This window comes from Macaca mulatta, chromosome 15 (assembly GCF_049350105.2).
Source record: "Macaca mulatta isolate MMU2019108-1 chromosome 15, T2T-MMU8v2.0, whole genome shotgun sequence".
NCBI classification, from domain to species: domain Eukaryota; kingdom Metazoa; phylum Chordata; class Mammalia; order Primates; family Cercopithecidae; genus Macaca; species Macaca mulatta.
Genome location: NC_133420.1, coordinates 8,513,599 through 8,771,426, shown reverse-complemented (window position 1 = coordinate 8,771,426; position 257,828 = coordinate 8,513,599). Strand labels below are relative to the sequence as shown.

The 257,828-nt window shown below is 55.7% G+C and overlaps 3 protein-coding genes, 2 long non-coding RNA genes and 1 pseudogene across 10 annotated transcripts; 3 read left to right on the top strand and 3 right to left on the bottom strand.

Moving 5' to 3' along the window:
• Positions 1-14,791: 14,791 nt before the first annotated feature.
• VAV2 (vav guanine nucleotide exchange factor 2) lies at positions 14,792-251,412 on the bottom strand. Of its 5 annotated transcripts, NM_001265633.1 has the most exon segments (30): positions 16,121-17,022; positions 20,773-20,927; positions 21,759-21,845; positions 22,705-22,828; positions 24,285-24,372; positions 27,329-27,445; positions 28,431-28,483; positions 29,799-29,873; positions 31,133-31,260; positions 32,291-32,312; positions 33,067-33,083; positions 35,988-36,076; positions 36,805-36,906; positions 38,240-38,349; positions 39,617-39,631; positions 40,713-40,845; positions 41,620-41,705; positions 44,356-44,442; positions 48,024-48,092; positions 49,096-49,191; positions 50,247-50,346; positions 59,806-59,906; positions 60,961-61,029; positions 62,826-62,924; positions 63,970-63,984; positions 66,633-66,735; positions 89,912-89,980; positions 117,730-117,788; positions 195,383-195,499; positions 250,705-250,953. In NM_001265633.1, coding segments are annotated over 30 exon segments (2,637 nt in total). In that variant the 5' UTR covers positions 250,909-250,953; the 3' UTR covers positions 16,121-16,974.
• On the top strand, positions 44,399-48,965 carry LOC144334977 (uncharacterized). Its single transcript, XR_013405318.1, has 2 exons — positions 44,399-44,463; positions 45,043-48,965. It is a non-coding gene; the product is annotated as an uncharacterized LOC144334977 (long non-coding RNA).
• On the bottom strand, positions 72,692-73,409 carry LOC106993579 (large ribosomal subunit protein uL16). 2 transcript variants are annotated; one of them, XM_077967204.1, is made up of 2 exons: positions 73,287-73,409; positions 72,692-73,193 (listed from the first exon to the last, which is right to left on the bottom strand). In XM_077967204.1, the coding sequence occupies exons 1-2, from the start codon at positions 73,368-73,370 to the stop codon at positions 72,726-72,728; spliced, it is 552 nt and encodes a 183-aa protein (XP_077823330.1). In that variant the 5' UTR covers positions 73,371-73,409; the 3' UTR covers positions 72,692-72,725. The 2 variants fall into 2 exon arrangements, with proteins under 2 accessions (XP_077823330.1, XP_028690464.2); XM_028834631.2 differs by having other exon boundaries at positions 72,692-73,409.
• LOC144334975 (uncharacterized) lies at positions 112,633-125,575 on the top strand. The gene is made up of 3 exons (XR_013405316.1): positions 112,633-112,763; positions 117,167-119,186; positions 125,195-125,575. It is a non-coding gene; the product is annotated as an uncharacterized LOC144334975 (long non-coding RNA).
• LOC144334872 (uncharacterized) lies at positions 149,978-150,776 on the bottom strand (annotated as a pseudogene).
• Positions 236,369-238,639, top strand: LOC144334973 (uncharacterized). The gene is made up of 2 exons (XM_077967203.1): positions 236,369-236,548; positions 236,880-238,639. Exon 2 carries the CDS (start codon positions 237,365-237,367, stop codon positions 238,487-238,489), a length of 1,125 nt encoding a protein of 374 aa, XP_077823329.1. The 5' UTR covers positions 236,369-236,548; positions 236,880-237,364; the 3' UTR covers positions 238,490-238,639.
• Positions 251,413-257,828: the final 6,416 nt, after the last annotated feature.

The window sequence follows — 257,828 nt, the reverse complement described above, 5'->3', positions numbered from 1 at the left end:
CTACTACAGTTATTTTTCTTTGTGGTTACCAGGAGGTTTACGTATGACATTTTATAGGTATAACAGTTTATTTTAAGCTGATAACAACTAAACTTTAGCCACATACAAAAACTCTACACTTTAATTTCTCCTCTCCCACATTTTGTGTTATTGGGGTCTACATCTTTTATATATTGTGTATCCATTAACACATTATTGCTATAATTATTTTAAAATTTTTTCTTTTTATTTTATACTAGAGTTCAAAATAACTTATGTGTCACCATTACAATATGCTATGCTTTGGATGTTTTTGTCTTCTACAAAATTCATATTAAAATTGAACCCCCAATGCAACAGTATTGGGAAGTGTGTCCTCTGGGGTGCTTAGGCCATGATGACTCTGCCATTGTAAAAGGGCTTGATGGAAGAAGTTAGTCCCCTTTTGCTTTTCTACCCTCTGCCTCTGCCATGTGAGAATGTAGCAAGAAGGCCCTCACCAGACACCAGATGCTGATGCCTTGATCTTGGACTCCCCAGTTTCCAAAACGGCGAGAAATACATTTTTATTCTTTATAAATTACCCAGTCCGTGTCATCCTGTTACGGCAGTGCAAAATGGACTAAGACACAGTGGCAGAGTACTCCCAATTTGACTATATTTTTGTCTATACAGAGTTTTTATACTTTTGTGTCTTCATGTTGTTACTGTCCTTTCATTTCAACTTGAAAAACTCCCTTTAGCATTTCTTCTAAGGCAGTGATAATGAACTCCCACAGTTTTTGTTTATTTGGGAAAGCCTTTATCTCTCCTTCATCTCTGGACATCTTTCCCAAGGTTGACAGTTTTATCCTTTCATCCCTGTGAATATATGATCCCACTCTCTCCTGGCCTGTGAGATTTCTTCTGAGAAATTCACTGATAATCTTCCAGGGTTTCCTTGTATGTGATGAATTGCATTTCCCTTACTACTTTCAAAGTTATTTCTTTGTCTTTGACTTTTCAGAATTTCTCTTTTTTGAAGATTTCTTTTATTTTTAATTTCTGTGGGTACACAGTAAGTGTATATATTTATGGGGTACGTGAGCTGCTTTGATACAGTTATGCAATATGAAATAGGCACATGATGGAGAATGGGGTATAAATCCCCTCAAGTATTTATTCTTTGAGTTACCAACAATCTAATTACACTAAGTTATTTTAAAGTGTACAACTAAGTTAATTTGACTTCTACCTTTCCCATGTGGATGCCCTTTACATCTTTCTCTTGTCTGATTGTTCTAGCTATGACTTCTAGTACTATGTTGAATAACAGTGGTGACAGTGGCATCCTTGTCACGTTCCAGATTTTAGAGGAAAGGGTTTCAGTTTTTCCCCATTCAGTATAATCCTAGCTGTGTGTCTTTTGTATATGGCTTTTATTATGTTGAGGTATGTTCCTTCTATCCCCAGTTTTTTTTTTTCCTTTTTTCTTTTTTAATGGAGTCTTGCTCTGTCGCCCAGGCTGGAGTGCAGTGGCACGATCTTGGCTCACTGCAACTCCACCTCCTGGGTTCACGCCATTCCCCTGCCTCAGCCTCCTGAGTAGCTGGGACTACAGGCACCTGCCACCACACCTGGCTAATTTTTTGTATTTTCAGTAGAGACGGGGTTTCACCATGTAGCCAGGATGGTCTTGATCTCCTGACCTCATGATCCACCCACCTTGGCCTCCCAAAGTGCTGGGATTACAGGCGTGAGCCATCGAGCCCGGCCCTTCTATCCCCAGTTTTTTTATTTTTTTTTAATTATGAAGGGATGTTGAATTTTATTAAATGCTTTTTTAGCAGCAGTTGAAATGATCATGTGGTTTATATTCTTCATTCTGTTGATATGTATCACGTTGACTGATTTGCATGTGTTGAACCATTTGCATATGATGTATCCCACTTTGTCATGATGAATGATCTTTCTAATGTATTGCTGAATTTGGTTTTAGTATTTTACTGAGGACTGTTATATCAATATTCATCAGAGATACTGGCCTGTAGTTTTCTTTTTATGACGTGTCTTTGTCTGGTTTCAGTATCAGGGTAATACTGGCCTCATAAAATGACTTTGAAAATATGCTCTTACTGAATTGGCCCCTTTATCATTATATAGTGACCTTCTTTGTCTCTTGTCTCTTATTACAGTTTTTGTCTTGAAATCTATTTTGTCTGATACAAGTCTAGCAACTCCTGCTCTTTGGTTTCCATGGAATATCTTTTTCCATCCATTTATTTTAAATCTATGTGTGTCTTTATAGGTGAAATATGTTTCTTGTAGGCAACAGATCAATGGTCTTGTTTGTTCATCCATTCAGCCAGTCTATGTCTTTCGATTGGAGAGTTTAGTCCATTTACATTCAATGTTATTATTGATAAGGAAGGGCTTATTCCTGCCATTTTGATTTGTTTTCTGGTTGCTTTGTGGTCTTCTCTTTCTATCTTTCCTCCCTGTCTTCCTCTAGTGAAGGTGATTTTCTCTGGTGATATGATTTATTTCTTGCTTTTTATATTTTGTGTATCCATTGTATGTTTTTTGATTTGAGGTTACCATGAGACTTGCAAATACTATCTTATAACCCATGATTTTAACCTGATAACAACTTAACACTATCTGCATAAACAAACAAACAAAAAGAAAACTAATAAAAACTCTGTGCCTTAACTTTGTCCCCATTTTTTTTTTAACTTTTTGTTGTTTCTATTTATATTTTATTATACTAAGTATGTCCTGAAAAGTTGTTGTAGTTATTCTTTTTGATGGGTTCATTGTTTCTTCTTTCTACTTAGGGTAAGAGTAGTTTACACACCACAGTTAACAGTGTTATAATACTCTGTGTTCGTGTTCTTCTGTGTACTTACTATCACCAGTGAGTTTTGTACCTTCCAGTGATCATTTATTGCTTATTAATGTACTTTTCCTTCTGATCAAATTACTCCCTTTAGCATTTCTTGTAGGACAGGTCTGGTGTTGGTGAAATCCCTAAGCTTTTGTCTGGGAAAGTCTTTCTCCTTCATGTTTGAAGGATATTTTCACTGGATATACTATTCTAGGGTAAAAGGTTTTTTTTTTTTTCTTTCACCACTTTAAATATGTCATGCCACTGTCTCCTGGCCTGTAAGGTTTCTACTGAAAAGTCTGCCACCAGACGTATTGGAGCCCCATTGTATGTTATTTGTTTCCTTTCTCTTGCAGCTTTTAGGATCTTTTCTTTATCCTTGACCTTTGGGAGTTTGATTATTAAATGCCTTGAGGTAGTTTTCTTTGGGTTAAATCTGTTTGGTGTTCTATAACCTTCTTGTACTTGGATATTGATCTCCTTCTCTCGGTTTGAGAAGTTCTCTATTATCCCTTTCAATAACTTTCTACCCCTATATGTCTCTCTACCTCCTCTTTAAGGCTAATAACTCTTAGATTTGCCCCCTTTGAGGTTATTTTCTAGATCCTGTATGTGTGTTTCATTGCTTTTATTCTTTTTTGTCTCCTCTGATTGTGTATTTTCAAATAGCCTATCTTGGAGCTCACAAAGGCTTTCTTCTGCTTGATCAATTCTGATGTTTAAGGACCCTGGTGCATTCTTCAGTATACCAACTGCATTTTTCAGCTTCAGAATTTCTGCTTGATTCTTTTAAATTATTTCAGTATCTTTGTTAAATTTATCTGATATAATTCTGAATTCCTTCTCTGTGTTTATCTTCAGTTTCTTTAAGTCTCCTCAACACAGCATTTTGAACTCTCTGTCTGAAAGGTCACATATCTCTGTTTTTCCAGAATTGGTTCCTGCTGCCTTATACTTAGTTCATTTGGTGAGGTCATGTTTTCCTGGATGGGGTTGATGCTAGCAGATGTTTTTTTGGCATTTGGGCATTGAAGAGTTAGATATTTATTATAGTCTTCTTAGTCTGGGCTTATTTGTAGCCATCCTTCTTGGGAAGGCTTTCCGGATTTTGAAAAGACTTGGATGCATGATCTAAGCTGTATCTGCTTTAGGGGGCACCCCAAGCTTAGTAATTCTGTGGTTCTTGCAGACTCGTAGAGGTACTGCCTTGATGGTCTTGGAAAAGATCCAGGAGAATTCTCTGGATTATCAGGCAGAGACTCTTGTTCTCTTCCCTCTCTTTCTCCCAAACAACGAGAGTCTCTCTCTCTCTCTCTCTCTCTCTCTCTGTTCTGAGTCACCTAAAGTTGGGGATGGAGTGACAAAAGCACCCCTGTGACCACCACCACTATGACTGCACTGGGTCAGACCTGAAGCCAGTACAGCACTGGGTCTTGCCCAAGGCCTGCTATAAACTCCATGGCTATTGCCTATGTTCACTCAAGGCCCTGGAACTCTACAATCGGCAGGTGGCAAAGCCAGCTAGGCCTGTGTCTTTCCCTTCAGGGCGGCAAGGTCCCCTAGGCCTCAGGTGGGTCCAGAGGTACCATCTGGGAGTCAGGGACTAGCATTAAAAAAGTTTAGAAGTCTACTTAGTGTTCTATTGTGTTGTGGCTGAGCTTGCACTCAAACCACAAGAAGTAGTCCTTCCCACTCTTCCCTCTCCTTTCCAAAGGCAGAGGAGCCTCACCCCATAGTCACCACCACCCCAGGCCGTGAGGACTACCAGCCAGTGTTCCCTTAAGACCCAAGGTCTCTTAAGTCAGCTCGTGGTGAATGCTAACTGGCCTGGGACTCACCGTTCAGGGCAATGGGCTCTCCTCTGGCCCAGGGCACATCCAGAAATGCTGTCCAAGAGTCAAGTCCTGGAATTGAGCACTCCAATAGCCCACTTGGTGCTCTACCCCACTGTGGCCATGCTGGTACCAGAAGCCAGCAAGTCTCAGAGGCTTGCCCAAGGCCCTCAACATAGTACCTGGGTATTACTCCTGGTTATTCAGGGCCCAAGGGCTCTTCAGTTAGCAGGTGATTGAGAATGCTTCCAGGACTGGGTCCTTTACTTCAAAGTAGCAGGTTCCCTTCTGACCCAGGGTGTGTCTAGAAATGTCATCTGGGAACTTGGCCTGGAACAGGGGCCTCGTGACTCTGACCAGTGCCCTATCCTGCTGTGGCTGAGCTGGTATCTAAGATGCAAGACAAAGTCCTCCCCACTCTTCCTTGTCCTCTCCTCAAGTGGAAGAAAGGGGTCTCTTTTAGACCCACAAGCTGTGCAGCGTAGGGTTAGGGGAGGGCTGATGCCAGAACCCTCTTGGCTACCCCAGCTGGTGTCTCAGTATGTTGCATGCTCCTCTGCCCCTGCCCCACGAGTCCACCGTCTCTGGACCTAGTTCAGCACTGGGACTCACCTAAGAGTTGCAGTCCTTATGTTGAAGACCTAGATTACCTCTCAAGTGTACTTGCAGACACAAACCCCAGTGTGTCTTCAAATATTGCTTCTTATCCATTCTACTTTCTCATCCCTTTTACTTTCTTCTTCTGGAATTTGTCTACATTATATGTACGTTTGGAACGTCTCCTTCCATCTCCATCTTCATTAGTTTCATCTCTACATCGTCAGGGATGTCATGAGAACTATTTTCCAGTTCACTGATTCTTTCTTGTCTAATCTGAGGTTAAACCCATACATTGTGATATAAGTATCTATGGTACAAAAGGGCTGCTTGACCTGAGAGTTCACTGTGATGAACGGCGAGACACCAAGGGCCATTTTCCTTCTCTCAGAGAGACTGCTCCAAAATCCAGCTTCCCCCAGGACCAATAACTTCCTTCTTTTAGCAAAGGGAGGTACAAGTTCCCCTGCACTCCAAGGTCCTGGGGGGCTGGGCAGCAGGCGTTTTTTGAAAACTCCCAGAAGCCACTGTAACTCAAGTCATTTCCGTGTTTCCTCCACCTGACAAGCCATTTTCTCATGCTTCCACTATAAGAAGGTAGTCACGGGGTGGGGGCAACAGCGTCTTTCTCTGGAATGCAAACCCACTGTGTGTCTAGCAGTGGCATTGGCCTTCCTGCGCGCCTTGTAAATGTCCCCCCAACTGCACCTCTTCCTTGGGTCACACCATATGATGTAGTGTCCATTCCAAATCCAATTTCCTGCCAGTTCCAACCCAGATTTTGCAGCACTTGAAGTTCTGCTTGATCTTTTCCCAACTGACTTGGTTATTTTCAGAGTTTCTTGCTCTTTACATGTATTTCCAATCCCTTCTATTCTACGTTACACACAACTACTTTGTATTCTGCTTCTGTGGATCTGATTCTGCACCCCGTGGTTTTTGCTGCCTCTGTGCAATGCATCTTGTTTCCTTGTGTGATCTACGCTTTTTGACAGTTAATGTGTGTTTCTTAGAACATTACCCCTGGGGATTATTTGAGGCTGAAAGTGGATTTGCATTTCCTTTTTCCAGGCACCCAGGAGAGCCAAAATCCCTGTGTTCTACTTTAAACTCTTAGCTCCAGGTTTTTCAGAACCAAAGGAAGTGTAATTTCAGGCTGGAACCTTCTTAGGTGTCAAATCAGAGTTGCACATCGTATTACTGGTGTGGTGCAAAGTACCACACACTCCATAGCCGGAACAACAATTTGTTGTCTCATAGTTCTGGAGGCCAGAAGTCCAAGGTACAAGCGTCGGCCGGGTTGGTTCCTTCCGGAGGCTCTAGGGGAGGATCTGTTCCATGCCGCTCCCCTAGTGCCTGGTGGTTGCTGGCAATCTTTGATGTTCCTTAGCTTGTAGATATGTCACCCCAACCTCTGTCCCCATCTTCACATGGTGTTCTCTCTGTGTGCAGGTCTTTGTGTCCAACTTTCCCCTTTCTACAAGGACCCCGGTCATACTGGATTGGAGTCCACCCTAATGACCTCATCTTAAATCGATTACATCGGTAAAGACCCTAGTCCCAAAGAAGGTCACATTCACAGGTATTGAGAGTTAAGAGTTTCAAGATGGCGGGGGCACAATGCAACCTGTAACACGTACTCTCAGGTTAGTTCTGTTTCTACCGTCAAGGTACAAGAGAGAGAATTTCCTCTGCAATCCCTTGGTGGTGGTGGTGGCAGCAGTGTGTGTATGCGGGTGGGTATGTTACTACTCTTCCTGACATTGGGGGTGAGGTCTGTTGGGGTCCCGGCTTTAAAGAGGGGCTTGCCTTGGGCAGGCCCTGGGTTTTGTCTCGTTCGCACGCTCAGCCAGGTGATAAAGATTGGCCCTTAAGCTCTTTCAGTTGAGCAGACACCCATGAGGAGGGAGCCAGCCCGCCTGTCTGGATTCCTGCCTTTACGTCGGCATCTGTTTTTGTTTATCACCAGCTCATTGATGGAATTACAAATATGTTCCCAGTGTTTTTGTTGTCTTATCAGAAGGGTTGATCAGGATATGTACCCTACTGCAGAAGACAGAGTAATGATCCCCCCTCCCCACCAAAGATATCCATGTTCCAGACTATGTCACAGTCTAGAACCTGTCAATACGTTACCTTTCATGGCAAAAGAGACTTTGCAGGTGTGACTCAAGGAGACTGTCCTGGATAATCTGGGTGGGTGAATCTAATCATCTAAGTCCTGAAAAGTGGAGACCCCTTCCCAGCTGTAACCAGAGGGAGACAGATGTGACTTTGGCAGAGGGGTCTGAGAGATGCCACTATGCTGCCTTTGAAGATGGAGCAGGGGGCCATGATTCAACAGATGCAGCAGTTTCTAGAAGCTGCAAAAGGGAAGGAAATGGTTTCCCCCGGAGCCTCCAGGAAGGAACATAACTCTGCAGACACCTCCATTTTAGTCCAGTGACACCTAGGCTGGGCTTCTATGACCTACAGAACCATACAGCGATAGCAAGATAAAGGCACTCACACACTGTTGGAAGCAGAAGGCAAGCCTCTGGAGACAGCATGCATTGCTCCGTGTGTGGAAATTGTATCATCATTTATTTTTTTATCTTCCTCACCCTTCCTTTCGCTTGTCTTCATCCAACTTTCATTCATTATCTTTCTTGATGTTTGTATTTGTGCTGTGAAGTCTACTTACGCCTCCATCAGTTGATTTTCCAGGTAAAAGTCAAGAAATATCATTGAAGCCCGACAAACTGAGGAAAAGTGCCCCTGTCCTCCCTCACCCGCTCCTATGTCCCTTCCCCACTGTTTTTATCTCTTTTTGTCTCGTTTTCCTCTAATTTAGTCTTGAGGCCTCTCTCTGGAGAGGTCATATCCATGTCATCCACCTTCCAGGAGAGGCTGGACCCAGAGGAGAGTGAGGCTGGGGTGTGTGGCTCAGGTGTACACAGAGGAGGCAGCGGCACAGGACACATGCAATCAAAGCAGCGCGCTCCTTGCAGATCCAAAGAGAAAGGGCTGTGCCTCTCGGGGCTGATAATGGGGGATGGTCCAGGACACCCACGCTCCCACCAGTGAGGAGGGGGAGCAGAGAGGGAGAGAGGGAGAGAGGGAGGGGGAGAGAGAGAGAGAGACCATCCCATGACCAAAGCCTTTATTGGGGTCCAGGGTGTTACAGCTTTCCCACAAGGGTTCTCATTGGTGGGATAGGACAGGCAGCCTCAAGGTCTGTGGTCGCCGACTGTGACAGGCCATCACTGTGGCCTATTTGCACAGCCACACAGGGGGTGCCTCGGTCCAGCAGATTGTTCTGGCTGTCCCACAGCGAGGTGGTCACCAGGAGGCGGTGGCACAAGACAGATGTCTGGATTGAGACACTGAGGAACTGGGGGAGTGCTGCAGGTGCAGAACTATCAACTGTATCCAGGCACAGTGGCTCACGCCTGTAACACCAACATTTTGGGAGACCGAGGCGGGTGGATCACTTGAGGTCAGGAGTTCGGGACTAGCCTGGCCAACATGGCCAAACCCCATTATCTACTAAAAATACAAAAATTAGCTGGGTGTGGTGGCGGACGTCTGTAATCCCAGCCACTTGGGAGGCTGAGGCAGGAGAATCACTTAACCCAGGAGGCGGAGGTTGCATTAAGCCAAGATTGTGCCACTGCACTCCAGCCTGGGCAACAGAGTGAGACTCTGTCTCAAAAACAGAAACAAAAACAACAATAAAAAAACTGTCAACTGTGTCGAGGGTGACCGAGCTCTGCTTCTGGTGTGAGAGAGTTAAACTTATATTCAAAATGGACATCAAAGCAACATACAGGTATAAGAACTCACTGTACTTCTTTACATTAGTGATTGCTTTCTGCAGGGCTTATCCTAGTTGCCTAGCAGCACCACCTCTTCCACCGTGTTTAAGACCTGTTTCTGTGCTTTCTCCAATTTCTTTCTTTCAAGTCTGGTATTGAAGACATGGAATGCTCAAATACACAGAGGAGGCTGGCTGCACAGGCCCGTTCAAGAATCCTTAGAGCATCCAGAAGTAATTCACATGCTGTGAACCGGCTTTTCTTTTCCTCCTTTTCTTTTGACTTTTTTCTCCTTTTCTATTTGAAGTGTTTTATTTTCACAAGAGTCTTGCAGGGTAGAAGTAATCTAAATACCTATGTGTCTGGAAAACAATCTTTTTTTATAAAAATAAATGTTCTGTATACTTTATTAAAGGCTAATTTCCAAAATTTTAAAATCTTCAGGTTATACTTCTTAAGCTATTCCAAGCTGTCTGTTTTTGAGGTTTTGGAGTGCTACTATAAGTTTGGAAAACTACTATGATGGCTGGGGGTGGTGGCTCACGCCTGTAATCCCAACACTTTTGGAGGCCAAGGCGTGCAGATCACGAGGTTAGGAGTTCAAGACCAGCCTGGCCAAGATGGTGAAACCCCGTCTCTACTAAAAATAAAAAAATTAGCTAGGTGTGGTGGCGGGTGCCTGTAATCCCAGCTACTTGGGAGGCTGAGGGAGGAGAATCACTTGAACCCGGGAGGCGGAAGCTGCAGTGAACTGAGATCGCACCACTGCACTCCGGCCTGGGTGACACAGCGAGACTCCATCTCAAAGAAAAAAAAGGAAACTATTATGACATATACTTTTCTAATCATTGTACATTTCCCAGACTAGATAAAAATGCCTGACAAAGTCCTCACTTTTAAGGAAATGCAAAAAACTTAGAAATCTCTTTTGTTTGATTTAAAAAAAAAAAGAAGAAAAAAAAAAAAAAAAAGGACTTGTTTCCAGAGATTCCGGTTCCACACTCTGCCCTAGTCCTTGGGCAGCTTCCCAGTCATCCAGCCGGAGTTTGCCCCTGGTCATTGTTCTAACAAGTTCTCCCCTGATCAACAGCCCGAGCCTTTTTTTTTGAGATGGAGTCTCACTCTGTCACCCAGGCTGGAGTACAGTGGCGTACTCTCAGTTCACTACAACCTCTGCCTCCTGGGTTCAAGCGTTTCTCCCGCCTCAGCCTTGGAGTAGCTGGGATTACAGGTGCCCACCACCACACCTAATTTTTGTATTTTTAATAGAGAAGGGGTTTCGCCATGTTGGTCAGGCTGGTCTCGAACTCCTGACCTCAAGTGCTGGGATTACAGGCATGAGCCAACCCGCCAGGCAGCCCCTGAGTCTTTACATGCGGCAATGCCTTACTTGCTGCCTGACAAGTAACCAACTATTTGAGCATCAAACCCTTGGGTGTCTCTTGCCATGAAGACCTTGTGCGAATCGTTCATTGCCTTTTAGCATTGAGTGTTAACTGGGGTAATGTCGAGTGTTACTGGGGTAATGTCTAAAGCAAACCTGATTGGTTTTTTGTGTTTTTTTTCTCTTAGGAGACTTGTCCTTTCTGCTTGGATGCCCAGCAGATTACTTTTTATCTTTGAACTCCAAGGTTAACCATTCTTGGTTCATTTGGCGTGGGGTATGGTGTGCCTTTTTATTCTGTTTCTGTCAACTTTAAAAAAATGTTTTAAAACATTTATCCTGCTCCATACTTTTGGCTTTGTTCTGCAAACACTCCCAGCTATCCACGTGTGTCAGTCGCCTCTGCACAACGGGGGTTCTCTGAGAGTTTACCTTTATGCAGGGGGTCCGGTGCTGGTGTCTGGCCTCGGGGGATCTGCAGCTGTGGCTCCCAATGCCAGGAGAGTGTTGGAAGCGGTTCCAGGCCCAGAGGGGCCAAGACCCTGGAGACTGCCCTGGGGTTAGCTCCCAGTATCTCCTCGGGCTTCGAGTTCTTTCTCTCTTGGAATAGGCCCTTCTTTCCAGCTCAGATACGCCTTATGCATGTTTTTTTTTCAAGGATTTCTGTGTTGGCAGTGGAGGGAGAGAGGCCTCCATGTCAGCTCAGCCTGATACGTCACTAGAAACTGGCTGAGACCTTGTTGGTCTTGTTCAATGTTGAATCTCAGGTAAGGAATCAATAAAAATTGACTGGATAAATGAGAGAATTTAGCACAAAATTCATTTTTTTGCAACACTTAATAGATAAAAGAAAACACTTAGGCTGGGTGTGATGGCTCACACCCATAATCTTGGCTTTTTGGGAGGCCGAGGTGAGAAAATCATTTGAGGCCAGGAGTTCAAGACCAGGCTGGGCAAAGCAGCAAGACCCCATCTCTACAAAAAATAAAAATTAGCTGGGCAGGGTGGCACGTGCCTGTAGTCTCAACTACTTGGGAGGCTGAGGCGGGAGGATTGCTTGAGTCCAGGACTGTGAGGCTGCAGTGAGCTAGGACTGGGCCACTGCACTCCAGCCTGGGTGACAGAGTGAGACCCTATCTCTTAAGAAAAAGAAAGAAAAGAAAACAGCCAAAGTGGGTCAAGTAGGAATTATATGAGTCCTGTAGAAAACTGCAACACATTCAGGGAAAGAGGGGGAGAGGGACAAGCACTGGGAGAGAGAAAAGGAGCAGAAAAAAAAAAACCAATCCAGAGCTTCCTCAATTCTGCCCCCACCCCTCCCCACTCCCCACATATCAGCTTCCCAGGGCCATGGCTTTTCCATTTGGTTTCCTCCCGGGCATCAAAAACGCACAGAGTGGGCCCTCGCTAGGACTGTGGAGTGAGTGGAAGTGAATCTTACTGCAAAGCCGTCATGGAGAACCTGCTGCAAACGTGACTCTGAGAAGGACTCTGAAGAGGTGAGGTGACACGAGGTCCTGAAGGTGGCCCCTAATCCAAGAGGACGGGGTCCCCAAGGAGAAGAGGGAGAGACCTCTGGGATGAGCGTGCAGAGGCCTCAGGAGGAACCAATGACCTCCCGCACCACATCTCCAACTTCCAGCCTCAGAACCGTGAGAGAGGAGATTTCAGTTGAGGCAGCCGGGTCTGGGGCCTGAGCCACACTGCTCACGGCAGCCTGAGCCAACCAGGACAGAGCGAGGGCAGGGACCCAACAAGGGGAGGAACAGAGCGAGGGGAGGGACAGAACAAGGGGAGGAATGGAGCTAGGGGAGGGGTGGAGCGAGGGGAGGGACGGAGGGAAGGCAGAGACGGAGGGAGGGCAGGGACGGAGGGAGGGGATGGATGTGCTTGCCCAGAGCCCCCACGCCTGGTAGAAGAAAACACTCAGTAAACGGGAGCTATTTTATTTTCTCTCAGAATGCAAGGCCCCATCACTTCTCCCTCTCAGCCTTCTGATCACCAGCCTGGGACGCCCACTCCACGGTCAGCTGTCCAGGGGCCGCCCTGCACCCACACCTGCCTGCCACCCCCAGGGGGCCAGAAGCAGCAGGGAGGGCTGCGTGAGGAGGGTGGGGCCGGCTCAGGCAAGGGGTCCCTCCTGGGGACTCGGCTGTCATACCAGTGAATGGGGGCAAGGCCAGGACAGATGGGCATGGTCCAGCCTGCACGTCTAGGACAAGAAGGCTCAGCCCAAGGGAGAGGTTCCCGGTGTTGGAAGCTCCTGGAGAAGGGGGCATTTTCACCCTGCCCATCGGGTCTGCCTCCCAGCAGCCTCAGTGGGGGCGAAGGCTGGCCAGGGTCCAGTCTGCAGGAAGGATGGGAGACCCAGGGACCGGCCTGAGAAGCAGAAAGTCATTGCTTAGGAGCTGGGTGCTGCCCAAACAGAAACGTGCATTCTGGCATCAGACCGAGCTGCGCAGGGGTCACGTGTGGCCTTGGACGAGTCACTTCATGTATCGCAGCCTCAGTTTCCACCTCTAGAAAATGGGCTGTTTCCTGACCAGGCACTGGCCAGAGCTGTAAGGGGATTTCTGTTCTCTCTCATGGTCCTGTGGCAGGAGCTCCAGCAGCCACTGTGGACCATGAGGCGGCCACAAGGAGGGAAGGGCATGCTGAGGACGAGGGATCAGGGAGGAGGAGCCTCTGAGGATGGGGAATCAGGGAGGAGGAGCCTCTGAGGATGGGGGATCAGAAAGGAGGAGCCTGAGGATGAGGGATCGGGAAAGAGGAGCCTCTGAGGACGGGGGATCAGGGAGGAGGAGCCTCTGAGGACGGGGGATCAGGGAGGAGGAGCCTCTGAGGACAGGGGATCAGGGAGGAGGAGCCTCTGAGGACGGGGGATCAGGGAGGAGGAGCCTCTGAGGACGGGGGATCAGGGAGGAGGAGCCTGAGGACGAGGGATCGGGAAAGAGGAGTCTCTGAGGATGGGGGATCAGGGAGGAGGAGCCTCTGAGGACGGGGGATCGGGAAAGAGGAGTCTCTGAGGATGGGGGATCAGGGAGGAGGAGCCTCTGAGGATGGGGGATCAGGAAGGAGGAGCCTCTGAGGACGGGGGATCAGGGAGGAGGAGCCTCTGAGGACGGGGGATCAGGGAGGAGGAGCCTCTGAGGACGGGGGATCAGGGAGGAGTAGCCTCTGAGGACGGGGGATCAGGGAGGAGGAGCCTCTGAGGACGAGGGATCGGGAAAGAGGAGTCTCTGAGGACGAGGGATCGGGAAAGAGGAGCCTCTGAGAATGGGGGATCAGGAAGGAGCCTCTGAGGACGGGGAATCAGGAAGGAGGAGCCTCTGAGGACGAGGGATCGGGAAGGAGGAGCCTCTGAGGACGAGGGATCGGGAAAGAGGAGCCTCTGAGAATGGGGGATCAGGAAGGAGCCTCTGAGGACGGGGAATCAGGAAGGAGGAGCCTCTGAGGATGAGGGATCAGGGAGGAGCCTCTGAGGACGAGGAATCAGGAAGGAGGATCCCCCTGAGGCCGGGGGATCAGGGAGGGGGGAGCCAGGGTTCCTGCTGGCTCAGGGACCAGGGCAAGGCAAAGGAGCCTAGTGCTGCTGCCTCTGGACGGTCCTCCATGAGGGGAAGGAGAAATAAATCTCTCCTTTTCTATTTTGGTTTTCTCTATCATACACCACAGAACCCACCAAAATGGAGTTTTTTTGTTTTTTGTTTTTTTTTTTACATTCAGGGTCTTGCTCTGTTGCCCAGGCTGGAGTGCAGTGGTGCAATCACAGCTCACTGCAGCTTCCACCTCCTGGGCTCAAGTGGTTCTCCCACCTCACCCTCCCGAGAATCTGGGACCAGAGATGTGCACCACCATGCCCAACTATTAAAAAAAAAAGTGTTGTAGAGACAGTGTCTCGCTATGTTGCCCTGGCTGGTCTCAACTCCCTGGGCTCAAGCCATCTTCCCACCTCAGCTTCCCACCTCAGCCTCCCACCTAAGCCTACCAAGGTGCTAGAATGACAGATGTGTGCCACTGCACTGAGGCTATTTTTATCTTCAATATACGTGTAAAGAAACATGGGCTCAGGAGGTACCCAAGTGATGGGGCAGGAATTACAGTCCCGTTTGTATGCCCGATGCCACCTGGAGGATTCCAGGGCACCGCGTGGGAAACCCGTGGTGCTGTGCCAGCCGGGAGGTGGCCATGGCACCATTACCTCCTCCTCTCTCAGACCCTGCTGAGGTTGGGCCATGCTGAGATCCAAGCAACCCAGTCAGACAGACCCTGCTGGACTTAGGTGGAGGAATCCAGCCATTCCCTCCTCCCCTGGCATGAAAGGGCTGACCACTCCTGCAGAAAAGAACTCAGGTTTATTTGCAAGTAAAAACCATGGTCCGAAAAAAACCCATTGGCAAATGTACAGTTTGTGTCCATTTGGGGTTACCGCCAGCTCTGGGGGAGGGGGGCCCAGATCCCTGACCCACATGCATCGGGCTCCCACATGTTCACAGCTAATCTCAGGCCCCTGCAGTTTAGCCCCCCGCAGAGGATACCCCATCTCCTGCTGAACACCATCAGACATCCCGGCTGCACCCAGCCCTCCAACCCTCCTGCCTTAGTGCAGTGCCAAAACCAAACCAAACCAAATACAAATCTCAAAACAAACACACACAAAACAAACAAATTCACAAAAAGTCAGGGCTCTAAATTATTTTTTCCCAGTGTCCTTTGTGATCATGATGACTTATTCATCAACAAACTAAAATATACATCATTTTCTTGCTATTATAAAATCTCTTATTATTCACAGATATATAACGGGAGATTTGGATGAAATAATTACAAACTTTTTTCCCCTTAAAAAACAAACAAGCCAAAAAAACACAACACAACAAAAACCCCAAAACCAAAAGACAAGACCTTTCTGACGACAGTAAACACAGGGGCTGCCGGCTTCCTCCCCTCCATCCTCGGCGCCTGCTGGGCCGTGGGGCGCCAAGTGCTGGGTGTACCCCGACACGCAGGCCCCAGGGTGCTCTCTCCCAGGCTGACTCTTCGCTTCCCCTGCCCTGCCTCCACCTCCCCTCATTTCCCAAGCCTTTGTGGAGGGCCACTCTCTCCTCCTGCCGCTCCCCATCCCCGTGACTCCTCCCACCTCTTCCCTACGCCCCAGAGGCATACGGCTCAGAGGCCACAAGGCCAAACTCAGAAGGAGCCCACAGGTCCCCAGCGCCACCCACAGCAGAGATCAGCCTCCCCCACACCCAACCTGGGCCGGGCACCTCCCACAGGCTGTGCAGCTGGCCAGAGGGATAAGCGGCTATAGGAAGCCCAGGTCTCAACAGAGGCTTTGGCAAGGAGCTGGGAGGGAGACACGGCTGCCAGGTCCCATGCAACATCAGGGTAGAGAAACCAGGGTCTGGCTAACCCAGCCGGAGGTCAAAGGCCGGGAGTCGTGGCTGGGGGAGGTAATGGGGTAGAGCCACCCCCAAGAGCACTTACTTTGAGTTGCCCAAGGCCCAGTTTGAAGGCTGCAGGGACCCTTGGAAGGAAACCCTGCCAGGGGCTGGAACCAACCTCTCGTGCCAAGGCTGGGCAGACCCTCAGGGACCACCCTGCAGGAGAGCAGAGGGGCCTCCTGGAGAAGGACCTGGCAGGAATCTAGAGAGGGGAAATCCCTGTTTTCTTCCCTGCCCCTTTCAGGGTTTTTACAAAAGATCTGCTGACCTGGCAGCAGGGCCACGGCCAGGCAGACACCATCCCAGGACTCCAGAAAGGGCCCCTCAGAGAGAGGGCAGGAAACAGTACCACTGACCAGGGAGCAGGGTTGGAATTTCACCATCCCAAAGGCCCCTCCCAAGAGAGGGGCCTGCCCTGTGGGGTCTGGGTGTGCCCCTGGCATGGAGGGGAGTGGGGGAGTCAGGGAAGTCTGGGGAGCCAGAGTGGCTGCAGAGGGCCACCGCAGTGCTCTCTCCTCCTGCGCCCTAGCACAGTGGGGCAAGTGAGCCCACAGTGAACAGCCTGGCTCTGGTCCCATCTGCCTCCCGCGGCCTGACACCTCCCCCTGGGAGCAGCAGGAAAAGACAGGCAAGGCTGAGTCCAGGGGCTAAGCAGAGGGGCTGGGGGCAGGTCCCTTCTGCTGTCCCTAGCCCTTCCTGGGACAGCATCTGCTGTTCAAACCTAGGCTCCTGACCGCCATCTCAGTTGGACGGGGACAGGCAATGGGCTTCCGGCCTCGGCTGCTACCCAGAGCCTGGCTTGCAGTGCTGCTGGTGCCCCCTCCTCTGTGCTCTGGGTGGGGCGAGCCCAGGTTTCCTCTATGTACAATAGCATACCCAATGATGGGTCGCCGAGGGCAGGCTGACAGTGACACGGTTCGAGTTTAGGATTCTCAACACCCTCCCCATCCCTGTGGGTGGTGGAAGACTGGGAGGTTGGTATTTCCCCTCTGAGTCACAGAGGAGCTAGAGACAGACTTCAGGGCTGGAGTGACTCTCCCAAGAAAATCTGTGCGTCTTCTCCACGTTCCTGCCGTCACTGGATGCCCTCCTCTTCTACGTACGTTGAAGGAAACCAGCCAATCTGAAAAAGATGGCAGGATCGTGTCTGTGTGTGTGTGTGTGTGTGTGTGTAAGCAGGTGTGTGCATGTCTGTGTTGGGGTAGGGGCAAGTAGAGACTTAAGAAGATGGGGGGTCCTTTGGAAGTCCAGAGTTCTCAGCAAGGCCTGCAATTCAGAAGGACCTGGTGGAACCATTGCCCAGGAATAAAAGTAACCCAGAAAAGCACCACCCTTGGCCAATTTAAGATGTTCTGCCCACCCTCCACCTGCCAGTCAGAAAAAAAATAAATTCTCCAGAGGAAAAGAACATCACCCAGAACAGCGACAGTTTTTTTCTTAATACACAAGCTTGGCATTCAGTCAGGACCAAATGACAAAAACCAACAGAAAAAGCAGGCAGTAGAAATCAACCCACAGGTATTGAGGTCATCTGTCAGGGGAGATAAATAACTCTAATTTGTACGTTTAAGAAAATGGATGAAAAGGCAGACTATTGTACCAGAGAACCTAAATCAGAAATCAAATAGAAGTCCTAGAACTGAAAAATATAATGAATGAAATGAAGAATCCAATAGAGGGATTTAGACAAAGCAGAAGAGAAGATGCATAAACTGTAAGATAGGTCACTAGAAAGTGACTAGATAGAAAACCAGAGAGAAAAAAGGACAAAAAAACACATAAAATTGTGGGAATAATATGAGGCCATGGTAAAAAGTTCTAACATCCATGTGAATGAAGTCCGACAAGGAGAAAAGAGAGAAAATGGAGCAGACACGCTGTCTGCAGATACTATTCTGGCTGAGAAATTTCCAAAAGTGATGGACATTAAGCCACAGGTTCAAAAAAAAAATCTCTGCAAATCCTAAGCAGAATAAATAAAGAGAAAATCACACCTAGGCATATTACAGTAAAACGAACTCAAAACTTCAAAATGAACTTCAAAAATGAACTCAAAACAACTCACAGAAAGGAACTAGGTCTCCTTGGAAAAATGACTGATTCCTGGGGGAGAATGAATAAGTACAAGAGAAAAGAAGTTTTCCTTACAGTAGAATGCCAACTAATATCTATAGATAGTAAAAAAAAAAAAATCACTATTTCTTCAGCCATAATAGAAATAATAGAACAGATAAAATTCATCAAGGGAAGATAAAACTAGTACATGAAAGTTTGAAGAGGAACAGGATATTTACCTAACTTCAAAGTATTACCCTACAAATTTCTTGCTAATGACAGGCGACAGTTAACTTCACAGTAGAAGAACACAGCAAATATAATCTTAAACACATGATCAAAGTTAATGTCACAAATAATGAGACAAACTGGTATAATTCATCTCCTAACAGGACACTATGGCACTGAGAAAGTGCCAACGTCCCCATTGTGGTGTTCCCAGTGCAACCTCAATCTAATCATGAAGAAACATCAAACCCAAATTGAGAGATATACTATAAAAATAGTTGGCTGAAACTCTTCAAAAATGTACAAGTCATGTAAGGCAGAGAAAGGCTGAGGAATATTCTAGATTAAAGAGAGTTAAGGATCACAGCAGTTCATGATCCCAGATTGGATCCAGGACCAGGAGAAAGAGCTAGAGAAGACATGATTGGGATGACTGGTAAGATTTGAATAGGGACAGTGGATTAGATAATTGTATTATATCAAAGGGGAATGTCCTTGGTCTTAGGAAATACTTAGGGGTAAACAAATATGATTTCTGCAATTTACTCTCAAATGAGTTAGAGAGAAATAGACACACACACACAGTGCAAATGATAAAGCAAACGGGGCAAAACATTCACAATTGGTAAATCTGGGCAGGTTACTCCCACTTTTAAGATGAAATTTTGAAATTTTATGTTTGAAATTTTGTTTCAAAATTATAAGTTACAAACATTTTACAATGTGAATATTTAAAAAGAAAGTGAAATAAGGATGTTTTTAGATTCAACAAAAACTGAGACTTCATTAATAGCAGATAAACTTTAAAAAATACGAAAGAGAGGGGATGTCAGCCAGCAGAGAAATGGTCTTGGGTGGAAATACAATAATGCAGGAGGAAATGGGGAGCCCTCGGAATGGTAAACACAGGGTAAATCTAAATGAGCACAACTGCCTAAAACAAAAACAATGTCTTCTAAGGTTTGAATATATATAGAATTAAGATACATGATGACACTTGCACAAAAGTTGGAAGGAAAATGGATACAATCAAAAGTTGCAAGGTCCTTCCTTGCATTGCCTGGGAAATAGTAAAAAAGTACTCATTTAAGGGAATCTCTGGTGTAAGGTTACCACTTAAGAAAAAAAGTGTGTAACTAACAAACCAATGTAGGGCAGGGGAAGTAGAATTAAAAATACATTAATTCAAAAGTAGGCAAGAGAGAAGAAAAGAGGAGTAGATGTGACAAATAGAAAATAAAGTTAGATTACTTATTTAAACCCAAATAGCTCAGTAATTACATTAAATGTAACTGGACTACATATGCCTATTAAAAGTCAAAGACTGTCAGATCAGACTGGCTTCCCCAACTATTTATAAGAGACCCATTTTAAATATAAGGAAAAAGACAAGTTTAAGTAGTATGAGAGAAAATAATGTGCCACACAAAGCACTAATCCCAAGAAAGCTGGTGTCACTACAACAGCAGATAAAGGAGATTACAGCAAGAATAAATGCCGGAGAAAAGAAGAGATGTTTCATAATGATAACAGGGTCAAATTGACAGGAATTATCCAGTAATACTCAAACTAGTTGTTCTAAACTTAATGCTGTATAGAAAATACCTGGATCTGGGAAAGGGCCCAGGTATGTGCTTATTATATTACAGCTCCAGACACTTTTAATGCCAATCACACAAGGACCACTTTGAAAACAAGTGGTCCCAGCCCTCTAGGTGGGCTACCTACGCCTCAGTAGCCTTGACACTTCTGCAAGGCAGTTGGGTAAAAACTGGATCAGACTTGAGGGCCTCCAAGGGGCAGACTGCCTGATAGGTGAAGGCAGAGCGGCTCCTGCCACTGGACAATGGAAGTGTCAGCACTGGGAGTCAAGGTTAACTGGCCCTCTGCAGCCCCATGCACTTGCCCTGTGCACCTGCAGCTCAAAGAGGAAGCTGGGCATTTTCTAATTGGTGGCACATGGAGCTCTGGTGCTTGGATGGATACGTACTGAGAGACATGGGCCAAAGCTAGAGGTAGAGATGGGGTGTTGGGATGAAGAGGCCATGGACTTATGCAGAATCTTAGGGTGCCCAGGGCACTCTTAAGCCCACCTGGCACTTGGGACAGTGTGAAGGGATGGAGGTGGGTAGGGACACAGCGTGTCCCTACTGCCTCACCAGGGCATAGATGGGGCCTTAGAGAATGGCAGGAGGAGCCCAGAAAGGACACCGTGTCCTCCTCAGTCCTGTGACCTCCCTTCCTGCAAACAGAGCTTGGAGACTTATAAGTAATTTGAAGAGTGCAGCTGTGAGGGCAGCCCAGAATAAAAATGGAACAGGGTGGAGGGTCCTAGGAGCTTGGATCCAGATCAGACCTCTGTAGCCAATTCCTGGGCTATGAGACCTTGGGTTCGTGGTAAACATCTGGAGCCTCAGTTTCCCCTGTGAACGCCAGCCTTCTGGGCTGCTGTGAGGATGAAGGAGATTGCAGAGGGTGCCTGGGACAGGGCCAGGGGTGTGGACATAGCTGTGGTGCTAGTCTGCCTGAGTCTGACCAGGTGGGGGCTGCAGCGAGGCCAGCCCCGCACCCTCAGGGTAGGGCCACTCACCCGTCCGTTGGTCTCGCCCTTCCACCAGCCCTGGTCCCCGCCGATGCGGCTGTAGATCCTCACCACGTCACCCTCCCGCAGTGAAAGCTCTCTCATGTCTCGGGCAGCAAAGTTGTACCTGGCCACAGCCGTGCCGATGACGCGGGGCGTGAACACTGTTGAGGGAGACGGGCAGCATCACACAGCAGCAGTAGGGGCCCAACCAGGGATCGAGGAGGCCCTTGGGCCAAGCTGGGTCTCTCCCCTGGTGCCCAGAACCTTGCTCTGTACCCAGAGAGGAAGGATGTCAAGCATCCAGGCTCTGGAGGGACACACTGGCCTCCAATCCCAGGCCCTCTTGCCCCCTGGGTCTGGGGACACAGCACATCCAAGTTCCTGCAATGAGGATGCTCTTAGGGACACGAGCAGGTGCCCAGGCTTTGACCATCATCATTCCAGCGGTCCTCCAATTCCAGAGCCCAAATCCAACCAGCAACCCAGTGGAACCAGCTTGGCCCAGACACAGAATCCTGATAGACAGGTGTCAATGACCATGGCTGAGGGCGAAACACACACAGCTGCTGGGAAGGGACTTTGACTCTGGCAGCTGAAAGCCATGAGGTCAGGGCTGACTAAAACCCTCTCCTCCCTGCACCCAAGCCCCACAGCTCCTCCTCGTGGCCACCTGTTTTGTTACCAGAGGCAAAGCTCTTGATGAACAAGGAGGAATGACAGTGGCCGGGGCTGGGGAAGTGGCCATCAGGGTGGGCATGTCCACAGGGGGTGAGTGGTGACAAGGGTGGGACCAAGCCTGACGTGTCCTCAGGTGCCTGCAGCAGCCTCTGCCCAGGCTCCCTAGCCCCTTCCTCCCCGCCACCCTGCGCCAGACTGCGGACAACTGTGGCCACGTCAGGCAGGGCTGTGCGGCCAGCGAGCAGCTCCGTGCTGGGTCTCCCAAGGCAGCTGCCACAGGCCCGGTCCCCCCACGCCCTGGGGAGCAGCGGTACCTGACCAGAAGGGAGCGGAGGGGCCCTGAGAAGCAAAGCTGAGGCCCTGAGGACCGAGAAAAGAAAAGTTGTAGGAAGCACAGGAAGCTGCAAAGAGGCGAGAGAGAACGTGAGGCGGGCAGCAGGGCATCCATGCACAGTCACGGTGGGCACAGCTACAGGCTGGGGGGCATGGGGTGGGGCAGGCCCTTTGGCAGGAAAGGCCCTATAGGGGGCAAAGGAGGCAGCGTGGGTTGTCAAGCCCCACCCAGGCACAGGCACCGCTCGGCTACACCTGAGCTACCCTGGAGCCAATCTCTGCACCTGTGTCCTTGAGAGCAAATGGGGACCACCTCCTCGCATGCCCTCGTCTGGCACCCAGCAGGTGCTCATTAAGGCCAGCTGTTCCTTTCCTGTCCAGCTCGGCCTGTGTGGGACCCATGGCCCTGCAGGTCCCTGTGGGCTGGAGGATGTGGGATGACTCCGGACAGAGTCCTGAGCAGGAAGCCGCATGCTCTGGGCCTGCCTCTGCCCCTGATTCCATGTGGCCTTCCCTGTTCTGGGTTGAGGAGTCCAATCTGCAAACAGGCTGCCTCTCACAGAGGAGGCCCAGGAGCTGGGCACAGACAGGGATCTGGGAACGGGTGGGCCTGCCCTTTTCTCTCCCACCAGTGATAGCTCCATGCGCAGGGTCTCTGCCTGGACCTGGCCCCTCCAACCTCCGCTGGTCTCTGGATGAAGGAGCCAAGACAGAAGAGCAATTCTGGGCAGGTGCAGAGCCCCGCCTGTCACGTGGCCCAGGAGATGCCACACGATAGCATCTGTGACAGCTGGGGGCGCGGGCGGGGGGCTGGGGTGGGACTCCTAGCCTGGGTCTGTGAGGGCAGGATCTGGGTGCTGAGAAATGGGCTACGGCAGACCCCTCCAAGGAGTGCTGGTGTGCTGGCTGGGCTGGGGCGTTAGTTACCTGGGGACCGGCTGGAGGCCCTGGAGGCCGAGCGTTCCCGGGACTTGTAGGGGTACTTGAGTGTGGTGTCCAGCTGCTTGAAGCTCTCCTTGAGTGAGTGGCACTGGTAGTACTCCACCAACTCCTGCAGGGCATACACACTCACTGACAGCTGCTGCCACCTCCGGAAGTCCTCCCGCAGTGACCTGGCCTCCCTCTCCCACCTCCTGGTTCATGTGGGGGAGACGAGCTTCCTGGACTCCTCAGAACTCCCCACGTCCCCCCCCAGCCCATGGTGGGTGGTCAGTACCTCGAAGGTACCAGCAACTCCCCCAAAAAATTTCTAGAGAAAATAATCTGCAAAAGATGCCAAAAGACAGACCAGCACGGGCGCTGACGGCCAACAGCTTTTATAATGGAAAAATGGAAACTCTGTATCCAGCACCTGGGGCAAGCTTCTAGAAATAACAGGATCTCCAAGTGACAGAGAGTCACGCGGCCATCCGTCAGGGAAAGATTCATTGATGGTCAATGTGTGTGGCCTTGAAAAGTCGACTAAAAATCAGCTGGGGTATTGCCAGCATTATTATGTATATAATGTAAAGCACACCTAAGCGGCGTGTAGAAAGGTCCTGAGGACTCACTGAGGTGAGAACACCGGTTTACGCTTTTGTTTTTTCTGGAGGTGGGGATGGGATATTATGGAATTTTTTTTTTTTTTTTTGAGACGGAGTCTCACTCTGTCACCCAGGCTGAAGTGCGGTGGCGCGATCTCGGCTCACTGCAACCTCCGCCTCCCGGGTTCAAACAATTCTCGTGCCTCAGCTTCCCAAGTAGTGGGGACTACAGGCATGTGCCACCATGCCCGGCTAATTTTTGTATTTTTTGTAGACATGGGGTTTTGCCATGTTGGCCAGGTTGGTCTCGAACTCTGACCTCAAGTGATTCGCCCACCTCGGCCTCCCAAAGTGCTGGGATTACGGGCATAGGCCACTACGCCCAGACTGAGATTATGGATTTCTACTTGTCCTTGTGCTTTTCTGTGGCCATAGTGGGGAAGCTAAGAGCTTGGCGGCTCTAGTCAGGAGTTCTCAATATATACAACTTTTGTAATTAAGAAAAGAAAATGTAGGCATAACTTTAAAATCATTTCAAGAACTATGCCTCTAACTGCATTCCAGCTGGGACGGAGGGTGGGGGTGAGTCAGGGAAGGAGTTGTTTGAAGCCATACATGTATAATGGGGCTACCCAGCCAGGCCCCAGCTGGAAGCCCTACTGGGCGTCAGTTTCTGCTCTCGCAGGAAGATGGGCATGAGAGGAATCTGGGGATGCTGGTGGCCTGCCCTGCCCCCACCCCACCCCTGCACTGTCCACCAGGGTCAACCACCTTGCCCAGGCTTTGAGGGTCAGAAATCCCAATACAGGAGGCTGTGACACAGCTCTAGCTGTCCTAGTGCCTTAAAAACCAGTTCCCTACATCTTTCCCACACTGGGAAGAATCAATCCTCATAGGAAACATGGCCACTTGCTCAGGGCCGGGAGGAAGTACCTGTCCCCTGTGGCTGGGGATAGGAGCCGGCTGGAGCCGCGAGTCACCTACCAGGAGGCTGTCGAATTTCTTGGCTTCTGTGATGTGGATCCAGTTGTCCTTCTCCACCACCTTGATGTGCTTCACTTCATCGTTGAACCTGGGCAAACACATGGCCCCGGTGGTCACTGCATGAGGGCCACATGTCCCCGGCCCCCTCGGCAGCCAGGCTTATTCTGTGTTTGCTGCAGCAAAGCCCCTCGTTCCCACCTCCTAGGGCCACTCCCTGTCAGCCCTGTCCTACCCCAGCCCTTCGGGCCACCTGCCTGCCTGCCCTCCTTGCTCACTTGGGGCCCAGAATCCCTGGCTGCTCAACTCCCCGCCTCTCCTGGCCTCCAGCCCTACTGAGGCCTCCTATCCTGGGCTTCTGCTCATTTGCTTTTCGGCACCAGGAGCCTCTCCTCCTCCCTGTGGAGCAGCTGGGCCCAGCCCTGACATCTCCTGACATCCTTCCCTGCATGTCCACTTGGCCGGCCAGGCCTTGGGCCTGCTTCTCAAAGGTGCCAAGCACAAGCCTGTCTGGGCCTCGGCACCAGCTGCTGCCCCTGCCAGATGCTCACCTCCTTCTGTTCTCAAGGCCCCCTTACGTTCTCAGGCCTCAATTCAAACATGACCTTACAGAGCAGCCCCCATACCCCTCCCCTGAATGCCACCCACCCCCTTGCCAGATACAGACATCACAAGAAAACTACAGCCCAATGTCCCTAATGACTGTGGAGGCAGAAATCCTTAGCAAGCAGCTGGCAAACCAAATTTCTCTCCCATACCGTCAGGCGGTGTTTAACCACAGAGACCTGTCCTGAGAGATGCAGGCAGGTGCTTCCATCACTGTACGAACGCCACGGAGTGCACTTATATAAGCCTGGACGGCAGAGCACTTACATAAGCCTGGACAGCCAGACCTAGGCTGGATGGCAGAGCCTACTGCACACCCCACATCTAGGCTGGATGGCAGAGCCTATTGCTCCCGGGCTACAGACCTACTGAATACCATAGGCAGTTGTAACATGAGGTCAGCATAGAAAAGGTATGGTAAAAACACAGTAGAAAAGATAAAAAACAGGATAGCCGTATGGGGTGCTTATCATGACTGGAGCTTGCAGGACTGGAAGTCGCTCTGGGTGAGTTGGAGAGTGGTGAGTGAATGTGAAGCCCTAGGACATTGCTGTGCACCACTGTAGACTTTATCAATGCTGGACACTGAGGCTACACTACATTTATTTTGAAAATGTTCTTTCTGGCCGGGCGCAGTGGCTCACGCCTGTAATCCCAGCACTTAGGGAGGCCAAGACAGGTGGATCACGAGGTCAGGAGATCGAGACCATACTGGCTAACACGGTGAAACCCCATCTCTACTAAAAATACAAAAACTGCCGGGTGCAGTGGCGGGCGACTGTAGTCCCAGCTACATGGGAGGCTGAGGCAGGAGAATGGCGTGAACCCGGGAGGCGGAGCTTGCAGTGAGTGGAGATCGCGCCACTGCACTCCAGTCTGGGCGACAGAGTGAGACTCCATCTCAATAAATAAATAAATAAATAAATAAATAAATAAATAAATGTTCTTTCTTCAATCATAAATTAACCTTAGCTTACTGTCACTCTTTTACTTTATAAACTTTCTAATTTTTGTTAACTTTTTGACTCTTGGGCAATAATACTTAGCTTAAAACACAAATATATTGTACAGCTGTACAAAAATATTTTATTTCTTTGTATCCTTATTCTATAAGCTTTCTTCTGTTTTTTTTCTTTGTTGTTGTTTTTACTCCTATAACAACGCCTTCTTCTGGAATGTCTACTGAAGGACTTGCCTGAGGCTGTTTTACAATTAAGTACTTTTTTAATGAGTAGAAGGAGTATGCTCTAAAATAAAATGTATTGTACAGTGAATCCATAAACCAGTAACAGAGTCAGGTATTACAATGATCACATACTATGTATGTGCAGAATTGTTTGTGCTATGCTTCTATATGACTGGCAGCACTGTAGGTTTGTTGACACCAGCATAACCACACTCACATGAGTAATGGGCTGAGCTGTGATGTTACCAGGCCATGGGAACTTTTCAGTTCCATTATAATCTTATGGGACCACTACTACATATGGGGTCCCTCACAGACTGGAATGTCATTATGTGGCCCATGACTGTATTTATCTACATAAACCAGACACATAGCAAGGACTCCACACCACAACCAAGTGGGACATTCCAGGAATGCAAGGTTGGTTTAACATCTGGAAATCAGCTAATGTAATAAACAGTTGTTAAACAAATGGTGACCTGGCTGCCTGGTCCTCTGTGAGGCCTACATACAGCACGCATCTTGTTTCTCCCTGGATTTAATGTGTACCATGAGTGTGTGTGACCCACCTCCAGCTCCCAGTCGGCAAGGCCCATCTTAGCCTCCTGCAGGCCAGGCATACAGAAGGCTTTCTGAGAATTTTCTTTCAGGTGAGTAATGTCCCACCAGCTCAGTGCTTGGTGGGCTCCAGCCCATTAGGGTCTGTCTCTTGGAGAGTTAACTACAGCCCCAGGGAGAGGGCATAGGGCATAGGGCAAGAGGAGGCAGCTCCCAGGGAGAGGGCACAGGGCAAGAGGATGCCCAGACTGTGCCAAAGCTGTAAGGCAGCAGTAGTCACAGGAGATACCCTCCTAGGCCCCTGGCTGTCTCAAAGGAGCGTGACAGGTCCACTCTCTCAACCTGTGGGGCTGCTGGGAAATCCCTGAGCTCACACAGCATTTCACCCACCCACTTGTACCTGAGCTTATCTTGTTCCTATAACCCAGAAATGTCCAACCTAGCCCACAGGGCAGCCAGAAGTGATGTAAACTTGGACCATCTGTGCATGCCACACAGGGTTTCACGCCCTGCCCAGCACACCTGTAGAGACCCCCTGGGTCCTCCACACCACTTTCATCTCAATAATGTCCTCACTTGGGCAACAGATGACATGTCCACCCCAACCCCACAAGCTCAGGACGTGGAGAGGACAGTGGTCTCCACTTCAGAATGGCACTGGGGGATGGGTCTCCTCGAGCCCAGAGCCACCACTTACTTGATGCTTATTGCAAAGCGCTCAGCCTCAGCAGGCCGCTCCCTGATTAGGTAGGTCCCGCTGGCATGGGACTTGAGCAGGTTGTCCGTCTGCTGCCTCTCCATGTTACCTGCAAACCTACAGGAGGGGGCCAGGAGGAAATGAGAGACACAGTGAGGACAGTGTCTGAGGGGCACCAGCCCTCCATGCGTGGCAGGCCACATGAAGTACTCTGCAGTCCTCATCTGAGAGCTCACCTCCTAATGAACCCAAGAGAACAGGCTGGGTCCCTATGAGTGGGGCACCACTGTGGGTGGGGTCTGACATCTGACCCTGCCTACGGTGGGATACAGTGAGGCTCAGGACAGATCTTGAGAGGGGTAAAAGAGAGGGGTGACTGTGGCCGCCAGCCAGTCCGATGCGCTGTCTTCTGCTCTACAGACCCCAAGGGCCTGCCAGAGGAGTACAGAGTATTCAGTAGATCCAATTTCTTTCCTAGAATATATTTTCACTATTTCAAAAGCAGTAAAGGCATAACTGCTTATGTGGATTTTTTTGCTAACACCTTGGAGATTGCCAACATCTATGTCAGTTGAATTTTGAACAGATTTTGAAACGAAGCTCTTCCTGCCACCTGTACGTCTGGTGGGTAATGAAGCCCACCCTGGGAGGACACGGCGAGCGCCCTCCCAGAACCTGCTGCCACGCTGTCAGGAGAGCTGGGACTTCTGTGATTCCAAACAGCCTCACTGTTCCCACCAAGCAACTGTATTAAGTCAGTAAGTGGATTACACCTGTGACTTTAAATATACCACTTTTACATAGTGCACATAAAATTTTAAAAGGGTTTCATTCCCTGAAATATCTGAGCCAGCTGAGCCGTTTTAGAGAGGGTTAACAGCCGCCTACAGGAGGGGGACTCCCCCAGGCTCCTGGCAAGTTATAGGCCAGGAGGGAGAAGGCATTTGGGAGCCACTGGGCTCAGTGCCCTGGAGACAGCAAGAGGCAGCCTGGGGCCTCCACCCTGCCGGGCCACTCACAGGCACCACCCAGACCCGGCGGGCATGCCCCCATAACAAAGAGGCCACCAGATGCCCACATACGCAGCCCACGATCCACTCACCAGGGGTATGCAGTGTAGTCGATCTCCCGGGACGGCGGCCGGCTGATGGGCGGCTGGTGGCAAAGCACAAGGGTGTTAACATCCCCCCAGGGCCATCCACAGAGCAGGGCTCAGAGGGGGTCGCTGTCGGTGACCTAACCCCCAGGCCCAGCATTGGCTGCCCTGGATGGGACCGTCTGTGGACTTAGCCCCAGCGCTCCTGGCCTGGGAGGTGCCCAAGGGCAGTGGCCAGGACAAGCTCATCTCTGAGTAGATGCCCCACAGGTCTGATGGAACAGATGCCGGCACAGCCACCAGCTAACACTGACACGGTCCCCTGGGAGGGCAAGGACCGAATGTGTGGGGAGTTCTCAGCCAGTGGACGTGAGCACACCCAGAGCCAAAGCTCCCTGCTCCAGAGGTCCTGAAGCCCTGGGGTGGGGGTCTCGTGGTGGCCACACTCAGGTGGGTGCTGCCGCTCCAGTGAGCAGGTAGGGCTCCCTCCCTAGCTACAACCCCCGACCCTGGCCTCACTGGGCCACAGGCTGGGCACAGTCTCAGAGATTACCTCTTCCCTCGCACCTTATTCACCATGCAGATGGGGTAACTGAGGCCTGGGGAAGGGAAGGGACCTGCCCCAGGCCACCTAGTGAGTTCGTGACCCTGGTCCTCCCCTGGTGCCTGGCACCCCTGGTCATCCAAAGCACGCTAAGTGCTGAGCACTTGCCCTTTCAGCAGAGGTGGCACACAGGCTGACAGGACCGGGGCTGGGGTGGGAGGCACCGGGGCTGCCACAGTGGGGTTGGGCAGCCACCCCCTGCACCTTCAGAGGTTTCACACTTTCACTTTGACCTGTCCTTTTGGGGGTGGAGGTGGGGTAACTCATTGTACTCAAGGCTGACTGCTGCCTTTCGTCACAGAGCCGAGAATTTGCTCCGTACCCCTCAGATGAAAGCAACACCATATTGCCTCTGTTTTAAATAGCATAAAGTCTAGCTTTGAATCATATGGTTGAGGGGAACTTTTTTTTTCTTCTAAGGCTGCGTAATAGTCCAAGAGAACTTATAGAGTCCCCAAAATCTGGTGAAAGGCAGCTGGCTGGTCTTCACCCCATCACGGCGGCTGCCGAGATGCCCGTTTTGGTGTCTCTAAAACCACAACGAGATGCCACCCGACGGGCTGAGCCCTTGTAAACACAGGAGAGCATGCTGCCCCGCGGCCCCCACCCGTCTTCTCTCTGGGCTCCAGCTCCAGGAAGCAGCTCACAGCAGCCTAAATTTAGCAAGGACGTCCCGAATAAGCCAAAAATGTCCACGTGAGGAGACAGCTCCCAGAATCCTCAGCACCCAGGCCACCGTGCTCCGGAAGCTTCTGTGGGAAAGGACTCACCCTTCCATCCACAGGGCAGGGCTTCACAGATGAGCTGGGGAAATACCCTGACTTCCTGGTTTGCACCAGACGACCCTGGCAGAGGAAAGAGATGGTTAGGACCAGGGGGCCGAGCCTGGCCTATGGGAGTGTGGGGCCATGTAGATGGACTCAATCCCGGTCCTGGAGGGTGGGAGAGCCAACGTCTTCCTTCCCAACCTCAGCTGACCTGGGAGCCAGTGAAGGCAGGGAGGTGCCGGGCGTCCCACCCCAGACACGAGAGCACTAAGGCCTGGCAAATAGGCAAAGCACCTCTGCCAGGCCCTGCAAGAAGCTGGCAGTCCCGTTCATACCCAAGGAGGGACACAGCAGGACTGAGACTCTGCACAGCACACGTGGCCTTTTGCGCCCTCTGAACCTCCTGTTATATGAATGTAGGGTCTGGCACAAGAAATTCATCACCAACTATGGACTGATAATGACCATGACAAAATGACCACAGCATCATTGTAACCTGAACATTAATACACGTTCGGCTCTAACGTCAGCTCCCACGGGAGGCTGCTTTGCTGGGCTAAATGCCATCAAGGTCCTGTGGTGCTCTGCTGACCTGCGGGTCTTGGGGCTCCCTTGAGCACTGGGGCTTGGTAGAGGGGCCCAGGAGCAGGTGTCTGAGTCCTTGGCTCAGACGCCCCAGTGCCAGCATGCTCAAAGACGTGGGGTCTCAGTGTGTCAGGAGGAAAGCAAATGCTCCCAGCACCCTTTACAGCCCAGCCATCGGCCGAAGGTGGGGATGAACACCCACAAAGGTCTCCACTCTGTAGGCCTTGGAAACAGAGCAGCACATTCCTGGCTCAAAACCATAAACCACATCACGATGACGCCATCTGTGCCCACCTGGGGAAAGAGCAAACCTGCCCACTCACCCCACGATCGCGCAAAGGTTGCTGACCTGAACTGAGGTAGGGGTGGGGAGGAGGGTGGGCATGGTGTGGCCAGGGCAGAAGCCTGAGGAGGGCCTATGGGACACAACAGAGGCAGGAAGGACAGGGGCCAATGGAGAAAGGCTTGGGTGCCAGGGCAGGAGGGCCTCTCCCGGGAAGGGATGCTGCATCCCCTACCATGTGAAAGCAAACACCCGGGGAAAGACCAGGCTAAGGTTCCCAAGAACGCATGCCACATCGCAGAACGTGAGGCAGGAGAGGCCTTGCTAGTCACCCTGTGCCTCCTCCTCCCTGGTGATCTCTCAGCCCTTTGCCTCTGCCTGGGATATGCAGGACTTTATGTTTCTGCCCCAGGGAGCAGGCAGGAGCCAGAGCCGGGGACTCTCAACCCTCCCGGGTCCCAGGACCCACCTCCCACCACGGAGACTCAGGGTCACCCCTCAGCAGCTCAAGCACGTCGCCCGTCTGGAAGGTCAGCACAGGCTTCCCGGGAGGGGCTGGGTTGCCATGGTAATTCTGCATGGCCACCATCTTGGGACCTGCAAAGGACAGGACAGCTCACTCGGTGACTCAGCAGCTCGCTCGGTGACTGACTTGGCCCCGGCCCGCAGCCCACCCCATCACCGAGCTCGGCCTCCCCCAGCACACACAGCCCTGCGCCTGCATCTCCCCGCCCTAAATCCTTCCCATAAGCCTCGTGTCTTTTTGATAAATATCATAAGTAAATTATTCATGCAATAAACAGATTCAGGGGTCATCACGGAACAGCAACTTATTTTCAGATGGCACTTTGTGCTTTCTTCCAACACCCTTCAGATCTGTGGCCCCCAGGCAGCTGTGCGGGGCAGAAGACGAGGGATCCCTCGTGTCAGAGACGGGTGATGGGTCAGCAGGCCCAGCAGGTTGTCCAAGGCCACAGAGCTCACAGAGGAGCTCTGGGCCTGAAATGGGGATCCTGGCTGTGCCCCCGGGGAATCTGGAGGCTGCTCTTAGACAAGCCTTGCTCCGACCCAGCCCTGCCTGTAGCTCTCAAAGAGCCCACGTCTCTCCCAGCCCAGCTCCCGCCTGGTCCCAGCAGCAGTGGTGTTTTCCATCTTTTGTCTTCTGCTCATGAGGGTGAGGTTGTACTGAGCACTGCCTGGACTGCACTCAAGTTTGCAGATAACACGATGCTTTCTACGCTGTGTCTAAAAGCACGTTTCCATTAAGCAACCCACAGCAAGGCAGGAAGGGGATGGAGGACGTGGTGGGAAGACGGCCGCGCCTTTTGGTCTCAGGTCTCTGGCTGCAGCTCCGTGCCCCTCCCCGGCTAGAAGGCCCTTGCCCCTCTGCAGGCTGGGTCCTGTCCCCACAGCCTGTTGCTGCCTTATCAGAAACAGAGCCAACTCCCAAGGAGGTGCCACAGAGGCCAGAGAGGCAGGAGGGAGGGGCCCCAGGCGGCGGCATCCAGGAGCCTGGAGCAGCTGGTGGCTGGGCAGACCCGGCCATCCCCACACCTAGGCCCTGGCTCAGCTCCCAGGTGACGGCTGACATGGGTGACAGCACAGGGTCCAAGTCCAGATGACTCACCTGGTCCCGCTCCGGAGGCGTCCTGTGAGGACAAGGACAGAACACAGCGATGAGAGAAAGCTGCTCCTTGACTGTGGCCAATGCACTGACCCACCTCCCCTTTCCCTGTCCCCACTTGTTCCCAGATAGAGGGATCAAGGCAGGAGCAGGGGAGGAGAGGGACACTGTTCTCTATGTGACTCCCACCCTGGCAATATACTCCACCTCTGTGCACCTCCACTCCTGGAAGGTCTGTGCCCTTCCCTCTCCCTCTCCTTACCACGAGCCCCCACCTCCTCCAGGAAGCCTGCCCTGACCACCTGCTCTGAGCCTGGGCTTTGTGGTCTCCATCTAGGACACACAGTGCCAAATACAACAGTTTCCCTCCTCCATGAAGGCTGGTTCATGTGGACCTCATAGCTCGAGGGGTACATGAAGCCCCCAAAGTGACTCCATCCCCACATCAGCTAAAGAGAGGGCTCTGAGCCAACTGGGGGACTTGGGGACAGGAGGGCTGGCACGCAGGACCCAGAGCTGTACCCACAGCTGCGAGCAGCCAGTGGGCAAGGGAATGGGGGGGGGCAGCTGGGATAGGAAGACATCGCTGGGGCCCCTAGGAGGACTCTACTGACACCCACCAAGGAAAGCAGAGGCCTGTTGTGACTGAAAGTGGCTCATCCAAGCCGGTGTGGCTCCAGGAGCGGTGAGAGGCAGACAATTGGGTATTTCTGGCTCTGGGCACACAGGGCTGTGGCGGGGGCGGGAGCAGAGGGAGGGGAAACAGTTTGTGGACTTACCAGATCTGCAGGAGAAGCTGGAAAGGAAGCAGGTCTGGTGTTAGAGGGGAGGCCACCGATGCCAAGGCCCCGTGTGGCTCTCACTCACACCGACCCGAGCCTCTGGGACAAGCTTAAGATGGTAAGTGAACCAAGCTACAAAGTGGTCTGTTTTGGACATGGATCATGGACACGCAGGTCCAAGCTCGCGGCTGTGAAAGCCTCTCGGTTACTTCTGGCAGCAAATTCTGAGCTCTGGCTTTAGGGGGCCCGTGGGAGAACTCGGACCGGATAAGAGACCTGAGCCGGCGAAAAGGTTGTCCCGCCTGGGCCACCTCTTTTGAATGGCGGCAGCTGCCTGGATCACTGGGTGGTACGTGGCACGCAATGGGGAGATTTCCACAATCGCTTAGTGATGCCTGCTGGGGCAAGCGATGAGGAGGCATCGGTAGGCATGCTACCTGCCACAATCGCTTAGTGATGCCTGCTGGGGCAAGTGATGAGGAGGCATCATGCTACCTGCCACAATCGCTTAGTGATGTCTGCTGGGGCAAGTGATGAGGAGGCATCGGTATGCATGTTATCTGCCACAATTGCTTAGTGATGCCTGCTGGGGCAAGTGATGAGGAGGTACTGGTACGCATGCTACCTGCTTACCGTCCTCAGCTCAGACACCCAGGTGCCGACATGCTCAAGGACACAAGACCTCAGCGTGTCAGGAGGAGAGCCAATGTTCCCAAGACCCTTTAGGGCCCAGCCATCTGGCAAGCTGGCTGCCACCCACCACCAGAGGAGGCAAGGAGCCCAACAGCTTACACACACGGCTGACATGACCTCCACCCCACCCAGCACTCACAGTGCAGACGGCCGTGGACAGACAGGTATCCACAGACACCAGAGAACAGGTTCCAGCTCAGTGGGCAGGGGTCGGGGGGCCAGCTGGACAGCAGCTATGACTGTGCCTGATGAAGGCTTCCCACAGGAAAGGCTCTCAGGAGAGGCCAGTATCTCTCCGGGACATCTCAGCCCCCATGGGCAGCAAACAGCTAAACCAGCCTGGGCAGAGCCCAGAGGTGAAAGCTACAATGGTCAAATTGGAACACTGCCCAGAGCCAAACCACAGAGCAAAGGTAGAAGCCTGGACCAGAGGGAAGGCAGCTTGGACATTCTTAAAGGAAAAATAGCTACAAGTGGCAAGGACAGTGTCTCCCGGCAGAGGGATGAGGAGGGGGACAAGGACACAGGCACTGGGGGAGTCCCAGGGTCCCTGAGGATGGAGCTGGTGCCAGCCAGGGCACTGCCAGGACATGGGAGAATGCAGACGGCAACGCTGGCTTCCAAAAGACCTGCAGTTGCCTCTGTAGTGGAACCCTAACTACACATACTAGGAAAAACCGAAAACCATAGAGAGGTGGGGCGGGCGGGCGCGCACGTCCGCAGAAAGCAGGACAGTGCCCGGGGCCTCGTGGCAGCTGGCTTTGCCTGGGGATAGCAGGAGTAGTTTTTCTCTCCTCCTTTACACTTCTCTACATTTTCCAAATTTTCTATGGAAAATCAGTAATTAATAATCGGGGGCAAAACAGAAAAATCACAGAAAAAAGAAAACTTGGCAGGAAATATACCAAAATACCGCCTTTCATTATTTCTAAGCAAGTTCACGGGTGATGCTTTCTTTAAAATTTCATTTCTTTTTTTCTTTTTCTCCAAATTTTTGGCAAGTAAATGTATTACTTTTAGAATCAGAAAAAGAAAAAAAAAGGTTCTGAGTGGCTGCAGCCAGTCGTCTGGGAGAGGGACATGCGGCCACAAGAGGGCAGTATGGATGGACACAGCTGAAAAGCCGCGTTCAGGCCACAGGCTGCCTGCAGAATCCTCCGGTACTAACTCCAGGGGCTGCGGGATCCTGCGCACAGCTGGGGGGCTGCATTGGGCCTGTGGTGGGGACAAGGGGGTCCGGGCTGACCTTCTGGCCCTCTCCCCGGGGTAGGGTACTGGGCTGGCACTCACAGTAAATGATAAATTAACTATTGATCTGAAGTCACAGCTCAAAATGTATTCCGGGGACTGGCGTCTCCGGGTGACAAGCTGGCCTGACTTGTTTTTCTGTCTTAAAACACTTGCAGGAGGCCCAAGGAGACAAGACCCAGAGACTCGGCCTTCGGCCACCGGGGGCTCTTTGTTGAATGGAAGCTCCGCTAAGAAGTGTAGACAAATTGCCGAAAGTTTCAAGCCTCAGTTTCTGGGGCTGATGATGGAGGTGACATCCTGATGTCTGAAACTGCTCTGGAGAGAACCATCTCAGGCTTTGCACCACTGTCCAGCTGCCCGGAGCTGGGCACGACCCCAAATGTATGCCCCCCAACCCAAGATGTTTCAGGGGAGCCTCCAGGGTGCATCTCTGCCTCTGCCCACTGCCAGCCTGGCTCAACCCTCTCCCCTCCCTGAGCCTCAAGCTACCCTAGAGGGGCATGAACAGAAGGGAACCACTGTAAGTGCCATGTGTGTACACGTGCATGTGCGTGTGTGCCTGAACCATTTACTAACATGGCTACAGCTACTGATGGCCAGGCCTCACCCACCGGGAGAAGCCAGGGTGACTGGTGTTTCTGTGATGAGAAACCTCCATGCACCCATCGAGAATGTTCTGTGCCGGGTTTGGGGATGGAGATTCCAGAAGCTTCCTCCCAGAGCGGGGCAGGGGATGTAGGAGATGGGGAGGGGTCCTCGAGTACCCATTAGGAGAGAGGGGCTTGGAATGGAATTCATCCCGGCTGTGTCTACTGATAAGTGTGTGACGTGTGGCAGATGTCTGCCCCAGGGCACATAAGCACCAGTGTCCTCATCTGGTCCCTGCCCCATGGGAGATGGTGCCTGAGGCCCAGTACCCGGGTGGTAGAGGGCAGAAGTGAGTGGGCACAGTCAGGGACTCGGGGGGTACTCACTAAACTTGCAGGGAGGTATCACTTCCAGGCACTCCTTGTGTGCCCCGACGCCACACTTGGTGCACATGTATCCCTGGTAGAAGGTGCCCCTGCACAGAGGAGGGCGGGAGGTGAAGCTGAGGCTGGGGCCGGCTCCTCACGCCTCTCTGCCAAGGTCAAGGCCCTTGTTCCCACCCAGGCTCACCTGGCTGGCTCCCTCCCAGCACACACATCCCTCACAGCCCTGAGTATCCAGGACCCTCCTTGACCAGACAGCCTGACACCTGCTTTCCCCTACTTACCCCAGCCTGCCTCCCCGCCCCACACAGCATCCCGGGCACCCAGGGACAATCGCCCCCTGGCTAGATCTGAAACTCCAAGGGCTTGGCTGGGCCTCTTTTTTTTTTTTTTTTTTTTTTTTTGAGACAGGGTCTCACTCTGTCACCCAGGCTGGAGCACAGTGGTGACATCGCAGCTCACTGGAGGCTCAATCTCCAGGGCTGAATCAGTTCTCCCACATCAGCCTCCTGAGTAGCTGGGGCCACAGGTGCAGGCCAACACCCCTGGCTGACTTTTGTATTTTTTGTACAGAGAGAGTTTTGCCATGTTGCCAGGCTGGTATTAAACTCCCGGGCTCAAGCGATTCGCCTGCCTCAGTCTCCCAGAGTGCTGGGACTTGAGCCACCATGCCTGGCACGGGCCTGACTCTTGTGGGATATACCCCCTTAACCCCTCAGGGCCTCCCACAGGGAACACAGGACAGATAGAACACTAAGCTCCCTTGGGGACCTGGGGTGGGCGTGGATCGAGGTGAGGGCTGAAGGAGGAGGTTTCCTACCTGAGGAACATTTTGCAGGCTTTGCAGTTGGTGGTCTTGTCAAACGTGTACATCTGGAAACTGTGGTGGTTGGCATTGGCTTTGTCCGGCTTGATGTTTGACCTGGCAGGAGGGAAAGAGAGCAGACGCTACACCCACCAGATTCCCCGAGCCCCGTCATGTGGCCATCCTGGGAACTAGCTGGGCTCCAGACCAAGGCTGTGCAGAATCCGGGAGGGCCTGGACTCCAAGCCTGGCTCTGCCCCCGACACGGGGCAGACTCGGGACCCAGACTCCCTGCTGGTAGAAGGCAGGTCAGACAGGAAGCTTTAACACTGCTGCACTGGCCTGACAGAACCTTCCAGGTGGCGGTGGTGGTCTAAGGTCCTGACTGGGATTGGATGTGGGCAGGTGTGGCCATTTGTTAAAACTCAGAAAACATAAGCTTAAGATTTGTTTGCCACATTGGATATAAGCTTGAAATTTCAGAGGCTAAACAAATATTGGGCCCCTTGAGGTACGTAGTGGGGCTGCACTGGTGTGCAATTCACTTTGACACAGACCCGCTGTTGGATGGCCAGGGGTGGGGTGGGGTGATGCGGACGGCGGCGGCGTGGTGAGAAGATGGCTATTCACCATCATGTTGCTTCAGCTTCCATGAACACTTGAACTTCTCCACAATAGGATGTTGGGAAGAAAATTACAGGCCAGGGATAGCAAGTGGCCGAAGAGGAGATGCCCCAGGCCTCCCCCACAGAGCCTGGGTGCAAACGACGTGGCTGCATCTATTCCCACGAGCCAGGCCCTGGCCCCGCTGTGTCCAGTGGTTCCCTTTCGATCCTCCCAAGAAGTCCGGAACACAGGCCTTCCCTTCTCCATTTCACCAGCGGAAACCGTCAGAGAGGCGAGCGCACCTGCCCGCAGAGCTCAAGCACAGACGACCCTGCCTGGCCCTCCAGGGTCCGTGTTCCCGGAACCCACTCATCACCTTTCTCTGTTTCACGTATCTAGGGGTACCTCTTGGATTTCATGGAAAAATAGTTCTGTGGCTTCAAAAACAGGTGTCAAGCCACCAGCCCGTAAGACCCTGAAGACTGGTGTCACCAGGAATCCTCTGGCATCATGGCCACTCCCAGCCGGTCACTGCTCTGTGGGCCAGGCGTGCCAGGCTCAGCCTCAGGGGTGGGATGGCTCATTCCAGCAGGACAGCGGAGCCTGCCTGGGACAGGCTGTGGCAGAGGGAGAGCCCTCTCACTCTGGATCGATTGTTAAAGAGGATGCCACCGAGGGAGGCTGGCGTCCCAGGGGTGATGGAGGTTGTCTGTGTCCCTGACATTCCAACTTTGCCTCCCTCCACCCCTGGTCTGACAGGAGTCACAGACACAATCCACCTGGGCTTCCGTCCCCCCATACAACTGATCTGCACGGGACCTGGGGGCTGCCACCTGGAACTCACATGGCCATCTCAAACTGCTCCATCCACTTCCTCTTCATATCTTCTGTTTTGCAGAAAAACTGGAAACCTTGCTTTCCTTGAAGGTGAATTAGGTAGAAGCCGTAGGACCACTGCGGGAGAGAGGGGCCGTGCTTGCCACGGACACGGCTTCAGACATCCTGGCACGTGCCCATGTGTACTCTTGCCTGCGCAGTATGTGCACGTGTGGGTGCCCGTGCCTGTGTGAACACGTTCTCACGTGTGTACCTGCACTCTTGCCCACGCTGTATGTGCACACGTGTCTCTGTATGCATGCATGCATAGCTGTGTGCTCGCATCCTCCCATGAGAATACATATGCCCTTGTGCCTTCACCTGTGCATGCATACGAGTGTGCTGTGTGCATGGGTGTGCATCTGTGCCCGCACGCGTCTATGTGTGTGCACCTGTGCCTGAGTGTGCCCAGTGCTCCTGTGAGCATGTGCGCGCACACACTTGTGTCTGTCCCTGTAGGTACACACATGCTTTAACATGTATGATGCATGTGCACCCATGCTGTGTGTGCTCTCCTGTGGGTGCACACACATGTGCATGGGCAGATCTGCACACCTGCCTGTGCCCGTGTGCGAGGATGCTCCACCGAGCGGATATGTAGATGCATGTTCAGTGCGGGCAGGACCCCAGGGAGGATGAGCTCGGGGCCCCACCCAGGGCCCCTCCACGAGGCCTGACCACCCACTTTCACTTCCTAAATGTGATGCTAAAAAAACCTCACTTCTCTGAAGTAGAACAATAACAACAAAAAGGCAGGGAACAGCCATGGGCCTGGGGCTCCTTCTGCGAAGCCATCCCCCACTGAGCAACCCACAGCTACCCCCTTCCCTGCCTCCCCTTCGGCCACCCCACAGGCCTCGCCATCTCTCCGAGCTCTTGGACAAAGTGGTTCAGAAAAAAGAGTTTGGCAAATAGGAGCCCACTGGGTTAGAAAAGATGGCGGGAAAGAGGAAGGAAGGGAGGGATGGAGAGAGGAAGGGCGGAGCGGGATGGGAGGAGGAAAGACACAAGGAAAGAGAGAGGAAAAGGGGAGGAAGAGGGAGGGAGAGAACACAGAAAAACAAAAAGGATGATGGAGAACTGGAGAGAGACCGAGAAACCCCAGCCTCTCGCCCGAGCTCCAGCGACTGAGGGTCACGGGGTTTTCCTTTCACACTGTCTTCGTGGGTCTTTCATCATGAATACAAATCATTTCATCATCGGGAGAGGGAGAGGAGGACGGAGGACCAAGAAAACCAGGAGCCCAGGCCCTCAGGCCTCTGGGTCCCCTGGCTCCGGGCAGAAGTGCCAGCACCAGGCTGGGATGATTGAGGCAGGTGGGAGGACCTGGGCGCTAGGTGCTTACCATTTTCCCGTGAGACTAGGAAGCATGAGGAGAGGAGAGGAAGGGGGAGATGGTCAGTGAGAGGCTCAGCCCGGCCCCGTGGTGAGTGCCACGGTGTGGGGGCGCCAGGAGCCCTGGCAGGTAGGACACCCTCCAGTGCCCAGGTTGGGGGTGGGGCGATCAGTGGGAAAAGGACTTTCTTCCCCGAGTGTTGGCTGCTGGAGGCAGGGACTCGTGGGCCCGTTATTTGTCTTGGGTATCAGGGCAGGGAGGGTCACCCTCAACGGCTCATCCAGCCTGCACTCGCTGGGTCTGGACCAGGGCTACACTGCCAGCCCTGGACGCCAGGGCCCGGACTTTCAGAACATGGGCTCCTGACCCCCCGCCCCCCGCACCACCAGGGCTGAACACGGTAGGTGCTCAAGTGCCATGGGCAAAAGCCTCAGCTGAAGCAGGACTGAACCAGAGAGCCAGGCAGCAATAGCCCTGTAGCCATGGTCCTGCCCCACAGCAGGTTTGGCCCCACCCCATAGCCCTGGCCCCACCCCCTGGCAGCCACAGGCCCACCTCTGCAGTCCTGGCCCCGCCCTAGCAGCCACAGGCCCCACCCCTGCAGCCCTGGCCCCGCCCCAGCAGCCACAGGCCCCGGTCAGCTACATGTAGAGTCTTGGACAAGTCACAGCCAGACCTACCCACAGCCCTCCTCCAAGCACTGCAGGGTGGGACGGGAGAGGAAAGCCTGCTTGCTACAAGGGACAACATGGGCTAGAGTCAGGCTGGTCAGATGGAAAGCCGAGGTTGAAAGCCCCACCCTCGCTAGAGGCCTTGGGCAGGCCTCTCCCCTCTGCTCCAGTCGCCTCACTGAAGTGGGAGTGGGATTCTGGTCTCGCTCACCCATCTGGGGGGCGCTGGGCCCGGCGAGGAGCAGGGGTCATGATGGCGAGGCAGTGACTCAGAGGGGAGGCTTCCTGCAGGGTGAGGACGCTCACCCCAACCCGCCCGGCCAGCATCAGCGGCTGACTTCGAGTCCCCTTCCCTTGGGGTCTGGAACCCAGTGCCTCTCTCCAGGCCACCCCCACGTTCCTGGGTAGTGGGGGGCGGACCCGGAAGGCCCCACCTTCTTGACGTCCTTGTTGTTCATGGGGTCATCGGTCATCTTGTGGAAAAGCAGCTCGATGATCTCCTTGAGCTCGTAGCTGTAACCCTTCCGCTTGCAGACGATGACCACCTTGTCAAACAGGAACAAGTACCTGGGCCAGGCAGCGCAGCGGGGCGTCAGCACCCCGGCACTGTGTGCTCTGCTCTGAGGAGGCAGCAGGAGCTGAGCCTGGGGCTCTGGCACACGGCTCCCTCTCCAGGGGAGCCCTGCCCTCACCTGGCTCACCAGGCTAAATGCTGAGCCTCGGTCAGGTCTCGGCTGTTCCCACACTGCTTCTCCAGGAAGCTTTCCTTGGCTCCCTACCCTCGTGACTGAGGCTGAGCCACGAGCCCTTCAAGGGGCTGCTGCACCTGCCCCACGCGGGCCTCCCATGCAGCACTGAGCCCTGACGGCCACTCCCAGTTGGTTCCGCACTGGACTGGGAGCCTCAAGAGGGCGGGACCCAGATCTGCTGTGACCCCTGCCCCAGCGCACAGTAGGTGCACAAGGAGGGCCCTGGACAAGCCTGGGCCACCGTGGGCCTGGACGCTCTCTGGCAGTCATTTGGCAAAGAGCTCATCCAGCCACTCTAGACCTGTCTTGGGTCCCCGGAGGCGGAGCATTGGCAGTGAGAGGCCTGGCCCTCACCGACGGCTGCCCCAGCCCAGCCTGGTGCCCGCCACAGGCACGAAAGCCCCACTGCCGTGGCGCCCGCTCGCTGACGAGAAGGAAGGAAGCAATTAAAACTGAACAACACCAAGCCACCACCAGGCAGCTCTTTCCACAGGAAGGCCCGGCTTCCAGAGCCACTTAGGAGCGGCTCCCCGGCAGGGAGAGCCAGGCCCTGGCGGAATGCCACCCAGCCCACAGCACGCGCCCCGCTCACCTGTCCTGCTTGGTGTGGTTGACTATGGACCGGACTTTCAGTTCCCCGTCAATCTTTGGTCTTCCAAATTCCTCCAGTTTCACTTGCTGGGAAGAAGGAGAGGGGCCGTCAGCCGGGGCTGGAACAGGCCCAGTTCTCCTGACCACACGGGCAGGGCAGACTGTCGCGCACCGAAGGGAGCTCCCCACAGGCAGCAGAGGCGGGACAAAGGGAAACAGCCCCCCGTGGCTCCCAGCTGGTGCTCAGGATGGACGAGGGAGGGTGCAGAAAACTGGGAAGGGACGGGGCCTGGCAGCTTCTGTCCTTTCCCTGGCCAGCCCCGCCAAGGGGCTCCCTTCAGCCCTGGGGACAAAGGGCAATTGACGGCGCCGGTTCTGTTCACAAGCCGCCACTGTGTGGAGCCCCAAGCGGGACCCGGTCGGAAAAGCCAGACGCCCAAGCCCGAGAACCCACGTTCGGGAGAAAACAAACAGTGCCTATCTACTGCAGGGCGGGTGGGGCCGGGGTCCTGCTGAGGGTGAGGCTTTGACTCAGACCCATGTGGTTCGCTGAGGTTTCATTTTCGTTGTCTGTCTGGTTTTGTCTCTGACTCTTCTGGTTCAGAGAGAGTTTTTCTTGACATGTTCCCTGCATAGCTTTCAAAGTGTCCATGCAGACAGGAAAAGGTGGAGGAAAATGCTCTGAGACGTGAACAGGGCCCTGCCTGGGAGGTGCTCGAGACACGGGCTCAGCGTTTCCTTCCAAGGTCTCAGCCCGAGGCTGCAAGGACAGCTTTGGTGCCACGTAGCCTCAGTCAACTTACTCCAGGCCTCCGATCTCAGCTCTCACCACCTTCCCTGTGGTGATGGGATTCGAAGCCAGGACCGGGTACAGGGACTGGCTCATGAGGACGCTCGGCGCCTGCTGGCCATGCTGTTTGATTCTTGTTGTTGTCGATGTTTTTGAGACAGTCCCACTCGGTCACCCAGGCTGGAGTGCAGTGGTGCAATCATGGCTCACTGCAACCTCTGCCTCCTGGGTTTCAGAGATTCTCCTGCCTCAGCCTCCCGAGTAGCTGGGATTACAGGCACCCGCCACCACGCCTGGCTAATTTTTGTACTTTTAGTAGAGACAGGGTTTTACCACGTTGGCTAGGCTGGTCTCAAACTCCTGACCTCAAGTGATGCACCCACCTCAGCCTCCCAGAGTGCTGGGATTACAGGCATGAGCCATCATGCCCGACTTGTTCTTGTTGTTTAATGAACAAGTATTGCTCCTATGTAAAAACTTAAAAAACAAAACAAAATGAACTTTTCTCCTCACGTCCTGCTCACTGTACGCATTTGCAAATGCCTCGCGCAGGAGCTCATGGCAGCATGGATCCACAAGGTGCTGATGGCATGGGGTGTGGCCGTCCTCGGCCTCCTCTGCACCCACACACTTTAATTTATTTATTTTTTCTTTATTTTTTTTCTCTTTCTTGAGACGGAGTCTCACTCTGTCTCCCAGGCTGTAGTGCAGTGGCCGGATCTCGGCTCACTGCAAGCTCTGCCTCCCAGGTTCAGGCCATTCTCCTGCCTCAGCCTCCCGAGTAGCTGGGACTACAGGCGCCCACCACCTCTCCCGGCTAGTTTTTTTTTGTAACTTTAATTTATTTCTAAAATGAAAGATGAAGGGGGCAGTATCATAATGCCCTTCAGAAGCTTCTTTTTTTCTCTTTCATTGCCAATGTATCGCAGGTGCTCTTTTGTGCCCCGCGTTTGCCGAGGGCATTCTCTTCGTGCTGCTGGCACCGGGTGGGTGTGGCCTGGGCATCAGGGACCTTCCCCTGCCGGCTTCATGCGAGTGATCACCAGGGTGAAATGTTTGTGATTCACAACCAGGGGGTAATCCTGCCACCCAAAAGACCTTCTGGCAATGTCCAGAGGCATATTTGGTTGGCATCAGTTGAGGGGGTGGGGGTGCTACTGGCATCTGGTGGGTGGCAGCCAGGGACACGACTCCACATCCCGTAATGCACGGGGCAGCTCCCACGACCAAGAATGATCCGGCCCCAAACGCCAGCAATGCTGAGGCGGAGAATCCCGGGTGAGAACCGGCAGATCCTCGGGAAGTCCGCTCTGGTCAGCACAGACCAGGGAATGTGCTTCCTGGGGTGGTGCATCCCCTCTCCCCAGGCAGGACGAGGTGACTGACTCGGCAGCCCAAGCCTGGCCTCTGCAGGGCCAGGCTCTGGGGAGAGTCCCGGGAGGTGGTACCCCTGCCTGATGGAGTCCAAGGAGCAGAGGCGACTGCTGGCCCCACCAAGCCTAGGCCCAAACCCTGTCCATTGCCCCTGGAGGGGAGAGTCAAGGTGAGGGTGGGCCAGGGGTCCAGGGACCAGGGGGCGTCTCCTGCCCCTGGGAGCCACAGTTCTCCTCTTGGACTTGAAGGGATCTTCTGTCTAGGCTGCGGGGGAGAAAGGGGGCTGGGCAATGAATACAGTCCCTCCCCCACCCCTTCCCCATCCCCTCCCCTGCCCCCTAAGCACGGGCCGTCTTCAGTGCACAGGGCACTTGGGTTGGCCGTGGTGGGCAAGGGAGCATGGATGCTTGGGGGGTCTGAGATTGAACTCAGAAGCTGCCAGGCGCCACCCTCGCAACAGGCAGCCGTGGTGTGGCTGCCTGTGGAGCTCACTCAATACTGCAGCTGTGAACGTGACTTTATAGGTACCGTCCTCATCAACCTTCCCTAGCCTGAAGAGTCAGACCCACTCACCAAGTTTTCTATAGAACTCTGAAATTCGCTGATTTTCCTCAAGGTCTCCTTGTCCCGTTTAACTTCATTGATGTACATTGCTAAGTCCTTGAAAACAAGAGGCAGAGGGTGAGCAGGCTGTGCTGGGTGGGGGGTGTGTGTGTGTGAGTGTGGTGTGTGTGTGTGTGCACGTGTGTGAGAGCAAGCTGTGCGGGGTGGGTGGGGTGTGTGTGACTGTGTGTGCGCGAGCAAGCTGTGCGGGGTGTGTGTGATTGCGTGTGTGCGTGACTGTGTGTGTGTAAGCAGGCTGTACTGGTTGGGGTGTGTGTGTGTGACAGCGAGCTGTACTGGGTGGGGTGTGTGTGTGTGTGTGATTGTATGTGTGAGTGAGCTGTGCTGGGTGGGGGGTGTGTGTGACTGTGTGTGAGGGTGTATATGTGTGAGCAAGCTGTGATGGATGGGGTGTGTGTGTGTGAGCATATGTGAGTGTGTGTGAGCGGACTGTACTGGGTGGGGTGTGTGTGAGCAGGTTGTGCTGGGTGGTGTGTGTTTGTGTGTGTATGTGAGCAGGTTGTGCTGGGTGAGGTGTGTCTGACTGTGTGTGTGAGCAAGCAGTGCTGTGCAGGGTGTGTGTGAGCGTGTGTGTGCACACATGCACACACATGCAGGAGCTCAACCCCCAGGGACCTCCCCCGACCCTGCATCCAGGCGCTGGGCGTTTCTGGACCTCCTTCCTCCATCCTGCCGGGGAGGCTGCCCTCGAGACAGGACAGCTGAAAAGCATCACCTCCACATGACAGATGAGGAAACTGAGGCAGGGAGGGGAACACACTGACCGAGAGCCACACCTCGTCGGTGACAATACCAAGAGCCCCAAACTCCTGGCTGGTGCTGCTTCTTTCTACCCCATCGTGTGGTCCCTCTTAAACATCCTAACAGAGGGAAGCAGCCCTGTGTGTCGGAGCCACATCAGACCACAGAAGAGCCACCTAGGCTTGGGCTGACCTAGGTCCCCGTTCTTGGGAAGCTTCCCCCTCCCCAGCCTCTCCAAGCCACGGCCTTCCTTTGGAGCCTGGACAGAATGAGGGGTCAGGAAGTCCCTCTCTCCATGGGTCTGGCCATCCCCAATCCAGCGCCTGTCTGCCGTGCTGCAATCCTCGTGTTGGCCACCAGGGAGCAGTGCCCACTTCAGTCCAGACACAAAACACAGTATCTGGACCTGGGGCGCGTGGGAACCCAAGGGAGCCGGCCACGTGGGCGGTCCTGGCCCTGCCCACCCAGAGCAGCGGGTGGAATTCCCCAAAATGCAAGTGACCAGCCAGAGCCAGAGCTAGAGCCAGAGCCAGAGCCAGGTCGTCAGCAGGTTCCCATCCCTCCCGCCCTTCCTCGTTCCTAGAAGACTTCACAGTCGGCTCCCACCCACCCCACAGCGGGGAGCTTCCTGGGGAGGCTGCAGCACGCTGTCTGAAAGCGGTGTTTTGTTTTCTTGTCCACTTTAAAATGAGGAATAAATTCCCAGAGACAAGGACCCCAGTGGCGAGTCGAGAGCTTAGAACCCCCCCACCATGCACAGCCAACCCCAACAGCAGAAACATTATAACTCTGACTACCGTGGCCCCTGCGTGCACCTGGCCCAATGCCTGGCACGAAATAGGAACAGATGGAAGTTGCCCGAATGAATGAGCAGGTGAGGGAAATGTCTGTACTTTGATACAGAGGCAGGATTGCAGTCAGCTCATGGAGCTCAGACCTAAAACCGCAATTCCCCTGGAGACAAACCTCAGGGCCACAGAGGCACGGCGGCCGACTCTCAAAGACACTGCCTTACAAGGAGTGAGCTCTCAGTCCCGAGGGGAAATCAAGCCCAGGTACGGTGACGACTCCCAGAGTGGCTGCATGAATGACTTCCTATATAAACTGGGAATCGATCCAAAGACTTCTAAAATCCCCCCCAGCCCTGAAGTCTCATGATGAGGTTCGGTGGCTCTCAGAAAGGCAGACGCACACCTGCAAGTCACAGAGTACTTTGTGCAGCACCATGAGCTACACTCCTGGGAAACTGTCCCGTCGAGGGGCTCAGAGCCACCCGCCAGCCAGACACCGAGTGCTGAGAGTATGAAATGCAAGACCACATTCAGGGCCCGGGTGCACGGCCCACTGCACCTGCTGTCACTGTCTGAGGCCCCGAGGACACATCCGTGCTGGCTCACACACCGTGGCTCACAGCAGACAGGCCAGAGCAGGTGCTGGAGAGGGGCGGCCTGCGGGCAGCAGAGCTGACACCAAGAAAGTTTTGTCAGCCCGTCACGGCAGGAAGCTTTCCTGGAGCACTCCTCAGGGTGCTCGCTGCCGGTGGAGCCGAGCAGCACAGGAGCTGAAGGTCTCTGGGACCACCTCCCGTGCCCACACATGAGTAGCCCACAGGATTGGGAATCAATTTCTCCCAGAGCACAAGCCCTGCTCAGAGAACCTCCTAGCACCGGCGGCCAAGCACTGGTCTCCACTCCCATCCTGGCCCAACAGCAGCTATAAATGGAGACAGATTACAGACCCGCCCCCGCCCAGGGGGAGCTCCTTAAATGAGGTACCTTGGAAAGGAAACGGGGCCCACAGCCCCAGGGGCTGCCCAGAGGGCAGGTGCCAGGTATCAGAGGGCAGGACTGCAGCCCTGAGGGGGGTTGGCAGAGGTGTCCCGTGCTCCCCACGAGGGAGATGCTGGGGGAGCCATCATCCCTCCATCCAGATCCGGCTGGAGGGGACCTACCCCATGCCGGGTGCCATGCCTGGCCTGGGGACACAGGTGACCGTGGCTGACACAGGCCTGGCTGGGAAGGGGCTGGCATGAACAACTGTGTCCAGGAGTAAGAGTGCCACCCACGGGGAAGCCAGTTCCCTGAGGATGGAACCCAGTCAGGGGCGATCCTCCCTGGAAAACGTCCTGTCCATGGCGAAGGCAGGATGAGCAGGACGCAGCCAGGTGACGACGAGGAGGGTGCACCTGAGACAACATGCGGACCCGGGGAAATGCAGGGCACGTGCAGGAGCCTGGGAGAGATCAAATCTGCCTGGAACTGTGGTGAACACAGCTGCAACATTGGGGGCAAGTATCCTGCAGGCCTGGAGTGCCAGAGTGAGGAGCCTATGCCTGCTTCATGGGCAGAGGGAGCCATGGAAGGTTTCGGAGCAAGGGAGTGACATCAGCTAAGCTCACTCGGACAAGGGGAGAAAGGGAGGCATGGCTGGCTTGGTGGGGGGTAGGGGGGTCCTTGAAACAGCCAGGAGTGAAGCTCCCCAGGCAGGTAGCAGAGAGATGGCCCTGGGGTAGCATTTTAGAAGCAGAAGGCTCAGAGCTGAGAGTGAGAAGCACTGGGCCAGAAAGCCCAGAACGGAGGCGAGTGCCTGGGGGAAAGCAGGCGGGGGGAGGTTCAAGGGAGGTCTTGTTGGATACGTGAGGTTAGGACCCGGGACACCTGAGGGGGCACCTGACCTGCAGCGCCCTCCACCCGTCACCTCCACCTCCTGTGGGTCTCACCCCCTGCCCTGCCCCGCCCCAACTCCTGCTGTCCCAGGAAAATGTCTATAGTCACAATCGCGGCTTGTTAATGAGCCCAGTTCTAGTCCAAGACCACGCGGGCACGCTGTGCTAAGCCACGCGATGGCTTCTCCCCTGCCTCAGTTTACCCACTCACCTGCATAGCTTCCAGTGCTTCTTTGAGCTGCTGCCTCTCAGGCCGTTCCGCAGAATGGCTCAGAAGCTCCTGGAGCGGGGAGAAGAGTGTCATGTGTTACCACTCGGGGGTCCTGGCCTCTGCCCTGGCCCCTACCCAGTGCAGGGGGTGAGCGCAGAACAAAGTCCTCAGAGGAAATCCATCCCCACCTGCCAGCCCAGGCTGGGTTTGGCTGCCCACCACCAAAGGACAGAGAGTGACCCCTCCACAGGGGGACACCCCACTTCTTGGCAGGGCACTCCCAGATCTTGTGGATAAAGGAAGGGAGTGACCGTGAGAAGGGACATGAAGGCAGCAAAAAGCAAGGCACTGAGGCAGCAGTTCACGGGAAAAGGCCTCACAAGGTGGCTGGCAGGAACCACCGCCTTCCCTCCCAGGTCCTTCTTTCCTGAAGCTCTTCCATTTCCATTTCTGCTGTGGCCACCAGGAAGCTCAGAGATCAACCACAGTAGCATTCTCTTTTTTTTTTTTTTTGAGACGGAGTCTCGCTCTGTCGCCCAGGCTGGAGTGCAGTGGCCGGATCTCAGCTCACTGTAAGCTCCGCCTCCCGGGTTCACGCCATTCTCCTGCCTCAGCCTCCTGAGCAGCTGGGACTACAGGCGCCCGCCACCACGCCCGGCTAGTTTTTTGTATTTTTTTTAGTAGAGACGGGGTTTCACCGTGTCAGCCAGGATGGTCTCTATCTCCTGACCTCGTGATCCGCCCGCCTCGGCCTCCCAAAGTGCTGGGATTACAGGCTTGAGCCACCGCGCCCAGCCCACAGTAGCTTTCTTATTCCTGGTGTGAGGACACAGTTCTGTCTCCTTCAGTTTTCTGACCTCAATAGTGACTTGAGTCGTCTTCCCATGTATATTTACTGTGATAATCGTTCATCGCACGCATTGAACAGTGAGAATGAGCTAAGCACAAACTGATTTGTTTATATTCAACTTAATCTGTCTGTGGGCTGCATCCCACACCCCCTGGAAGCTGCCGGCCCTCATCTGACTCCAGCAGTGATGACCCCACAGGCACCCGGGGCCCAGAGCCTCACCTTCAAGAGCAGGTGGTATTTGAGCACCCTCTGCATGGGGACCACCAGCAGGTCTTGTAGTTTAAATTTTCCATCCTGGACCTTCAGCGTGCACTCCTGGGAGGGTGACGGGGTGATGGGAGAGCCCTCCCTGAGGAAAGCCTGAATCCACCCATCTGTACCCCCGCCCACAGAAAGGGGAGACCTAAGCCCAGAACTCGGGCCCAGACGTTTGGTTCTTCTCTAGCCAGGCTCCCAGAACCAGCAGTCCATGCACCCGGTGTGTGCAGACGGATGGGCTTCACAACACGTGGGTGGGGGCGCGCCACCTCTCCCACCCTGCTGTGTCTGCACTGGCCAGACCGGGTCGCAGTGAGACACGTGCGATGCTACAGGAACCCTCCCGGGGCGCCTGCTGAGCCGGCCTGGATGTGGCTTTGACTCTTCCGCCAGGCCAGGTCCTTTGGAGAAGGGCAGCAGGGCATCCCCCGTTGACCAGCCCCTCTCTGGTCTGGCCTCTGGGAGATGCAAGGTGGAGCACCAGCTTGCACTGAGCTGTGGGGGCCACTCCCAGGAACCAGGGTGTTCCCCCATTCATTGTCTGGACTTGGGGGGCATCGGGCATCTCCACTGGGGGACCACGCTGCCTCCACCACTGCTACAGCCAGAGAGCTCTACACCAGGCTCCATGCAGAAAACAGGGCGTACTGACCAGATGGAGCCTGGAAACTCCAGCTGGGAACAGGAGGGTCTGGGAGGGGCTCACGTGAGAAACTAGATGTTGATAGAGACTCGCCCTGGGCCTGGGGTGAGGATGCATGAGGGGTGGGTGGCCCCACGGTTCCCAGCAAATGTTACCCGGGGCTCCCTGAGGTCAGCAGAGGCCAGGGTCAGGGTCAGCCAGAGCCCCCAGCTGAGTTAGATTCAGTCCCAAGGCCCTTTCTCCATGGGGAGTCTCGCTGTGTCCTGGCCTGGGATGGTGACCTCCACCCGACCCCATCCCCAACCCAACACAATGCAAAAAAGAAAAATCTACAAAAAACCATTACATCACCACCCCCGTCACCACCTTCCCAACAAACGGGCAAGAGAGAGGCTGGTACCTAATGAGCTCCGGCCTGCAAGCTGCAACCTCAGGGCCAGGGCCAGGGCCAACGCCTGGCAGGACTTACCTCGACTTTCTGCCTGAAGTCCTCCCGGCTGGCCAGGAGCTGGTTCAGAGTGTTCTGGGCGTGCTCCATGTGGCTGCAGTACTCCCCGTAGATCAGGAGCCTGGACAGTGCACACACACGCACACACACACGGGTTTAATGAGCGGCTCGGGGCTGCAGTGAGCCCGTCCATTTTTCCCAGCAGGCTGTAGGTGCGCAACCAACAGTCCCCTCCGCTGACAGCTCCCTGCGCGTGGACATATTCGACGGCCAGGAGGCTGCTTTACCCTTCCTGAAATGCTACCGGGCCACAGGACCGCTGCCGGCATGCTGGGAGAGGGGGTGCCCCGCTCTTCCTGAGTCCCAGGTGGTTCTAGGTCAGGTCCCGGCTGGGGATGCAGGGTGGAGCTCTCAACACCCCATCCCACCCCCGAAAAAGGCCAACACTGGAGGAAAGAGAAGCCCCTGGCATCCCCCCAGGAAGGAAGACCCCAGGAGGGCTCAGACTCTTGCCCCTAGGCCCTGACCACCGAGGCCTGTGCTGGCTCAGGGCTCACCCTGGTGCTGTGCCAGGTGGGGAACCCCCAAGTGTCACCCTTGGTGCTTCTACATGGTCCCTGAATTCCACAAGCAGGGGACAACAGCAGTCAGTGACGGCCCCCTCCTCACCAGGGATGCAGGCAGTCATGTGGCCCCCGGACCTGGGAGGACCAGCAAAGTCCCAGGAGGATGCCCAGGAGGCCGGCCCTCGTGTCCTGCCCACCGCCTCCTCCTGGCCCCGGCATCGCTCTCTCCCGGCCACTCTGATTCCCACTTCAGTGCCTTGTGCTGGTCTCTCCAGCCACAGTACCTTCTCCCTTGCCCTGCACTGGATCCGCATCTCTACAGACTGGAACCCAGGGTTCCCGGCCTCTGGAGCCTCAGGGTCTTAGGTTACCAGCCTGAAATTTCATCTTTAAAACCCTGTCACCGGCCGGGCGCGGTGGCTCAAGCCTGTAATCCCAGCACTTTGGGAGGCCGAGGCGGGCGGATCACAAGGTCAGGAGATCGAGACCACAGTGAAACCCAGTCTCTACTAAAAATACAAAAAATTAGCCGGGCGCGGTGGCGGCGCCTGTAGTCCCAGCTACTCAGGAGGCTGAGGCAGGAGAATGGCGGGAACCCGGGAGGCGGAGCTTGCAGTGAGCCGAGATCGCGCCACTGCACTCCAGCCTGGGCAACAGCGTGAGACTCCGTCTCAAAAAAAATAAATAAAAAAAAAAAAAATAAAACCCTGTCACCCCACCAACAGGGCAGTCCCGAAGAAGAAGAACCACGCCAGGTGACCATGTTGGTGACAAGAAGGATGACAAGAGCCACCACTCGCCGAGGCAGCTGCTGCCCGGTGCTTTGCCGACAAGCCTGACGACCTTCTCTGCCCATTTGTAAAGATGGGTGTGATCAGCTCCACCCTTCAGGCAGGGCGACTGAGGCCTCCATGAACTTGCTAGGAGCTGACAGTCTGGCCTGCAAGGCTAGGCCGGACCCAGCGTCCTGGTGATGTGCTCTCTGGCAGGGCTGCGTCTTAGTGTCTGGAGGCTTCCCTGGCTCAGGAAGCCCAGTGCAGGCTCTCGGGACCAGGTCACCATGGCCTCTGGGCCATTTCTCTTTCCATCATGAGAGCTGCTTTGCTGTAGGGCACCCGGCCTGGGGCTCGGGGCAGGCAGCGGGGCCTGTAGCTTGGCTTTTGTGGAGGGCGGCCCTCAGGAAGAAGCGTCCTGATCGTGGCATCTAGATGCAGGGACAGGTTTCCATCCATGTGGCTCTGCCACGTGGGCCCTAGACAGGCCCCACTCCCCACACCTCTGGGGTTTTGGACCATGCAATGCTCACTTTCTTTCCAACTCTTGGCGTTCTGGGCTCATACAAACACAACAGTGGCTGGGAACACACTTTCTGCCCAGGGAGCACATCCCTTTGTTGCTGGCTCAGGCACACGGACAGGCATCTTGACACACTTCCCACTCCCAACAAATGCTCAAGAGGCTGTCCTCACCGCAGCCAGGGGCGACAGAGGCCCTGACACCCTCCGAGCGCTGCACGTGGGGCCCAGTGGCTGGTACCTCCTCAGGCCGCCCGAGAATCCTCCCTCACAAGCCTGCAGGGACATTTCTGGCATGCGAGGCTGACGGTCCACCACTCTGATAAAGGACCTGAATCTGCTCGAAGCTCACCTGGCCCAGCCACAGTCAAGCAAAGCACCCGTGGCCGGTCCCACAGGGCCCACATGTGGAGTCTGTACGGGTGTGTCCCGTGTCCACAGATCTGGGAGGTCTGCACGGAAGCATCACCATCATTGCAAAGGGCCTGCCTCCTGACTGGTGCCGGGGCCGTGTGTTGACCGGGAGCCACTTTAAATGGGAACCTGCCCCCTGGTTTCCACCTAAATGAGTCTGTTATTACACTGATGATCATTTTCATATAAAAGTTGGTGAAAACCTATCATCTCCGGAAGCAATCAAGAAAAAGGTTTTTCCCCTTTAAAAAAAAATGAACAAGCCGGGCGCGGTGGCTCAAGCCTGTAATCCCAGCACTTTGGGAGGCCGAGACGGGCGGATCACCAGGTCAGGAGTTTGAGACCAGCCTGGCTAACACGGTGAAACCCCGTCTCTACTAAAAAATACAAAAAACTAGCCGGGCGCGGTGGCGGGCGCCTGTAGTCCCAGCTACTCGGGAGGCTGAGGCAGGAGAATGGCGGGAACCCGGGAGGTGGAGCTTGCAGTGAGCTGAGATCCGGCCACTGCACTCCAGCCTGGGCGACAGAGCGAGACTCCGTCTCAAAAAAAAAAAAAAAAAATGAACAAAAGTTTCAGAAGCCCCTGGTAGAGTAGGAGAAGGGAGAAGGAACAGAGGGACATTTAAGAGACCACCGGACAGCCTGAAAAGTGAGCCTACAAGACACTGAGCCCTAGCGGCTGCCTGCACCTGCCCCGCTCCAGATTGGTGTTTTCTCCACTCTAAGAGAATGATCAGAGCCAGGCACAGAAGACACGCCACACACACTGGGCATCACTTGGTGCCAGGACCTGAGCTGGAAGCTCTGGGACTGTGACTGTCGCCGTTCTACTCATGGGGACACTGAGGCTCAGAGAGGCCCGTAGCTGAGAAGGGACTCACACCAGCAGTCACTGACCCCAAAGCCCAGGTCCTTGGGCTGCACTCCTGCCTCCTGGCCGTGCCTCCCATCTGATGATGACACCAGCCCACAAGCACGGCAGGAGGTCCAGGGAGACCCGGAACCCGAAGGCCCCCCAGCCCACCCCTGTGGCCCCTTTGAAAAGTGCCCCTGACCTGGCCTAAGGACTCCAGGTGGGGAAACCAGGGCAGGTGATGAACTTTGAGGCTTTCAGAGCTTCCCAAGATCACCTAGAGGTGGGAGGGGGAGTCTGGGCTGGGGAGGCGGAAAGCCAGAGCCCCCATCGAGGGGTCCTCCCTGCATGGAGCCGTGTCTGCTGCTGCTGCTGCTGGGGCTGGGGCCACGCTCGGGCAGGAGGGATCACGTGAGACCACACTGCCTGACTTCCCACCAGGCATGGGCTCAGCTGGAAGCTCTGGGACTCTGACTGTTGCCATTCTACCCATGGGGACATTGAGGCTCAGAGAGGCCTGTGCTGAGAAGGGAATCACACCAGCAGTCACCAACCCCAAAGCCCAGGTGCTTGGGCTGCAGTGCCCTGCCTGCTGGCTGTGCACCACCGCAGACTCGGCTTCAAGCATTTCAGGTGAGCTGGGCGCAGTGACGGCCCCAGCCCCTCTCCATCAAGGGAAGTCTTCATGTGGGTGGAAAAAGCACCCAACTGAAGCCCAGTGGATAACATGCCTGGTACCAGCAGCTCTAGCGTGGCTGAACCAGCCTTGTGAGCTCCCCGTTTCAATTTCACACCAGGTCACCTGAGGTTTAGGCGGACGAGGGGCCGGGGTGCGGATTCCAGCCTTACTATCCTTACACCATGCCCCACTGGGAACGCCCCCACCAGCCACAGCACCGCTGAGCCGGCAGCCTTCTCCATCTGGCAAACTTCTACTCATCCGTCAAAACCCTCCCTATCATTGCCCCTTCTGTGCCACCTTCTTCACCTCAACCCCTGCCCCAGCAGGGCCAGAGGGAAAAGCAAAGAGATAGGTCAAAGGGCAGCAGGTAGAGGGCTGTCCAAAGTCAGTGGGAGCCCAAAGAGGAGGCTGCCCTGGGTGATCCCCGCCCCCCAGCTCTGAGCTCCTGCAGTGGGTCTCACTCCTCCCCATGTCCCAGCACCCAGCCCGGAGCCTGCCTGCACCAGGCACTCACACACGGCTGTGAGTGGCCACAGCCACAAGCCTGGACACAGGTCCTTCTATCCATTTGATAAAAGGATACAGGGGGTGGGAGTAGGGGGAACGGCAGACACTTGCAGCAAACAGGAGAAGGAGAACTACTCCTGGGGAAAGACACACAGACCTCCATGAAGAACCCAAAAGGGCCCTGGCCATGGGAAGTGCTTCACACCTGGGCTCACTGCATCCTCATAGAACCACTTTCAGGACAGGGGCCCTGAGGCTCAGAGAGGTGACATGACTTCTGAGGTCGCCCAGCAAGAACAGATTCCAAAGCGAATGCACGTGGCTCCCAACCCTGGCCCTTAGGGCCCCAGCGTGAGGCCTCTGCAGAGAGACACTCTCTCCGTTGAATCCAGAAGGGCACTCAAGGGACCCGCGCCCTCTCTCACCCGACCCAGGTGCAGAGCAGATGCCAGCACCTGCACACCCCAAGCCCCACTGACCACGGGCAGCTGGCAATGGAGAGGGCCTCGGACCAGAACTCGGCTGCAGTGGGTCCACCAGAGCCTCACACTGTGACCTTATTTGGTCACGATACAGATGCAATCAAAGTAAGGACGCATGAGGCCATGCTGAAGGAAGGTGGCCCTAAATCCAACGACAGTGGCCTCAGAGAACGACACAGAGATGTGGGGAGGCCATGTGGAGACGGGGACAGAGAACGAAGCAGCCACAGCCAGGACGCCCGGGCCCCCAGCAGCTGCAGGACATAGGAAGGATCCCCCTGGAGCCTCTGCAGGAAGTACGACCCGGGCATATCTGGACTTTGGCTCAGTGAGACTAATTTAGGATTCTGGCCTCCAGAATGGAGTCATCTCTGTTATTTCAAGCCACCATATTTGCGGTCATTGTTACAGCCAAATCAGGTCACTCACAAGGACGCCTTCACCCTCCGTCCACACCACCAGGTCACTCACAAGGACGCCTTCACCCTCCGTCCACACCACCAGGTCACTCACAAGGACGCCTTCACCCTCCGTCCACACCACCAGGTCACTCACAAGGACGCCTTCACCCTCCGTCCACACCACCAGGTCACTCACAAGGACGCCTTCACCCTCCGTCCACACCACCAGGTCACTCACAAGGACGCCTTCACCCTCCGTCCACACCACCAGGTCACTCACAAGGACGCCTTCACCCTCCGTCCACACCACCAGGTCACTCACAAGGACGCCTTCACCCTCCGTCCACACCACAGGATTCTGAACACCTGCCACATGCCAGGCAGCAAGGGCCACAGAGTCCCCAGGGGGCACAGTTTGACTTCTCCCCGAAAAATGGAGAGAAAATGACGGTGACTCCAAGCCTATTGGAGGAAGTCAGTTAAGGAGGCAAAAGTTTACAGGCCTTAATTCTAACCACTTTTACTACTATTAAGAAAAAGGAGCCAAAACTTGGAAATAAGGCAGCACACGGGGGCACACATGCACGCACACACACACACGTGTACACGTACACACACACAAGCACACACACGCACACACATGACTTCATGCATTCCTGGTCTGGCTGGAGCACCTCTCGGGGGCAGCCTCCTCTGGCTCCGGCTGACTCCTCCCCTACAGAAAGTTGTTCAGGCACAAATGATTTCTGTCCTGCCAGAGGACATGGCCCCAAAGGTCCCAGGGTGGTCACCTTGCAAGGCACAGCCCACCGTGTCCAGGGTCTTGTCCTACCTCCCCTCTCTGCTGACAAGCTGTGTGAGTTGACAGACGCGTGGCCTCGTTCGTGAGTTGACAGACCCGTGGCCACAGCTCCGTAGGTATTTGTGTGAGGGTCATGGTTTTTAACTTTCTGAGTACGTTAAGCTCTGACCCCACTACACAGCGCACAAATGCCTCCTCCAGAGACCCCTGTCCTCTGCCCATTTTCCTCACGGTGTCACCTCTGCCTCCAGTCCACAAAGCTCCAACCTCTCAAGATGCCCAGGGACAGGCCAGCGCGGGTTGAGGGCCACAGGCCATGGGCTCGGGTACGGACCAAGCATGCAGGAACAAGCGGGTCCACGGCTGAGCTGCCAGCTCTGGCCTCCGTTTCCCCATCTGGGAAGTGGGGGTTAGACAGAGCGGGAGCTAAGGCTTCTTGACTTCAGAGGTTCCCAAAGGCAGCCCTGCCAGAGGAGGTGGCCAAGCCAACCCCTACCGGGGGTTTTGAGGTGGACCATGGCCAGGGACTCTCCCCGCAGGCAGTACCCCGGAACCACCCAGCCTTGGACTTCGGGTAGGAACCATCCACAGCGCAGCCTCACTCGTTCCAGGATTCCGAGCGAAGTCTCGGTACACCAAAGCGCTCGCCTGTCTTGGATCCTTCATCTCCAAACGCACAGGGAAATCCCATGCCACCCCAGGGGAGGAGGGCATGGCCTTCATCTTGTTCTGTTCCGCGTTCCTCCCAAAAGTGCTTGTGCAAAGCTCCACAGAGAGCGCCTCTTGACAGTCCGTGGCCTTCCGGCGGGGCTGCCAGCTCCCTGAGGCCGTTCCCTTTGTAGCTCTCCTGCCTCCACGTCCCCGTATGCCCCCACTCCCCCAGCATGACTCACCGCCTCACTCAAAGAAGCCACCAGAGGCTGGACTCCAGGCCCAGCCTGGCCAGCCCCAGCCACAGAGAAAAAACCACATGGCTCTGTCTTACATCCAGAGCTGCAGAACGCAAGCTCCTTCCCAAGGCCCAGTGTCCCTCGGGGTGGGCGATGCCCCTTTTTAGGCCTACAGGGAAAGGCTAAGAGGAGCTCCTGCCTTGTCTGAGGACCAAGGCTACATTCATAAAGGTATAACGTCAAAAAGAGGGAGGTGACTGTCCCCTGCCACTCAGTGCTGGTCACGCCACACCGGGACACTACTCCACCCTTCACCCCTGACGAGCTGCCAGACCCTGTCACAAAGCCCCTCAGCAGCTTCCTCGTGCCCTTGCTTTAAAAAAGAAACATTCTAAATCCTTGCCTTGGCCTGGAAGCCCCTGCAGGACCCTCCAGTCCTTCCCTAGAGAACTGCCCCTTTCCTACTGGGCTCCTGCCTCTCACCTTCCCCCAAGCTTCTGCTCCCCCACCCGCCTTGCCCCACCCCTGCAGGACTGTGTTCAAGGGGACCCGTCCTCGGCTGCGCAGCCCTCACGGGTCTCCTGGGCTCTCCAGCAATGCCACAGCGCCCCCGAGCCCCTCTGTCTTGTCTTGGTTCTCATCCCTCCCAGCCAGTGAGAGGCCAGTAGCTCTGTTCACTGCGTATCCTCGGTCCAGAGCTCAGTAGCCGTACACAGCAAGCACCCTATAAAAGCTTCAGGACTCATCCAGCAAGCGAGAACCAGGACCTTGGGGCCGACTCCACAGTGAGAGGAACGGGGCAGAAAAGCTGGATGCTGGGATGGAACCACGATGACTTGGTGATGAGCTTTGATGAAACGCTGCCAGCCCCCTTCCCCAAACAGACCCTGACTGACGGGTCCGGCCACGAGCCTCGCTCCCAGGAACGAAGCCGCCTGTCCACAGAGCTCTTGGGCCGGGCCTGTGACTGGATGCACTGCCCACACTGCAGTGGCACTCCAAGGCAGAGATGCCCGCTGTTCCTGGGCGGGAACCACGCATGCAAGGTCCTGCTGGTGGGACGGGGCCAGGGGTGTCACAGGGCAGCCTGACTGCGAAGGGAGGCTCCTGGGAGATGGCAGGCTATCCCCCCTGTCACTCCACCTCACAACCAGCCATTCCTGCTCTGGCACTTCAGCCTTGAATGGGCCTCGAAGTAAACCCCGCTTCATCTGTGGCTCCCTCCCTTCCTGGCCGAGGGACAGCACGAACAAGGCACTGAGAAGGTCCGCTGTACCCCACACCTGGTACACTGGGCCGACGGCCAGTGCGACCCGCCAGCTGGGCTCTATCGGCTCACCGGCAGGTGAAGGGAACACCTTGCTGGGGCAGGTGAGGGAGCTGTCCTCCCCCGACCCCTGCCCACTCTTACCCCTCCGGGGCTGGCCAGTGTGCTCACACCTGCTGGGCCTCGTCAGCTCTCCTGGTCACCTCTGCCACCTGACCACAAGCACTGCCTGCTCCCTCGCGTCTCTGGGAACCCCCGAAGCCATGGCCCCTGGAGAGCAGGCTCCGGGACCCTCCTCACTGCGGAGGGGGGAGCGCCTTTCCCGGAGCTACGGAGCACACGGGGAAGCACCTGCAGGATTTCCCAGGCAACGCGCCTGAGAATCCAGCCCTGGGCCTGTCCCCGGCTGCCCGGACAGGGAGGGGTGCGAGCTGTGCTGACGACCACCTGGCGGACGACGCAGGGGACCCTCCTAGAGATGAGGGAGGGATGGACCTGGGCACCCAATGCCTGGCCCAGGGCCGTGTGGTCAGATGCGCCTGTGGGGTCTTCTACAACTCCCCAGGCTCCACAGCAGACCCTTCCAAGAGTGGACCCCGGACATGGTATTTGTAACAAGCTCTCCAGAGGCTCTAGTGAGCAGCCAAGTTCAGGACGCATTAGCATAGACCCCTTCGGACACCTCCAAAGGATCTCCAAGGGACAGAGAGCTTGGCACTGTCCCCTGATGGGGCTCTCTCGAGACTTCCATGGCTGGAAACGCCATCTCCCCAGCCTCCGACAGCCTGGGCATCGGCTAAGCCCCAGAAACGCCACCTCCCCAGCCTCCGACAGCCTGGGCATCGGCTAAGCCCCAGAAATGCCATCTCCCCGGCCTCCAACAGCCTGGGCATCGTCTAAGCTTCACGTGCCACCTCCTTTCATCCTTGTCTGCATCCTAACTTTAAAGAACCACCCACAAAGGCACAGAAGGGAGAAGCAGGGGCCCAAGATCTCCACTGGGACAGCCAAGCCACTCGGATGGCAACCCCTCACAGCTAGTTAGAAACGTCCAGAATCCTGATCCTGCCCCTGCCGAGCTCCCACAGTATAGTAGGCTCCACGTCCTCTCCATCAACCAGGCTGCGGCTCAGGGTGGGCGGTATCCTCAACAAGGGAGGACGGGGTCCAGAGCTCCCACAGGACAGGAGCCTGGCTCTGCATCCTCTCCATCAACCAGGCTACGGCTCAGGCTGGCTCTGTACCATCTCCATCAACCAGGCTGCAGCTCGGGGTGGGTGGCATTCTCAACAAGGGAGGATGGTGTCCAAAGGGGGCAGCCCCTGTCTCGGGACACCCCAAAACCTGAGAGTTCCACTTGCATAAACTCTCCCGCAGACAGGGAGGGGCCAAGGAGCCCCAGAGGGCCAGCAGCCACTTACCTTTCCTTGAAATCGAGAAAGACCTTGGCCAGCGTGCTGCCCCCCACCATCATGGACACGTCGATGGCCCTCAGGAAGCTGTGATGCACCTTGATCAGGTCCTGGGTTGAAAAAGAGCCGTGAGTGCCTGGCCAGGCCCACCCAAGGCTAGACAGGAGCGCCACCCTTAAGGCATCCTTGTGGTTCTGTGGTTCCTGTCAAGGGGCTGAGGGGCCCAGGTGCTGGGCCTGCACCCCACATATCTGTGCATGCCAGGGTGTGATTCCGGTAGAAGACTCTATGGCAATGGCGCACAGAAGAGCCAGTGCGTGTGGGAGGGAAGCCGCCCTCGGCCCGCATCAGCCCATCTGATACACAGCGGCCGACTCAGGGCAGGCTCTGCAGACAGAGTGGGGTGGCACAGGGCAGTACCCTTGTGTCCAGGCCACACCGCAGGACCCCCATCCCCACCCCAGGCCTCTTTCTGTCTGTGGTCCTCCATCCGGACCACAGCTCAAGGCCAGATGAACTCTGGGTCAGAGGCACAGACTACAGGAAGCTCTGGGGTCCAAGCCAGCCTCATCCAGGGCAGAGTGACCAGAGCCCACCCTTGCAGCTAATGAGACGCCCAGGGGGGCAGGACACAGCCACCGCATGGGCTGCTGGCACCTGTGGCCACCAGGCCAGGAGGAAGGGCCAGGAGCAGCGTGTCCCCGGAGGAAGCCCACCCACGCGTGGCCGCCGGAGCCTGGTGCCAGCACCCTGCTCTGCTAACCACGTCAGGGTGACTCTGCATGGGGAACTGCCTTTCTATGACTGCGTTCAGACACCCGCAGGGCCGGCGAGGGGGTCTGCTCAAAGGGGTGGACGGACACGTTTCTCTCTGGCCGCTGACAAAAACGTCATTTACATTCTCAGGGTCATCCGTGCCTCCAGCCATGCACGTCAGTGCCGCCCTCACCCGCAGACAAGGGGAGCTCAGAAACCTGCTACCCTGGCTCCTAAATCCAAAGACCGTGGAGAGAGGGGTGGGGGCTCCTCCTTCCAGCCAGCACAAGCCACAGCGGAGCTGCAGGGGTGCAGTTCTCCAAGGCCCTGGGGACAGCGGCACATGTGTGGCCAGTGCCGAGTTAGAGCCCAGAGCCCGGCATGAGCGAGGGGGGCCAGGACCCTTACCTCCAGGTTAATGAAGACAGCCGCCATGTCCGCCGGGCTCAGCACCAGCCGCAGAGGGCTCATGTAGTTCTGGAAGAGAGAAGTCCACCACTGCCACCCCGCTGTCGTCGCCCACCCTCTCAAGGTCACAGCTGCCGGGGGAGGGTCCCTGGGGCAGCTCCGAGGCAGGCACACTGGGGTGCTCCATGCTTACTGGGGTACACCTGCGTACTGGCCACATCGGGCTCCATTCTCTGGGGGTGAGTTCAGGGCAGGGAGGTGTGTGGGGGTAAAGGTTCTAATGCTCCCAGCATGACGGGGGCAGCGTCCTGTGATGGCCACTCATACACAGGGTGGACGTGGGCGCTATGGCTGCTCTGAGGTGGGCATTGGGGTTTTGGCTTGCGGTGAGGGGCTGAGACCCAGGAGGCAGGGCCGTCACCCGCAGGGACTCTCTGGATGGACAGGGCCATGGTCCCCACCCAGCACTCAAACACTGAGCTTGTGCTCCTGAGCACGACCCCAAAACTGTCATCAAAAGGGACGCTCTCCATCTGGAGAAGTGCCAGCGGGGGTGCAGGCTGGGACCAGAGTCCTCCAGTCCCAGCCTCAGGCGGGATGTGAAGTGAAAACGAGGACGTGTGAGGCTGCTGACCCTGCTCTGGAGGCCCGGGGAGGCCCTGCCACCCTCTCCTCTCCTGCTCCCCGAGTGGCTCCTGGTCAGGGTGGCCAAGCAGCTCTGCAGGCATCCTCTGGGCCCAGCTGCGGGACCACTCCTTAGCCACCCCGTGATGCAGAGAGCATCATCCAAGCAAACACACCCAGGTGGCAGCCCCAGGCAGGGTGGAGACAGACCCCAAGAGCCCTCCTGCTTTCTGAGGCAGCACTCAGCCGTGGAGGGACGCAGAGGCCGGCAGGACCCCAGCAGAGGCTGACCTCAGAGCCAGGATTCTCAGAAGGGGCGGGACTCTGCCAGGGCATGAGCAGGGCTTCAAGGGAGCTGGAAGGACCTGGGCCAGGATGTACAGATGTGTGTGCAGAAAGGCCGCTGGCCAAGGACCAGAGGGTGGGGCAGCAGATGGAGGGGGCCCAGATGGAGCAAGGCCAGCCTGGGTCCAAGGGGGCAGACCAGGTCTCCTGGCTGGAGGCACCACGGCCACCCTGGACCCCACACCACAACCGGAGGATAGAAAAGAGACTCCAGCTTAAAAACAAGGTTGGTTTTTCTCCCCAGTAAACACTAGCAGTTGGCAATGAAGACTCAGAAGTGCCGGGGAAATGTCCCAGAGCCAGGCCGATCAGGTGCCTACAGGAGGCCCGAGTCGGGTAGGGCAGGTGAAGGCCCATCCTCAGCCCTCTAGGAGCTCAGCAGGCCAGCGGGAGAGGACTCAGATGCACCAGAATGGAACAGCTGGGCAAGAAGCTTGGAGTCTGCAGCTCTGGTCACTAGCCCCGACCATGCCTTGTGCAGGACACTCCCAGCTCCCCATGGGAGCTGTCTTCCATTTTACAGAGGGAGAGGCTGAGGGGGGAGAGGCTGGGGAGCAGCTCTAGGTGGGGTCGGGGGGAATACATGAGGAGCTAGCTCAGTGCCTGCCTTAGAGCAATGTTCAGGCGCTGAAGCCGTAATCCCACCCTGATTAGGCTCGGAGGAGGGGCAGGGACAGGCGCAGGCTGGGACTTCAGGGGTTGCAAAGGAAAGGAGAGGGCACCCTCCTTTTGGGCAGGGGATACCTGGAGGCAGAGATGGGAGGGCCACCAGATCTCCTTCGCCTGTCAGAGAGGCCCTGTGGCCCTGCCTCCGGAATGCACTCCCAGGGTATGGGTGGCCCTGCAGTGACCACAGTGGCCGCTGCCGTTTTCCGGCAGCCACCGCCCGCCCTCACCTTCTCTATGTCCTCCAGGGTGCGGTAGTACTTGGCCTCGGTCTCCTGGATCTCCAGCAGGCAGCAGTTCCTTTTATCATCCTCAGTCATGCTCATTTTCTAGAGGAGGGAAGGGGGTGTCAGCAGGACCCCACGGCCCAGCCAGCCGCCACCTGCACGTCTGCGCCGTGACACCCGGACACCTCCGCACACGAGGACACCTCCTCGGGTTTGCCCACGAGGTCACTGAGTGTGCAGTGCTGCAGCCGGATGGGTGACAGAGAGGGCCAACCCCTTCGCATCCATTTTGCAGATGAAGAAACTGAGGCACGGGGAGGGGACATGACATGGGGACAGTGCCAAGGAAGGCGTGGAGGCAGAGGCTTCTACAATCCCAGGCTCCTACTCCTCTGATTCTGAATCTCAGTTCTTCGCCAGACTGGGGTGAGGGCAGCAGAAGCTATCCCCTCCCACACAGGAGCAGGAGTGAGTGGCTAAAGCACCTACTGCGTGCATAAGTCCTCCCTATACAGCAGACTGTGTGCTCAACTCCATGCAGACCACATCCACTGAGACATTGCACGTCTCAGTACCAGCCACCTGCAGGCTGGACTCTTCCCCAAGTGTCCACCGGTTTCTAGCCAGGAGGCCTGAGATGACCCCACCTCCACCAGCAGGGTCCCTGGGGCCTCCTCCAGAGCAGGGCCTGCTCCCACCTCTGGTGGAATGTGGCCGGGGCCGGACTGTTCAGAGGTTGCCTGGCCAGTGGTCCAGGGTGAGGTGACAGGTGGGGTCACTGTGGGGCAGTGGGGGATTTTCCCAACACTATCTTGAAGGTTCTGTTAGGCTGGGTGAACCACATCTGTCAGAAGGCTCTGGAGAAATGGTGCTGAGACCCACAGCACTTGTGTCAGCCCTAAGACCATCATCATCATCCAAGAAATCCCCAAGGGTCCCCAGGCTGCAGATCTCTAAGGCAACATGCAAGATGGGATACAGGACCACGGGGGTGCTAAGGGTCTGTGATGCCTGAGGTCACGTGTGCCTGACCATGTCTCCCTGGGGGCAGGGTCCCGAGTTTTCTAGAGAGGTCTGAGACCTCCCTGAAAGGTCAAGAAGACGGCGCAGGCAGGACGTCCCCAACCTCCCCTTCCAGGCCACTCACCTGCATGTATCTAATCTGCAAGCGTGGAGAAAGAAACCAGAAACAGCGCCAGTTAGCAGGGCCCACACTGTCCTTGCAGCCTGGGCCTGGGACATCAGGAACACCACCCCACAACCAGCCAACAGACCTGAAGCCACATCACAGCCCCTCGTGCTGCCCAGCTGGGCAGGGTGACAGCTCAGGGGCCAGAGCCTCCACAGCAGCAGACCCCCTACCCAGGCTCTGGAAGTGGCACCTGCCATCCTCTGGCTTTATCTTCCTTTGGGGAAGTCACCACCTCTATTACCTTCTACTGGGGCTGTTCAGAGAGCTCCAGACATGACAGGGAAGGACATGGAAGCAGCTATTTTATCTCAGAGGACCCTAGTAGGAAGCAGGAACTTCCCCTTGCCCCCCGCTCCTGCCTGGATAGACTGGACAGCTCGAGACCAGCGGGACCAGCGCTGGGCACGAGGACACTATGCAGTGCCTGACAGCAGGGGTGCATTCCACACCAGACACAGGCAACACTGTTACCCAGCCTGGCAGGTTCTGTGGACACTCCATGTCCCTTCACATGTTTTCTCAAAGAAGTCTGAGACCTCTTCAGACCTCTTCAGAACCAGGGACAGCAGCGGGCTCCAGGGAGCACCCACTCTCGCCAGGCATGGATGGGGGTCTTGAGAGAGAGGGCCTGCGTGATCCAGGGCCAGGATCCCCCACACAACCAATGCACCCACCTGCTGAAGTTTACCCGCAGGATGCCCAGCTTTCAAACGACTTGGGGAGGGAACCGGCCTTGACCAGTCAGAGCTTATTCCCAAGTCCAGACGGCTCACCGGCCACCTTGGGACCTCTCAGGCCAGCTCTGGGGAGGTGAGGGGAGCCCCCAGCAGCAGGGCCATGGCTCAGGCTTCCAGCCCTAACAGCTGCCCAGCCAGGCTCCCCAGGAAGGCAAACTGGAGGCCCTGCTGCCTCCACAAAGGGCCATCAACCCTGGGGGGAGACCCCCCGGTAATGGCGGGGAACAAAACTCAGCTCAAGACCCTTCAGGGACAAGCAGAGAAACCTGCTCTTAAGAGTCAGTTTGGGGGCTGTGAGACCCCCAGCCCTGCACCTGCCTGTCTCTCCCAGCAGCATGCCAGCAGAGCGGGCAAGGCCTCCGGGCAAGGCCTCTTTAGGGATCTGTTTCCCTGGCTTTCTGCCTCTCTGCCACCAGCTGGTTCCTCCCACACTAAAAGAAAACACTGAGATCAGCTTTTTGAGAAACTTCCCATTTCTTCAGGGAAAGCCAGTGGCATCAAAAGCCTCCACGGTTGGCAAGTGGCATCTTGCCCACTCTCGGGAGCCTGGGGGTCCGAGGGCCTGTGACCTACCCCACCAGGTCCCTGTCTCCCCATTCCAGCTCTGCTGGATCCCCACCTTCCACACAGCAGCTGCTGGCAATAAACCCATGCGGAGGAAACTGGCATCCGAGAGATTATTCGCCACTGCCTGCAGGGAAATAAACATCCTCCACACATAAAAGACGCACAGCTGGCTAATTGGGCCAATATTGGTCTCATCACTCTCCACACAAAGGGGGAAAATGATGCGTGCTTTAGACTGTGAGCCAAGTTACTATCTTAAGGCTCCCTGGGCAGGAAGGACTGAGGGTCCTGCAAACCATCAGAAGAAGAATCCCATGCCAACACGGGCGGGGGTCACGACAGTGGTGGTGTCACCTCTGGGGCACCTGACAACATCTCCATAGAGAGGAAGGGCACAGAGCGGACCAGGAGTCAGTGAGGGTTTCCAAGGATGCTCCTTGGAAGAGCCCCGAGGGGACTGGGAAGGACCAAGGGGTGCACTCTCTGGACGTCCCCCTGCAACCAGAGGAGCTCCCCCTTGGTGGCTCAGACATGGGGATGGCTCAGTATTGTGTTAAGCAAGGGCCAGGCTGCTCTGCAAGGGAAGGGAGCAGAGAGGAGAGGAGGGGAGGGGAGAGGAGGGGAGGGGAGGGGAGAGGAGAGGAGGGGAAGGGAGGGGAGGGGAGGGAAGGGGATGGGAGGGGAGAGGAGGGAAGGGGAGGGGAGGGAAAGGGAGGGGACGGAAGGGAAGGGGAGAGGAGGGGAGGGGAGGGGAGAGCAGGAGAGGGGACAGGACCGAAGGAGAAGGAAGGGGAGAAGAGAGGAGGGGGGAGGGGAGGTGAGGGGTGGAGAGGATGGGAGGGAAGAGGAGGGGAGGGGAGGGAAAGGAAGGGGAGAGGAGAGGAGAGGAGGGGAGGGGAGAGGAGGAAAGGGGAGGGGAGAGGAGGAAAGGGGAGGGGAGAGGAGGAAAGGGGAGGGGAGAGGAGGAAAGGGGAGGGGAGAGGAGGAAACGGGAGGGGAGAAGAGGAAAGGGGAGGGGAGAGGAGGAAAGGGGAGGGGAGGGGAGAAGAGGGAAGGAGAAGGAAGGGGAGAGGAGGGGAGGGGAGGGGAGAAGAGGGAAGGGGAAGGAAGGGAAGAGGAGAGGAGGGGAGGGGAGAAGAGGGAATAGGAAGGAAGGGAAGAGGAGGGAAGAGGAGGGGAGGGGAGAGGAGGGGAGGGGAGGGGAGGGGAAGGGGAGGTGAGAGGAGGGGAAAGGAGAGGAGAGGAGGGGAGGGGAGAGGAGAGGAGGGGCGGGGAGGGGAGGGGAGGGGAGGGGAGGAGCGGGGCAGGGCTCACCATGGGCTGCTGCACCTCCACCTTGATGATGTCCTCGTAGATGTCGTCCCCTCCATCCTCACACGGGACGCAGTCGTAGATGTCCTCCCCCAGGTCATGCTCACTGTACAGGAGGAGGCAGGTTAGAGGGGAGGGGAGGCTCCCACCACCCTGACTGGGGAGCCGCAGAGCATGAGGGTCCATGAGGGACGCAGGCAGCTGGGGCCACAGTGAGGTCACCTGCCCAGGGCCTCAGTCTACAAAGTGGGGTGGGCCCCACCTGCAGGGCTTCTGTGGGCGTGAACCGGGCAGCATAGGGAGCATCCCCCTTCTGCCTGCTGCCTCCACAACGTGCATTTTAGAGGGATCTGCCAGGACAAAGCCCCCACTTCTCCAGCCCTTTGGTAAATGCTGGGGACATAGGCCAGAGGTCCAGGGGCGGGACCCCTGCCCTCACCAGAATCTTCCCAACCCTACCTGACGGGAGTACCCAGCTCCTGCCTCCAGACCAGAAACCTCTCTCCCCCAGCCCAAGGCTGTGACCTGGAGCCCGGAGTGCTTCCAGCTCAGCCCTGGCTCTTCCAGTCCTTGGAGCCAAGGTGCAAAGGTTCCAGGTACATGGAGGGTGACCCGGAGTTTGTCATTTGCCTTCTGAAACCAGAGCCAAAGAAATTCCCACCAAAGTCTAATACGATAAAGCTTTGTTTTAGCTCACGGTCCTACTCCAACAAGTCACCCATCTGCCTGCAGGACTCAGTTCACAGGCTGCCTCCTCCAAGACACCCACCAGGATCGCCACTTGGCCTGTGATCTGGACTCTTGCGGGCGCCCGTGTACTAGATGCAGCTCCTTGGCTACATTTCCAGTGACTGTGAGTGGCAGCAGATGAGCCTGGCCCCTCCCCACACTGGGCTTCCTCAGCCCTCCTGACGCTCCACACCTGACCTGCTGGGGCTCAGCAAGTCTCTCATTGAATCAGCACCTGAGCCAATCCAACCACCCCGTTCCCACAGGCCCCGCTGGGGGCTCACTGCACCTGGGGGCGGAGGGGCAGGAGCTATCCCAGGCCCAGACCGGTGGTGTATTCAGCCCTGCAAGCCCTCACCCCTGCACAAGGACGCATCTCACAGCCTGGGCTCAAAGTGGGCGGCAAAGTTCACTGCGGGAAGGACGGAAATAAATGCAGAGCACCCCCTTCCACTGCCACCATGACCGGCACGCAGGGAGGCGAGGCAGGGACGGAAGCCGGGGCAGGAACCATCCCTGCGGCACTCAGGAACAGGCTCCCCAGCCACGCCGTATGCCATGGCCTCATCCCGAACCTGGCCTTTGAATATCAGCTGTCGCCTTTTAAGGCTTGGGTTGGGGAGGACCATTCAAGGTCTACTTGAGAGAGGGAGGGCACGTGTGCATTCGAGGAAGGCCCTCAGCACCTTCCCTGGAGGACATGCTGCAATGCACCTGCCACACGGCGTCCGTCTGTGGGCGAAGCATCTGTGCCTCTCTAGAGGGGAAGCTGGGGGCGAGCCCAGCTCCTGCCTTGTGGAGCCTCCCGCAGGCAGGCGGGCAAAGGAGGCGGAGGAAGCTGTCACTCCGGGTCCTTCATTTTCTGCACCACTACAGGTGTGAGTGAGGCGGCTGAAAGCCGGCCAGAGGAGCAAAGCTGGCAGAGGGCAGACGGCCCTGGGACAGACCGGGCTGATGGAACCCTCCAACCAGCATTCAAAGAGCCACGTACCCATGGGCAAGCCGCTCTGTGTGCCAGCACCTGTAGAAAAACAGTTATTCTTTTGGGCCTCACAGAATCCTTGGAGGTAGACAGCACTGTGGCCATTGTGCAAATTAAAACAAACACACTGAGGTTAAACGGTCAGCAAGGGGCAGGGCTGTGGCACTCGCTCACTGTCCTCTCCTCTCCCTGCCCGCCCTCCACCGTGAGAGGTCCGCCTGGGGGTTGCTCAGCCGTGCAGAAGAACTGAAGCCAGGGTGAAGGCAGCCGTCAGACGGGCTGGGCCCACAATCTGGTGACAGACGCTGCCCTGGGAACAGACATGAAGGCGGGAAGGGTGTTTGTGAGCTCACAGGTTTTCTTACTAACCCATCTCAAAGGTCCGTCCCCGGCCAGGTCCAGCAACTGCCTTAGAAACTGTCACCTGTGATGACACAAATCACCTCCCCTCCTTTCCAGATGCTGTCCCCAAGGAAACAGCCCCCACTGCTCTGCCTGCCAGGCTACCAAGGACGCAGGCAAAAGTGACGGCAGGGGTTGTTCTCAGAGGCTGCCAGCCACCCCACGTTCCCGTCACACGGCAGAGTGAGGCTGGCGGCAAAGCCTCTGTCGAGAACTCTTTGGAGGCGAGGCGAGACAGGGAAGCTTCCAGGCTGCTGAACGAGACAACTCAAGGGCAGATGAGGCCACTCAGACTGTCTAGAGACAGACGTCGGCTTTTCTCCAACAAGCCAGGTGGAAGGAGGGGGGTTGGCTGTTAAATGCTGCAAGAGCTGATGACATGGATCAAAAAAGGCTGCAAGCCGGACCTGGACAGGGGCCTGGAGGACATCCCGTGCAGGGATGGCAAATGGTCACACGGTGGGGCGTCCCAACAGAGCCCAGGGCTCCCCCCAACCACTCAGGAGCCTGTTCATAAAGGACCCTGTGCCGCCTCCATCACGGGTCGACCAGAACCGGCTGCTGATGACATGCAACGTGTTTCCTCTCCCGCAGGAGCCCCAAGCTTGTCACGGTGCAGAGGGGAAACCCAGCCTAGGCTGCTGCAGGTCTCTCGGATGTCATGGACACACATCCTTCGCTCGTGCCTCCCACCGCACTGGCCTAGCACTGCCATTTACTGAGTTCTCGATGACGTGCCTGGCTCTGACAAGGCCTGAGTGTATTCCGGGAAATACAGGATACAATCCACGATCCCGGGATGCAGGAGGCATGAGCTCCATCCCGAGCCCAAACATATTAAGGAGGGAGAGGACGGGGAAGGCTGGGATGATCAGAATCTTCCTGAACAGATGAGACTCGAAAGATGCTGCTTTGAAGCCCAGGTGGACCTAGAAAAGGGGTGTGAAAGGCAGAGTGCCCCGCCCACCTCCCTCTTCCCTGGCCCAGTCAGAACTGTCACTCTGGGCTCTAGGTACCAGTCCACATCTATGTAGCACCTGCTGCATCTCAAGCTTGGTAAGAAATGGCAAGCATAGGGTTTTCACAGTATTTTTGCTAAGCTTTTTAAGGATCAAAATACACCCGTAGTGGTAACTTTCTGACAAGTGAATACACCTGGGTCACTCATGCCCTCCCACATCAGAGAGCACTTTCTTTTCATTTCATTTTTTTTGACACGGAGTCTGGCTCTGTAGCCCAGGCTGGAGTGCAGTGGCCGGATCTCAGCTCACTGCAAGCTCCGCCTCCCGGATTCCCGCCATTCTCCTGCCTCAGCCTCCCGAGTAGCTGGGACTACAGGTGCTTACCACCTCGCCCAGCTAGTTTTTTGTATTTTTTTAGTAGAGACGGGGTTTCACCGTGTTAGCCAGGATGGTCTCGATCTCCTGACCTCGTGATCCTCCCATCTCGGCCTCCCAAAGTGCTGGGATTACAGGCTTGAGCCACCGCGCCCGGCCAGAGAGCACTTTCATCTCACCGGAGCTCCTGCCCTTGCCCATCAATCTCTTTCCTGCCCCCAGCAACCACCCTTCTGACTGTTCTTCACCACAGACGAGCCTTGTCTGCAGTAGAATGTCAATGGCGTCGTGCATTAGTTTTCGTGCCTGGCTTCTTTCCCTCAACATCGGGTCTTTGAGACATCCATTCCGACTTGCCCACATCTGCAGCTCATTCCTGTTTACTGCCGAGTAATAATCCACGGCATGAATAACAACAGGTTACCCATTCTCCTTCTTGACGGACATTTGGGTTGCCTCCAAGTTTTTGGTTATTGTGAATAAAATCTGTTATATGAGCATTCAAGTTGTGTGTGTGTGTGCGCCTGTGCACGCATGTGTGGTGGGTGGGGGGGTTACACAGGCTTTCTTTTCCTTTGGAAACTAAATTCCACTAGGAGTGGAACTGCTGGTCAACGAGAAGGTCTAGACTCAACCTCATAAGCAGCTGACAAATGTTTTTCTAAAGTGGGTGCATTCCACACCCCCAGCCAGCAGCGCTCACCAGCCCCAGCTGCTCCACATCCTGGTCAGCTTCTGCTGTTGCCAGTCTTTTTTTTTTTTTTGAGACGGAGTCTCGCTCTGTCGCCCAGGCTGGAGTGCAGTGGCCGGATCTCAGCTCACTGCAAGCTCCGCCTCCCGGGTTCACGCCATTCTCCTGCCTCAGCCTCCCGAGTAGCTGGGACCACAGGCGCCCGCTACCTCGCCTGGCTAGTTTTTTTTGTATTTTAGTAGAGACGGGGTTTCACCGTGTTAGCCAGGATGGTCTCGATCTCCTGACCTCGTGATCCGCCCGTCTCGGCCTCCCAAAGTGCTGGGATTACAGGCTTGAGCCACCGCGCCCGGCCTGTTGCCAGTCTTTTTCCATCCAGCCCCTGGAGTGCCTGTGGAGTGAAACAGAACTGTGGTTCTATTTGGCACTTTTCTGATGGCTAACGCTGCCGAAGGATCTTCTGTGTCCTTACTGTCTACCTTCCTTTATGAAGCGTCTATTCAAGACTTTTGTCCATTTCTAAAATTTGGTTGTCTGTCTTCTTACTGAATTCAGTGAGTTCTTTACATATTCTGGATACGGATATGTTTTGTGATTCTTCCCCCAGTCTCTAGCTCGGCTTTTCATTTTCTTAATGATATTCGAGCATTCACCTTTAATTTAATAAAACCTAATTTATCACATCTTTCTTCAGTCGCATCCTGGCTCTGTCCTGTGTCCGAAGAAATCCTTGCGTCTTGTCTAAGAAATCTTGGCTGTCTTTCAATCACGGTATATTTTCTTACAGGAGCTGCATAGTTTTAGCCATTATGTTTAGGTCTCTGATTCATCTCCAGTTAATTTGTGTGCGTGGTATGAAGTAGGGTTCACTTTTTTCCCATAGGAATATCCACATGTTCCAGAACAATTTCTCAAAACTTCGCTTTTTCGAGCAGGGCATGGTGGCTCATCCCTGTTCTCCCAGCTACTAAGGAGGCTGAGGAAGGAGGATTGCTTGAGTCCAGGAGTTTGAGGCTGCAGTAAGTTATGATCGTGGCACTGCACTCCAACCTGGGCAACAGAGTGAGACCCTGACTCTCAGAAAACAAACAAACAGGCCGGGTGCGGTGGCTCAAGCCTGTAATCCCAGCACTTTGGGAGGCTGAGACAGGTGGATCACGAGGTCAGGAGATCGAGACCATCCTGGCCAACACGGTGAAACCCGTCTCTACTAAAAAATACAAAAAACTAGCCGGGCGAGGTGGCAGGCGCCTGTAGTCCCAGCTACTCAGGAGGCTGAGGCAGGAGAACGGCGTAAACCCGGGAGGCAGAGCTTGCAGTGAGCTGAGATCCGGCCATTGCACTCCAGCCTGGGCGACAGAGCGAGACTCTGTCTCAAAAAAAAAATAAATAAATAAAATAAAAAAAGAAAACAAACAAAAACCTTGCTATTGGATTGCTTGGATCTCTGCCAAAAACCAATTAGCCAAATAAGGGTGAGTCTATTTTGGAAAATCTACTCTATTCCATCAGTCTATTTGCCTATCACTACGCTAACACCTCCGTCTCGATAGGTTTCATAGAAACTCCTGAAACCAGTAATGTCAATCTCCTGACTCTGTTCTTCTACAAGACTGATTAAGCTATTCCAAGGCCCTCTGCATTTCCACGTAAACTGTACAACCGTCTTGTCAATTTTTTAAAAATGTCTGCTGGGATCATGACAGACACTGTACTGAGTCTACACTTTAATTTGGGGACAACTGACATCTTAACGATTAACACCTTGCAATCCACAAACATAGTATATACTTTATTTAAGTCTTCCTTAATTTCTCTCAGAGACGTTTTGTAGTATTACGACAGAGGCTTTGGAATTTAGGAAGTAGTGGGCCTTTTTTTTTTTTTTTTTTTTTTTTGGACAGGAAGTAGAATTTATTGGTGAGTATTAAGTGGGGGCAGCATATTGGAAGCCCTCATGAGTGCAGGGCCTGCCATTTGTCCAGAGGACCACGATTGGGGATGTACTTGACCCCACAGCCATCTGGGATGAGCCGCTTTTCAGCCACCATGTCTTCAAATTCATCAGCATTGAACTTGGTGAAGCCCCACTTCTTTGAGATGTGGATCTTCTGGCGGCCAGGAAACTTGAACTTGGCCCTGCGCAGGGCCTCAATCACATGCTCCTTGTTCTGCAGCTTGGTGCAGATGGACATGATAACTTGGCCAATGTGAACCCTGGCCACAGTGCCCCGGGGCTTTCCAAAAGCACCTCGCATGCCCGTTTGGAGCCTGTCAGCCCCAGCACAGGACAACATCTTGTTGATGCAGATGACGTGGAAGGGGTGGAGCCGCACCCGGATATGGAAGCCATCCTTGCCACAACTTTTTACCATGTACTTATTGGCACAAATTCGGGCAGCCTCCAGGGCTTCAGAGGACAGCTGCTCATATTCATCTGACACCATGTGGCCACAGAGCGGAAACTCATCCACTTTTGCCTTCTTCCGCCCCAGGTCAAAGATGCGAATCTTGACATCAGGGACACCTCGGCAGAAGCGAGACTTTGGGTACGGCTTGTTCTTACAATACCGGTAACAACGGGCGGGGCGGCGGCCCATGGCGACACCAGGATCTTCAGTGGCGCGCCGAAGGGAAAGAGGGGCCTTTTCTTTTTCAGCATTTATTCTGCTTCCTTCATTCTTCCTCTTCTGAGACTGAGACCGTGTTAGATGTCCTGACGTCGTCCCACATGTCTCAGGCTCTGTCCCTTCTCTCCAGGCTTCCTTCCTCCCTGTTATTCAAAGTGTGTAATTTCCAGCCTGGCGTGGTGGTGCACGCCCGTAATCCCAGCAGTTTGGGAGGCTGAGATGGGACGATCACCTGAGGTCAGGAGTTTGAGGCCAGCCTAGCCAACGTGGTGAAACCCCATCTCTACTAAGAATACAAAACTTAGCTGGGTGTAGTGGTGAGCTCCTGTAATCCCAGCTACTTGGGAGACTGAGACAGGATAATTGCTTGAGCCTGGGAGAAGGGGCTTGCAGTGAGCCGAGATTGCACCACTGCACTCCAGCCTGGGAAACAAGAGCAAAACTCTGTTTCAAAAAAATAAAAAAATAGGCCAGGTGCGGTGGCTCATGCCTGTAATCCCAGCACTTCGGGAGGCCGAGGCGGGCGGATCATGATGTCAGGAGATCGAGACCGTGGTGAAACCCCGTCTTTACTAAAAATACAAAAGAATTAGCCAGCAAGGTGGGGGGCACCTGTAGTCCCAGCTACTGGGGAGGCTGAAGCGGGAGAATGGCGTGAACCCGAGAGGCGGAGCTTGCAGTGAGCCGAGATCGCACCATTGCACTCCAGCCTGGGTGACAGAGCGAGACTCCGTCTCAAAAAAATAATAATAAAATGAAATTTAAAAAATAAAATAAATAAAAAATAAAATAATAAAGTGCGTAACTTCCACTGGAGTATCTTCAAGTTAAACAACTCTTCCCTGTGCCATGTGCAGTGATTGTTCATTTCAGATATTGTGCTTTTCAGTTTGAGAATTTCCATTTGCCAGTTTTCGGTAGTTTCTATTTCCCTGCTGAGGCTCCTCATCTGTTCATTCATTCGTTGCACGTTTTCCTCTAAGTCCTTGACCCTATTTATACCAGCTGCTGTGATGGGTGATTTTGTATGTGAATTTGACTGGGCTAAGGACTCCCCAGAGAGCTGGTGAAGCATTATTTCTAGGTGTGTCTGTGAAGGGGTTTCCTGAAGAGATTGACATTTGAATCAGAAGACCAAGTAAAGATTCACCCTCACCAATGCGGATGGGTGTCATCCACTCCATTGAGGGCACAAGTAGAACAAAAAAGGCGGAGGGCGGCCGGGTGCGGTGGCTCACACCTGTAATCTCAGCACTTTGGGAGGCCGAGGTGGGCAGATCTCGAGGTCAGGAGATCGAGACCACCCTGGCTAACACGGTGAAACCCCGTCTCCACTAAAAAAAAATACAAAAAAATTAGCCAGGCGTGGTGGCAGGCACCTGTAGTCCCAGCTACTCGGGAGGCTGAGGCAGGAGAATGACATGAATCCAGGAGGCGGAGCTTTCAGTGAGCCGAGATTGCGCCACTGCACTCTAGCCTGGGCAACAGAGCGAGACTCTGTCTCAAAAAAAAAAAAAAAAAAAAAAGGGTGGAAGGTGACAAACTTGTTCTCTTCTGAAGTTGAGACGTCTATCATTTCCTGCCCTCTGACATCGGAACTCCTCCTGGTTGTCAGATCTTCAGACTCCAGAACACACACCAGCTCCTGCCCACCCCATACCAGGACTCAGGCCTTTGGCCCTGGGCTGACACATCACTGGCTCCCTGGTTCTCTGACCTTTGGACTCAGACTTAAGTTTTCCTGGGTCTCCAGCTTGCAGGCAGCATATGGCGGGACTTTCTGGCCTCCGTAATTGCGAAAGCCAATTCCCATAATAAATCCCCTCAGCCATCTACAGAGATCCCACTGGTTATGCTTCTTGGAAGCCGCCAATTGCAACATCTGGGTCATCTGAAGGTTGGCTTCCATTGACTTTTCTTTTCTGAGCATGACTCACTTTCTCCTGTTTCTTGCATTTGGTGATTTCTTTCTTGGACCCGAGATGCTATGAGCGATACTCAGCCTCCTGAGTAGCTGGGATTACAGGCACTCACCACGATGCCCAGCTGATTGTTTTATTTTTCATAGAGGACGGGGTTTCACCATGTTGGTCAGGCTGGTCTCAAACTCCCGGCCTCAAGCAATGTGCCCGCCTTGGCCTCCAAAAGTGCTGGGATTACAGTCATGAGCCACCGCGCCCAGCCACACCTGTGTTGTTTTCCTTTCTTTAATCCATGACTACGGGGAACATTCCTTCATACAGGCTCATTCTTCATGTACCACTTCCCATTAACCTCTTGTCATTCGCCCGGGGCACCGAGGTTAAAAGTGAGCGACCTCACGCCTGTAATCCCAGCACTTTGGGAGGCCAAGGCGGGCGGATCACAAGGTCAGGAGATCCAGACCATCCTGGCTAACATGGTGAAACCCTGTCTCTATTAAAAAATACCAAAAAATGAGCTGGGCGTGGTGGCGGGCGCCTGTAGTCCCAGCTACTCAGGAGGCTGAGGCAGGAGAATGGCGTGAACCCAGGAGGCGGAGCTTGCAGGAAGCCAAGATAGCACCACTGCACTCCAGCTTGGGCGACAAAGCAAGACTCCATTTCAAAAAAAAAAAAAAGAGTGAGCAACCAAAAACACTAGAGGAGAAGCTGTATTTGGGAATCTTTGTCTGGGACAGAATCATCTTAAACATGCACACAACATCCTTTCTCTCCCTTCCATCCAATGTCAGTTATCCAAAGCCTGTTGATACTGGGGGCGTGGAACCTGGGGTCACCCAGTTCTGCCTGTCACACCCTTAGGCTCCCTTGTACCAGGCCCTCCTTGTGGAGCCCAGAGCACTGGCCGTCGGCCTGGCTACATGGACGGCACTTTTTATTTGTCAAAAGTACTCTCCCAACCATCTGTATTCTGGTCAATGAACACTGGGAGAGAGAGATTACTGCGTGCCATTTGAAATTCTAAAACAGTGAAACTGAAATTTCATGACACACATATTCTAAATTATAAGAGAGGGAGAAATAAAGGGAACAGTAAAGAAGTGGTTTTTTTAAAAATAAAATTAGGAAAATAAAATCAAACGTATTTGATAAAAAAAGTTAATAATATATAAACTTAGTAATTAAGATAAAAACCTACCAGATTTAATGGGTTTAACCCATATTTCTCCTACGACCAATTCTGCATCAGAAACATGTTGGGTCCCTGGGACAGAGGGGACAATGGCCATCTGTCCCAATGACCTCACAGTCTAAGTGGGGAGACTGACCAGGCAGCAGCTGCATCTGAATCCTGACACCAGGAAATCTCCCAGGTACGGAACAGATCCTAGCGGCAGATGCTACTGGGGGGTAACAAGCTCTGCCCCCCAATAGCTCCTTTCCTTTGGCCATCACTGACGTGGAAATGCCACTGCTACCTGGCTTCTTGGCAAAGGTGCCATCTCCATAAACAAGTTTCTGGCACAGGGAGGTGACACATGACCAGTCTTAGTCACCTGGAAGGCAGGTTCACTTACATCATGACCAGCAGGCCCAGTGTATCTGAGGGCCACAGCTGCCCACTGGGAGGAAGAGGGAACCCTCAGGGTCTGGGTTGGGAGAGGGGTACACCATGAATGGGCCCTTCACATCCACTGAGGGGTTTGAAGTCTCCTAGGAGTACGGGACAGTGACAGGGGAGGGGGTCCCATTGTGCAAGGACCCTCACCTCGGCGTTCTCACTAGACACGAGCTTGACGAAGACTCAGCTAAGGCCCAGCACACGGAACCAGAGCCGGCCCCCCATGACCCTCCACGCAATCCCAGAGGGACCGGGCTGTCGTGGCTTCTCTGTAGACCCAGCCCATTCTCCCACAGTCCTTGAAAAGCGCCCCAAAGGCCCTGCCATGTCTGCAAGTGGCTCCGGAATCTCCGTGGCACAATTACGTCACCTCCCGTAGCTGTGTGGCAGGTGGCCATGTCACACACTGATCCTTTTCACATCAGTGTCTCGGCTAGAAAGAAGTGTGTGTGGAGCCTCCGTGTCATCAGAGGCTACAATTCGTGGAAAAACTCCACACCCACGCCACACCAGAGTCTGGTCCACAGAGCTGGCCCGTCCTCATCACTTCGGAACGGGCGGGCCGCAGTGGGTCTCTTGTTGGCAGGAACTTGACTCTCGCTCCTGAGCCCCTGGAGGGGAGGCGGTGAGGCAAACTGGGGTTGTCTTTGTAGACCTTCCTGTTTCTAGCTGTGTCACTGTGGGCAGGATAACCTAAGCTTCAGTTCCCCCATCTGCAACGGGAGGGGGACAGTTGCAAGGATCAGCCATCACGTATAAGACCAGTAGAGGCTGAGCATACAGTAGGTGCTCAGTAAGTGGGAGCGTGGCCCATCACCCCAGAGGGTGGAAGGCGGCGCTCATTCAATGAGACGGCATTTAGCACAGGGGCCGGGGCTCAACACACAGAGTGGCCAGCATTAAAAATGACAGATTTTTTTTAAAACCTAGGAGACTAGAGAAAGTTGGACGGGGGGGTTGGTGCTGCTTTAATTTCTGCTCAGCTGTGTCACTTTCATGGGTTTCAGGGGTCATTCTTCTCTGTCTGGTGGCCCATGAGGAGGCCCGACATGGCCAGGCAGGAATGTGGAAGCCCAGATGTGAATGGACCTTCAAGGTCAGACCCGAGCCCAAGCCCAGCTCCCTCCACCCCGGGCCAGTTACCACCCCTCCTTCCTTCCTGCCCTGTCTCATCCTCTCGCTACCGCTGTTTTCTGGGAGTCAGCTGCGCTGACAGATGCTAAATCCCGACCATTATTTTTGTCCTCACAATAGCCTGAAATCTTCCAGCAGGGGCCCTGCACACGGCTGCGGTCCTCCAGGGACAGCAAAACCTGCCACCTTCACCTTCTGCCCGAGACCCCGAGGCCCCAGCCCAACAGCCTCGCCCGCCTGCCCCGATTCTGTTACAGAAAGGCAGCTGCTGAGGCCGTTGCCCCCGCCGCCCACAGAAAATCAAAGAAAACCAACAAACTCTGCTTTCTGCCCCTGGTGAGCCTGTGTGTTTACGACGGACATAAAATAGTGCTGCTGACAGGCTCGGATGCGCCGCACTGGCCCCGGGCTGTCTGATGCCGCCAAGCAGGGTACCAAGCTGCTATTAGTGTGTTACTAGGAAACCAAGTCGGACATTTCCTGACCTTGGTCCACACCACAGGTGCTTCATCCCCAGGGGGCTGGAGTGGGGACAGCAGAGAAAGGGCGCATCAAGCCTCTGAAGAAGCCGGCTGGGAACTGGATGGTGTGCATGTAGGGAAGGACGGATGGACAGATAGACAGGCAGGCAAGAACCACTTTACACATCAGGGAGCTCGTTCTCACACACCCTGGCAGACCCTCACCATGACCCGTGAGGGAGGGAGGCCTTGCTTTTTCTACAGGTGGGGAAACCAGGACTCAAAGAGGGCATGGGAGTCACCCAGCTCGCCAAGCCATGTATGCGCGCACCTGCACAGGCCTCGGCTACTGGATTCCCGGAAGGAGACCCGTCCACCGGATTGTCCCTCCTGGCCGTAACTCCCTCTTTTGGGGGGATTCTTTCTAAGCAGTAAAAGAGCCTCCCACCATCTAAAAATATTCAGGAACCAAAAAAGAACAGCCCCTGGGGCCAGGTCACAAGGACTGGGCCCAGGGGAATGTCCCGGGCCACAACACACGGTTTCAATTCCTCCTTTGCCATGTGAAGCATGCTGTGTGACCTCCGGCAAGTCACCTACCCTCTCTGAGCCTTAATTTGTGCAACTGCAAAATGGGTGCTGGAGCACCAACCCTGAAGTGTTGTGAGGGCTGAGATGAAGCGGCAAAGTCCAGGGCCTGGCTCTCAGGGGACAGGAGCGGGGACTGTCGAACAGCGTATGGACTTATGGCTCAGATCCTCCAGTACAGGAATCATGAATGCTCTCGGGGCCTCATTACCCCCAGCCCTTCCTCCTACCACAGTGTACCAGGCCCAGGCCTAATTAGGTGTCCTCTCTGTGCTTCACTCCCTCACAAATGACCCTTCTGGAGCGTTTATCTTGGCAGTGAGAAACAAAAGCAGGAAGTCAAGGGAAAGTTGGTGGCAGAGACTGTCCTGCTGTCCTTTCTAACTAAGCATCTGGTGAAGGTAAACTTCAATTCAGCCTGGTAGGGGTGGGGGCTACTTCTTAGAGAAGGTGACCCGTGGGCTGGGTTTTGTAGAATGAATAGGAGTTGGGCAGTCAATATAGGAGATACTATGTACATGATGGGACTTCTACAGTAAAACCCAGCATGGGACGCTTGTTCATTTTAGAGCAATATTTGTTAAGTGCCACTGTGTGTCAGTCAGGTCGATGCTGAACAGGGGAAATAATGTCAAAAGGGAGAAGTCTTCCTCTTCCAGAAGAGTACCAGGAATGTGATTTAGGCGGGGAGGGACCTTCATCAGACACAACACAGCCCCCTCGTTCGGGCTGCAGCCCAGCTGTCTACTCGTTCCTGGAAAACAGCAAGATGAATGTGTGTGTCTTTAAAGCCACCTCTTCTGTGCCAGTCCCCTCCCTCTACAGAGACCGCATTAAATGAGACCGGAGAGTTGGTGTGACCGAATTGGTCCTGAAAGCACTCGAGTTTAACGAGGTATTAAACATGAAAACCCCTGGAAGTCCCAGGCCATACCTGCTCTCACACACACGGGAACGTGGAGCGGGTGGGGTGGTCACGCGTGCCTGCTCTGTCAGAGGGCTCCCCTGCCACCTCCCACTGAGAAGGAACAAATGGCCTCTTCCTCAGTGCTGGGGGTGGGGGAGCAGGGTTGCGAGGTCACTGAAGCCCCCAGCCACATGGCAGCAGGGCCTCTGCAGACAGCTGGGGCCCACTGTGGTGCCAGAGTACCAAGGGGCCAACAAGACGTCCGAGGGGGGCGGGGAGAGCCCCTGAAAGCACGGCGCTCTCATCCCAACCAGCTGCAGCCTCCACAGCCAGCCCCACAGGGAAGTGCTGATGGCTCCGTTAACAGGGAAGGTGAGGACAGGGAGCCCCCGCCCAGCAGTCCCGCAGCCACCTCCTGACAGGGACCGGGCTTGTCTAGACCACAGGAGCGAGAAAGGCTGAACTACGTACACAGGATCACCTCCGAGCCAGGCCCATTGGCCCTCGGTTCCCGAGAACAGACACAGAAAAGACCCAGACACTCCTAAAACCCCAGCCCAAAACAAGGCAGTGACTGGCCTGGCACAGGGGGCAAGAGCAGGTTTCCTAAATCACACTTTGGCAAATCCTATGCACTCTTCAAAATGAACACCTCCTCCAGGAAGCCTTCCTGCCCTCCTGGCTTGTCAGGGTCTGCCCCAGAGGCTGCTGCCTGAATAGCACACGTAGGAGGTAGAGGAGTCTCAAGAATGAGAAGTGCAGGGGCTCACAAGAGTCCCAGGTCCCAGGTCTGTGGGACAGGGGTCTTTTAGCCACCCCTGGGGTTAGGGAGGGGTGGTCTGACAATGACCCTCGGAGACACAGAGCTGGGCTCAAATTGCAGCTCTGCCCCCTAGTTCTGTGTGACCCTGACTAGGTGCCTGCCTCTCTCAGAGCCCAGTCTGCTTCCTGTCCAGGCAGAGGGTTCAGGGCCCCGCCTGCAGGGCTCAGTGAGACATAACTGGAAGTGTCTTGACAGAGGCACCCTCCGGGGATGCTGGCTTCATTCACTCCATTCAACCAATCCCCACAGCCAGGCCTGGCCTCACAGTCACACCGAGCAGCAAGAGACCCTCGGCAGCATTTGAGGGAGCCACACGCTGCCAAGGAGAAGCCCGGGTGGGGCCAAGCATGCAGTCTTAAAGGGTCTGTTGTGCAAATGAGGCACCACGGCCATCGGGGAGGCAGCTCCAAGCAGATGATGCCACAGTCCAGCCACGGGTGCCCTTGTCGATGAAGGACCTGGCGGGGCAAAGGCCTTTCTGTCCCAGCCGTCACCCGCCTTAAGAAACCCCACCTGTCTTCCATCCCTCCAGCCACCCCTCCATCCCCGCACAAGCCTCGGGCCACCAGGGAGGGACAGCAGGACACCTGTCAACACCTCCGCTGGGGCAGGGGGCTTCATTCCGGCCTCCTTCAGACCGGGGCAGGGGGCTTCATTCCGGCCTCCTTCAGACCGGGGCAGGGTTTACGTGTGCCTGGGGCCGGGGGCTGTCTAACAGGGCTGGATTCATTTGCTTGTTTCTCCTGGGGCCGTTTTCGTGGCGTCTGCTTTCTTTTGGTTTTTTTTTTTTTTTTTGAGACGGAGTCTCGCTCTGTCACCCAGGAGACAGTGGAGTGCAGTGGCCGGATCTCAGCTCACTGCAAGCTCCGCCTCTCAGGTTTACGCCATTCTCCTGCCTCAGCCTCCCGAGTAGCTGGGACTACAGGCGCCCGCCACCTTGCCCGGCTAGTTTTTTGTATTTTTTTTTAGTAGAGACGGGGTTTCACCGGGTTAGCCAGGATGATCTCGATCTCCTGCCGCCCGTCTCGGCCTCCCAAAGTGCTGGGATTACAGGCTTGAGCCACCGCGCCCGGCCAAGCGTGTGCTTTCAAACTTGTCTCCTTTGGAAAAACAATCCTCTGGGGTGGACATAAGGCATCCCAGACCCAGTCTCTCCCAGCTGAACTCGGGCTCCACACGCAGGTGTCCTCCACAACGTGGACCTCCCAGCATGAAGATGAACGTACGTGAGCTCAGGAGATGGTATCTAAACAAACCTCCTTTGGGAGAAGTGGGCAGGGTGAGGACAACGGCGGGGAGGGCGGGCCACAGAAGACAGTGATTTGTTCCTCACTCCTTGTCCCCCTGCAGACAAACGGCACAGCACAGAGTGGCCAAGGCCCCAGGGCAGGATCCAGTGGGAGAAGCGCGGCCTCTCCCCTCCCAGGTCACCACCAGCAGGCAGCTCCCGCTCACTCCCCACGTAGAAAGAAGACGTCCAAACCTCCTCGACACCAGAAACTCCTTCTACATTTTATGCATCCTAAAAAATTATCCCAACGATGCTAACATGACACATTTAAAGCTGCACAGTCATTTTATGATGCAATAAAGCATGCAGCTCTACATTCGCGGATAAATTACATTCCCTGCCGTGTCACCATCACATTTGTTTAAGCCTGAAAATCACTTCAGCTCCCAGGAAAGTGAAACCAGTGTCATGCAAAGCAGGCTCCTAAATCATAAAATTGTGGATTCGTCAAGCTCAGAGGGATTCACAGACCCTCCGGGCGGACGCTTTCATTTCAGAGACCGGGAAACTGAGGCCCTGAGTGGCATTTAACCCGCCCAGAGCAGCAGCCCCTTGAAAGGAAAGGGAAGGCCAGGTAGACCTCGGGCCCTGGCAACTCGCCACACTAAAGCAGCCAGCAGCCCCGGCCTCACAACCACGCCCTCGCCCAGAGCCCCGGCCCCAGGATCTCCCTCCCCGCTGGCACTCAGGGGCCGTTCTCCCCTCAAGGATGCTCCTGCTCAGAGGCTCTCTGGGGAGAAGCCAGGAGGGCAAGTGGTTCCTGACAGAGCCTGGCTGTGTCTGGGATCACTCCCTCCTCATGCAGCCACTGGAGTGGTGGGGTGCCTTCCCACAGCAGCCTGTGAGGTCACAGGACCCCGTTCTGCAGACAAGGATGCTCCTGGTGAGGCATATTTACCAGCTGGCTGTCAAACATCTAGCAGCACACCCCAGGAAGAGGATCCAGGTCCAACCACCCCTCCCCCAGCCACACAGGATCAAGCAGTTGGCTAAATAAAGCTCGGTCTCATGTCCACGTCCTTCCTTTGGCCTCTCATCTGCCCCGAGTGAGAGCTTTCAGATTTCTCCCGCGTCCCTTCAATTCCCCTGAGAATTCTCAGGGGCTTCTGACCTGCTGGCACCACAGGAGTGAGGGCAGAGGCAGGCGGCCTGGCCCTGCTGGGGACTGGGGTGTGCAGCCTACTTCATTCACAGACAGGCAAGGGCCGCCCTGCCACAGTGGCACCAGTGTCCTCGCAAGACACACTCATCATGGCACTCTGTGGCACCCAATCCGGGTGCCCTTTCCAGATCCTCCTCCATCGAGACCCGGAAGCATTCCCAGGGCCCCCCACAGACTGCAGCGGACCACGCTCAGCCTCAGTGAACAGAAAATAGGAACCAGGAACAGCTGGCTGCAGTGCCAGGAGGGGGACAGAGGACCCCGGAACTCCAGGCCAGAGCGATCAGAGGGATGTTTCTCGAAGCTGGATGGAAGAAGCCACTGTGCCAGCTACCGCTGTGCCCACTGAGGCTGACCACTGAGTAGGATCATCGCCACCTATCACTGTGCCCACTGGAGCTGACCACTGAGCACGGGCATCGCCGGCATGCAGCCACCTTCCTGGACCCCCTGCAGCCAGCACAGGCTGACCCAAGGTGTCCTTCTACCGCGCGGAGAAGCACTGTCACTGCAGTGCCACCAGGTTGGGGTCACAGCAGGCATTTTGATGTGGGCCCTGTGCCTTCCTGGGGGAAGGGTGGTCCTCCCTGTGAGTCCCCGGGGAAATTCCAGAATTCCCATACCTTGCCAACACCAAGCCTTGTCCCACAATAGCACAATATCCCGGACTTGCGCTGGAACAACCCTCAGCTACGCCTCCAGATGGGGAGCCTCACCTTGCCCTCCAGCCTCGCCTTCCACACCCTGCCCAGCTCCTCGTGCTGGAATACTGCCCCGGTCTTCAGCAAGCTCCTCCTTGGGTGCCGAGGTCCGGCTGTCCCCTCTTCTGAGGAGCCTTCCTTTCTTTCTGACCTAGCACTCCGCCAGCCCCACTCTGCTCCCACAGCCAACCGTCTTGTGCCTGTCACTCTTCTGTGTACAAACCTGCCTCTGGACCCCAGGCTGGGAGCCCCCCAGTGCAGGCATCTAGCCCAGGGCCCCCAAGAGTGGGGCAGGAACGAGAAGGGAAGCATGGTGCCTGCCAAGGAAAAGCCATTATGCAAATGCAAGGTACTGAGTATTAGAGCAATTTAAAAATAGGCCGTCCATTTGGGCTTATTTTGCTTGATAAAGCATTTTTAAGTGGCAATATTTTGTGTTAATTTTTTCAACCAGCTGCTCTTATTATTTGACTATGCATTATTCAAAGCTCTCAAAAGCAAGCTTAGAGCACTTGAGAAAGTAACTTCAGTGTTATATGTGCCCACGGAGGGGACTGGTTCCAGCTCCCAGAAAGATGTTCTAGATCCAAGATCCGTGCGACCCAGCACACAGCCACTGGCCACGTGCCATGTGTGGCTGTCCGGCTCACAACATTACAAGCTGCAGTGATCTGCGCCCAAGTGCAAGCTCCATGCCAGATCAGAGGACTCAGTGCAACAACCACAAAACATCGCTGCCCAAGGATGATCTGTGATACTGATCACAAGGTGATCCAGATAATATTTTGAATATGCTGGGTTAAATATAACATACATTTTTCTTTTCTTTTTTTTGAGAGACGAGGTCTTGCTCTGTCGCCCAGGCTGGAGTGCAGTGACAGGATCTATGTTGCCCAGGCTGGTCTCGAACTTCTGGCCTCAAGCAATCCCAAAGTGAACTGCTGGGATTACAAGTGTAAGCCACTATGCCCAGCCTATAAAATACATTCTTTTTTTTTTTTTTTTTTTTTTTTTTGAGACGGAGTCTCGCTCTGTCGCCCAGGCTGGAGTGCAGTGGCGCCATCTCGGCTCACTGCAAGCTCCGCCTCCCGGGTTTACGCCATTCTCCTGCCTCAGCCTCCCGAGTAGCTGGGACTACAGGCGCCCGCCACCTCGCCCGGCTAATTTTTTTGTATTTTTAGTAGAGACGGGGTTTCATTGTGTTAGCCAGGATGGTCTCGATCTCCTGACCTCATGATCCGCCCGTCTCGGCCTCCCAAAGTGCTGTGATTACAGGCTTGAGACACCGCGCCCGGCCTAAAATACATTCTTAAGATTAGTTTCATTTGTCCCTTCTTATTTTTTGACGTGGCTCCGCTGTAATCCCACCACACTGCGCTGAGACTGTCCTTCGGTTTCCATACTCCCCATGGGGCCTGGGTCTTGGGAGGCAGGAAACGTGTCTTCATCTTAAATGTGTTTCCAGCTCCTCGTCCCAAGACTGACACACAGAGAGTGTTTAGGAACCAGAGTGTTTAGGAACCAGCTGACGATGGAATGAACGATGACTGTGTGAATGAATGAAAGCATACAGGCACTCACACGGTGCCCGTCGCTGGTCTCCTAAAACCACATTTCCAGATTCCTTGAGAGACAGCTGCATCTGTGAGCCAGTGTTTGACTTTCCCCCAAACAGCTGCAGAATGTCTGGGGTCTGGGTAGCCAGGGGAGTCCTTTAGACATTCAAGGTGACCCTCATGTTGGGCATCTGGCTATGGGCCCAAAGCAAAGAACAGGTGCGTTCTGCTCCAAACATCCCTTCCCTCTCCTCACTCCTGTGCCTGGTGATATGGTCTGGCTGTGTCCCCACCCAAATCTCATCTTGAATTGTAGTTCCCATAATCCCCGTGTGTTGTAGGAGGGACCTGGTGGGAGGTCATGGAATCATGGAGGCGGTGACCCTCATATCCCTCATACTGTTCTCGTGATAGTGAGTGAGTTCTCACGAGATCTGATGGTTTTATAAGGGGCTTTCCCCTTTTTGCTCTGCACTTCTCCTTGCTGCTGCCATGTGAAGAAGGGCATGTCTGCTTCCCCTTCTGCCATGACTGTAAGTTTCCTGGGGCCTCCCCAGCCCTGTGGAACTGTGAGTCAACTAAACCTCTTTCCTTTCTAATTCAAGGAATCTTTCAACTATAATACTAATGCACCTGGCTTCTGATTAGACCATTTCCCCAGCTCTAGCCTTGAAAATTAACAATTACATTCTCTCCCCAAGTAGGATCCAAGTAAGAAATGGCATGCGTTTGTGTCTTGTAAATTGCCATAATGGCTAAATATCCACACCAAGTCCACAGAGAAAGTACAGGATATCTTACCTTTCAGTGAAAGAAGGAGGGGGAAAAACAACATAAAAAATTTATTAAACTCGAGCCGCCAGGACCAAATCGCAAGTTAAAGATTCAGATGCATTCCCCTTCCTTAGAACTGATGATTTACGTTTGCAATAACTGCAGTCATGAAGAGCTCACTGGATTAAGGAGGCTCGGTCTTAATGTCAGGGAATAACATTACTGGGCGATGCAAAGCCACATGTTCCCGGAGTTGCTTTTCTGGGTGAGAGGAATTCCACCTTGCATTTTGGTTCAAGAGATCAGTCACAATCAGGATGGGCAGAGAAAGACGGAAAATGGGCAACCCAGCCAGGTGCGGTGGCTCACGCCTGTAATCCCAGCACTTTGGGAGGCCGAGCCGGGTGGATCAACTGAGGTCAGGAGCCCAAGACCAGCCTGGCCAACATGATGAAACCTTGTCTCTACTAAAAATAAAAAAACTAGCCGGGCGTGGTGGCGCACGCCTGTAATCCCAGCTACTCGGGAGGCTGAGGCAGGAGAATCATTTGAACCCAGGAGGTGGAGGTTGCAGTGAGCTGAGATCATGCCACTGCACTCCAGCCTGGGTGACAAGAACAAAACTCCATCTCAAAAAAAAAAAAATATGAAAAAGTAAATGAGCAACCTGGGATCTAGCCTGACTCCCCAGGCAAAAATCCTCAGAATTGAATGTGCACTATAAACCAGTAGGGGCAGGCCTGGCCAGGCTCCTATGGAGTGGGCCACACAAGGCCGATGTGGTCCCCGTCGTCCCGGAGCCCTCCTGTGCTGACTGTCCAGAAACACTGAGGATGTTTCTGGAAAGCACAGAACCCCAACCTCAGGCTGGTAACTTAGAAGAAACGGCAGGTCACGAACTTGCCCTCACACCGGCCAGGAGCTCCCCAGGCTCTGGGGGGCTCAGGCTCTGTGTGGTGGGGGGTTAGGGTCAAATTGTGGCTCTGCCACTTACTAGCTGGATGACATGGGCCAGTGGTGTCCCCTCTCTGGGCCTCAGTTTCCTTATCTGTAAAATGAGGACAACCACAGAACAGACCTCATAGAGCAACTGCGAGTGGGGGATGCGAGGAAATGAAGCCCAGCAGTGCCCAGCCCCAAAAAAGCTCATAAGCACCGTCCACTGTTGCTGTCATTGTCATGTGGGTACAGGCGCCCTACCACGTGCAGAAGGCTTGCCCTGCTAGGGCTGGACCAGGAGAGGACAGGGAGAAGACACGGGGTCTGACCCTCTGATAGGCAGGGGACAGGCATTTAACTCCCTAATCACGGTGCACCCCTTGGGCAGCCCAGAGGCCCAACAGAGGCATGGGTGCTGAGGGGGCGCTGGCCAGGATGGCACACAAGAGGCTTCACGCAGTGGGAGACACCTTGGCCCGGACGTGGCAGAGAAGGATTTCCAAGGCACGGAATGCCGGGAGGGGTACGGGGGGTATGGTTCCAACTCTATGGTTCCAACTCTGGGGTATGGTTCCAAGTAGGGTGGCTGCAGACTCTGCTGGGGGCTGGGGGCTTATCCTTCAGGGACTTCCCTCTGGCCATGCCACCAGCCAGAAGCCTTGCCCCATCTGAGCCTCAGTTTCCTCCCCCCCTTACAGGGTTGAGATGGACAGTCCCTCAGTCAGTCTCAGGAGCCTGCATGCTGCAGTGAGCAGTTTTGGGAATTTATTTTCTTTCTTTCTTTTCTTTCCTTTCTTTCCTTTCTTTCCTTTCTCTTTCCTTTCTTTCCTTTCTTTCCTTTCTTTCCTTCTTTCTTTCTTCCTTTCTTTTTTTCCCCAGACGGAGTTTCACTCTTGTCGCCCAGGCTGGAGTGTGGTGGTGCGATCTTGGCTCACTGTAACCTCTGCCTCCTGAGTTCAAGCGATTCTCCTGCCTCAGCCTCCCAAGTAGCTGGGATTACAGGTGTCCACCACTACACCCGGCTAATTTTTGTATTTTTAGTATAGACAGGGTTTCACCATGTTAGCCAGACTGGTCTCCGACTCCTGACCTCAGGTGATCCGCCCGCCTCAGCCTCCCAAAAAAGTGCTGGAATTCTAGGAGTGAGCAGCTTTTTTTTTTTTTTGGAATTTTCGAAGTCTCCCTCAGATTCCTGAGGCTGGTCAGGGTGGACAGTGGCCTCCAGGTGGGTGCCCCAGGCCTGGCTGTGACCTGCGTGGCCCCTGTGCCCACCTCTCCCCTTCAGGATGCTCTACAACCTTCAGACCCACGTGGGGCCGACCGGATGTCTGGAGGAGCTCTGGGAGTCCGACCAGTGGGATTTCCCCAGGACCCCGTGGCCAGCCCAGCATCAAAGGGAAGGGCTGATGGCAGCTACTGCAGCTGGTGGGTGAGGAATTTCTTTCACAGAAGTGCATGAGACTGGGCCGCCAGCGTGGCGCTGCGTGATTTGGGGATGACTTGAATTGTGTCTATAGACAGGGATCATGCAGGAAGTATTTTCCTGGGCCCTGCAACCTGAAGACAGCTCTGGATGTGGGCTGAGCAGTAAGACAGGCAAAGCTCCAGGCTACACAGCAGGTGCGCAGTACACGCGGCTCCCCCGCTTACTCCTCTCTTGGTTGCCATTCTCAGTCTGTGCTCCAAGATGAAGGGAGAGAGAAACCCTAAGAGTCTTCCCAGGAGAAACTGTGGTTGAGCTAAGAACACAGAAGCCGCTGTCAAACAGCTCCAGAGGCCCCCAGGCAGCAAGGAAGCCCGAAGGCACCATCTCCCGGTGGCCTGGGAGGACGGTGGATGAGCCAGGCTGTGAGCCCCCAGCAAGGACGCTAGGTCTCAGCCTGGGTCCCTCACCTGCAGGTGAGGCCCCTTCCTCCTACCCTCCTACCTCCCTCCTCCCGGAGCAGGTCACATGATCGCACCCTGGTCACAGATTCCCACGGGTCCCGGTGGGGCTGCAGCCCTGGTGCAGTGGCCAGGCTTGGGCAGTGCCTGGGTGGAGCAGAGGCCTCTCAGAGGGAGGAATGAGGTGGACACAGAGAAGAGCAGAGGCGGGTCCACTGAGGCAGGGCAGTGCCTGCTGGGCCACGTGTCAACCCCGAGCCCACATACTCCTGTGCCCTGAGCCTGGGCTCCAGGGGCCTCTGCTTCTGGTAGCACCGCTCCCTCCTCACGACACGGCATCCCAAGACCCGGCTTGGGGAGCATGGCCGGGCCGCCTTTTGAGCAGGCCCCCTCTCTGCCCCACAGCTTCGCAGAGACAAGCCCTCATGGAGGACCCTGCTAGGGCAACAGGCCAACACCTGGGCCAGCCATTAGACTGGCTTGGCAGCCTTCTAGAATGTACAAGGGGTGTGAAGATCTGCTCATCTCTCTCAGGCCTCTCAGATGCATGCCTTCCCACTCAGCATGGCAGCCCACGCCATGATCCATCATGAGGAGACACCCCGGTGGGAAGAGCCAGGGCCAGCTCTGCCTGCACTGTGGCTGCCATGTTTCCTGTTGACTCTCTGGACACCACCAGGAACCTCCCCGCCCCTCCCTCCTTCCCTCCTCCCCTCTTCCCATCCCTCTTCCCACCCCCCCGCCTTACTCCGCCAGCTCCTCCAGGCTGCGGTAGACGTCATCGTCATTCTCTGTGGTCTCCTCTGAGGGAAAAGGCCTGCGAAAGAGAAGGCGAGAGGGAGGTGAGCAGGTCCCGGCATTGCCGGCCAGTGGGACCCCAGCTGGACCCCACGGCAGAGCCCAGTGTGGCCCGGCCAGGAGCAAAGGGGCTCTTGTCCACTCTCTAGAAGGATACCGGGTGCGCGGACACTGATCGGAGTCACAGAACGAGCCAACTGGGCCGTAGGGCAAGAGGAGACCCATGCCCAGCTCGCCAGGGGGCAAGGAAAGTGTCACGTACACTCCGGGCTCTGGGTGTCTAGTGGGCAGATGAGAGGCCCAGGTCAGGGCTGCAGAAGGCGTTCATCTGCCCGGCGACCTGCCTTCCCCTTTACCCGCACTCCCTCTTCCGGGGGGTTCGCAGTGGAGAGGAGGCTCCTCGTACACCTCCTGGTGGGCAGGTGGGAGGGCTGCCAGCTCAGTCCCCGCAGGAGAGGAAGCAGGAGGGGACTCCAGAAGGGAGGGGTGAGTTCTGAGGCACCGAGGGTAGGGGCTCACCCACCCCACCCACCAGCCCCTGGCTTGAGGTCAGGAAGAGAGTCCCGAAAATGAAAAGCCCTCGGAACCTTCTGCATGGATCTGCAGCCTCCCCTCCTACAAAGGGAGCAGGAGCCCCATGGGGACGCCCCAGAAGGAACGTGGCGCTGCTCCCCCTCCCCCTCCGCCCCCAAGACGCCCCAACCCTGCTGCTTTTCTTTAGTTCAGGATGGTATATAAATATATATATACACATAAACTTTAATCATCTGGGCTCTTCTTGCGTCTCATTTTTGTGGAACTCTCATGCATATGTATATAATTATAATGGCTTTTCTCCTGTTCATCTGTCTTATGTCAATTCAATTCATAAACCCGCCCAAGAACCTGGAGGGATGGAAGGAAGCGGTTTTCCTCCCGCAGGACCCAAAGCATCGCTCTGTTCCGTCCTCTGCAGGCAGACAGATGGGTGTAGCCCCGAGTCTACAGGCCTCCCTGCACAAGGCGAGCCTGGGCCAGCACAGGCCAACCACTCAGAGCCGGGCCTGCCTCGGGGAGGGGGCAGAGGCGGAGGGGAGGGAGGGATGGGATGGAGGAGAGGCAGATCAAACACCCAGAAGAGGGGGCTGCAGCTGGTTCAAGGCTATGGGCCAAATCCACTCATCTCTACAGGAGACCTGAAAGACCCCTTAATTAAACCAAACATCCCCGTGTAGCCCCCGGGTGCGTGTTCTGGTAGGAAACCTGTCACTAAGGATGGGACGGGAGATCCCAGCCGGGGGGCTGCCTGGGCCCAGATGCCAGCTGGGATTGCTTCCTTGCCTGGGGTCAGGCTGACATTTGCTCAGCCCGAGATCCAGCAGGGACGCAGTCCACCCTGGCAGCCCTGCCCCGCCTGGAGGCTGGGGGCCTGTGTTCCTGCGGAAGGGGCAGGGGGGAGTCCACTGAGCTGTGAGCTGGAGGCCTGGGTCCTACCTGGCTCTGTCACAGACCTGCAAGGACTAGGTCTCAGATCGGAGGCCCCCAAGCCAGACCCACCAGGCCATTGGTCAGCGTGCCCCTGTGGCTTCCTGGTAAAAGCGCGTGTCCAAGGGGGCAGCACGGCCAGGCCTGACCTCTGCATGGGTGAGCTCGGCTCTCTGCTCCAGCCACTCTCCCTCCTTCCACCCACCACCATACAGCCGCATCCCCCAGAGGAGGTGCGTGTCTCGGGTCACGGGCAGAGCTGAGGCTGCCACGAGATCCTCCCCACCAGGGCTCCGTTGCTGACACAGCACCATTCACGGCCAAGAAGCCCCTCAAGGAATCCATCTCCTCCCGTGATATGCAGAGCCCCAGGCTGACACAGACCCCGTGCAACTGATGGGGGTGGGGCTGAGAAGCCACAACCTGGAGGGACTGGCCCACACGCGGGTGACCCCGGAAAGCACAGGAGCACGTGGGGGGCCAGGAGTCAGGGAGGCTCTGCCAGGCTGAGATGTGGCTTCAGGACCCAGAGGTGGAGCCTTCTGTTCCTTCAGCATGAAACCCCGCTGCCAGGACCGGCCCTGGGCCATCCCCGCTCTCACGCCAGCCCCTCGCTTACGTCCAGCCATGCCTGTCTCTGACCTCATCAGTCATTTCTGCTTTTTCTAAATTTTCAGCAATGATGGGTATGACTCCATAATAAAGAAAAACAGAATCAAAACTCTCATTATGAAAATGTGTCCTCATCGTAAGTAAATATTTTAAACCCCACTCATCTCCTATAAAAGTATGTTATATAAAAAATGACATCGTGGCAAAGTATGAACGTGCTTTCTCACGCAGAATGTAGAGAGGGAAGAGAAAATACCAAACTCCTGAGGTTGTGCTCTTGTTCAAATCTGATCACAGAGTGTGGGCGACAGTTTAGGGAAACGGGGCATCCCATCGAATCCTGGATTATCAACAGGACGGCCATTCGGGGACTGTACTTCCAGAACCCGCCCTGCTAAGCCAACCGAGAGATGCATTCACACTTCGAAGGAGACCCACCCTAACAGTGAGTGAGCACACACACCTGCCTCTCACTCTTCCTGCGCCCAGGCAGACATCACTCATCAATCAAAGCTCTCCTATCCCTGAAGCACAGCGTTCTTAACACAGGGCTCTACTCCTCCATCAGTCCTGGGACTCAGACAGAACCCACCTGCCCTGCCAGGAGAGCTGAGCCCGGGGGCAGCGAAGGAGAGGAAAAGCTTTGGAGCTGGGCTAACCCAGGTGTGAACCCTAGGCCCATCCCCTGCTCCCTGGGACCTTGGACAAGCTACTAAACCTCTCTGAGTGTCCGCCTTCTCCCCCCTGGAAAATGGAAGTAATAGTGTCTTCTCAGAGGGCTGCTGGGAAGGGCAGCTGTAGGACGGCAGAATGCTCTGGACTTAGTGGGGTCCAACAACGGCAGCTGCGATTTAGTGTTTCTAGTATCATCCTCACTCAGGGCACTTTCCGCTGTCCAAGAAAACTGCCTTCTGAAGCCTCGTGAGGAAGCCCCACTCGCCATGATGATTTCGGATTCTTGTTTCCTAACACAGAAAGTGAGAGCCCACTAAAATAAGGCACAACAGTCATTTCAAAACCTTTTGTCGGCCAGGTGCAGGGGCTCACACCTGTAATCCCAGGACTCTGGGAGGCCCGAGGCGGGTGGATCGCTTGAGGTCTGGAGTTCGAGACCAACCTGACCAATATGGTGAAACCCCGTGTCTACTAAAAATACAAAAAAATGAGCTGGGCGTGGTGGTGCGCACCTGTAATCCCAGCTACTCAGGAGGCTGCGGCAAGAGAATCACTTGAACCCGGGAGGCGGAGCTTGCAGTGAGCCGAGATTGCGCCACTTCACTCCAGCCTGGGTGACAGAGAGAGACTCCATCTCAAAAAAATAAATTAAAAAAAAAAAAAGCCTTTTGTCTTTTAAAAAACCTGACCTTGAGCTGTGGTTGTTGTAAATTTTCCTTCCCTGCATTTCATTCGGTGTCTTGTTCAACCCCTCCTGTCATCTCCTCTACCTGCCCGACCCAGAGGAGATAAAGCAGGAATGTTAAAGTCCAAAGAATTATACTGCTGCCCGTAAAATCTTTACCACTTTTATTCTAAGATCCCTATTTGAGGCCACAAATCCCCTTGAGAATGGAGCTGCAAATCCAATTAATTTCTGCCACAGCCCAACAAAGGCTCTGCCAGGAGGGGAAGAGCAGGAGAGGGAGGCAGCCTGTCAGGGACCATGTGGGGCCTCAGCGCCCGGCCGCTGGGGCAGGAATACGCAGGAGACTAGAGGAGGTTTCACCAGGTCCCGGTCCCCTTTCACTCCACTCCCCCTACACCCCTCACGCCCATGCTGATTCTGGCCCTTGCACCTGCTCTGCTCTCTGCCTTCAGTCCCCTGCCCTCCCACCATTCACCCAAGTGCTAACATCCTTCAGAGCTGAATCCAAGCCCTACTGCAGGTGGGAAGACTTGATCAGTCTCTCAGCCTGGGTCAGCCTCTGCCTAGCACAGTGCCTGGAGCTAGAAAGGCATGGATGAGTACATGGATGGATGGGTGGATGGGTGGATAGATGGGGGGGATGGATGGTTGGCTGGCTGGCTGAGTGGGTGCCTGGGTGTGTGGGTGGATGGTTGAGTGGATGGATGGATGAATGGATTGGTGGGTAAGTGGGTGGGTGGGTGGACAGATGGATGGATGGGTGGGTGGGTAAGTGGGTGGATGGATGGACGGATGGGTGGGTGGGTGGGTGGGTGAGTAGATGGATGAATGGATAGGTGGGTGAGTGGGTGGATGGATGGATGGATGGATGAATGGATGGATGGATGGATGGGTGAGTAGATGGATGAATGGATGGGTGGGTGGATGGATGAACGGATGGATGAACAGATGCATGAATGGATGGATGGGCAGGTGGTTGGATGAACTGATACATGGATGCATGGATGGAAGGATGGATGAGTAGCTAGATGGGTAAATGGCTGGGTTGGTGGGATGGGTGGATGAGTGATAGATGGGTGGGTGGGTAAGTAAGTGGGTGGAAAGACAGATAAATGGGTTGTTGGGTGGCTGGATTCATTAGTGCATGGATGGATGTCTGGGAGGACAGGTGGATGAGAGAGTAGTTGGACTTTGTGGGTTGATAGACAGATGGATGAGGAGACGGATGAACAAATGAGAGGGTTGGTGGGTGGGATTAGTGGGTGATGGATAAGTAGACAGAAGGGTGGGTGTCAGATATTCTCAGGCTGCTCTTTACCCCCTTGAAACGGCAGCGTCAAATTAAATCCAAGGAAGCATTTTATTTTATTTATTTTTATTTATTTATTTTGTTTTTGAGATGGAGTCTCACTCTGTCACCCAGGCTGGAGTGCAATGGTGTGATCTCGGCTCACTGCAAGCTCTACCTCCCGGGTTCACCCCATTCTCCTTCCTCAGCCTCCCGAGTAGCTGGGACTACAAGCACCCGCCACCATGCCTGGCTAATTTTTTGTATTTTTAGTAGAGACGGGGTTTCACCGTGTTAGTCAGTATGGTCTCAATCTCCTGGCCTCATGATCTGCCCGCCTCGGCCTCCCAGAGTGCTGGGATTACAGGCGTGAGCCACTGTGCCCGGCCCCTCTTTTTTTTTTTTTTTTTTTTTTTTTTGATCAAGACGGAGTCTTACATTGTTGCCCAGGCTGGAGTGCAATGGCGTGATCTCGGCTCACTGCAACCTCCGCCTCCCGGGTTCAAGCGATTCTCCTGCCTCAGCCTCCCAAGTAGCTGGGATTACAGGTGCCCACTAGCATGCCTAGCTAATTTTTTGTATTTTTAGTAGAGATGGGGTTTCACTATGTTGTCCAGGTTGGTCTCAAACTCCTGACCTCATGATCCGCCTGCCTCGGCCTCCACAAGTGCTGGGTTTACAAGTGTGAGCCACTGCGCCCGGCCTATATGAAGAGGTATTTTCATGGAGAGCTTGTAAGACATCCCAGAGGTATTCAAGTCCCCCCTCAGTAGGGACTTTGTAACAGTGACCTTGATTAAACAGTGGAACACACATTTGCACAGAGAATGTCTGAGCAGAGTTTCTGGGGCCACATCCCAGTTGCAACTTAAAGCCCAGTGGGGGTGGGTCGGGTGGAGACTGTGGTCATTTTGCAACAAGGCCTAGCTCCACCCCCCAACTCCCCTCCCCACCCCCGAGGCCATCTTCAGGCACCAGCTGATTTTCCTTCCCGCACTTCCCCAGTGTCCCTCACCCACACCTTGCCCTGTGGTGTTGCGTTGCTCATTAAGAGCAGGGCATGAGAAGCAGGCAAGGCCAACCCGAGCCTATCCAGAAGTTGTCCTGAGAGCAGTCATCCTGGTTCCCCAGGAGTGGCTGCATCCCTCTCCTCCCACCAGAGCCTTCCTGAGCCTGCATTTCCTCGCGCCTGGCTTCGGGAAGCGGAGTTTCCCACTGCGCCTCGGAGAGGACGAACCGGATGTCCGCACAGGAAGCAGAGAAGCCACAGTGCAGAGAAATCCCCAGCAGAGCCTGCCGTTGGACAGCAGCCGCTCCTCCCAAACAACCCGTCCAATCCCACTCCCCAAGCTTCCTCAGCACCCACTCCCCACTCCTGCCCCTGAGCCACTGCTTGCTCAAGGAGCTCCCCCAGCCCCCAATAGGCCTCCCCAGTTAGCTCAATTCTGGGCAGGACAATCACAGTCCCAGTGCCACGGCCAGATAAGTCACCAGCCAGAGGACACAGACCGGGAAATAGAACACCCCACGGGGTGCCCAAATCCAAACCCCGAAGAAAGAGCGGAGGAAACATAGCTCCTGCTTCCAAAGAGCTCCTTCACTCCCCTCCTGTCCTACCCCCGGGATTTACGGTGCACCCGCGTGGGGCTGGCCTGGGTGGCCATTTGTCACCGATTCAAGGAGAAGGAGCAGCTTGAATCTCGCTTTGGGATAATAAATCAGGCTCCTATTCTTGCCTTCGGGACTTCTGTGAAAAGATGGCCTTTGCAGAGCACCACCTGTGCCACTGTGCCTACAGCTGCCTGGTGGCCCCACAGTCTGGAGGGAGGGGCACACTGGACGCTCAGGGGTCTCAAGGCTGAGGGTAGCAAGCACAGGTCTGTGTCAGCGCAGACCCTCAAGATCTCAGCTAGAGGGAGGACAGCTTGGGTTCGCTTTCTTGGAAGGCCCTGAGGAGCCGGCAGCCAGATTTGCTTTTTAAGACAAAGACCAGAGTAGCCAAAGAGAGGAACCTAAACACAGCTGCCCTCCTTCCCAGGCAGGTGGCAGATGCCTAAGTTCTAGGGGATGAGCCGGACAGCTCACATCTTACTGTGCTTCCATGAGGACTGTGGGGCCTCACATGTGGGGTTCAATGGGGAACACGTCCCCTTGTTGGTGCTGATCTAAGATTCCACAACAGCAGCGGCTACAGGGAGAGAAGGCTGGGCCCCCACAACACCACTGCCCCAGGTTCTACTCAAGCGCTTAAAAATCAGCTTGGATGCAGCACTGGGCCTGCTGACCTCATCTGGCAGCGGCCTCCTCTGCATATTGAGCGGACTCAGGGGCTCCATCATGCAGGGTTCGTGGCCACTCCTGTACCCGTGGAGTCCCGGCCCTGTTTCCCTAGGGGCTACTGCCACCTCAGAGCAGGGAAGCCCCTCTTGCCTCTTACAGAGCGAATCCACCCAGCAGGTGTGCGTCTCATCCTGGAGTGAGTGTCCACAGACAGCCCTGCCTGGGGCCAAGATGCAGCTCCCAGGCTCCGTCCCCAAACACCCGGAGATAACATCAGGGAGAAGCCACAGCACGGACCCCAGCACCTCAACTGTGCTCACTCGAGGGGAGACCTTGTGGGGAAAGCTAAGAGCAAGGCCTCTGCAGGTAATGGGTCTGGGTCCAAGCCCTGGCTCTGCCCGTCTCTGAGCCTCAGTTTCCCCAACTGCAGAATGGGGGCGGGTAGCAGCGATTGCTAAGACCAAGGGAGATGGTGCATAAGCCTCCTAGCAAGCATCCTGCATGTACCAGCGCGGGTCTCTCCCCTTCCGCTTTCCACCAGCTCAGGCTCTGAACCCACTCTGCCTCCAGAGCCAGCCGCAGTGGGACCAATTCCTGGGTCACAGTTGGAAAAGCGCCCGCTCGCCACAGATGGTCCACCCGGCCCTGCCATGGCTCAGGCAGGGCACCCCACCGAGCACTTCCTCCCACAGTACATCCGAACAAGAACACAGCCCTAAATGAACGTTTGGATCCTGGAAGGGACTGAAGATTCCAGGAGGTACAGAAATCAGTGTTTGGCTCATCCAGCCGTCATGCACAGAGTCTGGGACACGGTTTTTGTTTCCCACACTCTGCTGACATCTCGGGTGAAGGATCCAAGGCTTGAGACAGTCCCTAATGCCTCCACTTGGCCGGTACAGAAAGAAAGTAGGACCCGACTAACAGAAGAAAAGTCCCCCGCACAGTGACTGCCAAGGACCGTGTGCACCAGCAGTGCATCAGGGAGGCTGTTCCACCTGACCCACCCTGGTGCTCCTCGCCCAGCCGGAGCCCTCCGAGAGAACAGGCAGAGCCTTGAGTTTCATCCTGGAGGGCGAGACCCACTCATGGCCCCAAGGGAGCGCCCTCGGCCTCTGAGGCCAGGTGTGACCAGCACTGACATCTACTGTCCGGGTTTGCCCGGGACAGGGATTTCTTAGGATGCGGGACTTTTGGTGCTTAAACTGGGACAAGTTGGCCGCTTTAGTCCTGCAGATGGCAGACAACAGTGTTTGCATTTATGTGCTGACACTACACTGGGGTGGGGGGGACGGCTGGCTAACCCTCAGTTTCCAATTCTGAAACCAGCTTCAGAATCAGGCTTTGGGAGGGCCAGGCGCCGGCCTGGCACTGGAACACCACCAGGTGCAGGGGCATCTCACCCAGGCGGAGGCCATGGTGAGGAGAAAGAGAACAGCGCAGGTTGGGGGGCCATGGGACCCCCACGCCCAGGGCATGGGAGCCGGGCCATAGCCCTTTTGGCACTGTGTGCCAGGGAAACAGCAGCCAGGCAAACTTGAAAGGCACATCAGGCAGCGCAGCCCGGAGGACCCGCCAGGCCCGTTTAATTATTGAGGGAGTCACCTGGGTGCTGCCTTCTAATTGGCAGGGAGGCCTTGAAACACCAGGGCTTCGCTTATTAGAAACGGTTCCCCTGCTAAACAGCTCCAACTGTCAAAACAAGCCCACAGATCACGTTTCTTTCCTCAGGGCGCCATCCCACCCAGCCCAGAAGGGCTATCACAATGGGAGGAGGCCAGGTCGAACCCGGCATCCCACCCATGGCCACACCCGGCTCGGGGATGCCAGTGTCGGAGATGAGCCTGACACACCCAGCATGAAGGCAGCACAGGGCCGAGGGGTGCAGGGAGCATGCAGAGACACCTCAGGGTGGCAGGGAGTCTGAACCTGGGGAAACCAGGAAGGGTTTCTCGCAGGAGGTGGCAACGGAGCTGGCGTGAAGAGTAAAGTCTAATTTTGAGTTCAGAGTTCTGACTTTGTTTGGGTTTTTTTGGTATTTTTTTTGTAGATATGGGGTCTTGCTATATTGTCCAGGCTGGTCTCAAACTCTTGGCCTCAAGCGATCCTCCCACCTTGGCCTCCCAGTGTTGGGATTACAGGTGTGAGGCACTGTACCTGGCCCAGAGTTCCAGCTTTGTTTAAGACAGGCTGGGGTAGGAGCCCTGGCCACAAACCTCCTAGCTAGGAGCTTACTAAGGGCCCTACATCCCCTGGCCTCAGCTCACTCACTGTAATATTCAGACAAGCCACCTGCCTCAGACGTGATATGTGAAGGAAAGAGGGGGAAGGTGATGATGGACATGGGCACCGTTTAGGGGCTGGAGGAGGCAGCCTGGGCAGAGGGTAGATGAAGACTCAAGTGCCAGGTGGGGCAGGAGTCTCATGGGGCTGGAGTTGAGAGTGACCAATGGGCTGGCCCGGTGTGGTTACCAGGATCTGAAACCAAAGTCGGGATGGAAGTAGGAGGGTCTCTCCCCCATGGGGTGGCAGGTTGGAAGGTGGGGGCACTGAGGCACGGCCACTGCCATAGCCCCGGCAGTGACCTTGACGTCTGCCATGGCAGGTCCAGCAAGGCGGGGGTGTGGCCAGCTCCAAGCTCACCAGGGGAGATGGTGAATACACCAGAGCCCTAGAGGAGTGACCCCACATGACCCCCAAATCCAGCTAGGCTGCTTCTGCCCTTGTTTCCAGAACCCCGGCAAGGCAGAGGAAGACACGGATCTCCCAGGCGGAAAGAAATGCTTGGTTCCCTGCCCATGCTACTTTGTCTGGGAGAGGAAGGGGCCTGGCGTGGCTGCTGATGACAGAGGAATGTGACTTCTCAGCAGCTGCAAAGCATAATATATATTTTTATTTTCCAATACGCTTCTCGTAAGGGAATCTCTGCTGGCACCGGTTTGGAAGGAAACGGCCAGTGGCCCACAGGGCGTCCTTCTGCGGCGAGCGCGCAGAGCTTCCAAAGCCACTCTGCCTTTTGCTCCATGCCAGGCCTCTTCCCAGGGGACACCTGCCCAGGCTTGGCAGGAAGCCCCCGGGACAAACACTTAGGATTTGTCCATCAGGGAATGGGGCTGAGGGAGGAGGCTCTGGGACAGGGGCATTGCAGCCCACAGGCTGGCAGGGGCTTTCCAGGGCTGAGGCCTGCACCCCCAGGCCCCGACACGGCTGCTCCACCCAGCTGTGGGTCAGGCCTCCGTGCGTCTCACTTCTGCCAACCGAAAGCTACGGTACCCTCCCTGCAGACGCAGGACGGGGATCAGGACGCTTCCAAACTGGGCACTGATGGGCCAGAGCCCCAGCTGTCCCCCTGGCCTTGGCCTGAGGACCCTCGACCGAGCTCAGTCATGCTGGGCAGAGAAAGGTGGACAGAGTGACTGATGAGGACTATGGCAGGGGAACCCAGACACGACAGGTCTGATTCACGAGGAGGAAACAGGCAAGGCTTGGGTCTGCCCACGCTTCCAGACTCCAGGCCTGCAGGTCAACACTCTGTGCCCAAAGGTGCCCATGAGGGCCCCAGACAGCTCCTTGATTCCTCAGCAGCCCCTGATCAGGACAGCTCTGAGCTCCTCCTGTGAACATGGAACGCTCTGTCAGCTACTGGAAACACCGTTCCTTTTCTTCCCTCTCCCTGAACACAGCAGTTTCCTTCCTTGGGCCAGTGGGGGTCTGTTGCGGGAGGGCAGCACACAAATGGCTTCCTGAGCTTCCCCCACTCTCACGTCTGGTGCAGTCGTCAGATCACACAAGCCAGGCTGGGCAGTTTTGGGTGGGTGGACATGGGCCACGGCGGCTTGTCTGCACGTATGTCCCACCCTGGCCAGAGGCGGAAGCGTGGACACACTGGCCCAGGCTGGGGACTGAATCCACGGCTGGATGGCAGGGGCTCTGGTCCGAGACCCAGGAGGAGGAGCCCACACGGCACGCCCAAGGCAACAAGCTTAAAATACAGACCTTCCTCCAGCAAACACTCGGAAGTGGGAGCTGCACGCAGGACCCCTACTTGGAGAGCTGGGCTGGGAGGGCCGCAGTGGGCGGCCACACTGGGGTTCTCTGCAACCACCAATCTGCTGTGTCACCTCAGGAGAGACCCCTCTCCTCTCTAGACTGCCAAGGGGGACTGGGCGACACAGCAGCTGAAGGCCCTCTTCCTCCTCCCCGCACTTCCTGCCGACTTGTCTGCTGGGAAATGAAGGGTCAGCTGGTGGCCAAGGCCTTGGCAGTCTCCCTAGTGAGAGGGGGCCTCGCGTTGGAGGATCGGCTGTGACAGGGACAGCAACCCCAGGGCCTGTCAAGGAGCAGCCACTACCCTTCCAGCCCCTGCCCATGGCAGGCATCACTAATCAATCACAGTGTACTCTCTGAGCCCAGCTGGGAGGGACACTGCGATGGATACACTCCAGGTGGCCGATGGATTTATCAGCCCTGGTGAGACAGTTAGGGATACCAGTCCCAGCATAGGGCAAGTTTCCAGGAGAGCCCTGGACAACCCTCCATTATGGCAGCAACTGCCCGAGGTGGGGCCAGTCTCAGGAGTCCCAGGATAGCCTGGTCAAGCTGCTCCACAGACACCAGCCTCTGTCCACTGGTGGAGTCTTGGAGCAGGGGTGGGGGCACACCTACCTAGCTGAAACGGCACAGTGGGGCCCCAATCTTTCCTCTGCATTCACAGAGCAGGGAAAGGGAAGTCCTCACAGGACGGAAGCTGTGCTGATGCTCCCGACAGCACCACAACATGGGGTTCTGTCTCCATCCCAAAGAGGACACTGAGGCCCAGAGAGATGAAGGAAGCTGCCCAAGGAGGCCAGCCAGAAAGTGGCAGAGCTGGGCTGGAAGCCAGGACCTCACACCACCTGGCCATGTCTCAGACAGCAGCCCCGGGTCATCACAAGGGACAGACCACCCCAGAGGGCCTGGGTGTCACCCCTGGCACCTCCTGTCAGCATCTCCTGTTGGCTACCAGCCCCGCTCACCCTCTTCCTGCTACCTTGCCCCACGACCCTCCACCACTCCCACCTGGGTGTCCACAGCAGCCCCTCAGTGGCCCTGGCCTCCACTCTGGAGCCCCTCGAGGCCAGGCAGGGCCAGAGGAAGGCTCCGGACAAAATCTCAGAGGCCGCTGCCCTGCTGGAACCCCCAGGGCTCCCCTCACATGCTGCTCCCTCCCCTGTCCAGTCCTGTCCCTGGCTGCCCTGGTCCCGGCCCCTCTCTATCCAGGGCCACCAAGCACAGTTCCCCAGGGCTTCTGCCTGGGCCTCCCTGCCCCAGAACTCCCCATGGCCGTCAGGGCCCAGCCAGGGCATGGCCTCCTCAGTGAGGCGCACAGACCACTGCATCCGAGGGCTCCCACCTCGCCCCATCCCTCCGCTGCCACCCTGAGACCATGTCCCCGGGGACTCTGGGCCTTGGGGGGGCTGCACACAGTAGGTGAACATGACTGGCTGATGGGCGGCAGGCACGAGAGGGTGCGACTTGTCCACCCCAGTGATCAGGTCACCAGGCCGCTGGGCAGGGGCTCCCAGCAAGCATGAGGAGGAGGACGGAGCCCAGCTCTCCCACAGTAACTCCGAGGGGATGGGCTTGGCTGGGCTCCTTTGCAGCAGAGAACAGGGCTTTGACCCCTGTGGGTGGTGCCAGCCCTGGGCCTGAAGGCGGCCCTGGGTGGGGTGGGGCTGGGCGAGGGCCAGCTGTCCAGGTTCCAACTACCCACCTTGGAGCCTCAGGCCTACGGCCTTAAGTTTCAATCAGAACTGGTCAAGCCTCACCTCTGCCTTCCTGGGATACCTGTTCCATCCAAACCCTCCTTGCTCCCAGAATGCCAGATCCCCAATCTGGAGCGACATACAGGGCTCCCTGTAGCTGCCCCCTCCCACCAAGTGGGTGCTCAGGGAAGGGAGGATCCAAGAACAAAATTCTCCAAATAGCAGAAAACCCATGACTCGGCAGCCATCAACCCTAGCTGGGACCTCGGGCCAAAGCCAGCACCACACCTCAGCGTGAGCAGCCTGGGAGGTGCTCAGCCCTGTGCCGCCTGGTCGCTGCTGCTATGATGGCGGGTGGACGGGGCAGCTCCAGAAGGGCCACCGTGACAAACGGGACACAGAATGGCTTGCCACACCTGTGCTGATCGCTAACAGGGAGGAAGAGAAGCAGGTCCCAGGAGTCCACTTCAACAGAGGTGGGTCTCTTCATGTAAAGATCCAAAGCAATGAAGATGAAACAAAACTGTATTTGAATTTTGATAAAAGTAAAGGGTAATTTGATAAAAGTAAAGGGTAAACCCAAAAGTCAGGATGGTGGCTACTTCCTGATGGGCGCTGGAGTGGCCGCAGCTCCTTTGTGTCCTAAGAGCTAGAAACTTCAAGCTTCTTGTCCTTGGGCAGACTGGCCAGCTTGTGAGTGTTCAAAGTAATTACAAGTTAAATCAATGCATCAATAAAGATAAGAGGGAAAGAGCGGAACAAAAGGCTGGAGAAAGCGACAAGAAAGGGCGCCAGATGGCCGATCCCAGGGTTCCTTCCTCTCTTGTTGAAACGCTGCTAAGTGCTGCCTTCAAAACCAGGCCATGTGCTGGCGGGCACGGGCCCCCTGGGAATGTGCCTCGCATGGGGCCGGGCATTTTTGGGGAAAGAAAGCCATGAGCCGGGGGTGAGGCAGACAGCTCTGGGCTCAGGCAGGCTCCTGCGTCATTCAGGCTCCCCTGAAATCCTGGCCCCATCCCATGGCAGCCTGGCACTGGCTCTGCAGTCACCCAGGCCCGTGTTTAGGTTTATTTCCACAACACCCTGAATGCACGACCACAGGCTTATCAGCCTCAGTTTCCTCAGCTGTAAAAAGGGGACAATCAGTCCCTACTCTCTGGGATGAGCAGTGTCAAGTGGTGTGTGCCAGGCTGAACTCCTACAGCCAAATATCCTGGTTTCACCCCTGCGGGAAGGTGATAATCCTGCCCTGCCCCTGCCTCCAGGTGAGGTCCAAGGACTCAGTTTGACCAAAGAGATGTGGACGGAAGTGATCCATGAGACTCCGAGCAGCAGCTACAGCAGCCAGCACGGGAGCTGCCCTGTTTACTCCGCCCTGCCAAGACAATTCGCCCTGTTCCCACTGGACACTATCTGTCAGTCTAGCTCCAGGACAAACGGCAGGGAGCAGAGCACAGCCCGACCCCTGACCGCTATTGGCTAGTGCTGCGAGCGAGACACATTTGCTGCCATAAGTCACCAAGACTCGGGAGTTATCTGCTCCCGCTGCAGAACCTTCTTTCCATCCTGACACAAGCAGCCAGTGTCTGGGACACGATACACAAGGGCCACAGTGAGGCCACTGCAGGGGACATTCGGGGGACTGTCCTGTTATTACTAAAGACCCTGCTCCAGTGGCGAGAGGAGCTGACACAGGAGCAGAACACTCGGGGCTGCAGGGAGCATGAGGCTGCGGGGAGCACGGGGCCGCTGGGAGCATGAGGCTGCGGGGAGCACGGGGCCGCTGGGAGCATGGGGCTGCAGGACGCACAGCGGGCGGGAAGGGGCTCGCTTCCGACCCACTTCCCGGACCACAGTCTCCCAAGACACCACCAAGATGCCAAGACGTCATCTTCTGTTCCGGGACATTTTTAATGACCGCACGTCTCATCTGCTTATGTATAAATCCCACCACAAAACATGACGCGTCTTTTCTTCTCTGTCTCTGAAAACGAGCCGATAATGTGACCCAGCTGCCCAGGTAAATTTTTAATGGTGACAGTTGCTGAGGAGGCGGCCTTGGTCTATTTTGCTTGTTACAGAGTAAAACCATCTTCGCTCCCTAAAGGGAAGGACAGGAGTTGGAAAGGGCTTCAGCTCATGCCGATGACCAGGCACAGGACATTCATTCCTCCTGCCCCAAACACACCGTGTTATTATACTTGGGACAGGACACCGGGAAGGAGGGGGACACTGTCCCCGAAGGCTCACCCCTCATCCCTGCTACCTGGAGGGGGGCCCTTGAACCCCAAACCTCTCTCCCAGCTGCAAGCCTCCTCCTGGCCCAGGAGGTCTTGTGGATGCCAGGGCCACATTAAGAAGCACTGGTTAGCAGCCGGGCGCGGTGGCTCAAGCCTGTAATCCCAGCACTTTGGGAGGCCGAGACAGCGGATCATGAGGTCAGGAGATCGAGACCATCCTGGCTAACACGGTGAAACCCCGTCTCTACTAAAAAATACAAAAAAAACTAGCCGGGCGAGGTGGCGGGCGCCTGTAGTCCCAGCTACTCAGGAGGCTGAGGCAGGAGAATGGCGTGAACCCGGGAGGCGGAGCTTGCAGTGAGCTGAGATCCGGCCACTGCACTCCAGCCTGGGCGACAGAGCGAGACTCCGCCTCAAAAAAAAAAAAAAAAAGAAGCCCTGGTTAGGCTCGTGAGGGTGCTGGTCCAGCCTCCAGGGAGTGCAGGCCTCCGCCCTACAGGCAGGCTAGGCTGAGGAGGAGGCGTGGCTGAGGGACCTGCTCCTGGACCCTGCATCCCAGAGCGGGCCGTGCAGCAAAACCCATGTCCCTGCTCTGTTTGTGTCCCGGGGCTGCGTAACCAAGAACCATCAAATGGGGGACTTAAAACAACAGAAACTTCTTCTTTCCAGTTCTCCCAGTTCTGGAGGCCGGAAGCCTGAGATCCAGGTGCTGCAGAGCTGCGCTCCCTCTGGAGGCACTGGGGGAGGGTCCCTCCTGCCTCTTCCAGCTCAGGTGGGCTCCACGTGTTCCCTGGCCTATGGCTACATCGCTCTAACCTCTGCCTCCCTCTTCACACGACCCTCTCCTCCTCTCCCTGTGTCTCTCCTCTGGGTGGTTCTTTTTTTTTTTTTTTTTTGAGACGGAGTCTCGCTCTGTCGCCCAGGCTGGAGTGCAGTGGCCGGATCTCAGCTCACTGCAAGCTCCGCCTCCCGGGTTTACACCATTCTCCTGCCTCAGCCTCCCGAGTAGCTGGGACTACAGGCGCCCGCCACCTCGCCCGGCTAGTTTTTTTGTATTTTTAGTAGAGACGGGGTTTCACCGTGTTAGCCAGGATGGTCTCGATCTCCTGACCTTGTGATCTGCCCGTCTCGGCCTCCCAAAGTGCTGGGATTACAGGCTTGAGCCACCGTGCCCAGCCTTGGGTGGTTCTTATAAGGACACTTGTCATTGGATTTAGGGCCCAACCAGATAATTCAGGATGATCTCATCTAGAGGTCCCTAATTTAATTACATTTTTGAAGACTCCTTTATCCAATACAGTCCCATTCACAAGTTCTGGAGGATATAGCTTTTGGGGGGCCACCATTCACCCCATATACCCCCTTCCCCCAGGCTTATCTGGGATCTACATGGAAAGCCAGGGGGCCCAGACGCACGGTCCTCAGGCCTTACTTTGAGAACCACTGCTTGGGGCTGCGCCTCACGGGCTGGGTCCCTCAGCACCAGCTCTGCCCATCGGGCCCACGTGGGCCTCCATTTGCAGACGAGGGAACAAGCTCAGGGCTAAGGAACCTGCTGAGGGTCACACCAACAGCAAGGATCCCAGCTGGGCCTCGAACCCGAGTCTCTCAACCTCAGGCCAGGCCTTTAACCCTGAGCCTCCGGGTCTGGAACCCACCACGCCCTGCCCTGCTCTGCCCTGACCCAGGTACGGCTGCAGTGTGTTCACCTGCACATGACCAGTGGCCCGGTGTCCACTCCCCACAGGACCAGGCACATCCCAAGGCTGGCCAGCTCCTGCTATGTCCCAGCGCCTGGCCCTGGGCCCAGCAGAACAAGGCACCAATAGAATGAGGAATGAATGAGGGAATAAGGGAACAAACGAATAAAGAAACAAATGGATGGCTATGGACTCCCTGGGCTGATTATCAACATCATGAGACCTCAGGAAAGTGATGCTCCCTGAGCCTCAGTTTCCCCATCTGTAATGGGAGGGAATGAAAGATCCTTCCGATGTGAATGTGCCAGGCTCTAGGAGCTGGACACAGGCTCTGAAATGTGAGCCAGCAGGGCCCCGTGAGTCCACTGGCGTCACCTGGAGACACCTGCCAGGTCCCAGGACTTACCCTGAATCCCTTTGTTTTCCCATCTCACTGCCCTGATGTGCCTCAGCCCAGGAGGAAGCTCACACCCTTGGGCTCTTCCTCAAACAGAGGGTTCTCTCATCTTGACACAAGGGACATTCGTCCACGAGGACCAGCCAGTGGTGGGCAAGGTACCACCCTGCTGTTGACTGGCACACCTAGGATGTCCTCCCCCACCATAGTGCCATGAAGAACAATCCCAAATTCCAGGCACCTGAGCTGCCTGAGTAGGCGTAGGGCAGGTGTGATGCTCGGGAGCTGAAAACTGGAGCAGACGCACAACTGCTCACGTACATTTTCCTCCAGCATCTTCTAAAACGACTTTCACGGACAGTCATGCCCCTGGGGCTCTGCGGGCTTTAGGGGATTCCTGAGTTCTGCTGCAGATGGAGAGCCACATGCCCTCCACCGTGCACTCAGGAGACAACTTTGCTGCCATGTGCCACATGGAGAGTCTGCTCACACGGCCTCCTTTAATTCTTGCAGCCTTCCAGGTGAGTGCTGGGAGATCCCCATTTGCAGATGAGGAACCTGAGGCACAGAGTGGCAGCTCCTCCTCCTCCTCCTGACTCTCAGCTTTTGGACCCACTGTGTGCCAGGCACTATACTGAGAACTTTACAGACATCATCTTCTGAATCCTCATAACCCAGTAACTCCAACCAACTGGTGAGGACCCTGAGGTTCAGGGGCAAGAAACTGATCCAGCATCTCATCACCACCCAAGTGAACCTAGTCAGCTCATTCATCCACCCACATCGTATTATTTGGTGCCTACTATGTGCTGGGGAGCAGATGGGTCCTAACCTTATTACTCTCGGCCAACAAAGGTTGCGGCCTTAATGATTCTAGAGTACCACACTGAGACCAATTCATGTGAAATAGGGCAGAGAGAAATGGACAGAAGGGTGGATGGGTGGATGGGTGGATGGGTGGGTGGATGGGTGGGTGGGTGGGTGGGTGGATGGATGGATGGATGGATAAATGAATGGATGAATAGAAGGGTGAATGAATGGATGGATGAGTGTACGGGTGGATGGATGGATGGGTGGGTGAATAAATGGATGGATGGATGGATGGATGGATGGATGGATGGATGGATGGATGAATGAATGGATGAATAGAAGGGTGAATGAATGGGTGGACGAGTGTATGGGTAGATGGATGGATGGGTGGGTGAATAAATGGATGGATGGATGGATGGACGCATGAATGGGTGGACAGATGGATGCATGGATGGATGGATGGATGCATGAATGGGTGGATAGATGGATGCATGGATGGATGCATAAATGGGTGGACAGATGGATGCATGGACAGATGGATGGATGCATGAATGGGTGGATAGATGGATGCATGGATGGATGGATGGATGGACGAGTGAATGGATGGATGGATGGATGGATGGATACATGGATGGGCACATGGATGGATGGATGGGGGTGTAAGGATGTATGGAAGGAAGGAAGGAGGGATAAATGAGTGAACGGATGGACTGATGAGTGGACAGATGGACAAACTGAAGAAGGGATGGGTGGATGGGTGGCTTGATGGGTTGTAGGGTGCTTGAATGATGGATGGGTGGGTAGATGTACGGATGTGTGGACAGATGGACAGACTGATGAATGGACTGGGAGATGGGTGGCGTGGTGTATGCGTGGATGGGTGGTAGGGTACCTGGATGGGTGGATGGATGAAAGAATGGACAGGCAGATGGGTAGATATATACACGGATAGATGATGAATGAGTGGTAGATGGGTAGATAAGTGGGTAGATAGAAGAATAAAAAGAAGGAAGGAAAGAAGGCAGAACAGAAGGCGGGGAGTGGGGGGTGGATGGGAAGGAGGGAGTGAGACAAGAAAAGAAGTAATAATAAAATCCATTAGATGAGCCGGAGAAGTATTCTCAGTGGGCAAACTGGCAGCTCAGCAAGTTCATCTGACAATAGCTGTGATGATCTGGGAGCTGAGCAAAGAGAGAAACTCAGCTGCATTTTGTCTTTTAAAGACAGACACAGGCATATCCCTGCCCCACTGCAGAAGCTCAGGCTGGCTGTTCACACCCCCCTGCCAGGCTGCCAGCCCTGCTTCTCCTGACCGTCTCCAGCATGAGGGAGCTCATCTACACCAGCCACGCACTAAACAGCCAGTTACTGTATTTCTGAACAAATGTGTCTCCTTCACACCATCATCCTCACGGTGGCAACCGCAGAGAGGACACACCAGTGTTCCTTAGCCCTGCCGCTCGGCTAGGGGTGCAGGGTGGGGGCACAGCCCCCATTGACCCATTGGGCACCCCTCGCCATTTCTGCGCTGCACCTACACTCACCCCAGGTCGCACCGGCCAATGTGTGCCATGCACTTCCCAGGTGCCAGGCCCAGAGAGTCACCTAATTCTCCCACTCAGTCCTTATGAAAACCCAACACACAAGATGCCACAGTCACCCTATTCACAGACGACATCCCAGGTCTTGTAGGTGGCAAGACTGGATTCCAGCCGCCAGCCACTCAGCTGTCAGGTAAAAGCCGCGGCAGGCCCTGGACAGCGGGAACGGGTTCAAAGCCTTCTCTGTGGGGCCAGGTGCACACTTCTGGTGGCCAGTGGGCCAGGCTGTGGCTTTAGTACAGCCAAGGTCAGTGTCTGCTGCCTCTGCAGATGTGGCCTCCCTCTACCCCAGGGCCACTCATTCCTTCCCAACTGTGGGTCTCCGGTCAGCAAGCATGGGGAGAGGGTCCTCGGCCAAGAGAGGGTGGAAGGCTTGGTGCAGAGCTGCCCCCATGCTGAGCAGAACTGGACACTAGGCCAGGTCTAGTGCATGGAAAGGGAATCCGTCAGGCACTGGGGAGGCCCTGCCCCAGCGGCCTCTGCTGACATCACCCCTTGCTTGTCCCCTCTCTGCACTCTGAGTACCACCCACTGGCTGCAGCTCCCACAGGTGTGGCAGGTTCCATCTGACAAGCACCTAAAAGGCTGGAGCGGGGCAGGGGGGTGGCCGAGCACAGTCTGCATCACCCTGCACTATGGCCAACCCACACATGCCACGGCCCTTTGCTACGCCAAAGCGCTTGCCCACCGACGGCCAGCTCTGTCACTAGCCTTGGCTGCCACATCAGCATTGGCATCCCTAAACCAAAGAAACCAAGCCAGGCCTGAGTGCCCTGGGCTCTCCCTCCCCGTGCCAACACTGCCCAGACAGGACAGCCGAGCACCCTCCCTTCACCCGTCCTCACCATGAGGAGCACCAGCCCTTGAGAACCTGCAACCAAGCCCCAGGGAGGATCCAAAACATTCTGGGTGCCTGCTGCTCCTGCTGGCATGATCCCTACATTCAGACTCAACTGCTGGAGATACTGGGATACAGAATGAGCAAGATCCAGGCCTGCCGGGAACTTCCAGTGCAGAGATACGTGTGGGCACATGAGCATATATACACACACATGTGCACACACACATACACCCATCTGCACATACACACACACTCCACGAACCTGCACACACACCCCCATCTGCACATGCACACACACCCCCCCCATACACCTGCACACACACACACTCCATGCACCTGTACACATACACACACATCTGCACAGGCACACACACACCCATGTGCACCTGCACACACACCCCCACGTGCACGTGTACATACACACATGCACACACCCATACACACGCACCATCTAACACAGTTTGTTCTGCCTAAACTTGGAGGCCCCAGCCATGGCTGGACGGATGCAGAGGAGGAGAGTGGTGCGAATGAGGCAGTGACCGCACCAGGCCGGAGTGCTGGGCCTGCCCGGTGCTATTCTTCACTGAGTCGCCGCTGGCTTGTGCTGCTGACCAGGGCAATAAGGGCCTGGGGTGTGGAACAGGTGCCAGATTGATGGAGCAAGGCAGCTGGTGACTCGAGCCTACCCTTCAGAGAGCTGGCTGCTGTGACCAGAAGCAGGCTGGAGGGGGCCGGACCCCAGCCTCGAAGCCCAGCAATCCAAAGGTGGCCTCTTCTGACCTTGCCTCTCCAGGAAGGAGTTTAATATCTTCCAGTTACTCCCCTCCCACTCCCTATGCAGAGGAGGCTGAATCCATTATTGTAATGAAAGGAAAAAAAAAGAAAAAAAAGACTCTCCAATGAGGCCGGCCCGGGGACTCACATGTCATCCTGTCCCCTCACAGCAGACCCACTGAGGACAGGTGGCCAGGACGTTTCATGTCACCAGGTGGGACAATTAAACCCATCTTGCTGGCGGGATGAGCTGCTAAGCATATAATGACTGCCACCTCCCGTCCCCATCTCCTCTCAGCCCGATTACCTGGAATTAAGCGGGCAGCACCAGATGGGAAAAGGAACACCAGCTCGGATGGAAGAAAGCGCTGAGAGCCGGGGATGCTGCGTCCAAGAGAGAAGGCTACAGGAGCCACAGCAATGTCTTCAAACACAGCAAAGACTCCGGGGAGAAGAGGCCGGGACTCTCGGGGCAGGACAAGGCGTTGGCGTGCTTATCCTTCACCTCGGAAAACAGTGTGCACAGAGGGTAGCACATTCGTTCACGGAGGTGTGGGAGCTGCAGCGTCTGCCAAGGCCCACTCATGGAGCCTCTGGCTGAGATGTCTCACTTGAGAAGTATTTGGTACCTAGTAGGTGATTCGGGAAGGCAAAACCAGGTTTGGGAGTGGAAGTCAAGGATGCAGCCCTCACCACTGCACTGACTTTCTCATTATCTGGGCCACCCAGCAAGGAACGGGGTTCCAGTGCCCTCCCGGCCACTGCAGGAGCAGAGGCTGAAAGGAAAGAACTCAGCAAGAGGCTATCTCTGCAAGCTGCCTCTATATCCCGGGAGGGCACCCAGCCTCTCCCTACATGAGCCACATCTTAGGTCTGGTTGCTCAGTGCTCCAGGATAAAGCTCGCCACCAGCTCCCCCTGCACATGGGAAGACCAAAAGGCGGGTCCTCAAAGCCGTAACAAAATGCGAACAAAACCGCTTACAGTTCCTAAGGTTTTGTTGTGCTTAGATTCGATACGGGTATGTCTGATATTCTAAGAATTCACTTCATATTGAAGCAGGAAGTTCCAGCTTACGTCCATTTCTCTCACTCCAACCTCAGCCTGACCCCTGTCCCCCGCCTTGCAGCCGTCACAGCAATGCTATTCACAGGAGCCAAAAGGTGGAAACAGGCCAAAGGTTCATCACGTGATCAACGGATATGCAAACTATGGCCCAGCCACACAATGGAATGTTACACGGCCATAAAGAGCAATGACGCACTGACCGGCTACAGCTGAGTGAACCTCGAAAACAAGATGCAGAGTGGGAGAAGCCACGTGTGAAAGGCGCGCACGGTATGATTCCACGGACACAAAACAGCCAGAACAGGCAGACGGAAAGCAGGCTGGGGGCTGCCTGAGGCTGGGGAGGGCGGTGACTACTCACGGTGACCGGTTTCTTTCTGGGGTGTGAAGATTTTTGAAAGCAGATAGAGGCGGTGGTTGCACAATACTGTGAACGTACTAAAGGCCACTGAATTGCATGCTTTAAAAGGGTTACATTTATGGGATATGAATGTATTTGAATTTTTAAAAGTCAGAAGCAGAAGAGAGGGTGGCAGGGCTGGGCCAGCATGAGACAATCAAAGCCAGGAGCCCAGCTCAGCAAGGAGCCAGGGCTGAGCCCTCCATCCGGACTCCATGCTGGTATGTGTCCCCCACCAGGACCCCATGCTGGTATGTGCCCCCCACCGGGACCCCATGCTGGTATGTGCTCCCGACCAAGACCGCATGCTGGTATATGCCCAGACTCGCCACATAGCTGGGCCTTCAGACAGCCTCCCAGCCAATCCAGGGGCCTTTGCTGCAGCTCTAACAGGTCACCAGAGAGTTGGAGAGTTGGTGGCTTCAAGCAACACAGACTCTCACAGTTCAGGGCGTCAGAAATCTGAAGTGGGTTCTAGGGCCTGGCATCAAGGTATTGAGGGTCTGGTCCCTTTCAGGGGGCACCAGGGACAATGTGTCCCTTACCTTTTCCAGCTTCCGAAGTCGCCTGCATTCCTTGGCCCACAGCCCCATCACGCTAACTCCGCCTCTGCCATCACATCTCCTTCTTCTGACTCTGACCTTCCTGCCTCCTTCTTAAAATTATGTGTATTTACATCTGCGAAAACCCTTTTCCTTGTCACACTCTCAGGGTTTGGGGGTTAGGACATCCACCTAGCAGCTGTGGGCCTTCACCAAGGACCAGGTGCTGTGCTGTACGGTGCACAGACACACAGCAGCCACACGAGGCAGGGCCATGCTCCCAGCCTACAGAAGAAGAGACAAAGGTTCCAAGAGAATCCCTGCCCAAGGTTATTTGGCTGATGTAAGTTTCCTTCATGGGTCCTGACCTCATAGGCTGAGGACACCTTTTGGCTTCCTTCTCAGGCAGTCCTACCCTTCACCATCTCCTCCCTCCCAGCTGTTCAGAGCTGTGATGACCCCAAATTAGGACACCCCCAATCTGGAGGGTTAGCTCTGATCACAGCAAGATCCACATCCCCACATGCCTCGCTGGGTGCCTTCCACAAACCCCTCTCCTACTCTACAACCACAATCCTCCCCCTCGCCCCCCTTCCCCAACACGTTTGATCCCCTAGCCGGCACCAGGGCGGGATTCTTAGATTAAGTCTCCAATTCATCAGCCTCTGAGAAGTATAATTGGGGCTTTTATGGAAAATCAGCTCATTATGCAAAGTGCAAGGGTTGTGAAAATGATTTTTTTTGAAGGAGCACGTTGGGCTCCTATCCAGCCATGAAACGAGGGAGAGATTCTTCAGGGCTGTGGGCTTGATTTGCGGGTTTTCAAGAAGGAAAGGGTTGTGCTAAACTAGAACCTTTTGCTAATCACTAACACTACAAAACACTCGAAACGAAACACTTAGTGTCTTGTGAAGTGCTGGTGGCTGACCCCAGAAGGTTCAATTCCCCACGGAAATCTCAGCCCATCCGGAGCAAGGTGGGACACTGCTCAGACTCAGCCACCAAGTAGGGCTGCCTGGGAGGGTTGCCTGTCACCTGTCTCCCGAACTCTCGGGTGGGCATGTGAACCAGTGGAGGTCTGCGCTCAACCCCAAGGGCTGCAGAGGGGAAGGACCCAGGAAAAGTCCCAGAGTGGGGCTCAGAGGAGGGAGGGTGGAGGAGAAGGGCAGGAAAGTCAGGGCCCGGGGAAAAGGGCCTGCAGAGGTCTTCCTGCAAAGCCTTGCTCTGCACTCAGGAGGCCCGTTCCTTTGGCCTGCAAACACCTCCCCTTCGTCTTTCACATCTACCTGTCCTGTGTGCAGAAAGGGGTAACTCAGCAGACGTGGGGTGCTCAACCCCTCCACATGCCAAAATAAAGACTGGCTCTTGCCCAGCTCCTAGGAGACGACCTCTAACCTCTAAGTCCTGGAGTGTCTGCCGGATAAGCCCTCCGGATAAGAGCGTCTTTGTACACCTGAGGCCTTGGGCCACACAGTGTACGCTCACGATGTGGTTTATGGCAGGGCTGTGGGCAACGCAGGATCAGCGTGGCCTCCGGAGGGGCTGGGGATGGAGTAACTAAGGTCGGTCTCACAGGCATGCCCAACCCCACCGACCACCAGTGAGGACCCCCACTCGGCTTGGGTGGGTTTCCGTGGCTGGCAATGTTCTGCGGCTGTTGCCACACGTGCCTACTGTCACACACCGTTGCCAGGAGAACTAAGCACTATGCAGAAAGCTCCATGGGGAGGGGACAAATGCAAACCCACGCCCGATGGTATCCTGGCTCCATCCCGGGGCCTTTTCCGTTTGCTGATTTGAGTCTAGACCTTTCTCCGCAGCCATAATGGCTTCTCCTGGTGAATCCAAGAACCCGAGGATGGTCTTGGGGACCCCACACACACCCTGCTACTGTCACTAGAGCATTTAGTGAGCCCTTCTCTGGGCCAGGCCCTGCGCCCTGGGATTTACAGGTCTCATCTCAATCAATCCGAGACACCCCCAGTGTTCATCCTCATCTTGTAGATGTAAAAAGGGAGGCTCGGGGAGATTTCTCCAGCACGAGGCCCACAGCTAACCAGGACACAGGCTTCAGAGCTGGGTCCACCGACACGCAGCCCTGGCTCATCACGCCTCCACTCAGGTCTCCCATGGGGCGGCAGCCTTCAGGGCTGGGGTCTGTGTTCCCAGTCCCAGGGGCCAGTGTGCCCACACGCTGCCTAGGCAGTTCCCCGACCTGAGAGGGAAGAGGGCAGGTTTCCCTCTACATCTGCCAGCCCCAGGGCCAGAGCCAGCAAGCAGGGCCAACCGACTGCTCCGCCCGTCCTGGGAGGAGCGGCGTGAAGCACCAGCAGTGTCCTCTGGGGTTGGCTGGGTGGAGGGGCCAGAGAGGTGGGGGAGGGAGGGGATGGCCCAGAGGGAGGGTCCCCACCCCAGGCCTCAAAGGGCCTCCCCATTCATCAGACAGCAGGACAGACATGCAGGATAGATGCAGGTCCAGCCCTTTCCACTGTCCTCACCAACCCCGAAGCCACCAGTGGGCTCCCGTTGCCACCTGTAAACTCCAAGGGAAACAGGCCCTCAGAGCTTCAGACGGAGCACCTCAGCCTTAGGAGGGCAGGGACATCCAGAGCCTGACACGGACACAGCTGTGACCCAGGACTGTGACCACGGACTGTCCGCAGCAGGAGAGGGGATATGGCTGTGGGCACCTGCGGCAGGACCGCGCCAATGCCAAGCCGGGCCACCTGCCTTCCCAGGAGCAGAATCAGGTCACTTGTCTGACGTGGGGGCTGCAGCACCAGGCCTCCAGTTTGGGAGAATGGCTAATGGATTTGCAGAAGAGATAAAAAGTCTAGTATTTTGTGCAGGAGCAATGAAAATGACTGATTTTTTTGTTACTTGAATCTCTTTCCTGCCTAATAATATGTTAAAAAAACAAAACAAGGGCCGGGCGCGATGGCTCAAGCCTGTAATCCCAGCACTTTGGGAGGCCGAGACGGGCGGATCACAAGGTCAGGAGATCGAGACCATCCTGGCGAACATGGTGAAACCCCGTCTCTACTAAAAAATACAAAAAACTAGCCGGGCAAGGTGGCGGGTGCCTGTAGTCCCAGCTACTCGGGAGGCTGAGGCAGGAGAATGGCGTGAACCCGGGAGGCGGAGCTTGCAGTGAGCTGAGATCCGGCCACCGCACTCCAGCTCGGGAGACAGAGCCAGACTCCGTCTCAAAAAAAAAAAAAAAACAAGAAGAAACAGGCTGGGGAGTACAACCACGCCACTGACAGTTCTGTACGTCATGGGCTGGTGGAAGGAAGAAGCAGCCATCATTTCTGGAAACAAAAACAAACAGCACATAGTCTTTGTATCCAGAAATGATACTTTAAAAAAAAATTAAACGTGTTTTAAACGGTGCCTATTACAGACTTTGCACCAGTTGGAAAACAGCCTACGCACCTGGTGGAGGGACTGGGGGGGTCCCAGAGGTGTTAGTTATCCTCTAGAAAGTACTCAGGGCTCTGGGCACCGGGGTTTTGACTGGTATTCTTTATGCCCCAAATGTGTCCTAAATATTCTTTTGTATGTGATTAATATGGAATTTTAAGAGTCTATCCTATATTTCACATTTTTGAAAAAACCTCAATTCAAAGGAATTTCCGAGTCCTCTGAGAATCCAACATTGGAAGTCCCTATGGTTTTAGGAACATTTAGCGTCGCCCAGGGCCTCTGTGAACCTGAGCAAATGGCCCCCACCAAGGGGCAACTGTGCCACCCAAATGCTCCAGCACCATCGTTCTGGGACCCCCCCAGCCTGCAGTCACACACAGCGTCCCCCACGGATCACATCAGGATGAGGCCCCTTCCCAAAATCAGGGCACCCTCATGATGTCACCTGTGCCCAGATGTGACCCCATCCTCTCTGCTGTCAGGCCAGGCGCTCTCTGCCATCCCAGCCTCTCCTCACTCTGCTGGCCCCTGTCCTCCCAAGGGTCTCCCAGACACACGTCCCCACCCTGTCAGGAACCTGGTCTCCCTGACCTCAATCTGTGGGTCAGAATCCACAGTGACCAGTTCTTATCTGGGGCCATTCCCTCCTCTCACAGACGCCCAAGTGCCATCCAAGCGTCAGAAGCAGGAGGCAAGATCACAGGGGTCAGGGGACCCTCTGAGGCTGAACTCTGCAGTCCAAGCAGAACAAACGGAGAGTGGAGAAATTCCTTGGCTTGACTTGTCCAGATGCCCTGCACAGAGACCTGCAGCCCCTAAGCTAGGCAAGTCCACCCTGCTTCGGCCCCATCCCTGCAAACAGACCCCAGCTACCTCATTCTCGGCAGAGCCCCCGGTTCTGATGTGTGGAGAGTGCATTTAGGTAGGCAATGATCTGTGAAAGGATTAATTTACTGATCTTATTACCTAAATCGAAAGAGATTTTGCAGCCGTCAGTAACATGCTTGCAAGATTTCCCCGGTGTGAGCTAAAGCCTCCCTCCCCCGGCACCCCTTACTGCAGCCGCCAACAAGTTACTCGACAACACGCTGCAAATGCATGATAAAGACACAGGCAGAGCGAGGGCATCTGCTTCCCACCCCAGTATCTGTGACAAGGCACGCCGGTGTCAACGGAGATGAAAGGACCTGGCCTTGGCAGCGCACTCCGGAGAGCTCACCTGATTCCTTTGTTCTGCGCAATGCTGTGCAGTGAGAGCCTCGACACCGCGGAGATGACCTGGGAGAGACAAGAAAAGACGCTCCTGTAATTTCACAAGAAACCAGAAAAGGCATCGCAGAACTGGGGACGGTGTTTTGCAGGACATCGAGAACTGTCAACTAAGCACATCACATCTGGGTAAGAAACACGGCTACAGTTTCAGAGATGGGGAAACGGGAGCCCGGAGAGGTCAAGTGACCCGCCCAAAGTCACCCAGCAGCCAGGACACCACGCACATGCAAATGTCCCAGGGTACTGCTTGCTTCCCTTCAAGCCCTCCCCTGCATGACATTTAACCAGATGCCTGGCTCCATGGAGGGCTCAGGACACAGAAGGGCAAGAGCTCCAGGTGCACGGTGGCATGACGGGATCTCTCCTCGTCTCCCCTGACCAGCAGATTGGTCAAGAGGAAGGTTTGGTGAGGAGCAGTAGCCGCTCCTCTTCCCTCTGCTGCCCCTAACCAGCCTGCCCTGTGATGTGAGCCTCCTATGGATAGGCAGGACCCACCCGTCTCCTGGCGTTGAAAGCCCCAACACAGCTACTCCACAGATCTCCAAAGGGACGGGTGGCAAGCAGGCTGGAGAGAGGGCAAGAGGCTCTGCAGATGAATATGGGGAACCTGGGGCAGAGGACAGGAGATGGCTGGCCCAGGGGCACAGGCTGTCACACACATGAGATGGCCAGGAAGCTGTCACAATTCACAGTGAATGGAGTTCCTGCGCGCGCGCCAGACTTAGGCCCTGAGGAGGGAGGTGCGGCCTTGATGTTGAAACTGCACCGAGTACGTGTGTGAGTCCATGTGGGTGCGCAAGTTCGCCCACGACGGCCACGTGCTGAATTCATAAACACCCTCCACTGGGTGCTGGCGTCAGAGGAACAGAGCCCAGAGGGCGCTCTGTGTGCCGCACACCGCACCAGGGAACCCCACGAGGCCATCCTGCGGTGCACATTTGCCAGACAGGAAAACCGAGGCTCAGTCACTTGGCCAAAGCCCCCCAGCCGGATATACCCCCCAGCCTTCCTTTCAGGCTGTTCCGCTTCCAGCAGCAATTTTCAAAAGCGGGAGAGGAAAGAAAATGAACCATAGAGACGGCAGGTTCGACCAATGAGCCAGCGGCTGCGTGCTGCCTTCCTGTAGGTGCTGGTGGTTAGGGGCCGGGGCTCAGGGAAGCTGGGGTCGTGGAAGGACAGGGCTCTTCTGTGCTTCCTCAGACAAGACTCAATGGGCCGATTATGCAGCCGGCCCAGCCGCACTCCCATGCTGATGCTATAAGGGCCCTTTCATAAATAATGAGGAACTTGGCTCTGCGAGTGTTTTTGGCTTTTAAGAGCTCTAAGCATTTAGGGAAAAGAAAAATTAAAGCAATATTGCTGTATGTCCTTACAGTTATTTGGAAGAATGTTAGATCTCAAAGGGTCTGGCAACTACGGGGCACCCGAGCCCCCCTCACACACCTCCCACGGCAGACGTGGCTAATCAACTCCTCCGAGGAGCTGGGCGCAGGCCCAGAGCCCTCCTCCATGGAGTCTAAGGAGGCACCAGCATTCGATCAGCGCTGACACACAAGAACATGTTTGTCAACCTGGAGTCAGCGCAAAGGCCCCAGGTCGGGTTGTACAGATGGAACCAGAGACAGAAAGGAGGCGTGGTGGGTGAGCCAGCCAAGGCCAGAACATGGGTCTCCTGCGTCCGTGCTTCTGTGGCTCCTGTGGACAATTTCTACAGCTGCTATGACCACAGCAGCCTCAGCCCCGAGCTTGGGGCGCTTTGCCCCAGGATGAACATGTCGTGAGTGGCGTATGAAGGGCTCTGGAGGGCCTGCAGCATTGATGGGCAGCTCCTTCCATGGGTTCAGCATGACCAGCTATGCTGGAGGACCCCTGTCCCTCCATCTGCCTGAATTTCAGGCTTCCTGGCTGGCACTGGGGACAGGGGGAAGCTCAGGGGCCCACCATGGGGGACCATACTCCAGTGACCCAAAACCCAGGGCAGGCGCTGCTGGAGCAGACACCGGACTGCTGAGATAAGCCATGGGGTCAGATGGGGCAGAGGCGGCCCCATGTGAAACCCCCCGGCCTGAAAGTTTGGGAGCAGAAGTACCTCCCTGCAGGAGGAGGGATGCCCCATAGTAGCGTCCCAGGGCAACTCTGGCTATGCCCGCCCCACTCCCAGGACAGAAAGCTGGTGTCCCCAGGGTCTGGCTCTCAGGCAATGATCAAACACCTCTTAGCCCACAGCCCCAGCCAACTCTTCCGATATCGCAAATGTCAAAGGATGACATTTTCCCTACTTTTATTACCTCGTCTGTTCCGAGTGCCGGTTAACAAATGAATGAAGACACACAGCCGTACTTCCCTTCCTCCTTCCTTCCCTCTCCTACAGACAGCCGCCAGGGCAGGAGGAAAGGAGTGTGTGTGCTGAGGACAAGGAACAGGGAGGAAGGACAAGGGGAAAGATGTGCTACTCGAAAGGACCAGGCCTGCTGGGGAGTCCACCTGCACCACCAGCTCCCAAAGCTTCAGGCCTCTGTGCCATTCACCAATGTCCAGGCCTCACCGGGCCGTGCTCGGTGAGACTCACTGAGGAATGAGGTGGGGACTGGAGAGCTCAGAGGACAGGCTGGGTGGTTGAGTCCAGATCCTGGATGGCAGCCCTGGCTCCATCCCCACCCAACCATGTCATGTCTCAGGTTCTCAGACATCGGCAGCCCGTCAGCCTCCACACAGCCACAGTACAACCTTTTCAAGATGGTGCTTTAAAGGACAGACCCTAGGTCCTATCCCCCACCCCAGAGGCTCTGGGGCCTGGGAATCTGCATTTACAATTCAGGGCCCACATGGCTGGATATGCAGCCCACTGGGGCCCTCTGTCCCCTAGGGACTGGCCAGATGGGTAATGCCACAGACTGGGTCAAAGGCTGCGGGAAGCCAGGAGCATGTCCCAATTGTCCACTTGTGGATGCCTCACAGAGGCAGGGTCCCTGAAGCCCCTCCACACTGGGCAGGGAAGCAGAGGGACCAGGAAGGACACAGGGAAGGGGATGTGGTCTGTGAGCTCTTCCAGGGTAGGAACTAAGTTGGCTTTGCTGAATGATTTATCTCCAACATCTTCACATTGTAGGCCCTTCAGCTACAACTCCACCTGAGAAATCTTTAGATCATAGTGACCGTAAATGCAAAGCTCTATGCTGCAGTTTCAGCAGAGGACAGGAAGCCTCAGTGACCCCAGAGCCCAGGCACCGAAAACTCCACTTGACGGTTCCTTCCACAAAAACACTTCAGCATCTTTACTTTACTGCATCGAGTTTCCAAACTGAGGACAGAGGTGCTGTGCTCACAGTACTTGCAACTTAAACATCCACAGTCAAAACTCAAGACAGGGCCATGAAGAAAAAGGAAACGTAGACTGTGGATTCACTGTTGGACAATCACCCAATTTTGCATGGCCTTCTGGAAAGAACCCAGATGTCTAGCTATTCACACGTGACCTCAACCCAGTCTCCACTGCACCTCTGCACTTTCTCTCTGCATCGTCTGCCTCACTTCTTTTTCACACCTCCTGTAACTTCATCCTTCTGTGCTGTATTCTTAGTGACTTCCTTGGTTCTGTCTTCTGATTCATTAATTCTCCCTTCGGCTCCACCTAGACTACTGTTTAAGACACATATTGAGTTTTTCGTTTCAACAACCTCAGCTTTCATTTTGAGAATTTCTATTTAGTTATTTTCTCAAAGTCCATCTGTTCTTTTTGTCCTGCTTGTTTGCTCATCATTTTCTCTTCTTTTCTTTTGCATTCTGTTCCTTTTTTCCGAGAATAGAAACTCTCTCTCATCAATTGCATCTGCTAGCCCCCTCCCCCATGCTGATCTGTTCTTTTTCAGCACCAGCTGCCTAGTCTGGTAAACATACATATATTCACAGATCACATGTATTGTGTATAAACACACATATATATCGTTCTATGATGTAACTGCATCCTCAAAGGGAATTGTTTTCAATGGGTGGAGGGAGCCCCCAAGCTCTGAGAGGCATAACTGTGAGGCTCTCCTGGTTTCCCCCTGGCTTTCAGGCCCTACCTCGGGCCTGGTGCCAATGCAGGATGGATCCTGCCAGAGACTGTTTCCCTGCCCAGTCTGGGATGGTCAGCTGCTTCTGTGTGCCAGGGTACAGCTCTCTGGTCCCCACTGCATGGCCCTCTCGGCCTTCCTGGCTCAGCTCTCTGCACTGCGTCCATTCCATATCCCTCACCTCTACCATGACACAACCCCAGCTATTGGGGCCCAGGCCCTAGGGTGGCCCTGGTTCCAGGCCTCCCAGGGGGTGGGTGGGGAGCCAAGCTGGCCTGGCTCCACTTTCTGTCTTTGACATTCCTCTTGGTTTCTGACAATTGAGGATTTCTCTTTCTAGTTCTAAGCCTAGTAATCATGTTTTAGTTTGCATTATTTCATTTAAAGAGGGATTCTATGTGTTGAGGGGAGGGGAGGAGCCCATGCTCACGGGACCATTGTGTTTCGTAGCAATCCCTACACCTTCCACAGAGCAGGAACTCACAAAAACCTCCAAGCAAAACAGCCATCAAATCCCCGTGAGCCTGGGGCCCATTGGTGGGAGTGAGGACACGTCTACTCAACGTCAGTCAGTGCGGGGCAACTACACTGCGATGATTTTAAAGAGGAGTCTGGTCGGGCGTGGTGGTTCACGTCTGTAATCCCAGCACTTTGGGAGGCCGAAGTGGGCGGATCACTTGAGGTTAGGAGTTCGAGACCAGCCTGGCCAGCCTAGTGAAACCCCATCTCTACTAAAAATACAAAAAAATTAGCCAGGCGTGGTGGTACATGCCTGTAGTCCCAGTTACCTGGGAGGCTGAGGCAGGAGAATGGCTTGAACCCAGGAGGCGGAGGTTCCAGAGGTTCCAGAGGGCCGAGATTGCGCCACTGCACTCCAACCTGGGCAACAGAGCAAGACTCCGTCTCAAAGAAAAAAAAAAGAAGAGCCTGCCAATTTTGCCATTATGATGATAGATGATGGGGTGGTGTTTGTTTAGCACACATCACAGGGTGGCAGCGTGGGGAAGTGACATGGAAGCGGGAACTCCGGGCCACACAGGTTGAGGTTCGAATGTCAGCTTCCCCCTTGGAGCTGGGGCAACTCTCAGCCTCCCTGAGCCTGTTTCCTCAACTATAAAACATGGTCCTAACAGAGGTCTCGTCACAAGGCTGCTGGGTCCTACAGGAGGACACACCCCTGGAGGGGATGCAACGCTGCCGGTGAGTGCCAAGTGAGGACAAGGCCATGGGTCCGCTGGTGGTCCCAGGACTCCCTGCAGAGTCAGAGCAGGCGTCCACCCACACAGAGGACCACGGGGTCCTCAGAGCAGGTCTGCAGCTGGGCAAGCCAAGGCCAGCATCAAGGCTCAACACCCAGTGCCCATCAGGCCTCCCTCCAGGAAGCCCATCTACCCAGACGGTGCATGCGCAACTCTAGCTTTCTTTTTCTGGCGCCTCAGAGAGATGGAAGCCAAAAAAGTGACTCAGTCACCCTGCGCTTGAGCCAGTGAAGCCACTGAGGGCCCCCATGGTGGGGCTGCCTGGGGCCCTAGGGATGGGTGCCACGTGCTCTGACAAGGTTTACGAGCTCCCGGCACCCTGCAGGCCCCTCTCTGACCCTCGTCAAGCCTCCAGGAGTACTGGTTTTACTTAGGGCCTCTGGAGGGAATTCCCCTTTCCACGACTCTCTGGCAGGGCCAGCCATACCCTCCTGGCCACCACCTACAGACCCCAGTGCACCAGGTGAAGACGAGAGTAGCAGTGGCCAACAGTTTCCAGTGCCCCCCACGCCCTGTGCAGTGCTAGACCCGAGATGTCCCACCCAACTCTCGCCACCTGCAGCTGGAAAACACATGCACCTTCTCCCAGGAGAAGCAAGGCTCTGTCACATCCAGCGACCCATCCATGGTCCTCTAGCTGGACAGCCGAGGATGCTGAGAGCTGCCAGGAGAAATGGTCCAGTGTGGGGCGGTCCACCTGGCCCCAACCCAGCTGAGTGCTGGGCTCAGAGCAGCCTCTAGCATCATTTCCTAAACCAATGGAACTGAGCCACTCCTCCCACACCGCCTACAGAAATTGCTCAGACAGGGACCTGAGGTCTCAGGAAGACCTCCCAGCTGTTCCCCACCCAAGGCCCCAAGTGCACCTCAGACAGACAGACCAGGACACTTGGAGTGAGGCAGCCACTGGCTTCTCCATACGATTGTTAACTGTCTTGTTCCATGTTTAAAAGTCCTTTCGTCTTGAGGAAACTTCCCAAGGTGGCCACGGGCATCCTCACTGCCCTCCGTGCTTCTCGATCTGAAGTGACAGGCGGGTCCTGACTCAACCCGACTGCAGTGAGCTGCCCGGGGCATAGGTCTGTGCGGCAACACGAGGCACAACCTGCCCACAGCACAGCAGGTACCACATCCCTGTGAGGTGGTGGGGTGCGGCAGGGAGAAGGAAGAGAAATGAGTCATCTGGCTCTGGCCAGGAGATGCTCTGCAAAGAGGGAAGAGCCCAGACCGCCCTGGGTTCAAATCCGCCCTTCCCGGGCACCGTGCTGAGGCTCCCTGAGGCTAGGTTGACTCATCTGTGAGATGGAGATAATAGTGTCTCCCCGTGTGGCTGTAGGTGAATGAGACGGAGCCTGGCCCAAAGCAGGGACTCGCTCGCTCTCAGCTTGTGGAAAGGGGACTGCGCCCGATCAGGAAGGCCCACGGAGGGACTCACAGCTGCACTCCATCCTCCACTTGCTTGAATGAAGAAATGAAAACAGAGCAAAGTACTAGGCTCAGGGCCAGAAGCACGCATGTTTGTTATGACTTTAGAAGACACCCAGAACCCCCGAAGTGTCCCGCCGTCTCCTGAGAATGCCGCTCTGGCCCGTCCTATCCCTGCAGCCTCACAGCTTCCCCTGGTACTTGGGATGTGAACCTGAGCACATGGTTCCTCCAGCCAAACCTCAGTCAAGACACTCAAGCCAGGCAATGGTGACCCAGAACCACCACCCGGGTGGATGCACGTGTGCCTTACAAAGGGAAATCGAGCTGGGTGCAGTGGCTCATGCCTGTAATCCCAGCTACAGCCTCACTTGAGATGAGGAGTTCAAGAGTAGCCTCGGCAACACGGTGAGTCCCTATCTATTTTTTTTTTTTGAGACAGAGTTTCATTCTTGTCACCCAGGCTGGAGTGCAATGGCACCATCTCCGCCCGCTGCAACCTCTGCCTCCCGGGCTCAAGCAATTCTCCTGCCTTAGCCTCCTGAGTAGCTGGGGATTACAGACAAGTGTTGCCACACCTGACTAATCTTGTATTTTTACTAGAGATGGGGTGTCAGCATGTTGGCCAGGCTGGTCTAACCTCAGGTGATCCACCCACCTCGGCCTCCCAAAGTGCTAGGATTGCAGGCATAAGCTACCACACCCAGCCTCCATCTCTTAAACAACAACAACAACAACAAAGTCTTTAGGGCCAGGTGCAGTGGCTCACACATGCAGTCTCAGCACTTTAGGAGGCTGAGACAGGAAGATTGCTGGAATCCAGAAGTCGGAGGCCAGCCTAAGCAATACAACGAGACTCCATCTCTACAAAAACTAAAAAAATAAAAATAGCCAGGCGTGGTGGCATGCACCTGTGGTCCTGGCTATTTGGGAGGCTGAGCTGGGAGGATCACTTAAGCCCAGGTGGTTGAAGCTGCAGTAAGCCAGCAGATCATGCCACTGCACTCCAGGCTGGGTGACACAGTGAAACCCTATCTCAAAAAATAAATAAAAATTAAAAGGAAATTGGAGCCCTGAGCCGTGCTGGTGACCACGTGATGATGAGCCATCCGCTGACCCAGCCTGCTCTCAGAGGCTCTGCTGATCAGAAGAGCTGTCTGGCCCGGACCCTCCTGCTGTCATTAGCAATCAGTAAGCAGGAACTGCACAGACCTGGCCCCAGCCGCAGGCCTTCCTTATCAGCCATTACCACGCATCTGGAAACACACACACACAGGCAGCCCAACGGAGCCAAATGGCAAGATTATCAAACTCATTTAAATATGTTGCTCCGGGAACTCACCTATCTGCCTTGGAAATCTACAGCTCCTATTGCTGCATATTCAGAAGCAAATCATTATAAATTACTTTCTCTAGCTCAGCCTGTGTTATCCTTCATTTTTTTTTCTTTTTTCACGTGAAAAGCAAGGTCAGAAAAACTTGGGGTTCTTGCCTTCAGAATGACAAGCAACCATCGCGCAGTGATAATTACAAAACACGTGCAATCACAGCTTCACACTCAGGTTTTGCCACCAGGAGGAGGCTGGAAAAACAAAAGCAAGCAGGAAAGGCACTTCTCAGCCACTGCATTGGGCAATGGCAGGGCTGTGGGGCCCGACATCAATATTGGAAGTTTCTTCTTGGGAGCCGGCAGAGTGCAGAAAGAGAGGTGGGAGCCGCCCCAAGGCCCTGAGCGACAAAATGAAAAATGCCACTCACTCAGCCAGGCGACTGGCAGCAACTCTGAAGGGGAATGCGTGAAAGGAGGGTCTGGTTGTCCTTACAAAGACGATCAGGGCTCGAAACTCATTTAGAAGGGAAGAAAAAGGTGAGAACGTCTTCTCTGTAAATAAATAGCTCAGAATTGGCCCGCTCCTCCTGGAGCTTTCAACGAAATGATACCCAAATATACGCTTCCTTACTCTCAGTGGGTCTGGATCAACACCCTCAAATGCAGGAGTCTGAGAGAGAACCTGAGCCTTGGGGACCAGCAGCCCACATCTTTGTGCCTTACACTCTGTGGGTGCTCCTTGTCTACAACATAGATGGGTAAGTGGGTGGATGGATAAGTGGGTGGGTGTGTGAACAGATGGATGGATGAGCAGATGAGTGGACAGGTGGGTGGGTGGGTGGAAAGACGGATGGATGGACGGATGGATGGATAAGGGTGTGTGAGTGGATAAGTGGGTGGGTGGGTGGGTAAATGGATGGAAGGATGCATGGATGGGCAGATGGGTGGACAGATGGGTGGGTGGATGGATAGATAAGTGGGTAGGTGGGTAGGTGGATGGATAAGTGTATGGGTGGGTGAACAGATGGATGGATGGATGGGCAGATGGGTAAACAGATGGGTGGGTGGGTGGGTGGATGGATGGATGGATGGATGGATGGATGGATGGATAACTGGGTGGGTGGGTGAACAGATGGATGGATGGATGGGCAGATGGGTAAACAGATGGGTGGGTAGGTGGGTGGATGGATGGATGGATGGATGGATAACTGGGTGGGTGGGTAAATGGATGGATGGATGGGCAGATGGGTGGACAGATGAGTGGGTGGGTGGATGGGTGGATAAATGGGTGGGTGGGTGGGTGGATGGATGGATGGATGGATAGATGGATGGATGGATGGATAAGTGGGTGGGTGAACAGATGGATGGATGGATGGGCAGATGGATGGATAGATGAGTCGGTGGAAGAATGGATGGCTGGAGGGATGGATAAGTGGGTGCGTAGGTGGGTGGGTAGGTGGATGGATGGATAAGTGGGTGGGTAGGTGAACAGGTAGATGGATGGTTGGATGGACAGATAGATAGATAAGTGGGTGGGTGGGTGGATGGATAAGTGGGTGGGTGGATGGATAAGTGGGTGGGTGGATGGATGAATGGAGGGGCAGGTGGACAGATGGTAAGTGGGTGGGTGGGTGGATGGATGGATGGATGGATGAATAGATGGATGGATGGGTAGGCAGATGGATGGATGGATGGATGGATGGACGGATGGATGGATGGATGGATGGGTGGATGGACGGATGAACAGATGGTGGGTAGATGGATGCTGACTCAGAGGGATCCCTTTGCCCCAGTCCCTTCTGATGAAGTAAGGAGAGAAGAGAGAGAAGATGAGCCCCTGACGGCCAGCCTCATACCTATCTCCCTGAGTCCCTAATACACCCTTGACAATTTCTGTACAAATGTCCTTCCTCATGGTGGGGGTCACAACTACCCACCATGGAGGCACCACTGACCCTATTTTGCAACTGAGAAAACCCAAGTTCAGAGAGGTAACATGACTCGACCAAGGTCTCATTGCTGTGGAAGGCTGAAGCCTGAGTCTGACTCAAAGTCCAGCTCCTAACAGTAAGGTACCTAGGAGCCACCCCCTGCCCAGGAGCGGGGCCCAGCCCTGCCCCTTCTGAGCCCCCAGCAGGTGGTTCGGGGACAGACCCTCCAGCTAGATCATGGCTCCATGGGGTCCTTGCTCCACCCTTCCTCTGAGTGTCTGCCCCACTGGGAATGAAAGGCTGGGATTCTAGTCTGGAAGGTTCTCCCAGCTGGAATCACATCCAGGAATCTCAGGCACTGGCACAGAGGGCAGACCTGAAGATTCTTGTGAGCTCCTCAAGGGGGTGGCCGAGCAGACGCCCCCAGGGATGGCCCAGCTGTGAACAGGACACTGGCCAGGGCCAGATATGTGGGGAGACTGATCGTAGGTGAACCAGGGCCTCAGTGGCCTGGCCAATTCCAAGAGGGAAGAGAAGAAAGGGGCAGGGGCCAGCCCCAAAGAAAACTGCAAGCTCTGGCTTCCTCCCTGCATGCTCGGCTCCCGGCACCCACGTCCTCCATGTTTCCATGGCTGTGCTGGGTGGGTGATTGCGAGTGTAACTTCCCCTCTTCTCTGACATGGTGTGGCCAGGCTAGAGGAAAAGGGCTGATGGTGCCCTCACTCCACGCACCGTCCTTTCCCCACTGCAGTCAGCTACACTGGCCCAGCTGCCCCAACCAGCATGTCTCTCCTTGGCTTGAAGGGGACGGGGTCCTAGGCCCAGTTCCTGACACCTCCAGAGGAAATTCAAAGCCTGGAGCAGAGGCAGGAAGGCTGGCAGGGAAGCCCCGGGGGTCAACGTCGCTTTGTGCACCTTGGGACCCGGGGAAAAAAGAGGCTGGAGGGGAGAAGTAGGCCCAGATGGCCTCCTAGAGCACTGGAGGAGGCGTGCGCTGGTGGAGTATCCAGAGCAGCACGTCCTCTCCAACCATGGGGCTCTGGAAGCTTCTTGACTAAGAGAGAGTCTACCGCTCATGAAGAGGGGCAGACGAGTAGACAGAAAAGCACACAAGGGGGTGGCTCATGCCTGTAATCCTAGCACTTTGGGAGGCAGAGGCGGGCAGATCACTTGAAGCTAGTTCTAGACCAGCCTGGGCAACATGGTGAAACCCCATCTCTACTAAAAATACAAAAATTAGCCAGGCGTGGTGGTGTGCACCTGTAATCTCAGCTACTCGGGGGGCTGGGGCAGAAGAATCGCTTGAACCCAGGAGGCAGAGGTTGCAGCGAGCCAAGCTTGCGCCATTGTACTCTAGCCTAGGCGACAGAGGGAGGGGGCTGGGGGGTGGAGGACAGAGGAAGGAAGACAGGAAAATACACAACGGCAACCGGACTCACATGTTAGCTGAGTGCCTGCTCTGTGCTGGGCATGTGAGGGAAGCTACAATTTAATATGAGATCCCGAGCAAAACAGTACAGAGGCTCAGACCAGGACATTATGCCACAGCTGGGATCAAGTCCTAAGCCTGCCACGGATGATCTCAGCCACTCCTCTCTGGGCCTCGGTTCCCCTGTGTGTGGAATAAGGAAACCACAAGACATACAGATGGCAAGGGGCGTCCTGCCACACTCCCACTCCCGCTGTGCTCACGGTGGAGTCACTAACCGGTCACCGTGACCCCGCTGAAGACACTGGCCTCTGCGGCTATCTTTGCAGAGTGCTCCGGGCAGACGCTGCCTATGAAAGTGATCAGCACCCAATAAGGGAGTGGCACTGCCCTGGGAAACACCTGCACCAATAGCCTCGGGTCCCCTGAGCGCTGACTGCCCACTGTCCCCAGTTCCTAATGCCAGCATGGAAGTCCTGTGTCCCAGGGCAAGCACACACGAGGCATCAGGCGGCAGCTGCTCCCCACCAGGAAACTCTACAGGAATCAGTCGGGGGTCGGGGCTGTTGGGGGGAATTCCCCGTCCTTCGTGGGAGCAGCTTAGCAACCATCTGGTCCAAATTCTCCAAGTGTGAGATGGGAAACCTAAAACCCAGCTGGGGAGGTGCAAGAGCTTCACAAACCCACCCAGCAACTTCCAGGCAGAGCCCAGGCGAGAAGCAGGGGTTCCCGTTTGGAGCCTGAGGCTCTTCTGTCCCAGACACGGTGTCCTCCACGACAGCTAACCACCGTCTAGCCCTCCTGCCTGCCAGATCTTTCCCAGGTTTATTTCATTTTATTCCCTCGAAACCCCCACGAGACGGTTCTGTGGCTCTCCCGTTTCTGAGGAGGAGTCACCCGGGCTGGGGCAGATGGCTGGTGCCTCTGGCAGCAGAGCCCAGCTCTCCGCGCCACCCTGCCCCGGAGGGCCGGCTATCCATCCTGGATTTGAAGCTGAGGGACAAACCACAGCCTCCAGGCATGAAAGCAAGGTTTCTGAGTGGGGCCCTGCAGCCTGCGAGGCCAGTGAACCTGTCCCGGCACGACTGGCTGGGTAGGCTGGGCCACTCACTGTCTGCGAATGCTGCTCACTCATTCCCAGAGAAACTCCCTGGCCCCTCCTGGACATCACTCAGCGCTGCTGTGGCTGCAGGAGCCAGGCAGAGACAGCGCCTCCCTCCCCTGTCCACCAGGAAAAAGGGGGGATAAAGGTGGGTTCCAGTGTGGAAGGCATCCCAGACCCGGGCTGCAGACAAGCCGTATCAGTCCCTCTTTAATCGGAGGCAAGACCAGAGACCATGACACAGAGCTGCTGCCCAGCGCGTGAGTTACTGCCTCCAAGGTACAAGAATTCCACAGGAAGCTCAAGGTACCCACCCAGACCTGAGGCCAACGCCGGGTTACAGGAGCAGCACCGCAAGGGCAGGAGGGAGGGGTTCTGGTCTCCCCCACCCCATCCCCCTCTCTACACGGATGTCTCGCCCCCTCCAAGAGCCTCCCACACTGCTTCTTCCTTGGACCCTTCCCTCTTCCCAGAGGTGGAGACAGTGAACCGAGGGGCTGGAACACAGGCGTCTACACAGGCGGATTCCCATGTGGGACCCCAGGATCCATCTTCCTCCCCAGCCCACCCTGCAGAAGAGCTGTCCAGGCAGGGAGTGGGGTGTGGAGGCCTCAGGGAGTCAACCACACTGCACCACGTCCCAGCTGCAAGAGGCCTCGAGGGAAACAGGCATCCAGAATCCTCAGCTTACACACAGAGAAGACGGGTCTAGAAATGGATGCTTCTCGTCCAAGGCCCCGTAGCCAGTCCGGGCAGAGCAGGCCCAGAAAGAACCAGGGTGGGAATGAGGACAGTCACCATAAAAACAGAATCACAGGCCCTCCCGCTGCAGATCCCCAGGCTGAGCGCTTCACGGGATCACCTGCATTTCTTTCACAGCCAGCAAGCTCTGAACTCTCACGGTGCCGGGGTCACGTGTGTGCAAGCCAGGGCTCAGGAGGTCACTCAGGGTGGGTTAGGAACCTGGGTTCACAGGGCCAGAGCCGAGTGCTGAACCCACTGTGCCAAGGCCAGACCCAGGCCCCAGCCACTGCCTGGCCTGGCTTCGCAGAGCCAACTGCCCCCACCACACAGCCCAGCGCCACAGCCCTGGGTTCTATCCATAGCTGATCAGAATGGGCCGCCCTTCTGCCCACTAAGGAACTCATCACGCAGAGAGCAGGCCCTGAGCAGGCAGAGGGGGCCCCACAGACATAAGGCAGGCTCTGGGCAACCCAGAGTCCTCGTCTGGGCAGCTCGAAGTGAGGGTCGCCTGGAGGAGGCCCAGGCCTATGATAAAGTAGCACAGAAACAGGCAATCCCCTTCAAGGCACAGACTGCCCGGCACTGCAGGGCACGGCCGGGCTGACCCTGCCAGTCCCTTCAAAAGCTCAGCTCCCAACCACCCTGCGCCAAGAGCGAAACATCACAGGAAGACACACGAGGCCCCCACTCTAGTCCCCTCTAGTACAAGAGGCTATAAAATGAATTGACGTTTATGATGGCGAATGCTATGGCGCCATCTTGCCCGGGCTAAGGGGTGCCCAGAGGGCAGGTAGGACATTATCTCCAGAGTGCCTGGGCAGTGATTCTAGAAGAGACCAGCACCTGACTCAGTAGCCAAGTATAGCAGACACCTCCCGTACCCTCGGGCCTCACCCGACTGCTGGGGCCCAAACAGGGCAAAATGGCAGAGGAAGGGCACATTCACTCACTGCCCAACGGATACAGCCATCACCTCCTGCCCTCAGACATCAGTGCTCCTGGTTCTCAGGCCTTTGGGCTCAGACTGGGACTCAGGCCAACGGGGCCCTCGGGTCTTGGGCCTTCGGATCAGGACTGGAGCTACACCACCAGCCTTCCTGACCTCCAGCTTCACAGCAGCTGATTTCAGGACTTCTCAGCCCTCCGGATCGTATGAGCCAGTCCCTGGTATTAAATCTTCCTATCTATCCATATGCTATTGGCTCTGCTGCTCTGGAGAACCCTGACTAATACAATATTGGAAAGGAGCACACGTCTCCCCTGGGATGGCCCCATTCAGGCACGCCCTGCTCCCACTCCTACCCCACACCCAGCACCACTGACCGCAGCCAGCAGAGGTGCTGTGCAGACAAGAGTGCTAGGGCGACAAGGGACAGGGTGGGTGTGGAGCAAAGACAGTTCCCCTAAGGAAGGCAGGCCCGCTGGGACTGAGGGAGAGCAGCCAGTCAGCCAAAGCAAGGAGAACATGCAGGGGGAGGGCCCACACACAGGCCCGGACAGCGGCTGTGGCACACACACGGGACCGGAGAGCAGAGACCTGTCGGATACAGGGGCAAGGAGCTGGCCTCACCTAGGGCAGTGGGAGTACAGGGTCAGGCTGGTGTTTGAGAGATGGTTCCGGCTGCAAAGAGGAGACTGGGTGGAGGGAGGGCAGAACTGTGGGAGGGGGGCAGCCCCAAGGAGTCTTCTGACCAGGCCAGATGCAAGACGATGGCGGGAGGGCCCGGGCAGGAGGCCACAGGGATGGCCACAGCCAGAGAGGACACAGCCAGAACTGTTTAAGAGGCTGATCAAAGCCGCCTGGGTGCAGGGATGACGCAGGGAAGAGAGAAACCACCTCTGTCCTTTCTGCCAGGAGACACAGAAAGAGCTGGCCTGAAGAAGGGGGACAATGGGGGAGGCTGGCCCCCTGGGTCTGGATGCACAGTGGCCAGCTATGGAGGGAGGGGCAGGAGATGCCAGGGCTGGCGTCTGGGCCAGGCTGAGCTTAAACCCTTGGTGCGGCCTTGAGCAAGTTGCTGCCTGCCCCGAGTCTCCCTCCCCACCCACCTGGGGAAAGGGGAGGCTGAGAGGTAGGTGGATATCTGAGCCACCGCCACCCCGTTTCTGCTTCCCACAGAACCCCTGCCCGGCCTGCTAGACCCCCTTCTGCCACCTTCCTCTGGCCCCGGGATGCCCTGGCTGTACGAGGAGAGGCTCCCTCTGCCCTCAAACGGTTGCCAGCAGCTTTTCTTCCCAGCAGGTAATTGGCACCCTCCACACTCTGCACAACAATGCCACGACACAGCCCACAAAGCTGGGACCCACACCCCAGACACAGCTATCCACAGGCCAGGCAGACAAGCCCAAAATCAGCCACTGCCCACAAGCAGGGTGGGGGCCTCACACTGCCAGGAACCTTCTTGGAACAGCCAACGCTCGTGTTCTGGGTGACACATTCGGCTCTGGGCTCAGAAGTTACCCCACTGCCTCCATGAATCCTCAGCCACCCAGTGAAGTCAGTGTTACTATGCCCCTTGTCAGATGATGAAACTGAGGGTCAGAGTGGTCACCTGCACACATCAGCTTGATGGTCTGATGCTGCATAGGAGAAAGCAGTGCCTTGTGCTCTTAAAGGGAAAGTACCCAGAAGGAACGGCCTCAGCCTCCCGACTGAGCCTCGCCCCAGAACGCCTCTCTCATGGCCTGGTCATCCACTGCACGTTCCCAGTCTGCTAATGGGGACAGGTGACAGCAGCCATCACCTGGAGGGGTTGATGAGTTTCCAGTGGCTTCACCGGCCTCCTTAATTAATGGCCATTTTAATGGGAAGGGGATCAACAACTTATCTCAAGACTATGGCAATAACTTTCCAATATCTACCCTTATCTCTGAAACGATGACTTACGGGTATTAAGTGCAAGCGTAACACGGGACACAGAGGTGCGTGAATCTCCTCTGCGATGTCAACTCCACACCTGCTCCTGCTCTGAACTCCCGCAGGAGTGCCTGGGAGGGCCTGGGAAAGCACTTGGCCCCCCAGCACCCCCCAGTATTTCTTCCCTAGGCTGCCTGATGGCAAAGGAGGGTGTGGGGCCCACCCAGGCCCTTAGGCTCAGCAGACAAAGGCCTCTTTGACCAGTCTCTTAGCTTAGGGCTGAGCTCAGCACTCTCCACCGGCCTACGTCTCACGGATGCTCCAGGTGTACTACAGGGTGGGCACCTCCGCTGACATGTGGCAGCCAGAGGAGGCTCAGGGGCCAGGGACAGGTTGCTGACACCACCACGGCCATAGGAGCCACACAAGGAAGGCCTCGGGCAAACCACACGCACTACAGAGCCAACTGCTATCCAAGCACGATCGAGGCTGGGTGGGTGCTTCTGAAAGGATCTGACCAAACTGAGCACTAAGATTGTTCAGAGTCGGCCGGGCGCGGTGGCTCACGCCTGTAATCCCAGCACTTTGGGAGGCCGAGACGGGCGGATCACGAGGTCAGGAGATCGAGACCATCCTGGCTAACATGGTGAAACCCCGTCTCTACTAAAAATACAAAAAAAAAAAATTAGCGGGGCGTAGTGGTGGGCGCCTGTAGTCCCAGCTACTCGGGACGCTGAGGCAGGAGAATGGTGTGAACCCGGGAGGCGGAGCTGGCAGTGAGCCGAGATCTCGACACTGTACTCCAGCCTAGGCAACTGAGCAAGACTCCGTCTCAAAAAAAAAAAAAAAAAAAAGATTGTTCAGAGTCTGGCCGACGCAGCTCCCCATCCATCGCCAGCCAGGGGGCCCATGGTAAGCGAGGCAGACTCTTGGGAGACAACACACCGCCCACGGCTGCTCGGCTGCCGTCACCATCATCACTGCTACCCCTCCTGCAGATGCAAGCCCCCACCTCCGCCACTGCCAAGTCCTCTGTGCACGTCTGTCACAGGACAGAGCTCAACCTTAGAGAGGCCATCCCTGCTGACCTCACCTGCCGCCCGTCTCAGGAGGAGGATTCCCAGGAAGTCACCACCGCAGGGGGATCCCCCAAGCAGCGGCCACCTCCCCGCCATCCACACCAGGGGGTCCCCATCCAGCTAGCGGGTTTCCAATGGGTGTGCAGAGCTGTGGGCAGTGGGGGTAGAGGCCAGGGACAGTGGCTGAGCACTGGATGTGGAAGCGCCTTCGGCCCAGGCAGCCTGGCCTTCCTTGCACATATGCAGGGCTCCTCCACGAAGACAGACACCCTTTCCCCAGGGGCAGGTTGCCCCATTCGAGAGATCCACAAATCCAGCCTTTGACTCCATGGAGGAGGAGCATGGCGGGGCAGGGGCAAGGAGGTGTCTACTCAGGGTTCCCCCATTCCCCAGGCATCATCTGCCCCCATCCCAGGCGTCCTGTGACACAGCCTTCCAGAGGGGACCGGGCCAGGCTTGTGCTGCTGAACCTGGCTCTGGACCCTGTCTCCGCTGCAGACTCACAGCAGCGCCGGAGCTCTCTGCGTCCCAGGCCCTCCTCTGTAACGAGGACCCTTAGGGGCTCTTGCTTCCTCACTCAGGTGTGCAACCCACTTTGAGCAGCTGTTGCGTCCCAAGCACTGTGCTAGGGTGACCTCTGGAGCTCCAAGGAACCAGGAGGGTGTGATCAACGCCGCAGGGTAAAGAACAGAGCAGCTGGGAAGCACGGAGTCCAGCAGGGCCCCTAACCAAGCAGAGCAAGGGGCAGGAGCTGCCCAGGAATCAGAGAGGGCCCCCTGGAGGAGGTGCTGTCACCCTGAGGCCTGCGAGATGAGCAGGGGTTAGCTGGGTGATGGACAAGTGTATGTCAGAGGCTCACCATATACGCGGGCAAGCCTCCTGTAAGAAGGCATTGATCAGTAGGTGGCCCCAGGGCACTGCCACGGCCTTGAGTACCTGACATTACAGACCCACAGGGCAACCAAGTGCACATCTGAGTCCTCTGCCAAATGCAAATCTAAGCAACAGGCCGCACACACCAGGACAAACAGCACTGCTGGCTCAGATGAACCGAGAACCTGCTCTCCTTTCCAAAGCAGAACCGATCCGAGAATCCCTGTCGCCTCGCGAGCTGCAAGTCCGATCTGTGCAATACGAGCCCCTGTAGGAAAAAGGTCTAAAGTGATTTTTCCTCCCCTGTGCTTTGTGTTTATGGAAACAGATGGAAACCGGCCGCAGACGAAGCTCCGGCGTCCAGATTTGCTTCCAAGCGGTTTTACCTTGATGACTGCTTAATCCTGGCCCATCAAGGGACTTCCCAAAACGGCCACTTTATGGATTTTTCTTTTCCTGTCTAAGGGTAGGATTCAAAAATGCACGTTTCCCAGAATAGATTATCTAAGACCACGAGGGTGAGGACACAGATAAGAACAAGGCCATCTGGAAGTGGAGGAGAAAAAAGAGACGCTGGGTGGGGAAGACAGGCCAAGGAAGGACCCACCTAGACCCATCTGCGCTGTCTGCAGGAAAAAGGGCCAGGCATCCTTCCACCAGCCCCTTGCCCACCTGGCACTCACGAGCAGCCCCGGACACCAGGGTACAAGGTGTGTCCCCAAGAAGCTCTGTGTGCCCCACTGGAGAAAGAAGCCAGCAGGCAGCATAGGGAGGGAGAGTGGGCAGGAAGCAGCTGAGCTGAGAGGGAGCCACTGAACCAGGCAGGCGGTGAGGGACCTGTCAGCCAGGCTCAGGGACTCATGAGATGATAAAGGAGGGCATGGAAGGACAATGGCCTTACGGGCAGCCGTGGGGAACTCCCAGGTCAGATAAGGCTGGATCTGACCAATGGTTTTATAAAAGATGCCTTTTATACAAAGCGAAGGGACAGCTTCTCCAGCAGAAATCTTGTATATAAAGAAGGGCTGGGTGCGGGAGGGCAGTGCCAATGCCACCGCCCAGGAGACCAAGAGATGGCCAGGTGAATGTGATGTGCGGTCCCTGATGAGTCTTGGGACCGAGGACATAAGGGGGAAACTGAGGAAGCCAGAGTCACTTCAGTTAGCGACAACTGGTCCACACTGATTCATTCATTGGAACCAAAGCACTAACTACTGTAAGGTGTGGATGGGGACCCGGGTGTGGAATACAATCTTCTTCTGCACTAGCTCCTCAATTTTGCTGAGTCTCAAACTGCTCTCAAATATCTAGGTAAAGTGGGGGCTGCCCCTTTGGCGGGTCAGGTGGGCAGCAGGTCAGCTTCTGCGGTCGGCCCTCCAGGACACTGGCCGTGGCTCAGGATGGAGGCAGGTGAGGCGCACGAGGATCCCTGGGCACAAGCCTAGGTGTCGCCTTCGGTGCCTACAGCACACCCCGCCACTGTCAGGTGCTCCCAGGGGCAGCAACACCCCACTCTCCACAGGGGCAGGTCCCAGCGAGGGGCCAGCAGCCCAGGGCTGGGAGCCACGGCTCACCCATGTCCCAGAGTGGCTGGGCAGGGAGACAGGCCCTGCAGGCACAGGGTCTGGGGTGGCGGAGCTAGGACTATCGCTCAGGCTGCTGGGCTTCCCACCCCACAGCCCAGAGGACTTGTCCCCAGAAAAGCTTCCTTGGAGCCATGGTTTCTAGACACAGAGAGATGTGGCCTCCCCTCAGGCACGATGCTATCCGCAGAGAGCAGAGCGCAGACGTGGGACAAGGCCCTCTGGAATGTGTCTGGGGTTGCCCCGCAAGTTTCCTCCCCATGAGACGGGGCTTGTGAACAGGACTGAGAAGGAGGAGCTGCCCAGATCTCCTGCATCCCATCACAGGGCCTGGGTGACGGGAGGGGAGGCCCTGCACGAAGGCTGCAAAGGAGGCTCCAAGCCGAGCTCTGACGGATTCCTAGGCAGCTCCAGCCTCCAGCAGAGGCAGCAGGTGGACACAAGGAAAACTGACAAGGCCCCGGGCCCCTGAACAGCGTCCTGCAGCCTCCCCAGCCCACAGCCGGGAATATGAGGAAGGGGGAAGGTGCAGAGAAAGGGCTGAGATCCAGGCTGGGCCTGGCAGCCAGCCACTGGAAACCGCCGAGGTCCCAGACGTCCTCGAGGGTAGCCTACAAGTGGTCGGGAGCTCTGAGAGGCTCTCTCATGTGTCTGATACCAAATGTATAATTTAATATTCTGTATTTTCAGCCCAGACAGAAATTAATTATTTAATGTCCTATCAAAACCAATTCCGTCCTTCATACTACTCTGGAAGCATGTGGGGGCGGAAGAGTTCAGTGACCCCAGCTGGCATCACGGCAATACCGGGGAGGGCGCAGATCAGACACGCCGCAAGTATGTGCTGAGAACCTGCCAGGGCGCCTGGCACAGGATCCCAGCATGACGCCTCCTGCTTGGCAGGTGCCCAGGGGGTGTGCGGGGCTACAAAGGAGGGCATCAAGGTTTCAACCTAGTCTCCACTGGCTCTCCAGAGGGCTCCTCCCCCAAAAGATACGGTGCCAAAAACAAGAGAGGCAAGAGGCAGCCGTCCCAGACAGCTGTGTGGCTGGCCCCAGGCTGTACGGGACACAGTGGACAGATAGGCCCAGCCATGCCCTGCAGAGCTCTTGGAGATTTCAGGGCAGGAAGCAGACTGTCAATAAACAGAAAGCAAGGCAAAGAACATGCTGGGTCCAGACTGAACCCTGCAATGAAGGAGGTGAAGCACGCAGGCCCCCATGGGCACAGACCCTGTCTGCTCAGCCTTCACAGCCCCAAAGGGGCAGCCCTGCTGTGCCTGGCCTGAACATGCTGCCGTCACAGCCAACCGACATCTGTACGGGGCTGGATAGCATCCCCTATGGTTCATGTCCTTCCCGGAACCTCAGAATGCCAACTTCTTTGGAAATACGATCACTGCGGATGTAATGAGTGAAGATGAGGTCACCCTGGAGTAAGGGGGGCCCTCAATCCACTGTGACAGGGCCCTTGAAAGAAGAGAAAAGACATGGGGAGAAAGGGGAGGCCATGTGAAGTCAGATGCTGCCCCCGGGACCTCTGGAAGGAGCATGGCCCTGCCGACAACACCCTGAGGTTGGAATTCTGGCCTCCAGGAGAGGGCAGAATAAATCCCCCTTGTTTTGCGGCACCAGGCCTGTGATACTTTGTTATGGCAGACCGTGGACGCCAGAACAAGGACAAATGTCGCAAATGCAGTGCTCAGCCCTTCAGAGCAGATAGGCTTAGGGATACAGATGCCCTAAGGTGACTCCCGGGGCCCCTGAACCCCTGCGGCAGAGGCAGCCAGCCACTGAGACAGGACCCCTGGGGAGTGGGGGGTGACAGCTGAGAGGCCCAGGAGGACAAGAGGGACTCTGCCATGCCAAGAAGTCAGGGATGGTGTGCTGTGACTGCAGGGACAGCGGTTCCACCTTCCCCAGAGGGTCCTGGCACCCCGGGTTCGGGATGTGAGCCCCACACCCACCCCATACCAGGCTTGGCCCCCTAATGGCCCGCTTTCCCAGGGAACAACCTCCCCAGGCTCCATCCCTGTGCCCCCACCCCCCGCTGCTCTCTCTGGATCCTTCCCTCCTAATTGGCATGGAAAGTCAAGTCCCTGAGCCTGCAAAAGGCTCGGATTTCCCCACACACCACTCCTGGAGCAGATGAGCCCTTCATCATTTGCTCATTTTACGTTCCCCTAATCATGCGAAGAGCCCTGGTAATTGACAACGATTCTCTGCACAAATGGTGGACCCACAGAGGAGCGAAGGCGCGGAGACCCATCCGCTGAGACAGCCTCCCCGCCGGGGTGTGCCAGGTGAATGTGGGGCCACAGGGGGCAGTCGGGACCGGGGAGAGGAACAGAGCCGAGTCAGCTGCTGACCTGCTGCAGAAGCTCACGCACTTCAAAATTCATCGGAACGTGTTGAAACAATGAGGGGATAGAACAACCACTCACCCTGCAGACTCCCAAGTCATCCCCAGCCACGGCAGGCAGGAGGCCCAGCAGCAGGCAGGTTTCGGCTCGGCCGGAGCAAGCCCCCAGGCACTGGACCTGGGGAGGCTTCCGGTCACCCGTGCAATGCCACCAGCAGCTTCCTGCACGCCTCCTGTGACAGGGAGCTCACTATCCAAAGCAGCAGATGAGAAGCCTCCCTGGGATCCAGTGCCACTGTGAGGCTCAAGTACACCCCAAAACTCTCACTTGAGGTCCACAGGTGACTAGCAACTTTGCTTAAATTGATTCTAGTAGGCCAGGTGTGGTGGCTCACACCTGTAATCCCAGCACTTTGGGAAGCTGAGGTGGGCAGATCATGAGGTCAGGAGATCGAGACCATCCTGACCAACAGGGTGAAACCCCGTCTCTACTAAAATACAAAAAATCAGCCGGGCATGGCGGCACGCACCTGTAGTCCCAGCTACTTGGGAGGCTGAGGCAGGGGAATCGCCTGAACCCAGGAGGCGGAGATTGCAGTGAAGCAGAGGCTGCAGTGAGCCGAGATTGCGCCACTGCATTCCAGCCTGACAAGAGAGCGAGACTATCTCAACAACTACAACAAAAAAAATTGATTCTAGCAACTCATGAGCAAAGAGAGGGAATCCAGAATAAATGGTAACCAAACCCCACGCACACACATGCAATGAAGCCGCCTAGATAAGCAACACGGGAGCACACCAAATGAACACGTGATCATTAATTACCCACCACCACCACGCGCCCAGCCTCTCGTTCCTATGCTGGTGCCAGCACTGCTCCCTCCGCCGGGATGCCCTTGCCCTGCCTCCCAGCTGGACCCCAGTCTTCTCCAAAGTACAACTCAAAGGGCGCTCATCAAAGCAGTGCTTCCTTAGGCACTTGGGTGCACACTGCAGTGGGCCGGCTGCCCTTCTCAACTCCCACCACACTTTGTCCATTGATGAGGGAGGCGGGTGCCAGCCTGGGGGGCGTGGTGGGAACCCCGTAAGCACTCAACAGATGCTGGCCCACCCAGGCCAGCCTCTCCACCCAGGCTGGTTCCTGGGTTGTTACTTTATGGAACATCACCAAGCTGTCCGCGTAGCACAGCTGCCTTTTTCTATATGCGTAAGATGCTTCAATAAGAAGTTTGCAAAAGGCCGGGCGCGGTGGCTCAAGCCTGTAATCCCAGCACTTTGGGAGGCCAAGACAGGCTGATCACAAGGTCAGGAGATCAAGACCATCCTAGGTAACATGGTGAAACCCCGTCTCTACTAAAAAAAAATACAAAAAACTAGCCGGGCGAGGTGGTGGGCGCCTGTAGTCCCAGCTACTCGGGAGGCTGAGGCAGGAGAATGGCGTAAACCCGGGAGGCAGAGCTTGCAGTGAGCCGAGATCCGGCCACTGCACTCCAGCCTGGGCGACAGAGTGAGACTCTGTCTCAAAAACAAAAAAACAAACAAACAAAAAACCCTCTGGCTTTAAACATGTTTTAACTCCAAAGACTTTTAATTAGCTTTATTCACTCAAAACACACGGATAAGCTTGATGGCTCCATGAGAATGCTGGTATGGAGCAGAACCACACACCCAGGGAAGGAAGGACCACTGGGCAGGCAGCGCTATCACGGACCGCAGGTGCACACCAGCATCCCCTCCCACTCAGCCAGAGGGGCGCAGCACTGTCCACAACTCACACCCTCAGCCCCACTTCTAGCCTGATGACCCCACCTGAGCCAGCCACAGTGACAGGCGCAGCCTAGATCATTCCAAAGACTCCAAAGATAATTCCACAGGCTCCACTTCCAGGTGGACGACCCCATCTGAGCCAGCCACAGTGACAGACAGAGCCTAGGTAAGTTGGGCCCTTCCGGAGGGTTCTCTCCAGCAGACTGGAAAGCACAGCCAATATTCATCAAAATGCACGAATCGTCTCTGAACCAGTGACTTCATCTGCTCCACAGTGTCCTGCAATTGATTCTTGTGAACCTCTGAGCCCACTCAACCAAGGGCGGCCCAGCGAGGGGCACGCATGCAGCCCCCCTGGCTGTCTACTTGGTCCACATCCAGCTGCAGTGGGAGCTCCTGCCCTGCCCAGCCACACTGTCTGCCTCTGCTTCTTCCCCACAAGTTCAAGGTTGGTGTGCTCAGGCATCCCTGCCCCATCGATGAGCAAACACGGCCCAGCGACTTGTGTTTCTCAGAGCCCTCTCATTCCAAAACAAGTCTTACTCCAAGGGCACAGCGGCGGCCAGTACTTCCCGACGGCCTGCCGCTGTGGACTCCGCAAGTGCCGTATTTATTAATAATTGTGCACTGCCAGGAGCGTGCAATTGTCATTCAGATTTTACACAAGCAACGTGCTCAGGCTGCAGGTGAGATGTGACCCCAGGGTGGACCCCTCCCAAGGCATGGTGTTCTGCGGGGCCCCCGCCTCGAATTTCCATCTAACAGCTCTGAAACGACTGGACTCTGCATCTGGCCTCACCTGGTGATGCTCAGCTGCCCCAAGGTGGAGGTGGGCACACGCTCCATGCCATGTCCCTGACCTCACAAACCCACCACGGTGCCGGCACAAAGCCTTTACAAAGCACTCACCCACTTACCCTTGGGCTGGAAGGAACCACAGGCCCATTTGGTGACAACCAAACTCAGGTGTTCCTGAGAACCAAAGTTCTCAGCTACCTACACACCCACGATTAAGGGGACTGTGCTAGACAACCAAGTTTAAACTTGTTACACATCCCAGAGAGAGAAGCACGTGGAGGAGACTGATCTGGTCCCATCTCCGTACTGACAGGTGGGGGGGGCGGGAAGGCCCAGCCGGGCCCAGAGACACCCTGGGAGGCTGGGATGCAGCTCAGAAACCAGGGGTGAAGGGGCTGACGCAGGCGGGAAGGGAAAGACAGGAAGGAGCACCCACGTGGGGCCTAGGTTCCCAGGCAACCCCAAAGCTTCCTGCAGGTGGGAAGCCTCCGTCACGTGCAAGAAACTCCGCGAGATCAGCACATGAGGGCTGGGCCTTGTCTGATGCTGGCCTCAGCCTAGACGCATCTGAGCAGCGGTCACAAAGCCTCCATCCTGAAGGAGGAGTCTCAGAGCCTGCCCTGTGCCTAACCCTGCCACAGGGAGGTCCATTATAATTCAGAAAGGCTACGTAACCTGCTGAAGGTTGCCCAGCTCCAAGGACTCAAACCCACGTCTGTCAGACACCAGTCTGAGCTCTGGCCAGGGTCCATCTCTAACCTCGTCCCAGACACGGAGAAGCCCCAGACTTGAGGCCACCACACACCTGAGCTCAGGCCCCGTGTCGGAGTCGGTGAGGCCCACGTGCTTGCTCCTGTGTCTGGGGGATGCAAATCCCCAATCTCCTACTGGAGACAAGAAAACAAGACAGGCCCAGAGACAGCACTGAGCCCACTCGGCCCCGCTCCGCAGGGCACCTGCACACATTATTTACCCCGCCGAGACCTTCCTCTTCTGCTGGCAACACCCACGTCCAGAACCCCCGTGGCTGCACACCGAGGGCCAGAGCTCTGTGACCAGCAGAGCAGGCGAATTCTGCCAGCACAAACGCCTGTATTCATATCCGTACTCCAGGGCTCTGCCGGGCTCACGGCGCGCAGCGACCCGGCCTGGGGCAGGTGGGCAGGAAAAGGTGTACTCCACTCTTCCAAGATGCCCGGGAGGCCCAGGGGCTGAGGCTGCCCTTCAGGCAGGACTTTCCCAATCACACAGGGGAGGGAAGCCAGACAAGGCAGGTGCCAAGCCCCCCTCCCCAGCCCCCGCCCTCCTGTTCTCCCTCAGCCTTGGTGGTTCCCAGAGGGGTTCCCTGGGGCTCAGCCCAACTCAGAGGAGGGCCCAGGCAGCAGGCCCCACGCAGAAGTCGTACTTCCTTTGGGGCAGGGTGGGGCAGGGGCCATCTGCGGCCCACTCAGCAGGAAGGGCCTGTTCACACCCACTGACCTCCTGACTCGCCATGGAAACTAATTGCCTTGAAGCATAAAACTACCCCAGGATGGGGGTGGGGGAAGGGGCAGTGAGGCCCCCAGACCCCCTTGGATGGGAAACAAGACTGAACACAGCTGCTCCAAGCCCACCCACCTGCCACTCCAGGGATGCCCCAGAAGCTGGATTTTCAGAGGCGTGGACATCTGGCCCCGGGGAATTCACAGGGCCTAAGATCCTGCCCTAACTCTAAAAACAGCAAGGGCAGCCCCAGGGCCATGTGGATCCCGCCCCACCCCCCTACCCCACCCCACAAAATGTAACTTCTTAACCATTTTCAAACCGCACAAGTCAGCAGCACCGAACAGCACTCATACTGCGCAGCCATCACCACAGTCACACACACATTCCCCACCCGCCTCCCTGGAGACACCACGGACTCCACTTACCCCCAGCAGAGACCCTCCCCGACCCCAGCACCCCAGGGACATCAGAGGCTGAGGGATGAGATCACAGCAGCCAGGACACAGACCAGAGGGCTCATGGCCAGCCAGACACCGCGATCGGCGAGGCCAGGAGCCACCCCTGCCCCTGCCCCTGCCTCTGCCTCTGCCTCCCATCCCACGCTCCCCACCCAGGGTCTGCTTCTGCATTTTCAGGGCTTCTCATCTTCAGTGCCCATTACATCCCCAGGAGAACCGGGGGTGGGTGGGATGAGCCCCCATTGCAAGATGAGGGAACTATGGCCCGAGGAGGGAAATCACTGCCCAAGGCCACACTGCAGGTGGAGGTGACAGAGCTGGACCGGCCCAGGGCTCTCCTGTGGCCCCGGCTGCCTCCACTTCTCCCGGGGACTTCCAGCTCCCCACCTGCCCAGGACAGGCCTCCGGATGCAGAGAGATGGAAGGTAAGGATCCTGCATGGCCAGCCTCCTCACCACCAGCCCCGAAGGAAAGACGAGGCGCGTTCACAGCAACCGTCCTCCACGCAGAGCAACGCAGCGTCCACGGGAGGCAGCCACTCCTTGCTGCTTCCCACCGGGAACCCCCAGTTCCCAAGCCTGAGCTCAGGCTGAAGGGGCAGACCCTGCCCAGGAGCACCCCTTGGATGAGCCTTGAGGGCCTTGTGCGAAGGGAAATAAGTCAGTTACAAAGGACAAATACCACGGGATTCCCCACAGGAGGTCCCTGCAGGACTCCCTTACACGAGGCCCCTGGAGCCGGCAGACTCCTGCAGACAGCAAACACAAGTGGGGAGCCAGGGGCCAGGGGAGGCGGGGTGAGCGCTGAACGGGGGCAGAGTGTCCGCCTGGGCAGACGGAGCAGTTTTGGAGATGGACGGTGGTGACGGCTGCACGGCAACGTGACTGTGTTCAGAGCCACCGACCTGTGCCCTGGAAAATGGTTAAGAAGCTACATATTATGTTCTGTGTGTTTTACCACAGTCAATAAAACAAAACAAAGCAGCAACTGCGTGTGGGGGCCACGCACACCTGGACCTTCCGGGCCGCCGGTTCCTTTGAACCCGAGGCCAAACAGGGCCAGGCGGGCCCAGACATGTCCGTCCCTACACCACCGGCCCCGGGTCATGGGGCTGTTTCCATAGAAACCACTGTGTCCAGGAGCCACGTGACTCTCAAGGACAGACGGACAGACGGACGCAGCTCTGGGAAGGGCTTTTCCATTTTCCACACCTCCAAGTCTCAGCCTCACCGTGGACACGATGAGACCCACGTCCCCCAAACAGGGTCAGAGCTAGACAAACACCAGACTCCACCCCAATTAGTATCACGAGCCTGAGCCGACTGATCTGTTCCAAAGGGCGTCATCCCAGCGGCTGGCTTCAAGATACTTAACATTTAATTTCCAGATCCAGGGAGGCTGCCATTAGCAAGATTAATTGTGTGCACACACAATTTCATTTCCCCCACCGCAAAAAACAAAAGTGACACTTACCCCAATTACAGGACGCCGGGCCCTGGCGGACGGCCCATCATTCACAAGGAGACGACACGAACAGCATTGAAATGAAGTGCCCCTGCCAGGGGGGGCTGGGACACCACGTCCCAGGGAAGCCTCACCTCTGAGGAGCTCTTTGCTGAGATCAGGGCGGCCTGAAGCAGGCCCAGCAGGGATCTGGAGCTGCGCTGAAAGGGGTCTCAGTGACACCTGCTCTTCTGCCCTCCGGGTGGGAAACCGAGGCCCAGCAAACCACAGGCTAGGGGGTCGGATGTCGGGGGACCCCAGACAAGCCTCCCCACTCCCATGTCTTGGCCTGGGTTCCTCGTCCAGGAAATTAGAGTCATCACAGAGTTTCTCTTACAGGGAGTGCTGAAGAGTGGGGCTCAGGGGCACGAGCCTAGAACGTGCCTGCGCCTGTGTGGGAGAGAGCACGCCCACTCTGGGTGCTAGCTGCCGGCTTTCTAGACTGGCCTGACACCTCCTAAGAGCCTAGGAGTCAAGGGGGTGGGTGAAGGTGGCTACGGGCACGGTGATCTGTGGCCCTTGGTTCCCTTATCTCCCCAGGGCCACCCTGACACCACTGGAAAGAATGAGGGATGCTTGGGAGGGAAAGGCACTGGGTCCAGGGCCTGGGGGAGCACACAGCTTTCCTTGGGACAGGTGCGGGCAGCCCACAGCCCCACAGCCAGGACCACCCCAGTCCCACACTGCAACCGCACAAACGCATCAAGCTAGCCGGCCCATCGGCACCTGCTTCTGCGGCGACCGAGTGCGTCATGAAATCCGACGAAACTCCCCAGGGCACCCAACGAGGCTCAGCTGTTTGTTCGTTAGACATTTCATTTACCAAAAAAAAAAAAAAAAAAAATTTCTTTCTTCTCTGTCCCCTGTTAAACCTAATCAGACTTTCCCGACGTGACGGTGTTTTACTCGTGTTTCAACTGTTAATATCGATACAAGGCTGACGACTCCACGGCTTCCACGAAGAAAGAACTCCAGGCTGGAATACTAGTGTTTCCCATGAATAATACATGACCCCGCAGGGCCACTCCTGGGATGACCCCACAAATTACTGTCCCTGCAGTGGAAGGACCCGTCATCCTGGCTGGGAAAATTAGCTAGAAACTAACAGGATTCGGGCACAATCTGGGAGGCTGTGGTGCCAGGGTGTGGGAGGGTGACCCGCAGGGGCTGAGGCAGATCCCCAGGCAGGAGTGGCAGCCAGGGCACGGGCGGCATGTATCACGCCAACCTGGCATGTCCGCAGGGCACAGAGCCCTCCACACAGCTGACACTCCAGGGGGTGGAACCAGGGAGCCCAGGCCGGGAGTCTGCGCAGTGGTTTCTTCTGAGGAGCCAGAACTCAGCTCCACCGTGACCACACGGAGCCCTTGTGCCTGTCACAGAGGGGCTGACGGCGCGCCTCACGCAGGCCGTGGGGAATCCAGGAGGAATCGTGGCCGTAAGCCCAGGAGTGAGCACGGACTGCAGACTCCCAGCCCCGGACTACATTTCTTCTTTCCGAGAGGTACAGCAAGAAACCACTTGGGAGGGCAGAAATGGGAAAAGTGCCAAGGGTGAAGGGGCCACGGCTCTCCCCAGCTGGGGCAAAGACTACTGCCCCCCACCACCCCCTAGAGTCCTTCTCCCCTTCTTCCACGAGAGGTGGATGCTTGATGGCTCAGGGCTGCCTGCTAAAGACAGCGCTCCCCACCCTCCCTTGCAGAAAGGAATGGCCCCAGAACCACGTTCTGGACACTGTAAGAAAGGAAGGGGAGGTGAGGAAGGGTCATGCACTTAGAAGGAAACAGCCGCCTCCCCTGCTTCTTTCCTGCTGCATGGAACGTGGACGAGATGGCAGGAGCTCAGCAGCTACCTTGAAGCACGAGGTGGAAGCCGCACGCTGGTGACGGCAGAGTGAGATATTCAGCATGCCTGAGCTGCTTGTGGGGACGATGGCACTGCCTGGGACGTGGGCACTATGGAGGAGCATCTCTCTTGCTATCTCACTGCCAGCCACCCATCCCTGCAAACTGGCAAGGACCTGCACCTTTCACACCTGATGAACAAAAATACTTTAAGGTCTTCTAATATCTATCTGGGCATTTTCTGGTCTGAAATGAGGAAGTTAAATGAAATAAGGTAGAGGAGTGAAAAAAGTAAAAAAAGGCAAAGAGGATTTTCTCTCCAAAGCTCTTGCAAGGAAGCACCGGAACCCTCCTCAAGGTGCTCAGTAAGCAGAGGCACGGGGGACAAGGGTGCAGGGGGCTAACAGGGCCCGGCACTCATGCCACCCTTGGGAACACAGTCTCCAGCTCCAGCTTCTCCTCCCTCCCTCCCCCACCAACTCCCAGCAGGAGGGATTGGGGGGAGGATGGGGGGAGGATGGTTGGGAGGGATGAAGGGAAGGGATGGAGGGTGAGGGATGGGGGGATAGAGGGGGAGAGAGAGAGGGGAGGAATAGAAGGGGAGGGATGGAGGGGGAGGGATGAAGGGGAGGGATGAAAGGGAGGGATGGGGGGGGATGGAGGGGGAGGGATGAAGAGGAGGGATGGAGGGGAGGCATGGAGGAGAGGCATGGAGGCGGAGGGATGGAGAGGGATGGAAGGAGAGGCATGGAGGGAAGGGATGCAGGGGAGGGAGGGAGGGGAGGGAGGGAGAGGAATGGAGGGGAGGAATGGAGGGGGATCGAGGGGGAGGGATGGAGGGGGATGAAGGGGGAGGGATGGAAGGGGATGGAGGGGAGGGATGGAGGGGAGGGAGGGAGAGGGATAGAGGGCAGGGATGGAGGGGGATGAAGGGAGAGGGATGGAAGGGGATGGAGGGGAGGGATGGAGGGGGAGGCATGGGATGGGGTTGGGAGAGGTGGGGATAGAGGGCATGGAGTGAGAATGGAGGAGAGGGGTAGAGGAAGTGGGTGAGTAGACCAAGGCAGTCGGGGGAGAGATGGAGACAGAGGGAGAGAGGAAAGGGAGATGGGGAGGATGAAGGAGAGGGACAAAGGACGGGATGCCAGGGGCTGTGGGGAGAGGAAAGGGATGAAAGAGGTGGGGTGGGGAAGAGGGGGAAGGAGAGGGATGGGAGTATAGGGTAGGGGGTGGAGGGGACCCAAGGGCAGGGTGGGGGATGAGGGAACAGAGGCCAGTGGTGCCGGGGAGGGGCAGAGGGGGATAAAGGGGAGATGCAGGGGAGGGGTAGAGGGGGATTAAAGGGAGATGCAGGGAAGGGGTAGAGGGGGATAAAGGGAGATGCAGGGGAGGGGTAGAGGGGGATAAAGGGAGATGCAGGGGAGGGGTAGAGGGGGATAAAGGGAGATGCAGGGGAGGGGTGGGGATCAGCAGGGGGCTGCTCAGGTGCCAGGGGGAACAGGTGGCCCGGGTTGGCTCCATGGGGCTGTGCTGCTTGGAAGTGAGGCCTCCTGGTGCCTCCGCGGGGCTGCAGGGCTTTGTGAGCCAGGAGCGTCCTTTGAACACAAACAGGCCCCTGTTTATTTTGGAAATGTGGTGGTTGAGGAGGTGGGGAGTGAAAGCCAACACTCGACACTGGTTAGAGCACCCTTACTGGTGCATACGCCTCTGTCTATAAGCACACTGGGGAGGAGATGGAATTAAGCCACCTGGCCAAGGTCATCCCAGGGGTCAGCAAAAATCAATCTGCATTGATCCCTGGGCCCCACGCAGGGCTTGGCCAAAGGTCAGCCGAGCACCTAACCTGCCTGGCCATCCCTCGTGGGTGTCTGTGCCTGAATCGGGCATAGAGTCCAGCAGGGACAACTGTCCTTAGGCTCCAACAAGGGACATGGGGGCACAAGGAGCCCGGGAGGGCAGGGCAGGCTGAGCTGCAGGGCTGGAGGGAGGAGAAGATTCACAGGCCAGAGATGCAAGAGGAGGGGCGAATCTGAGCCAGGCTTCAGCTCAGACGCCACTGTAGACGAGAAAAGTGGACCTGGCCCAGCCTGGACAATAAAAAGCATTCCAGGTTCTTATAAGGGGAACAGAAAGAGCCAAGCAGCTTCTATCCATGGAGCTTGCCCAAGCCCACCCCCAGAATTATCATCAGCCTGATGTCTCACAAAAAGACTTCAAAGTGAGCCCAGGAACACCTCCTTCCTGGTCATGAGGCGCAGGTTTTGCTGAGCAGTGAAGGGCCCTGGCCCTTGGGCACACAGTAAGGCGAACTCAGCTGCCCATTCTGTCAGAGGACAGCACGGTCCAAGACCTAAGGCTCTGAGTCCGACGTGGGCACTTACCAGACAGCCTGAGTCCCACCTCCCCCACAGACTCCTCTCGCCACCCTCCCAAATCCACAGGCCTCTAAAGGTGGGAGCCTGACAGCCACGTCCCTTCAGGTTGTGGAGGGGTCACACAAAGGCCCCACAGCTGCAGGGTGGAGGGTGGAGAGGGCTGAAGAGGAAGGGAAGAAGGAGAAAGGAAGGGAGGAAAGAAGGTAGGAGGCTCGGGTGGCAGGGGCAGAGGCAACAGCAACTGGGCCCCAGCTGGTCTTCGGTCCCACAGTCAGGCAGCGCCGTGGAGGGGCAACATGGAGGAGAAGGCCCTAGTGACAACTCTGGGGTCCTCAGGCGGCAAAGGACCTGCCCCGCACGTCCTCCTACCAGCGGCGAGCCCTCCCTCCCCGGCCTTCATAAAAGCAAAATCTAGACAAAGGAGCCAAGAGGGCCGACACCCACTCCGGCCAGCTCCAAAGGTCACCTTCAAGAAACGGGGTTCGCAGAAAGTCAACGGCGCCTGCAGAACAGGGGCGAGCGCCCAGCCCAGCCAAGGACAGGAGGAGCCCAAGCCTTCCTCCGTCGCCACGCGGCAGCTTTCACTGCATGGTGATCCTCGGAGGGTGGCGGGACAGCGATTCCACCCACAGCTGCGGTGACCGAGGCCCAGCGTTGCTGCAAGTGGCAGAGAAGCCAGAGTCCAACCACTGCCCCTGAAACCCACCGCACCTGACCCACACGGTAGCCACGAGGGTCAGGTGCCCACACGTACCGCACACACAGCTGAATGCTTTACAGGACCTCACGGACCCTCATAGCCCTCTGGAAAGTTCTGTTGTAATCTCCACCTTACATCTGCAGAAACTGAGGCTCGCAGAGAAAGAAGAGAGTAACAGGCCCAAGGCCACCCTGCCAAGCAGCACGACATCCACTCCACAGCCCACGGCTGAGAATCCATTCCCGACCCTCCGCCTCCACTGCCGGTCAGAATTCAGGGAAGCTGGGTGGGTGAGGCCCCAGAGGCCACCTCGCTGGATCGCCCACAGTACCCACTGCCACCACCACGCCCGCTCTGAAGTGCATTGTGAGGGCTCCAGGGACCGTGGACACACAGGGTCTCACCCTTTCCCAAGGATGGAGGAACCGGGGCCCAGCCTGGCCAGGCATGGTGCCGGCCATCAACACCGGCTGCGGCAAGGCCCAGACCTGGTGCAACTGACCCAAGGAGACCAAAGCTCCTTCAACAAAGGCCGGCGACAGGCGAGGCGGCTGGGCGCATCCATCCACAAAACCAACAGGAACGCCGTGGCCATAGGGGCCACAGGGGCCACAGGGACCACAGGGCCCAGCAAAGGCAGAAACTGCCTTTAAGCTCTCTGAGCCCAAAGGAGAGGCCCCTAGAAACCTCCAGAACCCCCCGGTGACCCTGCACAAGGCAGCTGTTGGGAAATTTTGCCACAGTTGCCCTCTGTCCAGGGAGGCCTGAGGGCCCAGCAGGGTTCACAGGCTCCCAGGAGGAGGAGGGGCCAGCACTCTCCCCACTGTCTCAGGCAGATCCTTAACCCCAAGGGGACCACAAACCCCTCCAGGCATCTAAGGAAGGCCGTGGGCCTCTCCTCAGAACACACGGCACCCCCGGAGGCTCTGGATCCTGGCACCCACCCTGGACCCCCAGGGAAAGAAGCCGAGACCTGGAGCCCCCGAGGAGGAACAGCAGCCTGTCCCCCAGCAGGGCCTGCCATGACCCCAGGCAGGGTCCAGAGCTGAGCACTCTGCTAGCCTTCACCTGCCCTAGACCCTGGGGTAAAGGATGGGAGACAGCACAGGCGGAACACAGAGCCCTTGCCATCGGTGTCACCGCTGTTGATGCGGGAGGCAGGAGGAAGGGCAGGGGTCGATGTTCTGAAGATCACGTGGGGGCGTCAGGAGATGGCGTGGGACAGGGCGGCAAGAAAGAGGGAATTAAGCTCCAAGCCAAAGTGCCAACGGCTGCCCGCAGGAGAATGAACATCAGCACAAGGGGCAGGGGAGGGGGACAGGGGGTCATCTCCTACAGTAAAGAATCAACAGGTGTTGAAAGCAGGGAATCAAGTGCTGGGCTCTGTGGAGATCCCTGAGGGCTCCAAAGGTGACCACAGGAGAATTAAAGACACAGTTGCAGGTGCAGCTCCTGGGGGAGGCCTGGTGGGGCCGGGGTCGTGGAGGCAGGAGGTCACCATTCACTTCAAGCCCGTCTGTAACGTGACTCTTTCTGCCTTGTGCATCTATAATTACCTTGGCAAAAAAATAAACATTTAAATGAACAACTCGAATGTCCATCAACAGATGAATGGATGAAGAAATTGCAGTGGAGCCACCATGGACTATCATTCCGACGTGAAAAGGAGAGAAGCTCTGATTCTTGCCGCAACATGCCAGGGGGTGCCAGCCATGCACAGGGACAATCTATTGTGACATTCCATTGATAGGAAGTTTCCAGACCAGGCGAATCCACAGAAATTTGAATTAGTGGCTGCCAGGGGCTGGGGAAAGTTGGGGGGATGAGGAGTTACTGCTAATGGGTTCGGGGTTTCTTTTGGGGGGTAATGAAAATGTTTAAAAATTAATGGCGGATACATGGCCTTGTGAATACACTGAAAACCCCTGAACTACACACTTCACACGGGTGAACCCCATCGTGTGTGAACTGCATCTCAGCGATGCTACTACTTGAAAAAGAGCGAGATCAGCTTTCTACACATTGGCAAAAAACTGTCTTGTAAGGCCAGAGTTGTCTGGTTCTCGGCCTTCTTAATTGGCGGCCACACTAAAATCTTTATTAACGTTAGTAGGCCAGACCTGGCGACTTACGCCTATAATCCCAGCACTTTGGGAGCGTGAGGCATGTGGATCACTTGAGGTCAGGAGTTCACACCAGCCCGGCCAAAACAGTGAAACCTCGCCTCTACTAAAAGTACAAAACTTGGCCGGGCGCGGTGGCTCACGCCTGTAATCCCAGCACTTTGGGAGGCCGAGGCGGGCGGATCACGAGGTCAGGAGATCGAGACCATCCTGGCTAACACGGTGAAACCCCGTCTCTACTAAAAATGCAAAAAATTAGCCGGGCGAGGCGGCGGGCGCCTGTAGTCCCAGCTACTCGGGAGGCTGAGGCAGGAGAATGGCGGGAAGCCGGGAGGTGGAGCTTGCAGTGAGCTGAGATCGCGCCATTGCACTCCAGCCTGGGCGACTAAGCGAGACTCTGTCTCAAAAAAAAAAAAAAAAAAAAAAAAAAAAAAAAAGTACAAAACTTAGATGGGCGTGGTGGCGGGCACCTGTAATCCCAGCTACTTGGGAGGCTGAGACAGGAGAATCGCTTGCACCCGGGAGGCAGAGATAGAAATGAGCCGAGATTGCACCACTGCACTCCAGCCTGGGCAACAGAGTGAGACTCGGTCTCAAAAATAAATAAATAAGGCCAGGCGCGGTGGCTCAAGCCTGTAATCCCAGCAGGCTTGGGAGGCCGAGACGGGCGGATCACGAGGTCAGGAGATCAAGACCATCCTGGCTAACACGGTGAAACCCTGTCTCTACTAAAAAATACAAAAAAAAAAAAAACTAGCCAGGCGAGGTGGCGGGCACCTGTAGTCCCAGCTACTCGGGAGGCTGAGGCAGGAGAATGGTGTAAACCCAGGAGGCGGAGCTTGCAGTGAGCTGAGATCCGGCCACTGCACTCCAGCCCAGGAGACAGAGAGAGACTCCGTCTCAAAAAAATAAAATAAAATAAAAAAATAAAAATAAAAAAGAATAAAATCTCTATAAACGTGAGAGCAGGTGTAAACGTAGGGATGACAGCCACTCTCGCGGTGTTAGGTCTAGGCAACCCTCATCATCGGCTCCACTAGGCGAAACTTTCAAACTGGTGTTAAGGTCACTCTCAGAGAGTAGTTGCTCATTTAACTGGATCTGTGACCACTTTATTCACACAGCCACACTATAATTCCACTCTGGTTTGATTTCACAACTTCTACCAGCTGTGTCTAGAATTGTGTTTAGGAGGAAATGTCGATATTAATATAAATGACATTTTCTTTTCTTTTCTTTTCTTTTGCTTAGAAACTTAAAAAAAAAAAATCTGACCAGGCCGGGTGCGGTGGCTCACGCCTATAACCCCGCACTTTGGAAGGCTGAGATGGGTGGATCACGAGGTCAGGAGATCGAGATCATCCTGGCTAACACGGTGAAACCCCGTCTCTACTAAAAATACAAAAAAATTAGCCAGGCGTGGTGGCAGGCGCCTGTAGTCCCAGCTACTCTGGAGGCTGAGGCAGGAGAATGGCGTGAACCCAGGAGGCGCAGCTTGCAGTGAGCCGAGATGGCGCCACTGCACTCCAGCCTGGGCGACAGGGCGAGACTCTGTCTCAACAACAACAACAACAAAATCCAACCAAAACAAATGTTGGGCTTGTGAGAACGTGGCACTAGGAAGCGACTCGGGAGCCTATCAGCACATGCTGGTTATCGCTGAAGGATGCAGGAAAATGAGCTGACACTCGGGAAGAAAGCCACTCCTTTGAGCAGCAGCGAGAGACTAAGTCCCCCTCTGTCCGCCCAAGTGGCAGAGGTGTCCAGGCGGGTGCCAGCCTCAGCCTCTTGCTGGGTCAGGAGCCCAGCACAGGGCACACCCAGGTGGGGAACCGGACATCTGGGCTCACCCCCGCCGCCCTGCTCTGCCCCTCTGTAACCCACCGTCTCGTCCGTCCCTCAAGACATCTTCCACCCTTGCCTCCCATCCATCACCTGTTACCCAGGTAGCTGGGCTGTGTCTCCTTGAATAAAACTGGGTCCCAGGAGGGCGAGGTCCTTCCTGTCTCCCCAGCCCAGAGCTGAGCCCAGCTTCATCCCCGGTGGTCAAGCCAGAGAGCTGTGCTCTCTCCCCACCTCCGCAGCAACACGGGCCCACCTCTGGGTGACCACAAGGTGTGGCTCTAAGCTCCCAATTTCCAGATCGTCCCTGATTGCTCTTCTAGGCCTCGTTGCATGAAGGCCAAATATGGAATTTCAAAGTCGCCTAAGGTCAAGATAATGCCAGACCATGACCATGCAGATGCCTGAAATGTCTGTATTTAATTAACGCTGGAGGCAAAAAGGTCACTGCTATTAATGGAGTGAACAAAAAACAACCTGCCCCCAGGCCTCTAGAACGTCTCCCTGCCAGGGAGGCGGCAGCCTCTGCCAAGTAAAACTGCTCTTCAGAAGTGTCCAGCACCCACCACCTGTAGAAACCCTGGGAAGGCAGAGACAGCCAGCGGGCTTGCTGGGGGTTGGCAGCGGCCTCACAGGGCTTAGGGACACTCTGCCCAGCCAGACCACGCAAAGGCTCCTACCAGGGAAGTCCACGATCACTTTCCCCCTTTGAAAATCCCAGATTCTTCCAACATACTGCATCCGGGTACCCTGAGGCTGGGAGGGACCAGGGAGATGGGCCTGCCCCACATCCTTCTCACAGAGAAGGAAACTGAGGCCAGGCGGACACAGACTGAACTAGTGTCACCCAGGAGCCGGCAGGGTGGCCAGAGGGGCTCCAAGGCTGAGTCCAGCGCTCTCTCCATAATGCCAGACCCTCAACAGAAAGAGCCTTTTTAGGGCGGGAGTGGTGGTTCACCCCCATAATCCCAGCACTTTGGGAGGCTGAGGCGGGTGGATCACCTGACATCAGGAGTTCAAGACCAGCCTGGCCAATATAGCAAAACCTTCTCTCTACTAAAAAAAAAAAAATATATATATATATACACACATACACATACACACACACACACACACACACACACACACACACACACACAAATGAGCCGGGCTTGGTGGCAGGCGCCTGTAATCCCAGCTACTCAGGAGCCTGAGGCAGGAGAATTACTTGAACCCAGAAGGCAGAGGTTGCAGTGAGCCAAGATCGTGCCACTGTACTCCAGCCTAGACGACAGAGCGAGACTCTGCCTCAAAAAAATAAAAAATAAATTAAAAGATCATTTTTAACCCCCTCAACTGGTATTTAAAACCATCAGTTGAGTGGCAAGGTAGTTGGACTTTTTATGTGGTGCCCAGGGAAGCTTCTAGGCCTCATGAAGCCAGGCCCGAGCTGGTGCCGTGGCTCTCCCGACAGGTTCCCCTGGTCAGAGCCACCACAGGTCGTCTCAGATCCGGGGAGGACACGGACCCTGCCTCTGGATGGCAGGAATCACAGAGAGTGCGCGGGTATTTTCAGTCTGCCTCAGGGTCCTCATGACAAACGGGGAATAACAGTGTCTCCTCCAAGGCCCAGGAGGAGATGACCTAAGGAGACCCGTGGGCAGTTGGGACTCCTCAGGCCGGGTACAGTGGTTCACACCTGTAATCCCAGCACTTTGAGAGGCCAAAGTGGGTGGATCACTCGAGCCCAGGAGTTTGAGACCAGTCTGGGCAACATAGTGAGACCCCATCTCTACCAAAAATTTAATGTATTTTATTTATTTGTGAGATGGAGTCTCGCTGTTGCCCAGGCTGGAGCGCAGTAGCACGATCTCAGCTCACCGCAACCTCCGCCTCCTGGGTTCAAGCGATTCTCATGCCTCAGCCTCCCAAGTAGCAAGTAGCTGGGATTATAGGCGCCCACCACCACACCCAGCTAATGTTTGTATTTTTAGTAGAGACGGCATTTCACCATGTTGACTAGGCTGGTCTCAAACTCCTGACCTCAGGTGATCCGCCCACCTCGGCCTCCCAAAATGCTGGGATTACAGGCGTGAGCCACCATGCCTGGCCTCTACCAAAAATTTAAAAATTAGCTGGGCATAGTGGCACATGCCTGTGGTCCCAGCTACTCGGGAGGCTAAGGCAGGAGGATCACTGGAACCCAGAGATGGAGGCAGCAGTGGGCCATGATAACACCACTGTACTCCAGCCTGGGTGACAGAGTAAGACCCTGTCTCAACAAAAAAAAGAAGGGAAGGAGGGAGGGAGGGGAGGGGAGGAGAGGGGAGGGGAGGGGAGGGAAAAAGAAAAGAAAAGAAAAAAGAAAAACCATGGGTCAATTTGAGGAACATTTCATGAAAAAAGCCACTGCTGAGGCCCCATGGTAATACTGGGGCTCCGAAAATACCCCAACAAGAAGGGCCTCCTGTCACTAGTTCCATTCTCCCCCAGAGCCGGCCACAGAAACCAGAATGCCTCTTCCCTCAAGCAGGTCTTAGAAACCAGAACCCCTTTTCCCTAAAGCCAGCCATCAAACCTAAAAATAACACTCTAACTGTCCCTCCGCCCTATCTGTGTAAAAACTGGCCGTAAAGAAATTCCCCGACCTACCTTGTTTAACTGTAGATCGTAAGACCCACCATTCCAGAGAGGATCCTGCCCCACACTCAGAAAGAAGGAGCGCGGCTCAGAGAAGCCAGGTAGAATCCAGGCTCGTCTGCCTGCCCATGCTTTGTGGAACCTACGCACAAAAAATGAGCAATTTCCCCTATCTTTGGGACTTTATTTAGAAGGTTCCCCTGTATAAATGTTCAATCTTCTTGCCTTTTCTCCAATCAATCAATCCACCTCCTGTCTGCTTTTATTTATTTATTTATTTATTTATTTATTTATTTATTTATTTCTGAGACAGGGTCTTGCTCCATCGCCCAGGCTGGAGTGCAGTGGCAGGATCTCAACTCACTGCAACCTCCGCCTCCCAGGTTCATGCAATTCTCCTGTCTCAGCCTCCCCAGAGGAGCTGGGACTACAGGTATGTGTCATCACGTCCGGCTAATTTTTGTATTTTTAGTAGAGACGGGGTTTCACCATTTTGGCCAGGCTGGTCTCCAACTCCTGACCTCAGGTGATCTGCCCTCCTCGGCCTCCCAAAGTGCTGGCATTATAAGCATGAACCACCGTGCCCAGCCCCTCCTGTGGGATTTTTCAGTGAACCTTTGAAGGGGCCAAGAGCCTTACCCCCCAACACTCTCAACTGATATTTAAAACCACGGCCCAGTTTTAGGAACATTTCATGTAAAAGCACCACTCCAGGGGCCCCGTGGTCACAGTGGTGACTGTTTATTAGGCATGTGCCACTCGACAGGCTGGCTACCCAGTCCCCATGGGTCTCCTCAGCTCGTCTCCTCCCCGGCCTCAGAAGAGGCATGGTGATTCCCTGTCTGTGACAGGGACCCTGATGCAGAGTAAAGATGGCTGCACACTCTCTGAGACGCCCCGGGTCAAGAGGCAGGGTCTGTGTCCTCCCCGGATCCAGGATGGCCTGTGATGGCTCTGACCAGGGGAGCCTGTCAGGACAGCCATGGCACCAGCTCGGGCCTGGCCTCATGAAGCTTCCGTGGGCGCCACATAAAAAAGTCCAACTACCTCGCCAGAGAGCCCACAAAGGGAGGCCGGCCCTGAGCCGCAGGGACCTCTCCCACCCTCCAGCAAAGGCCCAGAGCTGCCCTGAGGGGCTCCTGCCAGCCTGGCCTGGTGACTCTGCCTAGGTCTGTAGGCACTGGGCTGGGCCCAGCCCTCCTGGGGTATTTATTTCCCCACTGTTCTGACACCAGGCCCTCCCGAGAGCACAGAGAGCCCCGCTGTCCCTGACTCGGGAACCCCAGCGCCCATGCCAGAGTCTACCTTTTCCCAGGAGACAGGCTGATGGGGTCGGTGGCAATGTGCCGCCACCATCGAAGGGGACTTGGGGTGGGGAGGACAGCTGCGCCCCCGAGGCCAAAGGAGATGGGCTGACGTCCCTACCATGCACCTCCCGCTACCACATATCTCTGCCCACCTTAGCGGTCTGCGTGTCAGGAGACTCTGTGGATGCTCGAAGCCCCTGTGTCCTGCAAGTCAGACCAGAACCTCCCATCCCCACCTCTCTGGGCCAAAAGTGACACAATTTCATCAGAATCATGGAGATCACAGACCCAGGGAGACCCAATTTAAGGCCAGGCCCATCAGCTCCCCCTGCCATTGGCCTCCCTGATTCCAACTTCGTTGTCTACACACCGGGATAGAAAAGGGCACCTGCTTTGGACGGGTGAGGACCACGCAGGACAATCCACACAACACGCACGGGGCCTGGGACACGTCAGGAGCCTCTGCTGCAGGACACAGGACACCCGGTCCCGCAAAGACAGAGCCCTCTGAATTTGACCAAACCTCCTCCATGCAGACACAGCTGTGGCCCCGGGGCTACCACATCCCCAGGTTTCAGGAGCCTAAAATGCGTCAGTACTGGAAGCAGGGAGATGTCCCACACTGAGATGTTTCTGTTTTCCCAGAGCTCCAGCAGAGAAACTGTTCACCCACAAACCACCTCCCTCCGTGATATCCAGAGGCCAGGGGTGCTGGGGTGCAGGCTGCGGAGAGGTTCCCACATTTGGTGCAGGGGAAGACACACAGCTGCTCAAAAGAAAAATAAGGGAGTGTTTCGGGTTGAACTGTGTCCCCTCAAAAAAGATACAGAGGGGTGCTAACCCCCAGGACCTCAGAATTTAACTTTACTTGTACAGAGACTTCGAAGAGAAATCAAGTTAAAATGTTGTCACTGGGGTGGGCCCTAATAGAATATGACCAGTGTCCTTATAAAAAGAGGAAGTTTGCCAGGCACAGTGGCTCACGCCTGTAATCCCAGCACTTTGGGAGGCCAAGACAGGTGGATCACTTGAGGTCAGGAGTTCAAGACCAGCCTGGCCAACATGGTGAAACCCCATCTCTAGTAAAAATACAAAATCAGCCAGGCGTGGTGACGCACACCTGTAATCCCAGCTACTGAGGAGGCTGAGGCAAGAGAATTGCTTGAACCCGGGAGACAGAGCTTGCAGTGAGCCGAGATGATGCCATTGCACTCCAGCCTGGGCAACAAGAGTAAAAGAAACCCCATTTCAAAAAAAAAGAGGTAGTTTGGACACAGAGACAGGCACAGAGGAAAGATGACCAGAATACAAAAAGAGAAGACGCCGTCTGCAAGTCAAGGAGAGTGCCCCAGGTCACAGTCTCCCTGTGCCCCAGAAGGCACCAGTCCCGCCGCCACCCTGATCTCGGACTTGCAGCCTCATTTCGGTTCCAGTATATTTCGGTTGTTTCACTGGGCTCCCTCCCTCCCTGCCGCACTGTCCCTCAGGCCCCTTCCTCTACCCCACGCTGGGCGGTGCTCCCGGCTCAGGGTCCCATGCCCACCTGCACCAGGATTCCCTCTGTGAGGGTGTGCCAGGTCCGCCCCGTCCCCTGGAGCCCCACATCGGGCTCAAAGGGAGAGGTTTTGTATCACTTAGAAAATATGGGGGTGGGGGTTGCATATAAGTCCTGTCTGGGGTTCTCAGGACACAAAGTCAGACACAGCCTCAGCCAGCCTCGGGTCTGGTGGCTCATTTGGTTTTGAACCATAAAGAAATTTAGCAGGCTGGGTGCGGTGGCTCAAGCCTGTAATCCCAGCACTTTGGGAGGCCGAGACGGGTGGATCACGAGGTCAGGAGATCGAGACCATCCTGGCTAACACAGTGAAACCCCGTCTCTACTAAAAAATACAAAAAACTAGCCGGGCGAGGTGGCGGGCGCCTGTAGTCCCAGCTACTCGGGAGGCTGAGGCAGGAGAATGGCGGGAAGCCGGGAGGTGGAGCTTGCAGTGAGCTGAGATCCGGCCACTGCACTCCAGCCTGGGCGACAGCGCGAGACTCCATCTCAAAAAAAAAAAAAAAAAAAAAAAAAAAAAAAAAAAAAAAAGGAAATTTACCAAAGGTCTACCCCCGCTTCCAGGGCTCTAATCTCACAAGCATGGGCATCACTGAAAAACTGCTTCAGGGAAAACTCTCAACAGGGGGATGCTGGCGAGGGAAAAGGGGTCCCTGGAGGGCACACAAATCCACTTCATCAGGTCCACACCGAGACCTGGATAGGGCTTGGGGAGGCAGAGACCCTGAGCCTGAAAGCCAGGGGAAGAGTTTGAAGAAACCCATTTCACACACCATAAGTAAAAAAGGGCAACTCTACAAGAACGTGTTATTTTTATGTTTTTAAAAATCTAAACAAATGAGCAAATCAAATATTTAAGTAAACGTTTAACTACTTCATCTATTCCTAAAAGCTTATAAAACCACGTTGAGCAAGAAACTTAAAATCCTCTTACTGGGAATGGGGTGGAATCAGCTTGTATTTTGAGCTGCTTCCTATCCGGCATATTCTGTGTCCCAAACCACAAATGAGCGAATGGGGCTCCAGCCCGTGCCCTGGTGGGCCGGCCCCAGCCCAAGCGCCAGGCTCTCCCGGAGAGCTCGCATTCTAAAGGGAACCACTCTGCCACACGCAGCTTTGTTCTTCTGGAAGACCCCTCTAGAGAACTGCAGAGCAAATGCTTTTTCTAGACGCTCTAAGACATTAAAAAGGCAGAGAAGAATCCCAAGTCCTCCCTTTCAAAACCTCAATGCATCTAATATACCAATAAAAGCGACGATCAATGCCTCATTTTCTGAGTTCCTGTCCTCGAGGGTCCTGTGAAATTCAAACCAGGAAGCACCTGCAATCGCTCCCAGACGACCACGTGGAATTCGATGAGCGCCCAGGCTCACGATGGCAAATGCACTTGCAGTAAAGCAGCCCCTGCAACAAAGCACGCGCCCAGCCCAGCCCAAATGTGGGTACCGGGCACATGGGTACATGCATGCAGGAGTGCAGGCATGCAGCACACCCTCTTCCGGTGAAGTCGGACGACATGCCCGCTCCTCCCAGGCCACGGCAACCGGCCATGGGGCTGTCAGGTGCCAGGTGTGCAGCCAGGGCTCCGTCCTCCCCACAAGCTTCTCAATGCACCCCTTACGGTCCAAGCTGCTGAGTCAGTGCTCAGGACCCCATGAAGCTCACCTCCCCAAGAAGGCCCCAGATTATCGGGGTGTGGAGAGAAGCCCTCTCTGGGCCTCTAAGCACAAAATACTCTTTCACCTGAGTAAATGATGGTGTTTTTGGCCCTTGTTCAGCATCTAGGGCCATAGCACCAGCACTGCTGCACTGGGCAGTCAGACTTGGGGCCCTGGCAGGGAAGGGATGTAGGAAGCACTCAGGGCACCAGTGAAGGGAGAGAGTGCATCTTGTGGCTTGGGCAGTGCCACGGGCAGCACCACACATGGAGGCTTCTCCAAGGGTGGGGGCTCTGAGCAGCTGCCCTGTGCAAAGTCACTCACCAAGCCCTGGCCCACACTTCACAGCACCACAGCAAGAGCAGTGGCTTGGCCGGACGCGATGGCTCATGCCTGTAATCCCAGCACTTCAGAGGGCCAAGGCGGGTGGATGACCTGAGGTCAGGAGTTCGAGACCAGCCTGGCCAACACAGTGAAACCCCATCTCTACTAAAAAAAAAATACAAAAAGTTAGCTGGGCATGGTGGCGGGCGCCTGTAGTCCCAGTTACTCGGGAGGCTGAGGCAGGAGAATGGCCTGAACCTGGGAGGCGGAGCTTGCAGTGAGCCAAGGTTGCGCCACTGCACTCCAGCCTGGGTGACACAGCGAGACTCCGTCTCAAAAAAAAAGAAGAAGAACAGCAGCTCTGAGTCAGGGAGGGGCCTACCAAGGACATGATGTCATCCTGAGCCCAACATGCCCATCCCTTCTCCCCAGGTCCAGCGGCCTGGGCCCTGCCGCCTGCCATGGCCGTTCCTGCCAGCCTGGAGACTAAAGCAGCACAGAGGTGACCTGGAAGACCCTCAGGGCCCCGTGACGTCTGGGGAGCTGATGGACAATGGGGCCTGAAGACCAGCCCTGGGGGGTAGCCACATCTGTAGTGGGTCAGTGGGGCTACAGCGCGGATGAGGCTCCAGTAGCTGGGCGAGGTGACTCACACACCTGTAATCCCAGCACTTTGGAAGGCTAAGACAGGAGGATCACTTGAGCCCAGTAGTTCAAGACCAGCCTGGATAACATGGTGAAACTCCAACTCTACAAAAAAAAAAATACAAAAATTAGCTGGGCGTGGTGGTGTTGGTGTAGGTGTAGGTGGTGTCAGAAGGGTGGCGGCCCTCTCTTCTGACATGCGGAGCCCCGTGGCTCTACACTGGGGGCCTATTCAAGTCACTGCAGCTGGGACACTTTGGGGACCCTCGCCTCGTCCCATCCCTTCACAACAGACAGACATAGAGACCTGCAGGAGCAGGGACCCCTGGCCTACCACTGGGCCAAGTGAGCCCCTCCGTGAGTGATGGCCACTGTGCTGCTCGGCCCCCTCAGGCCTGCCTCAGTCTGGCTGGCCGGTGGCAAGGGGAGGGGCAAGAACCTGGTGTGGCTCTCCGGTATCCACACTCCCTTGTCCATACCTCCTTCAGCCAAGGCCCCAAACATGTTGCCGAGAGCAGTGACGACACGGAGATGGCTGCCGGTGCCAGCCCACGCTGGGCACACGGATACACGGGCCCCAGCACCTCAAATACATCCTCGCTCCCTACAGAACATTGAACCCAGCAAGCTCTGCCCTGCCCAGGCCAACCAGCGCACCAGGCCAGCTCAGAGCCCACAGACCACACCAGAGGAAGGCCACTGCTCCCCCAGGCAGCTCCCGGATGCCAGTCACTCCATCCCATCACGGTTCGAGCCCAGGCCGATCCTGGCTGGGCACTTGTCCCTCATACAGAAGACAGAAGGAACCTCATAGGCACGCCACAGCTGAGCTTGGTGGCCTGGAGACAGGATGGGGAGAAGGCTCTTTAAACCCAGCTGGTTCAGCAAACCCAAGAGACTAGCTCCTTGGCTGCCTAAACTTAAGCTCCACAAAGTTGGGGAGACCCCTGGCAGCTGATTTACGGGATGGGAGAAGGCCACGCCAGAATCCAAACTGATTTATAGACTCTGGAGGGAAGGCTGACATTTCCTAGATCCACCGCCATCCTCGTAAATCAATTCCTGCTCTCCGCTCGGCTCGGGCCATGCCAGCCTTTATAAATAAATGCCAAGCCTAATGAGTTCTGAAACAGCCAGGCTGAAAGTAACAAAGAGAATGCCAGTCACTGGCAGTCCCAACTGCAGTGGCACAGACGGCACAGTGGGGAGGGCCGGGGGCGCCCCTCCCACCCAGCCCCCTTCCTTCTCTGCCATCCCCCAGAGAGTGGAGGGCGGGTCTGGGGGCACCCCTCCCACTATGACCCCTTCCTTCACTGTCTTCCCCCAGAGAGTGGAGGGAGGGCCTGGGGGCACCCCTCTCACTATGCCCCCTTCCTTCACTGTCTTCCCCCAGAGAGTGGAGGGAGGGCCTGGGGGCACCCCTCTCACTATGCCCCCTTCCTTCACTGGCCCCCCAAAGAGTGGAAGTGGGTGGATGCTAAAGTGAGGGGCAGCTCTCCCCTTTGAACTGGCACCACAGTCCTTGTGGCCTCTTAAAGCATAAGCTCCAAGGGGCCAGGAGATGGGCGGAGAAGGGGTGAGCCTGGACCCACAGCAAGAAAAGACAAAGGGAAAATGCCGCCCTAAAAACCGAGACTTTGTCCCCCAGCATCACCACACCCAAAGCTGAAACCCCTCCTGCAAGGCCGGTGGGCACCCCGTCCTTCCCCAGTGGGGGCCCTCGGTCACTCGACCTCACACCCTCTTCCCTGGAAATCTCCCCTCACCTCTCAGACCCTTCCCTGATGCCCCCAAGCCAGACAAGGACCCGACCCCCAACTGCAGTGACCACCCCAACCCCATAGCACCACCTGGTACACAAGGGCACCCTGCACCAAGCCCAGAGCTTCCTTGGAAGTCTGGAATCTTTGAACCTAACAGCCCAGGAAGACTTGGGGAGGTGAAGGCAGCAGGCTGCGGTGGACGTGTGCCCCCACTAAGGGAACCGCTGGGAGAGCGTCCCCACGCCCTTGCCAGCGCTGCACCTCTCTGAGACAGACGCAGCTACAAACCGGGCGCCAGGAGCAGGCCCCCTCGGGAGCGGACTTCTAACCGCTTGCCTGGTTTGGTTTTGCAGGCCCTGCAGTTCTGAAAACAACGTGCGGGGACCCAGGCACCCACAATCTGGTGAGGGCAAGGCCATCGTGGGCCCAGCGGGCATGCAGGCAGCTGCGCTTCCAGAATCTCCACACAGAACTCACACCTTCCACTAAAATGGGCAGGGCCCCAGGAGGAATGATTGGGAATGAACGTGATCTGGTAAGAATATCGAACTCTAAAAGAAATGAACTTTAAGTTACAAAACTGCAAAGTAGGAACCCAACTCCAGGCACCCCCAGCAATCGCAAGGAAGGATGGATTTGGCTGGCCCAGCCACTCAGAGGAAGCATTTGATGAAGATGGTTATTGACTCATTCCGAGAAACTGTCTCCCGGTAGAGACAAATCTGGACACGGGGAGGTTGGGCTGGGTGTTTTGGTCTCATTGCCTCCTCGGAATGGGGTGAAGATGTGAGCTGCCTCCCCCAAGTCCCTGGTCTGGAAGCCACTCACAGAGCTGAGTTTGAGTCCTGGAGCTCAGCAGCAGGTTCAAAACTCAGTTCTCACACTGCGAACTGTGGGAGCGACTAACAATCTCTGTCTGCCTCTGTTTCTCCATCTGCAAAATGGGTCAGGGTAGGTCAACTGCTGTAGCACACAAAGCCTGGATCTAAACACCATCCAGCTATGGGGCCCACCTCAGTGAGCCACACAGAGTGCTCAGAACAGTGCCTAGCACAAATCCATGCTCACTGCAGGTTTGCGAGGGTGGAAGGCTGTGCCATCCACAAGCCCAGCCAGCGGCTCTCTCTTCCTCCTGGTCACTTACAACACGAACCCAAAGCTTGCAGACCAGATGGTCTGACTGGGCAAGGAGGGGGAGACAGCCTTACAGAAGATGACAGACACACGGTGTGTGAGGCCGGAGGAAACACCCTGCCCTGAATCTCCTCTCCTCTATTTGGAAACTGTGCCTGAGGATTGTATTAATATTTCCATTGATTAACATGCCCTCTTACATCCCAAAACACATGTATCAACTTCAGATTCTTTGTGTGTGCCAAGAGGGATGAGCCTGCCACTCACTCTCTCCCTCCTTCATTCAGCTGCTCACGGGGCAAGGACAGGGCTGCTGGCCTCCCATCCTCCATCCTCCCCTGCGTCCTTACCAGCTATGCTAGCACTCCATCAGACAGCCCCCCACGAGCCACACGAGCTACATGAGGCCATGTGACTAGAATCTGGCCAGTAAAGAGGAATTAACACAGTGACTGGAGCTTCTGAAAAGTCGGCTTCAATGAATCAGCTTCCCCCACCCCAGCCCTCTCTATTGCTTAGAATGAAGAAGTGATGGCTGGAGCTCTTGCAGCCATTGTGAACCATGACCCCGAGGACGGAAGCTGGTGCTGAAGAGGCAGAACAAGAAGCTGGGTGCACCTGGGTCCCTAAGACTATGGCACCGTCACCCCTACCCTACACTGCCTACCTGCAACTCTCCAAGAGAGAACAAACCCTTGTGAGTTTTGGCTCCTGATGTACTGGGGTCAAGCCTATTCTAACTGGCGCAGGCTGCGAGTTCAGACCTTCCGGGTAGAGACGCCAGACTCAAGGGGGCACCATGTGGTGGGCTCTCTCACATAACCAGCACTGAGCCCACTTGACAGAGGAGGGGCCAAGGTTTAGGGAGTCACTTCCTCAGAGTCACATGGCTAGAAAATTGGGGACAGAAGGCCGGGTACGGTGGCGCATGCCTGTAACCCCAGCACTTTGGGAGGCCGAGGTAGGTGCATCACGAGGTCAGGAGATCGAGACCATCCTGGCCAACATGGTGAAACCACGTCTCTACTGAAAAAAAAAAAAATACAAAAAATTAGCCAGGCGTGGTGGAGGGTTCCTGTAGTCAGGAGGCTGAGGCAGGAGAATGGCGTGAACCCGGAAGGTGGAGCCTGCAGTGAGCCGAGGTCGCACCACTGCACTCCAGCCTAGGTGACAGTACGAGAGTCCAACTCAAAAAAAAGAAAAAGAAAAAGAAAATCGGGGACCGAAGTGCAGCCACAGCTGTCTGCACCAGTACAGAGGCAGGCACGGGAGTGTAACACAGTCCTGCAGAGGGCAAGCCCATCCCAACACACCGTTTGTCTATGGGTCATGGCAGTGATGGGACAGAGCCACAGACGAAGCTACAGCTGGGAGTGCCATGGTCTCCTGAGCACCCCAGCTCCTGGCGGAGGCTACACGTGCTGGGCACGCCACTTCTTGGGAGCACAGGTCTGATCTCTCCCGTTTCATGTTTACCGAAAGGAATGTATTCACGCATGCGCTGGGGACTGGAAGCACATTTTTAATAAAAACTAAAAAGGAAAGAGCCTGCCTCACTCATTAAGCAGGTCCCACCGGGAACGTCCGTTCCCCAGCCCTTCGCCCTGGAGCGTGCCGCCCAGGAGAACTTTCCATGAAGAGAGAAACGCCGTGTCGGTGCCGCGGACGCCTGGGCCACCAGCCACACGCAGCCTGCACACGTGAAATATGGATGGTGACACTAAGACCTTGAGGTTCAACTGTATTGAATTTACCAGCTCTATGGAGGAAAGATCCACAGGGATAAGCTGCATACGCTCCAGAGCGTGTCACGTCCTTATTTTTACATATGTACGCATCCGTGACACTGTCAACACAGTCAAGACGGTGAACATATTCACCGGCCCCAAAATGTTTTCCAGTGCCCACTGGTGACCCCCCACTGTATGGCCAGCGTCACTCCTGAGGCCTAAGCCAGGGTGGCAGGCACTTTAGCTGAGCATCGGGTAACTCGTCTTTCCTGCTCCCCCATCAACCTCCTGACTTCCGCATCAGGCACACATTAAAGACGCCACGTCCAAAAGTAAGTGCATTAAACAAGGTCCGCCCGGGCCGAGAGGGCTGCTCGTCAGCACAGGACTCCAGCAAGAGCCTCAGGGGTGCTGGTTACCAACCACACACCGAACGTCCTCCAAACCCACTCTCAGGTGGCCCAGAGTCCCAGAGGTCAGGACTGCCCAGGCCAAGAAAGTAAGTCGGATTTTCTTTCTTTATTTCCAACTTTTATTTTAAGTTCCAGGGCACATGTGCAGGATGTGCAGGTTGGCTCCATAGGTAAACATGTGCCATGGTGGTTTGCTGCACAGATCAACCCATCACCTAGCTATTAGGCCTGGCATCCATTAGCTTTCCTTCCTGATCCCCTCTCTGCCCTCCGAAGATGCCTGATTTTCTTTTTTTTTTTTTTTTTTTTTTTTGAGACGGAGTCTCGCTCTGTTGCCCAGGCTGGAGTGCAGTGGCTGGATCTCAGCTCACTGCAAGCTCCGCCTCCCGGGTTTACGCCATTCTCCTGCCTCAGCCTCCCGAGTAGCTGGGACTACAGGCGCCCACCACCTCACCCGGCTAGTTTTTTGTATTTTTTAGTAGAGACGGGGTTTCACCGGGTTAGCCAGGATGGTCTCGATCTCCTGACCTTGTGATCCGCCCGTCTCGGCCTCCCAAAGTGCTGGGATTACAGGCTTGAGCCACCGCGCCCGGCCAACGCCTGATTTTCAAAGATGGGGTGTCAGCCGAGCTCAGGACAGCCACCAGCTCCTGCTGGTCAACTTGGGTAAGCTACGGCTACAGTCCCAGCCTCCAGCACACATGGGAGAAGGGCTGGCAACCAGGAGTGTTTTAGTACAAAACAGACAAACCAGAGACCTACGGCATCAGGACACCATCACAGAAGGACCATCCAAGAAGGTGGGAAGGGCTTCCAGGCCTGGGAACACGAGGCCCACGCTGAACACGAGGCTGTGTCCAAATCCCCACAGTCCTCCCACACAAATGAGCCGGAGGCTTCCGGAGGACGGTGTGCCTAGATGACGGAACTAAGAAAGGAGTGACGCTTTTCCATTTGTACCCCAGCACGTCAGGATATATCAACACCCATATGTCACTGGTGCTGGGTCCGCGCATGGGAGCTGCAGTCAAATTCTGGGGGTGGGGGCACATGGGGAGAGGCTCCTGTACCTTTAATGTGTTGCTTCTCTACCCATTTCAATCGCGGAACACAAATTACATGTGTGATGCTGTTCTCCACGCGTGCACAGCAGTCCCGAGGCGCTCCCAAGCTGCCAGGCAGCCGTCCTCAGGGGCTGCAGTCACCGGTGGTTGACTCTTAGGGGGGATAGTTGTGTTCTTTTATTTCTGCATTAAGCTAATAAGTACTTGTTCAGTCCCCTCTAAACTCACAGTTGTCCTGTGAGCCAGTGACCACTCGTTCCAGACATAGCTTCCATTCATCAGAATCAGGGCTCCTGATCCTGGTGACTTTAAGTAGGAAAATCCAACTTCAGCCAGAACAGGCCACGGGATGCCATTTGGAACCGGCTTTGGGAGGCAGGCATTGTCTCCTCTGAAGACCCAGCCTAACCCCGCACACTCAGGGCTATTCGCAGACCATGCAAACCTCACCTCACTTCCAAGACAAACGTCACCTTTGGGTGGAGCCCTTTGCCCCTCTTCCTCTCCAGGGAGCTGGCACTCTGCGAGGGGTGCCCCCAACACCCACCTCTGGTGAGACAATGTCCCAGAGCCCAGTGTTTTGATGACTGGGCTGGAACGCCCCCTGTGCTCTCAGCTAACAGCTGGCACTGAAGGACAATAAAAACACGTATTCCCACCACACAGAGCAGGAGACGCAAAAGGTAAGACAGGAAGGTGGGGACGATCGCAGGCACCAGCCACCTGGCAGTCAGCACAGAAGGGACCTCACTTCACCAGCAAGAAGAAGAAACCAAAGCCCTTGTCAGGGGTGGTGCGCACTTTGCCGGTGCCCCACTCCGGATGCTTCTATGCCAGGGACACCAATCAGAATCCTCACGGGCAGTTTCTCCAAAAAGTGCAGAAATGACCGATCCTTTGCTCCATCTGCCCTGGTAAAAAACCGAAGGTGGAACCTGCACAGGTGGATCATGGGAGGCGGGGGACCAGACACCCACACAGTAGGTGCACAATCGACACTCATCACGGAACCTGCCAGTTTTCTGAAGACCTACATGGAGCAAAGTCAGGGCAAACAGCAGGGCCACGGCTGAGAACATCCAACCCCACGGAGATGCTCAGACGCCAGGTCTGGGGCACCGTGCCCGGGTCAGTGAGCCCGGGGCTGGCTGTATGCTTGTGGGAGCTGACACTACCCCCTAGAAAAACTGGTGCCAACCTCATAGACAAGGCACACACGCGCACACTCCCACACAATGCACACATAATGCACACATAATGCACACATGCACATGCGAACGATGTACATGTACACACGATGCACACATGCACACGCACACATACACACTTGCAATGATGCACATGATATACATGTGCACACATGCATGGAATGCACACATGAGGCACACATGCACACACACACGATGCACATGTGCACACACAATGCACACACGCACACGATGTACATGTACACGACACGCACATGCACACTCATACGATGCACACATGCACACACACGCACACATACACACTCACACGATGCACACATGATACACATGTACACACATGCACGAAATGCACATGATGCACCCATACACATATAATGCATATGCATACCAGATACACACTGCACACATAATGCACACGTGCACACACACACGATGTACATGTACACGTGATGTACACATGCACACGCACACGTACACACTCGCAATGATGCACACATGATATATATGTGCACACATGCACGGAATGCACACGAGGCACACATGCACACTCACACACGATGCACGCGTGCACACACATGCACACGATGTACATGTACACATGACACGCACATGCACACTCACACGATGCACACGTGCACACACACATGCACACGTACACACTCACATGATGCACACGATATACATGTACGCACATGGACAAAATGCACACGATGCACCCATATACACACAATGCATATGCATACCAGATACACACTGCACACATAATGCACACGTGCACACACACACGATGTACATGTACACACACGCACACGTACACACTCCCATGATGCACACATGATATACATGTGCACACATGCACAGAATGCACATGTGAGGCACCCATGCACACTCACACACAACGCACATGCACATAAGATACACATGTGCACACACGCACCTTCCCTTCTGAAGGAAGCCTGGCAGGAAACGGACACAGGCCATGGCTGCTCCCCCAGGGAGAATTGAGGGAAGGAGGGGCTTTGCTCAAACACTGCCTCTCTGCTCCTAGCCAGTGGGGTTATCCAAGGCTCCATGGAGGAGGCAGACAGGCGACACCGAGCTGGGCTTGGTCCCGCTCAATAAGAAGGAAGAAAGGCGCAAGATGAATTGCCAGCCGAGCCTGTGACTTGCGCTGAATGCTAACTGACAGTGATTCATTTGGAAAGTTTCTCTCCGCGGGATAAAGCCCTCTTTGTAGAAAGGGAAGGTGGTGGGCGCTAACGAGGGCCCGGGCGCACAGGCCCAGGACTAACAAAAGTGTCCACGTCACCGTCCCAGAGCCTGGCTCTCTGCCACCCTGGGAAGTGCTGGGACTCTTGCTGGGGAGCCAGGCACTTTGAGGATGTGGGGCTGGGTGAGTGGGGGTCTCACTGGCGATATGGATCGAGCAGGGGAGAGGAAGGGGTGAACAGAGGAAGGGAGAGAGAAGAGCCGGGAGTGCCTGGGTGTTGATTCCAGAAGCTGCACTGGAAGAAAGCGTTAGCTCGAGGCTCACCGCTGGGCCTCCAGGACCAGCACAACTTTGTCGGTTCCCCTGCAAAGCACACCCCGGATGCCTCCAGCCACGCTAAAAGCATTAAGCATCTTCTGAATGCAGACGTTAGGACCATTAGGACCATTTAGGTCAAGGGGTGGGAAGGAAGATGCTGGCATGGCAGAGCTGAGGAGAATGTCCCAGCTCTGCCATTGGCTGCGTGACCCGGAGTCAGTCACCCAACCCTCGCTAAGCCTCAGTGCCCTCGTCCATCAAACGTGAGGATTAAATGAGACACACATACAAAGAAGACCAGAGCTTTGTGAACCCTCAGCATGGACTAATAAGGATGAGGTTGCCACTCTCACAGGGTCCTGTCCCCTGTACATCCCACCCCGGGCTTTCCTCTTTGTCTACTGCAAATCTCTTTGCACAAAAAGCCCACCCAGGAGGCCCCAGACCCACTCCCCACCCAGGGGCCTATGGACGGTCCAGTCCTAGAGCTCACTAAATCATCCCCCTTCCCTGAGGGGCCCTATCCCCGCCCTCCTCTTCCGGGGCCAAGTTCTTTATCTGTTCCTGATCGGAACCCATTTTCAGGAGAGGAGGTTTTGAAAAACTCAGCACTCCAAAGGCAATGGTGGAGCCTAATGGATTACCTACGCCAACAGCGACAAACTCTTAAGTCAAAGGAATGATTCTCTAATGGTGGAATGTCAAGCTGAATTTTTTTTTTTTTTTTTGAGACGGAGCCTCGCTCTGTCGCCCAGGCTGGAGTGCAGTGGCGATCTCAGCTCACTGCAAGCTCCGCCTCCCGGGTTCACGCCATTCTCCTGCCTCAGCCTCCTGAGTAGCTGGGACTACAGGCACCCGCCACCAAGCCTGGCTAATTTTTTGCATTTTTAGTAGAGACGGGGTTTCACTGTGTTAGCCACGATGGTCTCGATCTCCTGACCTTGTGATCCGCCCGCCTCGGCCTCCCAAAGTGCTGGGATTACAGGCGTGAGCCATCGCGCCGGGCCTGAATATTTTTTATGATTTAACAGAGAGCTGGGAACCCACCATGAGAAAAACAGAAAACCCTTCTTTTTTTTTTTTTTTTTGGCTAGAAGGGTTTTATTTGTTTATCATTTCTAGTAAAGACGCATAACCTCCAAAGGGAATACTTATGCCACTGAAAATGTCAACACAGCACAGAGGAGCCCTGCCCATCCCACAGAGGCCACGCAGCTGGGACTCTGCCTGCCCCCTCTGGGCCTCAATCCCTGCCCCAGCCTGCCTGAGCGAGTGCCATCCTCCCCTTTATTGACGGGGAAACCAAGGCTTAGGGAGGAAAGCAACTGACCCAGAACGGGCATCCGGTTGAAGGACTGAGCTGGTTCCATCTGACACTGACCTATGCTGGGCCCCCAAGGACAGGACCAAACAAATCCCAGAGAGAGAACCCTGGGGACAGAAAAGGCTGGCTGGACCCACACCCTCCAGATGGAGACCGGGACAGTGGGAAAGAGAAATGACACAGCCTCCCGGAGACCCTGGTCCCCAGCCCTGGTCCAGCCAACCCCACCCGCCCGGCTGAACCCCCAGCCCCCTAGACCCGGCCCATCGCTACTTCCACAAGCACAACTCCCAGATTCTCCTTCACTGACCTCCTTCCAAAGGACGTCAGCAATTTCTCATTTCCCTGCTTCACCAACTCCATTCTCCAAAGTGATTGAGACTCTAACACCATTAAACATGATTTAATTTGCTTTTCCTAATGATATGCCCACAGTATGAGGACAGCTCTCCTTTTCCACTTGAAAGGTATCTCGGGGTGGTTTCCTCCAGTGACATTAATAGGGAAACCATCGGAAATGCTAAAGAGGACCGGGTGCCTCCAGCTCGGCTAGAAACTATTTTTAAACAAAGGAGCGCAGTCTCAGCCGCGGCAGAAAAGCAAACCAGTCAGCAGGAAGGCGGCGTTGGCTCTGAGCCTTGTGCCTGCATTTCCCGCACTTCTATCTTCTGGTCCAGACCCGGGCTCAGCTGCTAGCCCTGGCTATCACCACCACCAGGAAACACTCAGAAACCCAGGCCAGAGGCGCTGGAAAGGCGGCAGGCACCTTCTCGGTGGCACCCATTGTAAGAGTCAGCCTGGAATCTCTGAGCCCCCACCAGTGCCAGGACAGTGCCAAGTCCTTTACAGCAGCTCATTCGTTCCTGCCTCACAACTCCATGTGGCTGATACTGTTATGTCCATTTCATGGGTAAGAAAACCGAGGCCCACAGAGTCCTGTAGCATGCCCGAGGTCGCGCCTTTAATAAACACACAGGCAGACCTCAAATCCAGGCCCGTCTGAGTCCAAAGTCCCGTTCTCAATCCCTGAGATCCTAAGCTTCCCAAGGAGCGGCTGTCGTGGTTTTTTGTTTGTTTGTTTGTTTTGAGACAGAGTCTTGCTCTGTTGCCAGGCTGAAGTGCAATGGCAGGATCTCAGCTCATTGCAACCTCCGCCTCCCGGGTTCAAGCGATTCTCCGACCTCAGCCTCCCAAGTAGCTGGGATTACAGGCGTGTGCCACCACACCAGGCTAATTTTGTATTTTTAGTAGAGATGGGGTTTCACCATGTTGGCCAGGCTGGTCTTGAACTCCTGACCTCGTGATCTGCTCACCTCGGTCTCCCAAAGTGCTGGGACTACAGGCGTGAGCTACCACCCCTGGCCACCGGGCTGTGTTTTTAAAGACCTCCCCACCTCCCATCCTCACACTATCTTCACTGACCTAGCTCCACCCTCTCCATCAGGCCTGGCTCTGCCCACAGCCTCTCCATGCACCGCCCTCACTGCCATGCCCTGGCATCTCTGACACTCCCCACTGACCACTGAAAGGTAAAATCACAACTGCCTGCTGTCCTGGAACCTTCTCCGGGGCTGGCACCTGAGTTTCACAGCAATCCTGCTAAGCTGGCACTTATGGGAAAATAGAGGCTCAGAAAGGCTGGAGACTCTTAGAACCCCGCCGGGCTTTGAAACCAGATCCTAGGAGCTGCAGGCCACAGTCTGCTTCACTGGGTGGGGCCTCCTCATTGGACCTGCCCGGAGGCACAGCCCTGGGTGAGGGGGTTCCAGGAGCCCAGGTGTCCCGGCTCCCAGTCTAGGGCCTCGCTGTCCCCCGGGGCCAGGTCGGCTGGCAATTTCCAGGCCGTTCTAAGCCACGGGTCAAGGGCTGCCCACTCAGTAAGGGAAGCTGCCAGGACACCAGGTTTTTCCTGAACACTCCTCCCATCTTGGGAGAGAGAAAAGATGCTCAGCTACTTTTGCCACCAGCTCAGATATTTCAGTCTCAGATCAGAGACGAATGCAAGCCGGAAACAGCGCGCGCAGAGCGCGGGGCCTGATGGACGTGGCCAGTCTCAGAGGAGCAGCACAAACAGCACATTCTTGGCATCTGTGGGGCAGAGACATGGAAGATGGAAGGTCTCCAACCTCCCGGCTGCCCCCGCCGCCCCCGCCACCCCTGCCTCACCCACTGCCCCACCGCATGTCCCCCACGGAGCCCAGAGGCAGTTCTGCTGCACGTACAGTGGCAGGCCCAAGGCCGCTTTCCACGTTGCCCAGTCCTGTTCTGCCGGGCCCCAGGCATCAGTCAGCACCTGTTCTTTGTGCTGAGCCGCATGCCAGGAGGCCAGACAGGCCCAGGCAAGGGTCCCAGCGTCGACCGCATCCTCCAGCTGCACGGGGAACTGACAGGTACTCCCTCCTACTACACACCTAGAACCAGGCCTCGCTCACTCCTGCACGTGCAGCCGGCAGACAGCTCAGCACGTAAAGGGATCTGCCATCAGAGGCAGAGCCAAGAGCCTCCTTCTAGTCAGCCCCAGAAAGGCCTAGACTGAGGCCAGAGGCCAGGAGAGGGCGAGCCTGGGTTCTGCCTCCAGTCTACAGAGGGCCACGAAGCAGCCCTGGCCCTCACCAGGCCTCAGTGTCCCCACTGCACAGCAGGGGCTCAGGCTGCAGGACGGCTGAGAGTTCTTTTCGCCAGCCATGTGAGCACCTATGCCTCTCCCTGCAGGCTGGGGCAATCCAGGGTGGCTTCACAGAGGAGGCGGTGCTGGGCTGGCCCAGAACCACGCCACTAGGTCACTCATCAAAAGCCCATGGTCATTGGGCAGATGTGTCCAGTGCCCCCTCCAGCTGCCCAGCTGGCCTGGGAGGCCTGAGCACTGAGGTCCATGAGGCCATATGGGGAAGCGTCACCGATACCAGCAGGGGAGGTGCCCCCTCCCCAGGTATCCCACCCTCTGAGCACCCTGCAGACTCGTCGAGGACCAGGTCCTGCCCGCCCTAGGCCCCATTACACAGAGGAGCCTTGGCTCAGCTGCTTGACTCAAGGCAGGGGGCGCTGCCTGTCACCATCGGCATTCCCTCCGCTGTCTCCCCATAGCAGGCCAGCGCCGGGAAACATGCTGGCCACCTACTGCTGCGGCTGCCTGACGACACAGGGCCGCACCTCCACTAGTGAAAGAGGCCCCAACCGAGGTCCCTGAAGGTCATGTTCCAGGAGTCTGCAAGCACCCTGAACATCCCCAAAAGTCTAACTCATACCTGTCTGCCCACCCCCTTCCCGGCTGGTCCTGAGTGCCCTCCGTGGGGGGCCCTGCCATCGTGCGGGATCAGAAACTCTAATTGGGGATATAGCTCATAATTAGTCTTTGATTAATTAAAAAATGAGAAACCCAATTACTTAACAAATGTCGTTGGTTTAATACGCATAATCTCCGAAGCTGTGCGGCCCTGAGAGCGGAAGGGAGGCTATTCAGAGGGGTCCTTGGAGGGGAGATGGCGGGGGATGCAGAGTCAGCCCACTTCCCTCCGCCTGCTGTCTCCGACACCTGAGAGTTCCCACCAGACGACAGCTCTTTGCGTGCAGGGCTGTGGGCTCTGCTCCCTTACCACTCCACCCCTGCACGTGGCCATGGCAGGAGCACCATGTTTGCTGAATGAATGAATGAATGAATGAACGAATGAACACATGAGTGAATGAATGGCCTCTTCAGATCACTGAACGTCCAAAGGGAAAGTTGTGTCTAGGCCAGGAGATGGAAGGACCGATTGGGGCCAGGAGACCAGCCTGGGCAACATGCAAGACCCCATCTCTATTTTTTTTTAAAAACAATAATAAAAAAGGAAAGAAAGTTGTGTCTCACTTGAAGAAACCCAGCTTCCCAGTGCCTCTCCCTGCAGCCTCTCCCTGTGCCTCTCCCTGCAGGCTGGGGAAAGAAACTCTAACTGGGGATATAGCTCATAGTCTTTGATTAAATCATGTCTCTCATAAGGGGTTAATATCCACAATATATAAAGAACTCCTACAACAAGCCCATATACGGCCCAGGCCCTGCTCCCCTGACCAAATGCTCTCAGCAGCCTCTGCGGCGCTGAGGGGCTCGACCACGCACAAGGACCCCTGGCCTGAGCAAGAACAAGAAATCAACTGCGGATGAACTTGAGTTTCAGCAGAGCCCCATCCGTCATGGAAATGAACCGTCATGGTGGTTCTAATCGGGCTGGATGAGAGTGTGGTTCTCATCGTGATGGGACTGGAAGCGAGGGTGGTTCTAATCCCGTTGGCGGGCAGTAGTCAGCCTGCCTGCTTTCCAGCCCTGGCAGGGCGAGCGGGCCAGCTAATGGCACACAGGTGTGCTTGGCTGGTGCAGACGCCTGCATGCAGGCATGGAATGGGCCCCACCTGGTGGACCCCAAGCCCCGTGCTGCAGGGGGGACCCGGCTCCCTCTGCTTTGTTTGCCCGGTGGCAGTGGGAAGCTTCTCCAGCTTAGTCTTGGGAGGCGGTGGGGCAGCACCCACCTGCTATGCCTGGCTAGGCTAGAAGAAGGATCCCCGCCCTGCAGAAATCCTCCCTCTGGCTCTGTCATAGCTGTGACCCCAGAGTGTCTAACTGCCTGGGCTTCACACACCCAGGAAGGGGCCTGACACCCACAGGGAAGCAGATGTGCCCAGTAGACCAAGCGGCCTGGCAGTGACAATGCCGGGGTGGGGGAATTTAAATGTAGGGACACAGGGCAGACAAGAACTGGGCTTGGCAGGGCAGCCCCTTCATGGTGAGCAGCTGAACTGGTCATTTGTGAGCATTTACCTTCCTACCCATCAGGTGATGGCTTGTGGCTGCCAACCCGCAGGTTCTGTATTACGAACCAAACATCTGTCCTCAGGTACATGGCTGAGTGACTTCTAACAAGGATTCCAAGGCCATTCAATGGGAAAGAATCATCATTCCGACACACGGAGCTGGGAAAACTGGATACCTATATGTAAAAGAACGCAGGTGGATCCCTACCTTACACCATATACAAAAATTAAATTAAGGCAAAATGGATCAAAGACCTAAACATAAGAGCTAAAACTATAAAACTCGTAGACAAAAACATAGGGGAAAAGTTTCATGACGTTGGATCTGGCAATGATTTATGGATATAACCCCAAAGCCCAGGCCACAAAAGTGAAAATAGACAAATGAGACTATATCAGATTTTAAAACTTCTGCCCAGCAAAAGAACTCATCCAGAGGGTGAAAGGCAATCTACTGAAGAGAAGCAACTATTTGTAAACCATGTCTCTCATAAGGGGTTAATATCCACAATATGTAAAGAACTCCTACAACTCAACAACAACAAAATCTGATTTTAAAATGGGCAAAAGACTTGAATAGATATTTCTCCAAAGATGATGTAAACCTGGTCAACGAGCATATGAAAAGATGCTCAACATCACTAATCATTAGGGTATACAAAGCAAAACCACAATGAGCTTCAGACCTACGCAGTAGGATGGCTATTACCAAAAAAACAAAAAGACACGTGTTGGTGAGGATGTGGAGAAACGGGAGCCCCACTCACAGTTGGTGGGCATGGAAAATGGTGATGCCACTGCACAGAACAGTACGGAGGTTCCTCAAAAAATTAAACATAGAACTACTATGTGATATGATCCACCAATTCCACTTCTGGGTATATAGCCAAAAGAATTCAAAGCAATGCAGCCAATAGACACATGAAAAAATGCTCATCATCACTGGTCATGAGAGAAATGCAAATCAAAACCACAATGAGATACCATCTCACAGCAGTGGTGATCAGGAAACAATAGATGCTGGAGAGGATGTGGAGAAATAGGAAGGTTTTTACACTGTTGGTGGGAGTGTAAATTGGTTCAACCATTGTGGAAGACAGTGTGGCGATTCCTCAAGGATCTAGAACTAGAAATACCATTTGACCCAGCCATCCCATTACTGGGTATATACCCAAAGGATTATAAACCATGCTACCATAAAGACACATGCACACATATATTATTGCGGCATTATTCACAATAGCAAGGACTTGGAACCAACCCAAATGTCCATCAATGATAGACTGGATTAAGAAAATATGGCACATAGCAGGGCACAGTGGCTCACGCCTGTAATCCCAGCACTTTGAGAGGCCAAGGCAGGCAGATCACGAGGTCAGGATACCGAGACCATCCTGGCTAACACAGTGAAACCCTGTCTCTACTAAAAATACAAACAAAATTAGCCAGGCATGGTGGCAGGCGCCTGTAGTCCCAGCTACTCGGGAGGCTGAGGCAGGAGAATGGCTAAGTAAACCCAGGAGGCGGAGCTTGCAGTGAGCCTAGATCACACCACTGCACTCCAGCCTGGGCAACAGAGTAAGACTCCATCTCAAAAAAAAAAAAAAAGAAAGAAAGAAAGAAAATATGGCACATATATACCATGGAATACTATGCAGCCATAAAAAAGGATGAGTTCATGTCCTTTGCAGGGACATGGATGAAGCTGGAAACCATCATTCTCAGCAAACTATTACAAAGACAGAAAACCAAACACCGCATGTTCTCACTCATGGGTGGGAACTGAACAATGAGAATACTTGGACACAGGGTGGGGAACATGACACACTGCGGCCTGTTGGTGGGTGGGGGGCTGGGGGAGGGATAGCATTAGGAGAAATACCTAATGTAAATAACGAGTTAATGGGTGCACCAAACCAACATGGCACATGTATACCTATGTATCAAACCTGCACGTTGTGCACATGTACCCTAAAACTTAAAGTATAATAATAATAATAATAATAATAATAAAGAATTCAAAGCAAGGTCTTGAAGGCATTATTTATTTTTATTTTTATTTTTTTGAGACAGCCTCGCTCTGTCACCCAGGCTGGAAGTGCAGTGGTGCTTCTCTGCTGGCTGCAACCTCCAGTTTCCGGGTTCAAGCCATCCTCCTGCCTTAGCCTCCCGAGTAGCTGGGGTAGACTACAGTTATGCGCCACCATAGCCAGCTAATTTTTGTGTTTTCAGTAGAGATAGGGTTTTGCCACGTTGGCCAGGCTGGTCTCGAACTCCTGGCCTCAAGTGATCCACTGGTCTCAGCTTCCCAAAGTGCCACGATTACAGGCTTGAGCCACCACCGCGCCCAGCCCTTATTATTTGTGTTACGTTAACAACAGCGCTAATCACAACAGCCCCCAGCCTCGCCTTACCCACGGCTCCAATCTGTACACTAAGCCTCCCGCACTGCAGCAGGCCTGCCCCTGAGGTCGGACAAGAACACGTCCACTAGGAGGTTGGTCATCACCAGCTCTTCCCTCAAGAACAACAGCCTTCAGGGTCCAAGGAGCAATGTCACCTCCTGGGCTCCTGGTGGGGATGGTCTCCTGAGCCCTGGAAGGGAGGGGGACTGTGGGCTAGAGGGCTCAGGACTAAATGACCATGAATATTCACAGAAGCCGAAGGTGAAAAGAGCCCAGGGTCCACCGACAGGTGCATGGATGAACAAGCTGTGCTCGATCCAAACAGTAAAACATGATTCAGCCACAAAAAGGAAGGAGCCACTGGCGGCTCTACAGAGCAGGTGAATGCTGAAACTTCACGCTCAGTGCAAGAAGCCGACGCTACAGACCACATATTGTAGGATTCCATTTATATGAAATGTCCAGAACAGGCAAATCCATAGAAACAGAACATGCATTAGTAGTTACCAGGAACTGGTTTATGGGGCAGGAGGAAATGGGATTTTGTTTCAGGGTGAGGGAAAAATTCCAGAACAAGACAGGGGATGGTTGTACAACACTGCGAGTCTGTTTGATGCTGCTGAACTGCACACTTTAAAATGGCCACTTTTATGTGATGTTATTTTATCACAATAATTTTATCTCTCCTCCACCGCCGCCCCCCTCCCCCGCCCCGGAGACAGGGTCTCGCTCCATTGCCCCGGCTGGAGTGCAGCGGCACAATCTTGGGTCACTGCAACCTCTCCCTCCCGGGCCCAAGCAATTCTCCTGCCTCAGCCTCCCATGTAGCTGGGATTACAGGTGGGTGCCACTACATCCCGCTAATTTTTTGTATTTTTAGTACAGACAGGGTTTCACCATGTTGCTCAGTCTTGTCTCAAACCCTTGAGCTCAGGCAATCCACCTGCCTTGGCTTCCCAAAGTGCTGGAATTACAGGCGTGAGCCACCGCACCTGGCCGCAATAATTTTTTTTAAAGATTGAGAATCAAAAGGATCACCCAGGGCTCCAGCCCCGAAGTCCCCAGGGCAGAGTGGCCAAGGAATCTGCATGCTTCTCCATAGCCCTTGCTGCTGGGGATGTGGGAAGCCCAGCAAGTTCACAGCCACACACTTTGTCATTCCAGAGCCGCTGCCTTCCCCAACCCTAAAGGCCTGACCCCCCGGCTGATGCCTGAGTCCCAGGCTGGCCGCCCGCTCCTATCTACCTTCAAAAAACCAGTACTCCTGGAGAAAGGTCTTCCAGGGTGCCAAGAAATGATACTTTGTTCTAATTAATTATTTACACTTTGCTATTTTTTTTTCTCCTTCTTGGTCTCACTTGGCTTTTTTACTGCAAACATCAAATTGTCAGGCTCCAACAGACACAATTAATGTCTTGGGGGCACTGGGAGGAACAATTAGCCAATTAAAACTTAATTAACTGTGGACATGGACCAAAAAAAAAAAAAAAAAGAAAAAAAGGAAAGCATGCGCCAGTTGCACCAGGACCAGCTAAGAAAATGCGAGCTCTCAGCCAACGGGGTGGGGACTCACAGGAAAGAGAAGTCACAAAGACCCACCCAAGAGGTCATCCAGCCAGTCCAACCAAATGGATTGATTCCCAGATGGGGAAACGGAGGCCCAGGGAGGAGAGCAGTGACCAGTCCACTTACAATGAGGAACAATGGTAAAGCCTGAGCACACCTCCTCTGCTCCTGGCACCTCCTCAGGCGTGGGCTGCTGCCACCACAGCCACCCAGAGGCCCCTCTTCCCAGAGCCAAGTCCTAAGAGGGAAGGGAGACAACAGGTGTGCATCACTCCCCAGGGCGCCGCACCTTGCAGCCCAGCAGGTGCTAAGTTACTATCACTAATTCTAACAACCCAGTTTGCAGCTTTGTAGAACGTGGGTCTCCCTTCTGAAAACCCCAGGATAGCACCCCAAATCTCTCTGGTAGGGCTCCCTGGCACTGCCCTAGCTCCTGCCCCTCCCAGTCTCCTACTCCAAGCAGACCTCCCTTTTAAACCTGAGCAGACCAGGCCACCGCCACCAGCCTCTGGACCTTTGCACATGCTGCCCCTAAGCCCTCCCACACCACCACCTTCACCTGGTGAACTGCAGCTCAGATCTCGAACCCCAGCACCTCCTCCAGGAAGCCCTCCTTGACCAGCTCAACTGTCTAACATGCCTCTGCCCACCACGGTCCCTGTCACTCTGCACAGTAGGCAGTGGCCCCTGGCTCCCTGTCTTCCCAGGCTCCAATAATCTGAGGCTGCATGTCCTGGCACCAGCTGAGCTGAGCAGAGGACACAGAAGCAGAGAGGGCCACCTCCTGGCAACATCCCCACTGCGGAGGGATGGGGAGGCCCAGCACCAGCCCTGGCCACAACTATAGCAATTCCCCAAACCTCAGCCGTCTCAGAAAAATCAATGTAATTCTGTAGACACTAGGCAGCCTGTCACAGACACCCGTGGCACCTCTGCATGTGCCCACCCAGCATCCAGCCCTCGCTTTACTCAGGCTGAGTCCCCCCGACACATGCTTTTATCAGGACCTACCTTATCAGTGGTGGCAAGAACAAGGCAGGCTTCTGGAAAGCACCCTTCAGCTATTGTGCTCTCTCCCCTCTCTGGGGACATAAAACCTGAGACCAGTTAGCCCAGGAGTGGGAAACCCCTGGCACATGTACCCATGCCATCACACCACATCCATGGCAGACAACGCTAATCAATGGCTGAGCCTCGGGACCCTTCTCAACTGAGCCCTCCAGTCAGCCACTACCAATCGATCAGGATTAACCAAGTCTTCAATTAGGCTCCTACCTCTACTGATGTAGTAGGCACAGGGAAGAGATGGGAGGCCACCCATAGTCACAGAACACAGCAGAGGCTCAGCCCAGAGGCTCTTGTCCCGATTCCATGGGACAGTCTTTTCAACAAATGGGGCGGGGAAAACTGGATATCCACGTGTTGGGTGGCCCGTGGGGCCTGGCATTCGCTGAAACACTGTTCCTGAGGTCTTGGCCACGCACCCACACCCAGCACCCCAACTCACCCCCTGCACCTCTGCCTTTCTGTCTGGAGTCGGCCCCACTCCAACCAGCCCCCAAATCCTTCCCTCTGCATTTATCCCTCTGGTTTCTATTCCTTCACCCCCGCTCCCAGCCTTCTATAAAAAGCCAACAGTAATGACCCTCAAGCAGGTACAAGTTCCCAACCTGGCACCGTATTTCCTGGCACAGGAGCAAGAATCCCTACCTCACACCACTGGCATGGAGATCAAGGGATCCACTCCTTGGCCAAGGCCACTCCCAGAGCTTGAACTCAGGTCTGGAAATCACAGCCTCCTAGGACCCTATGAGCAGGGTCGATGCAAAGACCCATAGGCTTCCTGGCCTGGCGTGCCAGGCTCAGCCACCTCACATGAAGCACAGTGGGCTGAGCCTGATCTCCAGGCAAGTAACTCATCAGACCTGTAGGGACTCGGCTACCAAAACTGACCCACCCTCCACCCTTGTCCAGTGTGAAGGTAATGATGGGCACGGCTCCCGCCTGGAAAAGGAAGCAGAGAAAAACCTTTCCCATCACCAGTTATAAAATGGCGAGTCAGTATCCGATGGGCTTAAAGAACTCCGTGTGTGTGTGTGCGTGTGTGTGTGTGTGTGTGTGTGCGTGTGCGTGCATGTGTGCGTCTGTGCCCACATGCAGCATATCTGGTTGTCAAGTTCATCGGAAAGTGGGTGGGTGAATAATGTCCTGAAATGACAACAGCTAGCATGTAAAAGAGGAAACGTTTTCTTTTTTTTTTTTTTTTTTTTGAGACGGAGTCTTGCTCTGTCACCCAGGCTGGAGTGCAGTGGCCGGATCTCAGCTCACTGCAAGCTCCGCCTCCCGGGTTCACGCCATTCTCCTGCCTCAGCCTCCCGAGTAGCTGGGACTACAGGCACCCGCCACTTCGCCCGGCTAGTTTTTTGTATTTTTTAGTAGAGACGGGGTTTCACCGTATTAGCCAGGATGGTCTCGATCTCCTGACCTCATGATCTGCCCGTCTCGGCCTCCCAAAGTGCTGGGATTACAGGCTTGAGCCACCGCGCCCGGCCTAAAAGAGGAAACGCTTTTTTTTTTTTTTTTTTTTTTTTTTTTTTTTTTTGAGACGGAGTCTCACGCTGTTGCCCAGGCTGGAGTGCAGTGGCGCGATCTCGGCTCACTGCAAGCTCCGCCTCCCGGGTTCCCGCCATTCTCCTGCCTCAGCCTCCTGAGTAGCTGGGACTACAGGCGCCCGCCACCGCGCCCCCGGCTAATTTTTTGTATTTTTAGTAGAGACGGGGTTTCACTGTGGTCTCGATCTCCTGACCTTGTGATCCGCCCGCCTCGGCCTCCCAAAGTGCTGGGATTACAGGCTTGAGCCACCGCGCCCGGCCTAAAAGAGGAAACGTTTTCAAGCAGAAACTCAGAAGGCCTTTGCCAACAGCCCCTGCGCTGGGCTCTGCTGGGAGCCCGAGGCGGCTTCCCTCCCCAGCAAGGAGCGACTGCATTTTAATAAGTAATTAGTGCGGAGTGGATGCTGCTAAAAAGACCAGCGCGTCTCCCCACCAGCATTAAGGCAGGGAGTGCAAATGAACTCACTGCCGCATCAGCATCTGAGAGTCATCAGACCGACTGGCAGAAAGGCCTCGGGTGAGCACAAAGTCTTCTACACTCAGCAAATTAATGAACAAATACGAAGAGGAAATGAACAAACAGGTGGAGCCTCGGGGCCTGGGTGTGGAGATAAGGGGTGCTGGATCGATACCCCAAGGTCACTGATGCATTCTCCCCTGGCCACACAGGGCCTGGGGGACACATTCATCAACGCAGATGTAAAACGGAGAAATCAATGACACGGCCGAGACGGCATCTGGATATACTTGTCCAGCCCCAGACACAGGGCAGGTGGATGGCAGGTGTGGGGCAGGACGCACTGGCCGGGTGAGGCTGGTACTCCAGGCCACTGGAATGGCCATCAGATGCACCCCTGCCTACTGCCAGAGCCATCACTCACATGCTCAAACGCGGCTGGTACAATCACAGCACCACTCCCGAGAGCTTCCATAGGAGACCCGCCCCAAGCAGACACGCAGCGGCCCCATCTGGAATCTCCCTCCCACAGCGCTCGGCATGGGGGAGGCAAATCTTTAGACCCATTTTACAGATGACGAAAAACAGTTGCGAGACCTGAAGCAACCTGTGGGACAAACTGGGTCCTGATGACGGCCTGATCCTCAGCATCACAATCTGTCCCAGCCCTCAGTGGTGTCTCCACGGGTCGACTCACCTGGCCCCAGAAGCACCAGCAGTCTCCAACCTGAACCCTCAAGGTCAAGTCCGGACAGTGGTGGGTGGGTGTTTGTGGGCGGGAAGGGGTAATGCCAGGGGTTGTGGCAACAACCGGGGAGCGGATGAGAAGTCTGGGGTGACAAACTGGGGTCCCCCCTCATGCCAGCTCCCAGTGACTGTCGGGTGCTGGGGTGCTGGGGTGCTATGCTGACAGGTGGGAGGTACCAGGATGGATTCGAGGTACCTGCCCTGGCTCAGGGGGAGAGAGTAGCAGCACATGCCAGGCGCTTCCATGGGGACATGGGGACCCAAGGCTGATGGAAGAGGGTCCCAGGCAGAAGAGGAGGGGAACTGAGGTGGTGAGGGAAGGGTCTTAATCCAGCAAGGAGGAAGGGCCCCTTTGCCTGCACGCAAAAGCCAAGAGGCCTGTCAGCTGCTGACAAACCCAGGGCCAGAGGGACCAGGATGACGGCTGCTGCCTGTCCCTCATCTGCAGCAGGTGCACAGCTGACTCCCATCATCCTGGATGTAGTGATGTGGTCTGTCCCCACCACCAGTGGCCCCACGCCCAACACAAAGGAGGCAAGTTTCCTCAGCTGTGATGGATCGATCGTTTCCAACTATGATTTTAGCCTCTTCAGAACCCTTTCTGTAAGCAAAATGTCAGTAAAATGCCATATAAAAAAACAGATAAAAGTGGAGCTGTTCTGATTCAGCAGGGCCCTGCCCTCCCTGCCTCCTCCCAGCCTCCTGAGAAGGCCCAGAGTGGTCTGAGATTCTCAGCTGAAGGGAACGATTCTGGGTCTGAACGTCAGGGTCTGAACTGACGCCGTCAGCACAGACACCGGTGGTCACTGCACTGAGTCCTCTAAAGACTGCTGGTCAGCGCCCTCCCCTCCAGGGTCAGACCTTTTACTTCATCTCCCCAGACAGCCCCACCAGCCTCCACTCTGCCTCCTGGCCTCCTCTCTGCCTCCCGGCCTCCTCTCTGCCTCCTGGCCTCTTCACTACCCTCCCTGCCTCCCTGCTGCCTCCTGGCCTCCACCCTGCCTCCTGGCATCCACAGTGGCTCCTGGCATTCTCACTGCCCTCCAGCATCCTCACGGCCTCTTGGCCTCTTTACTGCCGCCCGGCCTCCTCTCTGCCTCCCGACATCCTGGCTGTCTTCGTGCGCCTTCCATACAACCAATTGCGCTGTGTGCAAACAGTTGCCTCGGTAGTCGAAGAGAAGAGGGCGCAGCTGAGCAGATAAAAACGGGGCCTCTGCCATCAGCAGGACCTGAGGATGCCCCAGCTCCACTGTGCTGCAGAGATGCATCTTCTCTGTGCCTGCTTCCTTCCTCACTTCTTAAGGTCCCTGCAGGGTGCAGGTGCTCGTGGACGCAAAGGTCCAGCAGCCACAAGTGATTACGTCCATGGAGGAGGGAGGGAGGGACAGCAGGAGAGGCCGGCACTCAGGTGACCAGTGGTGTGTGTCCAGCATCGCCAGCTGGCACTTGAGAATCCGTAAGCAGCCATGGAGCTGCCTCCAGACAGTGCTGAGAGCCAGTTTTAACTGCTTCAGAAGTCTCTGAGCCTCCCAAAATGTTTTAATGAATAATAAATAGGAGAATTAAGCCCGTTTATTGGAAGGTGCACACTGCTCTTCAACTCAAGCGAGAGAAGCGGCCTAGCGATTTCCTCTGGGAAGGTTCGTTCTGCCCCGAGTGAAGCTGGAGTGAAGTGCACTGCCCAGCCAGCGCCGCGGGTTCCTGGGGCTGGGCAGGGTGGCCTGGGCTGGGACACCAGAGAAGCAGCATCAGACTTCACTCCGAAACCTGTCCCTGCACAGGACAAGGCGCCATCAGGGCAGGCCCCGCTGGGCCAGAGCTGAGCAAGCGTCTGCAGGAGGGTGGGAAGGCACCAGCAACTCTGGGGAGAACCTTCCAGGCAGGGGGCAGCCAGAGAGCCCAGCGGCAGGAGAGGCTGAAGTAGCTCTACAGCAGCGAGGAGAAGCAGGGGACAGGGAGAAGCAGGGGACAGGGAGAAGCAGGGGACAGGGACCAGCGAGGACAGAGCTTTCCCTCTAACAACCAGAAGGTGCTGCGCCCAGGGGGCCTCAGAGCACCCCTCCTGCAGGCAGGGAGCACCCTGTGCTGCTCAGGAGAAGCGTGTCCTTCCCTCTTCCCTCCTCCCCTCCTTTCTTCCCTCTCTTCTCCCTCCCTCCCGCCCGCCTGCCTTCCCTGCCCTCACCTCCTGAAAGAGTCCGTCCCTTTGTCCCCTGACCTAGGGTGCAAGTGCACACTGTCAATGGCGACTGTCCCCACAAAGGGAGACAGCCACAGCATCCTCATCACTCTCTGCTCCCCCCGCTCCGGCCCTACACAAACAGCTGCCTGTGACCCAGCGCCCAGGAGCCTCCGATCAACAGGGGAAGCGGGACTACTGTCCTCACGTCACCGGCGAGGACATCAGGCTCAGAGAAAGCCACGTGCCCACGGCCCCGCGAAGGAGCTGGATGGATCCCAATGACAATGCCATGACCAGGCACCTGGGGGAGGGACAGCAGCGAGGGTTGGAGGACCCAAGATATACCCACAGCCACGTGACCGTGCACCAGTTGCTTAGGTAGGGATAAGAGAGGCAACGCCACGGCGCATGGTAAACAGTGAGTGTGCTGCCAGGCTGCCTTCCTGCCCACCCGCAGGCCTGTGCTCAGCCCCCGCTCGCAATAAGGAGATCAGGGTCCCTACGGTCAGAATTATGATGATCTGCAGGATCCAGGGACCAGAATCTCAGAAGCAAGGCACAGAAACCCTGCAGCCTCACCGGAATCCTCCCTCCAAATGCCCAACCGGATTCCAAGCTGAGGCAAAACCCGCCAGAGCTGGTGGCCCATGGACTTCTCCACACTCCTCCCCAGCCAGGCAACTGGACAAATCACCCAGACACAGGGCACAGAGGAAAACAGGAAAGGATCTACGGGCCGCGGAGCAGGGCCCACGGCTCCCATCAGCAAGGACTGCGGACTCACTCTTCACGCTCGGCCATAACCCGGCCCCGAGCACGCCCACCCCGGGCAGCACAGGAAGCCAGACACAACTCATTGGAGCCAAAACCTCATCGCTTTAATGCAACCCTTTGAAAAAAATACCAAGAGAGGCAGCCAGAAGAGAAACACTTCCGGAACAAACTTGCTGGATCCTTTAGTTCCTACTGGAACTTGTGGGGTGAGTGAAGAGGAAGAAAATGCTCATAAAAATGACTAGGACCTGCTGTTCATTTTTTTCAGAGTCCTTTACAGCAACACCTCCAAGGGGACAGTCTCGAGCTTCATTTGACCCCTACAGAAACAAAGGCTCAACGAGACCAAGTATCTGCAGAGTCCAACTTGCGTCCAGGTCTGACTGAAGGGAAGCTTTGCTCTCGCCCGCCTCCTCCAGGGCCCGCCTGGCTCCACGGAGCCTAGATGAGAGGAGGCACCAGAAGGCAGGTGCAGTGGACCACCTGGCGGGTTTCCCAGGGCTCCGAAATCAGGAAGGTTTCCAAGCGTCCATCTGGCTGCTGCCCAGGTCTCCCCAGATGCCAGGGGCCAAGAGCAGAGGGAACCTGGCTGACTCAGGGTGGGTCCCCTCCCTGGATGGATGGACAGATGGGTGGATGGGTAGATGGATGGACAGATGAATGATGGATAGATGGTGAGTGGGTGGATGGATGGACGGATGGGAGGATGGATGGATGGATGGATGAATGATGGATGGTGAGTGGATGGATGGATAGATGATGGATGGATGGTGGATGGATGGATGGATGAATGATGGATGAATGGATGGGTGGATGGATGGATGGATGGGTGGATGGATGGGTGAATTGGTGGGTGGATGGATGGGTGGATGGATGGGTGAATTGGTGGATGGATGGATGGATGGATGGATGGGTGGATGGATGGATGGATGGGTGGATGGATGGGTGAATTGGTGGGTGGATGGATGGGTGAATTGGTGGGTGGATGCATGGGTGGATGGATGGATGGATGAATGATGGATGAATGATGGATGGATGGATGATGGATGGATGGATGGATGGGTAGATGGATGGATAGATGAATGATTGATGGATGGATGGATAGATGAATGATGGATGGATGGATGGATGATGGATGGATGAATGGGTAGATGGATGGATGGATGAATGACTGATGGACGGATGGATGGATGGATGATGGATAGATGGATGGATGGGTAGATGGATGGATAGATGAATGGTGGATGGATGGATGGATGGATGATGGATAGATGGATGGATGGATGGATGATGGATAGAGGATGGATGATGGATAGATGGATGGATGGATGGATGATGGATAGAGGATGGATGATGGATAGATGAATGATGGATGGATGGATGAATGATGGATAGATGAATGATGGATGGATGGATGAATGATGGATAGATGAATGATGGGTGGATGGATGAATGATGGATAGATGAATGATGGATGGATGGGTGGATGGATGATGGATGGATGGATGGATGGATGGATGGATGGATGGATGGATGATGGATAGATGGATGGATGGATACATGGATGGAGGAGTGAATGAATGAATAAATGAATGGCTTTTGTCTTCCCAAGGAATGACTCTCACAACATGAGAGACTTGGGGAGCCGGGAGGCAGCTGTTTAGAAAATGAATGACAACAAACCAGACCCTAGACAAGACCTGAAACACCACAAACCTCCTTAATAGGGGAAATGGCATTTCCTAAACCAACCAGAGACACCAGCCAGCTGTGATGGTGAATTTTAGGTGTCAGCTTGACTGGATGAAGGAATACCTGGAGAACCAGAGAAGCACTGTTTCTGGGTGTGGCTGTGTGGGTGTTTCCAGAGGAGACGGGCGTGTGAGCATGTGAGGAGATGCCCTTCCTGTGGGCGGCACCATCCAAGCGGCTAGGGGCTGAGACAGAACAAAAAGCCAGAGAAAATGTGATTCCCTCTTCCTCTCCTGAAGCTGGGACTCTTTGCCTCCTGCCCTTGGACATCAGAAATCCAGGCTCCCCAGCCTTTGGTCTCTAAGACTTGCCCCACAGGTTCTCAGGCCTTTGGCCTTAGACTGAAGATCACACCATTGCTTCCCCGGTTCTGAGGCTTTGGGACTGGGGCCAAGCCCTGTCACCCCCATTCCTGGGTCTCCAGCTCACAGAAAGCCTGCTGGGGGCCCCTGGGCCTCCACAGTCCCAAGAGCCGATGCTCCCAGTCAGCCCCTCTTGTCTGCCTCTACCCAGCTGCTTCTCTCTGGTCTCAGGAGGATCCTGATGAATGCGCCAGCCCGTCCGTCAGGCTCCTGTCAGCCCTGAATGCTATGAATATAACTAGGAGTCGATCAACAAGAAGTAAGAGAGTTAGCTCTGCCCCTGGTAGCCCTGGAGTCCCCAGCCCCACACCCCTCAGTTACCCCTGACCAGCCCCACCCATCCCAGACAATAGTCAGTTCTGACTGCAGAGCCTTGTGCTCTGGGGAGAAACAGTTGCCATCCTGCTCCTGGGCAGGCCACGGGTGGGAGGAACGGGGGTGGGCGCACAGCCACCTCTTCGTGGTCTGAGGTTGCCGGAGGCCGCCAAGCTCATTTGGAATGGCCAGGGTGTCCCTACTGGGCTGAGCTCATGAACAACAAAAGATGAATCTGGACGTGTGGGAAACGCTCAGTAAATGCCCCGAATAAATGAAAGGGGCATTCGCTCTTCACCTCTGTGGTGAGAGGGACACATCAGGCCCGCCCCTCCACACCCGTTCCTTGAGGTCAACAAGCTGGGAGTCCAGGAGGCCAGAGACCAGCAGCCTTGGCAAGCCCCCTGCCTGCTCGGACCCTTCCTCCCCTCTGTCCACAGCAGGGGCTGGAACGAAATGCCCCGGCCCAGCAAGAGGTCCCCAGGAGTCTGAGCACCTGGGCAGACCAGGCCGCAGGGAGAAGCTGGGCTTTTGCTTGTGTTTTGTTTTTCCAGAGCACCTGTCCCGGAGAAGCCAGGAGGCACTGGCAGAGCAGAACTGTCAGGCTCCGGACTGCAGTGAGCGTCCCAGCACCCCAGCCTCCGCTGGCCCCAGGCCAGCCTCCACTTGGAAGTGCTGACCACAGCTTGACCATGGTAGGAAAAACATCCAGGGAAGGAAGAAAGCACTGCCACGGAGAACAGGGCTGGCGGGGCCGAGGCCAGGCCCACTCTGGAGGGCAAGTGTGGGCTCCGGCTCCATTGCTCCCAAGGGCACCAGCACCCAGCACACGGTCCCAGGGGGTCCAGTCCCCAGCCAGCTGTCCCTGACACACCACAGGCCACATTCACGCGGCCTCCAGGAGGCAAAGGGCGTGGCTCAGATGGGGAGACCAGAAGCAGCAAGGCCGCGGAGTGGCAGGGCCCTGGGGCACATGCAGTGCTGAGACCCCGCACACATGGCTTGACCCTCTCAAGGGACCTTTGAGGGTGGTCGTGTCACCGCCATTTTACAAATGAGACTTAGAGAGGCTGAATCACTTGGCCGAGGCCGCACCCTGGAGATGGCAGGGCTGGGACTCAAAGCCAGCCTGCTGGGGTCCAAGTCCACGTGCTCAGCCACCTGCTCTGTCGCCAAAAGGTGCGGTCATTGCGTCTTTTTTTTTTTTTTAAGACAGTCTCACTCTGTCACTCAGGCTAAAGTGCAGTGGTATGATCTCTGCTCACTCCAACCTTCGCCTCCTGGGCTCAAGCAACTCTCCTGCCTCAGTCTCCCGAGTAGCTGGGATTACACACGCCCACCACCACACCCGGCAGATTTTTGTATTTTTATTAGAGACAGGGTTTCACCATGTTGACCAGACTGGTTTCAAACTCCTAACTTCAAACGATCCGCCCACCTCAGCCTTCCAAAGTGCTGAGATTATAGGCGTGAGCCACCACGCCCGGCCCAGCCATTGCATCTTTACAAATAAAATAATGGAGAGAAAAACAGTAGGTGCTGCCATCTCTGTGTGGAAGTCTGGACTTGTTTCAAGCGACCAGTGGGGGCAGCAGCAGCAGCGACCTGTGCTTCACGAACACCTCCTGTGGGCCTCACCCGGGCTCCTCAGCTCAGCCCGGGGGTCTGCACGGTGACATCACCTTCATTCCCAGCACCCCACACCATGACTCATGGTCCAAACCCGCCGTCTACTCCCAGCTCCTCACAAGAAATGCCACAGCTTGGCCAGCACCACCAGTGACCGCCACGGTGAGACGTGGGGAGACCAGAGGCCGGCGCGAGAAGCCCCCTCCTCTACAGCCCTCAGAGCTGCAGCCGCCTCACTGGAAACCACGGACGATGACAAGGGCTGCCCATCTGCAAACTGCTTGGCCACATAGCTGGCGAGTTGAATAATGAGTGTTTAATCCAAATTTATGTACGTCTTACATCACTGCGTTCCGCCATAGCAAATTAAAAGCAAAATGAAATTATATACTGAATACGCTACATTTTAACTGTTGGCCAAGAAGTAGGTTTGGCCAGGGTTTTCCTGTATTTTTCTCTTTACGGTTATTATAAAAACCAGTTGCATGTATAAGTATGTGTGTACATGTGAGACCGTGTGTGTGTGTGAATGTGTGTGATATGTCTGTGCTGGGGGGCTGTCCATGGATGTCTGTGTGAATGTGCATGGGTGACCATACGCCTGTGAATGTAAGTTGTGTGTGTCTGGGTGTGGGTGTGAATATGGAAGACGGGTTCAAGTGTGTGTATGTGCGTTTGCGTGTGGTGTGTCCATGGGTGTCTGTGTGAATGTGTGTGTGTGAGACTGTAAGTCTGTGAATGAGTGTATGTGTGTATGTGAGCTGTGTGTGTCTGAGCCTGAGTGTGAACATGTGGGGTGGGTGCAAGAGTGTGTGTGTCCGCATGTGTGTGTGTGTTCTAAAGGTCCTTCTCTAAGTCCAGAACCACCAGCCTCTCCATTACCCAGGGCCCTGCAGGCAAATTCATCTCTGCTGTTTGCAAGGAAGGAGTGGGAGAGAGTTCCAAACCATTTCAAAACAAATCTGTAGTAATTGAGAAGCCACTTACAGGAAAGGAAACCAGCCCAGGCCATTCGAGCCTCCCTGACTCTAGGCCAGCAGGCAAGCCCTGGACAGCAGGACCCACGGGCCTCAGCAAGGCATCAAACTCCCAGGCACGTGCGTTGCTGCAGGGGGGCCTCCGTGAGTCATTTAAGAGAGACAAACTTCTAAGAACTGGATGATTACACAGATGTGCTCATGAAGAGGTCCCCGGATCTCAGGTCTGGAGAATTCCAGGAGCGAGAAAGGAGAGCGCCAGGTCCAGTGGCTCTGGGAACGCCCTTGTTCTAGGTCCTGACCTGAGGCCGAGCAGCACTTCCATATGCTCCTCTTGTAACTGACTTCTCAGCACGCGCCACTGCAAACCCGAATTCTCTCTGCACCTCACAAATCATGCATTCACAGAGCATTTCCTTAGACACCAAGTCCCTGATAATGATGTGCAAATAAACCAGGCAGTAAATATCTTGTTATTTCCCATCGGCAGGTGGAAATCCACTCTCCCGGTGGTCCAGGAAGCAGTGTCTCCTAGAGGCAGCCCAACAGCAGGTGGGGGCCTGGGGCCTCCTCGGTCACTGTCAGCACCTCCGGCGCCCAGCCCCCGATCCACCAGGAAGCGATCGCGGCCCTGATCCCATCCATTTAAAAAGAGTAACCGTGGAGCTGCTGGGTTCTGGAAGGCAGCTGGCCCCTGAGTCCCTCTGTGCCCAGGCTCACCGGCGTCAGGCCTCTGAGCCCAAGCCAAGCCATCACATCCCCTGTGACTTGCGCATATATGCCCAGATGGCCTGAAGTAACTGAGCAATCGCAAAAGAAGTGAAAATGCCCTGCCCCTGCCTTAACTGATGACATTCCACCACAAAAGAAGTGAAAATGGTCGGTCCTTGCCTTAAGTGATGACATTACCTTGTGGAAGTCCTTCTCCTGGCTCATCCTGGCTCAGAAAACTCCCCCACTGAGCACCTTGTGACCCCCACTCCTGCCCGCCAGAGAACAAGCCCCTTTGACTGTAATTTTCCTTTAGCTACCCAAATCCTGTAAAACGGCCCCACCCCTATCTCCCTTCGCTGACTCTCTTTTCGGACTCAGCCCGCCTGCACCCAGGTGATTAAAAAGCTTTATTGCTCACACAAAGCCTGTTTGGTGGTCTCTTCACACGGACGCACATGACAACCAAGAAGCCACCAATGAACTACAGCCTCTCGGGGACTTCGCACCTGCCAGCCTCAGGGTCCCGTCATGTGCATCAGCCGGGCTCCTGCAGGACTGGTGCCATGTGAGGCTTCCCGAGAACACAGAGACACTTCCCGGGGTCACCACTGGAGAATCACCCCCTCTTTGCCCAACACCTGCCCGGAGTCAGAAACAGCTCTGCTCGTCCCGGGATAACCGAGAGAATCCATTCACAGAGCACACAGTAGACGCTTTCCCCACCTCATCTCCCCAACCCCTTAAGAGGTGGTGCTGACTTCGGCCCATTCTCAGAGGAAGAGTAGAGATTCAGGGCAGGAGGTAAATGTTCAGGGTCCTCTGGCTAGAACTGCAGGGCCAGGGTTGTCTGCACTCTGCTCTTGCCCCACCCGCCTGAATTCACCACGCCTGGCCTCACCCTGACTGGAGAGAGAAACGGGCCATCCCCCTGTCCCAGCCCTGACACACACAGATCTGGCTTCCACACCTTCCTGTTTGTAACACAACCTGCCTGCACCTCCCGGACACGAGGGTGCAGAAATCCACTGGCTCCGTGCTGGAGCCAATCAGGCTGCTCCACGGATCTGCCCCACCTGCCACTGAGCTGGCAAATTGGCCACCACTGGGGCTGGAGAAAGTGACTGCTCACCTTTCCAAAGTCTCGCACATCGAAGAGGTCAAAGGGGTCAAACAGCTCACTGTTCCTTAATCCAAATTTATCGTGGCAGACTTTCAGGAAGGTCCGTATGTTCTTCAAACACAGGAACTAGAGAGAGAAAACAAAGGGTAAGGAAAAACTTATTAAAACTGTAAGCTCTGTAAAAACCATAACGGCAACAGCAGTAAGCTCTGGCTTCCGTGCGCCAGCACATCCAAGCTCATTCCTGTTTTCTCAAGCAGGAAATGGGCTCAGAGAGACGACGAAACCCCCCATCCCAAGGCTGGGGGGTGGGAAGCCAGGCCTGGACAGAGGCAGACAGCCCAGCCCCACGTCCGAGTGTGTAACCACCACTGCCCCTGGCCTCCTCATCACACAGCTGCAAAACCCCCAAGGCCTTTGCATTCAGAAGACACGCCACTCCCCATAACGGTTGGTCAGGGCGGCAAGGCAGCACCCTCCATGCCATCCAACCCAGCCGTCCCAAGCGCACCCAGCACATGTCAAGGCCGACAGTCACGGCCAGAGCAGAATATGGCAGCCTTGAGTCAACAAGAATGGCTGGCGCATGCTCACTGGGCACGTGCACAGGCGTGCGCACACACACGAGGCTTCTGACAACACCAATACATCCTTCCTACTCGGGTGACAAAGCCAACAGCCAGGGGCCACCCCCAGGAAGCCACGGAGGACCCAGAGAGTGGCAGGTGCCAACCACAGTGGAAGGGTGGAGGGAGCACAAAAGCCAGAAATCCCAAATCAACGCGTGGGCCGTCTCCTCTCTGCCCACTGCCAACCAGTGAACTCTCGGCCCTCACCGCGCCTGACGTGCCACGGGGACGGCAGGCTTGGCGGGGCGGAAAGGCCATTTGCCCAGTCCTCGTGGAGAAATAGCTGGTAAGGAAACTTATAAGGCAGCAGGTGAGGTGGCCCGGGGGGGCAGGCTCTAGAGTCACTCAGGCCCAGGTTGGAATCCTGTCTGCTGACTCCAGCAAGGAGACCAGGGAGAATGGTTAGACCAGGCCTGGTTTCCCACCGCCACCTGCCTCACGGGGTTAATCACGTGCCCTGATGACCAGAGTGGGCAGTGGGGTGTGGGAGCCGTCAGCCCCCCAGTCCAGCTGCGCACAGGGATTCACAAGGGGAGGCCGCGGCACACACGGCCCAAGAAGAGCCCGGCTTTGTCATCCTCATCAATAAATGAGGGTACGGACAAACTACCCAGCTCCAAGAGAAGTTCAGGGAGCCTGCCCCTGCTCACTGGAAATTGAGAGGAATGGACAGATTTAGATACAGTGCAGGTCAGAATCAGAGCCTAAGAGCGTGAAGCAAGCAGCACTGAGAATGCCCTGGGAGCGCAGGGTCCCCCAGCCAGGACACACGCCCCTGCCGGCCCCTTCCTCCGCCTCACAGCAGGTAGTGCTCACCCCAGCCCCCGCTGCCTCAGGCCACTCCTCCCATCCTGGCAGGGGTCCGCGGCTGTTCATAGACAACAGACTCATTTGTTTTATCCTATAGTCCCTCTCTGTCCCTGTGTGTGTGTGTGTGTGTGTGTGTGTGTGTGTGTGTATGTGTGTTTCTGAACACTTGAGATTAACTGCAGTAATGATACTCCTTCATCCCTAAATACCTGAGTGTGTATTTCCTAAGAACAAGGATGCTGGGCGTGGTGGCTCAAGCCTGTAATCCCAGCACTTTGGGAGGCCGAGACGGGCGGATCACGAGGTCAGGAGATTGAGACCATCCTGGCTAACACGGTGAAACCCCGTCTCTACTAAGAAATACAAAAAACTAGCCGGGCGAGGTGGCGGGCGCCTGTAGTCCCAGCTACTCGGGAGGCTAAGGCAGGAGAATGGTGTGAACCCGGGAGGCGGAGCTTGCAGTGAGCCGAGATCCGGCCACCGCACTCCAGCCTGGGCGACAGAGCGAGACTCCGTCTCAAAAAAAAAAAAAAAAAAAGAACAAGGACATCCTCTTCCATAATCACGGTACCTATGGCAAAACCAGGAAACTAACATGGACCCCACATGGTTATCTTATCTATAGACCTTACTTGCATTTCCTTAATACATAAAGGACAACCAAAATGTCCTTTATAGTTAAAAGAAAAAAAGACTGGCCCACGCTCCAATCTGGGATCACACACAGTGTACGCCGCCATGTCTTTTCAGTCTCCATTAATCTGGTACAATCTTCTCCAACAGGATTTTCTGGAATGATAGGAATGTTCTATCCATGTGCCGTCCAGTGGGGCAGCCACTAGATGCCTGTGCCCACTGAAAACTTGAAATGTGGCCAGTAAAGCCGGGTGCAGTGGCTCACACCTGTAACCTCAGCACTTTGGGAGGCCGAGGCAGGAGGATCACCTGAGGTCAGGAGTTCAAGACTAGCCTTCCCAACATGGTGAAACGTTGTCTCTACTAAAGATACAAAAATTACCCAGGCACGGTGGCACATGCCTGTAGTCCCAGCTACTCGGGAGGCTGCAGCAAGAGAATCGCTTGAACCCAGGACGCGGAGGTTGCAGTAAGCCGAGATCGCACCACTGCACTCCAGCCTGGGTGACAGAGCGAGACTCTGTCTCAAAAAAAAAAAAAGGTGGCTACTGAAAAACTGGATTGCTAATTTTAAATTAAATTTTAAAGCTACATGTGGCTAGTAACTGCTAGTTTACACAACGTGGATCTAAAACACTCCAAGATCTTTGTTCTTCACAACCTGTTAATTCTGAAGAATACAGACACGAAAGGACAAATCCTGTGTGATTCTTTTTTTTTTTTTTTTGAGACGGAATTTCGCCCTTGTTGCCCAGGCTCGAGTCTAATGGCGCGATCTCAGCTCACCACAACCTCTGCCTCCTGGGTTCAAGCAATTCTCCTGCCTGAGCCTCCTGAGTAGCTGGGATTACAGTTGTGTGCCACCAAGCCTGGCTAATTTTTGTATTTTTAGTAGAGATGGGGTTTCTCCATGTTGGTCAGGCTGGTCTCCAACTCTCGACCTCAGGTGATCCGCCTGCCTCGGCCTCCCAAAGTGCTGGGATTACAGGCATGAGCCACCGTGCCCGGCCATGGTTCCACTTTCATGAGGCCCCCGGAGTCGTCAGATCCACAGAGAGAGAAAGCAGAATGGCGGGTGCCCTCGAAGGGCTGGGCGACAGGGTGTTGTGGTTTTGTGGGGAACAGAGCTCTCGCTTGGGAAGATGAGAGAGTCCTGTGGATGGTGGTGGTGGCGCTTGCCAACAAAGTGAATGTGTTTGATGCTACTGGACAGTGGCCTAGAGAAAAACTGGAGAAGATGCCGAGTTTTATGTTATGTGTATTTTACAATAAAAAGATTAATTAGAAGAGAGACAGAGAGACATGGAGACACAGACCCACGAGGAGGGCATGTGACGATGGGCCCCTCTCCTTAGCAGCTGGGAGTGACACAGCTGTGGGCCAGCCACACCAAGGGTGGCCACTGCCGACAGAAGCGGGAGAGGGCGTGGGGCGGGTTCTCCCCGGGGGCCTCAGAAGGAACTGTTGCTGCCGTACACAACTGATTCAGGCTTCTGGTCTGCAGCCCTAGGAACAAGAAGGTTCTGCCGCTTAAAGCCACCACGTCCATGGCGTTTGGTGAGGGCAGCGCCAGACACTGGAGCTGGGAGCGGGCCTGCGCCGGGGAAGGGGCTGCACCCTCTCGCTCGTCTGTACTGCCGCGTGCGCTGCGGCTTCCAGCCCGGCGCGACTATTTTTTGCATATGGCTCGTCTGTAATTTCCACGAAGCATTTATTTTCATTCTTCCTCAGCCTCCCAAGTTTAGAGTTAATTACACAGATCCCAACCATAATCACAGCCGGCTAGGCCCAGGCTTCCTTTCGGGCGCAGGATGGGGCCAGAGCACCCCTTTCCCGTGGGCCCAGCAATTGCTGTGCCTGGCCCGGCCCCACCCGTGGCCACTCTGGTCACCCTAACCTTTAAGAAGTTCTCCTGGTGCAGCTCTGGGCCCAACCCAGGGTGGGCTCTGCAAAACTGAGCCACACAGGCTGATGCAGATGGCAGGAACAGGGACCATATGGACAGGGATGACAGAGACCAGGACGAAGCCTGGACACCACATCAGCCTCTACCTCGAGGGAAGCCGCACAGGGCCCAGCCTCCCTTCAGTGAGCATTTCCGGTGCTTTCTACAGTTCATCCCATTTTCCATGAAGGGAAACTGAGGCACAGAGCGTTAAGGACATGGGCACCTGATCAGAGGGCAGCAGCGCCAAGAATGAAGCCATGTCGGCATCGGCCAGGGCAAAGGCCCTCTGAGAGGACAGGTGTGTGAGCAGGCACCGGGTCCCTCCTGCCATCCCTGAGCCCCTTTCCTCAGTGGCCCGGTTTGCAAGGTCTGTGGTCGCTCTGGAGCCAATCAGAGCCTCAAGGTCCAGGTTCTAGATAGAGACCCCGACGGTTAGCAGGGACTGGACCCAGGGCTGAGGTTGCCGCAAGTGCGTCTTGGCCACAGGGGCCCACTGAGGACACAGGCCGAGGGACAGTAGGCAAGGGAGGCCTAGATGGTGGTCAGCGCCAGGTGAAAAGTCCCCTGTCCATGCTCAAGCTGTGGGGGCTGGCTTCAGCTGTCACTTGTGGCTGCAGGAGCAAGCGGCATTCTCTCTCATTAATCCAACCTGGCCTTCGGGACCACCCCCACAAAGGCAGCCACTGGTTGCCCCAGCATCCTGGACTATAAGTCCAGCTGAGCGGCCATAGCAAGGGTCTGTCCCCAGAAAACAAGCCCTGTGACAAGGGTCCCAGGGTTGAGTGGCCTCTCCCCCAGGCTGGCGGCTATGGGGTCCCCACTATGTTTGCTTAGGGCACTCTGAGGGGGCATGGGCGACCCCACCTTCCACTCTCCACAGCCCCAGACTGCAGGGAGGGCTCCTGCCCCTGGGCCCCAAGAATCCCTTGTCCAGGCTCTGCCGCTGCAATGAGAGGCGGCGTGTACTGTGCCCTGGAAACGTCAGCCCCTTTCTCTCCAGCCCATTCATCGGCAGCCGCGGATCTAATCAGGCTGAAATCGGATTAGTGTGGCGACACAGGCTCCATGCCCAACCGCCCACCTCCCCAGGCTCAGCTGCACGGTCCTTCAGCTCTTGCAAGGCGCCAGGGCGGGGCGTCACAGACAGGAGAGGCAGGGCAGGGCCAGAGAGCCAAGACCCCAGAGCCAGGACCCAGGGTCTGAGCCACAGATGAGGCCCGAGGGCACCCTGGAGGGCAAGTTTCACTGGCCACGCTCACATGCTCACAGGACGGTCATGTCTCTTTAGGGTCTCTGAAACAATCTACTGTGATGGGGACATAATGGCAGGGACGGGCCTGTCTGCCCTACAGAACCCACAGCAGCCCACCAAGAGCAGGGGCGCCCTTCCGCCTATGTGAGCCCTTCCACTGCCCCTTACTGGCAACGGGTCACCGGCAGTGCTGGAGTGGGACACAAGACAGGCCTGCTCCGCCCTCCAGAGCTGGCATCTAGCTGGCATGCCCTGAGAGGGGTACAAAAGGGGAAACTAAGCCAGGGGAGGCAAATCCACTTGCCTGAGTCACACAGCCAGCAGGCCTCAGCTGCGGAGTTGCAGTTTGGACACAGGTGGCTTGGGCATCGACCCCTGGGTGATGGGGATGGAGTAATGGCAGAGCTTGACGATGACCACAGGCAAGGTGGACACCAACGTGCACCGACAGCCAACTCACTCACCACCTGCAGAGCCTGCGAGGTGTGCACGGGCCCACTGCACAGACAGACAACCAAGGCTCCAAGCAGTGAGCTCGTGAGTAGGCCCAGGATTCCGGGGCAAAAGGAGTGGCCAGAATGCGAAAGGGCAGCAGGTCCCTGCCTAAGGAGATGCGAGAAAGTCCTGTCTCACCAAGGATGGCGGCACAAGGCCTGCATCTTCAAGGCAGGTGCCACACAGTCTCAGGAGCTGACTCCCTGCCCCCAGCTGGACCATGCAGGAGGAGGGTGGGGCCGGGTTGACCTTTATGGGAGGTGACCCTCGCTGCTCCCTCCTCCTAGGAGAGCTCAGGCAAGTCTCCTCATCTGCACAGTGAGGTTCTGGCACAGAGCTCCAGGTCCTCCCAGCCACGACTGGCTGCGCATCTCAGTGCGCTGACTCACAGCGATTACAGGCGCTCCACGGTCGCCAGGTTTTCCAGAAGGCCAGGCGCTCATCTGAGAGCTCCCTTGCGTCACTGCAGCAATTCCTAGTTTACAGATGAGGAAACTGAGGTTTCAGGAGGTCACCTGGACTGCCCAAGGTCACTAGCAAGGATGTAACCGAGCTAACAACAGATCTGGGATGGTTTGACCCCCAAGGCCAGACTGCTGGCCTTTATCCCATCTGTGGGTTTCTGGGCAGGGAAATCCCATTATTTTTTTCCTTTTTTAAGATGACAACAGTACTTTGAGGAAAACCCGGTCTGTTCAGAAGAGATGGGGAGGTGCTGAGTGTAGGAGCCCAGCCTTTGGGCTTGAGGGGCAGGCCCCACCCACAGAAACCAAGGCTTGGGAACGGGGCCAGAGAGGAGGAGGCTGAACTGGTTGATCGGCATACAACAACTAACTAGCACGCATGCGCCATTTCACAGCCCGCTAGCACTTTCACATCCACATTTGCTCCGTCCCCACAAAAAACTTGTATTTTGAGCCCCCGTTTGCAGATGTGGAAAAGGAGGCATCAGAAGGCAGGCGACCCGCAATCTGAACCCAGGCCCGGTCCCTCTCAGGATGCCCCCAGCCTCTGGCAGGCCCATTCCTGGGAAAGTCCCTTTGGCTGCCCCACCAGGAAGGTCAGGGGCCCGGGTGTCCTTAGTCCCAGGAGTGACACTCAGCTGGGGGTGGGGTCCCACGGGGAAAGCCCCAAGCTGGGGTCTCCAGATCACCTGGCCCAATCTTCCCCATCCATGTAGACTGTCACCAACAGACAGGGCTCCTCCCAGGCCTCTGGCTGGCATCCCTGAACCACCCACTCCTGTCCCGCACAGTCCCACCTCCCCCACCCGGCCTCTTGTACACAGCCACATTCCAGTGCAGACCCCACAGCAGGTGCTCCAGGTGGGGACAACCCAGGCTTGCTCCTCCTCAGCAGCCACAGAGCTTCTCTGTACCTCAGTTTCTCAATCTGTAAAATGGGCAAGGAGAACTCTGCCCTCTGATTTCCACGATGCTGGAACTCTCACTCAAAATAAAAGGAAACTGTACTGAGGCCATCTCACTGGGGAAGTCCAGAAATCCCGTGAGACATTGGTCACTGGAAGAGCCAGCAGGGGGGTTGGGGGGGCACAGTTGGCTGGAGCTGAGGAGCAGCCACACCGCACAAGAACCTGGGCCCTGCATCACCATGGTCCCACCCTGGAGCTGTTAGCTCACCACCCCGCTGGCCTTTAGTTTGCAGCAGAGCTCTTCAAGGCAGGTACCAGGGACTAGGGGAGGGACACAGGCCGACAAGGGACTTCTAGGGACCGGCCTCAGGCTCTTTGCTCATGGCCAGAGCAGCCCAGCCACCGGGAGGTGAAGACCCCCGGCCCATGTGCCCCTTGCTGCAAAAGGGAACCTGGGCACTACACTCCCCAAAGAAACAGGGCACCACAGCTTCTGGGCCTCAGGAGAACAGGCACTCTCTTTTCAAGCCCCTGGGTCTTTCTGAGCAAGTCGGGGTCTCCATGTGCAGCCTCCACGCCCTGCAGCAAAGGCTCCAGGAAGTACCTACAGACACAGTGCGATTTCTTGAAATACTTCAACAAGGGTTACTAACACTGCACTTAGCAGAGACCGACTGCACGCCCGGCTGCTCTGCTTCCGGCTGGAGTGGCACTGACTCCCTGGGGCCACGCTGCAGCGCCGTGCTCGTCAGAAGCTCTGACTGGCAGCTGAGGATGTCTTTGATCAATAAAAAATGGGGAAACAAATTAATTTCCTGTTTTATTTATGCCAAGCTCATTCCAAAAGCCACTTAAAATAGCTTGATTACTATTCAACAGATGCAACTTGACAGAACAGATCAAATTTGGGGCCCATCAGGTAGATAAACAGGTGACCCTGGGGTGACAGGCTGGCCAGGGGCTCAGGGGGACAGGAGTTGAGGCCATTTGCTCCCTCTGGGTCCCAAATACCCTGGACAATGCCTAGCCCATCGCAGGGGCTCAGTATCTGGTAGACGAACAAATGAACCAATGAATTAATGAATGAACAAATGAATGAATGTCTAGGAAGCACCCTTAGGTGCCCTCTGACTGCTGACACCTCTCAAAGGGCCCTGCTTTCCCATCAAGCAGCAGGGAGTCCACGAAGCCTTCCAAGGTGTCCGGGGTCCCCAAGGACAGTCACTGCTGCTTAGGTGGCAACCCTCACTTCCGGAGGCATCTCTTTCAGAAACAAGCAAGCAGGTGGAACTTAGCGTCTGGCCTCGACCCCTTATTCCTGCACACATCAATGTCACCTACACAACTCTACACACCAGCCCACCAACGACCCATTAGCTGGTCAGATCCAATAACCATTCATCGCCCATTTTACAGATGAGGAGACTGAGACTCAGGGAGGTCTGCATCTGCATTAAAACTGGTCTGTCGTCGGGGGCGGTGGCTCACACCTATAATCCTGGCACTTTGCGAGGCTGAGGCGGGTGGATCACCTGAGGTCGGGGAGTTTGAGACTAGCCTGACCAACATGGTGAAACCCCATCTCTACTAAAAATACAAAATTAGCTAGGTGTGGTGGTGCAGGCCTGTAATCCCAGCTACTCGGGAGGCTGAGGCAGGAGAATCGCTTGAACTCGGGAGGTGGAGGTTGCAGTGAGCCGAGATCGTGCCATTGCACTCCAGCCTGGGCAACAAGAATGAAACTCCGTCTCAAAAAAAAAAAAAAAAAACTGGTCTAACTTGACGGTCATCATCAACACTGAGAGGCTTCCCAGGCCACCACCAGGGCCCCTGCGCCGAGGTCTTTGTGTGTGAGTGTGAGAGACAGTCTCACCGCATCGACCAGGCTGGAGTGCAGTGACGTGATCTCAGCTCACTGCAACCTTCGCTTCCCAGGTTCAAGCGATTCTCCTACCTCAGCCTCCCAAGCAGCTGGGACTACAGGCCTGTGCTACCATGACGAGCAAATTTTTCTATTTTTAGTAGAGATGGGGTTTCCCCACGTTGGCCAGGCTGGTCTCAAACTCCTGGCCTCAAATGATCCACCTGCCTTGGCCTCCCAAAGTGCTGGGATTACAGGCAAGAGCAACTATGCCCAGACCGCACTGAGCTCTTAAAGAGACACTGCAGTGCAGGGCTCCCAAGGCAGATGTCCGAGGCCACTCCAGCTCATTCGCTGCTCCAGGCAGGGAAAGCACAGCTCAGCCAGGGATTGATTGAGGAGTGTCGCGAGTCGATTTTGTCTGGACGATTGAACATGAACACTTCCTTCGCTCGGGCCCATTTCCTCAACTGCGCACGCACCAGGGCCAAGGCACCAGGCCAGCAGGCTGAGTAATGAACCCGACCCGCCTTTGCCCATGCCCCAAAGTCCTCCAAGGACCCACCTCTGCTGCTGACGGTGGGTTTAAGTCAAGGTGGGAGGTATAAAGAGTGGCCCACATAATCAGGACTTCAAGGTCAGGGTCAAACCACAGGTTTTCTGTAAAGCTAGCAGGAAATTGCTTTTCTAGTATTTCTCTTTATAACCTTGCGTGCATGTCCCCCTTCGGCCCGGCTGCGGTGCGGAGCTGCTCCTCCTGCTGTGATCTGGAGGAGTGGGGTGGTGTTTTCTTTGTGCATATCAAGGTCTTCCAGGGGCCAGTCTTGCCCCAGGTCAGGGGCAGGCGCCTGGCAGAGAGAGGGGCAGGCCAGATTAGCAGGGCAGGCAGCCCGCATGCCCTCAGGAGTGGAGCTACCACCATCAAAAGCAGGCAGGATGAGCCATGGCTGCTACATTTGTCCACAGGAATGACAGAAATGGCTGCATCAACAGTGTCTCATTTCACTATTCTGTAAAGGCTTCCAGCATTCTGAGTCTCACTAACACTCAATGTGCTAAAACAACGTCAGGTGGCACTTCCACTTTCTCCGATAACAAACAGCCTCCGCTGAGTCCGTGCCTGGCACGACACTAAGCCCTTGACAGTCCTCTCTGGTTCATCCTGCTAACGTGTTCATGAGCTGTCAGCTGTCAGCGCAATTGTCCCTGGTCTACAGATGGAGAAATGGCTCAGGGACCACCCTGCTCGTCGGGCTAGTAAGGGGACGGCCCAGGTCTAATCCAGGTGGTCTGGTCCTGCCCCCATGGGAGCCCCACGGCATAGGCAAGGGGCAGCCTACTCTGCGGACAACCTGGGAGGAGGGAGGGTCTGGGCTGGCTCAGGTGAAGGCAGAGCTAGCTGCAAACAGGCTCTGTCGGTGGGTGCCTCTCCATCCCTCTAACACCAGCGCTCCTGGGGGGAAACAAGCTCTTCTCTTACGCTGGGCCCTCCTGCTTCCCAGGGCACCCCCCGGGATGACTACCAAAACTCACAACGTACTACACCACCTCAGCACTGGTAGAGGAAGCCCTCCAAGTCAGACCCACAGAGGAAGCAAGCTTCCGGACCCCTGTCCTTCCGGACCCCTGCACACTTCCCCTCCTTCCCCCAGCACGCCCTGACCCAATTCCGGTGCCTTCCGTCGCCTTCCACGAGGTCTCCTGGCCACTCCCACTCCCAGCTTTCTGGCTTTGGTTCATCCAAGGCGGGCTGGGGGCCCTGGATGCTGGAGACACGTGGCTGACACTTGGCACCTGCTAGGGCTCTGAGCCTTTGACTATGCTGTTCCCGTGGCCCCAACACTGTTCCCTATCCCCACTTCCCGACCTCGTCTCTTTCCACCCAAGCCTAGTTCATGAAAGGAAGAAATGGCCTTTCTCCTCCACTGTACCTGCCCCCTCGCATGGCGGGTCACCTGCTCACCACACTCCAGGCAATGGTGCTGTGAGATGGGGAGTGGGCTTCCCAGAGAAGATGTCAGAGGACTCCGAGGACCCAGCCAGCTATCTCCAAAACAGGGCCCTGGAGACGTGGATTCGAAATGTCTGCTACCAGAGCCCAGACCTCAAACTCCAACCTGCAGCACGCAGGCAGCCCTGGGTCCAGAATCCCAGGATCTTCCCAAAAAAGGGATGGGGCAAGGCTGCATCGTGGCTTAAGGCCAGGAGGTCCCAGTGAGGCAAAACACCTGCCCCCACCGCTGGCGTCTCCTGCTGGTTAGGGGCTTCACGCTCAGCTTTTCTCACGGTCCGCTCCTGTGCAGCCTGATTTCCAGTCAAGCTCTGCTGCAAACCTCAAGCACCCAGCCGGTGAGAACCAGCAAGGACCAGCAGCCGAGAAGTCCAGGAACCCCGCTGCTGGGGCTCCCACCCGCTGCCAGGGTCTGTCTGTCTGCAGCCCCTAAGCCACAGGGAGTGCGTTCTCAAAGGCTGAAAAGTCAAGATCTCAAGAAAAGAGAGACACTCTGGCTGCCCAGCAGCCCCGGGCACATGCACGCAGGGCCATGCCAAGCTGCCGAATTGCCCCTCTCCATCCCGACGGTCAAGTCCTTCCTCAGCAGCACTCGAGGGGAAACCCAGCAAGAAAAATCCATTCTGGAAAAGCCCTCATTTGGAAGTCTGAGTGGAGCAGGTGGACAGCCGGGAGGCTCCTTTTCAACTCTGCGCCCTCCCCTCCAGTCCACAGTCAGACACTGAATAGGTGGCACCTACTGCGTGCTAGGCCACAGCCCAGCTGTGCCTGTTCAGAGCCAGCAGCTGAGAGAGGTCTCAGCTTTCCACGCCTGCTCCCCCGAAGCCCTCCAAGGACCCACTTCTGCTGCTGACAGTGGGTTTAAGCCAAGGCGGGAGGTATAAAGAGTGGCCCACATAATCAGGACTTCAAGGTCAGGGTCAAACCAAAGGTTTTCTATAAAGCTAGCAGGAAATTGCTTTTCTAGTGTTTCTCTTTATAACCATCTTCCCTGAGCCGGCTTCCGAGTGCCGGAGGGTTCAAATCCTACTCTCCTGCCGCCTGGCTCTGAGCGATTAGCCCAGACGCATGCCTGCGCCTCGGCCCTCTGGGTCGCTCTCACAGGACCTCAGCCCCTCCTCTGTGCCACAGCTCGCAGGCTGTCTGTGAAACAGGGTCTTGTCTCTGCCGCCTCATTTTCTCCATTTCTTCCCTCTTCCGGAGAGTGGCCTCCAAGGTCAACAGCAGGGCACTCGCACGCTCTCGGGGGCACCCTCTCTCCGGCGCAGTTGGGCAATCCAACTCCAGACGGACCCACACAGAGCGCGCGATTCTTCCCGTTCCCCCACCGCCCACTAAAATGAAAGCCAAATGGATCCCTTCGCAGCCAGCAGACATCGGATTATCGCTCTCCAATCTGAAGGAACGATTCTCGCTATTATGCCTTCCTGCTGGGCTAAAAATATTGAAGGAAAAATGCAACCGCAGCACCAGAGAGCTTCCCAAGCCCGAGGGTGAACATGAGCCTCCCCCTATGATTGGAAACCAAAGGCAGGCACGGCCCTTGGCTATGGAGGCAGCAAGGCAGGAGGCAGCCTCTTCCCCTGCCGAAGGCCACAAGCCAGCCACGCAACAGCAAAGTGTCAAAAACTCTTCTTAGCCAATTGCCAAACGGGCAACTATGGGGCCTGGAAGACAAGCGCTGGCGCCCAGCAGGGTCAGAGCAGGAGTGGGACAGGTGCTGTGGGGCTTTCACCCTGAGAGTCCCTCATGCCCACCATGTCCCCATTTGGAGCTCCTGCAGGTGCCTACAAAGCCCCACCCACCGGGGAGTGGCTGTCACCCACCAGGCAACCCCAGCTGGACCCAATGCGGCACCTCCTCCCCAGCAGTCCCTGTGCTTCGTGAGGCCCATATGTGGGCGCTGGGACCGCTAGACTAGAACCCCTCTCGGCCTGGACCCCTGGGACCTGCCCTTCACCTCTCGGAGCCTCAGCTTCCTCACCTGTCAAGCAGAGGTGGCAGTCATACCCACAGCAGCTGACACCAGACCACAGCTGGGTCACTCACCTTGTGCTGGGGACAGGGTTTTTAGGCTGCTGGGCTCTGCTGCAGGAACACGATCCCCTTAGCAGAGGCATTTTCCCCATTTTACAGACAAGCAGAGTGCGGCTTCAGGGAGTGTAGTTATCTGCCCAGAGTGTTAGGCAGCAGCTCAGGATGCTATAGCAAAATCCCATAGCCCGGGAAGCTTATAAATCACAGGGAAGGTTGCTTTCTTGCAGTTCCAGAGCCTGGAAGCCTAGTGCCAGCCAGTGTGGTCAGGTTCCAGTGGCTTCTCCTATGTACCCTTACACAGCAGAGAGTAGAGAGAAGCAGTCCTTTTTGGTACTCTTAAAAGAGACCATCCTGGGCCGGGCGCGGTGGCTCAAGCCTGTAATCCCAGCACTTTGGAAGGCCAAGACGGGCGGATCACGAGGTCAGGAGATCGAGACCATCCTGGCTAACACAGTGAAACCCCGTCTCTACTAAAAAATACAAAAAACTAGCCGGGCGAGGTGGCGGGCGCCTGTAGTCCCAGCTACTCGGGAGGCTGAGGCAGGAGAATGGCGTGAACCCGGGAGGCGGAGCTTGCAGTGAGCTGAGATCCGGCCACTGCACTCCAGCCTGGGTGACAGAGCGAGACTCCGTCTCAAAAAAAAAAAAAAAAAAAAAAGAGACCATCCTATTCACGAAGGGTCCCCTCTTAATGATCTCATTTAAACCCAATTACCTCAAAAGGCCCCAGCTCCTAATAACATCACATTTTGGGGTAGCGTTTCAGCACAGGAATTTTGGGGAGACACAAACATTCAGTCCATAACAGCAAGTGTAATAGGTTGAATGGGTGGGTTCCAAAGAGGCAGGCCTGCATCCAGACCCTGAGAAGCCTATTTGTGACCATATTTGGAAAAACAGTCTTTGCAGGTAAAATTAAATTGATGCTCTCAAGGCCGGGTGCAGTGGCTCATGCTTATAGTCCCATCACTTTAGGAGGCCGAGGCAAGCAGATCATGAGGTCAGGAGTTCGAGACCAGCCTGACCAACGTGGTGAAACCCTGTCTCTACTAAAGATACAAAAAATTAGCCGGGCGTGGTGGCACACACCTGTAATCCTAGCTACTCGGCAGGCTGAGGCAGGAGAATTGCTTGAACCCGGGAGGTGGAGGTTGCAGTGAGCCAAGATCTCACCACTGCACTCCAGCCTGGGCAACAGAGCAAGACTCCATCTCAAAAAAACAAAAAAACAAAAAGACAAAATAAACCTGAGGCTCTTGAGATAAGATGATCCCAGATTACCCGGTGGGCCCTAAATCCAAGTGTCCCTAGAAGAGAAGACAGAAGACAAGAGGTCGTGTGACAACAGAGGCATAGATTGGGATGATGCGGCCACAAGCCAAGGAGTGCCTGGGGCCACCAGAATCTTGAAGAGGCAGGATGGATCCTCCCCTAGAGCCTGTGGAGGGAGCACAGCCCCACTGACACCTAGAACCTGGAGGGAGCACAGCCCCCGCTGACACCTAGAACCTGCAGAAGGAGCACAGCCTGGCAACATCTAGAACCTCTGGAGGCAGCACAGCCCCGCCAACACCTAGAGGTTCCAGAGGGAGCACAGCTCTGCTGACACCTTGGTTTCAGACTTGTGGCCTCCAGAGCTGCTGCCGGAAAGCAGTGGTCTCCGGTTCTTTGTTGGGCAACTCTGGTGGCCAGCTGGTGGCAGGCAGTCCTGTGCCCTTGGCGTTGTGCCCCCCAAGCCTACCACAACAGGCACTTGGAATGGCTGTGGGATGAATGGGCACACAATGGAATAGGGCTTGGATGAGAAACTGAGGCAGATGTTCTCCTGGTTTCTTCCGCCCTTTGTCCTCGTTCGTGCCAGCATGGGTTCCGCAATGCCCTGCACCCCCGGCTCAGAGTTGGGAGACCCTGGACCCTGGGCCTGGGCCTGGCACACTGGGGCCCTCTGAAAATGTGGGTTTGACCCGCAGGCCCAATTCAGGGCTCTTTGGGAAGCAAAGTCCCCGGAGGGACTCTGGGAGTCAGGAAGCACCTGTGTGGGACCTCAGACCCAGCTCCCTCTAAGCACCATGGGGCCCAGCTTCAGACACCCTTGAGTGGGGACAGGGGGCTGAGGCACAGGGTGGGGCACCTTTCCAGCAGGGAGATGCAGGTTCAAATCTTGAAGGACCCCCACACCCACCCTGGGAAACCCAGCTCCCACGACCCTGGCTCCAGGCTAACCACACGTCTCACGCTCCTGGGCCTACCTGTCCAACAGCTGCCTCCCTGTCTCCGCAGAAGGCACCTAGCCCGAGTACCCCAAAACCAAGACCTACATGCCTCCATTCCTAGGTGTCCTCCCTCTGCAGAAGCACCCACTACTTGCCAGAGGCTGCAGCCAGCACCTGACAGGCAGCGCCTACCACCACCCCTTGTACAGGCCGGTGGCCCCCACAGGTGGGACAACACAAGCACACGTGTGACATTCTGAAGATCCCAGCACCATAAACGTCAAGGGATATAAAACACCCTTCTCAGCCTGCAACAAACACGGCCGATGCCACCACCGAGAGCACCGCGCCTCTCAGCTGCTGGAGAGTCACTCGTGGTGAGCACCCACCATTTCGAGAAGATAGAGTCAATTGTTATGGTCTGTTACCATCCCAGTCGTTTCCAGGGATTTCTAGAAGCGGCGTGTGCCTGGTGTTAAGAGGCCGTCCCCACGGGCACACACCACAGCTAATGTCCCTCCGTCCATCTGTCCATCTGCCCACCAGCACCTGCTGAGGGCCTGTGGCCCCGCACACATGGCCCAGGCTGCCAAATCAGTTCTGTCACCGTGGGGCGGCAAGGCACACAGAGGAGCAAGTGCGTGCGAGACGCCCACCAGGAGAGGTGCCTGCACTTCAGGGAGTTTTCTCGCCTGGTGCTGGAAAGGACCCAAAGTGCCCAGGGCCGCAGCAGCACATCGCAGGTGCACAGTGAAACTGAGTGAAATCCACGCGCGCCTGAAGGCTTCCGGAGGAGACATCCCAGGTCCAGCCATGGAAGACTGGGGGAAGCAGGAGCCGTGGCACTGCAGCAAAGCACTTACATGTGCCGCACACCTGCGGGGGCAGCGGGCGATGCTGCTGACACTCGAGTAGGGCAGGGTCCGTGATGTGCCTGTCCTCGTGTGCATGCATGTGGGGTGCCCATGCACATACATGCGGGGGTATGCAGGTGCTTAGGGGTGTACAGGCGTGCATGCGTTCATGTGTGTGCACATGTATGTGTGCATGCTCGTGATGTGTGTATGTACCACTGTATGTATGTGTGGTGTGTGTGTCTGCATTATGATAAATAAAGCTAAGCAAAAATACATCTGCAGGAGGGCAAGGACTGAGATAAACCATTCTGAACTCCAAACAGGTGGAGAGTAAGATGTAAACAGATTTTTCCTGTTGTTTAAACGTACTTCGTTTTCATTATACTGCTGTTTGCGTGCAACGAATGCAAGTGTAGTGAGGTGAGGAAAAAGGAAGGCAGACACTCCTTCCTCCGGCTACCCCACAGACACCCACACCACGAGAAACTAGGGCGCCCCTGCAGATGGGAGGCAGTGGTGAGGTCGCCTCCAGGCTTGGCCGGGGGTGCAGGCAGGGCAGAACCTCACCAGGCCATTTCCAGCCAGACTTTGCTTCCTGTGGGGTGCTCCTGCCCCTTCAGGTCCTAACCCTTCCATCACTCAGGTTCTGGGGACCCCACAGGGAGCAACACAGCCATGCCACCCTCCACAAGGCCAGCCAGGGAGTGTGGCCCCATGCCTGACGCCAAGGCGAGGCTCCTGGCTGCTGAAGCTGAGTCAGAAGCATGGCCCCCACACTCCTCCTCGCTCCCCCCACGCTCTTCCCCACTCCCCCCTCCTCCCCACCCCCGTTTCTCCCCACTCCCCCCACACTCCTCCTCGCTCCCCCCACGCTCTTCCCCACTCCCCCCTCCTCCCCACCCCCGCTTCTCCCCACTCCCCCCACACTCCTCCTCGCTCCCCCCACGCTCTTCCCCACTTCCCCCCTCCTCCCCACCCCCGCTTCTCCCCACTCCCCCCACACTCCTCCTCGCTCCCCCCACGCTCTTCCCCACTCCCCCCTCCTCCCCACCCCCGTTTCTCCCCACTCCCCCCACACTCCTCCTCGCTCCCCCCACGCTCTTCCCCACTCCCCCCTCCCCACCCCCGTTTCTCCCCACTACCCCCACACTCCTCCTCACTCCCCCCACGCTCTTCCCCACTCCCCCCTCCTCCCCACCCCCGTTTCTCCCCACTCCCCCCATACTCCTCCCCTCTCCCCGTACCACGCTCCCACTCCCCCAACACTCCTCCTCAGTCCCCCCGCACCCCCCACACTCCTCCCCATTCCCCCCCATGCTCCTCCACACTCCCCACAGTCCTCCTCACCCCCACACTCCTTCCCACTCCCCCTACTCCTCTCCACTCCTCCTCACTCCCCATGGTACACCCCACCCCCTTGCTTCGCCCCCCTCCCCCCATGCTCCTCCCCACACCCCCACTCCTCCCCACTCCCCCCACCACGCTCCTCCCCACTACCCCCCACTGCCCCCGCGCTGCTTACCACTCCCCCCAACGGCCCCCCACGCTCCTCCCCACTCCCCTCCACTTCCACTCCACTCCCACCCCTACTCCTCCCCACTGCTCCCCACGGCTCTAGCCTCCCCCAGCCTGAGGGAGCCCTCTAAACCCTCCAGCTCAGGCTGCTCAGTGAAGCTCAGTTCCTGCCTTTTCTGCTCAGCACAAGGGCACGGCCCCAGCTGGAGGCCCCTGCTCCGGGGCATCTCACTGCCCATCTGCTCCTTTCCTGCTTACTCACAAAGTGAAGACCTGGAGCCCACAGCGCCAAGAGGCACAAAGCACAGCTTCCTGGGTGACCTCGGGCAAGTCACTGACCCTCCTGGAGCCTCAGTTTCCCCAACCCAGTGGCTCTGAATGAATTCCCTGGATTCCTGAGGAGGAGGGAGCTTCCTCACTAGTTCACAGGCAGGAACTCAATGATCTCCAGAGGTGCCGTGATCCCCTCGTCCACCCAGCCTCCCCCTGGGCCCCGCGGCCCCTCCCCACCCTGTGACCCTCAGCCCAAGCCCCTGGGGCGGGTCTTTGGTTCTCAGGCGTGGGGTTGGGCCCAGAGGGTCTGCGGGGCTGGGGGAGGACGCGAGTCTGGGGTACTGTGTCCTTCTACCTTTCTGAGTTGTTTCTTCTTTTGCTTGGTTTTGTTTTGTTTTGTTTTTTACCAATGAGTAGACATTACTTTTAGAATTTCCTAAAAACTTATCTCAGCTTTGGTTTGGGTTTGGGAGGAGGGAGTCCTGTGAATGTATAAAAAGAACGCAGCCAGCTAGTTTCTGAGAAGTCAGAAAACGCGAAGATCCACTGAGACGCTGTGCTTTCTGGAAATTCCAGGCAAACCAGCACCAGGCCCCTCGGCTGGCTGGCGGGCAGAGCACCAGGGGGCGAGGGAGCAGGAGGGGGATTCCCTGCTGCCAGGCCAACAGCTGGGCCGGCCGAGGTCAGGAATGCTGCAGCTGCAGCCTCGCCTTCCTCCCCCACCCAGGCGGGAGCCCAGTGGGAGGGAGGCTGCCCCTGCCAGGGCCTGGGACAGAGCCCTCTGCGGGGGACAGGCCAGGCAGGAAACCCGGCCGTCCTCAAGGAGGAAAGCAGGGAGCTGAACTCCAGTCCTGGGCGCACCTGCTCGCAGTCACAAAAAGGGCAGATTGCAGCGCCCATCCAGCTGCCCAGCTCCCCGCCCAGCTCCCCGCCTTCCCCCCCGCCCAGCTCCCCGCCTTCCCCCCTCGCCCACCCACCTACCTGGGGTGCCCAGGACTCTCTCCAACACCACCGGTGTCTCTCTGGTTCCTCACTCTGTGCAGGGCCTACCCTCTGGTGCTCTCCTGGTTGGGATAACCGTCCCTGCTTTACCAGGTGGGGAAACTGAGGCTCGGCCTGACAGTTAGGGGCCTCCCCTGTCCCAGCTGCTGCAGGTCCAGTCTCACTTCACCAGGGAAGGATGTGTGCCCAGGACACTTCTCCCTGGGGTGAAACGGGTTTGTTTTTTCTCCCAGTATAGAAATAACCCCGCCTGGATGAGGGCAGGGAAGTAGAAGAACATGAAACCGACAAGAACTCCCATCCTAAAACGCCACTAACCACTGAGGGCGTTTTTCTGTTGTCTCTTGACTCTGGGTTTTTAGGGGTTTTTTGTCGTGTGTGTGGTGTTTTCTACATATTTGACTACTGGGAATAATACGGCATATTGAGTTTTGACACCCCCTCGCTGACAGCACAGGGGTCCCAGCTCCCTGCCTCCCCAGCTGCAGGGCAGGGCGAGGAGGGGAGGTCAAGGACAGGCAGTCCCTGGCAGGCCTGGTACCTTCCAGGACAAGAGGGACATCATCTCCGTGGGCAGAGTGGGAAACGAAGGAGTGCTGAGTTCCCTGCACCCGCTGTCACTGTCACAGCTGGCCCCTCCTCAGCCAGGACACCCTGCCCAGGCCACTCCAAGTGACTGTCACAACCCCAGAGCCTACGGCCAAGATGAGCTCCACCAAGTAAAAATGGTGGAGCCAACAAGGATGCCGCACAGCACTGTTCCATCACCACCTGCATTCATCCATTCATCCTTCATTCATTTATTCCTCAATCTTGTGACTGGTCCTATTTTGTGCCAAGCTCCAGGTACCAGGAAGAAAGCCCTGGGCCCTGCCCACGGGAAGAGACAGTCACAACCCAAGGTTCCCAGGCCAGGCCTGCGAGGTGCTCCCCGCCCTGCCCCAGGTGTTATTTTTGGAGGAGGGGGTGGGGGCCTCCCAGGGAAGTGAGAGGTGCTGAGACACTGAGCACAGGCCACTGCACAGGCCACCGCACCGGCCACAGCCCCAGGGGCCCAGGACCAGGGCAGGGATTGCAGCAGAGACAGCCCCAGATGATGGGGTTCCTGACCGAGCTCTCCTCCGTGCTGACAGCTACTGAAAATGGCAAATCCATAGGCACTAGAGATGGTCCCACTGCCACCAACAGTCCTCACCCCCAGGCTGCAGGAGAGATGCTCAGAACTTGCTTGGCCAAGCCCCTGGCTGCCCCCTGGGACAGCTGCTGCATGGAAGCCACAAGAGGGGCACAGCTGGGAGGCACAGACCCAGGCCCTGCACTCTGACCCGCCCCACTCAGGCCTCTGCTCCAGGCTTACCCGACGGTGACCTCCCCAAGCTCCCGCCCGCTCTCTGCACCAGACTGCTCGCTCCCAGGGTGCCCACCCCTCAAACTCTTCCTCTCACCACCCCCTTCACACCCCATTCTGCTGCAGGCCTGAGCTTTCAGGGCAGGCTCTGACCCCTGCCCCTCCCTACCAGGGAGCCCGGGGCACAGAGGCACCAAGCGCTCTGCAAGCATCTGGACGGAAGAAAGAGTAAGCAGTGTAGGGGCTGGACTGTGCACCACGCTCCCCACCTTGTCCTGATTCCCAGAACCTCCAAACGTGACCGATTTAGGAAAAGGGTCTTTGCAGATGTAACTGAGGTAAGGACCTCAAGAAGAAGCCATCCCAGGTTAAGGTGGGCCCCGAATCCAATGACCAGCATCCTCTTAAGAGACAGAAGAGCAGACAGACATAGAGACGAAGCCCTGAGAAGACGAAGGCAGAGGCTGGCCAGCCAAGGAAGGCCCAGAGCCGAGGGAGGTGGAGAAGGCAGGAGGACCCTCCCCTAGTGCCTCCGGGGGGAGGGGCTGCGGCCCTGGCGTCCCTGAGAATTCGGACCTCTGGCCTCCGGAACTGGAGGAGAATGCGCGTTTGTTGTCTGAACCTCCTAAGTTTGTGGTCATTTGCTGTGGCAGCCACAAAGCACACAGTGAGAGCCGGGAACACCGGTGCCCCGAAACCTTACAACCGCCAGGCCCTCGTCTCTGAGGCATCCTCTTTGCCGTCACCCCTGCCCCAGGGCTACTGCTCATTGCTCCACTCTCTACTGAGAGAAAGAACTGCGAAAAAGCAGCAAACGAACCAAGCTGGGTCCAACAGCCCAGCAGATCCCTGCAAGACGACGCATTCCAACAGGCATCGCTGCAGGTGCACTGTGAGGTCAGGGCGCCCTCCGGGACCAAGCGGGGCCAGAAAGCTCTTATCCATGGGGGTTTTCATCATCTCTCAGTTTAAATTCTCAGTCTTCCTGCCTGCCCCGGCCTCCTGCTCCTTGGTCTCTGGCAAGGTCTCCACACTGGACAGAGGCCCAAGGGAGCTGGTGGACCCCACTGGAGCCTCACACCCTGCAGGCTGACCCTGAGTGCCGGCCACGGGAGCCTCTGACTCCCACATGCATGAGAGGTGTCATGAAAGTGGCTCCTTGAAGCCTCTCCCTCAAATCGTATCTCCGCTTAATAGCAACCACCAATTATTTCCCAAGCCAGGGGATCAAGGACTTATCTGCGGAGAAAACGGGAAGTTAAGTGCATTCTTTTCCTGTTCACCAGGAGTCAGTGAACGCCCCGCTGACTGGCACAGAAAAGGGAGGTACCCAGCATCCGGGCCAGGCTCTTTCCTCCCCCAGCCCCGACATGTGGCGCTTTGTCTGCCTGACTCTGTTAACACCCCCTGCGGAACGCAGGGGTCCCGAACCCAGAGAGAAGCTGCAGCCTCCCTGAGGGAAGAAGGACTCTCATCAGTAAAGCTCAGGGGCCACCTACGCCGCGCTGGCTGGTGCCAGGCTCCCCGGGGACAGAGCCAACAGGGCAGGAGCCCGTCATGGGAAGGGTGCTCGAGCCGGCCTTGGAGAAGCCCAGGAGGATGGTGAGCACAGAGGCAGGACAAGGCGTGCTTGGAAAGGAACGGTGACCACAGGCCCGCCTTGCAATGCGACGCCTACCTGGAAGGGCAGGTGAGGAAGCAGGCGCCTCCCCTGGCCCATACCTGGCACACATCACAGGTGGCCCTGAGCTCTCCAGGCGGGAGCTGCTGAGCGCTTTTAACTGACCCAACATGGACCAAGGCCACCTTGGCTTCATTCACCAAGCGGTCCCCAAAAAATGATCACCGCAGTCCAACAGAATGGTCAACCTTTTGATCTTGGAGGAGTGTCCAGTAAGAGTAGGGTCCCTCACTCTCAGAGCAGGCCTCCCAGGGACCCAGGCCAGGACTCGAGCCAGCCAATGAGGGCCGAAGCTTCGGCCTGTGACCAAGACGCCATGGACAGTGGAATGAGTAATGTGTGGTTTTGCACCCAGAAACCGGTCAGGCTTCTTCTGATGGGAACCAGGGTCGGGGAACACCAGCATCTGGGGCTGCAGACCACAGAGGGCCCTGGAATCCCCTTCTCCAACCCAGTCGGGTTTCAGTGACCCAAGGTCAGAGGCTTGGAGGGAGCCCTTTCCCACCCCCTACTCAACAGGAGCACAGCTGCTTCACCTCTCCGGGGTCTGACCTCACATACACCCATGGGGCTGGCTTGGGAGGCCCAGCCCAGGTGCTCCTGAATGTCAGCTGCCCACAGCCCCCAGAGCACGCATAAGCCTCAGCCGGTTTTACTTCCTATTGCAAACCCCTCATTGGTTTGCCTGCGAACTCCTGAGCCAGCTGCAGAAAAGACACAGGACAAAACCACAGACCAGTGGCTCAGGGAGAAGACCCGGGCTTGCATGGCATATACCAGGGAGCCCGCAGGAACAGAGCGGCCCCTTGTTCTGGTGGCCACCCAGGCCTATGCTGGGAACAGGGAGACCCTCACCATGAGCCTCATCCACCCAGAGGGTGCCCCCACCCTGACTCCTCACCCCACGGCGGCTCCTTCCAGAACCCAGTATCATCCCGCACGCCAGGTGCTGGGGACCCTCTTCTTGAATGGTCCTCAGCCACCACCATCCCCACCTGGATGGCCTCATGGAAGCCAGAGGCTTGGCACTGACACAGCAAAGCCAGCTGGCTCAGCACTGGAGGTGGAGGGAACGAGCAGACAGAACCCCACAGGAGTTCCAACCCCACCCTACCCACCAGCTCCTCTATGGGACCCTCCTGGGCACAGAGGGGGATGAAGAAGGGGTAACAGGTAAGGATCTCAAGACGAGGCCACCCAGGATCAGGGTGGACCCCAGATTCAATGACCAGTGTCTTTTGAAGGCAGGAGGGAGATGTAGGGAAGCCCCAGCTTCTAGGAGGGCCTGGACTTGAGCTCCACACTCAAGTCGGCCAGCAGAGTCCGGCCATGCCCACAGGCAGCTCTCAGAGTGGCAGTCCCTGTCAGCTGGGGTAACCAAGGTAGGCTTTCAACCCAGAGGCAGAGGGGCGCTGCTGTCCCTGCAGAGAGGAGCTGGTGGGAGGAGCTGGGTCCTCCCTGCTCCCCTGGGTCTCAAGGGGTTGCTCATCCCCCAACCCGGGGCACCTGGGCTGCTGCGGGGGTCCTGCAGATCAGGGTACCCTGGGACACCCGCCCAGGCCCGGCTCCAGCTCTCCAAGCACAGTTAGCAGAAGCCCCGCCCCTGCCCCGCCCCCCGCAAAGCTCAGGACTCAAGGCTGTGAACACCAACATTTTAGTGATAATTTCATCAACATTAAGGGAATTGAAATCACCATTTGATTTGAGCTCTACTGAGTCCATTAATTCATTGAATGTTTTTCTAGATATCATTGTTTGATTTTGTAGGTTTCAGGTTTCCCTTTTATGTTATTAAGAGTATCTTTTCTGCTTCAAAACCACATCGAGGGCTTGGCTCCATCCCTGCGTTTTCCCCAGACCTCTTACCTTCCTCCCTCCTGAGGTTCTTTCATGGCTGCTAAAAGTCTTCTTTTTCCAGAGCAAATTTTGCAAATCTCAATTTCGCCAAGAGATTTGACTTTTCATCCACTTTAGTCAATAACGTGATTGGCTACAGCTTTATTAACAGTCACTTTTATTTTGGACTGATTATTTCTACCAATAAGCATTTTAGAACTTAATAAAGGCAGTAATTATGTCTTGGAGCAAAGGCCCTTTGCATGGAAACCAGGATGGTGCCTGGCAGAACTTGGGATCGAAGCTACAAGAGCTTCCCCAGGACCCAGCACCAGGAGGCTCTGTGAAGACAGCTTTCCTCCAGTAAGTATCAATTAATGATCACTCAATCAGGGATCCCAGCCCTCAGCAGAGTCAGCAGCCCAGGGTTACTAGCACAGCCAGGAAGACCCAGGAAACACCACTGACCAGAACCAAGGGAGAGAAGGCACAGAGGCCACCAAGCGGGGAGGGCTGGGGGCACCCAGGGTGGGCAGAGATGGCGCAGCCCATCCTCATGAGCCAGCTCGCTAAGGGTGTGTGTCAACAGAGAGCCCACATGTGAGCTCCACACTCCAAGTCAGCCAGCAGGGTCCAGTCATACCCACAGGCAGCTCTCAGGGTAGCTGTCCCTGTGTTGGGAGTAACCAAGGTAGGCTTTCTACACAGCAGGGCTGTGGGCGTCCAATCACAAGGGCTTGATCTGGTCAACTCCAGAACTTCCAAGCACCAGAAAGACATTAAAACAAGAATATAAAATGCCATGTTGTAGCACATCCAAGGACTGTCCCATGTGAAACACGGCATGATTTTATGTATTGCCAGGGGATAAAACGCCAGTGAAACTCTGATTATGCCTCTGATTACAAGGCTTCCATGACCCACTCTGGCTTCAGAGATGTCAGCACGTGCATGGAAAACTATGTCATCTTGGAATCAATGAAATAAAGTACACAGAAAACCATTTAGGATAAGCAAGGATATACGAAAAGCTGAGTCCTAATGGAAAGTATAGCACAGCCCAGTTCTGTAAATCAAACAGGGGTGCCCACAATTAAATGTAAATAGCTCTCCTCTAGGTAAGAAGACTAGCAAACTTTAAAAAAAAATTCATATATATATGAATAGGCCAGGCCCGTTGGCTCACGCCTGTAGTCCCAGCACTTTGGGAGTCCAAAGTGCAGATTGCGTGAACCCAGGAGTTCAAGATCAGCATGGGCAACATGGCAAAACCCTGTCTCTACAAAACATACAAAAATTGGCCAGGCATGGCAGCACATGCCTGTAGTCCCAGCTACTCAGGAGGCTGAGGCAGGAAAATGGCTTGAGCCTGGGAGGTCAAGGCTGCAGTGAGCCCTGATATATATATATATATATATATATATATATGTAAATATATGTATATATATACATACGCACAAATACATGTATTTACATTTGTACAAATATATATACACACAAATACATGTATTTACATTTGCATAAATATATATACCTACACATACTTATGTATATATTATATATGATTTTGCATGTGTATGCTTTTTATAATGAATGTCATATATGTATAATGAAAAATACATTTTAGCACAACATAAAAAGAAAATTATAGGCCAATACCCTAATGAACATAGATGCAAAAATCATCCACAAAATCCTAGCAAACCAAATCCAACAACACAATATAAAGATCCCTTACCATGATCAAATAGGATTTATCCCAGGAATGCAAGGATGGCTCAACATACAGAAATCAATAAACATGATATATCACAGCAACAGAATGAAGGACAAAAACCATATGATCATCTCAACAGATACAGAAAAAGCATTTGATAAAATTCAATATCCCTTTGTGATAAAAACCCTCAAAAATCTAGGTACAGAAGGAGCACTCCTCCACACAATAAAGGTCATATATGAGAAACCTGTAGCTAACATTATACTGAATGGGGAGAACCTGAAAGCTTTTTCTCTAAAAACTGGAATAAAATAAGAATGCCCACTCTCACCAGTCTTATTCAACATAGTACTGAAAGTGCCAGCCAGAGCAATTAAGCACAGGAAAGAAATAGAGGGCCTCCAAATTGGAAAGGAGGAAGTCAAACTGTCCCTGTATGCAGACATGATCTTAGATATAGAAAACCCTAAAAGCTCCACCAAAAAAAACCCAGAACTGATAACTAATTCAGTAACATTGCAGGATACAAAATTAACATATAGAAACCAGTAGCATTTCCATATGCCAACAATGGACTCGCAGAATTTTAAAAATCAGGCCGGGCGCGGTGGCTCACGCCTGTAATCCCAACACTTTGGGAGGCCAAGGTGGGCGGATCACAAGGTCAGGAGATCGAGACCATCCTGGCCAACACGGTGAAACCCCATCTCTACTAAAAATACAAAAAATTAGCCAGGCCTGGTGGCAAACACCTGTAGTCCCAGCTACTTGGGAGGCTGAGGCAGAAGAATGGCATGAACTCGGGAGGCAGAGCTTACAGTGAGCCGAGATTGTGCCACTGCACTCCAGCCTGGGTGACAGAGCAAGAATCTGTCTCAATAAGAAAAAAAAAAGACGGGCGGATCACAAGGTCAGGAGATCGAGACCATCCTGGCTAACACGGTGAAACCCCGTCTCTACTAAAAATACAAGAAAATTAGCCGGGCGAGGTGGCGGGCGCCTGTAGTCCCAGCTACTCGGGAGGCTGAGGCAGGAGAATGGCGTGAACCCGGGGGGGCGGAGCTTGCAGTGAGCCGAGATCGCGCCACTGCAGTCCAGCCTGGGGCACAGAGCAAGACTCCGTCTCAAAAAAAAAAAAAAAGAAAAAAGAAAAAAAAGAAAAGTCAAGAAAGCAATACCATTTATAACAACTACAAAATAACTGAAATTTCTAGGAATAAATTTAACCAAGGAGGTGAAAGATCCCTACAAGGGAAACTGTAAAACACTGATTTAAAAAAATTCAAGCAGTCACCAAAAAATGAAAGACATCCCATGTTCATGCACTGGAAGAATTAATAATTTGAAAATGACCATACTACCAAAATATCTACAGATTAAATGCAATTCCAATCAAAATAACCAGTGAGATCCTTCACAGAAACAGAAAAAACAATCCTAAAATACATATCGAAAACACAGAAGACCCTGAAAAGCCGAAGCAATCCTGAGCAAAAACAACAAAGCTGGAGGCATCACACTACCTGACTTTAAAACATACTACAAAGCTATAGCAACAAAAACAGCATGATACTGGCATAAAAACAAACGCATACTTAGACCAATGGAACAAATAAAGAACCCAGAAATGAATCCATGCATTTACAGTCAACTCATTTTCAACAGAGGCACCAAGAACATTCAGTGGGGAAAGAACAATCTCTAATAAATGATGATAGGTAAACTGGATATCCATATGCAGAAAAATGAAACTAGACCCCCATGTCTCCCCATATGCAAGAAACAAATCAAAAGTGATTACGGACTTACACATAAGACCCAAAACCATAAAACTACTGAAAGAAAACATTAGGGAAATGCTTCCGGACATTGGTCTGGGCAAATAATTTTTGGGTAAGACCTCAAAAGCAGACAGAACAAAACCAAAAATAGACAAATGGGATTACATCAAGCTAAAAACTTCCACACAACAAAGCAAACAATCAACAAAGTAAAGAGAAAACCTACAGGATAGGGGAACATATCTGCAAACTATTCATCCGACAAAGGATTAATAACCAGAATACATAAAGAACTCAGCCCAGCGAAGTGGTTCACGCCTATAATCCCAACACTTTTGAGAGGGCGAGGCGGGAAGATTGCTTGAGGCCAGGAGTTCAAGACTGGCCTGGGCAATATGGCAAGACCCCGTCACTACAAAACATACAAAAGTTAGCCAAAGCATGGTGGCACGCACCTATTATGCCAGCTACTTGGGGGCTAAGGTGGGAGGATCACTTGAGCCTAAGAGGTAGAGGCTGCAGTGAGCTGTGATCATACCATTGCACTCTAGCCAGGTGACAGAGCAAGACCCTGCCTCAAAAAACATAAAAAATCTAAAACATAAAAAAAAAAAAAAAAAAAAAAAGTCAACTTAATAACAGGGCTGAGCATGGTGGCTCATGCCTGTAATCCAAGCACTTTGGGAGGCCGAGGCAGGTAGATCACTTGAGGTCAGAAGTTTGAGACCAGCCTGGTCAACATGGTAAAACCCCGTCTCTACTAAAAATATAAACAATTAGCTGGGTGTGGTGGTACGCACCTGTAATCCCAGCTACTTAGGAGGCTGAGGCAGGAGAATCACTTGAACCCGGGAGGCAGAGGTTGCAGTGAGCCAAGATCGCACCACTGCACTCCAGCCTGGGCAACCGAGCAAGACTCTGTCTCAAAAAAAAAAAGAAAAAAAGCAAATAGTAATAATAATAATAATAATCTGGTTTTTTTGTTTTTTGTTTTTTTTTGAGACAGAGTCTCGCTTAGTCGCCCAGACTGGAGTGCAGTGGCGCGATCTCGGCTCACTGCAAGCTCCGCCTCCCGGGTTCACGCCATTCTCCTGCCTCAGCCTCCCGAGTAGCTGGGACTACAGGCGCCCGCCGCCTCGCCCGGCTAATTTTTTGCATTTTTAGTAGAGACGGGGTTTCACAGTGTTAGCCAGGATGGTCTCGATCTCCTGACCTTGTGATCCGCCCGCCTCGGCCTCCCAAAGTGCTGGGATTACAAGCGTGAGCCACCGCGCCCGGCCAATAATCTGATTTTTAAACGGGCAAATAATCTGTTATTAACAATAAGACATTTCTCAAAAGACATACAAATGGCCAACGGGCATGTGAAGAAATGCTCAACATCACTAATCATCACAGGAATGCAAGTCAAAACCACAACGAGATACCATCTCACCCCAGTTATAATAGCTTTATCAATAAGAAACCAACAGACGCTGGCAAGGATGTGGAGAAAGGGGAACGCTAGTACACTGCTGGTCAGAATGTAGATTAATATAGCCACTACAGGAAACAGTGCAGAGTGTCCCCAAAAAACTAAAAACAGATCTGCCTGATCCAGCAATCCTACCATCAGGCATATAACCAAAAGAAAGGAAATCAATATTGATACATCTGCACTCCCATTTTTACCGTAGCACTATTCACAATCAACCTCAATATCTATCAGTGAATGAATGGATAAAGAAAATGTGACATATGTACACAATGGAATACTATTCAGCCATGAAAACGAATACAATCCTGTCATTGCAGCAACGTGGATGGAACGAGAAGTCATGTTAAGTGAAAAAAGCCAGACACAGAAAGCTAAATGTCATATAGGCCAGGTGCAGTGGTTCACACCTATAATCCCAGCACTTTGGGAGGCCTAGGCTGGTGGATCACTTGAGGCCAGGAGTTTGAGACCAGCCTGCCCAACGTGGTGAAACCCCATCTCTACTAAAAATACAAAAATTAGCCGGTTGTGGTGGCGGGCACCTGTAGTCCCAGCTACTCAGGAGGCTGAGGCAGAAGAATGGCCTGAACCTATGAGGTGGAGGTTGCAGTGAGCCAAGATCACACCACTGCACTCCAGCCTGGGCAACAGAGTGAGACTCCATCTCACACACACACACACACACACACACACACACACACACAAGCTAAATATCGTATGATCTCTCTCTCATATGTGGAAGCTAAAAAAATTGATCTCATGGAGGGAGAGAGTGGAATGATGGACATCAGAGGCCGGGTGGGGCGACGGGAAGGTGAAGAGAGGCTGGTTAATGGGGGCAAACATGCAATCAGATAGGTGTGAGTCCTAGTGCTGAGAAGCACAGGACGAGGATTATAGTTAACAATAACTTATTGTATATTTCAAAAGAACTAGAAGAGAGGACGTGAAACGTTCCCAACACAAAGAAATGCCACATGTGTGAGATCATGGTCATCCTAATGACCCTCATTTCAGCATTACACATGGTGTACATGGATTAAAGTGTCACACATACCCCATAAACAACGGTGTATGTGTAACCAAGTGTCACACACACTCTATAAACAACATACAATTATTATGTACCAATTAAATAAATAAATAATACATTTTAAAAGGTCATGGTGGCGGGGGGGGGGGGGGGGAACCACCAAAAGGCAAGAGAGGCTCAGAGATGTAGCTGGCAAAGCTCTGGTGTCACTCATGTGCCGGGCAACATGAAGAGGAAGAGAAACGTGCTCAGGGTCAGTCCCATGGTCCTCAGGGTCCCTACCCCTGGGGTCATCCTGAGGGGCCTGGATGAAGCTACTGGTCGTCTAGAGAGCAAAGCCTACGCCACCCAGGCTCTGGGGCCGCCCGGGGCACATCCTCCGGCCACACACTGTCCCATCACAGAGCCTGACAGCCGGAAGTGAGAGCCACCCTCGGCCTCTGCCTCTCGTGCAGCTTCAGACCATGGCACTGTCCTCTGTCAGCCTTGGGCTCACACTGAGAACCGCTGCAAGGCTATTTCTATCTCAACAGAACCATCACGAGGCTATTTCCTGATTAAAGCTTTAACGGATCAATAGCAATAAGTGAGTCCCCCAAAAATCAATCTAAGGCAGTGCCCTTTTTTAAGAAAAACCAACTCTTTCCACAGGCAAAAACCACTTTAAAATAAGAGACAACTGTTTTGGGTTTTGAGGCAGTTTGACCGGGCGTCGGCGAAAGCCGTCTTGTTGCCCGAGATGAATCCCACATGCCGGGATTCACGCTTCCCCAGAAAGCTGGATTCCGCCGTGCCCGCCGGGCCTGCGCGTACAAGCATCTGCACCTGCTTCCCTCCTGCCGGATGAACTGCGGCTTCTCACGGTTGTGCTGCTCGCATGGTAGAGAATACAAGGAACCGGGAAGGAGGGAGAATCTGGAATTCAGTCTGTACCAAAGTCGTCTCTCTCCACGGATCTGGCTATACCAGAGGCTGCTAAGTTTGGTCACTCCCAGGCTGGGGCTAGATCCACCAGGACCACTGACCTCCCACCTTCAAGTCCAGCAAACCTGGGCACCAACCAGCATCAGCGCCACTGAGAGGAGAGGCCCGAGGCCAACCAGGGAACCTCAGGGGCGGAGCTGAAACACCCCTAACCCTGCTCAGGGCAGATCTCAGGTGGGCCGCTGGGAGAGCCCAGACATCCCTGCAACCCTGGCCAATGGGGGACTTGAACCCCTAGGGCCAACTCCAGATGGGCCCCACTGCCCACCGCCCTGCTCAAGCCTGACCCCAGAGCACCTTCTTCATCACCCAAGTCCAGTCCGTCCCAAGCCCACCCACTCCTCCTGCGCTCCAGCGGGGCCATCCGTCTCTCTCCATTCCCACTTCTCTCCCCACCCCCCAGCCTGGACACCCCCATCTGCCTCTGCCGCAGCCTCTGGGGCTCCAGGCCTCCCCCTCCAGCGGTCCCTGTAGTACGGACACCGTGGAGCTTTCCAAAGCTAAATCTGAGCACACCACACCTGCGCCAACCCTGCCCAGGGCTCCCCGGCACCCCCAGGATGAAGCCGGCCCTGCCTCCCTGCAGCCCTCAAGGCAGTGGCTCAGAGTCCCTGCCACCCCTGTAGACATGCAGGGTGGTCTGCACCCCTGGCCTCAGCACCCGCTGCTCCTGCTGTCCTGCCCCTCCACCCTCCCTGCCCACTCAACAGCTCCCACAATGACCACACTCCTTCCAGTCCCCTCAGACTCTGCAGGATTCCTTGAAGGACGGACCGGGTCTCAACCATCTCCCCCTTGCCCCAAGGGCCAATCACTCACAAATGCCAGGTCCTCAGCTCCCTGGGCACAGGAAAGCCTGGGGAAGGGCCCCACCCGACGACCCCACACAGCCAGCGACACAATAAAAACCCCCGCCCGCCATGTCTCGAAAACACAGACTCGTAAAAAGGCAGTTTCCCAAGCGGAGGCTGGGGGACGGCCCCACATTCGGTGCTCGCTGGGAGCCAGGGACCTTGGCCCACGCAAGGCCACCGAGGCTCACGGGACCTCACCAGACCTCACCTGACCACCCCCGCAGCCCATGCTACAGAGGAGCCCACAGAGGCATGGCGGTGGCGATCACGAGGCTGTCCACGGCACACACGGCCTGTGGTTGGTGCGCCTGGGCCCTCTGACAGACATGTGGGGCTGCAGAAATGGGGGCGGCTCCTTCCCTGAGCCCAGCCTTGCTGGTCCAGCACCTCCAACTTCAGAGCCCAGCCCCAGCCTGCGGCCCAGGCACCCAAAAAAAAGCTGCCTCTCCTCAGGCCCAAAGGGGCAGGCAGCAGAAAGCCTCGGGCCTGTCACCTGCCCCACGGCCTCTCGTGTCAAATGGTCTCGTCCGTCCGCAGGGCAGCCCCTGACCTAGCAGGCCACTGCTCAATCACGATAAATGCAAACAGCTTCTGTACTCCTGCTTCAATCTATAGCCTGGCTCTCCCTGCTTAACAGATGTTTCGTTTAAGCAGCTAAATTACCACAAAATACACCCAAAGAGATGACAGGCCAATTTCTCCCAAGGTTCATTTGCATGAGAAGGGAATGGTGTGTGAAAATTCTATCTTTTCCATTTTTGAAAAAAAAAAACAAATATATTACAGGTGCAAGTCACAGTATCTCAGGAGCCCGCGACGCCTCCTCCGGGGATGGGGGACACCGAGGTCTGGACCGCGAAGCCCTGGGTTCCACGACCACCATCGTTCCCCCCGGTGAATTCAGGCAGAGTCTGTGTGCCCTCTGATCCTCAGTCTCCAAAGCTTGCAGATGGAACAGTCGTAACTGCTGCTGCGAGGGGCTGTCAGGGGGCAGGGAAAGCCCTCTGGGGGCCAGGCCCACTCGGCCCCTCAGTGTTTAACTGATCATCATCTGGGTCGCCGCAGCAGCCCAGGAGCAGCTGCAAGCAGGCACCGTGGGACCGGTGACTCCACTGTACCCCAGGAATCCGAGAGGCGGCCACATGTTCTAGACCAATGACTCTCTAGCCTACAAACCGTCCTGGCCAGACCCACGGCCCACCCACACACAGAGGGGCAGCCCAGCAGCCGGCCCACCCCTCCCAGGCCACCAGACAGCAATGCCAGAGAAAGGCTGGGGGGCCCCCACCACTCCACGGGGGAGGCGAGTCGTGACTGTGACACTGGCCTCCTGCCCAGGCCACCCATTTCACGCTGCAGAGGACAACCATGGCCAGCGTGTGGAGGCTGCTGACATGCTGGGCCAAGGCCGGTGCGGGAAGGAGCAGGGCAGAATGGGGGCCCCAGGAGCCAGTCCAGGGTGTGGGCTGAGCCAGTCATGAGTCCTCAGCTGTCAACAAAATCCACAGCCTGGGGCCACCCGCAGCACCCGGGTCCTGACTCACGATGGGGAGGCAGCCAGGGCTTCCCCCAACAGAAAGGGCAACTCCTGGTCCAACGGCATCCCTACAGAGTGCACAGACCTCTGCAGGCAAAAAAGCCTCCTGGGACTGTGGATCCCCTTGGTCACTTCAAAGGGCAGGAAACAACCTTGAGAAAGTGGACAGCACGGCCCGGATTCACCAGAGACACAGACAGGCACAGAAGGAGTCTTCCGCCCCAGGTCACACAGCGCAGATGCAGACCGAGCCCCGGTTCCTGTCCCCAAAAGCCATTCTGAATCACCCATAGCCACACGCACCCACACACACATCGAAGTCCCGAGAATTCATGCTGCCAAGAAGTCGCCGCACAGATCAGCCACCCCATAAAACACACACATGACTGCTTTGAAAGGTGAGGTTTATGGCCCGGATTTATTGACTCGGTTATTCACTCCCAGACAAGGCATCTGTCCTCACAGGCACCCCCCTCGGCTCCCGCTAACTAAACAGTCAGGAATTGCTGGGTACCCGTCCGTCCGAGGCTTCTCTAAGAACATCTCCAGGCTGGCAGCCCAGGCGCCCCGATGCTGGGGCAGGGCAGGGGTCGGGGAGGTTCCAGGAACACACTGCATCATTAGCTAATGTAGAAAGATGGAGATTCACCCAAAGAAAACAGCAGAAAACCCAAGTCGTTATTAAAAGCAGACATTGTCCCTGCCGCTGGCTCCTGCAGACACATGTAGCCAAGGGGCGGCCCGCCTCCTGCAAGCCTGAGCCGCCCTGAGAAACATCTCCTTAAGAAACAGCAGAAGGGCCGGGCGCGGTGGCTCAAGCCTGTAATCCCAGCACTTTGGGAGGCCAAGACGGGCGGATCACGAGGTCAGGAGATCGAGACCATCCTGGCTAACACAGTGAAACCCCGTCTCTACTAAAAATACAAAAACTTAGCCGGGCGAGGTGGCAGGCGCCTGTAGTCCCAGCTACTCGGGAGGCTGAGGCAGGAGAATGGCGTGAACCCGGGAGGCGGAGCTTGCAGTGAGCTGAGATCACGCCACTGCACTCCAGCCTGGGTGACAGAGCGAGACTCCGTCTCAAAAAAAAAAAAAAAAGAAACAGCAGAAGAGGGAACGTATCACCCAGAGCCCCCAGAGCACGGAGCACAGACAGCTAGAGTTGTCCGCAGGGCCTCCCTCAAGAGTCATCACACGTGCAGATCCGAAAGCAGCGGCGGCTTTTGCTAGTCACTCCAGCGAGGGGGACCTGACTGCAGACACCTGCCCAAACCCTCCTCCCACCCACTCCTGGAGGTATCAGGCAGAAATGACGGCCGCATTCTACAGATGAGGCAACCAAGGCCCAGGCATCATGCAAGTGGCCCAAGATCTCATGTGCCCACTGGACCCATCTTCCTTCTTCACTTCACCTGAGTTAGGCACTGGCTACTCGCACGATGAGGGGTCTCTCACAAGTCCGTGGAGAAGCTCCCCATCACCACCTTGAAGATGCCAAGGGAAGAGTGGGAGGCGGAGGAGGCGGGCACTGCGGAAGCCGTTGCCTGGCTCACCAACCAGCCTCCCTCCTGCAGAGAGAAGGCAACAGTGAGGAATCCCCAGGGCGCCCTGCCTTGGTACCCTGAGTCAGCGGGCAGTGAAGACCCAGTGCCACGGAGGGCCCAAGGAAGGCCCATGGGCACAGGGGATCTGGACAAGCTCCCCTGTCTGCACACAGATGCAGAAACCTCAATGCCACCATCTGTCCAGCATCCGCCCCGCCTGGGTGAGCGCTTAGCACGCCCAGGGCGTCACCTCCCTGCATCCTCACACCCACTCCGCGCAGGAAAACTGGTGCTGTACCATGAAATTCAGAGTTCAGAAATTTGTCAAAGTCCCACGACCACGAAAGAACAGGCTTCTGGTGTATATGGTAACATCAGCCGCCCTCCCATGCCCCCCGGGCGGGACTGGAGAGTTCTCCTGTCACCCCGGCCTCCTTATGCCGCTGGCCTCTGGTCCTGACCCTGGACGTGGGCCCTCCCCGGACGGTCATCTGCAAAGGGCAGTGGTACAGAAGACCACCCCGAGAGAGGAAGACGACCCAAAGAAGCCAGGGTGGACAAGCTGACAGCGCCTAACCCACGCACGCCCTACAGAGAAGGACGATGAGCTCACAATAGCACAACGCGCTCCCTGCCAATTCCAGTGATCAAAGTGGTGGGTGAGGAACCCCAGACACCCCGCACAAGGGTGACGCCCTCGCCCTTTGTCCCTGGGACACTGCCAGTGTGCGGCTGGTGAGACGCCTACCCACCCATCAACAGAAAGGACGCCTGCGTGTCCCTAAAGAGGAAGACGAAATGCGGGGCCCCCCCAGGCCTTGGGATAAGCATCGAATTCCCACTCAGCTGACTGCTGGGAAAGAACCACCGGGCAGAAAAACAACACGGCAATTCAGGAGGGAAATGAGGATGCGGAAGCAGGATCCAGCAGGTCAGAGTCCTGACCTCAGATCACCAGGCCAGGAAGGTGGAGGCTGGGGTGTTGTGAACCTGTTCCAGAACGTTCCCTTCACGCTCACCTGGTGCACTCCGATCGCCGTGCAGGGCTCAGCTAAAAGGCCACTTCCTCCAGGAAGCCCCAGACCCTGCCCCACCCAGGCAGAAATGATGGTCCCATTCTACAGATGAGGCAGCCAAGGCCCAGGCATCATGCAAGTGGCCCAAGATCTCATGTGCCCACTGGACCCATCTTCCTTCTTCACTTCACCTGAGTTAGGCACTGGCTACTCGCACGATGAGGGGTCTCTCACAAGTCCGTGGAGAAGCTCCCCATCACCACCTTGAAGATGCCAAGGGAAGAGTGGGAGGCGGAGGAGGCGGGCACTGGGTAAGCCTGTGGAAGGATGACCCCGGATGACCTGGGCCCAGCGCCTCCTCACACTCCCTCTGCACTGCCCCTGCGGTATCTGCCTGTGTCCTCCTGGGCCGTGAGCAGGGCTGCCTGTCTGCCCAGAGCCAGGCACAGGCTAGGGGTAAGTAAACGTTTGCTGGGTAGGTGAATACCCAGGCCCACTGCAACTCCGGCTCCCTTGCACAAGGGCCTAGACAGGGAGGTGGCCCCAGAATGGCCCACAGTGCCCCTCCAACCTCCAGCCTCCCCTTAAGGCAGCCACTCGCCAGATGGGAGTGAACGTCCGGGGAGGTGACCAGGGCACAGGGCAGCAGTGGTCACATCGGCAGCGGCCTCCATGTGCTGCCTGCTTTTGTGCTAGGCTAAGAACACACCTGCACCCCGTGTCGGGTATGACCACTCCACATCCACCTGGAGGACAGGGAGTGCACCACCTCCCTACTGTGTAAATGGGTAAACTGAGGCTCAGAAAGGTGGAGCAAGTTGCCCAAGGGCAAACATGAGCAAGCTACAGTTTCCGGGCTGGACTTGGAAACAGCTCCCTTAACATGGTCCTCTTCCTCACTGTGCCATTCACCCACTCAGAAAATCCACACACTCCCTGTACCTTGTGCCCTGCGCCCAGCACTGCGCTGTGGACAGATAGATCACACCCTGCGCCCAGCACTGCGCCACAGACAGACAGGTCACGCCCTGCGCCCACCACTGCGTCACAGACAGACAGGTCACGCCCTGCGCCCAGCACTGCGCCATGGACAGACAGGTCACGCCCTGCACCCAGCACTGCGCCATGGACAGACAGGTCATGCCCTGCACCCAGCACTGCGCCCAGCACTGCGCCATGGACAGACAGGTCACGCCCTGCGCACTGCACTGTGCTGTGGACAGACAGGTCACACCTTGCGCCCAGCACTGCACCATGGACAGACAGGTCACACCTTGCGCCCAGCACTGCACCATGGACAGACAGGTCACGCCCTGCACCCAGCACTGCGCCCAGCACTGCACCGTGGACACACAGGTCACGCCCTGCACCCAGCACTGCGCCCAGCACTGCACCGTGGACAGACAGGTCACGCCCTGCGCCCAGCACTGCGCCCAGCACTGCACCGTGGACAGACAGGTCACGCCCTGCGCCCAGCACTGCGCCCAGCACTGCACCGTGGACAGACAGGTCACGCCCTGCGCCCAGCACTGCGCCCAGCACTGCACCGTGGACAGACAGGTCAGCACACAAGGCTTCTGCTTCCAGGACTTCCAGACAGGACACTCACTTTTCTGACTGGCCCCCGAAGTCTTCCAAGAACCTCCAGGCTCTCAGGCCAACAGTTTCCCTCAAGGTCTGTACCTTGTGGTACCGTGGGGAGCAGGCCTCACCCACCCTCCTGCAAGGCGTTCGTTGTGATTCATGCCCCTGACAGAACCCAGCGTCTGTCATGGCCCAGAGCGGGTGTGATCCACCTCAAGGCCCTTTTTCCAGCCTTTTCCTGCTGACGCCAACCAAGGCAGGTGAAAGCACCAACAGACCGTTCCATAGAATGAAGGTAATGAAGGTCTCGTTTCATCAACTCCTACCCCGAGGCAGAACCCATCCCCTTACTAGGAGCGGCGGGCACCCCAACCTGCCCCAGCACCCCTCCATGTCCATGGCCTCCCTCACCAGAAGCCAGGAGGGCTGGATACAAACCCACATCCTCGCTCAGCGCTCAGTGGGCCAAGCCTGTCGCCCACAGCGGCAACCTGCTGGGTCAATGTTATCTGCCTCTCTCCTTCCCTACCCGGCCTCCCACACTTGGCTCACCTCCCACCTCAGGGTCTGTTTCTGGGGGACGCAGCCTCAGAGCCTTACAAAACAGGATTAAATAAAACCTGTCAACCCTGGGCAAAGACTGTCACTCACATGAACCCCTCAACTCTGTTGCCCAGGCTGGAGTGCCGCGGCGGGATCTCTGCTCACTACAAGCTCTGCCTCTCCTGGCCTCACCCTCGATAGAGGAGGAGACAGTGAGAGCCTAGACTGGAGCCCGAGTAAGGAGATGGGCTCTGCCTCCGGGTGGGAGTTGATGAAATGAGACCTTCATTCCCCACAAGGGAGAGGCTATGTTAATTGTGGTAAAGTACACATAACACAAACCTTACTGTTAGTGACATTTAGTGTAATACATTCACAATACCACGAACCCTCCACACTATGGAGTTGCAGAACTTTTTCACGCCCCCAAACAGACCCCCAGGCCCGTGGGCACTCTCCCCAGTGCCTTCTCCTGGCAGCCGCGCCATCTGCGTTCTGTTCTGCGACAGGAGCTGCTATTCTGGACATTTTAAAGGAATCACACAGGACTTGTCTTTCAGGCCTGGCTTCCTCCCCTTAGCATCACGTTTTCCAGGTTCATCCACATATATCCCACTGCATGGATGGACTCCGAGTGAATGCCCCACTCATCCACTGAGGAAGTCATTATTATTATTATTTTTTTTTTTTTTTTTTGAGACGGAGTCTCGCTGTGTTGCCCAGGTTGGAGTGCAGTGGCCGGATCTCAGCTCACTGCAAGCTCTGCCTCCCGGGTTTTTACGCCATTCTCCTGCCTCAGCCTCCCAAGTAGCCGGGACTACAGGCGCCCGCCACCTCGCCCGGCTAGTTTTTTGTATTTTTTAGTAGAGACGGGGTTTCACCGTGTTCGCCAGGATGGTCTCGAACTCCTGACCTCGTGATCCGCCCGTCTCGGCCTCCCAAAGTGCTGGGATTACAGGCTTGAGCCACCGCGCCCGGCCGGAAGTCATTATTTTTATCCCTATCCTACAGAGAAGGAAACTGAGGCTCCAGGAAGGTCAAGCTCAAAAACACACAGTGTCAGCAGCTCCAGGACTCCAGCCCTAGGTCCTAACCACACTGCGCTGTGCCTGGACGCCCCAGGGATGAAGGGTGTGCCTCTCCTACAGCCAGGGACTCCGGCCAGAGGGGAGCGACAGTGCAGCGAGACTGAGGTGCCGGGAGTCGCGGAGCCCAGCCGGCCCAGCTCCAGGCCCAGGCCACGCCGAGCTGCCCTGCCCCAAGCCTGTCTCCTTCCAGCTCTGGAATGAAAACAGATAAAACCAAGAGGGATTTCAGGCAGAGTGAGGCCCCCCCAGCATCCCACGAGGACCTCCGGCATCCAATGGGTGCCTGGTGTCCGTCTGAGGAGCAGCCCAGCCGTTGTACATGGAACAGCTCAGATCTGAAGGGGATCTTGGCTTTCACCAAAATGACTGTGGGATCGTTTCTCCTGTCCCAGCAGAAAGATGAGCTGGGGCCTGGGGGAAGGAGGCACAGATGGCCCAGTCACAGGGGGCAGGAGGGTCTCAGGATGTGGCGCTCATGAGCATGAGGGACCAGAACCTTCCGCCACCCCAGGGGTCCTGGGACACAGAATGTTGCTAGACAAGGATTGCCTAGGCACCTTGTGCACCGGGGACACGTGGCAACGGCCCTGGGGCCAGTCACCCTCCATGCATGACAGCTGTCACTCACCCAGGCAAATGACATGACAGGCGGTCCATCTCCATCCATGACAGCTGTCACTCACCCAGCACCTCTCGTTCCTGACAACAGTCGGAGGTGGGACACTGGAGCTGCAGGCAAGTGTCCAGAGCTCACCCCTCAACACGCAGCCTGCAGCCCCTGCCGGACGCCAACCACAGACACACCGGAGGACAGAATAAGGCAGAAAAACCAAAACATAGGCCTCAAACCTGGGGGAGTAGCCAAGGTCAAGGGGGCAGCGCCTGAGTCAGAAAGGCCACACCAAGTCCAGGTGGCTCAGTGCCTCGGGCCTGTGCCCCTCAGCTGGCAAAGGGGATGGATTGTCCACCTGCCCTGGGGCACGCAGCTCCCACGCCCCCTGCCTCTGGAGATGTCCTACGTGTAATGAGACAAACGTGACAATCCAAGAAATGTAGCTGAAAACTGGACGTGTGTCCAAACCCAGGGGCGGGGAGGTACACGGCATTCGAAGGTGAGGCCAGGAGAGGCAGGGCTGGGTAGGGCTGGAGAAACTGCCCTCCCTGGACCGCCGGCCAGAGGATGCTGGTCCCAGGGTCCCCTAGGAGGATCTCACTGCCACCTCCTCCACTGGGGGGTTGGGGGACCCCCTCCTATTCCAGCCACTGCAGAAAGGATCCCCCTGTGGAAGGATGACCCTGGAGGCAGCCAACACAGCATTTTTTAAAGTCCCTGACAACAGATGACAGACAGGCACCCCCTCCCCACCCCATGCAGATTTCCAAGAACACAGGGCTCGGAGGCCTTGAGGAAACTTGGAGACAGGCTCCTTAATCCCGGGAAGGCCGTGGCCGACAAGCACCTGGCGGGGAACGGAAAGATACTGTGTTTTCGCGCTGCCTTTGAAACCAAAAGTACAAAACAAATCAACAGAAATATTGATGACTTCAAGGCCAAGCTGGCCCAGGGGGACAAGGAGTGGGTCTGTTAAAATGATTTTTCTTCATCCTTATACAAACTCTTTAAAGACTGACAAATGAGCCGGGCACGGTGGCTCACGCCTGTAATCCCAGCACTGTGGGAGGCCGAGGCGGGCGGATCACAAGGTCAGGAGATCGAAACCATCCCGGCTAACACAGTGAAACCCCGTCTCTACTAAAAATACAAAAAATTAGCCGGGCGCGGTGGCTCATGCCTGTAATCCCAGCACTGTGGGAGGCCGAGGCGGGCGGATCACAAGGTCAGGAGATCGAGACCATCCTGGCTAACACTTCAACCCTGTCTCTACTAAAAATACAAAAAATTAGCCGGGCGTGGTGGCGGGCACCTGTAGTCCCAGCTACTCGGGAGGCTGAGGCAGGAGAATGGCGTGAACCCGGGAGGCGGAGCTTGCAGTGAGCCGAGATCGTGCCACTGCACTCCAGCCCGGGCGACAGAGCGAGACTCCGTCTTAAAAAAGAAAAACAGACTGACAAATGAACCCCACAAAACAGAAACACGTGTTTCTAGCAGCATCAGGATTGCAAAACCTGCAGCTGCCACGCGCCGGGAGACCTAACTCAGGGGCACGGCCGCTCAGTCTGGCCCGAAATTCAAGCTCCCACTGCCCAGACCATCCCCTCCGCGACCCTGTAGTTGTTATTCTTGTTTATCTTTTGTTTTTTTTTGTTTTTTTTTGTTTTTTTTTTTTGAGACGGAGTCTCGCTGTGTCGCCCAGGCTGGAGTGCAGTGGCCGGATCTCAGCTCACTGCAAGCTCTGCCTCCCGGGTTTTTACGCCATTCTCCTGCCTCAGCCTCCCGAGTAGCCGGGACTACAGGCGCCCGCCACCTCGCCCGGCTAGTTTTTTGTATTTTTTTAGTAGAGACGGGGTTTCACTGTGTTAGCCAGGATGGTCTCGAACTCCTGACCTCGTGATCCGCCCGTCTCGGCCTCCCAAAGTGCTGGGATTACAGGCTTGAGCCACCGCGCCCGGCCTTGTTTATCTTTTGGATTCAGAAGGCAAACAGTGTCCGCAGCGCCAGGCAAAGAGTCCTTCAGAGCACAAAGCTTCAGGGGACTAAAAACCGGGCGCCTGAGCATGGGGCTTGCCCCGGTGAAGGGGGGTCATCAGAGCTGATGGGGGCAGGGTGGGGGAGTTTGCTGGGTTTAGGGTCTCCTCCAGCCAGCTCCTGACCCCAGTGTGAGAGCAGGTCTGCAGGTCCCGGAGCGCCCACCCCAGAGGTGTTAAGTGAGCACGTGGGGAGAGGCACCAAGGCTTCAGAAGAGCTTCTGTGCCAGGGGAAGGGGCGTCAGAGAGGTGAGCTCATGGCTCCACTCTGCAAGGGTGGGGGGACACGTCAGCCGAGCACTTCCCACTTGCCAGGCACCAGGCTGAGGGCCGCGTCCTCAGCCAACCCCTGGGAGGGGCTCCTAAAATAGCCCCTTTGACAGAGGAGGATACAGGGCCCAGAGAGGCGCCATGGGACAGCCACAAGGTGCCGAGGTAGGATCTGAAAGCGGGTGTCAGAGGCTCAACGCTGTGCCGTCTCCACCCTGGGAATGTGTCGGCCGCCCAATGCCCAAGCACACACGAGGCCAGGCTCGGAGATGGGTCCCCAGGCAGGGGCTGCATGAGGACAGCTGGGCTCCCAGGGCAGCAGGAAGGAGCGGACGCCGCAGCCGTCCGGAACTCGGACAAAGGATGTTGACAGGGCAGGAGGATGAGCCAATGGAGACTTCCTGCAGCAGAGACGCAGAGCCCGGAGCCATGGCCACCGGCGGGACAGGCAGCAGCCTGGCACTGACCCGGGCCCAGGCACGCCTCCGGCCATGTTCCAGAGCCCCACCACTGACCTGTGGCCCACGAGAACCTCCTGCTGTCAGCCTGCTGACTTTGTCAGGGCCTCACGCTCCCCAGCAGGCCCCAGCTGAACTCACTCAGCTGAAACAGCATTCGGGGAGCACAGGTGCTAGTGGTGAGGGGAAGGCAGCGCCAGCTGCACACACCACCGCCTTGCCACCTCGTCAGGGAGCCTGCCGGAGTCACCTGAAGGAGGCCCTGCCTCCTGCCTGCCTTCTCTCTCATCTGAAAGTACCATCTTCCTCTCTCAGTTCATCCTTATTCTGCCCCTTCCAAAAAGCCAGCAACACAAGCACAGGGCTTCTGCCTCTGCTGCCCAATGCCACAAGCTGGTGCGCGGCAAGCAGAGTGCAGTGGAGGACAGCTGGGCCGCCGGCCACCCGGGAGCAGGAGGAGCAGGAGGCCGGGAGCCGTGTGGCCAGAGGGCAGAGCCAGTCAGCCCTGGGGCCGTCTCTGGACTCAGGCACCTGGTTCTCTGTCTCCCAACCTCCCACCAACCCAACGGGCCGTTTTGCTGGTGGAGGGGGGTGCTCCAGAGGCAAATGGTGCTCCAGAGGCAAGAGACCTGCACGGGCTGGCACGAGGCCTCGGCCCCCACACAGCTGTGTGATCTCAGACTGGCCCATCACCTGTCCCCTCCTTCATCCATTAACCGGGGCAGAGCGGCCCCCACCTGGTGCTGCGCAGGGTCTTCCGAGGACCAGGGGAGGTGCCAGTGCTGGTCCTGAAACCCGTCCAGAATAGAGAAAGGGCGTGTGTCAGGGCAGAGGGGCCCTGGCAACAAGATCTTTCCCCAGGACACTAGGGTGCTGCCCCCAACTCTGACACCACAGAGGTTGATCACCACCCAGCTGCCCCGCCAGCCGTGGGGCACGGCCACCTCTCTGGAACCTTCTATCACGCATCTCCCTGGGTCTCAGACTCATCACTGCTGCAGGGAAACACCATCCCCTGCAAGGCGGAGGGAAGGACACCAAGCAGGTGGCCCGGTGCCAGCCAGGTCGAGCTCTGCAGTGAGCGGCGGCCGCTGCCTTATGTGTCTAATCATCAGAGCTGCTGACATGCAGCGTCCTCTGTCCCAACTGCTGCTGGAACATGGATTTCAGAAATTGCAACACCCCTTCCAGCAATGATCCAGGATGAAGCAGTGCGGCGGCACCTGCAGCCTGTGGCCACACAGAACCCTCTCTGCGGAACAACCACCTGTCTCCAACCCTTAGCTACCAAGAGCCATCTACTTTTCAGAGCATCTCAAGTACCACCTCCTCCAGGAAGCTTTCCACCATCACCCTGCCCCCAGGGATCTAAATACCGCATTTGCTATGGACTGGCACAGCCTGCTGTTGACCCTGCCAACGGCAAAGCCTGCACGTGCCCCGCCTTCTACCCAGTCCAACCCAGGAGGCCCTGCGGGGAAGCAGGAGATGGGGTGAGGCCCCTTCTTCAGCGTCCCACGTCGCCGGCAGGTTCCTCCTCACCCATGGTCCTCATGTGACTATTAACAGCTCCCTTCCCCATCTCAGACTTAGGTGTGGCAGGACCATCTGGCTCACCTGATTCTGCTTGCCCCAGAATGCGTCCTTCTGCAGACAGGCGCTAGTGACCACGACCACACCCCACTACACCAGTACGGTGTCCAGGTGCCCCCAGCAGCGTGCCCAGGGCTTCAGCTTCCACTTGGCAGCCAGAGGGGAGGGGAGGAGAGGTGGGTGGTAAGGCAGCAGCCCCAGGAGGAGAGCCGCTCCCTCAGGCCGCCCGCTGCACCCAGCTCTGATGCTGAGGGAGGGCAGACAGCGGGCGAGGGCCGGTGCCCTTCACTGGGAGTGAGCCGCCAGGCTCGGGGTGAGGGTGCCATGTCCTGAGGCTCAGTGGGGCCTGCCGTGGGGTAGAAACTGTGCTGGGTGCCAGGCACACACTTTCTGCATCAAATCTTTCCAAGAGTCTGCAAGGTGGCCACGGTCATCCCATTTCAGACAACGAGGCTGAGCTCGAGGGACACGGCCACCATTAAGATGCTAAGTGTGGCCGGGCGCGGTGGCTCAAGCCTGTAATCCCAGCACTTTGGGAGGCCGAGACGGGCAGATCACGAGGTCAGGAGATCGAGACCATCCTGGCTAACACGGTGAAACCCCGTCTCTACTAAAAAATACAAAAAACTAGCTGGGCGAGGTGGCGGGCGCCTGTAGTCCCAGCTACTCGGGAGGCTGAGGCAGGAGAATGGCGTAAACCCAGGAGGCGGAGCTTGCAATGAGCTGGGATCTGGCCACTGCACTCCAGCCCCGGCGACAGAGCGAGACTCCGTCTCAAAAAAAAAAAAAAAAAATGCTAAGTGTGGCCGAGCAGGCCAGTGTGGTCCCCACTGCCGCCCCTGCGGGCCACTCATCGTGTCTCCAAGCATTTCCAGTGATCTCTTTCTGGCAGTGTCATTCCAGACATGAGGAGCCCGGCCTCCATCAGGAAAATGGGGCTGAGAGCTAAGTCCCCTCTAGACTGCCCAAGGGTGGCGGCTGGGGTCATGGCAGCGCTCAGTCCGCTTCCCGGCACAAGGGCCTGGGAGAAAGCTCCGCTCTTACTGATCGCTTCCTGTTTGACCAGCCCCTGCCAAAAGCTTTAGATACAAATGGAACAGTAAACACAACAAACGGTGCGACTTAGAAGGGGAAAGTCCAAGAGACCAAGAGCCCTTGTCAGGGGGCCCGAGCAGGCCTGGGGGCAGGAAAGGTTTCCCAGGACAGGCCTCTAAGCAGACGGCAGCAGCGAGCCAGGCAAGAGGGTTCCCCTTCAAGGAACTGCAGGGGAAAGGCCCTGAACTGGGAGGCACAGGAAGGCAGTCAGCGTGCCTGAAGCTGGGGCACGGAAGGCCAGGGAGACTCGGTGGGGGTGACACCAGGCAGGGGGGGTGCCTCCAGGGTAGCAGCGCCAAACCATGCGTGGCTGCAGCACACGTGGCCGCAGACGAGGCTGGTGGGGCAGGAGGCCGAAAGAGGGGCACGTGGGACTGGGCGCAGCAGACTCTAGCTAGCGGGGCAGGAGGCTGCAAGAGGGACACCTGGGATAGGGTGCGGTAGACCAGGCTGGCAGGGCAGGAGACGGCAAGAGGGGACCTAGGACAGGGTGTGGCAGACTCTGGCTGGCGGGGCAGGAAGCCGAAAGAGGGGACCTAGGACTGGGCGCGGCAGACTCTGGCTGGCGGGGCGGGAGGCCGAAAGAGGGGACCTAGGACTGGGCGCGGCAGACTCTGGCTGCCGCTTGGTTTTAGAGGGCCCGCCGCCTGGTTTTGGAGGGCCCACTGCCTGATTTTGTACATCCTGCAAGCCAAGAAAGGTTTTTATGTTTTTGTTGTGTTTTTTGTTTGTTTGTTTTTGAGATGGAGTCTTGCTCTGTCCCCCAGGCTGGAATGCAGTGGCGCGATCTCCGCTCACTGCAAGCTCTGCCTCCCGGGTTCACGCCATTCTCCTGCCTCAGCCTCCCGAGTAGCTGGGACTACAGGTGCCCGCCACCACGCCCGGCTAATTTTTTGTATTTTTTTTAGTAGAGACGGGGTTTCACCGTGTTAGCCAGGATGGTCTCGATCTCCTGACCTCGTGATGCGCTCGCCTTGGCCTCCCAAAGTGCTGGGATTACAGGCTTGAGCCACCGCGCCCGGCCAAGGTTTTTATGTTTTTCAATGGTTGAGCAGGTTGGTGGGGGAAGCATAAGAATAATATTTCATGATATGTGAAAATGATATACATTTCAAATTTCATTCTACAAAAATAAATTTCATGGGAGCATCGCCACACTCCTCCGGTTACAGACCACCCAGGGCTGCTGTCGTGCTGCAAGGGCAGACCTGCATAGTCGTGACAGAGACCGTCTGGCTCACAAAACCTAAAATATTTACCATCCAGCCCTGCACCGAAACATCTGCCGCCGCCTGCTCTAGGAGAGGGACGGCAATGGCTGGGCTGGGACACTGGGAGAGACCTCCGCCTGCTCTAGGAGAGAGACGGCAGTGGCCAGGCTGGGACACTGGGAGAGAAGAAGGTGACTCCAGGGGCAGTCAGGAGGGAGGCCTGCTGGGGCCTCAGCTGGGGGCTCAGGTCTGGGCATCTGCGTAAAGCCAGGCTCTTCCACACTGGCCCCACCGGATTGCCAACGCTGTCCCTGTCCTGGGAATCCCACCCCTCAAACTGGGAAGCCACAGCCCACAGACATGGCCTGGACACAGGGACGAACATGTGTCCTCACAAGTCACCTCAAAAGAGGGCACCACGCTGCCCACCACCCAGGCCAGAACCCAGTGTCCTTCCAGGAAGGCCAGAAAGATTTCCTCCAGGGGGGAGACATCCTCATGACCTGGGCCTCAGAGCAAGAAAACGCTCCACAGAGGCACGGGGGTGGGCCGGACGCTCACCCACGCCAGACCCCCAACAAGGTCCTGCCTCCAGAAGTCCACCGCCCTGACGCCAGGGCCCCGACCCATCTCCAAGGCCCGGCCCAAACCGCAGGCAGACGCAGATCACTCTCACAGCGGCCTCCACGCCGCACACCCAGCATTCCTCCCGGTCTCATCCTGCCCCACACCAAAGCCAGGGTTTTTGCAATCGCAACACTCGGCAGAAATCTCTTATCTTCGCCAATGTCAGGTTATGCCCTCCTTGCGGCCTGGGGTCCTTCCTGCTGACCCCAGGCCTGAGCCTGGGATCCTGCTCAACATAGCCTTCAAGTCCCACTCCCGGTGAGTCCCTGTCACTAACAGCCAGGGCTCCCACCCCACCCCACCCCATGCTCCCGGGCTCCTGCCCAGCGGGAATGCCAATGCTTGCAAGATGAAAGTTTCTCATCCTCATTTTCATTATTATCCCTCCAAGGAGCCTTTTCAGATACTTTTCCTAATCTCCCTCCCTGCCTGAAATTTTAATACTGCAGAAGCACTGTTTCTGTGGGTTTTTTGTTTTGTTTTGTTTTATTGAGACGGAGTCTCACTCTGTAGCCCAGGCTGGAATGCAGTGGCGCGATCTCAGCTCACTGCAACCTCCGCCTCCCAGGTTCAAGCGATCCTCCTGCCTCAGCCTCCCGAGTAGCTGGAATTACAAGTGTGCACCACCACACCCGGCTAATTTTTTGTATTGTTAGTAGAGACAGGGGTTTCACCATGTTGGCCAGGCTGGTCTCAAACTCCTGACCTCAGGTGATCTGCCTGCCTCGGCCTCCCAAACTGCTGCGATTACAGGTGTGAGCCACTGTGCCCGGCCTGTCTCTGTGTTTTGTGTGGCATGCACATCTGTAGTTTATTCATGAAAATAAGATTTCTTCTGACTGCAGTGGCTCATGCCTGTAATCCCAACACTTTGGGAAGTCAAGGCATGAGGACTGCTTGAGCCCAGGAGTTCAAGACCAGCCTGGGCAACATGCAAGCTCTCGTCTCTACAAGAAATTAAAACATTAGCTGGGCGTGGTGGTACACACCTGTAGTCCCAGCTACTTGGGAGACTGTAGTGAGAGGATTCCTTGAGCCCAGGAGTTTGAGGCTGCACTGAGTCATGATCACACCACTGCTCTTCAGACTGGGCAACAGAATGAGACCCTGTCTCTAAAAATAATCCATAAGAATAATATTTCTTCATCCCCAAAGATTTGATTTTCACCCCCTCAAAAGCAATAATGCCCCTGTTGAAAACGCAGAGGTTATCAGCATGGCCAATGTGGCGAAACCTCATCTCTCCTAAAAATACAAACATTAGCCAGACGTGGTGGCACAAGCCTGTAGTCCCAGCTACTCAGGAAGCTGAGGTGCTATAATTACTCGAACATGGCTGGCAAAGGTTGCAGTGAGCCAAGTTTGTGCCACTCATTCCAGCGTGAGGGACAAAGGGAGGCCCTGTCTCAAAAAAAAAAATAGCATAGGTTAAGTAAAATATATTATTATAATTAGTGCTACACATTTCTTTTTGCTTTTTTATTGCAACCACCAAAATTCTGAAAATATAGATGTGGGTTACGTTATATTTCTATCTGGCAGCACTAATATAGGCAGAAAACAAATACACATGTCAACATGTATAGACATATATGGATACAGAGACACATACATAAATAAATACACACACATACACCAATTCCCCAGGTGTGAACACTGAGAGTGCCTGGAAGCAGGAAAACCCCAGCAGCACTGAGCACACCTCATCCAACCTTGCCTTCTTTTTTTTTGCAAAGTGGGGGGAGTTGGATCTTTTTTTTTGGAGATGGAGTCTCATTCTGTCACCCAGGCTGGAGTGCAGTGGCGCGATCTCCACTCACTGCAACCTCCACCTCCCGGTTCAAGCGATTCTCCTGCCTCAGCCTCCCAAGTAGCTGGAACTACAGGCGACTGCCACCATGCCCGGCTAATTTTTGCATTTTTAGTAGAGACGGGGTTTCACCACGTTGGCCAGGCTGGTCTCAAACTCCTCATCTCAAATGATCTGCCCGCCTCGGCCTCCCAAAGTGCTGGGACTGCAGGAATGAGCCACCATGCCCAGCCCTGATCTTGCCTTCTAAATACCCCTCTCCACTACCAAGGAACCACAGCTCCTTGGACAAACAGCTGGTTCCTAAGCTGGGACAATGGAAACGCAAAGTGAGCCTGGAACATCTTGTGCCAGGAAGTCAGGCACGGTATTCACATGTCCTCTGCACTCGAAGAATGATGAGGACGAATCAAAAGACACAGGGAAGCAAAAGCTGGTGTAACACGGTTCTCACTGGCCAAACCTGAGACTGTGTGAGCATCAACATAAATAATGATGGTAACAGGTTATATGCATGGAATAAAATAGGAAACCATAACCCAAACTGGAGACATGGCAGGAAGGGACAGAATGAGGGAGGGAGAGAGGAAAAAGAAAAGCAGAGATGGATGAGAAGAAAAGGAAGAAAAGAATGAGAGAGATGAGCAGAGAAGGATAAGAGAGGAAGGAAAGGAGGGAGAAAAGGAGAAGCAAATAGCAAGATATTTATATTGACTCAAAGTATCTTCTTTAAGTATGTGTTAAGGGCAAAGGGAAGCAAAGTAACTTTGCAGTGAAATCAAGCAAACTCCACCTTAACAGAGTAATTATACACAACATCACCCGCAATGGGACACATCCAAGCCTCGTGCCAACTGCTAGGAGGAAGCAGGAAGGATGCAGCACGGAGGCTGAGCTAGGCCCCTACAGGTGCATGGCCTGACCCTGCTGATGGGGGAACATTCTGTAACCAAAGGAGGCTGTAACCTTCCAAAAAGTCAAGGTCATGAACATCAAAGAAAGGCTGAGGAACGGGCCCAGGTTGACAGAGGGGGACACAGCCACTGGCAGCCCAGGGCCCTAAGGCTGTTCTATGCTGTGAAGGGCATTTGCTGGGACAATTGTGGAGAAGCAGACGGGTCACGGATTGCTGCTGTTGGCTGGATGGGGATGGCGGTGCTGTGGTTACAGAGGAGCATGACCTTGTTTGTGGGAAACGCACTGATGCATTTGGGGTGCGGGGCATTGAGCCCCATACTTCCCCTCAAATGGTTCAAGTTACCTGTGCTGTACTTGTAACTTTCCTACGACTGAGATATTTTCAAATTTTTTTAGAAAATACAATCTATCCCCTGAAAAAGAAAAGGTGTCCCTGTCTGCCTCACAGCCGGCATTCCCTCCCCTGCTCCTGGCATCCCTGTGTTTTGGACCCCGGCTACACCAGCCAGGCCCCTTCTGCTGCCACCGAGAGCCCTTCGGGTATTTCCCTGTCACTTTCCAGTTACCGAGCTCCTCATCAACATCCACTGGGGCCCTTGCGCGACGAAAAGCCTCACGAGAGCGGGGACAGCCCCAGCCTGTTCTCCTCCCTCCCCTCACAGGCACAAAGCCCGCGTGGCATGTGGCAGGGATTTATTATTATTTATTTATTTATTTATTTATTTATTATTTAATTATATATATATTATTTATTTATTTATTTATTATTCCTCTAATGAACGCACAAGGTTCTGAAGGACCCAGAGAGGAGCAAGCCCAGCCATGGCCCTGCCTTGGAGGGGCTCAGACCCAGAAGGGGGGCAGTCACACAAAGGTGCTCCAGACACACTCGGTCCCTCGTTAGCATCATCCTTTACACTCTCCAGCTGTCCAGCTGCTGAGTTTTGCAGAACGAGCAGCAAGGGTACTGTGTAATGAAACAAAAAGCGGAGAGGACGAGGCCAGAGAGACCCCAGAACAGTGAAGGAGTGAGACGGAGGTTCGAAGCGCGTGCAGGACAGGGTGGGAAGAGGGTGAAACCCAAGGAGGCTGCCAAGGGGAGGCAGCCCCGATACCAGCTCCTACAGGAAGAACCAGGCTAGAAGGAGAGAAGGTCTTCCAGCAAGCGCACAGCTCATGATGGCACACATCAAAAAGGCCCTGGAGGGGGGTGCCAAAAACATCGCCAGGCTGGCGTGTCTGGGAAGAGGCAGGGAGCACAGGGAGTTGAGGCGGAGGTTGGGGACAGACTCTGGCAGGCCCGGGGCCAAGCCTTTGCGTGGTGTCCCGGCAATGGCTGCCTGATCTGTTTTACGGGGAAGAGGCTACCAGGGCGATGTGGGCAAGTCAGAGACTGGGCGGGTGGTGCCCTCAGGGTGCAATCTGCAGATGCTGGCACAGGCAACCTCGGGACCTCCCAACCGAAGCTGCTCCAGACATACCCAGTCTCTTGTTAGGGTCAGCAGATTGTGGCCATACCCAATTAGTTTAATTAAACCCATGGGGCTTCCAGGCACTTTGGATAAAAAATAAAATAAAATAAAGCAGACCCTGCCAGCTTCAGAAGAAATGACCAGGTGGGCAACTGGGATCTCTGTGACCACCTCCTAGCACCCGGTTCTGCGCACAGCAGATGCTGTATAAATGCACATTGCTATGATGATCCATTAGGGCAAATAACCCAGCCTAGATTAAACTCAAAGTGGGAGGGGCGCTCCAAGTCCTCTGAAAATAGGATGTCACCATGGGAAGCCAGGGGCAATTCTGGAAGGAGGGAACATTATAGAGGCCTCCAGGCTAGATGGCCCCATATGCCATGACTAGCAGGGAGGTGGGAGACACCCCAGCATGTGCCCTCGAGGGACCCTGCAACTCACTAGCCAGGGATCACAGGCACCCACCCCCCATCCCAGCCACCCCTTGAAAACAGACACACACCATGACAACCCAAGAACGAGGCCAGGGACATCTCTCAGAAAGTCCTCAAGACAGCAAGCCAGCTTAGGAAGGTCTGCAGTCATCATTTATTTAAACAGTCTTGGGAGGGAGACTGCAATCCCTATGTTGGTTTTGCCACTTACCGATCTGGGCAGGAGGGGTGGCGTGGTGAGGAGTCACTCAAGCTCTCTGAACCTTGATGGCCTCACCTATTAAACACAGGCGGCAACCCCCACCTAAGGTTGTGCTTAGGCCACAGCAGGGCAGGTAAGAAAGGGCAGATGTGATTTTTCTATGACCCAACCACCAAGGGTGGAGATGACCTCTTCCCCCTCCCATCCCCACCCCTTAAGAAATATCAGTTTCAGCCAGGCGCGGGGGCTCACGTCTGTAATCCCAGCACTTTGGGAGGCTGCGGTGAGCAGATCACGAGGTCACGAGTTCGAGATCAGCCTGGCCAACACAGTGAAACCCCATCTCTACTAAAAATACAAAAAATAGCTGGGCATGGGTGGGGCGCTGTGGTTCACGCCTGTAATCCCAACACTTTGGGAGGCCGAGGCGGGCGGATCACGAGGTCAGGAGTTCGAGATCTGTCTGGCCAACATAGTGAAACATTGTCTCTACAAAAAATACAAAAAATAGCTGGGTGTGGGCCGGGCACGGTGGCTCACGTCTGTAATCCCAACACTTTGGGAGCCGAGGCAGGTGGATCACGAGGTCAGGAGTTCGAGACCAGCCTGGCCAACATGGTGAAACCCCATCTCTACCAAAAATACAAAATTAGCTGAGTGAGGTGGCACATGCCTGTAATCCCAACACTTTGGGAAGCCGACGTGGGTGGATCACCTGAGGTCGGAAGTTCGAGACCAGCCTGACCAACATAGAGAAACCCCATCTCTACCAAAAATACAAAATTAGCTGAGTGAGGTGGCACATGCCTGTAATCCCAGCTACTCAGGAGGCTGACACAGAAGAATCACTTGAACCTGGGAGGCGGAGATTGTGGTGAGCTGAGATAGCGCCATTGCATTCCAGCCTGGGCAACAAGAGCGAAACTCCATCTCAAAAAAATATATATATATACAAAAAATTAGCCAAGCATGGTGGCAAGCACCTGTAATCCCAGCTACTCAGGAGGCTGAAGCAGGAGAATTGCTTGAATCCGAGGTGGAGGTTGCAGTGAGCTGAGACTGCGCCACTGCACGCCTGCCTGGTCAACAGAGCGAGACTCCATTTCAAATAATAATAATAATAATAATAGCTGGGCATGGTGGCACGTCCCTGCAGTCCCAGCTACTCAGGAGGCTGAGGCAAGAGAATCACTTGAACCCAGGAGGTGGAGGTTGTAGTGAGCCGACATTGCACCACTGCACTCCAGCCTGGGCGACAGAGCAAGACTTCATCTCCAAAAAGAAAAAAAAAGAAAGTGAGTTTCCCAGATAACAAACACCAGCCATACAGAGAAATGAAGTCCTTCTCCCAGCTCCTGTGGGCAGCCAGATGCAGTAAAGGGGTTTCTCCACGTGTGAACATACAGATGGGGCCGTCATAGCCAACGTGAGGGTTAAGGGAGCACCTGCAGCCATCCCTGTGCAGGCAACAGCCGTACAAAGGCGGCCCACCCTCCACGGGACAGAGGAGTGGAGGGCAAGGTCAGCCTCAGCTACACGGGGCCATACATGCCAGTGTCCAGGTGATGGTCATTTCATGGGCACTGTGCTAAGGGTGTGCCTTCTGTGCCTGCCCTTAGCAAATCCTCACAGCATGGCTAAGAGGGGACTGCTATGACTGTTCTCATGACACAGATGGGGAAACTGAGGCTCTGGAGGTCATTGCCTACCTGGGAGGGGACAGTGCCAGGATTCAATCAGAGCAGAGAGCCACACAGATACACACCCATGTGGTCCTCCTACCGCCCAGGCCCCTACACACCCTCCACCCACCCAGCAGCAGGGCACTTACGACACCCCTCCACCAGTCTGGCAGCAGGGCCCCTACACACCCCTTCACCGGCTGGGCAGCGGGACCCCCAGACGCCCCTCCACCGGCCCAGCAGCAAGGCTCAAGGGGCCTGTATCGGGGTTCATATTGCTGCCTGGCCAATGGCTCCAGAGACCCCAGGAAGTCTCTGGCTTGAACTTCCAGTGCAAAGGCTGAGCCAAGCCACCTGCCACAGCCAGGGCCCCCTCTTCTTCCCATCTTCCCAAACCACAGCTGGGGAGGGGCAGCCCGGAGACCCAGCGAGTCCACGACGCAAGGTTGGGTTCCTCCCAAGCCTCCTCTGTGCTGACCCAGCTGCCCTGCCTCTGCCCTGAGCCCCAGCCTGCAAGCAGCCGGAAATCCTGCCCGAGCAAGTCAGCCTGGGCAGCCCCTGGAACTCACATCAAAGGCAGCCGCCTCGGTTCAAGGCCCAGCCCTGCTCCCCCACAGCTACCCTTCTCCTCAGTTTCTCCAGCCATAAAATGGAGTCCAGACTTCCCAGTCCCCGTGGGGCTCTGAGAACAGATCTGGGGAAGCCCGCTGATGCGGTGACCGCCACCTGCACCTGACCACTGACACCCTGCGGGAAGAAGGGCTGACTCCCAGGGAGGCTCCTGAGGGCTCCTACTAAGCCGGTCCAGGCGGTGCTGGGTAATAATTACCCAGTGGGAAGGCGGCCCCTTCCCCTCAGGGCTTGCCTTTGTCAGCGCCCCCCCAACCCAGCAGAGAAGGGCCCGGTCTCCTAGGAAACGCAGTCACCACCAAAGGGCAGAGGCCTCGGCAGCCCAGCCTGGAATCGCTAGTGACTCACTCTCCCTCCTTCCCAGGAACCACGTCCTAAGTCCCACTGGTGAATGATCCCTCTCCACATGGAGTTGCCACTGCGCGCCGTGACGGGCTGCTGAGCTGGCTGAAAGGTGGCGCCTCGTTGGTGCTGGTCGGACCCGGCTGGCACCCCCTCTGCCTCCCCCGACCTCTTCTAAGCTGCTCCCAGTAAGGACTCCGCGACCCCCGGAGAAGAGGATGGAAGCCTCCATTCTGCTTAAGTCTTAGCCAAGTTCCCTTTAAGAGGCCAAGAAAAGCAGCTCCGTTCGGCGGGGCAGGCATTTTACTGCCTGGCCCCGCGGCCGCACGCGTGTCTCCGCCGCGACAAAGGCCACACTCAGCGCCCGAAGGAGGGGTGGGGGTGTTAGGAAAGCGATGGGGGCCAGGACCGGCGCCAAGTGGCCCTGGGGATCCTCGAGGCGGATCAACCCGGGCCCGGGTCCTGGAAGAGGCGGAGGCCGGCGAGGGGGCGGTGCCCGGGGCGAACCCAGCTCCCTCCGGCCCCGAGGACTCCCGCCCCGCGCCCCTCCCGGGCCCTCCAGCCGCGCCCCGGGCCGGCACAGCGACCGCGCCCGCTCTTCCACGGGCGTCCGGCCAGCAGGCGCGAGGCCCGAGGATGCGACCCACGACGCTTACACCCGGCTCGGCAGGCTCCCTGGGGACTGAGGGGCCACTCGCAGGGCCCCGCAGAGCAAGCGCAGCGCGGGAGCCTCCCCCATCCCAGGCGGCGCAGACCGCGGAACCGCCGCACCGGAGCAGTGGCCGGGGACTGGGGGGACGGCGGCGCGACCCAGGCTGGAGGGACTTTGGCCAACTTCGCGCCTCCTGAGGTCGCAGCTCCGAGGGCCGGGGCGCGCCCTCCCGTCGCCCGCCCGCGTCCCAGGGCGCCTGGGCCGCCGCCGCTGCAACCTCCGCGTTCGGTCCGCGCGTCGGGCAGCGCGAACGCCGGAGCCCTGAGGCCCTCCCGCCGCGCCGGGCGCTCACCTGGGACATCTGCGGCCGGAAGTTGATGTCCTTGAGGTCGATGGAGCCGGGGGAGAGGTTGTGCAGCAGCTGGCACAGGAGGACCCCGTCGCGCAGCGCCTGCGCCAGGTCGAAGACAACGGCCGAGGGCCACACCACCCGGTGGTTGGGCGGCAGGACCTTGCAGTCGATGAGCCAGCGGCCGCACTGCCGCCACTGCTCCATGGCGCCCGCGGGCCCGACCGGCTCAGGGCAGCGCTTGAGCCAAAGTGCAGCGGCCGCGGGGCATCCCGCCCGCGCGCGCGGGGCTCAGGACCGGGGCGGGGCTTCGCGCGGGCTGCCCCAGGTCCCCCGCTGCGCCGCCGCGCGTCCCCTCCTCTTCCTCCTCCTCCTCCTAGGGCTCCTCTCTGGCCGCCGCTCCCGCCCACGTGCGGCCGCGGGGCGGGCAACGGGCAGCGCGCCGGATCTCCCCGCTTCACACACGCAAGTGCCCGCGGGCCCCGGGCCGGGCTCCACGCAGCCAGTCGCCGCAGCGCTCCCCGATTCGCGCCGCCGGACGCCGCATTCTGCGCTCCGGGCGCCCCGCGGCCGCCGCCGCTCCTGCCCCGCCCGAGACAAAGGCCCGGTGGGGTCGCTCGCTCCGCGCGTCCCGGGCCTGGGCCGTCCGCGTCGCCGCCGCTTTGTTCGCCCCGCCCGCAGTCCTCACGCCCGGCGCTGCGACTCGACAACTCCGCGGCTCTGCGGCTCCGGGGTGCTGGGGGTGCAGGGGGCGCGGCCACGGCCGGGCGGGGCAGGGGCGGGGCCGAAGCGCTCGTCTGGCACCTCCCCGCGTCCCAAGCGCCGCCCCCGCCCCCGCCCCCCCACTTCCTGCCCCGGTACCGCCCGCGAAAGTTGCGGTGGGCGGGGGTTGAGGCGAAGGCCCGGGTCCCGGCGACTTTCTCCGAGGGCGCTCGGACTTTGGGGAACCCTTCTCCATGGGGGAGCGACCTCGCCCTTGGAGTGATGGCCGGGCGTCCCTCCTGGGTGTCTTTGGGCCTCCGTGGAGGGCAGGAGGTGGTCCCTGTCGCGCTGGGCGCCCTTGCATGGCCGTTCGGAAATCTCAGACTCGGGAGGGGGCACCGGGCTGGGCCGAAGCTTCCTGAGCCCCCTTGGCCCATCAAGCCGCCCCAGCGGGATACCCGAGGCTGAGGCCGAAGGCGCATGGACCAGGACTCCCAGAGCCCTCTTCCTGTCCTCCGCCCTGGCCGGGGGCCCACAGGAAGACCCCCCGACGCTGCATAAAGGCCAGGATTCCCCAGCTTTTGGCCCAGAGTCCTGGCCACTCGCAGCTGCCCAGCGGGCAGTTCCTGGCGTCCAGGACGGAATGCGTGACAGAAGTGAGGGCAGGAAGGTGCTCTCCGGCCCAGGGTCGCAGCCGGCCCCCGTGCTGATCCGCCCTGATCTCCCTTCTGGGCCCCACCCTGGGTGGTGGGGGCGCGTTCTGTCCAGCTGGCAACGTGTGACGGTGGGAGGGGCTTCAAGGACAAACAGATTCTGCAATTGAAATTATATGGATCCTGGCTTAGCTGCCAGGAACCGCGGGTGTTCACTGCTGATTCACTGGGGGACCCCGGGCAAGTCTAAGCCCTTCTCTGAGACTAGCTCAGCCCCGGAGGCTGGGGTGCAGTTTCTGAGGGCTCCCACCCTGGACTCCGGTGGAATCCTGGGCCTGTACGAGCTGGGGCAGCACTGGGCAGCCCCCGGACCCCTTACCCCTTGGCTTCCTTGTGCAGGTGCCGGAACAGGGGGATGCGAGGAGGGAGCCCAGAGAGGGTCCCCTGGGCCCAGGGCCTCCGATGGGGCTTCTGTCCTGGAAATTAGCCTCTGCAGAGAGTCAGATTCGCCCCTTCTCCACTTGAAGTGGAAGCAGGGGGTCCCCGCTTAGGGTCTGGCCTGCAGCGGTAAACTCAGGCCAGGTGACAGGTGAGCCGGCGGCTCCCGTCTCTTGCCCTTCCCCGAGGAAGCAGCAGTGGGCACCTTTAGGGCAAGGGGGAGAGCCTTGCTCACCGGAGGAAGATGGGGCAGCAGATTGGACCCATCAGCATCTCCCTGAGAAATCAGAAAGCCAGGAGTGAAACCTGAGCCGGCCCCATCTGAGAGCCTGTGCTGATGCCTCCTCCTGCAAAGCCTCGACCCCTCGGCTCTAGAGTGGGGAGATACCGCTCCCGCCGGACTTGCTTGTGAAGAATGGACGGATAAATTATCCAGAGGCTTCCCACCGTGGTGGGACAGAAAGGGCTGAGAGAGGAAGAACTACCCACTCTCCCAAGCCCTCGCCTGGAGCACGGGGCATTGATGCACTAAATGTCTCTTTCCCCAGGTGGCTCCCTCAGCAAGAAGGGGGCCTCTGTCCTCACTGTCATTGGCCTACCTGCTCTGGCCAAGAGGACCGGCCAGGTCTAGGACCCAGGCAGCTGCCCGCCAATAATGCCATGGGTACCTGCTGCCCCCTGGTGGTGCTGTCACCACCAGGCACCTGGCTGCACCCAGGAGGGGCTGCACAGAAAATCTGGGGTTGACCCTGGAGAAGACCCAAGTCAGGAGACACAGACCTCACCACAGTGGCCCTGAGCCACTCAGGCCTCCCTGGTTTCCAGGTCCTGATCTGCATTATGGGGACATTCACCGGCCCTGTGCGCCTCCCAGAATCCTTGGAGGCTCTGAGGGTAGGATGGATGTGATTCAATGAATAAAAGCTTGGTGGGGCTTTTACAGCAGCTCATGCCTGTAATCCCAGCACTTTGGGAGGCTCAGGCAGGCAGATGGATTGAGTCTAGGAGTTCAAGACCAGCCTGGGCAACACAGTGGGGCCCTGTCTCAAAAATAAAACAGAAGGTAAAGAAAACAGGGCAGGAGCTCCCTTTGTAATCTTTAGTGTGGGTGTAATGAGCAGGTTGAGATTGTGTGGACCCAAGGCACATGCTGGGAAGACTAATAGAGAGGACACTGTTCCAGAAAATCCTACTACCATCCAGCCTGCTTGGACTCAGGGCTGTTCGCCAGGACTGCCTGCTGCACACCTCCAGGGGGCGAGAGTCCCATCACACCTTGGAGATGGGCTCCAGGGGAAGCTGCTTACACAGACTGCCAGTGAGCAGCTGCCAGTCCAGCCGAGTAGATGAAACCAGGAAGTGAGAAGTGCCAGCACGGGCCACATACCCCAAGTATGGGGGAGGGTCACAGGTGGTGGAGGAGGGCATGAGGCAGGGTACCCCCAGGGAGGGGACAGCAAAGCTTCCAGGAGAAACTGAGGTTTGAGTTGACAACCAGGGATTGATCACGGTTGCAGTGACTAGGAGAGGGTGACATGGATGGAGGGACAAGCACGGGAGAACTACGTCTGCCTGGAGTGGGGCTTGGGCAGGAGTTGATTTTTAAACCACAAAGGAATTGAGCGTCACCATGATCTCAGGCATTGAACAATAAACCGCAGTGTCCTCCTGAGCACCTGTCTCATCGTCCCCGGCAGCTATGCAGGCAGCAAGTCCCAGCAGTTCACCTTTGTGTTCTGTCCAGCATCTGCCTCCTCCTGGTCCACCCCCACCAAGCCCCAGGCCCCCTCTCCTTGGACCTGCTTCCACCCTTCCACCTGTCATCCGCAGCCAGCAAGGACCCAGTCAGCCCTCAGTGACACCCTGTCTCTCTTCTGCACAGATGGGCACCCTCTGGGCTCCCACCTCACTGAAGGTAAAATCTAGCAAATCACTGTAACTGTGTGTTTTGTTTGTTTGTTTGCTTGTTTTGAGATGAAGTCTCGCTCAGTCGCCCAGGCTGGAGTGCAGTGGTGCCATCTCGGCTCACTGCAACCTCCGCCTCCCAGGCTCACGCCATTCTCCTGCCTCAGCCTCCCGAGTTGCTGGGACTACAGGTACCCGCCATCATGCCTGGCTAATTTTTTTTTTTTTTTTTTTTTTTTTGTATTTTAGTAGAGATGGGGTTTCACCATGTTAGCCAGGATGGTCTCGATCTCCTGACCTCGTGATCCACCCGCCTCGGCCTCCCAAAGTGCTGGGATTACAGGCGTGAGCCACCGTGCCCAGCCGTAACTGTGATTTTTAAATGCAATATATTCTTTCACGGAAGCCACAGATGCGTTAATCTGATCCAAAAGCAGCTTATAAAAGGCAGTGTAATCGAAGGCTGGACATGGTGGCCCATGCCTGTAATCCCAGCACTTTGGGAGGCTGAGGTGGGCGGATTCCTTGAGTCCAGGAGCTCAAGACCAGCAACATGGTGAAACGCTGTCTCCACCAAAATGCAAAAATTAGCCTGGCATGGTGGTGCACGCCTATAGTCCCAGCTACTTGGGAGGCTGAGGTGAGAGGATCACTTGAGCCCAGGAGGCAGAGGTTGCATCGAGTCGAGATCGTACCACTGCACTCCAGCGTGGGTGAGAGAGTGACACCCCATCTCAAAAAAATTTAAAAAATAAAAATAAAAGGCAATATAATCTTATTTATTGACTTGTGGTATATTTTAACACTATCGCTATGTGAACTAACCTTATACTACATAAGATTGCACTTACATCGCACATTGTCACTTTCAAGTCGTTATATTTTAACAGCATTTATAGTTGCAGTAACCAATCCTGTGTCTTGAATCTGAGTGGCTGGCCTAGGTGATAGTCACCTCCTTTAAGCCACAAGCCACTCCATCACTTCTAGTCACTGTTACTGTATTGAGTGGTCCAACATAAAAACCAACTCGCCAAGCACATTGGTGAGCTGCCCAAGGTCACCCAGCAACACAGGAAAAAGCCAAGTCCAAACGCCAGGCCTTATTGATGCCTGTGTGTACCCCCAAATAGATGCTGCTGCTTAAAAGGCTTTCCATGCCTAGAACTTTCTGCTGTCCCTTGATGCACTGATTTGGGTGTGGAGGTGATGAGGGAGGGAAAATGATCTGATGTCTAGAACACATGGATACTGAGTCAGCAACAGAGCGCAGTGCTTGGAACCCACATGCACACACCCCCCACCATGGTACCGAAATGAGCCCTTAGTACAGGCAGGAGTAGCAGGGCTGAGGAACGGGAGCCAAAGGGTCCGAGTCTGACTTAAAGGAGGGAAGGGCAGCTGGAAGTGTCTCCACACATCCTGGAGGTCCTGGAATCCTGGTGACTCTTGGATCCTCGGGGTCCCAGAGAGGAGACCTTTGGAGGAATGAGTGGGTAAACAGGTGGCCGCCCTTGTGTGGGCCGTGTGGCTGGGCTTCTCCTCTGGCTTCTCTGCCCAGACAGTCACTCACACCATGAGTGATGCTCCACCTACCACTCAGCACGTCCTCCCTGTACCCAGGCCCTGAGCCAGGACCAGCCACACCCTAGGAGGTGAGGACTGTCATCCTACTGTGCTACAGATGAGGTCGGCTCACATAGCTTGAGTGACTCGGCCAAGGTTATGCAACTGGCAGAGTTCACATTCGAACTCAGGTCCACCTTCTCCCATGCCTCTAGCTGAGGTTTGCTTTTGTTTTCTGCTGATAAATAATGATTTCAATGGCAGTGGCACAAGACAATCTGAGTCCACAACCGGCCCCGCGCCCCCCTCCGGGGTTTCTGCAGAGCTGCCCTCATCAAATTGGTGTCCTCATTCGCTGGGCAGCCCCAGGGTCTGGACTGAACAGGAATACGTGTCCCTTAGCGTGTTACATGCCACAGTGGAAGCGCTTGAGAGTTTACCTCTCACTCAAGACTGTTTCTTTCCATACCGGCCTCCCCAGAGAACCACCATGCAGCCAGACTGGGCACTTTCTCAGTCCAGTTTTCCCCAACAAAACACCAAACCTGCTGCAGTCTCAGTACTTTTCATCAAAAGGTCCAAGACTCAGGGGACCGTTGTTCCACAGCCAGCATCCCAGGGATAGATTGAAGCTTCTTCAAAGGAGCTCCACCCAAGGTTGGAGTCTGTCCATCACCCCTCCACCTGTCCCTCCATCCATCCCATATCTTGTTATCCACTCTTCCATTCATCCATCTCTCAACCCATCCTTCCATCCATGCCACATTCCCCCACTCATCCCTCCATCCATCTCTCCTTCCATCCATCCCTCCCACATTCTTCCACCCATTCCTCCATCCATCCCTCCCACATTCCTCCGCCCATCCCTCCATCCATCCTTCCATCCATCCCACATTCCTCCGCCCATCCCTCCCTCCATCCATCCCACATCCCTCCACCCATCCCTCCCTCTATCCATTCCTCCCTCCATCCATCCCTCCCTCCATCCATCTCTCCCTCCACCAATCCCTCCACCCATCTCTCCTACATCCTTCCATCCCTCCCCATCTATCCCTCAACCCATCCTTCCATCCATTCTTCCACCTATCCCTCCCTCCATCCATCCCTCCCTCCATCCATCCCTCTACTCATCCTTCCACCCATCCCTCCACCCTTCCACCAACCCATTCCTCCACTCTTCCCTCCATCTATCCCTCCCTCCATCCATCCCTCCACCCATCTTTCCATTAATTCTTCCACCCATCCCTCCTATATCCCTCTATCCTTCTCCCATCCCTCAACCCATCCCTCCATCCATTACTCTCCCATCCGTCCCTCAACCCACCCCTCCATTCATCCCTTCCTCCATCTATCCCTCCACCCATTCTTCCAGCCATCCATTCCTCCAGCCATCCCTCCATCCATTCACCCATCCATCTCTCTATTCATCCCTCCATCCATTAAATTCATCCCTCCACCCCTCCCCCATCCATCCCTCCACTCATCCCTGTGTTCGTGCCTCTGTGTGTCCCTCTCACATCCCTCCACCCATCCTTCCATCCTCCATATAGAGAATACTGACTGAGCACTGGCTTTGTTCATGAGGAAGGGCAAGTGAATGTTTTGACTCTTCCCAAGACCACGGGATAAAGGAATTATTCTCATGTCCAAACCACATGAATGCACACATTGTGCAAATTCCATTTGTAGCTACATCATGCAAATTCAGCTGTCACAATTTCCTGGGAAATTATAGGTGTAGAAAAAGACCATCTGGCCCACCATCGAGTCAGAGTATGCCTGACTGAATTATTGGGTGGGGGCTTTTAGATTTTGTTTGAAAGGGCAAAATATAGATTTTTTTACTTCTTGTTCAACTTTCAA

Bases quoted from the DNA above. Each gene is read 5' to 3' on its own strand.
- LOC106993579 (XM_028834631.2), bottom strand. From the start codon at position 73,370: ATGGGCCGCCGCCCCGCCCGTTGTTACCGGTATTGTAAGAACAAGCCG.
- VAV2 (XM_015116413.3), bottom strand. From the start codon at position 250,908: ATGGAGCAGTGGCGGCAGTGCGGCCGCTGGCTCATCGACTGCAAGGTC. The intron at 38,350-40,712 runs GTGGGGCCTTCC...TCTCTCCCGCAG, and splicing joins ACAACAAGGACGTCAAGAAG to TGGTCCTACGGCTTCTACCT. The intron at 27,446-28,430 runs GTGAGTGGATCG...CCCCTCCTGTAG, and splicing joins GACTACACTGCATACCCCTG to GTTTGCAGGTAACATGGAGA.
- LOC144334973 (XM_077967203.1), top strand. From the start codon at position 237,365: ATGGGACAGCCACAAGGTGCCGAGGTAGGATCTGAAAGCGGGTGTCAG.